Raw genomic sequence first — 288,358 nt, 5'->3', positions numbered from 1 at the left:
ACATTGCCATGATCTTACAAAGTTTTGATTTTGTAGTCCCGTTACATAATGCCTTTTACACTCACCACATGGTGATCTACAGCTGAGCTCCGCTAGGATGTTTTTTTTCACCTACCCTTATGTAGCTCTTAACATCTAGAAATGAGATGGTGCACTAATGTAGGAAAGGATAATATAGATCATTTTATTCTCATGCTATTAAACTAACCTCTTATAATCTTTACATTGTCCCCAAATGCATTCAAGTTTACTGAATGCAAATGCCAATTACCCCACTGTCATGTGCCAAGGTGGTCTGTTAAATTGCATACCTTATATTGCTTTTATGCTGCATTATCTGCTGATTGTCCACTTTAAAAGCTTAATTATTATATGCCAATGACATTTTTGAACAGATGCACGGTAGAATAAGTATTGCATTAGCAGTCGAATACTAAATGAGGGATGTTAAATCATGGAGGTAATGTATACATGGGTTATTCTAAACGGGTGAGTGAGGACAATGGGCCATTCAGTTTCACCTTGGGTATACTTGGGATTAGTTTATTCAAAAACAAGGATTTCGAATTGAAGTACAGAAGCACAAAACTGCATGTATGACCTTATACAGAGCATAATTAGGAAACATTGTGTATACTTTACAGCACATGACACTAAGATTAAGGAATAGAAGTCATTTCCAAATACATCTAATCAGTAGATCATAAAACTCCAATTTGGTCTAGTACACACTTCTATGCCCTTTATATATGCAACATATATTCTTTTAAATTGTAAGAGCTGGGTTTCCAATTAATGGTAAGTTCACACTAAGAAATAATCATGTCTATAAATAGAAGTAAAATATCGAAGCCATCACAGTGATTCTTACAATACAAAATTGAGTCTCATTTCAGAGAGTCCGGTACAAAGAATGATGAGTATGTACTTATCAGTTTTAGCAAAAGTAATTCACCACAAGCAAAATGAGGATAATAAGAAAATACTAAACTAGTATGGCTTGTTCAAAGCCTGGTTACAAAGACATGAAATCTAACTTTGGGAGAAGGGTCAGTTAGGCTTGCTTCTTGAATATCACATGCTGTGAAATTGGGCAACGCAACCAATCAGGAAGAGAGCTTGGGTTACCATGATTTCAGTAAAAGTGGATGTCGCACAGTGTTGGTGCCTTTGGTCCTCGGTCACTCAAATTTCAAAGTAGGATGCTGTAGAAACATTAAAAGAACCATTTTTCTACCTTGCCTAATCAACTACAATATGTAGGAGACTGACCTACATTTTAGGTACAATTTGACTATTGATCTGAATTTATCCTTCAGTTTGACCCCAACCTAGATTTATGGTATGGTAGACTGCTGAAATGTATCTCTCCTAGATTTTAATCATGACATGCCTATGGTAAATTTCCCGGATAAAGTTCATACTAATATGGAACCAGAGCGATCCTTCATATATATATATATATATATATATATATATATATATATATATATTATAGGTTTAATCCATATCTAAGTAATATATTCAAAATATAAATATGTATGCCCTTCTTTAAAAGTAATAACTAGATTGAGGTGTGACGGGTATGTTGCCGATATTCATTACAAAAAGGCGTTTAACATCTTCATTTTGTTTAGATGATCTACCTTAGGAGCTAATGACCATACACTTCTGCATTATTCATATTAGGATAGAATACCCTGCATTAGGACAAGGAGGTCGCAAGACCACCCTCCTTGACCTCGGTACCAGTAAGATCTGTCTAGCGGATAAAAATAGCAAAACTATACCCGTTTATGAATGTGAAGTTGCAAAAAAAAATTATATGTTAAATTCGATTATCTACCTCAATATTTTTATAGAATTTTAAGATGTGTTCAGGAACCATTGCAATGGTAAGGACTTATGAGCGACGACGACGTGATCAGGTAGCATCACCACTATTAATGCCGCCACCGTTGCCATCATCATCCCCATCGCCGCCACCATCACCATTGTCACCACCAAGACCATTATCAACATCAATCGCCCCAGCGCCAGAGTTGACTATGATAATGAACTCAATGGAAGCCTTATTGGAGACATTAAAAGAATCAACTAAGGCTAAAACCAAAGAGGAATTTCAACATTTAGCTACCAGTTCAGCGGAACCAAAGAATTTTGAGCCCAAAAGATCAAAAGAAGACATTTCTAGGGAGCTTCAGAAAATTAGACTCCCAGAATTCTCAAGAGGCCGAGCAGGTGAACGCGCTGAAGCATGGTTAGAAGGAATGAACAGATGCTTTAAGTTAAGAGAATATTCTTCTTCGGCAAAAACAAAAATTGTTGTCTTTCAATTAAAGGAAAGTGCCTTGATTTGGTGGGGAAATCTGGAGAAGCAGTTGCATCTTACATCGGATAATGTCCCTTGGGAACTATTTGAGGAAAGGTTCCGCGCAAAGTATTTACCTCCATACTTTCAACAACAGCAAGCCAGAGCCTTTCATACATTAATTCAAGGAAATAAAACAGTGGAAGAGTACAAGATAAGGTTTATGGAGCTTGTAAAATACATTCACTACTTAGATTCTGATAAACGTCAAGCTGAACACTTCATATTTGGGTTAAATCCTCGCATTAGAGCCTTGGTAAGAATGTGGAAACCGTCATCAGTAGCCGAGGCAGTTGAATGTGGTCGTTATGCAGAAGAGCACCTTGGAATCAAAAAAGATATAGGACCAGCAGGGCATTTACAATCAGGATTTCCAGGAAAGACTCCCCAAAACTTCTTCAGCGAAGGTAGCTCGAGGCCACCTTATGGTAACAAGTTTACGCTGAGCAATATAGGAACAAGAGCTCCCATGGCAGTAAACACTATAGCCACGGAATCATCAAACACCAGTCCATGGACATCTCGAGGGACTGCCAGTAGAGGAAGAAATTCGAGAGGAATCAACATGAGAGGACGAAGCTCGTTCTCTAGAAATTCACGTCCTGATTCAAGAGGATCAACGCAGCTTAATTGTTGGGGATGTGGGGGACCGCATTTTCAACGTGATTGCCCAGAAGCTTCGTCGAATATGTTGCATAGGACTGAAGAGGGACCAATATCAAACAATCAAGGTAATCATAGAATTCATGCAGTACTCAGCAACGACCAAGCAGCGCATCAACCCACTATAGCAGGATCTTCAGGTATGGGACAAGGGAATCATAACGGTCGAACCATTACGTATACTGGAGCGTAGGGTTCGACAACTGAGGAACCGCCTAGTGGACCAAGTTAAGGTCCAATGGGACAAGTATAGTCCTGGATCAGCTACTTGGGAAAATACAGAGGACATATGTCAAAGATACCCTGATCTATGTCAATTTTGAAGAACTTTAAACTATGTTTAGTATATATTTACTTCACTGCAATCAGAGACTCAGAAACATTTTGAATGATTATAGATAAACGTGAAATTTTGTGACATAATGTATGTTTAACTTTTGCTGGTACATAGACACCAAAATGATATATGTTGTTGATTTTACTAAATTATAGTTGTCAAAGTAAAGTTTAAAGCAGTTAAATGATTTTACTTCTGAAAGAAATTAAGATGTTATAGATCTATTTTATTTATACGTGTCAATATGATCAATGGGATAGAAATCAAGGAATAAATACATTTTTGAAAGGCAAATGACATGCATGAAATTGGTAAAATATGTTATACTGTAGTGACATATGTGAATAATACATGAGTATTTCGATTATGTTGATGCACATTTTACGAATACATGGACAAGTGTATGATTGCAGATAATAAACAGTTACCGGGATGACCACGTGATGACAGAACCTCAGAACAATTAAAGCTCAAAGTGATTCTATGATAGGGTATTAGCCCTAATTCTACTGGGAGGGGTGGAGGTGTTACCCACCGTTTATCCTCCGAACCCTGGAGTCATGGGAGGACTGTGTGAATCACGCTCCCCTAGATGTGTGATGATGATTGTCGAATGTCTACTGGGAATCAAGTCGGTATAACCGACGCTGTCACCTTAGAGTTTATGAATGGTTAGGTCATTAAAACTGACGCCATGGCATACTCCAGTAGAGGACGGATAGGATGGGAGCGGAAGAGATTAGGAAGGATAGGATGATTTTAGAATAGCTTGGGAACCTGGATAGGGCAAGTCATGTCCATTAAAATCATAAACCTAAAACTCTAATTTTATAGTCTCTTGATATTAAAATAAAATTTTAAAACCGAAGAAGGGGGTACTAATTACTATCATAAATAATCAGATAAGATAAAAATAAAAATAAAAATAAAACTCTAACTTCGGGACGAAGTTTCTGAAGGGGGAGTGTATGTAACGACCCATCTATAAATACAAAGAATGCAAGCATAATAGCAGGTATACGGTACATGCATATGATAGCTACATATGCATGTGTTGCATACACCGCACTAGTATTTTATACTAAATTGATTATAAGTATTAAATACCATGACTCTTCTGAGGAAAGAAGTTCTACTCGTTCATCAACATCGCGTAATGTATGGTTAGATCAAGAGGAATATATATACATATATATTATATGCTCCAGAATAATGATAAAAATCATATTAATAGAATAGAATAAAGGTTAAATAATAATATAAAAAATTAACTAATATAAAGTTCTAAACTTTATATTAAAACAAATATGAATAAACTTCATATTAAAATAAATATAAACCAAACTTTATATTAAATATAAATATAAATTAAACCTTATATAAAAAAGAAAAAGACATATAAATCAGACTTTGTTATATAAAGTACATATATAAACAATATAATAAAATGTGATCACAGATTAATAAAGCGTGAATGTATTTCAGTACCCAAGGTCATTACAAAATATCTGATGGTCTCAAAACGCATGCAAAGGCATGGCAGTAGGAAGGAAAGCAGTGGCTGTAGGTGGGAGGGCGGGAGGGCGGCCACCGCCAAACCCGCAGTTATAAACCGCAGAAATGAGCTGAGAAGGGGGGGGTTGAAGAACGGAGGAAAAACCAGGAGGAGGAATTCAGAAGGAAAGAAAGTCGGCCATTGGAAGAGCTTAATCATTCTAAGCTTCTAGGCACGGGGGACAATGAGCTTCTATTGAGAAGCTTACTGGATTGAGCAGCCAGGCTCTGCTCAATCTGGCTGGGTGGAATCGGTCTCTCGGTAATTGGTGGAGCGTAGCCGGAGGCATCTTCAGCTGCAGCAGTTCAGGTAGGTACCTGCTTTAAATCCCTTATTGTTTCTGTATTTCAGTTTTTCAGTTATTACACAGGGAATGTGCTCTAGCAATGCAACCTGCTGAAGTATCACTCTGCTCTGTAACATTTCCTTCTGCGTTGTTGATGTCTGACATCCTGTCCACCAACTACTGCGCAAATGTTGCATTTGTACTGTTGCTAACCTTGCCATTGTCAACACTGCATCCGTACTGCAACTCCCTCTCAATTTTGCATCCGTGTTGTTGTTGGTACTGCCACTGCCAACTGCATCTGCACTACAACCTTCTCCAACTATTGTTGCTACTGTATCAACAACGAAAAAGCACCCCAAATTACTGCACTGGTGTTCAGTATGATGCATCTCACTATTGGAGTCTAACTACTACTAGTCTCTATGTTGACCCTCTGAAACCTCTGCATTGTTGCTGACTTCTGCTCTGTGCCATCTGCACTACTGCCAACTCTACTCTGCATTGCTCAGTGTCTGGCACTACTAGCCACTGGAACTGTCACTCCTACACTCCTCTGCATCAACTGGCCCAGTCCATCCTGCTACCTCTGTTCTGGGCTCCCGTAGCAAGGAATTGATCTGAGAGGTGAGCTCCTCAAGGATCCTGCCCATCTGTAGCTCTTTCGAACTACAGCTCTAAATCAGCCCACCTCCCTCCTAGAGGTATATCGGTTGTCATGACAAACTCATCCTCCTCGATCTTTGCAGTTGCAACCTTCGGATCATGCTTCTCATCTTTGTCCTTCTTCCTGAGAGGACATTGTGTTGCGTAGTGACCGAATTCACCACACCTAAAGCATTTGATCTTTGAGACGTCCTTCTTCCGCCTCCGTTGCTCCTGCTACCCCTTGGATGCGAGGGCTGCATTCTCTTCCTCCTCCTTGGGCTTCAACCCACTGTTGTTGCTTCTGTCAAGTTTACACTTGACCAAGTCCCTCCTCAGCTCCTCTTGCTTAAGATCTACCCACATTTCATCCCAGTTTGGCAAAGTCGCCCTACCCAAGATGCTCTGGACAAAGACTTGCCACTCCTCTAAGACTGAGTTGCTGGCCAGTCTAACCATCTCGAACCCCTGAGGTGTTGACCCCACAACTGCTAACTCATCTCAAATCTCCTAAAGCTTCGTGAAGAATGGATCAATGCATTCCCCTTTCTACATCTGCGTAGATCTCATCCCTTGCTCAAGGTACATCTTCCGCTACTCAGAATATCCCTGATACAGCATAGACAATGCATCCCACATCTCCTTGGAAGTGTTTTTTCTAGCTAGGTGACAGACTATATGATCCTTCACTCCATCGAGGATCTTTCTTTTTGTATTCGCCATTTCTCCCTTGTACTTCTTGAGTTGATCTAGATCTGTGGGCTCAGCTACCACGCTGTCGACGTAGAGTTTGAGAAAATGCTCATCCAGAAGACATGACATCCTTGCCTTCTAGACCACATAGTTGGATGCCCCATCCAACCTATCCTAATCTCTCAGTCCACTAGCTGCGATCTCTGCCAATCAAAAAAGTCAAATAGCCTCCTCTCTCCTCTATGAAGCACTAGACTAGCCTACGCACTCTGTTCTGGAGCTTGTAGATCTATTGCTCTCCGCTGCTGCACAGCTAGTGAGAATTCAGACTCCTTGGCTGGAAGTCCTCTGAGGAGGAATTCCCTCAACAGTGTCTCTCTCTTCCCTCTGACGTCTTTCTACCCGACAACTGCCTACAGAGAACTGTATCCCACCAAAAAACCCCTCTTCGTTGGATCTATTGCATTGCTCCTTCTGACACTGGCAAACTTCGATCTGGAAGCCTTACCTCTCTGTCAACTCACTTAGAGAGAGATTTACCATGAAAATCTTGCCCTTCTGGCCTGAACTGTGTAATCCCTTTGGGGATTCGATTTGCTGCCTCTGCAGGAATTTTGAATTCCCTTCTTCCTTCAGCGCTGGGTTTTCTGACTCTGTTCTTCTTGCTTCACCTACAGGTCTAGTACCATGTGAAAATTTGAATGCCCAAATTTCTACTGCAACAACTGATAATATTTCTCCTACTTGTTAATTTACATGAACAAGTTATTTGCAGTTTTCTACGGCAAACATTGAAATACATACACTACAGCCTACACCATTTAAATTTATAAGCGGAAACAAGAAACTAAACAGGGAATAGATACAACACAATGACACCGTTATTTTTGGACAAAATTACCTGGAAAAACCCAATGCGGTAAAATGGTGCAGCAGTTCTTAGGGTTTTATCATTAAGCAGTGGTTATTTCTGAATACAAACCCTGGATGCCTTGCTAGCTATCCAGTACAGAGAATATCACTCGACAGAATAAATTAGTGAGATTACCTCACTCTACACTGTAAGTCCCAGCAGATCCAGTAGTTGAACCAACAAGTCCCCATCTACCTTTGCGTTGCCCCTACGCAATCACTGCATGGGCCTGCGTCACTACCTTTGAGGCACAGCATCACCTCTTCGCTGGATCGATTTGCTCTCAGGAGCTTCGATTTCAACCCTCCCAACTCAGAACGTCAAACCCCTAGCAAAATCTCGGACTTCTACTTGGAAGGCACTGCGCTGCTCTAGCTTCAACAATTCGATCTGACTGATCAACTCTCGGTATGTTCTCCAAGTGCCCATCAAGCCTTCTCTTATAATCCTCCCATTGATCAATCAATGGCCCAAATTAGATTATAATCAATGGCTAGGATCATATTGACTCGATCTTCGCCTTCTTCTAAAAGTTACACCCATAGTTTAGATTAATACCCATTAATTATTTTAATTTCCTAAGTTTAGACTTAGGGTCCCATTAAAAATAATTAATTATTTTAATAAAACTGTCTCCAGGTGGAATTTCCCAAAACATTTTTTAGGTATTGGAGAATGCATGTGTCTAAGCCTCCCTGCAAATTTTGAGACTTAGAGCACAATCCGATGCAACCAGAGATCAACATATGATGCCACCTTTGTAGGGATTTTTGCTCACGCATGTGGGTTAAATGGGGCTTATTTTTTAAGTTTTGTCATTGAGTTAACTATTTTTGGGGGTCAGCTTGTGACCTATCCAACTTGTAATCATAATTAACTATTATTTTAGGGATTTTCGACTAATTTTAGAGAGACTCAATTTCATTTCCCTCATATAAGTAGACAAAAGTCGATCTCTTTTTGGATTATTGTCACACACACTTGGAGATTAATTTGCACTAGCTAGCTTTTTCTCCCTTGATCACTATGGAGCACTAGTTGAGGAAAATTAGTTTCAGGAGGATATGTTGATTGGATGGTTTTCTCTCTTAGATGATTATTGGTGATTCTTTGATAATATGTGCTAATTAATTGCAAGTATTTCTTCCATCTTGTACTTGTTGAAGAATTAGGGTTTAATGGAATTTTCACCAAAGTATTGTGTTGATTTTTGCGTAGCTTCAAATGTGCTCTAGCTCCGAAATTTTGTGGAGGGGCTAGAACACATGAGATCTCCGAAACCCAGAAATCATTTGGAGAAATCCCACCCGGAGTGCATGTTATTCAAATAATTAATTATTTTTAATGGTGCCTAAGTTAAAACTTAGGAAATTAAAATAATTAAAGTGAATTAATGTAAATATGAGTGAGAAGCTTCTAAGTGACGAGCATCAAGTCTAATTTAATCTTAACCGTTGATTAGAGATTAGATCACGGTCGTTGATCTCTCGACAAGAAAAGTATAAAGGAAGGCTTGGGGTCAGTTAGAGAACACAGACAGTGAGAGCAGCACTTGAGCTAGATCAAAATTCTGGGGCGTGGTTCGCTGAGAATTTCGGAGTAAGCTTCTAGTGGAGAGAGGAGCATTAGGGCAGCAAGAATTTTGTCCAAGGCCAAGAATACATAACAGAGAGGCAGTGCAGCATCAGAGAGAGACAACGCGACTCCAGGAGGGTGATGCAGAGGCTAGAGAGCTGATGTAGTCACTTAGAGGCAGCGCTAGGGTTTTTGTGAGGCAGATCTGGCATTAGTTCAGCAGATCGATTTCTGATCCGGGAAGGCTCACTGGGAGGGTGACACAGTTCCACTGCAGCGCTGGGAACAGCGATCACTGCACAGCGCTGGGGACAGCGCAGTCACTTGTAAAGTTTGTTCATCCAGTTGTTGGATTCACCAAAATATATGTCTCCTGATAGAGGTACTTCTGCCCGATTTATTCTCTGTTAGGTGAGCCGGATTTGGCACCCTAGTTCTATTCAAAATCTGCTTAATAGTAAAACCCTCATATCTGATGCACCAGTTTTCCCGCATTGGGTTTTTCCGAGGACGTTTAGTCCAAAAATAAGTGTGTCCTTTGTGTGGTTGTCTCATTTATTTTTCAGTACTTGATCTGTATATTGGTGTAGGCTGTAGTGTATTTGCATTAACATTTTCTGAATATTTCTAAAAGTAATTTGTTAAAATGAAGAACACAAGAGGTAATGCAAATTAGTTTACTGCAGTAGGATTTCTGATTTATTAGATTTAGAAATTTTAACATATTGTCGATGTTTTATGGCTCTAACATCTTCTTGAACAATATTTTCGTCAAGTTTCTCTTGAGAAATCTAAGTGTAGCTTCCTCCCTTTCAAGCTCCAAAGAAGATAGAAAGGTGTTCGAGAAATTGACAAAAGCTTGTCTTTCTCTCTCTCCTTGAAATCGCTTCCATCATTCCTCTTCCATAGATTTAAAGCCCTAGACTCCATTAGCCCTTTGATTAAAAAAGATACTAATCTTATCTCTTGTGACAATCCATAACATAAAAATTAAAACCTTAGTTTTTCTTTATGTTTCCTAGGGTAAATTAGGATTCGGTTACAACAAAATCTACAATTTTAGCATTATTTACTTTGGACCTTATTGTCCTAGGGTTTGTATTTGCATGCATGCAATTGAAAAAGTAAAAATATGCAATGTTCCCAATTGTGTGCATGAAAAAATCACTTAGGAGTTTTATCAAATTTTGGATAATATTAAAAAGGGGAAAATATTATTTTGTGAGAAAAGGGAGAAATTATTATTTTAATTGAATGGCGGAAAAATAATATTTTATTGGAGGAAGGTAAATCATTATTTTAATGGAATGGTGGGAAATTAATATTTTATTGGAGAAGGAAGGCAAATTATTATTTTATTTAAATGGCAGCAAAAAGCGGAAAATGGTCCCCGCCAATAAAATAACAAGGAAAAAGGGAGAATCTAGAAGCTAGAGGGAGGCTCCACGAAGAATTATAAAACGAGGAGGAACTCAATTGCAAATCATTCTATTCCTATCTATCTCATTGCCCATTGAAAGGAACTCAAACGAGTTTCAAGTGAAACTCAAGCGAATTTCAAGTGAAACTCAAGCTAATTTCAGTGGACTTCAAGTGCCACCCTAGTTAGGTTTTGGAGAAGATTATTTCAGATCTTCCATTGTGCTTATTGCAAATATCTAATTGCCATTGTTTGCAGGAAGCCTCAATATTGTAATCATAGGTTGGTTGCAGGATTATACTTTCTCCAAAAAAGGCCAAATCCCCTTTCTTCCAAGAGGGCCGAGTACAATGGTTTGAAGATTGATTTCAAGATCGATTTTCACAATTCAAAGTGACAAATTCTCTGCCATCACCATTTCCTTCCATATCAAGAGGGTTGAGCAGAACTGCTATACCATCCTTAGGCCGAGTTATCCAAGTTAAGGGAAGAGGCCGAGTGGCATTTCCAGCCTATTGGTGCCAAGGAATCGCAGTCCAAGAAGGGTGTATTATTGTAAGAGGCCAAACTGATACATATATATTTACACCAGAATTAAAGAAGGACCACGCTCAGCCATCAAATCAGCAATCCAAGTCCTGAGCTCAAAGTTTTCTTGTGACTAAGATTTTCCCTTCAAGTGGGCTAAAAACATCAGTCACTAAGTCAATCCCTTGTTGTGCGTGGGAGTTGCCAAAATGCTGGGTTATTTCTGCTGAAGGGATCAAATTATATCATTTGATGGGTCGAGTTCCACTCAAGGAAAAGACCTCTTTTTCTCTGGCCAAATACGTGGTGTCTTTCTGAGCGAGTGGCAATAAAAGGGTTGAGAATAATATTCAGGAGGGCATGTTTTGTGCATGCTTTCAGTGGGTCGAGTCTTCTTCCTTAGCTATGTCCTGGCCAAGTTTCCTCATCATTTTTGGCATGTAACGTCTGCTGAAGAGAGTTGTGTTAATTAGTGTGCAAGAGGTTGAGTCCTGCATTTTGGCTGGCTGAGTTTTATCACTCCAAGAGGGTTGAACCTCATCTTATTATGTTGTTGGTTATACACTGTGGAGAGGACTGAGCTTGGTGGTGAATACTCACTGTTGTGGCTCATTCAAGTTCTTGTTGGGGTTGACTGTGTACTGGATTCTTTGGGACAACATATGGAAATAAAAATCAGGTTCTATTTTGCTTATTGTAATGTATGTCCCTTCCCAAAATTAATGTGATGACCGATACTGTCCAGCTTGTTAAAAGTGCAATTTGTATCAGCAGTTAATGTTACTTCTGAGTATAATATAATAGACAAGTTATTGGTTTAAAGTTTGGTTTCATATTTGTGCCACTGAATATTTATGCTTAAGACAAAACAAACAAAAGTTTACATCTACAACATCTCTACAATTTGTTTGACGAAACTCTTCACAGAGATGGAACATTAAAACTCGGAAATTTATTGACCAACTTGGGATATTTCCTAGTGGGAAAACTACAAAATATCATTTTACATGCATTTATCAGCCATTAATTAGGGTTGACATCCAGGGTTTCTATTGTTATTATATGTGTTTTCAGCCATTGAAAATTGCTGTAATGTATTCTCCTGTTTACTCGTTGAATAGTGATAATTGTTCACTTGATTATCATAGATTTTGGAGTTGTTTTCTCATTGGTGTTATAAAACATTTGCATGTTGTGAATTTCTGATTGAAACCCCAGTTTATAACAACAAAGTGTATTTTCTTGATTTCATGTGTTTGGGTACCTATTTGAACCTATTTTGGTCTAACTAAACCCTCTAGATTCAGCCATAAGAACCTTTGAACTTGCTCTCTTAAATTTATACCTTAAATCATCTATGACCATAACCATTTTGTAGATATCCTTAGGTGAATCTTGTAGTAGAATCCTTAGGGGTTTTTAACCTAAGATTATTTGGGTTACTCAATCCCTAGGATCTACCTAGGAATCCTCCCTTGTTTGGATTATATCTAACCATAAAAAGCAGGGGAGTAGTTGTTGAGGTGATAATCGTAACTCTCCCATTGTTGCTCTCAATCAAGATTGCTCAGTGAGGTTTTGTACTAAGGTGCTAGTTTTGCAGCGAAAACCCAACCCAAACCAATGGCCTTCTCTCCATAGATAAACCACTGGAGACAGTTCTAACCTCTCCCAAGGGTGTGCTTCATCGGTCAACCCACAGTCCCAATGCCCCAAGGGTGTGCTTCATCGATCAACCCACAGTCCCAATGCATGGACTTCCCACAACAATAGCATTGTAAAGGACCTCACCCAAGCATCATATTCCATGTCTATGTTGGAGTATTTGCAAATTTTTCCCATGCAACGCAAAGTTTTGCTGACCACAATTACTATGGAAGATCCCTTACACTAAAGTCCCATTACTTTAACATGGATGCAAACCAATGAAGGCTTTCCCACCAGATTACTTTCAAAATTACAATAACAATTAATGGGAAGCATATCCATTGAACACTAGTGGATGAAGGTGCATCTACTCATATCATTTCCACATCATGCTGGAAAATACTTGGTTCTCCAACACTCGCACAGTGTAGCACCATACTTTAGGCATTCGATAGGCATACATTCCAGCCCAAAGGAATTGTCATTGTGTTGCCCATAGAGCTTGGTAGTAAAACTGTCTCATTTGAGTTCGAGGTAGTTGATGCCCCACTCGACTATAATTTGCTTCTTGGGTGGAGTTGATTATACACCATGATGGTTGTGGTTTCATCAGTATTTAGCATCTTATGTCTTTCGCATAATGGAAAGATCATAACTATTGACCAAATGGCTTTCTACACGTTGGTTATTCAAACCAATGAATGTACATCTATGTCGTTTGTCAATGACTCTTCCACGGGCTATGAGTGTGTTGGCATGAGAATGTTTAAAGATTCCTCGTTGATGGGTATATTTCCCCTTTCCTTGCCCGACACAATTGTAGCTCTAATCAATATGTTCTCTTTTGTCACTAGTGGATCCCCTAGGCCTTCTAACCCTTGAGTAGTGCACACAAAAGATAAATACAGTAAAGGGATAGATCGTTCCCTACATTGTTCTCTTTGTATTATTGACCATCTTTGCTTCCATCGATGTGCCTTAGGTCCACTCTTGCGAAGTTGTGACATTATCCCTTCCTTGATGCATGTCATAACTTGCACGGTACTACCTACCCTTCATGGGTGCCCTAGAGTAAATCATGATTCCCATTATGGTGCCCATGTTGTGACATTTCATAGACCTAGGAATCCTCATATAGACACAACATGACACAAGGACATGAAGTCGAGTTGCATTCTTCTCTCTTCATCTTTATTCTAGCCATATCTTGAGGAAGTTCCCAAACTTTTTTTATGTTGCTTTACGGTTGCATATACATTTCGCTGCTAATGTCTCGATGCCTACTACAACTTTTCTTTCATCCCACTTACCACCACTACAATCACACTTAATCTCTTACCATCAGTTTAGCCTCTATTTTGAAATCTTGCCCTTTTTGGAGAGACTATTGCAATGACTGGTTTGTGTTGAATTTCCATGACCTTGGGTCTAGGTTAGAGTCTTAAAATCAATGTTGCATTAATCATTATCGGGATAAAATCGGCGCGAGGAAAAAATCGGAAAAATTCGTAATTATCGGGAAATAATCGGGAAAAAATCGTTTGGTACAAAAATATTCATTTTTTTCATTTTTTTCAATTTTTTTAATATCTAAACCATCTACAACATAAAATAAATACATTGACACATAAATATGATAAAATAACTAATATATAGATGTTTAATATCATTTCTAGTGCTAAAATCACACATAACATTGAATCATGTCCTGAATAGTAAGTCTTGACTCCTGAGTCCCAACTCAGCCTCAAAATATCAACAAAAAATATAATAATGTATCTCATCATGTCATAATGTCATATACAATAAAATGAAGAAAATAACTAAATTCTAATCCTATTGATTTCCTTTGCCCCTCTTGTGAGAAAATGCCACAGCTTTCCCTTTCCCTCTAGATGTAGATGCTGGTGTTGGTGGAGTTGGCAGTGGAGTCTGCTATGCTCTAGAAGCTGAAGAACTAGAAGTAGGAGCTATAGGAGGTAGACCACATCCTCTACTGGTGGCAAGGGTAGCCCGGGCAGGTGGTGTCACCTGGAAACATTACAATCTCCCAATCCTGAAATCCTGAAAAACTGATAAGTCTACTGCATTTTGAATGAAATCTAAAATTCTACTTTCTCCATATGAAATCCAATGAGGCCGGAACCACTCTCAAACATCCTGAGTCATTTCATGGTAATGTTAAAAATTTAAGTAAAAGGATGAAAATGAAGATTAAGGAGAATGTCACTTTTACTTTAAGAATTTAACATTACCAATGACCATGAATAGCATATCAATACTAGGGACTAGACTTGATCATTAAGCTGCCCCACTCAAAAATTATTTGTTTCTTTCAAAAAAAATTGCATTTCGAACATTTAGCATCCCTTATAAAACCTCGCTGCCCCGACTGTGCAAATGATTTCATAAAAAAACCAAAAAAAAAAATTATAAAACCTCGCTGCCGGAGACCCCCACGATAATTTCGATTGTTATCGCGATAATTTCATAAAAATCGTGCAAAAAAATTTACCCGCAATAAATTCGTATAAAAATCACGATAAAACGATAAAATCGCGATTTTCACAACACTGCTTAAAATCACTGATGCTACCAAACCAAGAATCTCAACCATAAACTACTTTGCACAACAGAAATATAAAGCAGTAAATCACAAATGCACAGAATATAGACAACTTTTTACATTTTTCAACCCAACTTCGTTATATTATCAGCATATAATACAACAGTCTAGGGCTCCCGTACTTGGGATAATGGCCCTTAGTACAAGATACAAAACTGGGGCTTGGTGTCAATCCATTGACAACCAATCTACCCTCAACAAGATACATTGACCATCTCGCTGATGTAGTCGACTCTCTCAGCTCCCTTTAGTCATACCCTGTCCTTGCCCGGTCCTTCGGCTCCCGATCTGTAGCTCCTACCTCTATCAATGCTCCATGTCCATCTAGCCACTGAATCTCGGCTATCCAATCTGCTCTCTAGTTGTGCCTTCGTCCATCAAGGCCACAACACATCAAGACTCTTGTTGAGTTGTTCACAACTCCACTTGTGAACAACTCTCGATCTGCCCACTATTGCTCCTCAGCTACTCAGGGAATTCAGCCCACTATGGTCTTCCTGCGCTGCACCGATGAAGACCAACATAGGGCACAGAGCGTTGCCACCTATCACTGCAAGATGTCCATCTCCCACAATGAACACGGGCTAGGACTGCCCATCATCTGTTGTAGAAGTCCTTCTCCACACACAAGTCTCGGGCTCCAATTTGCCAATCTAGCAGTCACTTTCGTCCATCAAAGTGTTGCACACAAGGCTGCAATACTTCACCCAATCACGCACCAACAACGTCCTTCTTGTTTTTTGCTTTAGGGCTACCCAACACGTTGCCTGCCAACAGACCTAGGACACCCAATCCATCATCTAAGGGCCCATCTGCAACACACCTTGTTGTTGTCCTCTTGCCTTCCAATCTAATGTGCCTGTTGTCACCTTGGCTGCTTGGTAGGCCTCCCAACAATCCACGTGGGCTCCTCCAAACAACTCCTAAGGCCTCTTCACGTTGCCCATCAAATGTTCCATGCAATAGTCAACATTTGGACCCAAAAATTACACTGTTGGTTCTGATCCTAGGAAGATCATTCAACAAATTGAGGATCTTTTGGCTCCCACTGTCGACAACGAACTGTAGCGGGGAACCCTTTACCCACATCTGGGAGTGGAAGAGGCGCTCCTCCTCCTCTGGATCTTTGGGTTCCTCCTTCTGGATCTTCGTGCTGGCAATAGTAGCATTGGCTCCACATCGATAATCTGCTTCCCTTTGCCATTCCCCTTGACCCAATACATCTCCCAAAACGTTGTTGTCCTCTTGTTGCACTTGTTGTCACTGCTTCATTGGTTAGGGCATCAATCTTCATCCCTCATCCTCCACGCAATCAACAATGCAGGACTTCATTTGTTGTGGTCCTCCAAGGTAAGGCACCTCTTCCTCCACGCTGCCCTTTTCTAGGCCTGTCCACCTAGACACTGCCCTTGAAGGGCCTCTAATTGTTGGCTATGGCCTGCGGCCTAGCACAGTAGTTAGCTATGGTTGCGGTCCTTCCTTAAAAACCACCCAAACAATCCTTAACAGCCTTGTTTTGTCACTAAGCCCTGCGGCCTTCACTTCCCAGCAAACTTGCCCAAATCCACACTTACGATCAGCCCAACCAGTCTTGTCTAGCCCCCAAACAATCCGTTGTCACCTACAACAATTCCACGTTGTCTAAGGCAGACTTTCCCACGCTGAGTCTTCTCCTTTTGCTGCGGCTTAGCTTCCTGCAATCTAAGCCCTAGAACAACCCTTAGATAGCCTTCAAATAGCCCTTTCTCACCACACTATCACCTACAGCAAACAAAGAATATCATGCTGCCTTCTAGACCTCCTCATGCTTTCCCTTTGACGCTTTCATTTCTCTCTAACAACAACTTGGATTCAAACGATTCTCGATGAGTTGGAATCGTATCACCAAGCACTATCATCCTCATCCATCACATGTCGTACCTCCATTACAGTTTTGGCCCAAATAACAATGGGTGCAAAACCCCCAAGCTTGGATCTCAAGCCCACAAGCTCATTTGTGGCGCTTTGACCTCAAACCCTTGAACATTAGGGCTTGGAGTACCTCCAAGCTACACAAATCAACACTTTGGCATTCCCAACATCTTTGCTTCACTTCACTTAGTGCAGTTCCACCAACATAAAACTAAATGCATACTCATTTATACCATTGATTTCTATTCATTTTTCTCATACACGTTAAACATTGAAAGTTGATGAGATTACTCTTCTCCATTTCTCATGCTTGTAAAACTATGAGAAGGATATCAAGCATCATTTTACGTCTTTTTCGGGGTCATTAAAACTTCACAAAAAAAACACCATTTCAAGCAAACTACTACCTCTCCTTCCAACTCGTTAAACCATGAAGAAAACATTTTATGAGCACACTTCTAACTGTTTTATAGACTCGTTAAAACTAAATGACAAAGACACTATCAAGCTTATTTGAATTCTCTTTCATGCTTGTTAATCAATGAAGGAGATACTAAAAAAAGAGGGAAGGAACCATTGACATCTACATCAAGAAGTTGATTATAGTTTGCCACTAATCACACACCATTGTTTATACTTGAAATAGCACCAAAAACTATCACAAAGTTCCTCAAAGTTTGAATGAAGAAAAATTTTCAGGGCCTTAGCACACACTATATTTCTCAAAACTATGTTAAATAATATATCAAAAGAAAGCTTAAGAGATCCCCTATATAATGGTGGTTTTGTTCTAGTGGCAATGAAAGTTCTCTATTAGAATATACCAACAAAATAATCCATCCAATTGTCACAGAAAATGAAAGAAATAAAATCATTTTGAATCAACAATATTTTCACCTTTCAAACACGAATTTGGATGATTTTTTTTAACTAGGCAGAAAATTTTGAGGAGAATTTAGATTTGTAGCTATTTCTTTCAAATTTTTGTGCTGAAAATATAGAATTTAATCTGAAGTCCGCAACTCATTTTTTTCCTTTTTCAAAAAAAAAACTCATTAAAAACAAAAGAAGAAAACAAAGTTCTTCCCCACATAATCACCAATTTTGTTGTAGAGAATTCTTCTTGTGGAAAAGAACCTCTCTTTGATATAATGATATCATTGATAGACCACTGAATATTTCCCACTAGATCTAAAACAATTGATCTTTAAGCATGCATAAGCAAAGAAATTATAATTTGTACATTAATTCTGATAGTTGTCCTCACGTGATCTAGTTGATGTAGTTGCAGTGATCTAAGCTCTAGCTCCTACTACCTAATATCTACATAGAAGAAATTAAACACACCAATCTCAAACCAATTTGGGCGTGTTGTCGCGCAGATTGACACGACAACGCTCAGACCGGGGGCTGTCACTCTGATCCCCGATCCCTCCGTTTAAGCCTGTCTCCCGCGGCTAAGGGGGGTAGTCCCTGTGAGATGATGAGACCAACTGTCGACCAGTTGGTTGGGAGACACGAGACATGATAAGAAAAGCACTAGATGGATTTGATTAATTTAGTAGACCAGTGCCTTAAAAGATGATTACTTGTTAAATGATATAAAAATATGGACCATGAACAGCGATCATTTATCATTTAAAAGCAAGATATCTGTTAAAACCACAAAGCCTTGTAATGACCAAACCTCAACAATGATATCCCAATTTTGATCAACGCTTTAAACAACAGCGAAATTAAGAATTATTAACCAGATATCAATTTCGTATCTCGACTTGAAAATTTAGATCTCAGCATGAAAGATATAACATGATAATTCCCTGAAAATAACTGGATCTGACAAAGAAAAATTTTCCGCAAATTCTTTTTTTTTAAATAAAATCTAAAAAAATGAAATCTAAAAGTTAATCTAAAACTAAACTATTTTAAAAAATAAAACTAAATCTAAAAAATTATAAATAAATCCTTTTTTTTTTTATTATTCCTTTTTTATTTTTCATAAAATTTAAAACTAAAATTAAACTCTAAACAAAATAAATCTTAAAACTTAAATCTAAAATCTAACTATGAAAAATAAAACTAAGGCTAAAATTTTATAAAGAAATATCATTTTTTAAAGTAAAATTTAAAAGACTAAATTAAAATCTAAATAAAACAAAACCTAAACTAAATATAAATTAAAATCAAATTAAAATCTACGCTAACCCCCCCCCCTTTTTTTTATATGAGTAAATATTAAATAAAATCCCAAAACCTTTTTACAATACAATTAAAATCTAACCAAAATAAAATTCAAAACCGAAACTAAACCCTAAACTAAAATGTAACCACGTAAACAAATCGAAATAAATAAAAAGACAAACAGGAGTAAAACTACATAATCAAGAAATAACGTGACCGGGCTCAGGCCCTAAAACGAATGCGGAAATCATAAAACTTTCGACCAGGGAAACCACTGATGGCAGCGGAACTGAATGCGAATAGTTCTGGAACTTACCTGAGTGCTTCGACGGAGAAAGTTCATGCCACTGTTTGCAAGTATGCAGCCTTCAGTATCTGAAACAACGAAATTTTTTTACCTGCTGCCACACGTGCTCAGATACCTGCCTGTTCGATGCAACGAGGAGAGCCTGAACTACCTACGCTGCCCTGGACAGTTTTGATAGCAGACGGCGGTGGCAGAGATGCTCTGCAAACGAATTCAGCTCACGTTTTTTCATAATTTTACCTGAGGACTGAGCAACGCTTTTCTGAAATCGGTTTTCTTGAAATCTGATTCTCCCACATGATATGCGTATGTATTATCCCTCAATATGCGAGTCATCACTGCATACACGGATTATCAAAGCTCGATATGCAGATCATTTTCCTTATACGCGAATGGTCCCGCCTTTTATTCAGGTGTTTTCAGCTTGATATGCAAGTAATCGGCATCGAATATGCAGGTTATATCATGTTATGCGAGCTATAACTGTTCATACGTGAATTATCATTGATAGACATGCGCACTATCATAGGTTGGGCAGGAGTATGGAGTGATAGCTACTGACAGGGCATGAGCGCCACGAGTGAAATCTGATTTCCCTGTCAAAACAAAAACAAAAAATCGAATTTTTTTTTTTATGTGATAAAATAAAACCTAAAAACCCTAAACCCTAATAAAAACTGCAAAAAAATGAAACCCTAATGAAAAATCTGTGTAAAGCAAAAATTTGAAACCCTAGAACAGCTAATTAATTTACAGATGTACAGATTTGGCCCCTTTAACAGCCAGATTTAGCAATAAGCACGGAAAACATTTTAAAGAACAGAAATTTCAGATTGTCACTGTGAAGAACTTCAGAAAATCTCTCATGCAAACTTAGAAAAATAAAACGAATGATAGACCCAAGATCAAATCCAACTGGGCTCAGCAAAAAATGCTTGCGGGAGTTGGCTGGTTCAGCCGAGAACTTCCCCGAACGCCCACAAAATTTCCTTCAATGATGTTTTCTGCACAGCTCAAAACAACTGTCAATAAAGAGGGCAAAAATGCTGCTAGATCTCAAACAGTAATGGAGATACCTGCCATTACTTCAGAAACCCTAACAGCACCCAAACCCCAGCAAGTGAACAAAATACCTGTGCTCACAATACTCTACAAAAAGCTATTATTAATGGCTGAAAATAACATATGCAGAAAATGAAATGATCTCACAGCATTCCAAGAGAGTAACACCAGCAAGATATGGACCCCAAAGTCTTCCTTTATTAACCAGAAACAAATTTACAAGAGAGCTTCTTCAGTACAAGACTCACAGATCCAATTATCTGAAATGACCACCTAAGACCCTATATAAAGGAAATGATCCCAACGGCTAGTTCAAATGATCCATGTAGAAATGATCTCGACCGTTGATGAGGATCAAGACATCTCTTGATCTCATCCGTCGATTTATTCACTTAAAATATTATTATTTTATTTTATTTTATTTTTTTAATTTTAAAATTTTTTAATTTTTTATTATTTTTTATTTATTTCATTTTTTAAATTTTTAAATTTTTTATTATAAAATATTTTTATTTTTATTTTTTTTAATTTTTTTATTATTTATTATTATTATTATTTTTTTTTTTTTTTTTTAAATTTCTTAATTTTTATTTATTTTATTATTTTATTTCATTTTTTAAATGGATCATCGAACTAAGCCTTTGGAAACATCACCTAGGACCTAGGACATGGGACTCACGAGGGGATTTAAAACATTTTCAACCCTCAAGACACATTTCATGATGACTTTTTACAATTTACATCTCAAGGGGACAAACCCACTTAATACAAATCACCCAGCTCTGCGACACAACGATAATCTAGCAGATCAACACACTAGGATTCTCCTAAAGTTCTAATGACAGAATCCATCCCGGCTTTGGGGTCAGGTTTGAAGGAAAACTCTGCCGATCCATGGATCGGTGAGACGAAAAACCTTCCGAGACGTAGATTACCATTAGAAAGTTAGGTCCGCCTAGGCAATTCACATACACGACTCAAGTCTGCTAAGATTATTTACAATTCATACATGCAGACTGGGTTTACAATCAAAATGATCAAGCTGCTGATGACTGCTGGATGGCACGGATACGCTGGTCAGGTGCTGCCCCTTTCTTGCAAAGAAAAAGGGGGTGTACTGCATGGGTAGTTGACCGGTAGAAGTCAACATCTTGCTCTACTTGGGGACATCAATAGATCAGAAACCTTCTCATTTGCTGCAACAAGCTCCACCTTATTATGAGGAGGTCATTAGTTCAATTGAAAGATGGTTAATTGAAGGTGATCCGGATAGATTTAAGAATGATAAAGATCAGATGCGGGATAAAGAAAGACATAGCACACATATCTTACATACTTCATCTGATAGTTTTGAAACAGAAAGCTCTGTGTCATCAGTCATACAACCAGCCAGAAAGAAAAAGCGCAAGAGAAAGAAAATGAGAAGAAGATTTGATGCATCAGATGGCCGTGAGCAGCTTGATTTTCGGATAGGAAAGAGTCCTACCATATGCAAAATTGGACATGGCACATCCGACAAGCAGCCGACAGATTTGCCTGAAAGCAGGCAAATGAGCGTTGTCGTGTCAATTTGCGCGACAACATTTTTTGGCGCTGTCACTCTGATCCCCGATCCCTCCGTTTAAGCCTGTCTCCCGCGGCTAAGGGGGGTAGTCCCTGTGAGATGATGAGACCAACTGTCGACCAGTTGATTGGGAGACACGAGACATGATATGAAAAGCACTAGATGGATTTGATTAATTTAGTAAACCAGTGCCTTAAAAGATGATTACTTGTTAAATGATATAAAAATATGGACCATGAACAGCAATCATTTATCATTTAAAAGCAAGATATCTGTTAAAACCACAAAGCCTTGTAATGACCAAACCTCAACAATGATATCCCAATTTTGATCAATGCTTTAAACAACAGCGAAATTAAGAATTATTAACCAGATATCAATTTCGTATCTCGACTTGAAAATTTAGATCTCAGCATGAAAGATATAACATGATAATTCCCTGAAAATAACTGGATCTGACAAAGAAAAATTTTCCGCAAATTTTTTTTTTTTAAATAAAATCTAAAAAAATGAAATCTAAAAGTTAATCTAAAACTAAACTATTTTAAAAAATAAAACTAAATCTAAAAAATTATAAATAAATCCTTCTTCTTTTTTTTTATTCCTTTTTTATTTTTCATAAAATTTAAAACTAAAATTAAACTCTAAACAAAATAAATCCTAAAACTTAAATCTAAAATCTAACTATGAAAAATAAAACTAAGGCTAAAATTTTATAAAGAAATATCATTTTTTAAAGTAAAATTTAAAAGACTAAATTAAAATCTAAATAAAACAAAACCTAAACTAAATATAAATTAAAATCAAATTAAAATCTACGCTAACCCCCCTTTTTTTTATATGAGTAAATATTAAATAAAATCCCAAAACCTTTTTACAATACAATTAAAATCTAACCAAAATAAAATTCAAAACTGAAACTAAACCCTAAACTAAAATGTGACCACGTAAACAAATCGAAATAAATAAAAAGACAAACAGGAGTAAAACTAAATAATCAAGAAATAACGTGACCGGGCTCAGGCCCTAAAACGAATGCGGAAATCATAAAACTTTCGACCAGGGAAACCACTGATGGCGGCGGAACTGAATGCGAATAGTTCTGGAACTTACCTGAGTGCTTCGACGGAGAAAGTTCGTGCCACTGTTTGCAAGTATGCAGCCTTCAGTATCTGAAACAACGAAATTTTTTTACCTGCTGCCACACGTGCTCAGATACCTGCCTGTTCGATGCAAGGAGGAGAGCCTGAACTACCTACACTGCCCTGGACAGTTTTGATAGCAGACGGCGGTGGCAGAGATGCTCTGCAAACGAATTCAGCTCACGTTTTTTCAGAATTTTACCTGAGGACTGAGCAACGCTTTTCTGAAATCGGTTTTCTTGAAATCTGATTCTCCCACATGATATGCGTATGTATTATCCCTCAATATGCGAGTCATCACTGCATACACGGATTATCAAAGCTCGATATGCAGATCATTTTCCTTATACGCGAATGGTCCCGCCTTTTATTCAGGTGTTTTCAGCTTGATATGCAAGTAATCGGCGTCGAATATGCGGGTTATATCATGTTATGCGAGCTATAACTGTTCATACGTGAATTATCATTGATAGATATGCGCATTATCATAGGTTGGGCAGGAGTATGGAGTGATAGCTGCTGACAGGGCATGGGCGCCACGAGTGAAATCTGATTTCCCTGTCAAAACAAAAAAAAAAATCGAATTTTTTTTTTATGTGATAAAATAAAACCTAAAAACCCTAAACCCTAATAAAAACTGCAAAAAAATGAAACCCTAATGAAAAATCTGTGTAAAGCAAAAATTTGAAACCTTAGAACAGCTAATTAATTTACAGATGTACAGATTTGGCCCCTTTAACAGCCAGATTTAGCAATAAGCACGGAAAACATTTTAAAGAACAGAAATTTCAAATTGTCACTGTGAAGAACTTCAGAAAATATCTCATGCAAACTTAGAAAAATAAAACGAATGATAGACCCAGGATCAAATCCAACTGGGCTCAGCAAAAAAGGCTTGCGGGAGTTGGCTGGTTCAGCCGAGAACTTCCCCGAACGCCCACAAAATTTCCTTCAATGATGTTTTTTGCACAGCTCAAAACAACTGTCAATAAAGAGGGCAAAAATGCTGCTAGATCTCAAACAGTAATGGAGATACCTGCCATTACTTCAGAAACCCTAACAGCACCCAAACCCCAGCAAGTGAGCAAGATACCTGTGCTCACAATACTCTACAAAAAGCTATTATTAATGGCTGAAAATAACATATGCAGAAAATGAAATGATCTCACAGCATTCCAAGAGAGTAACACCAGCAAGATATGGACCCCAAAGTCTTCTTTTATTAACCAGAAACAAATTTACAAGAGAGCTTCTTCAGTACAAGACTCACATATCCAATTATCTGAAATGACCACCTAAGACCCTATATAAACTTTAAAGGAAATGATTCCAACGGCTAGTTCGAATGATCCATGTAGAAATGATCTCGGCCGTTGATGAGGATCAAGACATCTCTTGATCTCATCCATCGATTTATTCACTTAAAATATTATTATTTTATTTTATTTTATTTTTTAAATTTAAAATTTTTTAATTTTTTATTATTTTTTATTTATTTCATTTTTTAAATTTTTAAATTTTTTATTATAAAATATTTTTTTTTATTTTTTTTAAATTTTAAAAATTTTTTTTTCTTTTTAATTTTTTTATTATTTATTATTTTTTTTTTAATTTTTAAATTTCTTAATTTTTATTTATTTTATTATTTTATTTCATTTTTTAAATGGATCATCGAACTAAGCCTTTGGAAACATCACCTAGGACTTAGGACTTAGGACTCACGAGGGGATTTAAAACATTTTCAACCCTCAAGACACATTTCATGATGACTTTTTACAATTTACATCTCAAGGGGACAAACCCACTTAATACAAATCACCCAGCTCTGCGACACAACGATAATCTAGCAGATCAACACACTAGGATTCTCCTAAAGTTCTAATGACAAAATCCATCCCGGCTTTGGGGTCAGGTTTGAAGGAAAACTCTGCCGATCCATGGATCGGTGAGACGAAAAACCTTCCGAGACGTAGATTACCATTAGAAAGTTAGGTCCACCTAGGCAATTCACATACACGACTCAAGTCTGCTAAAATTATTTACAATTCATACATGCAGACTGGGTTTACAATCAAAATGATCAAGCTGCTGATGACTGCTGGATGGCACGGATACGCTGGTCAGGTGTTGCCCCTTTCTTGCAAAGAAAAAGGGGGTGTACTGCATGGGTAGTTGACCGGTAGAGGTCAACAGGGCATAAGGAATGTCAACCACTTATAGGTATAGCTTGATCTGGTCAAGGAAAGATCAAATCTACCAAATACTTGCATGTAAAACTGAATACACAAGATAATGGAGGAGAAAATCATTCAGATCTATATTATGAATGACAAAATAGCATTACAATCATATTATACCTTGAGTCTTGGTTGAGGATCCTCCTTTCTTGCTCCTTAAGACACCTTCCTTGACCTCTAATTCTATTCCACAAGCATTTCCACTCTCAATTTATTAGTGTCTCTATCCTCCAATTTGGCCTCTTTTTATAGGAATTTAGAAGAGCTTGGAGATTGGCTTGATGGCTAGTGAATTATGTGGATCCAAATCATGGATAGACTTAATGGTATGTGAACCAAACAATCACAATTCATAGATAAGCTTGATGGCATGTGAACTTACAAGTCATGCACAAGTTCAATGTTCAATTATAAGCTTTTTTTGGCCAACCTATAATGAAAAGTTTCTCTATTATGAGATTTTTACTCAAGTTCATTTCTCAATTATGCACTTTTCCCAGCTCACTATGAACCAATATTATCATAACCAGACCATTCATTGGACTAATAGAGCCCAAAACTGTGAACTCATTGGACTAATAGAGCCCAAAACTGTGAACTAGACCGAAATTGGAAAAGAACCAAACCAACAACCGATCGACCAAAAAATACAGAAAGTATTCAAACTTTAAAGAAAAACATATATATTCATGTGCCTCCATATGAATCCAAACCATTTATACCCAAACATGCAAAAGTTCTCATTTTTATAGCAAGCAAGAGTGCATATAACCAAAATAGCACTTAGTGCAATACATCTCTAAACCAAAATACATGAAGAAACGGTCCCTAAATGGCCTCTAGACTCCAAAACTAAGCATAGTACAAAACTACAATACTACTAGTAATAATGGTTATCATCAGAATCATCATCTTCCTCATCCTCAATCTCAAAAAGATTAGACTCTATAGTGAGATTCCAACTTGATTACCCTGGCCCTAAAGGTAGTGATACCTCTCACTGCAAAAGTGGTTCCAAGTCCATCCCAAAACTATGTTGCTTAATTCAATCTCCTCTTAGTGCATATACACTCAAAAAATCTCCAATTCCATTCACACCCTGAAGCACTGTGTGTTTGGCGCAATATCTGAATTGCAAATCTTTGCAAATAAGGGCATTGGCTACAAAATTATTGCCACCAATACGTTGCAATAAGAGCTGAAGGAAAAGAATTATTAGCTAATCACTTTGGAACTTGGACTCAACTCTTGCAATGAATAATATAATTTAAAAACTTTGACATTTCTTATGTGATGGATCCTTTGTTTTGGTTGTTATAGCCGTAGACATGCCAAAGGTACCATTACTCTCATTGAAATTGAAGATCTTGTTATTTATATTGCCTTGAATTTTGGGATCCAAAACCATGCGCTCAATGCATCTGTACAATCCTCATTTTACTTCCCCGTCTGCTTCAAAATCTTTATTGTAATGGTACCTATAACCCACCATTTTGTGGGTGATATCCCAAGGAGAAAAAATTTCTCCAAGTTGGTCCTTAGCCAGCAGCGACCAACTAGCTCGTTGTGCCACTTCTCCACCACCTGAGCCAACCATGTGATCCCTCACCCATTTGTCATGATCGTATGTTTGAAGGTGGGCCTCCCGGACCTAAAGGTATGCTTTGTCATTTGGTAATTGAGTATTGTAGTTTGCTTATGATGGACACATCTAGGCATGGATTAATGAGGGGATTCGACAAAAAGAATGGGCTAGGTCTATGCTCTTTTCCCCTAGACCCCTTTTGGACATTAACCTAGCATTCTAGTCTTGTGGGATCTCTTTTACTGACCATTTGGTTTTAGGGATGGTATTTCATGGGAATCCCTGATTTTGGTTGCGTGGTCCCGCTCCTTCATCCACATATACTGTCCCCTTTCCACTCACTATAACCCCATTCATCATTTCTCCCACCTGGGTCCACATCCCTCCACTAGGTCCACACAGGGCTAGCTCTCCCCTTCCCCTTTCTCACACCTTGGTCAGGCCTGGAATGATACCTCGGAGGTTGACGCCGCTAAAAATAAAAGTAAAAGCATAATTGGCCACATTCAACAAGAAAATATACCACAAAATGCAAAAGATGGTTGGGACAAACATATTTAGCATGTGGGCAAAAGCCAACACATGAGCTCTACCCCATCATCATGGTCATCACCCTGGTTCCTACATGTTCAATGAGCCCCCTTTATCATATAGGAACCCATAATTGTCCCAACCCCTAGTAGGCAATGAACCACCCTACCTCTAAAGGGGGCATCGACTACTATATCTCACACATCATGCTCTTACCCCTTGAGACTCGAGCAATTAATTAAAGTAAAATCATAAAAGGCAAAAGGCATATAAAGAAGGGTGGAAAAATCAAGGTCGAGCACCTCATGTACCACGATTTCTCCCTCCTATACATTATATACCCAAGTGTGGGCTTTCCTCTTACTAGTTACCCTTGTACCCCAACATGTGGCCCAGGGTTGCCCCTACTCATTTCCTACTCCATTCATCTCTTTATCACATGCCACCACCTTTTAAAGGATGTATCTTGGACATATTATCCCTTTTAGAACTAGAAACCACCTAATGGGATACTTGGTTAACCCTATTTGGAGTTTGGAGACATTAGCACATGCTAAAGCCCATTACGGAAGGGTATGCCATTATGAAGTCCCCAATTGTGGTCCATGGTTTGTAAGCTCTTTTACTCAATTTCCTTGATGACTTGTACTAGAAGTCTAGGGGTCACATTAGATCTTATGCAAGATTGCAGATGGTTTCCATCTTGGGTTTGGTCTCCCTATACAGGGTCCTAACCCTCTAAAGGGCTACATTGGCACATGTAGGGTGTGTGTTGGGAGTCATGGGCCTCCACAACAGTAGACAGCATTTCATGGATCCCATGAGATGCTTAGAGATTGCTTGAGATTCACCTATTGGACGAGAAAGATGCACCTGGTTCACCTTTGCCCAACCAGCCCCACAGATGTACCATACACTTGGCAGATGACACAGGACTTGTAGGATGATGTGGCATCACTTACATCGTCATCTTAGCCCTTACAAATGGTCTACAGGCATCTTCAGCTTACTTGGAGACCCATGAGGTCACTTGTGTGCCCTCATAGCCATTGGGAGCACCATGGGATTATTATGTGGAGAACAAGTGGCCAACCCCTTGTTCGTTACTTTTGGAAGTCCAACTCATCATTTGTGCACTTATGGACTTCATCAAGCCTCTTAGATAGCCCAACGACATGCATTATTGATCATTCGAACTCTTGGGAGGCTTATTATTTTATTTACGAGCTATTTTGGTGAGCTTGTCACAAATAGATAGTTGTTTGCATATTATTTTAGTTGATGGGCTAATGTAGGCTCAAATTAAGTAACTCGAACACCTAATGAGTGTATAAATATGAGAGACATGAATTCATTTAGATCATCACTTTGGATTGGATCATTCTTCTCTCTTGAGAATTTCGCACTTTTTCTTGGAGGATGAATTGGAGCATGGATAAATTTTGATGTTTGGATTGGAGTATCTTATCTTGGAGCTTCTTTATTGTCAAATTGTTGATGGTTGGATATGTTTTATTACATGTAACTACACACATTTAATGCTATTCTTGTTTTACTTTGTCATATGCATTGGATGGGATTTTCGCTATACTAGGGCTAATTACTGCATCGCATAATAGTGAAATTGTGGAATTATTCTTTCTATATAGCATCTCTCAATGTATGGGCCATGAATGTTGAATGAAATATCCTATGGATAATTCTACCAGTTATAAGCCATCTCTTTTTGCAAAGCGAAGTATAAAAGCTTTGAAGTCACTTCTCCCCTGAATGTTGATTTCTAGTAGCATCGGATGTGCTCTAAGCCTCAAAATTTGTAGGGAGGCTAGGACACATATTCCAGAATACCCAGAAATCATTTTGGGAAATTTCACACGAAGTAGGTTTTATTAAAATAATTAATTATTTAGAGGCTTGATGGGCATTTGGAAAACACATCGAGTGAGAGATCAAGAGATCGATTTCTGAAGAGAGCAACACAGCAGTTGCCAGAGAAGTGATCGAGGTGATTTCTTGCAGTGAGGGGCAGGGATAGTTTCCGAAGGAAGTTTTCCTGATCCAGAGAGTACAAGGCAGAGAGGGCAGAAAGACGTCCAGAGAGGCTGACGCAGGGCCACGCAAAGCTACATTGTGGCAGCGCAGAGCTTCAGAGGGAGTCTGAAATTCTGCTAAGGAACAGTCGGGATCTAGTGCCGAAGTCGGGGTGTGAGACTGAGAGGACAGAGGGCTGAAGTTTCCAGCTAGCAGAGGATCAGAGGAGGTGCAGCGCAAGCCCATCAGCAGTGACGCAGTGACTACGTGGATGTGACACAACATTGCGAAGAGGATGCGTAGAGGCTCATCTCCAGCGCGGATCAGTGTCGGATTTTCCAATGACAGTGTGAGATCATGTGAATATCTTTTTGTCCAATTAGATCTCTAGATGGGATTGCCAGTTTGGGCATCTGAAGAATTGTACTCAGAAATTACTACTTAATAATACAAACCCTCAGTTGCTTCACCAGTTTTCCCACATTGGGTTTTTCTGGGGACATTGGTCCAAAAACAATTGTGTCACTTATGTGTGTTATTTCTTTCTTGCTCAGATTCTTGTTCCGCATATTATTTAAGTTGTGAAGGATGCAATTGTATTTATTTCGATGTTTATCGTATAATACTATAAATAACTTGAATTAGTAGGAGAAATATAATCAGTTGTTGCAGTAGTGATTCGGGGATTCTCGAATTTTCACACTAAAGTCCAAGCGAAGTAGTCCTTAAGGCTTCCTTGACTGAAATACGAAGTCCTTTCTCATCATTCTCTTAGACTCCATTCTCCCCAAGGGATCAGGCACTAGTCTACCAATAGGTGATCACTCAAAGAACATTTTTCTCCACCTCTTCCCTTTCTCTTCTAGGTTTAGCCAAGTTGGGTCACCTAGGGCATCACTTTCCCGACGAAATAGCCATAGAAAATGTTCGATCTCCTAGCCTCTATTGCGTTGGTGTGTTCTCAAGGCCTCCTCCAAATATGAGGCCATTCCGACAGTGGAGTTGTGAGATAACCCAAGCCCTAGCTCTAAGATCAAACTTTGCCCCGGTATTCCCTAGGCTAGCAACTCATAGGATCAATTTGGCACCTTTGATTGGAAATCCTTGCTTTGATCCTTTCCCCTTCCTTGTTTGGGTTAAGAACATCATTGGTTGCTAGATTCTCTCTCCTTAACCTACTGGGTCCACTTGGTCTCGTGTGGTCCCATACCTTTGAAAAGTCAATTCCTCAAAAACCATTCGGGAAGTCAAGTTCAATAAGGATTTTAGGATTGGGAAACTCCTTTACAAGGCATATTCCTCTAACCTAACCCTCAAATCCTCACCACCTTATCCTAGAAATCCTTGTACCTTGCCTTAAGAGCAAGCAAGCTCCATTCTTGACCTATTTCTAGGAAAAGAATAATTAAAGTCACTTCACATTTGTTTGTTGATTCATCCTTCACAAGTGACTTTCTATATACCGAGTCTCCTCCCATCAATGAAAGTCTGTAAAGAGTACGGAGTCTTAGATATGGTGACAATGGGCTAAGCCTCCATTGTTGCCCTTAACGTAGTAGTAGCCCTTCAAGGATCCCATTTTAGGACACCTGCTACTTTGAGTGGTAACATTTTGGCGCTATTGCTGAGGAGGAAGAAGGTCTACCTCTATGGTGAATCATTGAGGAATTGATTCATTAACAACATCTATAAAGCATTCCTTTGGCGACTCCACTCATTATCCAAACCCCTAGTTTACTTGAAGGCAACAACATTCCTCCTTTAACTAGGGTTGCTGCAAAAAGGGGAGAGCGAACTCCATCGCCTGTTGGAACCACCCTTTTCCTTGAATTTGAGAAAGTCAGTGATCCATCCCCAAAGATGCCATCTAGTTCTAACATTGACCCAAAACAAGATCAACCCAAGATGACCAAAAGTGAAAGACACTTAGATAGTGTCTTTTCCCCTCTGAAATTGAGTGATGATCCCAAACCACTACCTGAAAAATATAACCGATGGTTACCCAAGTTCAAAGGGGATGCTACTTGGACTGCCCATGGTTTTATTGAGGAATTCTATTGGCAAATGTCCCCTAGGAGATCTTTGATGTCATGATGCTTTTTTCTCTATCACTTGAGGGACAAGCAAGAGACCGGTACCTTAGCCTTCCCCCGACATGCATAGAAGACCCCGATGACTTTGAAGACCTATTCATGTAGAGGTGGTCATTGTTAATCTAGGTTGTCATTGATGTCAATATGGCACTAGCCGAGATGGAAAATATTGTTGAGATTCCTAGTTCCAAATGATGATGTCATAACTCGTTTCTGTCATTAATTAATATGTCAAGTCACTAATGAAGAAGTCTTAAGAAGTGCCAAGTGCCAAGTATTTAGAAGCCCTTGATGACATATGGAGGACTACATTTGATGATGTCATATTCTTGACGAATGATCACAATTGATGATGGCACTTGATGAGGTCTTGATAACATGGTTGGAGATCATTTGATGGTTGGAAGATTATTTTGTAGGTATCCTAATGATGTTGCACTATGACTGCACTAGTATATCATGACATTGTTCATGCATCATGCTACATGGATGTTGCACTCCTACATAATGAATCTATGATCCTATGATGACATTGATAACAATGAAGAAGCCACGCTGTCCCAAACATTCCTCATGCTGTCCCAAACTTTTTATGCATAAAATTTAAGGACAATCACAAAGAAAAATTATTTTGGACACCTTGGAGGCATCCTTTGAAAATGGATCCTAGACCATCTTAAAGAGGATTTTTTCCTCTTTCTAACGAGCCTTTATTTGCCCCGAAAATCCCAATAGTTTGTGAGATATTGAATTTTTAAGTTAAGGAAATTATTCCTAGCAGTGAGCCAACCTACATTCAGTCATACAAGTCGGCCTCACTTCAAATAGACGTGTCCCTTCAGTTATAAACGAAATCTCTATAAATAGACGTCTAAACACTTTGATCAGCAATTCAGGCAAGAATTCATAGATACGAAGTACAAGAGAAGACAGAAGGTCGAGGAGAACAAGGAGACTATTGTTTAGGACGAAAAAAAGGATAATTTTGTTTGGGCATAAAATCGTGGTCAAAACTGCCATAGTTACCGTGGTTGAAGCTGCCATAGTTTCCGTGGTCGAAGCTGCCATAGTTTCCGTGGTCGAAGCTGCCGTGGTCAAAACTGTCGTAGTTATCGTGGTCGAAGTTGCCGTAGTTGTCGTGGTCAAAGCTGTCGTAGTTGCTGTGGTTGAAGCTGTCGTAGTTGCCGTGGTCCACGCTGTCGTAGTTGAAGCTGCCATAATTGCCGTGGTCGAAGTTGTCGTAGTTGCTGTGGTTGAAGTTGTCGTAGTTGTCGTGGTTGACGCTGTCATGGTCGAAGTTGTCACAGTTGTCGTGGTCGAAGTGTTGTTTTATTGGGATTGGACAAACAGAGTTTGTTGAAGTCTTCTCTTGAGAACAGAATAGGGAGAACTTTTTGAAGCAGCATATTGAAGATTTGTGGAGATCATTGAAGACCATGATGCATTGAAGCCATTATGAGGTGACCTTGAAGCAGTTTAGTTTGGGTAACATGAAGAGCAGTGGTGACACCTTCATGTGAAGAACAAGGTTGTCATTGATGATGTGGCGTGGAGACTAAGTGAAGGCGTAGCTGAAGATTGATAGGGCTTGTTGAAGAAAACTTTGGGAGCCGTGAAGTATAGCCAAACATACCTTGACAAAGTGAAGCTATAGGGTTGGAGCCCTTGGGGTTGGTGCCTCAAAATTGACAAGGTTTGTGCCTTGGAAAGTCCAAGTTGGTGCTTGGCAAATATAGGATTGGTGTCCTTGGAGTTGGTGCTCCTAAACTCAAGGTTGGTGCCTTGGATAAGATAGGGTTGGAGCCCTAGAGGATCGAAGTCCTCAAGAAACCAAATCGGAGCCTGAACCAGATATAGGGTTGGAACCCTTGAGTTGGTGCCTCAAAATTGACAAGGTTGGAGCCTTGGAAGTCCAAGTCGGTGCTTGGAAAATACAGGTTGGAGCCTGGGAGATTAAAGATCGGTGTCTTCACCTAGGGTTGGAGCCCTACACATATTGTACTTGATTTAATGAAGAAATTAATAAAAGCATTTATTCGTATTGTTCATTTTGTGTTCTAAATATAAGTGATCTAACTGGTAAAAGTAACAATTGAAAAGAAATATTGGTTCACCCCCCTCTCAATATTTCCAACAGTCATGCAATGCCCAAGAAACCTTTAACATTAAAAAATTAGACCAAATAACCAAGGGAAGGGAAGATGTACGGGAATTCATTCAAAAATTTAATAGGGTAGTCAAAGATATACCTAATCGTTTGAAGCTATCTGAAGCTAATATTCTTGATAAGTTCATAAAAGCAGTGGGTGGCCACTTAACCTATGTGTTAAGGGACAAGAAACCCTCCACATTGACTGAAGCCAAAGAGATAGCAATGGAAGTTGAAGAAAACATACGAATCTCGAAGGTAGATATCACTGACCACCCTAGAGCTAGAGCTGAGGTCAAGAAGGAGAAGTCCAAAGATCAACACGAAGAAACTCTCCTTGCCATCCTCAAGAGAATGGACAAGTTCACTGAAGAAGCCAACGCACGTGACAGGGTTATCATGAACAAAATCACCGCCTTGGAAAGGGCCCAAAAATCTAGTTATATCCCAAAAGGAAAACCCTTTCCCAAAAAGCAAAGTGAAGAAGATAGGTTGAGCTCGTCTCAATTCCCAAACACTTTGGCTCCAACTAATGCTGTTGAGCCAGACCCATCGTCTGAGGATGAGGAAAGTGAAGAGGAAGAGAGTGAGGATGAACAAATTGATGAGCAGGCTAACCTTGTGGAATCTGACATCTTCAACATTTTGCTAGGAGGGTCATATACACATCCTCCCATTAGTGAGGTCACCCTTAAGGAGGAAAAGGAAGAATCTATTCTTAACTCTGATAGCAAGGGAAGGTTCAAAGGGGTCCAATATTCATGAAAGGAAAATAATAAAGACCCTACAACCTCTAAGGAACCATCTAAAGAAGATTCATTACCTAAGAAAGCCCCTCCCAAAGAGTCTCTCCCTGAAATTCCTCCCAAGAAGGATCCCCCAACCAAAGCCAATTCAAAAAAAGGATCCTCCGAGGAAGGAAAACATCAAGAAGAAAGAAAAAGGGAAAGAGGCTAAACTTGACATTGACATAGGAGTTGTCGTAGGAAGAATAACCATACTCATTCCTTTGAAAGAGATTGCTAAACTTCCCGAGCAACAACAACAAATCAAGGAGTCCCTGCGAATTCAAGAAGAAGAATTTCAAAATAATCATATTCCTGACCAAAGCCCTAGGTATGCTCACTTTGGCTATCAATGACCTCTTCTTACACAATTGTATGTTAGACTCAGGGGCTTCTGCGAATATCATGCCCTTAAAGGTTATGAAGCAATTGGGTCTCAGCATCACTCAGTCGTACAAGGTGTGTGGTTTTAACTCCAAACCTGTGGAAGTAGAAGGTCTCATCAAGGACCTTAAGGTTTCTTTGGCCAGGAATCCCGACATATCCCTCCTCATGGATGTTGTTGTCATTGATATTCCTGATGTGTGAGGGATGCTATTATCTAGGAAATGGGGGGCTACCGTTGGGGTCATGTTCAAATGGACTTATCATATGCTACCATTCCACAATCTGATGGAACCCATTTTATCCTTTATAGGGAACCCACCTACCTATCTCATGTGATCAAACTTGGACCATACTATGAAGCACATGAAATTGAGAAGCCTTCTCCTATTCTCCCGGCTCAAGAAGTTTGTATCCTCAAACAACCAATCTCTAAAGCAAGCAAAAAGTGGAAGCCTAAAAAGGAATATAAGGTCAGGGACTTGGTCTTGGTTGATAGAGATCCAATGCCTGTCAAGATTCATGGAAAAGTTGGGGAGGATTATTATTACATTGCCAAACTCAATGACAAACTTTGGCCCAAGCCGGTCAAATTAAGTTGTATCACCCCTTTCCTTGAGACTTGATATTGTATCATATGCATGGTAGAGTAGGATGCATTGCATGTTGATTTTGCATTAGAACTAACATCATATGATATTTCTCATGGTAGATTAGATGCATCTAAATTAAAATTTGCATATTTTATTTTTTTGTTGATTTTACGGCCTAACATTAAGCATGTGCGAACACGAGAAGCTGTGAAAGCATGTTGCCCTGTGTTTTTCATCTATTATATGTGCAGGTAACAGGTCTACGATAACCAAGAGATTGTTGGAGTTCTCGTGACCTCCTGTTTGAGTAGCTTCGTCCACTTCTTCGAGAGATCACGTCCCAGTTGGAGCCAGATGTTACCCACCATTTTGTGGGTGATATCCCTAGGAGAAAAAATTTCTCCAAGATGGTCCTCAGCTAGTAGCCAGAAACCCCTTGCAGCCACCAACTAGCTCGTTGTGCCACTTCTCCGCCACCTGAGCCAGCCATGTGACCCCTCACCCATCTGTCATGATCATATGTTTGAAGGTGGGCCTCCCGAACCTAAAGGTATGCCTTGTCATTTGGTAATTGAGTATTATAGTTTGCTTATCATGGACACTTTTGGGCATGGATTAATGGGGGGATTTAGCGAAAAGAATGGGCTAGGTCTGTGCTCTTATCCCCTAGACCCCTTTTGGACATTAACCTGGCATTCTAATCCCGTGGGATCTCTTTTACTGACCATTGGTTTTAGGGATGGTATTTCATGGGAAACCCTAATTTCGCTTGTTTGATCCTGCTCCTTCATCCACATATACTGCCCCCTTCCAATCACCATAACCCCATTCATCATTTCTCCCACCTGGGTCTACATCCCTCCACTAGGTCCACACAGGGCTAGCTCTCCCCATCCCCTTGCTCACACCTTGGGTCAGGCCTGGAATGATAACCCAGAGGTTGACGCAGCTAAAAATAAAAGTAAAAGCATAATTGACCACATTCAACAAGAAAATGTACCTCGAAATGCAAAAAATGCCCGAGACAACCACATTTAGCACGTGGGCAAAAGCCAATACATGAGCTCTACCCCATCATCATGGCCATCACCCTGGTTCTTACAAGTTCTATGAGCCCCCTTTATGATATAGGAACCCATGATTGTCGCAACCCCTGGTGGGCAATGAACCACCCTACCTCAAAAGCGGGCATCCAGTGTTATATCTCACACATCATGCTCTTACCCCTTGAGCCTTGAGCAGTTAATTAAAGAAAATTCATAAAAGGCAAAAGGCATATAAAGAAGGGTGGAAAAATCAAGGTCGAGAACCTCATGTACCACAATTACTCCCTCCTATACATTATATACCCAAGTCTGGGCTTCCCTCTTACTAGTTACCCTTGTACCCCAGCATGTGGCCCAGGGCTGCCCCTACTCATTCCCTACTCCATTCATCTCTTTATCACATGCCACCACTTTTTAAAGGATGTACCTTGGACATAGCATCCCTTTTAGAAATAAAAACCACCTAATCGGATACTTAGTTAACCCTATTTGGAGTTTGGAGACATTAGCACATGCCAAAGCCCATTACGAAAGGGCATGCCATTATGAAGTCCCCACTTGTGGTCCATGGTTTGTAAGCTCTTTTACTCAATTTCCTTGATGACTTGTTGTATTGGAAGGCTAGGGGACGCATTGGATCTTATGCAGGATTGCAGGTGGTCTCCATCTTGGGTTTGGTCTCCTTATACGGCGTACTAACCCTCCAGAGGGCTACATTGGCATATGTAAAGTGCGTGTTGAGAGCCATGGGTCTCCACAGCAATAGACAACACTCCATGGATCCCCAAAGATGCTCATAGATTGCTTGAGATTCACCTATTAGACAAGGAAGATGGACTTGGTTCACCTTTGCCCAGCCAGCCCACAGATGTACCATGCACTTGGCAGACGACCCGGGACTTGTAGGATGATGTGACATCACTTACACCATCATCTTAATCGTTACAGATGGTCTACATGTGAAAATTTTGCTGCAATCATTGATTTATTTCTCCTACTTATTTACAATAAGTTATTCACCAATGCTTCAGTGAATATCAAAATAAATTCAGTGGCAGACTTCAAAAATTAAGAACTAAAACTTAAAAGGCAAGGGAAACATCGGCATATGAACAATCACGTTGACACACTTGTTTTTGGACAATCATCCCCAGAAAAACCCAATGCGGGAAAACCGGTGCAGCAGATTTAAGGGTTTCTATTATTGGCAGTAAATTTTTTAATACAATATGGATGCCCCAGAGAAAATGGCAATCCACTCAGAGAAGATAACTGAGAATTCTCTCACACTGAATCTGGAGATTTTATACTGTCCCCAGCTCCTAGATGACCCACTGCGCAGTCTCTGCATGAGCCTACGCAGCCACTGCGTGGCTTCTGCGTGGAGACTTCCTCTGATTGCATCAACCTTGGTTGTTGCTGCTTCTGTTGCTGAGAAATCGAGATTTCTCCTGCCAATCACCCACAGTGATTCCTGGCACTGATCTCTGTTATCCCCCAGCACTTCTGTGTCAACCTCCTCCAATTGTTGCGTTGTCCCTCTGCGTCAACCTCCTCTAGTTGTTGCGCTGCCCCTCCTTGGCACTGTGTTGGCTCTATTATCCTTCACTATCTTCTCTGAAGTATATTCACTGGAACTGGAAATCACTTCCTTCCAGTACTGCCTATGATCCTCACTGCTTGATCACTTGTTCGAATTCCTTATAAAACACTGCCCTAGGAAAATCGAACAGACTGATCAACTCTTTGTGTGTTTTCAAATGAACCCCAAGCCTTCTTCTTATACTTTTCTCGTTGAGACTTCAACCGCCGAGATTAAGACTCTAATCAATGGCTAAGATTAAATCTTGACTTGATCCACTTTCTAGAACATTCTCACCCATATTTTAATTAATACCCATTAATATTTTAATTTTCCTAAGTTTAGACTTAGGAACCCCATTAAAAATATTAATTATTTTAATAAAATACAATCCGGGTGGAATTTCACCAAATGTTTTTTGGGTTCTTTAGAACTCATGTGCCTTGGCCTCTCCACCAATTTTCGTGGCTAGAGCACATACGATGCTACCAAAAACTAACACTGCAAGCATCCTCGGCTTACTTGGAGACCCATGAGGTCACTTGTGTGCCCTCACAACCATTGCGAGTACCACAGGTTTAATATGTGGAGAACAAGGGGCCAACCCCTTGCCCATTACTTTTGGAAGTCCAACTAATCATTTAGGCACTTATGGACTTCATCAGGCCTCTTGGAGAGCCAATCGACATGCATTATTGATCATTCAACCTCTTGGGAAGCTTATTATTTTATTTATGAGCTAGTTTGGTGGTCTTATCACCAATAGATAGTTATTTGCATATTATTTTAGTTGATAGGCTAATGTAGGCTCAAATTCGGTAATTCAAACTCCTAATGAGTGTATAAATAGGAGAGACATGAATTCATTTAGATCATCACTTTAGATTGGATCATTCTTCTCTCTTGAGAATTTCGCACTTTTTCTTGGAGGATGAATTGGAGCATCGATGAATTTTGATGTTTGGATTGGAGTATCTTATCTTGGAGCTTCTTTATGGTCAAATTGTTGATGGTTGGATATGTTCTATTACATGTAACTACACACATTTAATGTTCTTCTTGTTTTACTTTTGTCATATGCATTGAATGGGATTTTCACTATACTAGGGCTAATTACTGCATTGCATAATTGCAAAATTGTGGAATTATTGTTTCTATATAGCATCTCTCAATGTATGGGCCATGTATGTTCAATGAAATCTCCTAGGGATAATTCTACCAGTGAATTTATCTTGATAAGCCATCTTTTTTTGCAAAGCGAAGTATAAAAGCTTTGAGGTCACTTCTCCTTGCCCTAAAGTCCAAGCTAAGTAGTCCTTAAGGCCTCCTTGACTGAAATATGAAGTCCTTTCTCATCATTCTCCTAGAATCCATTCTCCCCAAGGGATTAGGCTTTGGTCTACCAATAGGTGATCACTCAAAGAACATTTTTCTCCACCTCTTCCCTTTCTCTTCTAGTTCTAGCCAAGTTGGGTCACCTAGGGCATCACTTTCTCGGCAAAATAGCCATGGAAAAAGTTCGATCTCCTAGCCTCTATTGTGTTGTTGTGTCCTTAGGCCTCCTCCAAAATTTGAAGCCATTCTGACAATGGAGTTGTGAGATAACCCAGGCCATAGCTCTAAGATCAAACTTTGCCCCAGTATTCCCTAGGCTAGCACCTCATAGGATCAATTTGGCACATGTGATTGGAAATCCTTGCTTTGATCCTTCCCCCTTCCTTGTTTGGGTTAAGAACATCATTGGTTGCTAGATTCTCTCTCCTTAACCTAGGTTGGGTCCACTTGGTCCCATGTGGTCCCATACCTTTGAAAAGTCAATTCTTCAAGAACCATTCGGGAGGTCAAGTTCAATAAGGATTTTGGGATTGGGAAACTCCTTTACAAGGCATATTCCTCTAACCTAACCCTCAAATCCTCACCTTCTTATCCTACAAATCATTGTACCTTGCTTAAAGAGCAAGCAAGCTCCATTCTTGACCTCTTTCTAGGAACAAGATCATTAAGGTCACTTCACATCTGTTTGTTGATTCATCCTTCACAAGTGACTTTCTATATACCAGGTCTCCTTCCATCGGTGAAAGTTTGTAAAGAGTAGGGAGTCTTAGATAAGGTGACAGTGGGCTAAGCCTCCATTGTTGCCCTTAACCTAGTAGTAGCCCTTCAAGGATCCCCTTTTAGGACCCCTTCTAGTTTGAGCGGTAACAGTACCTTCAAAGTTCAAAAGACAAAAAATTCATGGATTGATTTGGAATGTTTGGAAAAGCTTTTCTAATGAATAATAGAACTCATAAACTTCAAAAATTGAAATTACATACCTTGGGTTTAAGTAATAGCTAGTTGCATGTAAAGCTGTATGGAGTTGTTTATTCCATTTTTCATCAATAATTATCCATAGACAAAGATACTTTTGTATTTTATCCTCATTGCTACCTTTATTGCCTCTTTGGCCTAATCCATGGCAGCTAAAAAAAACGAATCGCAGGTTTATCACCGTCCGCCATCCCTAATACTCTTAGAAGAGGCTCACTAAATAGCAATATCTATTTTGTCTTTCTCGAAGAAAAAAAATTCCAAACACTTTGTCAACCACCTCTTTTCTTTCAGTTTTTTTGCTCAACCAAAATGCATTCCATTCATCACAAGAAAACATCTTCTACAAGTTGGCTTTTTGCTAAAGAATCAATGAAAGAAAGTTTATTGCAAATCATGTAACAGCTAATTGAACAAGCTCTCTACCCACAATGTGTTTCCTCATAAAGTTCAAAATCCATGAGTGATTGTAGATATACCTAGTTATGTATGTTGTTCTTTTACACACGTATTCACCCACAAAATTTTGCCAATATCCTCAAGCATGAGATCCAAACAACGGATTGCACATGGGTCCACCAAATGGTCAAGTGTTTTTCCTCCAACATCCTTCCAACTGTAACATAGTTGGAGGCATTGTATGTGATCACCTATACAATATTCTCTAACCCCACTCCCAAAGCCACTTCATCCGAAAGACAAAATAAATATTGTGTATCTTTCACCTAATCAGATACATCCACAGATTTGAGATACATGGCACCTTTTGGGCAAGTAATTAAGAAATTTAAAATGGTGCAAGATCTTCCACCAGTCAATCCATCGAACATAATTGTGCACCCTATTTTTTCCCATGACTACTTGAACTTTGTGAGGTACTCATCTATTTTTTGAGCCTCATTAATAAAAGTGGCCCCCTGATATTGTGAAATCTACAACCTTTGAAGCCCATATCACATGCAACTATAGCATCACTTATAAGTTGATAATATGCAAAATTAGCAACATTGAAAGATATGTCCACATCATACTACCATCTAGCAATGTATTCTCAAGTAGCTTCCTTCTCTATCTTCTTCCATTTAGCATCGATTGTAGGTTGAGCACCAAGGGTGATGCAAGGTACAAAGAAAGAGTCAATCCCTTTATGTGCCCTCTTCTAACTAGATGAACTAGGAACAAAGGCAAAAACATGTTCATCTCCAATTCTAACAGTAATATTGAAGGATTCTTCAAAAGTAGGGATATGCCCTTCAAGTTTACAGTCCATGAAATCAGCATCATCCTTTTTACTTTTGCTTATGTCATTTTTAAATTTCTTGCTATTTGCTAGGACAGCTTCAATCAGACCCAACATCTAACTTCTTAGATCATAAAAGAATTTATCACAAGGTTCTACTTGACCTTGCCAATGTGCTAAGTATCCTTTAAACCTATGTATCCCCCCACCTATAACTTCATTCCCATAGTAGTTGCATAATTTTAGCCCCTCTTCATCCAAACGGCAATGTAACCATGCTATATCATTCTTGTTTTTAGGGGCCATGATAACTTTTACAACAAAAAATAAAAATTTACATACAAAGCCCTAGAAATTCTAAATTTCTAGGGAAAAAATAGCAATTTCTAAGAGAAAAATACAAGAAGATTGGATGCCTTGACATACCTTGAAAAACCTTCCAAATGTTGACAAGAAAAGCAACTCCAAACAGAAAAAAAAAAAAAAAACAGTTCTGTAGCAGCCCTCAAGAATTTTAAAATGACCCCTTCAATCATCTCTAAAAACAGCCCAAGATCTTTGGTAAAAAACTCTTGAATTAGCTCCAAATCTCCCTAACAAACTCAGCCCACAAGCTCTCCAACCCAACCCTTCACCCAACTCTCCAAATCTGCCCATGAACCTCCTCAAAATAGCCCTACAAATATCTTTCCAAACCCAATCAAGAAACTCAACTCAACTCGAGAATTTCAAGAAGCTCAAATGAATAGTGTGAGTGAAATTGGTGGGATATGGGGGTGAGTGGACGGGGGTGTTGCCTTTAAGTAGGCTTTAGGGGGGCCTAGAGTTGTTTAGGAGGTGGGCTGCCCTACAAGATATTTTTTTAATTTAAATTTTTTGGATCCTAATTCATGTCATACAACATCGTACAAAACTAGTCGTTTCTGTACCAAACCGGCCTTTTCTGGTTCATGACCACAATTTAGATTTTTGTTTACTTAAAACCAGTTAGACCGACCAATGCAATCTGGTTTGCTTATAACACTACTATGAAATTTCTTCTCAATTATTATTTTTTTTCAATTATAAAATAATTCTTATTTCACAATTATATAAAATTGTGAAAAAATAATTACTTGTGAAATAAATATGAGAAACTACTCAATTATGTGATTTTTCAATCTCATAATATCTAACAACTTCCTTGCAAGGCCTATGGTGGCAAATACAAGTATAAACTTCCTCATACCAATTAAAAAAAATCTACCAAATAAAATCCTGGAATAGGCACAATATTTTCAAACTATTCATTATCTAATGCATTATCATATTTAAAAGTTGTAGTCATATGGTTCATCCTCAAGTGATATACAAACAAACTTTGATTTTTGATGTCTCCATCTAGATCTTACTAACAAGCCATTTTGGTGTTTCAAGTCCAAGCATTGTAAGTTAACCCCAATGTAAAATGGGGCAAACATAGTTCAATTCACAATCAAAGGACCAATATTATATGCAACCAACAGTGGTTACAATCAAAGTACCAATATTATATGTTACCAACAATGGTTGCACAGGAGTTTAGTGTTGGTTGGAGGATTAGGTCCAAGGAGATCTCCAGCATGCATGCTTTTTCATAAGATAAAGTGATTACAAGGTTATTGTATTTGGTTGGTTATGTCCCACTTGTGTTGTTCTTTGTGTAAGTGGTTATTTCTTTGATTATTTAAACTCATATATTGTTTTAAAAAAACTTTCATTTTAAGTTTTTGACATTTTAGTTTCAGTGGTTCACTCAGACATGTTGTTCTTTGTGTGGGTGGTTATTTCTTTGATTATTTAAACTCATTTATTGTTTTAAAAAGACTTTCATCTTAAGTTTTCAGCATTTTTAGTTTCAGTGGTTCACTCAGTCAATTAATTGTGAGGTTAAATACCTTGTTCACTCAGTCAATTAATTGTGAGATTAAATACCCTGTGTCAAGTTTTGTTATAATGACACATTATAATATTAATGTTCTATTTTTGAAAGACTTTTTATGGATAACGATTTTATTTCAGCAATTATTTGAACTTGGTGTTGCTGGAGGCTTAAAAAATGTTTGTTCAGCTAACCATTAACACTAATCGCATAGAAGACCTAGATTTCTGCACTCCACACAAAAATTCTTAGTTGCTAGTTGTTTGTGGTTGCATGTTTCATGTGACTTCACAGCTCATTGTTGCCTGTGGAAAGAAGAACCACCAAGTGATAATTGTTTCCATAAACAAACACGGTAAAAGAGCCTCATGCAACATTAAGTCCAAATAACTACTAAAATAAAACCTACCCGAATCAACCAATCGAAGCAAGCCTTACTATAACAAAACATCTTAATGGCCATGAACAACAAAACCCTACTCAAGATATTTAGCTTATGAAACACTGAAAACCATAAAATGAAAATTTATAATGGAAGGTTTTTTCAAGATATAAATGTATGAGTTTAAATAATCAAGATTCAGCGTGACACAAAAATTAAAGGGCAAGAAACCACTCATAACAACGTGAAGAAATTTAAGTTCAGAAGCCTTTAACAAAGAACAAAAGAACAACACAAGATAAGTAAAGCAATTAACAAAGAACAAAAGAAAAACACAAGAAAAGTAAAGCAATTAACAAATACAGCTATCTTATAGTCACTATTTTAGGAAAGGTTGAGAAACTTTGGGTGTCTGCTTACCAAGCAAAAGACCTTGAAACCAAGATAGGGAGCCACAACCAGCACTAGCAAACTTCATGCAATCAATGTTGGTAACAGAATATACTGGGTAGGCATTCTGCTCCCTCCAAACTTTTCCAAAAGTTTTTCACAATCTTCTTGCAGCAAATTTAAGCTTCCTGAAAAAACTATGAAATGTTTTCCTCGTTTTCGTCTGAGGAAGAGCAGGCTGACCTCTGTTGTAATCTCCATGGCTGCTACTGAAAAGAATGGAAGAGGGTCTCCTGCTGAGAATCCAGGGCAGACTCTTGGGAGCCAATGGCTGAACGCTAGATTTATTTGCGATGTTTGCTGAAAATAACGCCTTGGATGGTGGTTTTAAGGCAACCTTACCCACTCGGCCTTAATAGCGCGCGCGGTGATGCATGGCAAAAACGTGTCCATCGAATGCCAGTTTCTCAAATCAAATTAGAATTGAGGAGAATATATACACAATGCATTTCTTTTAAAAATATACATAAACCTCGAGCTGAAGAAACAAAAAACCACTTTATTTTGAAATTGTGTCGTCCAATGACCCTTGTGTGTTAAAATTGTGTCATGGTGTTTCCCGTAATGATTTACAGTTTTTGCTTTGGGCATAATCCAACCCCCTAATCATAATTTCATGAAAAAGTATTCTCAGGCGCAATTCAGAACCAGTCAGGGTCTACCTCTTCAAAAGAGAAATGCATCCATTCACATTTGCTACAGCTGATGTACATATTTGTCTGGAAAGTCTCTGATGCCTCTTTGAGTTGTATCCATATTTTTTTCAAATTTTCATGTGATATTGAAATGATCTCATTGTTTCGATCTCATATGCCATGTGCGATGCGTATTCATTGCTCTGTTTACTATTTATTATCACGTTAAATATTGCTGAGTACTGTTTTAGATCATTTAAACTTATTTACTTTTATTTTATCCAACGTGGATTTGTTTTATAATAACATGATAATTTTTGTTTTTTTTTTTAATTAATGAAATCATCTATTTTAAAAATATTTTTTCCTTTTTTTTTTTTGGAAAATTTATCATAATTTAGATATCAAGTGGGAAAATCTATCATAATTTAGATGTTAAATTAGCAAGTGGAAATGGTCATCACTATCTGTAAATGCAAGGTAACTCATCATTATTATTAAGGGAAATCATACCACTTGGAATTACCTCGGTGGTAGTTTTTAAGGGGTTGGCTTTCACTCCTACTAGATGTCTATGGATCTTGGGTCATTAACCTATTTCCTCAAGTCCTAAAAAAACAAACTCTTAGCCAAACAGAAACAGTTGTAGATCATAGGCCACTCCCATACTCCAAGCTCATCCTAAACTTACTTGTATGAATACGAATATGATATTATAATGGAAATAATATTTTTTTGAAAAAAATGGAAAATTGATTGGAATTTGATCATTGAAGATTTTGTATGGCAAAGGTTATATATTTGGTTATTTTGTTATCAAAAATAGTTGTTATTTTCCCTGCCTTAAGGTTATTTATTTGGTTATTTTGTTATGGGAAATAGTCGTTATTTTCTATGCCTTAAAGCTTGTCTTTCATGCCTCGGTGAAGCCTAACTAGTGCCTTGGAAAAAGTGTTGATCGTTTTAAAAATTGAGATGTATGTAGTGTTATAATAAAGCGGAGGTAAGGACCAAAGAGAGGAGCTTGTTACTCACACATTGCCTAAGACATAGGCTAAAACACTTGTTCTTTTTACTAAGGTAAAGGGCATGCAACATCGTGGGTAAGAGGGAGTGGAGACCTTAACTGTCTGCCCTATGTATCACATAAGAACCTAGGCATGCAAAAGTGTGGGGAAGACAATGTAAAAGTGTGGGGAAGACAAATGTTGTAAGACACAAATGTTGTAGTGGAATGGCTAAACGTTGTAACAAGGTTGGACAAAGGTCTTAATGTCACATGTTGATTTAGGTTATAAAAAGAATGAAAGGAAAGGAAAGAAAGGAAATGAATCATACACACAAAAAATATAGAAGAGAACACAGTAATATAGTAAAAACCCAACTTTTATTAATAACTGAAATAATAGAATATTGTAGAATACAAATTGGCTAGAATGGCGGTAGCTATCTCCAAAAAGAGAGACATTGTGGGTACTTGCATTTGCAAAAATCCATTACAAGAGGCTGAAAGAATGACTTTTTTGTTGAGAAATCTAGGGCATAAGCATTATGTGATCTCTCTTCTATTAATGATTGCTTGTGAATGCTTTTTACTTGATTAGATTAGGATCTTCTACATGTTAGATTATTAGTGTTCTTCTTCATCAAACAATAACCAATGCATGAACATAAATACACAAGAGACACATAATGTAGGCTATGAGCTAGGGCCAAAACCTCTTACTCTTTGAGAGGAAATCCTGCACAAATTCTTCTTATAGAGATTTCAATTGATAAATGCCAAGACCAATACCCTTGATCTATTAGCCACTCAAAGACCAAGACATTGGTTCTCTTGAATGTCTTTTCTTCTTCTCTTCCTCTTCGATCTTCTTAGCATTGGGATGCTTGTCAACACCGATGTCTTCTTATTGTCTTCATATCGAGAGCATCGATCTCTTTCCTTGATCTAGTACCGATGTCCTTCCTTTGAGGTAGCACTGAGACCTTGAGATGAGGTTCCACAGCATCACTGAATTTCAATTCTTCCATGACACCTAACTATCCTTCGTGTCACTGTAATCATTGTTCTTGATTACTAAACTTCAGAAGGATCTTAATTCCTCTCACTGCAATGACATCCGAATTTACTTGATTGTAACTATCCACCAAAACAGAGATCTGAATTATTTGATGATTGTACTAGAGGTATGAGCCCATCATTGTTCTCTCCACTCGTAAATATCCAAATTGTTGACTGTGATTACCCTCCGAAAATCTCATAGGAATATGAATTCTCTAACTGTACCAAAGATACGAATTTATCTTTGTCTTGTCCATACAAAAAACTCAGAGATATCACCGAACTGTTGACTATACTCCATCATCGAAACTTCAGAAGAAATCTGAACTTGTCTTCTATCCAAAATCACAAAGATATGTGAATATCTCATTATGGAAATGCGAAGTGTGATCACTCCTATATATAGTGGTTTCCCTCTATAAATAATCTGACATGACATCTCGAATAGATGTGTTTCCATATGGGTTGAGCCGACATGATTTTCTATATATTCTTAAGGCTGACATGAAGAGGAGAGTTTGTGCTTGTCATTGGAGGGCTTCTAGACCTATTGACTCAAATTCATTTGACACATGCCCAAGAAGGGCTCTTCGAACATGACATTAACTCTTTGACTTTAAAGACCAATCCTAAGGCTCTCAATGGGAGTCATCTAAAATAAAATCATTGCTCATGAAACCCATGAACCAAGTCTTACAATAATAATTTTATTCTCTTCTTTTCATCATTTACAAAGATCATATTTACATGTCATTATGAAGACCAAACCTAGTTACATTTTATAACACTCCCTCTTAACTAGGGAGGTATTCATAATGGTACTTGGTCTTTCTCAATCTACATAATTTCTCATAAGAAGATTCGGATTGGTAACCCATTTGTCTAGCATCATATCAACCGGAATTGTCACATAGCAAGGCCTTGACTAACAACTCTATCCACATGATCATAGCACAATGCTGACAAGACCAATGATTTATAGACACCATAATCATTGTCTCTCAAGGTACATACTCCACCCGGGTGTTCACAGAGTATGACCTTCTTTGGACTATTCTTATCTTGGGTAGCTAGTCCTCAAAGAATATCGGTCCACTACGACTACTCTTATTTTTGGATGTCCTATCTCATCCTCAAAGAGTATAGGATGCTAGATGATTACCCAATCCTCTCATTCTGTCTTCCCAAGTGAAGACCAGAATCATTTGTCTATCTCTCCCTCTAAATTAGGGAGGACATATCTACTCCATTAAAGGAATTTACTCATTCCTACACAAGGAATGTACCTAAGATCCCTCTTGGCTTAGGAATTTTAGGCTCCCTCTTAATTAGGGACCTACAATAGCTCCTCAACCAACTGCCTAAAGAGCTCCTTCCTTTGATGTCATGAATTTCTTTGTCAAGGAGTCTTCATATTTCGTGGCTTCTTCATAGGGCACAGACCATCCATCACTTTCATCCATGGGCTAGTCCTGTCATTATTCCTTTCATCAAAAAGTGATTTATTAGTCTTAATTTGGCTTTGCTTCATATCATTTTGCCTTCTTCATGCCATATTATTCGGAAGGATCTTACATCCTTCTTCATGGTTCTCGAGGAAGACGTCCACAGTTCTTCCTTTGGCGGGCCTGCATAAACCCATCCAGATATTTGTTCAAAAATAAGAGATGAACACTTAAATCAAAATGACCTTTGTGATGGTATTTCATCATGACATCTTTCAGTGTGCATCAACATCCTGTATACATGTTGACATATCTCCCAAAGATATCCATTGTCGAGGGTCTCCATCTTTTTCAGACTTCCATCAGAGTCTTCATATCTTTTCGAGAGATTTCCTAGTCAAATATTCTCGATCTTTCAGATGTTGATTGCCTTTAATATGGTTGCATATCTCACAATCTCTTCCTTTCTTTCTTCACACATTTCATTCCCAGGAGCTTCCCAACCTGGGGTTCCTCAATTGTAGTTAGTCATCTCATACTTCATATGAGAACATATTATGTTTATTTCATCTAGTGTGACCCATGCCTTCCGAAAACCTTTCATAGGAAAATATTCCTTTCCTTTGATCATTCTTTCAAGATCAAGCAGTGATCCATGTTACCTGCAACCATACAACATGACTTTATAAAATCAAATATAAGCATACATACCTCATTTACCTTTGGGTCATCCAGGCTTCTTTCAACAACTTCCTTAATTGACAATATTTTCAACCCCTTGATCTGCTTCAACTTTTATGTCATCATCCCATGAATTCCACAAGTTGGAGTTCTTGATGAAACACTTGCTTCCACTCAAGATCAATGAATCCCCCAGTGAGGATTCCATTAGAGAATCTTGAGGATCTCACATATCCTTATTCAACAGATCTTTCCCTTTTGACTGATGTATGATGAGACTTGTCCTGGATGACTTATTCCTTTAATCTTTCAATGAGGTCACCAAGAGCTATATCCTTCAAAGTTGATTATCATACATCCTTCATGTTTCTTATAGTGATGTCACGAGCTCTTACTTCTAATGCTTTTCGTCTTCCTTGGACTTTTTTCTTTCAGCTTTTTGCACTTCTTTGATGAAATGGACTTCTTCTCGATTCTTCTTGTTATTTCCCTTCTTAAGCCAAGGACAATCTTTCATGTAATGTTCATAGCATTGAATCTTAGCTATGTTCTTCTTTCCTTTCAACAAAATATCTGAATCCTTTCGTTTGATCCTTCGACACTTTTTCCCTCAACTTGTCTTCTTCTATCTTGCATAGAAACCACAAGTTGTTTAATGGGATAGCCTTCTTATCCTCATAAACGTTGTTTCCTTATCCATTAGTTAGTGCATTTAGAACAATGAGGATTATCTCTCCCAGATCTTGCAATTGAGATCTTGTGAAGATAACCCTTTATCCTTTGATTCCTTCAATTTGAGTAGATCAGATCTAAGTGATGTGACCTTCGCATCTTCAAAGAATAGCTCTACTAGCCTATCATATATATCTCTTTGATGTCTCCAATACTTCTTTATGAAGGGACCTTTCATAAGGATCTCTTTCCATGTATTCAGAGGAGACCTTTGTCATTGATATGTTCAATGACTTCACTTTCTTCGAGGACTATGCCTATCCTCCTTTTCCATGCAAGGAATTTTGATGATCCAACCAACTTATAGGTCTCCTTGCAAAACGAAGTCATTTTACCAAATTTGATTATAAAATGAAAGATGCTTACTTGACACTTGAAGATGAAATCTTCAACTTGATCACTTTGATGAGGGTTGAATAGGATGTATTAGTGACTCCTTTTGGATGATCTTCTTCCAAAAGAAAAGCCTTTCTTCAATAAAGGAGATTGCTCCTTTTATGATGTCAATGCCTTTAGATCTAGCTTCCTTTGTTGATGGTGATTAATGAGGATGTTTTGATGCTTCCTCAGATGATATTCTTCAAGGATAAGGATGAGATCTTTGCTGCAATGATAGGGAGCTTTCCTTATAGATTTTGAAGATGATAATGCCTTCTTGCCTTCAAGATACTTCGACTTCTTTGGTGGAGAATGAGTGCAGATCAGAAATGCTTCTAGGATTTCGACTTTCTCCAAGATAATGTGATCTTCATCTTTAAAGTACTTCAAGCTACCTTCCTTTGTAGATAACTTGATGAGGGTCTTTGTGGTCTTTTGATGATGACTATAGGATCCAACACTTTTGCTAGTGAAGACTTCTAGCTGCTTTGATGTGTAGATCTATTTTCCTTGAGTAGGAATAAGGTTTTGGCCTTGATTGATATCCCAAGACTTCTTCTGAAGTAGACCTTCTTCTTTGATCTAGGGTTTGATTCTTCAATGTATATCTTTGAACCTTCACTTTGATATTCTTTGACTTGCTTTGATGCCATTTCTTGATATTTGATCCTTGAGTGTCCCTTGATGAGATGATACTCCTTGATTTTGACACCTTAGCTCTAAAAACGTGTTGAGAAATCTAGGGAATAAGGATTATGTGATTTCTCTTCTATTAGTGACTGCTTCTGAATGCCTTTTTACTTGATTATATTAGGATCTTCTACATGTTAGATTATTAGTGTTCGTCTTCATCAAACAGTAACCAATGCATGAACATAAATACACAAGAGATAGAGAATGTAGGCTATGAGCCAGGGCCAAAACCACTCACTCTTTGAGAGGAAAACCACACAAATTCTTCTTATAGATATTTCAATTGATGAATACCAAGACCAATACCCTTGACCTATTAGCCACTCCAAGACCAAGACATTGGTTCTCTTGATTGTCTTCTCTTCTTCTCTTCCTCTTCAATCTTCTTAGCATTGGGACACTTGTCACCACCGAGATCTTCTTACTATATTCATATCGAGAGCATTGATCTCTTTCCTTGATCTAGTATTGATGTCCTTCCTTTAAGGTAGCACCGAGACCTTAAGTTGAGGTTCCACTGCATCATTGAATTACAATTCTTCCATGACACCTAATTGTCCTTCGTATCACTGTAATCATTGTTCTTGATTACTAGACTTCAAAAGGATCTAAATTCCTCTCACTACAATGACATTTGAATTTACTTGATTGTAACCAACCACCAAAATAGAGATTTGAATTGCTTGATGACTGTACTAGAGGTTTGAGCCCATCACTGTTCTCTCCATCTGAAAATATGCAAAGTATTGATTATGATTACCCTATGAAAATCTCAGAGGAATCTAAATTCTCTTACTGTGCCAACGATCTGAATTTATCTTTGTCTTTCCCATATGAAAAACTCAGAGATATCACAAAACTGTTGACTATACTCCATCGCCGAAACTTTAGAAGAAATATGAACTTGTCTTCTATCTGAAATCACAGAGATATGCAAAGATCTCACTGTGGAAATGTGAAGTGTGATCATGCCTATATATAGTGGTTTCCCTCTATAAATAAGCCAACATGACATCTCAAATAGATGTGTCTCCATATGGGTTGAGCCAACATGAGTTTCTATATCTTCTTAAGTCCGACATGAAGAGGAGAGTTTGTGATTGTCATTGGAGGGCTTCTATACAATCCTATTGACTTAAATTCATTTGACACATGCCCGAGAAGGGCTCTTCATACATGACATTGACTCGTTGACTTTAAAGACCATTCCTAAGGCTCTCAATGGGAGCCATCTAAAATAAAATCCTTGCTTGTGAAACCCATGAAGCAAGTCTTACAATAATAATTTTATTCTCTTCTTTTCATCATTTACAAAGATCATATTTACATGTAATTATGAAGACCGAACCTAGTTATATTTTACAACACTTTTAACATAAATAAATAACCATAGAGGTCCAAAAACCTAACCATAGAAGATGAACCACCAAAAGGTTTGCTAGCTACGAGGTGGTTAGTTGGTACATTGACTTCTCGAGAGCACAATTTGCATATAATTTCCATTTGGGCTGCACAATAGCTTGTTGGAAAAATTATATAAGGACTACAACTTTCGGATAGGCCTAGTGAGTAATGGCAACCCTTGGCCCCCTGAATGACGAAAAAACATCATTTAGGGCCTCAAAATAACCCCTAACGTTTTGGGCACCAAAAACATAGAAAAACAACCAAGGAGATAGAGAATTGTTGAGCCAATGGAAGAGGTGTGTGGCCACTAATGTCCACCTAAATCACAAGAACATTACTCCCACCATTGCACACTACACTTTGGATGAAAAGAAAAAACATAAGGAAATGGGTTATGTAGAACAGGGCACAAGATAGTCCAACCCTCGCATAAGAGAAGGAAGAAGGTGACCTAATTCTAACTTCCTCCTCCCACGTTTACCCACTCTCACTGGTTTACCCGAGGTAAACGTGAGCTGAGGGTCACTATCATAAGATTCAACCTCCTATATGACGTTAAGGAAATGGAGTCGGTGATTTAAGACCTTACTGACTTCCCTCAAGAGCTAACCAACCTCTCGAGGTGTCCAACCCCTGAGATAACGCTCTTTTTCACTGAATTGGACCCCTAATTGCTCCCAAGACAAGCCCTCCAAGTGAATGAAACTCTCCAATCGCTCCTATAGGCCTGCTTCCCAACAATTGTAGACTTTTCTGCTAAGTTATGTGCTAGAGACCCCGAATTCTAAGCCACTTTTTCAGGGCTAGGACTCAGGCCTCTCCCCAGAACTCCATGAAACTTCTAGAAATGATAAATAACATAGAAAAAAAGATTATAAACTGAAAATTTAAACAAGGACTTGACCTAACCCTTCCTAACCAGGATAGACATTACATCAAACACATGATAAACATGCAACCTACAGGTCATGAATGCATATCTGAACTTAGGAGTATGAAACTTATCTTATGGTTAATAAGAAGGATCAATGTCTTCTCACAATAGTTTTCATAACACCATTAAGGTCATGCATTCATTAACCAACCATTCTTTCATTAAAATGTGATAAGATCCATACCTTAAATCTATCATATAACCATGCTTATAACAACCAGATAGATAACAATGATAGAACAACCATTAAAGACACATAATATCAAGTATAATTACTCATAAAATACAAGAGAAACTTAGCTTTTATTAACCATATGCAAAAGCCAGCCAAGTTAGGGACTTCCATGTACCACCCAACCATAGATTGATTTGAACCAAATCTTTCTTACAACGAATCACCCATGTGCCATATTCCAAGCATGAATGTGGGATCTCACGGGATAAACGAATGCATAAAAAAATAAGGGAATCCAAAGGTTAAACCACCTCCACCCTCACCATACCATAATCTCACCTAAATTGGTCCCTAGGTCACAAAACTAAACCGAGATTGGATATCTCATAATTCCTTCACCATCCCTTAAGGAATTTTCTTGTCTCCACCCACCTGTTGAGGGCTTCCCAGGGAAAACCATCTCCACCCCAACCCTTGGTATTTTCTTGAGACCACCTCACCCAGATCCAAAACCTTCCAGCAATCCAAAGATCAACCGAGAAAGAATCCTATCACACCATGGCTATTCGGAAATGGCAAGGCAAGATTGAAACCACTATCAAAACTTGGCAAAATCCATGCCAAAACCATTTAGGAAATCATACATGCAACCTGTTACCTGCAAGTATTCCCGTTGAAGTTGCTTGATCCAACCTTTCCTTACTTGATCCTTGCTTTCCTTTACTTTCCTTGTCCTTTATTTGCTTTCCTTATCTTTCCTCTGCTTGCTTGCTTTCCTTCTCCTCTTGGTGCTCTTCTCTTCCCTAAGACTAATTCCAAAGCAAAACTGACAAAAGGCTACAAACTGATGCTCTGAATCCTTTTTATCCTTCATGCCTCTAATTTCTTCATTTTCCTTCTATTTTCCTTCAATTTCTTCCTCACATGCAACCTGTAACCTTTCACCTCCCTTTTCTCTTAATTTCCTTTATTTTCATAAATAAAATGCCACAAATGCCTTTTTTCCTTTTCAAATATTTCGCCATTACCTTTGCCAATTTCTCCTTAGCCATAAACACAACAAGTGATGCCCACTAGGATATTTTTCCCAACATTCAGCTTGGAATACGTGTCCCACAACCTTGGTCTTATTTTTCCTTTATTAACTTCATTACATGAACTTTTAACCTGAGGTTGTTACGTACCCCTCCCCCTTGGGGGAACATCACCCTTGGTATTCTCTGACACCTACAACCAGAAAAACCACTGAAGACAAAAACATATTACCCATGGAGCTTTATCACTTAGCTCATTGCAGTATTTACAATGATCAACCTGCTCAAAAGCAAAACCATCATGACAAACATGACGCATGAAAACCATACCGCTTATTGGAGCTTTATAACATGAACCATTGCATTGTTTACAATAGAAACCATACATAAATATGTACAAATGCCAAAAACACATTTTCCTCCACCAGCAAACAATGAAGGATATGTATCCCACATCTGATCATCCATCTCCCATGTAGCTTCATGGGGCCTAAAGTGCTTCCATTTCACTTTAACTTACTCGATTGCTTGGTTTTGGGGCATGAGTTATTTCTGTTGCAATATGCACTGAGGTTTTTGTTGGAATTATCCTTTTGGCTCTACCTGTAATACATGCCAGTCAATAACATGATCAACATCCTTTATATATCTTTTAAGCAATGAAACATGGAAAACATCATGGACTTTCATTGTTGGAGGCAATGCAAGTCTGTAGGCCATTGGTCCAAACCTCTCAAGGATTTCGAAAGGCCACAATACCGTGGTGCCAACTTAGTACACGACCCAATCCTAGAGGAGCTCCTCTTGGGCTTGATGTGCAAATACAGATGCTCCCCAACCTGAAACTCATTAAACAACCTGTGTTGGTCTGCATAACTCTTATGTTTGTCACGTGTCACCTTTAGATTCTTATTTATAGCCTGCATTTCTTATTCCATGTCTTCCAACATGTCCAGATCTATCAATACCCTATTCACTGGATCACTCCAGTTGATGAGAGTATTATACCTCTGCCCATACAGTGCCTTAAACAGACTCATCCTCAGCGACTCCCGGTAACCATTATTGTAAGAAAAATCAACTAATGGAAGGTATTCCTCCAATCTCATCGGCTGATGCATGACATACATCCTCAGCATATCCTCCAGTATCATGTTGAACTTGTCTGTCTGTCCATCTATTTGTGGATGATAAGTTGTATTAAAGGCCAACTCTGTCCCCAAACCTGCAAACAACTCCTTCCAAAACTTGGAAGTTAATTTAGCATCCATTTCTGACACAATCTTCTTCGGAACACCATGCAATCTCACGATCTCCTTGATGAAGGCTTGTGCCACCTCACTAGCTGAGTAAGTAGTATTTACTGGAATGAAGTGAGCTACCTTGCTCAACCTATCGAGCACACCCATGATAGGATCATACTACCTTGATGTCCTTGAAAGACTTGTAATGAAATCTGTTAGTGTCAGTCTTGAAAGCCCTCCATCAGTGATCAAAGCTCTTTGCATTTGCATTAGTAGGTGTCTCATCAGTGTCAAAATTTGCATCCCGTTAGGCATGCCATAATCCTGATGGAGGAGCTGGTCTATTCATACCCCTCTTGGCTTTGCTGGATCAGGTCATATCAGTCATTAAGTTTGTCACACTGCTCTTGTTTGGTCTTAATGTCAAAATTCTAGGTCTAGGGTTTTGGTCAGTTGTCTTAGCAAGGTCATGTCTCTGAAAGTCCTTGAGTGACCAGCAAGCCAGAGGGAGGATGGTAAACATGTTCCTTTGAAATTTTCATCATGTACAGTTCATTTTTAACCTTGGATTTAAAAACCCTGTTTTTAAAGCCAAGGTCATGATAATTTTTGTAAAAAAGAATAAATTTCCAAAATGTTTTCAAAAAGGCAGCAACAACCCTGGTCCCCTTGCCACAGTCCTTCAGATGATCTACCTGCAAAAAGAATCAGGTCAAAGCACTCAAAAAGTCAACTTCAGGATAAAGGAAACCAAGAAAATCAGTGTTTTAAAAAAAAGTGTCAAAATAGACTTTATAAAGTGGGTTTATGGATGAAATTTTTTCAAATGAGATTATAAAAGGTAATGTTCCCTCCTTTCACTCTCATTGTGCATTTCAAGCTTGCAAGAGAGATTGTGAGAGAGTGATAGGCGAAGGAGGCGAAATTGCAACGGTTTCGGGCAGTTTGCAAGTGCGCGACCCGTCCAGGCTTGTGCGTGACCTGTTGGGTGGTGCGCGACCCGTCCAGCACACTCTGGCAGTGTAAAATCATAACGGGCGCGACCCGTTGGGCTGTGCGCGACCCGTTCAACTGTCTGTCGCCAAACTTCAATCAAATTCCTTCATTCCACTTCAAATTTGCTCAATCGGTCGAGGTAGGCTCTTAATGCATGGTTGTTGATATTGGTAGTGAAAATATGGATGTATGCTATGATTTCATCTTCTAAATTTGCAAATGAATGGATTAATATGGCTGCTTGCTAATGTTTGTAAAATGCTAGGGTTTTGTGACTGTTTCAAGTGTTTTTTGTCCCATTTGGTCCCTTCCCTCTTTTCCTCTTTCATTCATAGTCATGCTTGCATCTCTGTCCCATATTATTTGTATATAAAATGTTGACTTTTTCCCCCATCCCTAAGCTATAAACCCTACCCCTCTCACAAGCACACAAAACCCTAATTCCCTCTACCATACACATGCAAAAAATAAAACAAAAAGAAAAGATACATTTGTAAATAAAGAAAGAGTCATGTGAAAATAAATGCTATTGTATATCTAGAGGCATGTACATAACCCCTATATACCCTTGATATCCCCTTATACATGAAAACCTTCCCTCTATGTGAAAACAATGTGCATGTACTCCTTAAGAACAAAAAGAGCAAAAAATTGCCTTATGACACACATGAACTCCTATAAGCAAATTTGGTGTATGGTGTCCCTATGTCCCTATTGATACATGTATGCCCCTTCCATGTTCATTATCATACATGCTTTTGTCCCATATGAGATGTTCTTTGCAAATGATTTCCCAATGTTAAAATGTGTTCCTATATGCATGACAATTTGTAAAGTTTCCCTTGAAAATTCCCTGTTATTTTCATATATCCCCATTCCTCGTTAAGAAGTTCCCTCCCCTAACATTCCCCTAATGTTTTTTCCCCTTGAAACAGCATAGAGTTCAGTACTTTTGCAGGCAGAGGCAACAGTTCAATTTGTCCTTCAGTTTGCCCACCTTGCTCCAAAACCATGTCAGATACCGAGACTTATGAGCAAGGTGATGACCATTCATCATCTACAGAGATTGAGGAACAGAGGAGGCCTCGTAGAGGAGGTAAGGGAGGCCATCATAAGAGGGAGGAGCCTACTTCTTTGGCAGAGTTACAGGCTTGTCCTTTGGCACTGAATTGTTTCCAGTATATGTCATGCTATCAGTTTTGTGAGAGGCTCTCTCAGATTCAGCATCATAGAGAGTTGGCCCGCTTGTTTGTCTTACACCTCCATGATGGACATGTCACTCTTGCAGGGGTGAATTTCATATTGACACCCGAGGTGATCTCAGAGGCTACAGGGATACCAAATGTGGGTGAGGTGTGGCCTAAGCGCCGATTACTTGATTTTGTTCACTTTGAGCCTTATGTCCGGCCATCATTTGTGAAACTGTTGACGGGTGTTTTCCCATTCAGATTTCTTCGGAGTGAGTATGCCCCCCTCATGAGACTTATCATGCATTATTTTACATGTGAGTGCAGATTTTCACAGGTGTATTCATATCACATTCGCCTGTTGATGCATTTCACCCGGGTGAGGATGATGAACCTCCCGGTCTTCCTGTTTCAGAACATTCAGAGGATGGTGCCCATGTTGCAGAGGAAGACCCCGGCCCAGCAGTACAGGAGCCTTTGTCACTATGGTTTGATCCAGATTATAGTCTCTCATCAGTTGACTCAGCAGGGTATCTCATGGGAGGAGTTCATCTCCCGTGAGTTTTTCACAGTGCCACCTCAGCTACATCAGGAGGCTATCCATGAGGAGGGAGGACCATCTCAGCAGCCTGATGCTCCCATCGCGCGACATGTCAGCTCCACTCCTATGGTCACCTATCAGAAAGGCCCAAGGGCCTTATTTGCAGCAGTTAGGCGAGTACTATCTCCACAGCAGGTGGAAGGGGTCTCGCCTTCATCTTCAGAGCAGCAAGTGTTATCTCCACAGCAGGTGGAAGGGGCCTCGCTTTCTTCGCCAGCACAGGTATTGCAGAGGGGCAAAGAGCCCATGGTTCATGAGGATCCGGTGATTGATCTTGAGGTCAGTTCTCCGAGCCAAGAGGCAAAGGAGATCATTCAGCAGCTCCGGGCCGAGAATGATGTTTTGCAGCGGAGACTTGAGGGTGCCCAATGGACCATCACATATCTAGAGCAGCGGAACACACAGCTGGAGGAGGAGAAGGCACTTGATGAGATTTGGAGGATTCATAGTGACCGAGTCCTAAACCGTAGGAGGCCCGGTGACCCATTGCCTATTGACCGGGAGTCATTGCTTATTCAGGAGAATGCCCACTTGGAGAGGCTGTTGGCTAAGGCCAACCAAGAGAAAAGGCTGCTGAGGAATATGAAAAACCACTATTGGGCTAGGATGCACATTTGTAAAGCAAAGATGAAAATGTTCCAAAGAAGGTTGACCGAGGCTCTTAAGAAGAAGAAGAAGACCAAGCCCCTCCGCATCTTGGCCGAGGCTTCTCTTACTCATCATGACACTCACTAGCCTCTTCACAGCACCAAGCACAAAAAAATTTGGAAGTTTTGGCTCATTTTTGGCATTTTTGGGCAATTTACAGGTTTTGGCTTCTCAACGGGTCTCACCCCCGGTGAGACCCTTTGTCATCGTAGCTCCGTTTTGCAAAAACTCAGCATTTTTGGATTTTTCATGCAAAGTTACATATGCCCATGCATTACCTTGAGTTTTCATGGAGTTTTGGGCCTCCAAAAGGTCAAAATACAGCCAAATTTTGACTTTTTGTCCCTTTTTTGAGCTGCAGAAGTAGTCTTGGGAGAATTGACTTTTGACTGGACAAATGACCTCCAAATCCAAAAATTCTAGTTGGGTTGGAAAGTAGACTCAGAGACCTTTCCAACGAGCTATTCTGCACCTCATTCTAACACCGGGAAGGCCTCCAAACAGGGCTCCAAAGTGCGCGACCCATTGAGGATGATGTGCGCGACCCGTTGAGGAATTTGTGCCAGATTTGACCAGTTCAGCCCAGAATTTGCAGTTTAGCTCCAGTTTGACTTTCTGAGGTCGATGGTGGTCCTTTTGACTGTAATTGTGGCACTTTTTGGATACTTTTACCCTTGTTTTACTCTTCTAGAAGTTTCTCTCATGTAAAAGGGTAAAATTGACTGTATGAACTGGTTTCCAAGTTTTTAGAGGCAAGTTGTTTTGACTGCCTATTTTGTAGTGCTTAGTTTAGAAGTTGTTCAAACAGCTCCTAGGATAGTGAGCTCGACCCATGGAGGCAGGGAAAGAGGTTAGATCATCTATATTATGTACTTTCATGCTCATTTTCATGGTTGGACTCTTGAGGGAGAAGCTATCATTGTATTATCACTTGTATCTCTGCAATTTTTGGCTAAGGAAGACCAGGGTTTTGCAGTCATCTTTGGGATTCTTGTGGACTCATGTGTTGATGGTGTGTTTCTTCATTTTATTGTAAGCTTTGTTATGTGATTCATTTCCTTTCTATACTGCTGCATATTAAACAAATGAAGTGATAAAGTCAGAATTCATGCTTGCCATGCTCTACTTTTAAATTTGTTTAATTTCTATGTTTTCTACTGTCTAAAGAAAATTCAAATCCATTGTTTGCTCTCTTTAGCCTTCTTTTCTTGCTTCCTCACCATTCATTTCAGTTAAAGGCATCAATACAGGCTCCTATCTTGCCCCAAAGACCCCCCTGCAGAAACTGTGTCCAATCCCCGCACCCTAAATTGCAGCTCCTCAATTTGCCACCAAAAAACCCAAAAACCCCCAAATCAACCTTCAAATCAGTTTACTAGCCTAATATCAGTGTTACCTTGATTGGTCATCTCTTCCTATTGAAAATTTACCGAGATTGACCGGAGAGAGCCTTCTCCTACCCCGTAGGGCTAGCTACGAGGTTGAATGGTTTGATGTAGCTTTGAGATTTGCCTTTTCAGCCTGAGGTGAAATTTCAAGTGCTAACAAAATCCATGGAAATGACATCCTACTTTCATTCTGGAATCAGAATAGGCTGAAGAAACCCACCTAGATGCTTACACTCTACTTTCACCTACTAACAGTCCAAGCATCTAGCCACAAACTTTACCACTTCCTTTTTCAAATTTGACCAATAGTAGAATTTCTTCACTGTTGTCAATGTCTTCTGATATCCTGGGTGATTTGAATATGGCTTAACATGAAACTCCCTCAAGATAAGCTTCTTGAGTTCACTGTTATCCGGCACATATATTGTGTCCCTAAATTTGACCAAACCATCTGTTGTGAGATGATAGTCCACATCCTAGTCACATGTACCCTATTGTAACTTGTGCTTAAGCTCCTTGTACTTGTCATCCTGTTGTCCCACTTGTAAGATATGATCTTGTAAATCTATCCCATACGAGCTCACCAATGCAACACGGTTCATATGCACTCTCCTAATGAGAGCATATACAACTTGTTCTCCTTACCCTTAATGTACCTGATCTTGAAGTCAAACCCACTGATCATGACTAGCCATCTAGCTTGCCTGGCATTCAGATTCAATTGGTCAAATAGGTATCTCAACCCACTGTGATCGCTCATCAATACAAATCTTTTGCGAAGAAGATAATAACTCCACATCTTTAAGTCATGAATTATAGTTGCCAACTCAAGATCATGAGTCACATAGTTCTGTTTGTGCTCATTCAGTTTCGTAAACTCATAACACACCACGTGTCCTGCTTGCATAAGGAATCCACCAAGCCCTCTCTTGCAAGCATTTATACACACCACACACTCTTTATCCGAATATGTGATCTTTATAACTAGAGCATTTGTCAATAACTGCTTCAACTGCTCAAAACAGGTTGCACATTCCTCTGTCCATTCAAATTTCTTACCCTTTCTTTGCAATGATGTAATAAGATATGCAATGTGTGAGAAGTTACCAATGAACCTCCTATAGTAACTTGCTAACCCCATGAATGATCTAACTTCATCCACATTTCTAGAGTTTCCCACTCCATGATATATTTTTTCTTTTTTGGGTCCACTGTTATGCCTTCCTTAGAAACAACATGTCCCAAGTAATGTACCTATGTCAGAAAGAAGTTGTACTTGCTAAGATTGGCATACAACTGATGCTCTCTTAGCAATCTCAATACTGCTGCTAAGTGTTCGGCATGCTCTTCCTCATTCTTAGAATATATCAATATATCATCAATGAATACAATCAAAAACTTTTCCAGATAAGGATGCAACACACTATTCATCAAACACATAAAAGTAGCTAGAGCATTAGTCAAACCAAATGGAACTACAACAAACTCATAATGCCCATACCTGGTCCTAAAAGCAGCTTTGTAGATGTCCTCTTCTTTGATGCGTACCTGATGGTATCCTAATCTCAAATCAATCTTTGAGAATACTGCTGCACACTTCAACTAATCAAACAAGTCGTCAATCCTTGGCAATGTGTACCTATTCTTGATTGCCAACTTGTCCAACTGTCTGTAATCGATGCACAATTTAAGAGTACCATCCTTCTTCTTCACAAACAATACTGGTGCACCCCAAGGTGATACACTTGGCCTAATGTATCCATTGTCAATCATTTCCTTTAGCTACAAATTCAACTCTACTAACTCTAGAGTGGTCATCCTGTATGGTTCCTTTGATGTTGGTTCTACCACTAGTACCAACTCAATGGAAAAGTCCACTTCCCTGTGAGGAGGCAATTATGGAATCTATGTTGGAAACACATCCTGAAATTACTGCAAGACAAGGTACCTCTTGAATATTTCTCATCCTTAACATCCTTACCCTTGTCACTGGAAATATGAGTTGAAAACATTACACACCCTTTCCTGAAACTGCGCTTAACCTACATAGTTGTGACCATTCTAAATGATGTAGGATTCTTCTTTCCTTGTAAGATTATCTTTTCCCTATTATCATCCAGGCACTCAATATCCTTGTCATAACAATATACTTTGGTCATGTGAATATACATCCAATCCATACCCAAAATCATACTATATGATCCAAGTGGAATCTCATTCGGGTGTGTTGTTGTAGGCATACCATTCAGCTTGAATGCACAAGCTCTTACCCAGTGATGAACCTTGTTCTTAGCACTTGTAGCCAACTGCACCAACTAAGACTCTGCATGCACTTCTTTTCTCAAGCCACACTTATCCACCAGGTCAGGATTAACATAATTATAATTAGATCCAGGGTCAATCAAAATAGAAACAACTTGACCAAAAAGATTTCCTTCCATCTCAATAATGGAAACTTGGTGATCTGTTTGCTTGTTGTCCACAACTGCATAAATTCGAGGAATGTTATGACCAACATCCCCAACTATTTGCACCTCTTGAGTGCCATAGATTTGAGGCCTACCACCTTGGTATAATGGACAATCTTTCTTGTGATGATCTTTGCCACATATCCAACATGACAACGTCCCTCTACCATCACCCCTATTCTGCTGCTCTTCAGGCTATGACCCATGTCCCTTCTAGACCACATTGAACTTTTTGTAAGGAACCTCATTTTCTTTCTCACCTGCATCTTGAGGTATCCATGCTTTGGTGGCCATTTCCATTTAACTTTATCATTTCCCTTAAAATCATGCTTAGGCTCAACTTTTCACTTTGATTGCTTATAACAATGCTTCAACTTCCGAATGGCCTCCTCCAACAATCTAGGTTTATCAAACTCAATTCAATCTCTATATGATGTTGGCAATCCACTGATGAATCTCTAAATATTAGCCTTCTCATCCTTGAAATAAGGCACATACCTCAACAACTCCAGTAACCTGCTAATGTACTCATTACATGTCATAAAACCCATTCGCAACTCATAAAACTCCTTAGATCTGTCATCATAATACCTCTCAAATAGGTACTTCTTCATGAAGAGTTTCTTGAACTCATCCCAAATCAACTCTTCTTCCCGAATGCCCTTAACATTATTCACGTATTCCCACCAAATAATTTCTTTACCTTTAAGACTGAAGGTGGTTATCTTGGATTTCATGTTCTCTGAATAGCTATGTAATCTAAAGAATGTCTTCATCCCAAAAAACCATGCCTCTACATCTTCTGATTTCTTCATGTCTCCATTGAATGTAGGAGGTTTGAACTTCTTGAACTCTTCTGGCAAGTACTCACTCCTCCTATAAGGATGATGACTGTGACAACTGTGATGATGTCTCTTAGATGAAGAACTAGAATGATACCCATACCTACTAGTCCTCCTAGCAGGTGTTTACAATGATATGTCACCTCTAACTGTGTCCCCTTTATCCAATCTGTATATGGACCGAGACTTGCTACCATGGGATCCATTAGTTTTATTTTCCTTCTCTTGATTGATCCTTAATTGCCCCCGTATCTGCAAGTTTGACAAGCTCCGAGCCCTTGCAAGTATTTCCTAAGCCTCAACCAACCCGCCATTGTCTGCTTTGCAACTTCTGATCTCTGTCTTTAGACTCCTCAATGTATCTGTTATACCATGAGAATAATTGTCCCCTTACTACCCAACTAATTTGTAGGGAGAGTCACGAGAGATGTAGTATACCATTTTTTTCATCATCTATGATTCTCTTCTTCATGCAAGTAGGCCATGTTAAATAAACCAAATAGACACCAAAATCAAGACCATACATTTATGACGTTTAGGGGAGACTTAACTCCTGCAAATCAATCCACATTAGCATGTACATGTATAATCATAATCATATCAATATAACAACGTCATGCATGACCATACCAATTTTATACCATGACCCCATGCATGACAACCATAACCTTGACAACATCATACTTTACCCAAAGAGGGTGCAACTTGCTATGATACCACCCTGTAACTGCTTCCTTCCATGTTTACCCACTCTCACCGCTTTACCCGAGGCAAACATGAGTTGAGGGTCACTATGACAAGAATCAACCTCCTATATGACCTCAAGGAAATGGATTCAACAACTTAAGACCTTACTGACTTCCCTCGTGAGCTATATGACCTTCAACCCCTACAGGTGTCCAACCCCTAAGTTAACTCTCCTTTCCACTAAACTGGACCCCTGGCTCCCCCACGACAAACCCTCTAAGCGACTGAAACTATCCAGTCGCTCCCATAGGCCTGCTTCCCAGCTACTGTAGACTTTTTTTCTCAGTTTTGTGCTAGTGACCCTGAATTCTGAGCCACTTTTTAAGGGTTAGGACTTAGGCCTCTACCTAGAACTCCATGAAACTTCCAAAAATGAAAAATAACATAGAAACAAAGCTTCTAAACAAAAACTTTGAACAAGGAATTGACCTTACCCTTCCTAACAAGACATGCATTATATCAAACACATGATAAACATGCAACCTACATGTCATGAATGCATATATGAACTTAGGAATATAAAATTTATCTGAGGTTTAACAAGAAGGATCAATGCCTTCTCACAATAGTTGTCATAACACCATTTAGGTCATGCATTAATTAACCAAACATTCATTCACTAAAATGTGATAAGAGCCATATTTAAATCTATCATATAACCATGCTTATAACCAACATATAACCATATAGATAACAATGATAGAACAACCATTAAAGACACATAATAACAAGTATAATTACTCATCAAAGACAAGAGAAACTTAGCTTTTATTAATCATATGCAAAAGCCAACCAAGTCAGGGACTTCCACATACCACCCGACCATAGATTGAGCTGAACCAAATATTTCTTTCAGCCAATCACCCCCATGCCATATTCCAAGCATGAATGTGGTATCTCATGGGATAAACCAATCCATAAACAACCAACAGAATCCATAGGCTAAACCACCTCCACCCTCACCATACCGTGATCTCACCTAAACTAGTCCCGAGATCACAAAACCAAACTGAACTTGGATGCCTCATAATTACTTCACCATCCCTTGAGGAATTTCTCTATCTCCACCGACCTGTTAAGAGATTCCTCGAGAAAACCATCTCCACCCCCAACCCCTGGGATTTTATTGAGACCACCTCACCCAGATCCAAAACCTTATGGAAATCCAAATCTCAACCAAGAAAAAATCCCATCACATAGTGCTTATCCGGAAATGGCAGGGAAAGGTTGAAACCACTATCAAAACATGGCAAAATCCATGCCACAAACAACAAATAAACCAAATATACACATGCATGCCAAAACCACATAGGAAATCATACATGCAACCTGTTACCTGCAAGTATTCCTGTTGACGCTGCTTGATCCAACCTTTCCTTACTTAATCCTTGTTTTCCTTTGCTTTCCTTATATTTCCTTTGATTGCTTGTATTCCTTTTCCTCTTGGTGCTCTTCTCTTCTCTAAGACTAATTCCAAAACAAAACTGATAAAAGGCTACAAACTGATGCTCTGAATCCTTTTTATCATTCATGCCTCTAATTTCTTCATTTTTCCTCCATTTTCCCTCAATATCCTCCTCACATGCAACCTGTGACCTTTCACCTCCCTTTTCTCCTAATTTCCTTTATTTTCATAAATAAAATGCCACAAATACCTTTTTTCCTTTCCAAAGCCTTTTCCATTTCCTTTGCCAATTTCCCCTTAGCCATAAACACAACAAGTGATGCCCACTATGATATTTTGCTCAACATTCAACTTGGAATATGTGTCCCATAACCTTAGTCTTATTTTGCCTTTATTACAAACATTTTTAACCTACAACTATTACACCAATCAAAGAACATTAATGCCTAGCTAGCATGCGATGTGGCAACACAAGATAAGGTCATTTTGAGAAGTTTCCCTTCATACAAAAAGAAATAAGGAGGAAACCTTCAAATAAACCATGAAGGAGATCTATTATTCATGCAAAGACGAAAATTCACCCTAGGCTTTAAATCCATTGCTAGAGGCAAGATTTTAAAGTAGAAGGATGGATTCGTTGTTGTGTCTATACTAAGAGATCATTCTAAGCTATTACATGGTGTTTTATTAAACCATCCTACATATGAGAAGAGCTCTATGCTTTTGGTTCAAGTAGCAGAAAATTAAAGCATGATATAATGGGTAAAGAGACCATCCTCCACACTAATCATCGACCTCTACAATACTTGTAAGCCCAAAGTAAGCTCCAACAAGGCACAATAAATGGAAGGAATTTCCACAATTTCAGCTAATGATAAAATACAAGAAAGGCATATGGAGCTAATAATGGGTATTTTTTAAGGATTCAAAGAATATGCCTAAGTATAGTATCCTAGGTGACTATTTTGTTTTGCAAAAACTATGCATATAGACATATAGGTGAATATTCATTAAAAACCAAATAAATTACTATTAAAACTTGTAAATTTTGGTGGATATTACCAATTGTATCATATTTTATGTAAAAAATAAGTGAATTTTTAAAGGGAAAATGGTCAATTAACAAAAATAGTTTTCCAAAAATGGTCAAATAATAGCCAATTGGCAAAAAATTTCCCCTAAAAGGATACTTTGGGAATTTGAGACATTCAGTAATGAAGCATTCCTAGAGGAGAATGCAAAAAATGAGAAATTCAAGGAAGATTTGTATTGATAGTTGTTAAGACAACAAGAACAATCAAATGCTAATCAACTTTTTTAAGATGGGTTACTCTACAAGATGACGAGGATCTCACACCTCAAGGTTGTTGATCATTTTGGTGTCAAGAAGATTATGGAAACTTGCATATGTATTTTTATTTGCCCACAATGTGAGAAATAGAAGCTATATTTATTAGGATATATTTTATGTTCTACCATCAATCGTAACAAGAAGGAGCAATGACTATGCAATCCACTTACAATGCCTACAAGACCATGGGATGACATATACATAGAATTTGTTGCTGGTTTTCCAAGGAAAGTAAGAGGGCATGACTCCTTGTATGTGGTAGTAGATAGATTTGGTAAGATGTGTGTTTTGATGGCTTCTAATAGGACCATCAAAGGACAAGAAGTTTCAAGCTTGTTCTTTCAAAGGGATTAGGTGCACATATTTGAAATTCCAAGGAGCATCATTTTTAATAGAGAAAATAAATTCTTCATTGTATTTTGGACTTCACTATGGGAGAAGTTGGATACTAAATTGAAGAGACCCAATTCCTTTCATCCATAAAATTATAAGTAGGATTTTGATTCAACTTTGGAATCAAAAGCATCTAAAATCTTTGGATAAAAGTTAGGTTTCCATATCACATTATGCTAATAGATTTCTCCACATTTCCACCAATAAGCCCCCTTTTGAAATTTATTTTTAATAGTTTGCATCATCACCATTGGATATTGTATAAACATAGATTGAAACAAGGGCAACAACTTCAAGTGATGCATTAAAGTCACAAATGTTCATAAACATGATCATGCAAAAATACTTATAAGTTTAGGAGAAGTTGAAGACTTATGATAAATATAGGCAATGTATGAGTAACACTTAATTGAGAATACTTTCCAAGTAGACGATAGTGTTTGGTTACACCTTAAAATGGAAAAATTACGGGGACTTGGGAAGAAAATCTTTGAGATATATATGTTTCAAAATATTAGAGAAGGTAGGAAACAATGTTTATATCCTTAGTCTTCCACATTATATGTTTATTTACTCAATAGTAAATGTAGAGACCCTAAAATTATACAAACCATGTATGCTCAATGATGAAGAAGACAATTGAGCCTTTCCTTCCATTGAATATTTGGCATTGGATGCAAAGTCATAATTACCAAAGGATACAATACAACAAATGATGGTCAAAATCACTAGAAGGAGTTAAAAATAAGTTTGGTTGGTGGAATTGAAGGGTTAATTACTAATGAATACCAAATGCCACTCCAATGAAAAATATGTGAAATTGTTTCCTCATCTCCTTCAAAATTAATGCTTTTAATTACCCAAAACCTCTTAAAATAGGGCAAGATGATTCAAAAATGGTTTACATAAATACCATATGAGTTTGTTAATACTTTATATTGTGGAGATTAGGATCAGAGACATCTTAATGATGACATTGATTTTGTTAACATTTAAGACATTGACTTTTGGTGCATTTTTGGGGTCTTAAACAATGTTTTTAAGGTCTAATGATGATTGAGAATAACACATAAGACTAGTAGGAAGTTCTTATTTGCTTGCCTTTTGACTTCTACAGTTTACATATCATCTCCTACTATACCTTGGAATATTATGTAAAAACATGTTTGAAACGCATAAGACTTTGCAACTTCCCCTTTGTTGAATCTATGATAAAACAACTCATTTTTAAAAATCTTAGACATAGTTTTTGTTTTGGTTATTTGTCACTAGAGATGAGATATAAAACCATATGTGTCTTGTTTCCTCAGATATACCAACTAAATGCTAAAATATTTGATATTTAAAATTTATTAAAAATATCAATAACATGTGTGGATTTAAATTTCTATCCTAATTCTTGTAATTTAAAACCTTTATCATGGTTTTTCATATTCAATATTTAAAAAAAAACATTTTTTTTTTTACTAATTGATATATATTTTTTTTCTATGTAAGACTAATTCTATTAATAAAAACAAAAATATAAATACACCGAGGCCCTGCCTCAACCACTGTTGCTAGAGTTCATCAACACAGTCAAACCTGCCTCAGATTGGGGAAACCAGTTTGACATTGCAAAAATAGCAAACACATATCCCGGAACTGTCATCAACAGAAACCCATACTTCGGACTTGGATCCATGTTTTGAAGCCAAACCCAGAAAAAGATACAACTCAGCACCACTGGACTCGACAACAGAACAACAAATCCATTGATTAGACAAACAAACAACAAAAACATCAAATGACTAGACCAACCCGTCATCAGCGGAAGGCTGAGTTGGCTCGTGGGTGGTAGCGGATGCCACGTGGCATAATTTGTTGTCATCCTCGTCAGGTGTCTCCTCGACAACGAGGCAGGCATATTGGTCCCAATCTTCATCTTTCTCTGCCACGTCTCCCTTCTCAGCTCCACCTGGAGGCCCCCCCGCATGCTGGGCACCGCTTGAACTGCAACGAACCCCACCGTCAAAGCAACTCCTGCAGAGCTGCTACCAGCCCGCAGAATGTCACCTGCGTGAGCTTCTCCACCATGCAGTCTGTTGTGACTTGCGCCCCCGCCATCGTCCTTCGACTTTTTCTCAGAACCCCTTCCCATTTCCGGAATTCTCACCTCCTGTGAGTGCTCTTCAGAATTTCTTGCTTGTTCACTGTTCAACGCATCTTCTTCAGAGAAAACGATAGTCACCTTGGCAGTTATAATGGGTCTATTCGGACGGCGTTGGAACCTGAATTGGGTCTCATGAGGGACAGGGCCCGGACGCAACTGAGAAATAGCTGAATGGAGCCTAAAATCGCTGTGTGGAGCGATTGAGGTCGTCCCTTGCCCCCGCCCGCTGCGCGTATGGGGATAATGAGGATGCTGCGACCTGGGGGGTGGCAAGTTTTCATGGTGCTGAGGGGGAGAGGCGGGAGCCGAGCTTTGCGCTGCCTGAGGGCAAGCGCTGCTACCTCGAGTTCCTCCTCGGTGACTCCTCATGCGGTGTCGGACCATACCAGTGAGGTTGGAGAGAAAATCAGTTGGATAAGCGGTCGGGAGGGATGACTGGTTGTGAAGACAGGGCTCCTGAGCAGGATTTACAGGGCAGTGCTTGGAGTGGGAGAAATGGTGCCCATTTCCGAGATCAATGCAACAGAGGTGCCAGCATCGTCTCCCTGTAGCTGTTCTGCTACAAGAAAATTCAGCCTGCGGCGGACAATAGCTAAGGAACGGGGGATGAACTGAAGGTTCAGGAGGCGCCATTTGAATTTCAATTGTTTCCAACTCTCGGCCTGAGGGGCCATTTATTGCAACATGCACGCTGGCCAGGTTTCGTCTGAGATGAGCCTGGATCAGAGTGCATTTCACTGCCTGGCAAGTCCTTGCACCGGCAATCCTAATGGTGACCATTAATGTTCTTGGGATACACCCGCATTCGGGTTTATTAATTGATCTTTTAATATCTATTTTTGAAAGATATTTTCTTTAAAAAATTACTTTATTATTATTTTTTAATTTAAATAATTTATATTTATTAAAAAAAATAAAATGCAAATATTTATATGTATTTAACCTTTATTATAATATTTTTTTTTAGTTTCGCATTCAAAATTGATCTATTTTAAAAAACACTACCCTAAATAATTCTTCTAATTTTTATCTTTATCTAAAATATTTATTAGAAAATATCTTCTAAATTTGAAATATTCTCTAATTGAGTGGTCCATCTAATTTCGAAGTGAAAAGTGTACCCCTTCCGTTCAATATAAAGTAATTACATTCCTTTGATGAAAGATTCCCTTTATGTTAATAACATGACATCATTAAATCACAAATCAATTGGCTTAATCCTTTTATAACAAGGTGGATTTCCTTCTTCTTACTTGTCTACGTTTTTTGGGATTGGGTTAACCAATTCTATGAACTAGTTTGGAGGGGGGAGTGTGTTCATATGCCATTTAGATTCATCTATTTTTTTTTTTAATTATTATTTATTTAGAGTATGTATATATATTGTTTAATAAGTTTCGAAATACATAATATAGGTAATTAATTTAATAATTTGATCTAAAGATTTTTTATATGAATTTAAAATGTTTAACTATTTGGTTAATATATTTAATTTTAGCATTTTAATCTTTTAATAGGTAAGGTTAGATTTTATATTAATTTCCATTTGAGTTATAAATTATTTTAAGATTTTGTAATATGGTAAATTTGTATTAGTATATTCTATTTGAAAGCATAGCAAATGGCATCTAGATTTGTGAGCTATAAGATTTTTAGAATTATCCATGGTAAATTTAAAGTTTACTGATTTTTTGGCCTAAATATTTGTTACATACAACCAAAGATGTTTATAAGTATACTTCCTACAATAAATGTCTAGAATTTTATAGCAATTAGTTAGCATAATCAAAATTTACAGAGATTGAACACCATTTTAGTCATCCAAAATAACTATGTTGTTCATAGAAATTACCATGTTTAGAACAGGAAAACCAGTTGGGAGAGAGCGTGCAGAGTTGACAGAGAATGCAAGGCCATAACCACATGATTTCCTTCCTGTTGAGTGGCTTACACAACTTCCACATGCTACCTTAGACCATTTAATTAATCACTTAGCCTTTGCAATCGATGCCTCTACTTTAACAAAATCTCCATCAATGTGTTGAGTTGGGAAACCAATCCACCCATAGTCTATGGGAGGTGAGCTCGACCTACACAATAATTTCCTTTGAATTCCAATGTTGACCTCATCTAGCTTCCATTGTTAGGTAAAGTGGTCGACCCTAGTCCTTGCCATCCTAAATGATACTACGAATTTAGGCCTGCCAACTTCATTTGGGGTGCCTTGTATGGAGCTATTGTCATCGAGATAAGGAGAGGTCTTCACATGTATGTTAGACTTAATCTATGTCTCCATAACTATTGTCAAAACATTTGATCTAGTAGATTCACCTTGGATTTGAAGCTTATATTGATATAGAGGATGAGCAGTGTCATAATTGTGAAGTTATTACTCCCTTGTGCCTGCATGTCATCCCCTGTGTCCCATGCTAGAGCCTCATTCATGTCTGCATGAACATTTTCGTTGGGCTTGTAGGGGTGTTTTGGAGAATTTGGTATCTACGGATAAATACTAATTCCCTAAATAAGTAGCCATATCTAGAACAACAATTTAAAGCACTTTAGCCTTTTCTTATAAGCAATAGATAAGACAAAGAAGATAAGAAGACCTACTTGTAGTTCTGCTTTCCTCTTGTCTCCCTTGTATCGATCCTGTCGCTCCTTCCCGTACTTAACGCACTTGAGAAGTACCTGTAAACACAAACATAAGATAAAGAACTATCAAAACAAAATATCTATTTAATACAAGTAAATGGAATCAAATACATTCACACATTTATCCATCATATATCAATAAAAACATATGGGAAAAAGGTTCAAATAATTTATTGAATAGAAGAAGGAATTACAACCATCATGTCTGATTCGAAGTCACTCCTCCAGCTTGGATCCCATCCACATCACATCAAAAGCATGACAAACTTGTAGCATAACAATACTTGTCTCAAAGCTAATTCTCATAGCAACATTATCTCCTTACAATTCAACATAGTCTAGCCCCTGATCACTTAGATGAGTGTTCAATTTATAGGAGGATGAAGGAGGTTATGTCATAAATGGGGTATTGAATGGCCTTCCATACTTAGAATTAGTTCCATGGAGGAAGGGATGAGAGGATAAGATGCATCTTAACTCATTCCTCATCCATTTTCGAGCTCATAGGAGTTGATAAGTGAGGGAAACTTCTAGATGACTCCAAAAGATAAGAATATTCCCCAAACCCTATGTGAATTTCACTCAATCTCGCCCAGCACAGGTGAAAGAGGGCCTAAGTGCTCTGCAGAGCACCCTGGCATGGACTCAATTGCTCTGCAGCGCACCCTTACATGGGCCTACCTGCGCTGGTCCCTCTAGAGGTCATTTTAGGATGTCTTCAAGTCATGAAACTATCTGGGAAGGAGGCATTCAAAAGGGTGACTTGTTTAGGGCATGTAGCAACTGAAATTAGGGTTTGATGAGCCCTAAAACACTGATCTGGATGATGGGAGTGATGTGCCCAAATGGATTTGTAACAGCTGCCCCCTAAAGCATGAAGTCGAAAAATGCAAATGTCGAATGAAATGCTTTACGATGTGATGAGGAGGTTTCGAAGTGGAAGGTGACTTGCATCAATTACAATACATATATCATGATATTTTGATTTTTACATGAATTACTGAGGGAAGGCATACCCATGCTCAGCATATAAACTTTCATTACATGTACATAGACAGTCGTCTACAGATATAGACCCATGATTGGAATGACTATCAATGTAAAGCCATTGTACATATGATTTAGTACTCTTGAAATTGCAGCCCGGATGGATGAAACTAGATCTGGGGTCTTCTATCTCGTTCAATCGTTCGCTCAAGTATGAGTCTAACCATGTGAATATGTGGTCTGAAGTCAAACATGGGAAGACACTGTATGATTACCAACCAATGATGTAAGTCATTAACATACGCGAGAGAAATCACTGATAATGATAATGATCCTCAAGGTACTGTAGTACATTCTGCATGGTGTGAATGGATGATTTGATGTCGAACACCATACAAAATCTTTCGGTCGAAGGTCATGGATTTCAACCAATCGTCGAAAGCGAGAAACCTGCCATTGATGTATAAAAGCCTCAAGGTACTAGAAGGGTGTTTCTAAGTCAACTTCTTGGATAATGTGCTGATGTCGACAAGAAGCGACTCATCGCAGGAGGGCCTTGATGTATCCCACATCAACGACACAAAACGAGTGTAATTATTTTGGAGATGAAATTTGATTGACGACACAAGGTTCAGGAATGGTGGTCATGAAAATGAAGGTTTATTGTATTTCAAAGGAAGAATTTTGACTGTATGACTTCTCTTGAACATGTCGGCGACACTAAAATGAATTGGTAGCATTGACCCAAAACAAAGTGATGGATGGTATGATAGACCAATGGTATGATAACCATCAAGCTGATAACCCAACCCAAGTAGTCACGGTGATGAAGTGAAAGTGTCATGTTCAAGAGCGACCTGCTACCATAAAGTGGTTTTCCCCTTTTTCCCTTTTTCCCCAGTCATTGCTGACCAATACCTCTTTATTTTTATCAAGTGTGAGGAGGGTAACATATGCTTGTTGTATAATTTCACCCTTCGGGTGAATCCATCGCTATGTGATGTTTTAACGAGTCTAGCGAAGGTGAAACTCAATGTTGTCTAGATGGAAAAGTTTGTCGCTATTTGATGTTTTAACGAGTTTAACGGCAAAGATAACTTGGTCCTTTTCATGTTTAGAGAGTTTGAAAAGGGACAAAAAGAAAACTCCATAAGTTTTTTTCGTAGATTTGTCTCTCAAGCTCAAAAAAGCATAAAACAGTACAAGAGAGAACCTGTTAGCGCTTGAAATTACACCTCACGCTGAGAAAGGTAAACCTCAAGGCTACATCAAACCATTTAGCCTCGTAGCTAGCCCTACGGGGCAGGAGAAGGCTCTCTCCGGTCAATCTCGGCAGATCTTCAATGGGATGAGATGACCAACAAGGTAACACTGATATTAGGCTAGTAAACTGATCAAAGAGTTTGATTTGGGGTTTTTTGGGTTTTTTCTTGGCGCATGGGCAAAATCACAGCTTGAACAGAGAAATATAATGAACAACACAGATTATCGACTGAGGCAAGGTAGGCAAGAAATTTAACACCAAATCTAGATTTAAATGGGATGGAAAGACTGGTGAGGAGCTGACAAGGGCATAAGAGTTGAATCCTTGTCAAACAGAGGAAAACATTGAATATGAACAAACTTATAGGCAGAGCATATAATACTATGAATTCTTACCTAAACACTTCATTTGTTAAATTAGAAATGATCATGAAGTGAGATGAAACATAACAGGTTGCATATGAAACAAAGGGAAAACTTATGCTAAATTATCATACCACAGGAATCTCAGAAGTCAGAGCTATATTTTCATTAAAAAAACTCTGTCAAAGATTGTACAATGGAGCTCAGTTCTCCTCCAGCACTCAGAATTTTCTTTCCCCACTAACTCTCTTTTACAAAAAAAATTATTTTTAAAACTAAAAACAGAAAAACAACAGATCGACCCCCAAAATAGGGGCGCTGTTTCACCGACAATTATAACACTTATAACAAAAGAGATAAAATCATTTCTTTTTCCTAAAACAGAAGATTGTTCCGCTTGAAATCCTCTGGTGGCTAATAAACTGGAGCTAGGATCTCATGAAATCATGACTGAGGATCAAAATAGGCAAATTCGTTCCTATATCTTTGCTTATGGTAAATGATCTGCATTCTAATTTTGGCTGCTACCGTTTGAATAAAACCGATTTTTTAATAAAAATGGTTTTCCATTAAAACTTTTCCTTTAATGAAGATCTTTTACTGGTGTTCTGTTGCGTTCAAATCTGAAGTATATGTGGGTCCTTTTCCATCAAATTTATCATAGCCTTGATATATCCTTGTCGTTGATACCACGAAGGTATCACAGTGTGCTACATCTTGACCAGATACTCATCTTCCCTGAAAATTCTTTCGAGGAGTCGAAGACTTGAGCCACTAGTTGAGATTGAAAATTGAGGGTAAAGTGCTTGGTAATTCCGTCATTCTTAATCTGCTTAATAGCCTCTGCAGTACAATTGTAAATGGATGCCAGTATCGCATTCCAACATACACTTTGGCAGGTACTTTTTTATGTTGAAGAGCCGTCCTTAATGAGCCAGCCTATTCATCTGTTATCCTTCGGAGAGGTGAACCACCACCAATTGCAGCATATCCCTCCCTGCTCTTAGGAGCCCTGAGCACAGAAATGAATTGTGCCAAAGGCTTTTGAAGAAAACGAAATAATCTAGGTAGACGAATAATATCCGGGTCTGCAAATAGGTTGAACAAGAAAGGTTGCACATCCCGGAGTGTCTCTGGTCCCCCAAGATTTAATAACAATTCTCCCACCTTAACCCGATCATCAAGTGATTCATCAGACACCTTCAGATTTTCTTCTGTTATGAATGTCCTCAAGGAGCAAGAAATTTGGCTCAAGGAACCTGTCTTCTCGATTACTGAAGGTAAATTTAGCTGTCTCTTGTATGTTTCTGCTGCCAGGAAAACATTTGAAGGTCGCTCCCAACCTCCATCAAATATACCGTTACTGTCTTTGGGACGTGGCCGAGCCAAAAACTCGAGTATTGGCAAGTCTTCTCTATCAACCCAGTGGATGCAGTTTACAGGACAAGAATCCATAGAAACCTTAATCTGAGAATCATCATCCCCATACTGAACTTTGACACGAGCACAGCCCAAAGCTTCATCCATTACGAACGTCTTACTTGCATGAAAAACACATTCTTGATAACCTATACAAGCATTTTCATCAACAAAGAGGGCTTCTGGCCTTTCAGGTCCATTCCATGAACTGTAAGCCAAACCTGTGAATTGACCATTCACGTGAGAGATTTTACCATGTGAAACGTCATATTTTGCTCTAAGATCATCTCTCATGAGGATTTGGTAAGCCTCATTCAGCAAGAGTGTCGTCGCATGTCCCTGCAGGCATGAATAACTTGAACAATGTCATCATAGATGCAAACTTGAGTATATTATATTTCTGCACCTAGAAAAGCAATCATACTGTAAATATCCTTTGTCTAGCTTTTCCAAGCTTTCGGCGTTTCCTTCCACGCCATTTTTTTGGAAGCTGAGGTATTTTCCTCCAGCCCATTAGATCCATGGGTGGTCATAGGATCATGAAAATACTCCATCGTTGTACCTGTTAGCGCTTGGAATTCACCTAGGCTGAGATAGACAAACTCTCAAGGCTACATCAAACCATTTCACCTCGTAGCTAGCCCTACGAGGTATGAGAAGGCTCTCTCGGGTCAGATTTGATAGATCTTTCAATATGATTAGGCTGACCAATTAAGAATAAAGATTTTAGGCTAGTAAATTGATAAGGGGGTTGATTTAATGATTTTTGGGGTTTTTTGGTGGCAATTGGAGGGAGTGCAATTCAGGGTGCGGGGATTGAGCACAGTTTTTGCAGGGGGATCTTTGGGGCAAGGTAGGAACTTGTGTTGATGCCTTTGGCTTGGATGAGTGATTAGGGAAGAAAGAGAGGAGGTTAAAGAGGGCAAACAAGGACTTTGAATCCTCTTTAAACAGTGGAAAACATAGATATTGAACAGAATTAAAAGCTGAGCATGGCATGCATGAATTCTAACTTTATCACTTCATCTTGTTCAAATAGCAGCAAAGAAAGAGAGATGTAACACATAAACAAACTTACAGTAACAATTAGAAGACACACCATCAACACAATGATCCACAAGAATCCACAATGAAATCTGCAAAACCCTGGCTTTCCTTTCCTTAAATTGCAGAAATAGATGTACAATACACAATAATGTTTCTCCCACAAGAGTCCAACCATGAAAATGAGAAGGAGAGAGCATAATATAGACCATCTAGACCATCTAACTCCTTTCCCCACCTCTAGGGGTCGAGCTCAGCTTCCTAGGGGCAGTTTGAACTAATTCTAAATTAAGCACTAGATAATAGGCAGTCCAACAACTTGCCTCTATTACTTAGCTAACTGATTCATGCATTAATTATTCACTTTTTACATCAAGGAAGATTCTAGAAGGGTAAAGAGAGATAAAATCTATCAAAGTGCCATGAAAATATTACATTTATCCATCATCTACAAGTAAAAATGGTCAACCATAGTCAAAATAGTGTTTTTTGACAAAAAAGGTCAATTCTGGCAAAGCTGGCTCGAATGGTCGCGCCCCCTGTTCAAATGGTCGCGCCCCTTTGCAGCAACTTTTGAGTGGGTTCCACTGGTCCAAATCAGGTGCAAGATGGCTCATTGGAAAGCTTGGTCTGTCTACTTTCCATCCCAAGTGGAATTTCTGAATTTGGAGTTGTTTTTCCCCCTCAAAAACCATTTCTCCCAAGGTCACTTTCTGCAACTCAAAAAGTGGGCAGAAAGTCATTTTTTTGATGTATTTTGAGCTTTTGGAGGCTCAAATCTCAAAATCAGGCTTCTCCCAAGTATTGGTAATTTTTCTCTTTGCATGCCCTTTCCAAAAATGCCAAGTTTTCAAAATTCCGAGCAGTCCTCCAAAATGGTCTCACCCGGGGTGAGACCATTCCACGGGAAAAACCTGTAATTTTACCAAAAATTTGCAAAATGCTCCAAAATTCTCAAAATTTTCAGATTTTGATGCTAGATCAAGGCTGATCAGTACCATGATGAGTGAGGGATGCCTCAGCCAAGATACGGAGTGGGTTTGTCCTTTTCTTCTTCTTCTGGGCCTCTGACAGCTTCCTTTGGAGAATTTTCATTTTAGCCTTGCAAACATGCAATCTTGCCCAATAGTGTGTTTTCATGTTGCGTAGCAGCTCTTTGTCATGATTTGCCTTCTCCAACAATCTCTCCAAGTGTGCATTCACACTGATAAGCATGGACTCCTGATCAGCAGGCAATGGGTCACCGGGCCTCCTACGGTTCAAAGTTCGATCATTGCGGATCCTCCATAGCTCATCAAGTTCTTTTTCTTATTCTAATTGTTTGGTGTGCTGTTCTAGATAAGTGATGGTCCATTGAGCCATTTGGAGCTTTTGCTGCAACACGAGGTTCTCCTCCTCTCTCTGCCTGATAATCTCATAAAAATCTGAAGGAGGAGAGCGGGCATCACGACCAATGAAATCATCATGTGTATCACCAGCTCTCTCATCCTCAATCATGGGCTGCTTGCCCTCCCGTACTGCCTCTGCTGATGAAGAATGCGAGGCCCCTTCCACCTGGTGTGGAGATAACACTCGTTGATCTGAAGAAGATGACGAGACCCCTTCCACCTGCTGTGGAGAAAATACTCGTCGAGCTGCTGCAAATAAGGTCCTAGGACCTCTCTGATAGGTGACCCGAGGTGAAGAAACCATGTGTCTCGGAATGCTGGTCTCGGGCTGATGTGATGGCCCTCCCTCCTCGTGAACGACCTCTGGCTGTGGCTGTGGCTGTGGCTGTGTGAAGAACTCACGGGAGATAAAATCTGCCCAAGAAATGCCCTGCTGGCTCAGCTGATGGGAAACAACCAGCTGGATGAGACCATGATGACACAAGCTCCTGAGCTGTTGAGCTGGGGATTGCCTCTGAAACACGGACATCATCATGTGTATCACCAGGCGAATGTGACAAGCAAAGACTCGTGAAAACCTTCCCTCACATGTGAAGTAATGCATGATAAGCCGCATGATCGGAGCATACTCATCTCGGAGGAATCTGAAAGGAAAGTTCCCTGACAAGTTGTGTATGTATGTTGGCCTGACATATGGCTCAAAGTAAACAAAATCCAGCCACTTGCGCTTTGGCCACACCTCACCCACATTGGGTATCCCGGTAGCCAGTGAAATAGCCTCTGGAGAAAACACAAAATTCACCCTTGCAAGGGTGACCTGCCCGTCATGAAGGTGTAAAACAAATAACCGGGCCAGCTCCCTATGATGCTGAATCTGTGCAAGCCTCTCGCAAAACTGATAGCATGACATGTACTGAAAGCCAGTCACTGCCAATGGGCAAGCCTGCAACTCTGCCAAGGATGTGGGCTCTTCTCTCTTGTGGTGACCACCCTTGCCACCCTTACGAGGCCTCCGCTGTGTCTCAACCTCCGTGGATGAAGATCGGTCATCACCTTGCTCATTAGTCTCAGTAGTTGACATGGTGTTGTTATTGAGCAAGGTGGAATAAACAAGTCAAAATGACCGCTGCCCTGCCTGCAAAATGCTGTGAAGTATGCTGTTTTCAAGGGGAAACATCATGAGGGACGTGTTAGGGGAGGGAATTTACATATAGGAAAGGGAAAAATATATATAAGCAGGGAATTTTGAAGGAAAACATCACATAATGCTAAACATGTCATTCCATCTTTCAACATTTGCAAATCAATACTTTATTTAGGGAAACTGTGTTTTTTTAAGCATCAAGGGAAAGGACAATGAAAATCTTCATGATGGAGGGGAGGATGTCATGGGCATAGGGGGATAGGGCAGCATCACTTATGTACAAGTAACAGGCAGCTCATTTCATTTTGCTTTTGCATGTCCTTGAGGAGCATACTCTATTTTTTATAACTTTTGGAATGGCCATTTGATGCTTTGGGAAACAGGGAGTTAGGGTATTTGATTGCAAGAGGAAGGGAGAGGGGATTGCTGTGATTATGTTACAATGGAAGGGAGAGGGGATTGGTAATTTGGGAATTAGGGAAAAGAGAGGATATTAGGAATTAGGTTTAGGGGGACAATGAAACCCTTTTAATAATCACTGCCAACTAATTTTCGTAACAGCAATTCATTTAGGACAGTGGCAGCTTCATCATGCTTTTACCATGGGGAATTAGGGTTTCACTGTGTGCTTTGATCGTAGGGAGGGACATTCAATTTGCATAAGGAGTTTTGCATGAAGGGAAATGCAATTGAATTAGGGTTTTAATATAGGGAATAGATAGGGAAAAACAGAGTTCTAGGAAAGGGAGATGATACCATGTTACTGCAAACTCTAACCACAGCAAGACTGCTCTTTTTGGATAACTAGCAGCTGATACCTTTAATGAATTTTATCATGAATTTTACACAGCTTGTAACCTTTGACATCATACAGCAAGATGACATTTTTCTTTATTTTTTCTAAGGCTATGCAAATGGTAATTTTCACTGTTTTTACAATTTCTTGTGTGCATGCCTTGTCATCACTTTTCTTTTTGTTTTTTACAATGTTTTCTTTTTCATTTCCTTGCTGTGCATTTTCATATATTTGCTGTATGTCATAATGGTGCTTAGGGTTTTAGCATGATGCATGGAGGAACTAGGGTTTGAATAGGTTTAGAAGGGATTAGGGTTTCATAGGATTTGGGGGTAGGGTTTGTATGGTTAATTTGCAAATATGATTAATGAATATGACATTTTAACACTTGTGATTTAACATGGGAAAATAATGGAAGGGAATAAAGGAAAAATCACCTTGAAAAACGAACAAACTATCAAAGCATATGCTTGCAAAACAACCATCATTTAACCTATTTTTCATTGTTTTCTTGCATGACAAAACATGACCATAAATCTCCTTTGAAACCATGACACACTCATAAACTTGATAAAGGAGGCATACCTTGGAAAAAACCTGAGCAAATTTGGAGAAATTTGGAGTTTGGATGAATTTTGGTGAGTTTTCTGTGCAGGCGGACCAAATGGTCGCGCACCACCCTGGAATGGTCGCGCACCACTGGAATGGTCACGCCTGTGTAAATTTACACAGGGAAATGCTCGTGGAATGGTCGCGCACCACCCAGGTGGTCGCGCACCTTCCCAAGCGCTGGATTTGCAGAAAATTGCCACGAAATCGCCTTCTTTGCCTCTAGCACGAAATTTTCACTTTCAATTGCACAATAAGAGTGACTAAAGAGGGAAGTTAGCTTTTATAGGGTCATTTTAAAAAAAAATTAACTTTAGAACCCACTTTCTAATGTTTTCAACTTGCTTTTGTTTTTAACACTGTTTAGAGTCTTTTTGTCCTGAAATGAGCTCTTTTGATGCGTTTGACTCCGTTCTTTTTGCAGGTTGACCGCCTGATGGATTGTAGTGAAGGAACCAGGGTTGTTGCCGGCACTTTTACAAATTTTTGGAAATTTCTTTATTTTTACAAATTCCTCATGGCCTTGGACTTAAAAACAGGGTTTTTTAAATCCAAGGCATAAAGTGAGCTATAGCTGAAGAAAATGATAATGAAACATATATACAAAATTCCTTCCGGCTTGCTGGGCACTTACTGACCATGACTCATTACCTTGAAATGATTTTGACTCAAAACCCTAGACCTAAGACCATGGGATCTCAAGACAAAAAATAAGAACAAGCATGACTCAATTACATTGTTGTATGACCTGATCCAGCAAAGCCAAGAAGGGGACAAAGACCAGCTCCTCCATTCAGTGTTATGGCATGCCTAGTGGGATGAAAAATTGACACTGATGAGACACCTATAAATGCATATGCAAAGAGTTATTGATCACTGATGGAGGGCTCAAGACCGACACTAACAGTACCCATAATTTACTGTTAAGTACCTGCGACCCTGGGCATGAACGACTTTGCTTCCAGACTCTGATTGACTTCTGCCTTGACATTCTGGTGCTCTTCGTCGTGCATCAATATGACTTATCAATTCTGCTCGAAATTTCATTTCTTTTGACACTCCACTTGTCACAATTAACATGTTATCACATCCTATAACAAGAATACAAATGGATGCTGATACAAGGATAATTAGAGCCTCCGTTCAATTATCCTTCAACCATCCCAACACCACCAAAAGTTTGCCAGAAACTTTTCCTGAGATATTTCGAATCTTTCCTTTAGTTCCAACAACATGGATAACCTTGAGTTGCGATAAAGAATCCTCTAACTCTAGCATCTTCAAATATTCAAACATGATAAGAAATTCATTGGCTATATTGGTGCTGTTAGATGAAATTACATCTATGGCTGCCTCATACGATAAAGACAGAGAACTCTGATTTTGTCCAGCTGCTGAACCTGCACCAGCATGTTTGTTTTCTTCAAACTGTTATATTATCAAAACATAAATGAATTTGAAGCAGATTGTTGAGTGGAGCTAGAAATGCGGGCTTGTTGGGCTCTTGCTCTTGCTAGCCACCAATTTGGCTTCTTTCTATAGTAATGCATGGTCTAGTCCTTGTTCATCAGCTGCGGAGAATGTAAATCCATTTCTAACTTTTGCAGGGATTGTCTCATCATCCACATCAAAAACACTGTCATTTGAAGAACTGTAGAGCTTTGGAACATCATGACAAATTACATATTAATGATTTCTTCTTCAAAACAAGGTTTTGAAGAAGAATCAATCTCACATTTGACTTGACAAGGCGGAGTCTAACAGAACCTATTGACCATGTTCGGTCAACGTATTCCTTTTTCATAGTTAATCTATCTCAGCCCGAAGAAGGGTTAAACTTATACTGAGTAGTTGTAGTTTCCAATCCGTTAAGGAGCAAAAAAGGACAAGCGCTTGGCAATATTTTCATGTTTAGAGAGTCTGAAAAGAGCTTAAAGAGGACTCCAAGGGGGTTCCTTTTTCGTTATTTAACGGAGCTCGAGAAAGAGATAAAAGTATGCTCTGTGGTCAAAGGTAAAATTTACAATTGAGCACGTCAAATTCTGTAAGTCGGTTCTAAGACCTGCTCAACACACCACCAAATGGACTAAAAATACTTGTTTCATAGGTAAAAATAGGCAAATACTAATGTTTACTCGATTAATGAACATGAAATAAACATAAAAAAAAAATTTACCATGACATTTTTACCATTTGAGACTTATCATTCAGTTTTGTGCTCTGGGCCAGTTTTTTACCTCGAACTTCATCAACTGATTGCAAGAGATTCTATGGACCATTTCTTGTGTTGTCGGGACAATGTAGGAGATCTATCCCTCCTCTTTCTTTTCAGGTCATTCTTTTACTATTTCATGCAAGTTTTAGGGTTTTTTGGGGTCTCTGGGGTTTGATGTTTTCGCCCTGGGATCAACGTAGGCTTTCACATCGAAAACTACGCTGAAGAGCACCCTGATAGAAGGTTGTTTGCTCTGCAGCACACTGTCTCTGTGCCTTCTGGGAGAGTTTCCCCAATTTCTTTTAGCTGTTTGCTCCAAAATTTGTCCTGTTTTTTGCATGGAAAGGATCCTAACTAAGCTTATGATTGGATTTCAGGCTTTCATCGAATCAGAATGTCGATTACATGGTGAGAAAGAGAGCATGAATAACAAGACTAAACTACATGTTTTTGTGTTTTTAATGTTTCCAAGACTAAACTAAAATCATTCTCATGCATGCAGATGCGGGTATTGTTCACCCTATGGGACACCAACAGGGTGTAGGTGGGCCAGCGCGGAGAAAAATTGGGAGAGCAATTCTCCAGGACTTGGATTTGGCTGAGACCTTGGCAAAGTTGCAGGATCACATAGAGGGATTAACCCTTGGTATTCTAGATGTCGGATCGAGGAGTTACCTATGAGGCTTCAGCGCCATACTATTGGTGTTCCTAGCCACTGGATGAGGCTTTTGTGCATGATAACACATGCTGTGACTTGTTATCGTGAGCATCACTAGGTCTACTTAGGATGTTTTTGCATGCATTTTGAGTTTTTGGGTCAGATTACCAAACGTGTCTTAGACACAACTTTTGTAAAAACTTTTAAAACACCTATATATTTTAATTTCAGAGTTTTCTATGGTTATGTGCATTCCTATTCAACTAATGTTGTGAATTGAAAATGTTACTTTTACATGTGTCGCAAATGTCTATTTAACACATAATTTGCTAGAGAATCAGTTAATGTGTTAAAGTTCCTGGAAATATGTTGATATTGAATGTATTCAAAATGCCTTTCCAAAATATGAACTCTAAGGAACATATGAAGAATTTTTGGGTTTCAGACAGTATACACACTTGTAAGTTGTAGTACAACGAGTTGTGATTCCAGCCTAACAATGATTTTGCGAATCTCAAGTGAAATGGCATCAAAGAGAAGTTTGATCAATGTGCTATACTCAACGATGTTGTTCATCGATCGACCGATACAAATCCCTTGAAAACTCACTAACTCGCCACTTGGATCGAAAATAGCCCATGCTACAGAAGGTAGGTTCTGTGTACTACGACTAGCACCATCGGCGTAACCAACAAATGGTTCCGAAGATTCCAACATCTGCAACAAATGCAAATCGGATTACTAACCAGATAAAAAAACTCTAAAAGACACACACTGACACACACACATGCAATGAAAGCATATATATAGTGAGTTTTACTATACTCAATTAAGCATAGTAACGCTTGACGTACAGTTTGTTTCGGGGTTGTGACAATGGAATCCCATCACAATCTACTAACTTGTAGGCACCTTTTGCCAAAACACGCTTGACAATATAAGGACCCATCCACATCGGTTCAAATTTCCCTGCTCCAATTTTATCAGCTTCCTGATCATAAAGCAAGACCAAGTCTCCTTTTGAGAAGATACGAAGCGTGACATTTCTATCATATTGCATCTTGATTCATTTCTTATGCGCTTCGTTAGCCAATGCGGCATCACGATGGGTCTCATCCAGATGGATTAGTTCCAAGAAACGTGCTTCTTCTTCAGAAGTGTTGGGTAACAGGTCAATCGCGAGTTTGAGAGATGAAATTTCACATTATATCAGTAAGATTGCTTCCAAACCATACACTAACTGAAATGGTGTGAATCTAGTTGCATTTCTCACCGAGGTTTGATATGCCCACAAAGAAGAGTACAGGATTAAATGCCAGTTTCGTTTATGAACCCCTATCATTCTTTGCAACATTCGTTTTAGGACTTTGTTGATGGCCTTGACTTGTTCATTCGCTTGCGAGTAATAAGGGGTAGAACTATCATGTGACAGTCCTAACTTAGAAGTCAAATCAGCCATCATGTGATTGCGAAAATGCAACCCATGATATGTAACTATGGCTTGTGGTACACCAAATCGAGCAACCACATGGTTAAAAAAATAAAAGAGTAGCCATTTCGCCACTGTTGTTTAATGTTGGCATCGCCTCGGCCCATTTGGTAAAATAGTCAACGACGACTATAATATACCCATGCCCCCCGGCCGAGGTGGGGTTACATGTCATGAAGTCAATGCCCCATTTGGTGAATGGTCCAACAACAATGATTGGATGCAATGGTGTAGGTGGTAATCTAGTTTTGCGGTCATAGATCTGGCATGCGTGAAAGCTTCTGACGGCAATAATACAGTGTTTGAATATAATTGGCCAGAAGTAACCGGCATGGAGAATTCTCTGTGCCGTTGCATATCTAGATAAGTGTCCGCCATAGGCACCTGAATGGAAATCGTTCAATGCTTTCTTGGCTTCCTCATGTGTGAGGCACCTCCATAAAATCATATCGATACCACGACGGTAAAGAGTGTCGCCAATGATCAGATAATATTTGGCTTGGTATCGGATACGTCGTTGTTGCGAGCGAGAGGTATCAGGTCAGAAAGTTTGGGTCTGGAGATAGATCAGTATATCTCCATACCACGGGTCAGATGACGATATTAGAAATAGAGACTCATCCAAAATCGATGGTTCAAATGTTGAATCAATGGAGGTCAAGGGAAGGTCACAAAGTAACTCGGCAAAAACGAGAGATTTCTTTGATTTGGACTTGATGAATTCCAGATCAAATTCTTACAAAATGACTATCCATTTTGAGTATTTTCCCCCCAACAATTGACGTGACAAAATGTATGTCATAGGGTTGCAATCCGAAATGACGGTGGTCTTCCGGAGCAGGATGTAGTGGTGAAATCTCTGAATAGCTTGCACAACTGCCAAAGCTAGTTTCTTGACATAAGAGTACTTACTTTCTGTATCATTGAGATTACGGCTCAAATAATATATCAGATGTTCAATCCCATTTTCCTCTTGGACTAAAACCATGCCAATGGTTGTATCTGCAGTGGCGAGATACAAGTAATAGTCATTTTGATAATTCGGAGAATACATTAATGACACTCTAATCAAGGTATCTTTAAGAGCATCAAAGGAAGCTTGCACAACTTGATTCGAATGTAAGGGTATCCCCTTTTTCAAAAGACGTGTAAAACCTTTAGCCATTTCAACATAATTAGGAATGAACCTCCTCAGAAAATTCGCCTTCCCTTGGAGTCTCTATAACTGTAAAAGATTTGAAGGTGGAGGCAGTCAAGAATTGCCTGAACCTTTAATGGATCGAGTCAAATTCCATCTCTAGACACTACAAATCCAAGCAATCGACCAGAACCAACACAAAATACACATTTGTGCGGATTGAGTCGTATCTTGTAGTGTCAACACCATAAAATTATAGCTCTCAAATGTTGCGGGTGATCAATACGCTTTCATGAATGAGTAGGTAAATCATCAAGGTAAGGTTGAACAATGTGCTTGATGTCATGGAAGGCATAGTTCACTACCCTATGAAATGTAGCCCCTGCATTCTTCAAATCGAATGGCAGTTTCCTATATGTGAATGTGCCCCATGGAAAAATAAAATATGTTTTAGATTGGTCCTGTGGGCAGATATTGATTTGATTGTAGCCAGAAAATCCATCCATAAATGAGAATATTTCGCATCCGATACATTCATCAATAATATGGTCAATAAAAGGAGTAGGATAATTTTCCTTTGGACATGCCTGATTCACATCTCTATAATCAATGCACACTCGAATTGTCCCTTGTTTCTTCATGACAGGAACAATGTTGGAAACCCAGTCAGTAAGAGGTACAGGGTAAATGAAGCTAGCACGCAAAAGATTTTCAACTTCTGCTTTAATGGCAATGAATTTCTTTGGATGAATAGGTCGAAGCCGCTGTCGTACTGGTTTGACATCAGGATATATTTTGATTTCATGTTCAACAATAATAGAGCCTATACCTGGCATCTCCTCGTATGACCATGCAAATATATCTCGAAATTCACGAAAGAGAGTACGGTAATTATCAAGTTCTGATGGAGAACAAGATTTGCTGACATGAATGTTTTCTACAACATTAGGTTTGGTCAAAATATTAATAGAAATCGTTTCTTCAATATTTGACAGGTTTCGCTCGGAATCTATTGTGTCCTTGAAAACAAAATTCGAAAGGAAATCAACAACTGAAGGGTGGTTAAGTTCATTTGAATAATCTTCGATGTCATCTGGAAGATGGGAACGATGATGATAATCTTCCCAAGGTTCTTCTCCTATCATCATTGATTGGACGATTCCTTCATCCGTAGAAAATATACATGAAAAAGGATCCGAAGAAGTACCATATTCTAATGAACGATCTACCCATACAATTGGTGAAAGTGGATTTGGGTTTGCTGCACAAGCCAGAAAAATTGATTGCTATGCAAGCTCAATGGGGCTTAGTGGCATAACTTCAGTATTACTATCAACTTCAGAATTGTTGGTAATCCTCCTTAAATCAGATGAGGTGGAGGAAATCATGTTGCAAGTCTCTACTCTTTCCACTTCCACCAAATCAGATGGTGACAGTAGCGTAAAAGTACCCATTAGGGAAGGATCTTTAAAGAGACCTACACCAACACTTTGAAGTGACAGTGGGGGTCCGTGTACCAACGGAATGCTTCCAGTAGCCTGAGAACTAGATGCAAAGAAGGCAAGCTGATCGATAACTGTGATTCCACCTTTATGAGGGAATGCAATCGTATGAAAGTACGTGGAAACCACAACAATCATAGCATATACCCATGGCCTTCCCAGTAAAATGTTGTAGTTGAGAGGTCCATCAAATACCTCAACCTCAACAGTAACTATTTTTCCCCCTAGTTCAATTTGCAGGTTACTCAAAATCCCACAAGGTGTATATGTTTGTATGTCGAAATATTTTAATTTTGTTGGTAATCGTGACAACGGCAGTGAACCAAGTGTTTTCCAGCAACTCATTGACATAATGCAAGTAGATGCCCCCTCGTCAATAACAGTTCAATGAACATTCTTATTGAGAGCTTTTACTTGAATTAGGAAAGCTAGTTGTGCCGGTAACTGTGGTGTATATCCCACATGGTTGAAAACCACAAGATTAGAATCCGTAGGGTCTATTCCACCAATTACTGACAGTAAAGCCTGCTTCTGGGAGGGACAATTTTGTAACACCTCGAGTGTCGACATAGTAGAAGGTGATTGAGCAAGATCTTCTACTATGTTATAGTTTTGAGTTGCTTGAGCTCGAGGGTTAAATGTCGATTTATGCACAACTCCCTTTGGTGGTTTTATTGTCAATTCTGGCGCAATAGGCGGTGGAATATTTTCAGATGAAGTCGAATTCGAAGGATTAGGTTGATCAGTGGCCTGATTATTCGATGACAATGGTGGATTTCCATAATATTTATTTCTCGTTGACACCAAAACTTCATTTTGAGGCTTTGTAATGGATAACATAAGTACTTGGGATGTGGAAGCATGGTTTGTCGCAACCAAATGTGTCTTCGGGTTTGGAAACAAATCAGTCAACACTGCAGATGTGTTAGAAGTCTTTAGAAGCTTAGAGACTTCTAAGCGGTGTGGACAATCTCTTGTAAAATGCTCATCATTACAGATTAGACATGGATAACGAGGTTTCCTTGCTGAAGTAGAGGAATCAGATGATTTCTCTTGTGGGGGATTATCCTGTTTCTTCTTATTTTCCCCCTTCTTCTTGCCTCCTGGTTGCTTTTGATTCTTGCCTTTGTCAGATGACACGGCATTAACTTCGGAAGAAAGAGTGTTTTCTGATGCATTAGAAGTTTGATTGGAAATGGCAAGTGTTTGACCAGATGGTCTACCTTCCATTTGTGTGCTCGAAGAACCAATCACATCGTTGGCGGCATAAGAGTCCTTACTCGATTGTGGAGGAGGAGGAATGGTGAAAGCTGGTCGGGGTGAATTCAGAATCTTGTCATAGAGTAGGGAAAATTTTAAGAACCCCCCCTAAATTTATAAGTATAATAAATCGGCGAATCGTCATGGTATATAGGAAAAATGGAAGGCGATTTTATCAATAATATAATATGTATATATAATTTTTTGGCGAATCTCTCACCAGGCATGGAAAATATTTTACTTAATTATAAAATCTTGTAAGATCTCGGTATTACCATGGGTTATCATAAACCTGGAGCTTAAAAATTACTATTAGTAATTTATAAAAATTAATAAAATTAATAGTTGATTTTTATTTTATTTTTTATTTTAACCAAGCTAAAATGTTTAACATACATTAAATTACAACATCCAATTTTACTCTTATCCACCAAGCCGTGAGAGGGATCAAATATTTTTTCACTCTATGCTAGTTTGCATATCACGATATTTGATACCTCTCGGGGGTTAGTAGATCCAGAGTAAATATGGATCTATGCTAGTTTAATTCCCCCATTTAAATAGGCTACATTCCAGGTGAATACCATGGGTCAATACCATGTGTCATTTTGGTGAATACCATGGGTCAATACCATGTGCCATTTTGGTGAATACCATGGGTCAATACCATGTGCCATTTTTATTTTTATTAATACTAATATTAGGGTTAACAATGTTTTTTTGCATGGTATTAATAACAATCTAGTCCATGGTATTTGTCCCATAGTATTTTTCCCACAGGTTTCACCTAAATATAAGGAATTTTTTGACTGTTGGTAAATATAAGGTGACTTATGGAGTAAATATAAAAAAATGTTTTATTTGTTTACCATACCTCTCGTTTATTTATATTTTTATTAATTTACCATACCTGTTTTACAAATATGGTATTTGGCCCATGGGATTCACTTAAATAAAACCTCTTTCTTGAGCATTCATAAATAGAACGAGGGTTATGGACTAAATATAAAAAGAGGTTTTATTTATTTACCATAAGTCTAGTTTATTTATATTTTTATTTATTTACCATACCTTTTGAGTAAGTATAAAAAGACGTTTTACTTATTTACCATACCTCCACTTTACTTATATTTTTATTTGTTTACACCCTTGCATGTATATAAGGTGACTTATGGAGTAAATATAAAAAATGTTTTATTTATTTACCATACATCTCATTTATTTATATTTTTATTAATTTACCATACCTCTTTTATAAATATGGTATTTGGCCCATAGGATTCACTTAAATAAAACCTATTCTTGAAAATGGGCGAATGGATTCACTTAAATAAAACCTATTCTTGAAAGTGGGCGAATGGAAGGTTGTAACTCCTAATTTCAAGGGCTAAATTTACCTTTTTTACGCTCTCCCTAAAAATAAGGTGGGCTATTTGAGGTGATTTGTAAAAATGTACTATGATACAAAATATTCGCCCACTAAAAATTTAAAACCCCTTAATTTCGCCAAAGGGCGAACATTCGCCCCTAAAATTTTCTATGTCGTAGAGAGTGCCGGATTGTGTATAAATCAAATCAAAATATTGGGCACGAGCAATTACTTGCTCTTTTGTGACAACTCCACCTTTCGCCACATCCTCGGTGATTGACGGTAATAAGGATTTTATGAAACACTCAGCCAAAAATTGTTCAAGAACATAAGTCTTAACCATTCGACGACGCTGCCGCCACTCATGAATGTGATCTGATATATGAGTAGCAGTAGTCTATTTAAACTTGGTTAGGAGTTCCATTCCAGTCTCATATCTGATAGGTAACTGGAAGTGGGTCAGAAATGTGGTGGCTAAAGTTGTAAAGTTGTCGAAAGAAGCTCGTGGTAACTCAATGTACCACTTCGCAGCTAGACCAATAAGCGTTCTTTGGAAAAGACGGAGTCTAATTGAGTCATCATTTAAGGAGTTTGATGAACACCACAAATGAAAAGTCATGACATGATTTGATGGGTCTTCTCTAGGATTTCCATTGAATTTCAGAATATAAAAAGGTAACTTATGCAGAAATACCAGCCACCAAGGTTCATATACGATTGGATCATTAGTGAGCTGGTTTAAATCTGGTAATTCAAGAGTTGCTACAAACGAAAACTGTCAATTTAAGTTAGGCTGAGCATACCTAGGATATGATGGAATTGGCTGAGTAATAGGTCTTTGCATACCAACATAGGGCATCTGCATTTGGTAACCTTTATAAGGTGGTTGTTGAACAAATCCGACATAAGGTGGTTGTTGATAACCAGGTTAAATTTGCGTGATCCAGATTTAAACAGGATGCAACAAATTACAGAGACAACCATAAACACAAAGATGCAGTGGAAATAACACTTCATTTCATTAATGTAAAATACTAAAATATGCTTACAAACATAAACGGAAATAAACTAGCTAGGGAGATGGTAGCTTATCTCTGAGAAGAGATATGGCGGCTACATGCCTATGAACTGTGTTACAATGAGGCTCGAAGGCCTACTTATTGTTGAGAAACAATGGAAAACCCTAAACATCCAAAAACCTAACCCTAGAAGATGAAATGCCAAACTATGGGCCCCGTTTGGGTAAATTGGTACATCAACTTCCCGGGGTTGTAACTTTGGCATACGATCTCTGTTTGACGCGTACAATATCTTGTTAGAAAGATCTATTCGAGAACTACAATTTTGGGAAGAGCAACATTGGTCCATGGACCTATGCTTTTCCCAGTTTTCCAAAAAAACGTCGTTTAGGGGCTCAAAACGGCTCCGGAAGTTCAGGACCCGAAAAATTACTAAAAATAGTAAACTGTGCTACAAGTAAGGAAACTAAAAAGCTAAAAGAAAAAATGGTGGGGGTCCAAGTGGACTTGACGGGTGACCACAAATATCCACTTGGATCATTCCTCCCCCCTTAGGAAGCAATGGTCCCCATTACGTTGAGTTCCTCCATGAGATGAGGAAACTTCTGCTGAACTTGGTCCCTGGTGAGCCACTTGCCCTGATGAAGGAGTTGGTATGCTTTGACAACTCGATACAGTGGGATATTCTGCTGGTGAGTGTGCTTGATCTGTGTGTCCATAATCCGATCAATCGCAGCTTGTTCCTTGCAATCTGGAATTAACTCTGTGGGTGTGAGCTATTTTGCAATGTTGGATGTGTCTAGTAATGGTGGAAAGTATGGCCAAAGGCGGTCCACATTGGACACTGGGTGCAAGCCAAGAAATGGGGGAATGTTGAGCTCAAATGCATTGTCTCCCATAGCCTTGGTAATGGTGTAAGTACCATATCGGAGTGGTTTGAGTTTTCGATAGGTTCCGGTAAGGCGTTCCTTTTGCAAATGCAAGCAGACTTTGTCGCCAACCTGAAACTTGTGTGGCACCCGATGTTGATCATGTTGTTGCTTGTACTTGGCATTTGATTTCTCCAGAATGTCATGGACCTACTAGCGAATATGTTGGATGTTCTCAATGAAGTTGTTTGCCTTATCTATTTCAGACTAGACATGAGTTGAATCTGTGTGAGTAGCTGCAAATGGCATGGCCACATCAATGGGACATAGTGGCTGGAATCCCAAGCCCACCTAAAAAGGGTTGTGGCCAGTCGAGCTGTGGAGAGCCCGATTGTAGATGAGTTGAACATAAGGGAGGCTCTTGTCCCATGTGCATGGATGCTTTGAGTTGTACATGCGCAGAATGTGTATGATCATCATGTTGAAATCCTCTGTCTGGCCATCAGTTTGAGGATGGAAGGTTGTGGACTTAATGAGTTTGGTTTCTAGCATCGACTAGAGACTGGACCAAAATGTACAGAGGAACCTTCTATCCCGATCTGAGATGATAGATTTTGGGATCCCAAAGTGTACCCACACTCATTCAAAGAAGAGTTTAGCAGTGGCTTCTATTGTGATATTCTTCTTGTAGGCCGCCATAATGGCCATCTTCGAGAACCTGTCGAAAACCACAAAAACACAGTCATTTCCATGCTTAGTGGAAGGAAGGCCTGACATGTAATCCATGGAGATGGATTCCCAAGGTCGACTAGGGGTAGGCAGCGGGGTATAGAGGCCTTGCTTCTTGATGGTCGGTTTGGTAATGGCGCAGGCAGTGCATGATCTGATGTACTTCCCAACATCCTGTCGAAGATTCGGCCAATAAAAATACTTCTGCAGTATTGCCACCATTTTCTCGACCCCGAAATGCCCAACAACCCGACTGTAGTGTGCTTCCCAAATCATCTTGGCACGCTCACTTGAAGGAACACAAAGGTGACCCAGGTGGCATAACAGGGCATCCTGGAAGTGAAAATATGGAACATGCGGACCCTCCAAGAGTGTCTGGTATGTGTGGCTGAATTCTAGGTCGCTTTTGTAGAGAAGTGGCGAATGGGAAGTCTCGTGCCCACAAGAGTTGAGAATAGTGGTTAACGCCATGATTGGTGGTCGACTGAGGCAATTTGCAACATTATTGGAGCTGCCCTTCTTATACTTGATATTTAAATGGAACTGTTGCAGGTTTGTGGTCCACTTCTATTGGCGATCATTCTGCAATTTCCCTTGGGTCTGTATGAACTGCAGGGGTCAGTGGTCTGTGTGGATGATCGTTTGCTTCCACAAAATGTAATGCTTCCATTGTCGGTAGGCCTACACAATGGAATACATCTCTTTGTTATAAGTGGGATACTTCTGGATTGTGTTTGAAAGTGTCTCACTGTGATATGCCACTAGATTCCCATGTTGAGTAAGGACTACCCCAATAACATAGTTAGAGGCATCCGTCTCGACCTCAAATGGTTGTCGCAAGTCTGGTAATGCGAGCACTAGTGCCGGGCAGAGGCGATCTTTCAACTCTGTGAATGCCTTCTGTTGAGATTCAGACCAAAAGAATTTTGCTTTTGCTCCTCCCTTGGTGACTTAACTCAAGGGCCAAGTTATATGAGAAAATCCCAACATGAACCTGTGGTAGAAGTTGGCAAGACCTAGAAAGCTGTGGAGCTCTGTCAGAGTGGTTGGAGATGGCCAATCCCGAATGACTTGGATCTTGGCTGGATCCACATGCACCCCTTGTTCATCAATAATGTATCCCAGATACTGAACTTGGGTGTAGTGTCCTATCTAGGGTGCTAGATTAGGCTATATTTATTATCGACCAGGATAAGTAAACTTCGAGGCATGCGTCTACAATCTATAGACAAAAAGGATTCTTAACTAAGTGTTCGTGATGGTAGGTTACAAAACTTCTTTACGGAAGGTTGAGGTATGCTCCCTATCACTTGGACACTCAGGTCACTCAATTCATCTACCTATTCTAAAAAAACACTGTGTATTACTTAAACCAAGATTTCAATCCCCTTACGAGGATGCTGTGCATAAAACCCCTGTTCAGTGAACACTCAGTATTCAATGTTTATCGTTCATGAAAGATTGAGACATCCTGAAATCATAAGCACACTTAAAATTCAAATACATGGGAAACAGGGTTCATGAAGATGCTCTAAAAAGAAAACGAAAGATCAGATCCCTTACAGGATACAGTTCAACGATCTCAGCGATGAATCCTTCAAGCCACCATCATAAACATCACTCATATGAATTGCTAATTAAATCAACGAAAGCATAAACCAAACTCTAATCACTGTGCATACATAAGTTGCTAATAAAATAAAATGACAGTATACCCGTTCCATGCAGGGCCCATCCGCGTTTCAAAAGTATATTGGACTGTGCTCAAGCAACTATAGAATCAACGCAATAACAAAATCGTGACTGCAAATGAGTTCTGGTATTAAGTTCAAAAGCTCTGTTTTTCAAAACGATACACAGATAACAACTAACCAACAACACATAACTGTGTTTACATATGTCTTTTAAAAAACTAACACCGTTTACATTTTGGAACGAATGTACATTCGTTATGCGGCTGTTGCCGCTTTTGTTATGGAATAGTTTTTTTTTTTAAGTTGTTTCTATTCTGAACCGATTTCAAAAAGGGACAAAACTAAATCGGTTTAGAACCCTATGCTGTTGCTGCTTTTGTCACCAACATGCTGTGCTTTGACCATCATTGACCGCACATTCAGGAGTGTTGGTTCTGCTATAGGATAGGTGTTCGTCCACGCTTGTACATTCTATTTTTCGTCCCTACCCTTTGCTTTAGCTTACCTGTCATGACATATGTCAAACAATAAACCATTTACATGATGTTGTAACTTCCTGTGGTATTTTTATCAAAAATCCGTAATTCCTTAACATAAAACTCATAAATCAATTTTGATGCATTTAACAACTATAATACTGTTAAATAATCAATTTCAAGGGGATCTAAGAGATTTATGAAGGAAAAAGGTAGGCAAACGATGTGTTTCAGGAGGAAAAAGGAGGTCATGGAATGGTACCAACATCTCTCCTCGGCTTAATGAATTAGCATGTCCTCATGCTAACCCTGATGTGCTTCCTCTGAACTCTGTCCCTGCCTGTACCTCTGCTGCCTTCAACAATGTATCAACATTCTTCTTCACTTGGGCATCTTTCTGACCATGGAGCTCATGCTTTAAACTTTTGTACTTTTCCTTGAGGGCCTTCTTTTGGTTGTACCATTTAGTGGCCCACTTACAAATATCTGTTTGTTCAGCTTCAAGTTCATTGATTCGTTCCCTTAACTTCTCATTTTTCTGTTGAGTTTCTTTACTCTGTGCTCTTAGCAATTCATTTTCTTTCTTGATGACTTTTTCCAGCATATTGGCCTCCATTAGTTCTTCCTTTAACTTCTCAATTTGCTTCTCCAGTTTCCTCTGTTTCTTAATGGCAGGTTGTGAATCTTTTTCTTGCCTGTTGTTGCTTTCAACCTCCATCTCAGCTCCTGGTCCAGGTTGTGAGTGAGCACTACTCTCAATATCCATTGGTATAGGTACATTTGATTCGGGTTGGTCTTCTTGTAGCTGGGCCTTTGATGTTCTCCTGGTTCTTCTTGAATAGGTGGTAAAAATTTTATCTTGCTCTGCTTTCTGAGCATCCTCTTTTCTCATTTTCCTCGTCCTTACACTGCTAACAGGTGGAGGCACCTTGCTTGCTTTGTGTATAGGAATCTCTTCATCGATATCATTCATAAATCCTGAGTTCTCCTGTGGTTCTTCCTTGTCCTCTTCATCTTTAATTTGGTTAGCAGCCAAGAATTCCTTCCACGTTTTTCCTCTTCTTTGTAACTCATACTCAATAAGAATTTTAACTAGCCCAAAGTGATATAAGCTCTTGTCTTCGTTACCTTTCTGCTTTTGGATGGTCTTCGACATTTTGGTTAGGCTTTGCAAGAGAAAGTATGGCAGACTGATAACACACTGCCCTTTCAAATGTAACAGTAGTTTGATATGGTACAAGTAAACAATACTGTAGCGGCCTTCACAAGTTACAAATTTTTGGATGATATAGACCATCTCGTCCCAGGGATGCACCAGCCAGCTCCTTGGGACGCCTTTCTTCCAATTGACGGATGAAACCCTTGATCTGGACATAAATTGAGTCCATGACTTCTCTTTAAATTGCTTTGTCTTGAAGTACTTCTCCCCTTCTGGGCTGATCCCTAGGGACTGAGCTATGGTGTCTTCTGAAACCCTGAATGAAAAATTACCTATCAGAGCTTTCTCTCCGTTGAATGTAAAAGCGAATTGTTTGGTGACCTCCTCATTACTTCCACGAAACTTCTCTAAAAAGGGCAGCCACTATATTTCTTTGAGAATTGAAATGCAGTCTTCGTGATACTGGGAACTGTCAAATATGCTTGGCTCGACCCTATTGGTCATTTTGGCAGAGAGTTTTGCTCTAACTCTTCTTTGTTTATGTTTTGCAAATTCAACAAAGAAGTTTTGATTTGTTACCTTTTGTCTTCCGCCCTAATACTGCTGACCTGGTGGCGCCCTCGACTCTTTAACACTAGCTCCTTTAGTAACCCAAGCGATGCTCGATTGACTGTCTTGTAATTATGGTTGAGGTCGAACCCAATTGACTACATTTTCCTTCTGTGGTGCTTGCTACTTTCAGTCCTTACTGTTGAAGTCACAGGAGTCGAATGCTAACATAGAATAACTGAGAATGATAATGAAATAACCGGCTTAACTCCATTCATCTTTTGAAACAGAGGAATGGCTGTACTGGTCATATGGATACCATCATAGAAGCGCTAGAAGCATATATGAAGTACTGGGATATGATTTTAGGTAGTCGTTTGCATCATTTGACTTCGTCGGGTGGTTAAGTCATAATTCGGCCATTTCAAACACAATGAATAAGCCCGCATAACATTTGGTTTTTAAACAATTCACCACGTGTCCTGCTTCTGTTGGTACCTGGCCAAATAGATATGTTGGAATGGCTGTAGGGTCTAATTGGTGTAACAGAGGTTGAAAAGTTGATATGAGAGGGGATTAACAAAATCATATAAGTATGAGATAGGCTGGAGTATTAGGAGATGATAGGAATTAACAATAGGATAAGGGGTGATAGGTATGGGGGTGTCTCTGAAATGAGAACAAGGAATACATTACACTTTTGTTGGCTGTTCAAGCGTTGCATTGGCATGCTAGATAGGACTAGTCTCTTTTGACTACTCTTTGCTGTTCATGACAGGTCCCCCTGGAATAGATTTGAATGTAACAGGTCCCTCTGAGATCTGGAAAATGTTCATGTAGCTTCTTTGGAATCCCGAAAAGAACTATATGTATACAGGCTCCTTGATCTTTGGTGTTTGATGAAGTCTTGGTGACCAGCAACCTGTGGATCCTTGTTGAAACTTGATGAAGCTTTGTTGAAGTAATCTTGAAGTAACAATCTCTTAACAGGTCCCATTACTGCTGGTGTTGGTAACATGGTCTTCTGGACAAAACAGATCCCCCTGCATAATGTTTTTAACCAGGTCCCTCTGAGATAAAACAAGGACAAAACAACTTCTTTATTGAAATATGGAGTGCTGAAACAAACTCTTTGGAAATTTACACTGAGGAGATGAGATAAGAAATCTTTGAGAATTTACAATGAGGAGATAAGAAAACACAACGTTGATGCTTCTCCCCCCCCACTAAATTTTTGACTTGTCCTCAAGTCATTATTCAGTTGATGAATCAAACAGGAAACAAAAGAAAAGGAATTCTTACCCGCCAACGAATTGGTTTTCAAGTAAGAATTCTGGGTTAGAGTGTGCCAGAGTCTGGTTTTCACATCTAACCTATTTTATTATTATTATTATTATTATTATTTCTTTTGAATTTCTAAATTGAAATGAAATGAACTAAGGCAGAGATACTGCAGCTGAAGGTTGCAATATCCCAACCTCCCTCTGTTGAGATAAGTTTGAAGAAAATTTTGGTTGCTGATGGGCTTATTATATAGTTTCAAGCAATGACCATTGACAGTAAAGGAGTGCCCTTCTCCATCAATAGTGGTGAGCTTTACTGATCCATTGTCATAGACTTGAATGATTTCGTATGGGCCCATCCAATGTGTAGTAAACTTGGCTTTATGATCTCTGAATTTAGAGTCAAAGAGTAAAGCCCAGTCTCCTTCCTTGAACTGTTTCTTCTTGATATGTGCATCATGCCACTGCTTCCTTTGTTTTTGCATGAGGATTGTTGTTTGCTCTGCTTGCTGCCTAATTTCATCCAGCTGGTTCAACCGTTGAATTCTTTCTTGTTGTGCTTGGTTCAAATCAATTTGCAAATCTGCAGCCATTTTAAAAGTATGTATTTGAAATTCAATTGGAAGCATTACCTCTTTGCCATACACCAACTGGTATGGTGTAAATCCTGTAGTATTATTCCACGTAATTCTATAACCCTAGAGTGCATCTTTGAGCTTCTCTTCCCAATTCTTTCTGTTCATTGCCATAGTTTTAGTGATAATCCCTTCCAAAGTTTTGTTTGTGGACTCCACCTGGCCATTGGCCTGTGGATGGTAAGGTGTACTTCTTCTGTGCTTGATTTGGTATTTTTCTGTGATGTCCTTCACTAACTTTGAAGTAAATTGAGTACCTTAATTAGTCACTATCTCCCTTGGTACCCCATACCTTACAAAAATCTCTTCAAAAAGGAAGTTTACCACTGTTTGTTCGGTGGCTCTAACTAGTGCTTTTGCTTCAGCCCATTTTGTTACGTAATCAGTACATACTAAGATGTACTTCTTACCATTGGAGGTTGGGTTAATGGGTCCTATAAAGTCTAGAGCCCATTTTTCAAATGGCTCTAGGTGTACTTGGGGCTGAAGTGGCATCTCATCTGTAGCTGTTGGCCTGCCCATTCTTTGGCAGTTATCACAACTCTTCACATACTTCTTGGAATCCTTAAAAATGGATGGCCAATAGTATCCAAGACTAAGAATTTTGTATGTTGTTCTCTTAGCTGCAAAATGCCCACCACACGGTTTATCATGGCAAGATTTTAAAATATCAATTATCTCATCATTTCTTACACATCGTATAATAATCATACCATAACCAGTGTAAAATAAATCGCCATTAATCCATGAGTATCGAGCACTTTGTTTGACTAGTCTATTCTTTTCCTTTGGAGTAAAGTATGGAGGTGTCCTCCCTGTAGACAAATAATTGGCCAAGTCATCATACCAAGGATTCACTATGGAAATTGCAAATAATTTTTCATCTGGAAAAGAATCTTCAACCGGAACAGTCTCACCTGGATTTTGCAGTCTAGAAAGAAAATCTGCCACCTGATTCTCTTTACCTGGTCTATCTAACACTGTGATGTTAAATTCCTGTAACAATAATAACCATCTGGTAACTCTTCCACTAGTTATTGGTTTATTCATTAAATGTCTAATGGCAGAATGGTCAGTATGTACAAAGACTTCATAACCAGTTATATAATGTCAGAATTTATTCACAGCATATATGATGGCGAGTGTTTCCTTTTCTGTGACTGTGTAGTTTAATTCTGCAGGTGTTAGATTTTTGCTAATGAAATAAATGGCATAATTACAAGATTCCTCTTTTTGGCCTAATGAGGCACCTACCGCAGTGTCAGATGCATCTGTAAAGATATGAAACAGTAGGCTCCAGTTAGGCCCTCTTAAGACTGGTGCGGTTGATAACTTCTTTTTGAGTGTTTCGAATGCTTGCTGGCAATTCTCATTCCAGTTGAAAAGTACGTCTTTTGTTAGAAGCTTAAACAAAGGTAAAGCTATTTTACTAAAATGTTCAATAAACCTTCTGTAATAGCTTGCATACCCAAGGAAACTTCTTACCTCTCTTTGATTCTTTGGAATTGGCAAATCAACAATGATCTGGATTTTTGCTGGATCAACTTTAATGCCTTGAAAAGAAATATAGTGGCCTAATAATATCCCCTCGTTTAACATCATAAAGCACTTTTCATTGCTCAGGGATATATTAGCTTCGATACATCTTTTCAAAACTCTTTCAAGGTTCTCTAATGCATGTTCAAATGAATTGCCGTACACTAAAAAATCATCCATGTAAAATTCAACACAATCATGAACTAAATCAGCGAAAATAGCTAATACAACTCTTTGAAATGTAGCTGGAGCATTGCAAAGTCCAAATGGAAAAACATTATAAGCATAAGTGCCCCAAGGACAAGTGAATGTGGTTTTGTCATGGCCTTCTGAGGCTATCCTGATTTGGTTGTAGCCACTGAAACCATCAAGAAAATAGAATGATGATTTCCCAGCTAATGTGTCTAATGCTTGGTCAATAAATGGTAGTGGGAAATAATCTTTGAGCGTTGCTTTGTTCAATTGTATGTAATCAACACAAATTCACCACTTACCATTTTTCTTGGGCACTATTACCAATGGGGATACCCACTGACTATCAGAAATAGGATATATAAAATTAACTCTCAACAGTTTTTGCAATTCTTCTCTGACAATATCCTGGAGCATGGGGTTCATTCTTCTCTGCGGTTGCCTCACTGGTTTGATAGTACTATCAGTATAAATATGGTGAGTGCAAGTGTGGGGGTGAATCCCATGCATATCGGTGTAGTCCCAAGCAAATGCTTTCTGGTATTTTCTCAATAGTTGAATCAATTTCTCTTGCTGAGATGAGTCTAGGTGATTGCGAATGTTCAGAGTTTTCCCTGGACTAATCTCTATGATCTGACTTTGTGTATTTGTGATGGATTGAATGGGAAAAATATCATGAAATGTTGTTTGCAAAGATTGAATGGTGCATGTTTCTTGAAAATTTTGGGCTAAAAGAACATCTGCAACATGATATTGGTCGTTTCTCAAATTTTCGGAGATATCAGGTTGAGAAAGGAACAATTCTACCAAATCATTATTATTTTGTTCTTGAAAATCATAGATTTGGTCGATGCTAAAAACAGATTGTACTTCTTCTTTATCATTGTATTTATCATCAAGCCATAAATTGTGTGCTACTGCTGGTGATTGTGCCGATGGATAAAGAGTGAGTTGTTTTCTTTCAGTTCCTCGTGAAATGATCATGTTGCCCGATCGACATCCTATGAATGCATCAGCAGTCGCTAACCATGGTCTACCAAGGATGATAGGGTGCCCTCCTAAATTGGATTTGGGTTGAAGAACTAAGAAGTCCACTGGATACTCCCAAGAGTCTAGTGAAACAATTATGTCCTCCAAAATCCCTTCAGGAATCACTTTAGACCTATCAGCTAGTTCTAGAACAATCGTTGTGTGTTGCAAATTTATGAGCTGGAGTGTTCTCATGGTTTCAAGAGTCATGACATTTATTGCGGCCCCAAGATCTATTAAAGTGTTTGGAATATGTATGTTGTTAATGATTGTAGTAACTCTGGGGATACCAGGATCAACATACTTTTCCATTGAGATGGTATTTTTCATAAGGCCAGCTAAATGTCCTATAACATGAATGGTTTGTGGATCAATCCTTTTCCTAGTGGGCTTCTTAAGGCACATTTCTTTGATTGCTTTAGTATATATGGGAATGTCTTTTATGGCTTGCAGTAGCGGAATTTTTATATAGACATTCTTGAGCTCATCTAAAACATCAAACTGTGGTATAGACATTAGAAGTTTCATTTGGACCAATCGGTCTGGAAAAGGTGGATGCATTGGTTGCATTTGTTTATCTTTGGTGTCATCGTTTAGTTTTCTTTGTCATTTCATTTTCATTTTCTGTGTTTTCTTCTTGTTTATCAATTGTTGGAGAATATTTATGGAGTACCTTACCAGACCTCAAGTTGATATTTTGCAAGGGTAGTGTGGGATATGAGGTTCCCTCTTCTACATTGTAGGCTGGCCTCTCTGCTTTGTTATTTGGATTTGGGACAGTTTGAGCAGGTATTTGAGTAGGTCTGGGAGGTTGTGAGTTAGATGGAAATTGCACTTGTGGTGGATTTATTGGTGGAGGAGCAGGGAGTGCTTGTTGAGTAGGTTGAGGTTGAGGTTGGTAAACAACTTGCTACTGAGGGTACTGCTGATATGATTGAGGATGTGACAAGTATGGCTGATGATATTGTTGATATGGCTGCGAATATGGTTGGTATGATTGAGGATATGTATGATATGATTGAGAGTATTGTTGAGATGGTCTCTGTTGTTGCTGTGGGTGATTTTTGTGCTGCCATGGCATGGGTACATTCCAAGAATTCTGAGCATACATTTGATCATTTACAGGAAATTGCAAATTCTGATTTGGAAACATACCTTGAGGTGCTGGTCTTGGCTGCCATGGTCTCTTTGTGCCCATATAATATACATTTTCCATCTCTGCATTAGCTTCCATATTACAGTTCTGCAAAACCTTAACTTTAGAACAATTAAATATATCATGATTTTCAGTACAGAAGGCACAAACTTGGATGTTTTCTAATGGGCAGTCTTTTAAGGCATGTTTCTTCCGGAATTTTGGGCAGAAGATAGCCATTATCTGATCTTCATCTTCTTGTTTCTTCTTAGCTTTTAGAGTGTCAATTTGGTTTCCTAAGGTGCTTAACAGATCTGTTTTAAATTCTTCTAACAGATTCCCTATTTCAGCCCTTGTGACACTTGCTGAAGCAGATTTTGTGGCTTTGGATGACAATGTTCTTTTTCCAATTTTAGCTTTGCTCCTTGAATACTTTTCGCATAATTCAGCGATTTCTTCAAAAGGTAAGGTAGAAATGTCACTTTGCCCATCAAATTAAGATTTTCCATGTATTCCTCTCGAATGCCTTTCAAGAATATTGTGCGAATCAAATCAAGAGGCATAGTTCGGTGTTTGGATTTTTGTAAGTTGTAGACAAACCGTTCTAAGTATTCCTCTAAGGTTTCATCCTCTTGTTGGTTCATTCTAAAGATATCATCTTTGGAATCTTTCGATCTACAATAAGGTTGATATTTCTTTAGAAATATTCTTCTCATGCCATCCCAATCAGTTATCGCATGTTCACCAAGCCCCATGAACCATCTTAAGGCTGATGCCTTTAATGTCGTTGGGAAGAGTCTAAGCCTATGGGCATCATCTGTGTAGCCATATGTTCGACATACAATGTCAAACTCGAACAAGAATGAGTCTGGGTCTTCTGAAGCCATGCCATAAAAGTTTGGTAGCACGGATGGAGGTATGTTTTTCATTTTTATCTCATCATCTTCTTGTGGTTCTTGAATAGGAAACTTAAAGGTTGACTCTTCTTCATCTCTTCATCCTTGATTTGGTACTGATCCATCTCCTTCCTCAGCCATTTTAATTAGGTTCCTCTGTGTCAGTGTCACTGTGCTACTTTCTCCTTGTTTAGAGGATCTAGGAAAGTGTTTCTTCTGCGATTTGTGTGCTAATAAAGTTTGCCTCTCGATGAGAGTAAGTCTTTGCCCTGACTTTTGTTTATCCTCTAATTCTTGTATGGTGACTTCCTCAGCTGGTGTTGTATTTCCTAAAGAGTCTGCTCCTGATGATAGGTTAGTTTTTGGATGGGGGGTTTTTATGAATCTACCTTGATTATCTCTAGATCTAGGCATAAGTGAACATGATTTCTAAATCTATGTTTTTGCTCGTTTTTGTTTATAAAATTTTTCAAATCCTTTAACTACGCCTCCGCGGCAACGACGCCAAAATGTAGTGTCCTATCTAGGGTGCTAGATTAGGCTATATTTATTATCGACCAGGATAAGTAAACTTCGAGGCATGCGTCTACAATCTATAAACATAAAGGATTCCTAACTAAGTGTTCATGATGGTAGGTTACAGAACTTCTTTACGGAAGGTTGAGGTATGCTCCCTATCACCTGGACACTCAGGTCACTCAATTCATCTACCTATTCTAAAAAAACACTGTGTATTACTTAAACCAAGATTTCAATCCCCTTACGAGGATGCTGTGCATAAAACCCCTGTTCAGTGAACACTCAGTATTCAATGTTTATCATTCATGAAAGATTGAGACATACTGAAATCATAAGCACACTTAAAATTCAAATACATGGGAAACAGGGTTCATGAAGATGCTCTAAAAGGAAAACGAAAGATCAGATCCCTTACAGGATACAGTTCAACGATCTCAGCGATGAATCCTTCAAGCCACCATCACAAACATCACTCATATGAATTGCTAATTAAATCAACGAAAGCATAAACCAAACTCTAATCACTGTGCATACAGAAGTTGCTAATAAAATAAAATGACAGTATACCCGTTCCACGCAGGGCCCGTCCGCGTTTCAAAAGTATACTGGACTGCGCTCAAGCAACTATAGAATCAACGCAATAACAAAATCGTGACTGTAACTGAGTTCTGGTATTAAGTTCAAAAGCTCTGTTTTTCAAAACGATACACAGATAAAAACTAACCAACAACACATAACTGTGTTTACATATGTCTTTTAAAAAACTAACACCGTTTACATTTTGGAATGAATGTACATTCGTTATGCGGCTATTGCCGCTTTTGTTATGGAATAGTTTTTTTTTTTAAAGTTGTTTCCATTCTGAACCGATTTCAAAAAGGAACAAAACTAAATCGGTTTAGAACCCTATGCTGTTGCTGCTTTTGTCACCAACATGCTGTGCTTTGACCATCATTGACCGCGCATTCAGGAGTGTTGGTTCTGCTATAAGATAGGTGTTCGTCCATGCTTGTACATTCTATTTTTCGTCCCCACCCTTTGCTTTAGCTTACCTGTCATGCCATATGTCAAACAATAAACCATTTACAGGATGTAAGTTCCTGTGGTCTTTTTATTAAAAATCCCTAATTCTTTAACATAAAACTCATAAATCAATTCTAATGCATTTAACAACTATAATACTGTTAAATAATCAATTTCTAGGGGATCTAAGAGATTTATGAAGGAAAAAGGTAGGCAAACGATGTGTTTCAAGAGGAAAAAGGAGGTCATGGAATGGTACCAACACTGGGTCATGCCAAAAGTGCATTTCTCCAAATTGGCACATAACTTGTGTTGCCGCAGTGTTTGGAGAACCTGTCGGATGTGGTGGAGGTGCTCTTCCCAACTCTGGTTGAAGATCATGATGTCATCCAAGTATACCACTACAAATGAGTTGGTGGATGGCTGCAAGATGTCATCCATTAGCCTCATAAAGGTTGTAGGAGCATTCGTTAATCCGAAAGGCATAACCAATCATTCGAAAAGGCCCTCCTTGGCTTTGAAGGCAGTCTTCCACACATCGGAGGGTTCGATTGGTACGTGGTGATGTCGTAACTTCAAATCAATCTTGCTGAAACATTTCCCCCCCTTCAATTGGTCCAGGAGGTCATCAATCCGTGGTATCGAGTACCTATTACGGACAATGATCTTGTTCAGTGCCTGATAGTCAATACAAAGTCTCCGAGTCCCATCCTTCTTCTGTACCAACACGATCGGGCTCCCACAAGGTGATGAACTCGGATGGATGTGACCTTTCTATAGTAGCCTCTTGATTTCATTGTTCTCCAGAATGGAGCGCTGATAGATTGGTCCATTGGGCAGCGGCGCACCTGGGGTCATATCAATGGAGTGCTTGACCTGACAGTGCAGAGGAATCCCTGTGGGGGAGGTGAAGATGTCCACGTACTCCTCCATGACCTTGTCCATCTGTAGTTGTCGTGAGGAGGGGCCTTGTCTAGAGGTCTTGGTCATCATCTTCTTCTTTCCTTGAGGGCGTATCATCAGGAAAACAAATTTCCTAGCTTTGGAAATGAGCTTATTGCATTGTTTTGCAGTAACCAAAGAGATGGCAGTAGGCACTGCTACCTCTGGTATCTTGTACAAGTTATTTCCCAAAGTAACAATAACAGCACGGGGCCTTGATTCATACACAACATGTCACTTCCACAAGTATGGTTGTCCTAATAATGCATAAAAAACTTTAAGGGGAGCAACGTATCCATGAAGGGCTTGATGTTGTATGGGAGGCGACATTGCTAGCTCATGTGGAGATCCCGTCCATGGTGAAGCCACCCGATGGTGTACGGTTGTGGATGTGTTGTGGTCGGTAAGCCCAGCCGCTTCACGACCTCTGTTGAAATGAGGTTCTTTTGGCTCCTGCTATCGACAATGAACTGTAGCAGGAAGCCCTTTACCCACATTTGGGAGTGGAAGAGACACTCCTCCCCCTCTGGATCTTCGGGTTCCACCTTCTAGATCTTCATGGTGACAACGGTGGTGTTGGGCTCCGCATCGATAATCTGCTTCCCTTTGTCATTCCCCTTGTCAGGTTCTCACTAAGAGTCAGAACATGCATCTGATTCTAAAACCTTTAGATCGGCCACCAGTGATTGCTTGGCCTAACACTCACTTGTGTTGTGAGTGGAGCTCTTATGGAACTCACACCACTTTCCCAAGTCCTTTGTCGGCTTCGTGACGCTATTCTTTGCTCGCAACTTTGGCGGGTTGTCTTGGGCTGCCCCGCCTTGGCTTTTTCCTTTGCTCTGTGGTTTGGGGGCACCTTTCCCTTGATTCGGATTCACAGATCCAAAGTCTTGCTTCTTCTGTTTAAACTTTTGCTCAACCTTGACGGTATACCGGTATGCTGTGCCGAGTGAGGGGGTGTTCAGGATTTCTATTTCTTCCTAGATGTACTTGTGCAGGCAACCACAATATTTGAGTACCAAATGCTGCTTTGAATCCTTGATACCCAACTTTGTGCAAAGGGTATGGAAAATATTGGTAAACTCTGGCATGTCTTGGTCCCTTCCCTACTGTAGCATGGTCCACTTTACGTATTGATCCTCATAGCTTCCAATAGGATAGTATTGCTCCTTGATGGCATCCCGGAATGAATTCAAAGTGGGTGCAGCTGAAAATAGTGAGCATGTACTTTCATCCTTCTACTTGCAGTAGGTTTCCCACCAGTCCTTAACGTGGGGGGCTACTTGGAGAAGAGCGAAAATATTCTTTTCCCTACTAGAAAAATCATGAACAGAAAAATAACCCTCTAGGAGATTTAACCATTTATCGACGACATTTGTGTCTATCTGACCCTCGAATATGGGGATTTCAATATTAACTTGTACCTTAAACAGTGTGGCGTTTCTAGAGTAGCTGTTGGAAGCCAATGCGTCGCTCTTGGGTAGCGCTGAAGGATTTGGGAAAAGCTGTCCATCATCACGTTCCTTTGTCGCTCGAGGGCTTCTTCAAGTAAGATTTTGATAGGATCTCCTGCCCCCCTGTCTTTCTTTTCATCTTCCATGGGAGGTCGTCGGGATTTGCGAGGCTAGTCTTGTAAAGGTTCGACCAGTTCAAGCTCTAACTCCTTATATTCAGACCTCATTGGGGACATGCAAAGAAAAATAGAGAAAAAAAGCAGACCACTCTGATACCACTGATCCAGATTTAAACAAGAACGAAACAAATTATAGAGATAACCATAAACACAGAGATGCAGTGGAAATAATACTTCATTTCATTTATGTAAAATACTGAAATATGCTTACAAACAGAAATGGAAATAAACTAGCTAAGGCAATGGTAACTTGTCTCTGAGAAGAGATGTGGCGGCTACATGCCTCTGAACTGTGTTACAATGAGGCTCGAAGGCCTATTTATTGTTGAGAAATAATGGAAAATCCTAAACATCCAAAAACCTAACCCTAGAAGATGAAACACCAAACTATGGGCCTCGTTTGGGTAAATTGGTACATCAACTTCCTGGGGTCGTAACTTGGCATACGATCTCCGTTTGACGTGCACAATATCTCATTAGAAATATTTATTCTAGAACTACAACTTTGGGAAGAGCAACATTAGTCCATAGACCCATGTTTCTCCCAGTTTTCCCAAAAAACGTCGTTTAGGGCCTCAAACAGGCTTCAGAAGTTCAGGACCCGAAAAACTGCTAAAAATAGTAAATTGTTTTGGAGAATTTGGTATCTACGAATAAATAATAATTCCCTAGATAAGTAGCCATATCTAGAACAACAGTTTAAAGCAGTTTAGCCTTTTCATATAAGCAATAGATAAGACAAAGAAGATGATAAGACCTACTTGTAGTTCTGCTTTCCTCTTGTCTCCCTTGTGTCGATCCTGTCACTCCTTCCCGTACTTAACACGCTTGAGAAGTACCTGTAAACACAAACAGAAGACAAAGAACCAATCAAAGCAAAAGATCCATTGAATACAAGTAAATGGAATCATATACATTCACACATATAAGCATCATATATCAATACAGACATATGGGAAAAAGGTTCAAATACTTTATTAAGTACAAGAAGGAATTACAACCATCATGTCTGATTTGAAGTCACTCCTCCAGCTTGGATCCCATCCACTTCACATCAAAATAATGACAAACTTGTAGCATAACAATACTTGTCTCAAAGCCAATTCTCATAGCAACATTATCTCCTTACAATTCAACATAGTCCAGCCCCTGATCACTTAGATGAGTGTTCAATTTATAGGAGGATGAAGGAGGTTATGTCATAAATGGGGGTATTGAATGACCTTCCATACTTAGAATTGGTTCCATGGAGGAAGGGATGAGAGGATAGGATGCATCTTAACTCATTCCTCATCCATTTTCGAGCTCATAGGAGTTGATAACCGAGGGAAACTTCTAGATGACTCCAAGAGATAAGAATATTCCCCAAACCTTATGTGAATTTCGCTCAATCTCGCCCAGCGCAGGTGAAAGAGGGCCTAAGTGCTCTACGGAGCACCCTGGAATGGACTCAATTGCTCTGCAGTGCACCCTTACATGGGTCTACTTGCGCTGGTCCCTCTAGAGGTCATTTCAGGATGTCTTCAAGTCATGAAACTGTTTGGGAAGGAGGCATTCAAAATGGTGACTTGTTTAGGGCATGTAGTAACTGAAATTAGGGTTTGATGAGCCCTAAAACACTGATCTGGATGATGGGAGTGATGTGCCCAAATGGATTTGTAACAAGGGGGATTTCCATAACTTGAACTTCAGAATTGCAAAATGAAGGGTCCTCCTCCACTTATAGTTTCATTTATAGTCAATAGAATTCTCTAGAAACTCCCAAGGAAATCTTTTCTAGAGCTCTTAATTAGGATGCTTCCCTCATTAGTGCTAGATACTTCTTTCTAGAGTGCAATCCCTTTATGTGAAGAAAGTGTGTTCTATAAACATCTACATGGGGCACTTTTTCTAGAAATTTCTTTGATCAACCCTTTAATAAAATATCATAAGTAACACACAAGAAGGCTATGGATCCATCATGAGAAAAGTTCTAGAGTTATTTTTAAGGTAATGTGCTCTTAGTGAGAGATCTTCTAGCAACTTCAAAAATATTAATAGAAATACTAAAGAAGGTGGAGTGCTCCTCTTCTTGTGTGCATTCCTTTTGTTGACCCTCTAAATGATGAAGATATATGGCAAGTCATCCATTACCCATATTACAAGTATCCAAATCTAACCCTACTTAGGTTAAGACCCTCACCCTTATTCATTACTAGTATATTACTTAATACGATCAGTTCGGCTTAGTGGTTATGTTGCATCATGCTTACTTTCTCTTCTATTTAGGATAAAGGGATATATTCATGTAGGCATCTTATCTTGTGCATTGGATATATTGTAAAGGGAAGTTGCTTGCTTGAAGTAACATTTTATTCATTAAATCTTTATCATTTGTTAGATGTGAAGGTACTTCTTCCTTCTAATATTATGTTATTTGGGGATTTTTTTAATTTTTTTGTAAGTCAAGATTCTATTAATGTTGGAAAAAGGAGTACATAGAGTCCATCCCAAAATAGGTGGTCTCACCCCGACTAGTTTTTTTGACCAAAAATTTCACTAGATGACAAAAATACAAAAAAGTAGCTAAGGACATTGTCCATAAACGGTTGGGCCAGAGGTACCAAAACATAGCTAAAATGTAAAAAACACCAGAAACCATACTAGTCATCTAACGTAATGGAAGAGGGGTTGTCTAGGGTCGTTCCAGGAGGTGGAGGAGGGTGAGAGTCACACTAAACATGTCCTTTTTAGTGCGCCATCCATGTCTCCATCTTTTCTACTTTCTCCGTGAGTTGGTTTTTCCCCCGCCAGACCACAACTAGTATTTCCCAAAATTGACTTTGAAAGTAATGCAGCCACTCCAGAGAGGCCATCTACACCGCATGCTCCTCATGCCAAACTCATTGTGCAGCATCCACCTTGTCCATCAAACTGGCAATGAGAGCGTGGTAGTTCTCCAGGTAGTAGTGCTGGAGACCTTGCCCCTCCTGAGCCTCGGGTGCTGTTGGCCTACACTTTGCCCTGCTGCCACAGGTGTCATTGCCCCTTCGAGTCTTCCCATGGTCGTGCAACCCTTCACCTTTGCTCACCCCCGGCTTTCCACCTCCGCGACCTCCTCTTACTCCTACATTGACTTTCCACGTAGCCCAACCATTTTTCCACCTCGACGAGGCGTCAGTGTGACCAGAGCTTGGTCTGTCACCTCTTTAGAAGTAAGGACAACATGGGAGGAAGAGCAGCCCCTTCGTGTCGACAGTTTCATAGCTTCCCATGGTGGAGACATGCTTTGAACATGCACCAAACACCAGAATTTCCACCCGAAAGAACACTCCCCGCAGACAAAAGACCCGAGGAGCACCACCCCGAATAACACAAATTCACCAAGATGGCCCCTCCTACCCACGAAGGATCGCCCTCACCAGATAATCCTGACACCTCCACCTTCCATAATACCACGAATGATGGAGCACCACCTAAGTATAGAGGAGTTGTTTCCGTCGCAAGACAGTCGGAATCCATAGGTGAACCCACCAGGCCCTGTCGCACCACAAAACACTATTAGAGTAGGGGATCTTGGGCTTCCTCCTCCGGCTGTGGGGTTTCCTTACTGATGAGCTCCACCACCCTGTAAGAATGAGGCAAAATAGGTAACCTCCAGACTGCGAAGAGTTTTTCTTTCGCGCCCAGTCTTTCCTTCCACCACCAATAACTAGGTGATTAGTATTTAGCTCAAAAATCAAAGTGCTAAGAATCGCTCAAAACCTGAACGACTGCGTCTGTCTCGGTGATACGATTCCAATGCAACTCATTTCACTCAAAACAGAGATCATATGAGGAAGATATTGCGTTCTATCCACTTTTCCAGAAAAAGGTATAGTCATTGCATAGTCAACAGTCCGTACTGCTGACGTGGCAGGTGATTGGGTAGGTCAAGGTTGGTCAATGGTTAATGGGATCTTTCCAAGTGGTGCGTTGTGGTTGGTTAATGGTTTGATGAGTTGGCTTGATCTAATTGGGTGGATGAGGACTAATGAGAAGGGGACATGTGGCAAGCTCGAAGGCCGCCACGTGTCCCTCCCCAAAGGTCAGGCAATCATTGGTGCGCAGTATAAAATTATTATGGCAGGTCAGCATAGTCAAATCCACAACCTCGCCTAAACAATGCCCACGTCTTACCGTTCTACCACACTGGTGGTTCTTACATGACTATGGTCGCAAAATGTATTTTATGTGTTAACACTTGATGGTTGGGGGGAGGAGAGGGCTAGCCCCCTCCCATGTGATCACTACTATATAACCGATGGCTAACGGTTAACCAAAACCAAGCCAGATTAAGTGCTAATCACATTTAACATTAATTGATTCGAGATTATCCACTAGTTAATGCGCAGTTTAGTTTGGCGGAAAGTTTTGCAGCCACCTAAATTTGGTGCTAACTCCAGATTTAGTGGAGTTAACTGGAGTTCCTCTAGTTTTAGTGGAGAATTCCTAGGAGAAATTGAAGAAGCCATAACTTTTGCAAATTTCGACCAAATTGGGATCAGGAAAATGCATTCCTAGATGATTTTGATGTTATGAGCACATTGAAGCAAGTTTCAGGAGCAATAGAGCATTGTAAACAACACTTTTTCCATTTTGAGCTAATACAAAGGCCCAAGCCATGGAAGCTGAACCAAGGAGATGTAGCCCAGGAGGGTTGAACTCCTTCATCAAAACATTGTGTTAAGTGTTCATTTTTATGGTTTGTTGTACATTTGTTTTTTGTTGTTCATCACTTGATTTACATGTTATTTTGCTCATGAATTTAACATAAAATTTGACAAAAATTTACTTGTTCATTCACAAACACCACAAAGGAACCTATGCACATGAAGCAAATGAGAAGCAATTATTTTTAATTCTGAAGTTGAAATTAGCACAAAAAAACTAACATTCAACAATAGATCACCAGGATTCCTAGCCGCAAGGACCAAAAGAACCAACTACCCCTGTATATTTCCACAACGAGCAACCACGCTCCATTTCCAACAAGCGTCAACCTTTGGCACATCCTCCTCCTTCCCGACAACCACCACAACTACCAACACCATATCCAAATGCAGAGACGAATGCCTGGTGCATTCATCATGCATTGTCTTAACACTCCGCCACCCCCACACACACTGAATAATTTCTCACGCGAACGACTGACATTAGGATGGTACCTCTCCCGATGGACGTGAAGATGTGAAGGGATCGGGAGGCCTGTCCCTCCTATCGTATCGACTTGTTTTCACACATGGGAGGCTGCCTCCATGTGCTACCCTTATCTCACCCCATCGGGGAGTTATTTGGGGAATTTTTTATGTGTGTGTAAGCTTGGTAGTACATCCCTTTTCTATTAATTATCTATAGGCAGGTAACAAAATATTTCTAGTAGCCTCAACATGCCCGAAGGAAACCAGGTTTGTTGGCCACCGATCAACATCAAAAATTGTCCAAAATTTAAACAATTTGATGCTTATCATCCATGCTAAGTTTGCAATTGTATCTACTATATACTTAATGCTTTGACTTATAAACTAAATGTTATCCGACATAATAACAAAAATTAACTTTATGTTTCTCTAATTTAGTCATCAAATGAATCAATAGGAGTCAGGTCCTTGGCACTTGACCCAAGCACTTCGTTCTGCAATAAGGTTTGGATTTGTTTCTCCATTATCCCGAAACGAAGGTTTTGGTGATATTGCTGAACCTGCACCGCCTGGATTTCCTTTAAAATTGGTTCCTCTTGTTTGTCTCGCTCTGGTTCTTCTTTGTCCCTGTATGTTATCATTTCCCTGGCCAATAGATTTTTCATGACCCAGTATTGTTGTATGGTCTACTTGAACAGAGTTTGACGACCTCTGATATGGCTTGGGTCATTACGTAATGGCTCCCAGTCTTCCATTGGGAGTTCTTCATTTGCCATGTTGGAATTTAACTCTGCTTTCCATGTTGCTATTACGAATTTTACCTGTGCTGGGGTGCCTGCATGGTAAGAATTCATTAAGTTCTGCATGCTTTCCTCGCCCATTTTTCTTCCCGTTTTTCTCTATGTTTTGCTCGCTGACGCCTCTGGGCCCTTCATCTTCTTCTCTGCCTGCTTACCTGCTTGTTGGCCTCCTTTTCTTCCCTGTTTCCCTTCTTCTTTCACCATCTTTTCCTTCAGAAATTTCTTCAGTCCCCACCCCTCATGCGTTCTTACTTGTTCTTGATTTCGGAGCAACGGAGACTGAAGAGTATAGAAGTTAATACTACCTGTAATTTTAGCATAAGTAAGTTAATTAAAACTAGTCTTAATTTTTTTCCTAACATTCTGCCATTCCTTATTATTCTGCTTTACAGCACTGGAACTTACAGTTTTCTTCTTGGCAACCCAGTTGCCCCCAATTCTAAGCAACAGTAGGGTAATTGCTTCTCTCCTCAACTCTAATCCCCTTCTGATTCCCATCACCTGGGGTCCCTGTAGAGGTCCCTCTCTGCTCTTGTGAGTTAGCCGATGATGAATTGGAATTCTGACTTTGGGAAAGCAAGGTTTTGGCTCCAAATCCGCCACCAGGGTGGGCCCTCTCGACTTGCTATGCACCCCCCCTCTCTTGGCTTTTCTAGACTTAGCCTTCCTTTGCAGTCCATCACTACACGGGGTTATAGAGAATAGATTTCCCCTCGACCATGCAAAGCCCCACCGGTATGGATTCCCCCTTTCCTATTCCCATGGACCTCTTTTCTTCCCTGTTGATTTAGGCATGCCCCTAGAAGCCAGACTAGCCTAACAAGACCTGTCTTACATTTCCCATTCACCCCTCTCACCCCCCACTGTTTTTGGAGGCAACTGGACCCCTGAAGGCTAACAGAGGAGTCATAGCCTTCTCTCAATCCCGGGCTTGTAGAATTTCCCTATGACAGAGATCAGTTTCTTTCCCCCGAGTTCAAGCGGCCCTCCAAACCCTTCACATATCCCTTCGCCGCTTTCCTTTCATAAAATACAGTCAATTCATGTCCTGACATTATCAACAGACAATTGAACTCAAAATCACGTATTTTTTCATTTCTTTCAGCAATTAAGAAACCCGACATTATCTTCTTGAGATAGGATCAACATTTTCCTATTACTTTTGACACCACTCTCCTTTTTTGCCAGACTCTCCTCCAATTTTGCGTCATTGGTGCCAAATCTACATTGAGGGGAGCTTGGTTTACATACCAGTTTTGTTCCAGGTTGCTGCAGGCGGAGTCCAGATGCCGACAGTCGCCCCTTCTCCTGCTCTCCTCTCGACTTTCACCCGTTGCGCTTGTCTCTCATTCTCCTTTTGCACTTTGCATGCATTCCCCCAGCTCTCTCGCCACCTTTCTTTCCTGGTTGTTCACCCACCTACCCGTTTTCAATCCTGAGGCATCCTCCACTTGCCTCCTTTTCCTGTGTTGTTCCCCTTCCTTCATGTGGGGTCCTAGAATGAGCCGCCCACTTACCTTCTTCATTATGCCGTCTGTCATAACCTTAATCCTTCTAGTTGTCCTGACCATAATCCGTCCGGATCCAAGGTCTCTACACAACCTGATCAGGGGGTTATTTGGGGAAATTTGATTCATAACAACTTACCAATTAAATAAGTCAAAATAACTTTGAAGCAGGGCATACTAACATTGCATTGCTTAAAATTGACTAGACTATTAGATTCAATGTTTATTTTATGAGTCAAATTTTATTGAACTTAACCCATACTTCATAAATCGCACAAAACAGCTTATAAATGCTCAACTACCTTGCTTATATATACTTACAAACTGTTATTCCCTTTTTACATTTTTATACTTCCCATTTATTTATTTTTTAGAATTGAATCAAATTCTCAAATTTTCTATATCACCAATTTTTTTGTTAAATCAATTTTACTTAAATAAGTCAAAATAACTTTGAAGCAAGGCATACGAACATTGCTTAAATTTGACTAGACTATTAGATTCAATGTTTATTTTATGAGCCAAATTTTATTTAACTTAACCCATACTTCATAAATCCCACAAAACTACTTATAAATACTCAACTACCTTACTTATATATACTTACAAATTGTTATTCCTTTTTACATTTTTATGCTTCTCGATTTATTTATTTTTAAGTTGAATCAAACTCTCAAATTTTCTATATCACCAAATTTTTTATTAAATCAATTTAATTAATATTAAAGTAAAACACTTACCTAGAAATCCTGTCAAGCTTAATATTATACAATCACAACTTTTCCAACGTTTCTAAACAATGTTTTCCAAATAATGAGAACTTCTATATCAAAGTCATTTTTGTAACAAATCAAAATCCTGTCAAGCTTAATATTATACGATCACAACTTTTCCAACGTTTCTAAACAATGTTTTCCAAATAATGAGAACTTCTATATCAAAGTCATTTTTGTAACAAATCAATAAGAAAAATGCCAATAACTAACAAGACATGGAAGTCCAAGTTATTGGTATAAAAGTCATTAATATTAGTCTAAAAGTAATTAACACAAGACATGGAAGTCCAAGTTATTGGTATAAAAGTCATTAATATTAGTCTAAAAGTAATTAACACGAGGTATTTGGTATAGAATGTCATTAAAGATCATAAAAGTTTTGAAAAAATGGTAACTAATTTATTTTTTTAACAAAAACATAAATTTATATTCAGTTAGAAATTAGTTGTGTTAAAGGTTGTGGCAAGATACATCCAACAAAGTTTAAGAGATATCCACAAAAATAGACATAGTTATAAGCATACATCACGAAACATAAAAGACACCTCTAAACTAGAATGTGAGGTAGTTTAACATGTGGATTATCTAGCATATTAACCTAAACTACATATTACTTGAAAATGCATACTACCAATGACAAAGGTGAACACCACCTTCTTCTTTCTTCCCCTTATTAAATTGAGGGGAACTTAGACCTTTGATATCCATAGAATCACAAAGTTGATGAACTTTTTCATCTTCCTTTACCACTGCGTGTAAACAAATTCTCCTTTCCTAATTGTTGGAGGCCATGGAGAGATATACTTGAGGTAAAATTAAGTTACAAATTATAGTACATTATGTTTCCAATGAGTCAATCCTCTATTTATGGAGCAATAGTATGTACATAACACAGATATTATGGGAGGTGATGGCCTCTTCGAATCAAAATATTTGTAAGAAAATACCACCCTTGCATCGTTATTGGCCTCATTGATATCCTCAATAAGACTCATCAAATTTCTCTTACATTTTCATTATCCATACTTAAATTGTCCTCGAATTCTACAAAATCAAAATCCAAAAACCAAACTAGGAATATGAAATAAGAGGAAGGCTTCGAGCTAAATGGGGTCACAGGTGAAGGAACTAAGCCAAAAGACCCCCCCAAAAAAAATGAGGAAATCACGTCTCCAAAGTGCAAAGGTGTCTCAAAATTAAGTAAATTTGACTTTAGAGGAAATTTCATCCTAAAAGTGCCCATGAAATTTTCACGTAATTTTCATGTCTAAATATGTAAACCAATCAAAATCCTTTTAAATTCAAAAAGAATGTAAATATTTTGGAGGGAAAAGAAGATTTTTTTTTTTTTTTTAATTGTATTTTCGGCCTATTTCCTTATGCGTTTACTCAAATTTTAAGTGTAAACACTTGGATGCGAAATTAAATTCCACATCCAACGAGTACCCATTATGCATATTTTTTAGAAGACACACATTGATAAAAATTGAAGATACATTAAAAGAGTGCGTTTGAAGATACATTAAAAGAGTGTGTAAATATGCTCTTTTAATGTATCTTCAATTTTATCAATGTGGGTCTTCTCAAAATTATGCATAATGTGTATTCATTGGATGTGGAATTTAATTCTGCATCCAACAAATGTCTACACTCTAAATTTGAGTAAACCTATAAGGAGATAAGTAAGAAATACAATTAAAAAAAGTAGTTTTATTATTTTCCCTCCAAAACCCTTAACTCTTATTTTATTATTTTAATTATTATTCTTTTTATTTTCCTTCTATGGTCACTTTTAGGTTGAAATTTCCTCTAATGCCCATTCTAGAATCCCCAAATTCATGAACCAGAAAACCACAAACATAATTGCCAAAAGGAAGAAGCCAAAGAACTTAGAAATACCATACTAAGATGCTAAGATTGAAGTGGAGGGAAGAAACATTACCAAACGATACATTGAAATGTGTTGAGTCAACCCATGCCAACTAAATTCAGACATAGACATGATGATGAAAATGAGAGGAGACACTCCCACATGAGAAAACCAAAAGAGCCACCCCAAGAGTAGAGAGACCACCACTAAGACCACAATCCAACAATTTCAAAACCATAAAAATTATGAATAGCCTTTGTAATAGGATAGACATTTTCCCACATTTATTGAGGAGAAGCATGGATGAGAGTTGAATAGTCATGAATTGATCTTTCCATTTTATATGGTGATGAATAATATAATTCCTCGCATCATGTTTCTTGAGGCATGGCCAACTAAAATACATCAATGATTTTAAGTTGATCAGAGTGCTTATTACAAATCATTAATTAAACAATCCATGGGGTTTAAGTTGATCGGAGTGCTCATTACAAATCATTAATTAAACAATCCATGGGATTAAACAACAGTTAAGTTGAAAATGCTCATGGGCTATGGGCTTTGTGAAGACACCCACTTAGCCTAGTGATTTAATTCCTTATTCAACTTACACTTAATAATTCCTTATTCAACTCACACTTTATGTGAAATAATGAGACCTTTTCAAATGATTTCAAGGTAATTAGAATGCTCATTACAAACCATTAATTAAACAATCCATGGGATTAAACCACAGTTAAGTTGAAAATGCTTATGGGCTATGTGCTTGGTGAAGACAACCATGTAGCCTAGTGATCTAATTCCTTATTCAACTCACACTTAATGTGAAAGAATGAGACCTTTTCAAATTTCGAAAGATCATATTTAATTTTGAAAACGATGGGTTTTACTTATTCTAAATTAGAATGGAATGAGAAAAATAATTTAAGTTCAGATCAAGTTACATTAAAAATTGAAAATAAATATAATATGTCAAGTATATTATAAAATGTTATTCTTATTAAATTTTAAAATAAAAATTTTAAATAATTATTAAATTTGATATTTCTATTTAACAAATTTTATTTAGAATATATTATAGAATTTAGAATTATTAATCATTTTTTTGTTTTCTATAATTTATATTTATTTATCACGTACAGTGTATTTTTATAGGAAAATTTTACGAAAAGTTGAAGGAACACTTCCACTTATTCACGTGTAACATTTCTAAAGAATCCATCAATGTAAATTAATGCATTTAACTTCAAAAAATTTGCATTTATTTGTTAAAACAAAATTAGTCAAATACTAGAAAACATTATCAACAATTACTTGAACTAACCCTTCTTCCTGAAAATTGTACCTACCATATGAACTACATTAGTAGTTGGTAATCTAATAAAACGCAACTAGAACTAATTGTGACATGATTAAAATTAGAAATCTTAAAACAAATTATACATTCAAATAATTATTCAAGTTAATTAAACTAACTTATTTTTCAAATCAATTAAACTAAATCATTAATAATATATTATAAATATTTGTTTAATATTTTAATTTATTATCCATAACTTGTTATGGATATTCCATTAGAAAGTTCATCACAACAAATGTGATGAAATTGTACTTAGAATCTAAAATCTACACTATGAGGGTTAATTTCTACTTAGATTTATGTATCTGTTAATTATTGTGTCATGCTTATGCATGCAATAGATAAAATATATAGAAAATGGAGAACAATGAAATAAACCTCACAAACTACAATTAACATACAATATAACCTAGGAAACCCTTTCGGGAGAAAACCTTGTTGGAAGGTGAGGCTACTCTTCACTCTTTCTTTGATTAGAAAATGTGAGTGAGACCTTTGGCATATGGGTTGTTGCATACACTAATCCTCTATGTTTACTCTCGCTATATTCACTCTTAGCTACTCTTCTAATCTATGGAACAAAATGCTCTCGAATAGAATGAAATCCCTTTTCCTCCTAGTGGCTTGGTTATAACATAGCTCGATAGCCAACTAGTGGTTAAGTTTAACTCCTTCAACTCTTAATTAGAATTATAAGGTCGACTCTTCTAGAGTCTTCTTCATCATAATTATGTGGCTATCCCTTTTCTCATGAATAATAGGGGCTGACATGTCATCCTCTCAAACCATGGTGGTCAAAATAGGAAGGTCAACTTATGGGTGGCATAACTTTTGCATACTGAGTCTAGTTGAGGTGATTCTTGCATCAATGGAAAGGTATTTTTGTTTAAAATAACACTAGGGGGTGCCATGCTTAAATGACAAAGTTGTACCCCCAAAAAATGTTTTTTTATGTCTCAAAAGTCTTTTGAAAGGTTTCACACCCTAATTTTTCAAATTTGGACCCACTGGGAAAAATGGTCCTGTGAGTTGATTCCTCCACTTTTTCCACTCTAAAAGAATTAGTATGGATGAAAAAAAATATAATGATCCAATACAGAAAATACCTCCCCATTTTGGGAGGATTTTGGTTCCCAAAATCTTCCATTGAATGAGGTGAGGAAATTCTTCCTCCACCTTTTCTCGGGTGTACCATTTAGCCATGCTTGGAAGTTATCCTTCCAACCTAATCTACCAAAGATCATGCTACCCCTATCTTTTAGTTCTATACCTCTTATACAAAACTATATCCTCTATCAAGTCATCTTGAGCATCTGGTGTCAAATCCTGTTCATAAGGTAAGACATAATCTTCTTCATAATCTAGCATAGAAGGCTCATAGAGTTTCAAATTCTCTACATTCACAACTGAGTAAATGCTCATGTATAGGGTTAAAATAAGTCTATATGTATTATATCCCATATCTTCTAATATCTTAAAGGGACTATATAACATGGCCTCAATTATATTACCAAGACCCTATAACCTCTCCTTGTTCAATTGTAACCATACTCTTTCTCCCACTTTGAATGACTTCTTTCTCCTATGTTGATCATGCCTATCTTATTCTTTTACTTATGACTTCTACAATGTGTCATATACATGTAGATAGATTTATCTTATCTTATCAACAAATATTTCCGCCCTTAAGGCGTTCCTGGTAATATCCTCCCTCACTCATTGTTTCCCATATGCACTATCCAAACGTGAAGGTGGAAAATATCCAAAACAAGTTTCAAATGGGGACTCACTAATAGAATTGTGGATTTCTCTATTATAAGAGTGATATATATACCATATTTTCATCTTAGTTATTTAAATCCAAATTTTCGTCCTAGGTATTTGGATGCTTTTGATTGCAACCCATCAAAAGCTGCACCAAATTCCTATTGAATACTTCCATTTTCCCATATATATGTGGATGGAATGTTGCAGAGATCTTCAACTTTGTGTCTATATTCTCCCACAATGTAGTCCAAAATACATTGATAAATGTTGTTTCCATGCCATAAACTATGCTTCTTGGTATCCCAAAGTGCACCGAAACCTATCCAAAGAAAATGTTTGCTACTTCTTACCCATTGATGGTCCTTTTACAAGGCATTAGAACACACATTTGGTTGAACATGTAAACTACCATGAACAGGTAGTCATGTCCCTTCCTAGGTGTTGATAAACCTCCCACAATGTTCATGGAAATGATTTTGCAAGGACAAGTGGGTACAAGAAAGAGGTGATATAGACCCTCTTTCCTATTACTAGGCTTGTTGGTACAACAAAGCATGCATCTTCTTATGAAACTAGCTACATCTTCTTACATCTTGGGCCAATACACATACCTCTGTAAGGTTGCCATAGTCTTCCCTACACCAAAATGACCTACAAAATTGGGGGTGTGAACCTCTCTGATTAGCTACAGTCACTCACCTTTAGGAACACATGACTTATCTAGCCTGTATAGTAACCCATTTTAGATATGGTATTCGATATTGTTTTCACCATCATGCATATGAATCTCTTTTTGCAACCATTGAAACACCTCCTTTAAGTCTTCATCCTCTATGTATGCCTCTCTATATGCATCACGGGTGAAAGGTTCCAACTACATAAAAGTTCCAAAAGTTGTGAACTTTGATTTTGGTGGCCTTGAAAGCATGTCAACCAACTTGTTTGTGCTTCCTTCTTATACTTGATCACTGAATGAAATTGTTGTAGAAACCCTATCCACTTGTAATGTCTAGCCTATTGGAGCTTGCTCCATGCCTATAGGTACTATAATGGATGATGATATATGTGGATTATTGTCTCATTTCCCATTGGATAACATTTCCATTTCTTCATAGCTTGCACAAGGACACAAATATCCTTGTCATAGGTAGGGTCTTTAAGAATCGTCCCATGAAATACTTCATAATGGTAGCATACAAGCCTTCCTCCCTAAGTCAAGACTGCTCTCATAGTATAATCACTCACATTTGTATCCACTTCAAAGGGTTGTTGCAAGTTCAGTAATGCCAAAATTTGTGCTTGACTGAGATTCTTCTAATTTAACTCATTAAAATCTCTTTGTTGACTCTTTACCCAAAAGACTCTCTTGGCACTCTTTGTTATGGCATGGAGTGGTGTTGCTATTGTTGAAAACAGGGCTATCAATTTCCTTAAGTATTATGATACACCAACGAAACTCTTGACCTCAGAAACATTAGTAGGCACCAACCACATCATAATGACCTCCATCTTTGTATGATATGTCTTCAGCTCTCCACCACCTATCACATATCCCAGATACAACAAAGTATTGTGCAAACTCATAGTTCTTGAGATTTTCTAGCAACTAGTGCTTCTTTAATGCTTCTAACACTTGCATCAAATGTGAGATTTTCTCCCCCCAAGTAGCACAATATACCAATATATCATCCAAATAGGAAATATAAAATGAATATATAAAAGGGAACAATATTCTATTCATTAACCTTATAAGCATAGTTGGTGCATTACATAGGCCAAATGGCATGACAAACCACTCATACAAACCATGCTTGATTTTGAAGGCGATCTTCCAGGTATCTTATCTAACCTAAATCTTGTGATATATTGACTTTAAGTCTAGGTTGGTGAAGTATTTGGCTTGTTGCAATTGATTTAGCAGATTATCTATATTGGGTAAGGGGTACATGTTCTTGAGTGTACTTTTTTGGCACAATTATGATGGGTGACCCACATGATGGCGTACTTGGTCGAATGAAACCATGTTCCAATATCTATTGCAATTGTTTATTCACCTCACTTCTATAATGAACTTCCTGTACAATCCAATATTTGGTAATGGGAGTGTAGCAATAGTTCGATCTTATGCTCCACTTCCCTCTTAGGTGGTATCCCTCTAGTCTCTTGGAATACACTTTTATATGCATGTATCAACTCTTTTAGTTGTTTTTTTGTTCCCTAGTACACCCCTAAATGGATTAATTTCCTCTCGTTGACTCTTCTACAAACGTATTTTATTTTAAAAATAATTAAATATAATTCTTTCTAGAATTGATAAAATTTTTAGCTCGATTGGCACTTACCAATTAAATTCTATACTTGCCTTTATGCATGTTGATGGTGAATGATTTTCCATCCTTGATGAGGAAATACTAGTATGATCTTCAATTGAATATTGTTTCCCACATAGACATACAAGTACCTCTAAAAACCACCCCACATGCATCAAAGGGAACTACATGTAGCTCTATTTCGTCAATAAAATCAACACTAATAACAAATCTGATTTTGCACTATTTGGTCATCTTTATTTCTACATCCTTATTCACCCATCCCAATGTATATAAGTGTGTATGATCATTAGCTTCAAATCCCAATTTTTTTACCATATCTAATGCAATGACATTCAACTATGGTCCTGAATCAGATAAAGCATCAATTTTTATCTTCTTGACTTGTATCTTCACATAGAAGAGTATGATCATTTCAATTTATTCTTATTTATTAAGGCTACTTAGACGGACCCCCTTTTGCGTGGATGTATAAACAATATTCTCATCTACATCTAAGCTAATTTCCACTCAATTACTCGAATCTGTGTCCATGAGGTTTTTCTTCTTAACATACTTTTTTTTAATCTTTGGGTTGAGCTTTGGATGCAACTTCCAACACATCTCTTCTTTGTGGCCATTAATGTCACAATGGTTGCAATGGTTATTGGGATCATTGCACTTGTGTGTTGTGGTTGATTTATTTTTGTATTCCCCCCCTTTCACTTCTTCTTCCACTTCTTAGAAGCATCTTGGTGCTCCTTCTAGTTCAACCCACTTGATTTCTCTTTCTTCTAGCCTATGTTCTCTAGGTATTGTGCCTTTTTACAAGTCATGATCATCAATCTAGGTTTGAGCAACATGAATCACTTCCACAGATGGTTGTGTAGACCCCTTAGATATTTAAGGGGTATGTTTGGGTTCTTTGGGAAACTACCCAACATTACAACCATCTTTCTAAATTATATCTTGCACTCCTATACACTCTTCCCTTGCTTCTACCTAAAGTAATGCCATCAAATCCACTGGCCCTCTACATATCTAATATGGTAAAATGTGACTATATGAGAGTTTTGAAATATTACCACTTATTCGCTGGAGGATCTCCCTCCAACCTTAAAGCCTTTATGTGGCTTTCCCATTGGCTTAGGGCATGACCCTCTAATTTTAGTTGAGCAAATGAAATATTTTGTTCTTCCTTTACAGGATGAATGCTAAAATAAACTTTTAATTGCTACAAATAGTGCTTAAAATTCGAAGAGAAAATATCGTCTTGATATGGCTTAACATCGAACTTCGCTTCCATTTTGAATAAGGGTTATGAATGGTTCATGACACTTGAACTGTATTGTATGCTTTCAAGTTCTTACTTATATTTTCTCTCTGGTTCTTGCTAATCTACTGATTTCCCCTATGATCCAACCTCCACATTAGAAATTTAATCATATTCTCCTAATACCCTAAGCATATTTGTTAAGGTTTCTATGAGGAGGCTCATATTGCAGTTTACATATGTGATTTGTGCTTCGAGTTATGCAAACCTTTCCTATATGGGATCTTAAGGGTTGTTAACATATCGTTGACCATGGTTGGGGTTTCATGACTTTTAGCTTAGCCAATATAGAAACCCTACAACTCATGACTATATACCCAAAGAAATATGCTTTGATATCAATATGATCCCAAAATTTCTGTGGATATTCCACTGAATAGTTTGCCACAACAGATCTGATGATAATATGAAATCTATAATATGAGGGCTAATTTATCATTAGATTTATGGATTCGTTAATTACATTGCTATGCATATGTATGAAACAGATAAAATATGTAGAAAATATAGAGGATCAAAATAAAACTCAAAAACCACAATTAGCACAAGATATAGCCTAGGAAACCCTTTTGGAAGAAAACCCAACTAGAAGGTGAGGGTACTTTGCTTTCTTTCTCTGAATTGAAAATGGAATCAAGTTTGAAGGATTGAGACAGGTGGCCCATTGGGATGCTATAGTATACTATTCCTCTCTATTTTTTTTCTCTCTCTATCCACTCTTAGCAACTCTGCTCCTCTATGGAGCAAAATGGTCTTGAAAAAATTCAAGCCCTTTTCCTCCTAGTGTCCCTATTATAACACAACCCAATAGCCTACTAGTGGTTAAGTTTGACTCATTCAACTCTTACCTAGAGTTACAATATCAAATCTTCTACAGTCTCCTTCATCACGATCACATGGCTAACCCATTTTCTGTGAATAATTTGGACTAACATCAAAATCGGAAGGTCAACTTTCAAGTGGTATAACTTTTGTATACGGACTCGAATTGAGGTGATTCTTAAATTGTTGGAAATATATATTTGGGTAGAATATCACTAATGGATGCTTCACTTAATAGGCCAAATTTTACTCCTAAAACATTCCATTTTATATCTCAAACTATATCTAGAAGGTTTCATACACCAATTTGCCAAATTGGGACCCACAAATAAAAATGGTTCTATGAGTTGATTCCTCCACTTTTTCCACTCTAAAAGCATCAATATGGATGAAAAATAAAATAATGATTAAATGTAGATCAATATATTTTCTTTAATATTAAATTAGGTTTATACTATTTCATATAATATTATAAATTATAACTCTCCACATATTAATAAAAATAAATTAGTTATTTATAATTTATATAAAAAAAGACTCTACATATATGAGTACCACATGATTGAAAGAACCTTAATAACTATCCCATGCTTAAGGATAACATCAATGTTACACATCATTTTTCAAACAATTTACAAGTTTTTCGAAAGGACATTTGGTGCCATGTAATGTAAATAATAGCCTATTGTTACCCAAACTAATTATTCCTTCACTGCTTTAGAGAGGAAGCAATTTAGATGTATAAGTGATTTATAAAGGTCATTATATACTATTTATTAAGAGAAATAAATACCATAATCCAAAATGAACGAGATTAGTTTTGCATAATAGCTTTACTTGCCTTTGGGGTGAGACCTATCTATTTATAAAAATTGTGTTGCACCTTTAACCTAGCCATTTCCACACTCTTATTTGGCTCTATTTGACCTATTAATCATGGATCTAGGAATGGAAACCATGTGAGATCCCATGATCTTGAATTTCTAATTGTTGGTCCCTTCTCTTAAATTTAGTAAGAAATCTCCCCCCTCTAATTTTTGTGAAGAATAGAGTTAATTTTTGGCATGAAGCTTCCTATAACCACCTCTCAGATGAAAACTGACTACCTTAGAAAAAAAAAAATTATCGAGAATTTTATAGGTATATGGCCTTCTCTTTGAGCCATATATCAGTTGGTTCAAAAAAATAGACAATTCGACCAAAGGCAAGTTATTATATTTATCATGTTTGAGTTCAAGGAGGACAAGGATCTAATATTAAAAAGTTACCCTTACTTCATGGAATTTATAGGGATGTATTTGAATAAGTGGTCACTATATTTTTACCCAAAAGTGGATGTGCGTTAAGCAATTCATGTCTAGGTTAACCTTCCCCATCTACCTCTTCACTATTGGAATAATGACTCTTTGGTTGAAATATGGAACTAATTAGAAAAGTATATATACAAGTTAAAATGTTTGCATGTGCATGAATTTGTGTATAAGTGGGCTTAGAGAATGGTTTCGCAAAAGTACTCAACTTTAACTTGGATAATTAACTAAATCTACAAATTTGGACTACAAGCAACATGCCTTCAAGTGTAAAACATGCCACGAATGCAAAAAACTTCTAGGGATTTCAATTCATTTACTCCTCCAAAATAACACTCCAAAACTCATGATCAATTATAGATTGTAAAATGTTCCTATAAATACAAACATCTAGCTCTATTTATGCCTACAAAACTTGTTCCATATACACCCCTAAGACCCTCTCCATCAAGGACTTCAAAGACGACATCTCCCTCTCCTTTAGTAAAAGCTAGTTTGTTTCTCTCCTCTCATAACTTTTGTTCGTTCCATGCCTAATTCCACCATCCCTCAGTCCTCCTTGGTTGTTCCACCACTCCTAATCCTCCATCCCTTTCATAACTCCACCTTCTTCCCAACCTTCAAACCTAGACTGGCCCCACATAATGTATCCCTCCTTTGATCTTGCCACTCATCTCCCTCTCCTAGTCCTTCACGACATTCCTTGACATAGAAGGTGAACCTAATCAGAGTAGTGACAAGGAAAAAGCAATGAAGGGAAATGAAGAATATCAATATATGGAGGGTAATCCCCCTAAAAATCCTAGGCGTAAAACACTTAAAGGAGATAGTGAAGAAGGTGCAACAAGAGAAAAAAATATAGAAATGTATGTTACCATAGAAAAAAACCCTCAATATTGGAGGAAAACCCCCTTAATTAACAAATGAAGCTAATCTCTTGGAACTATAAAGGAATAGTAAATAACATTAACCCACGAATAATGAGGGATATCCTTAGAATGGAAAAACCTACTATATTCTTGCTCAAAGAAACAAAAGTGAAAGAAAGTGACATGGCAGATCTCAACAGTAAACAACGTAAACATAGTAATAGTGTAGTAGTTAACTGTAGAGGGGAATAGGGGTGGTAGGAGGAGGGTTTATCTATAATCTTGAAGGAAAACTAGCTATCAAGTACCCTTGGGGGCTTGGGAAGAGGACCAATAATCAATATGAAATGTATGGCCTCTTGCTTGGGTTAAATTTGGCCAAAGATAAGGGAATCTCTCAGATAGAAATCATGGGGGCTTCTCTCCTCACTATTCAACACTTGCACAAAGGCTCATTTCCTAAATAAAACCACCTCAAACTCATTCTTAAAATAATTACTTGTGTACTGGATCACGTCCACCTTAAGTCATGTTTTTCCATCCATATATGACAAAATATGGAAGCTGATAGATAGGCTAATCTTTCATGCCTTCTAAAAGTCGACTAAACTGAAATAAATGACTCCCTTGGATGGAGAAATATACCATGATTCTCCCCTTCCCCCCCTTAGTTTTAATGAAAATATATTGGTCTCATATGTTAAGACTTCCTCTCGTGTATCTTGATCGAAACATAAGGTTATATGATTACAAAGGGGGGAAAATAAAAACAGGGTGGGGTGGTTCATGTAGAGGACACGTCCCATGCAAGGGAATTCTTCCAAAAAACCTCACATGCATTAACATTTGAGATCAAATGGCATAGCCAACCTCAATCTAACCTTGCGTCTGGCTCATTGATTGATTCAAGGAGGTTGAACATTATGAATATTAATTGTGATAGGATTTGCATCGTGTGTGGGATTTCTAGTTCCCAGATTAAATTCATGGCTTTTGCTTACTCTTTCCTCCATAGGTTGTTTCTCAATTATCCTCAATGGTTATCTATGTTGGCTCATCCTAGTCAATATTATTTCTCATAAAGTCTTGATGATAATTGGTTTTGTGGCTCTATCACCCTCATTCTTGGTAAAATGGGGAGTTTACACAGTGCAAGCAAGGGAAAATTGGGCACTCTAACCATCTTTGGGGCTCACAAGATCTCTCATTATGTTCATGAAGGATCCTTCTATTGCAACTTGGTTCATTTCAACTCAATTTGTTAGTATGTTCATGCATGTGGGTGCCACTTCCTCCAAATGTGCCTCCCTTTTTTGGTTCCCTTCGTATTCAGGTACCCCTTTCTCCTTTGTGTGGAATTCCCTATTTCTTCTGTTACCAGTTGTTATTGGTTTCTTTTCTCCTTTATTTGGAAGTCCCCCTGCTCCTTTACCTCTTTTTCTTGTATGTTCCTAGCTCAACGAATTCATGTATTATCATTTCTCCTCCATGTGGGAAGTGGTTTCTTTCCTCTAGCCCTCATTTCGTTACTACCCTCTATGTGATTATTTCTAATCCTTGGACCATCATTGAACCCTTTTCTTATCTTAGGAGCCCTCTCATTAGTCCTTTTTTCCCTTCGATCCCCATCCTCTATGGCACCTGGTTTCTCTTCTCTAGCATCCTAACTATGTTGATTGGGAAATAAAAATTCGTAGCAACAAGGGTAACAATAATTGCAAAATCAAATCAAAGCTTTATAGCTAGAGCATATGGAAATTAATTGGAAACTTCACCAGAAAATGGCCACCTCCATGTCTCTCATGGATGAGATATAGTCCCTTAAAGACAAATAACTTGTCAACATGATGAAATAGACACCCTTTGTTGACAGTTGGAAGACATGAAGTTGCAAATCACAACAATTGAAAACCAGAACTTCACAATCACTGCATCTAGTTGGCCAACAAGAAAATTATAGATAGATCATAACAAGCCTCCAATATAAGCTCTCTCTCCTCTTTTTTAATGTTTTCTTATTGTAAATGTGTCATTCTATTTGGTCAATTCTGTAGAGTCTATGTATGTTAGTCGTACCTGATTTCTCATGTAGTAGTTGCATACGAGCATAGATTTTAATAAAATTCTTATTCATTTTTGTTTAAAAAAAAATCTAGAAGGGAATAAGGATAACTTTGCACTCTATAAGGTCCAATATATTTAGAATTACAAAAATATCACTCAACATAGCACTAGATATTTATGGAGTTTACATGGAGACAAATATCCGAAAGGATACAAGTATACAATATTTATAGCCTAGTGCATCATCAAGAAAAACTTGTTTGTTGGTCCACTTTGAAGGAATTTGGGGAATCCATCGAAATTAAATACAAGGTGTTGGATGGTGATTTAAATATGGTTTTGTTACCAAATGAGAAGAAGGAAGTGGTGTATATTTGTGATCACATAAGGGAAATAGTGGACGACTTCATTGTAAATTGCGATCCATTTGACCCAAAACCTGTCAAAGGAAAGTTCACTTGGATGGGTAAGAGGTAGGATTAGGTTATATATCAAAGTGTCTTGACTAATTTTTAGTTCATTCGTATTTCCTTATAAAACACCTATAGGTATAATCCAACATTCTTTTACCCATTTCCTTAGACCATAAGCTATTTACGTTGTTCTTCCTTCAAGATTAGAATTGTGGTCGTAGGCCCTTTCAGGTTCATTTCATTTTCACTATAGGTCGATTCAAAGCTTATGAGAGTCATAAAATATGCATGTAAATGCACATTTAAGGTTCATGCTCTTATGTTTGGGAAAAAAAACACCAAAATCACCAAGTAAAGACAGAAATAATGGGCGAAGGCACACTATTTCTTCACACTAAAGGGAGGCGAAGGCCTCCAAAACTAGTGATGTTCCCTTAAAATGAAATAAGAAGCACTGAAAGATGGTCATGAAACATTAAAATAGATGTTTTTATATTAAATTGCATTAATTACTAGATGATACCGATGGTTTTACAAGAATGGTATGTTAGTCACAAATTGTTAAGATATTTAGACACTTAGGACTTATTTAAGTTAAAATTGCTCTAATGTGTCTATTAGGTAAAAGTTTGTTTCTTAGTTTGTTTCTTTTGTATGCATTAGTTGTAGTGTAATATGATGGTCATGGTATGTTCTATACATAGTGTGGTATGATAGATCATATCCTCCTCGATACTCAAAGCTATTGATTTGTGGCTTAACATCCAATTGGTCCATGATCTCTATTTAAAGGGCATGGAGGGTCATGGTTGTTGATCAATTATGAGAACTCTATTATGTAAAATGTTTTATATTTCACTAATAGAATTTCCTCAAGTGGTTGCATTGGCTAGGGTAGTGGATTGTTTCCCTCTCGGAGGGCTTTAACCACATAAAAATACTAGCGTTATGATATTTGATTGGTTTTGTGAGTGGTTATTGAAGGTTTTCGTCATGTATGGAATACATTGTTTACCCAAACATGGTATCAAAACCTATTTCAAGAATTGCTCCAATTAGTGATCGAGAGCTTGAAGCTCGTGTTCCTGCATTTATAAGATATACTATTTTCGTACTTTTTTTACCTAAACAAATCATTCCATTGCATTCAAAATGTTGTTTTTAGCTAAGAACACCTTTTGCTTCATCTGAAAAAGTTGTTCATTTGCTTGAGAGATAAGATTTTTCATCATATCTGGAGGTATATAGCCCAAATATGCTCTTTTTGAACCTTTTTTTTACAATTTTCGTATTTTAATTTTAGTTTTATATTCCTGATTTAGTACTATTTCTAGTCTACATATCCTCTTTTCCCTCGCCTTAGTGCGGTCTCTGCAAATTAGAAACGAAGTGGAAAGTATTTTCTTGACTGCGCATGCTCTTTTCCATGTGATTTGTGTGATCTCAAGAAATAAAAAAACAGTGAGAAAACTTGCATTTTTTGGGTAATCTAACGAAGATCTAACCCCTTTGTTGTCAGGTTTTCAAAAGTTTTTATTTTTTTTGTCAAGTTTTCAAAAGTTTTTATTTTTTTTCCAAACCGTGGTTTGTTTTTGGATGAGCACATCTTTCCTGGCAAACATGCAATGCAAGGCAAAGCTCCAACAACAACAAACCCTCCCACCTTCACTATTACCATTATCATGTCTTTTGCACTAGCTCATTTGGTTAAAGTTACTTTATTTAGTAAGAGATCTAGAGTTCAAATCTACTCTTTTTTTTTAAGTTACTTTTTGTAAATATTCATGCAAACTTAAGTTATTTCAAAACTTTATTGTAAAGTGTATTCACTTCTCTTATAAAATTGAATCACTATAAAATAATTTTAATCTTATTTAAGTTACTTTTTTGCATGCAACTTTCATTTATAAAGTAACTTCACTGTAAAACTGATTCTCACTTGTTTTATAAAAGTGGTTCACTTCGTAAAACAATTTATTTGTAGAAGTGAGTTTATTAGCAAAGATAGTGAGGGAATATGAATATATATATATATATATATATATATATATATATATATATATATATATATATATATATATATATATATATATATATATATATAATCAATATACATAACTATATATAAGCATATATAATATATATGCTTACCGTGTGGCTCTTTACCATCATTAATGTCTTTTTTAAAAAGGGAATAACTTTCACATCCAAAGTTTGTTTTCAAAACTGTTTTTTTTAAACGGGCTATGTTTTCGTGAGCCTTATATCTAGATAATTAGTTTTAGAATTCGAAACTATGTTACCTATATATTTTAATATTTCCACTCAAAGTGAACTTTTGCTTACCATTACCAACTACTTCTCATGAAAATCCCACATAGAGCATGTACTAAGAAGTAAAGGGTTGTACTAGATTACTTTGGGACAAGAAAATGCCCCCACTAATCCTGATAAGAAAGCCAATTAGGATAACACGGATGGAAAAGCATGTGGATTAATCACAATGTCCATTTCTCCTTATTTGCGATTTCATATTCAAGGAATTGATCTTTTGAATGAATCTTGGGAAAAGCTACAAAATATATTTTTTGCACCTAATAGTATTAGATCTCATTGGCTTGAAAATAAAATCATGACTTTAAATCTTTATTTTTCCTTGCACATTAAAGATTTCTTATCTAAGTTTAAAACACTTAGAGAATTGCTTTAAGATTGTCAAGTTAATTTGGACAAGGAACGTTGCATATATATTATCCTTTCAAATATTGGTTCTACATATTCAGTTTTTGTATATACATTTTATGCCACTAGATAAGCTTTGGGAGCTACCTATAAAAAGCCTTGTTTTGAATATTGTTGTGACTCCTTGATTAGAGAACAAGAAAAGCTCTTGCATCTTGGAGTGATTAGCACTACAAGTACATCTAACAAGGCCTTGGTGGCCCAATAGAAAGATAAGACCAAGCATCCAAAGAAGCAACATCTAAGGGTCTCGAACCCTTTAAACCAACATCTACTCCTAATGGTGACAAAGGACCAAAATGAAAGAGTAAGAAGACTAACATACATTGCAACTATTGTGGGAAAGACGATCTTCTAGAGTCCAAATGCTTTAAAAGGATGGAGGCCTTGGAAGCAGCAATGAACAAGCACAATATAATCCGTGGTTCTTCTTATAACACTTCTTCTCATTGACATGAATTTTATACTTTTGGTGTCTCCTTCAATGTAAGCTCTACTTCTTCTAATGAATGCCTTATTGATTTTGAAGCATCTTATCATATAGTTAAGGATAAATTCACTTTTTTTGCTATTAATGGTTGTAACACCAAACAAATATTTGTTGTTGATGATAGATCTCTTAGTATTGTAGGGTCTTGAACAACTCGAGTAGATAATATTCATTTCAATTATGTATTATCTTTTCCAAGTCTTTCTTGCAACATTCTATCAATATATCAAATCGCTCATTCAAGTGAAGGTAGAACAATAGAATTTTCACCTCACCAAGTTGTAATTAAGTATTTAAAATATCCTAGGAATGTCCTTGCCACTGGAATAGTTGATGATAATACTTGGTTGTACATGTTTGAAAACTTTGGGTCATCATCTTTTCCTTTAGTTTTTATTATTCATAGTGATAATTTAAGAAAACTTATTCATAGTGATTATTCATAGAGATAATTTACTTGATGCCTGTATCCGCAACAAGGGAATCTAGAGGCTCACACCTCCACCCTCAAAGTAATGCCAGGATCCACCTCCTTCCAAGGAAGTCCATAATCCACTGCAAATTCAAATATGCATCCAATGTCCAACGCTATAATATCGTGCCACTTGTCCTCTCAGCAAACAGTTATCGGCTTATTGTTCCAGGGCGCACTCCCAATGTGCATCTGATTCCATTTGGCAATGCTAATGACCAAAACAAATCCATTCATGACCTTCCCTTCTCTGCTACACAATCCCTCGGGAATCTGGTCACCCCTTCCGTGCAGTCACTCACCTTCCAAGTTCTGCTAGCACCCCCATCTTGGGCAGTCCATCCCTTGGCAAGGCTTCCTCGCATGAGAAGATTCAAAGACCAAGGCATATACCTGCCTCAAAACCATCATACCGATCATAACGTGCTCATGGAAATCAATGGACACTATTGGGTACCAATGTCCCACAATGGCCTTGCTCTTGAATACTTTACCAACATGCTGCTGCATGTTCCAATTTATTTTGTTGCTACTGCCAATTCTTGTAGTTGATTTCAACCACTCAACTGGGCATGTTCATGCTTCCTGTACCAAGAACATAACTTCCATTAGATTCAAAATAAAGTGAAATAAATTCAAATCATACCTCATTGGTAGTTCGTCAATAAGGTACACTTGGAATCTTGTTCGCTTCCTGTCACAAGAAGTCAAACTAGCATCTTGACCAAATCAACATATATAAAGATATCACATCATGTTAGCTCAAACACCACCATCATAATCATAAATCACATGTAACCATCATAAACTAGAATCATAGATCATAAACCAGAAACATAGATCATAAATCAGAATCATAATACACATGCATACTAAAACCAAAATACAATTCCGATACTTATCCTTCATCGATCCTTACTTCTACCTTGGTTCTTTCTGTAACACATTGGATTGGTTGCCACACTCGACAAACATCCAGTGCCTTCTCCTCAACCATGTGCACATACACATAGTGTGCATCACACACATATGACCACATACGACATGCAACTCCATGCAACACATGCATCTACACCTGACATACAACACATACACCTACACCCAGTGTACGACACAACTCAATACATACGCCTACACAGAGTACTACACAACGAGTACACACGCCGCAACACCATGACTACATGATGCATAATACTGCATGCCCATAATAAAACATCAACTATATGCACACAATACCACACATACACCAGTACCATATGTACAACATGTACATAGCACCACTTATACGCTGCACCACATGCACAACATGTTCACAACATCACATGTACACGACGCCACCTGCACAAGTGTACACAACGCCACATGTACAATACACCACTGTACAATGTGTACACGATACCACATGCATGATGTGTACGCGACACCATATGTACGTAGCATCACATGCACGACATGTACACAACACCACATGGTCATAACACCTTATGTACAACATGTACGCGACACCACATGCTCACAACACCACTTGTACAATCATGCACACAACACCATATGTACATAACACCATCTGTACAACATGCACACAACACCACATGTACATAGCACTGCATACCCAACATGTACATAGCATCATCCGTACACATCACTGCACATCCAACATGCACAGAGCACCATATGCACACATGCCGCATATACATCATGAATACAGTACAATATGTATACAACACCCCATATGCAATATTCACACAAGCCTATTTGTACCATCCTGTATATAACATTGCATGAATAACATGTACACATGCTATGTATACACAACACCATAAGTGCACACATCATAGATGCAACATGTACAACATATACAACGTTCGCACAACAATAGTACAACACATCCAAAACCACACTGTCCTTACCAAGAAACCTTGCTTCCGGTATCTCATCTATGCTTATCCTAGCATGTCGCAAACCACACTACTTTCACTCCGTTGGTGTATCCTTCAGCGTTACCTATCATAACATAAACATAGGCATAATACAAGTGTACAATATCAATTCATATCCACATGATGCTGACCTCGTATATTTTTCGTGACTAATCTTTCCAATTGATTCCTCGTAGACTAGGAACCTCTTCAGGTTATTCGCCTTCATAAGCAATCATTCCTCCACAAGAATGATCCCTGACAACCTTGTTAGATAGTAACATAGATACATGGATACATACATACCTATATAAACATTAGCATAAAAAAATCATGATCCTGTCAGACAATGACATAGATACATACATGTATACAGACATAAACTTCAACATAATCATGATCACAAAATAATTACCAGATATCAAGGTCAAGGTTAAGATAACTTCCTTTATTTATGCACAAGCATTAAGAGAAATAGTTCCCAACATAGCCAAAGCATATGACACCTCAAATCCATTTACTTTACCTTTTTTTGGTTACCTTTCTTGTGTTTGTACTGCTACTTTCCATTTACCATAATGGACCCAACCAGTCCAACCGACTGACATAGTCTTACCTTCTGCTGCACTTAATCATGCACAAAGCTTCATCTGGGTCTTATATCATCGGTTGGGTACCACACATCTCTCCCAATTTCCATCAACTTTCCTCTTTCCCAACCAATTCCCAAGACTCAAAATGTAAAAGGCAAGACAAGAAACAAACAGGAAGAAGACCATAAAAACCAATAACAACATGAATCTACAAACAAAGTGGTATGACCATACACTAGACATAAACAAAGCCATAAATCAAGCTCAACAATTCATAAAATACCAAAAGCACAAGACTAAAAACAAACACCATGACTCAATCCCCATGGTTCCTAGGGAAAACTTGACCCGTGCCTTCTTCAAGATTTCATGGCAACCTCTCTTGCCATGCAACTCCCTGCATCATGATATTTGGAACATGTCAACCACATGTTCCAAATATCAAGACAATCATATCTATTAATTTGAAATCAATCATTACTAAGACTAAAAATCATGTCATAATCCAAAGTCAACTCAGTCATCAATCATAATACTACAACTATCACCTACTATACTCAAGTACATATCAACTATCTCAGCACATATATTTTAGTACAATCATCTTAAAACAAGATCATTTGAACACATACTCATATTAAGCAATTCATCAATCATTCAACCACTTGCAAACATACCATGTTAAATAAATCAACTAGGCACCAAATGCTCAAACATCAAATAGACGACATAATCAACTATGAAACACCAAGTATAATACATAAGAAAACTCATACCTTAGTGTACCTTAGGGGAGGCTATCTTGTCTACATTATCAATCTAGTTAGCGAGATATAATTTTACAACATGTCAACTCAAGCACTCATAAGATCATGATATACATAACAATACATAACTAACATGTTCACATCATAAACTGATACACAATTATCATTTACACATATGAAAATTAAATATAGATTAGTATGACACCATCTCACAAATATGTCGGTTCATACCTGAATATCGCAACCATAACCATTTGCATAGGTCAAACCAGATTAACACAATACATATAACATCAATATCTTTAAGGCAATGAACATAACCATCACTCATATGACCAATCCAAATTATAACATCAATATCTCAATGAAATAACCCTAATCATCAAGTTAATAGCATATAACAACAATAAGCTATATATCATGCTCATCAACAACACAAAACTAAATCATCAAGCTAATTGTCATATAACAATCAACAAGTTAACCTATAGCATACTCATCAACAACATATAGCATAATCATCATGTTATCTAATATAAAACAACAATAGCAATGCATACAACTACAGGTTACTATCATTCTTGGCTATCTGACATGTGCATATAACCACGCTAATAATCTAACATCTATCATGAATGTAACCATAACATCAAATACGTGTTCATACACATGATGTATATAAACCTAAATCACGTAAAATCCTTAACTTGCATACCTGCATGTCGAACATACAATACCTGTATGACGATCTGCTCTTACCCCAAAGTCCAATGTTGCAACTTCATTATAATGATAAGCATCTCCTACTCTATCTCAGCCAAAACATTAGCATCATAACATCCAATAGCACTATGATGACCTAAATTGTATACAATGACTTCACAAGGCATGTTTTACCTACTATACATGCATAATTGATGCAGGAGCATGAGGCTTGAAGACAAAAGGCTTCATTTTATTCCAAAAATCCATAAAAAGTTTACAAGCAAAGGAGTGGGATCCTTTAACTGTCAATTTACAAAGTTTTTTTTGATAGGATTTGAGCTAGAATATAGGTATTTGAATGATTTTGTAATTAATCCAAGTAGTTCAGACTTAGTTTAGATTCTCGAGGAGAATATCAAACAGTTTAGGTATTTATCTAGGGTTCGATAGATTCAATCCATTGATTGAGGATCAAATTGTTGGATGTAAAGTATTTATGTAAGTTTTGAACTATTGTAAGAGGATTTGGCTATGGAGAATTAGACTGTAAAAGAATTGAAATACCTCTGTATCTCTGTGTATTCTATGCATGAAAGGTTAAATCCTGGAGGTTGAATTCCTTCAAAATATCTCTATGTATTGTTGAATTCCAGTTTGGCTTGTAAAATTAGATTTCTGTATGATTTGATGTTATCACGTTTAATTCCTCATTCACAGTGTATTAAATTAAATCGAGTGTGTTTCAAACCACAAAGCTTTAGTTAGATAAGCTCCGAATTCCATAGAGAAGAGCTAAACTGGGCGGAAGCGCTAAAATCATAGCGGAAGGAAAAAAGTCTAATAAATTTGCGAGGGAACCCGAAGCAGCCTAGAACCGTCCGATTGACAGAACCGTTAGATCTACGGTAGTCGTGTGCAAACAAGCGTTGGAGTTAAAGAGAGGAGTAAAGCGATCTTCATAGGCGAAAGCTGTTTTCGCGTGGGCTCAAGGAGGTAAGTGGTATTTTGATATAGTCGTGCGATTCCATTTAGCAGCTGACCTGTAGCATGGAGAAACTACTTTTCTTGTGTGCTCACGGCTTGATAAACATCGGCAAGAATTCCACACTATATTAAGTGTCAACCGTTGGATCAAGTGGGATTGATCAATGGTGGAGGATCACCTGGCTAATTTGCGAGCCGGGAAAGTGATAAGCATCAGATTGAAGGAAGAGGATCAACGGTGGAGAACTAACGTGATAAAGGTTGGGAGAAAGGAATATGCGAGAAGTTTATGAACAACAATGTTGTTTTCCTTTCGATTCTGGGGTAAGTGAAGTTCTGCTAATTTTTGGGTAATTTTAGCAATTCAACTGTTTTAGTAGAATATCTAAGTTTGGAGGCAGATGACTGAAATGCTAAGGGAAATAGAAGAAGAACTTCCACCTGCGCTTGAGGAGATTGTTTCTGGATTTGAATGATTATCCCTCACACCTGCAACTAGACCACCATTAGTGGTATCAGAGAAGCCTACTGACACTGAACATGATCTCAAGGATCAGAAAAAGAAATCCAACATGGCTTTCAGAGTTGGAGGAAGAGGTGGTGGTCGAAGGAGAGGAAGACCAGTTGCAAATGCTGAAGTGTTGGAAGCTATGCAACAGGTGCAAGCTAGATTAGAAGCAATGGAAATGGGAAGATATGTAGATGCTGAAGATGTCAATGAGCTTGAAGTTGGAGCTGCAGAAGAAGAGGAACTCGCAGATGTAACTCCTGAAATGAGATTCTTTAATTCAGTATTGAGATCCACATCTAAACCAAGACTTGAAGTCTCAATTTATACAGGAAGTTTAAGCCCTGAGGAATTGATAGACTGGATTAATGGAATGGAGAAATTCTTTGATTATGAAGAAACATAAGAAGGAAAGAAAGTGAAGTTTGCTATCACAAAATTGAAAGGACATGCAGCACTTTGGTGGAATGGAGTGTAGGCAGAAAGACGAAGACTTGATAAACAACCAATTAAAAATTGGAACAGGATGGTGGCAAAGTTGAAAGGTAAGTTTTTTCCAAGTGATTATCAGCAGACATTATTTAGACAGATGCAGAATCTTAGACAGAGGTCTATGACAGTAAAGGAATACACAGAGGAATTCTACAAAGTGAGCATAAGAGTAGGACAAATCCAAGATATAGATGAGAAGGTTGCAAGATATGTGAATGGTCTCAGAATGGAGATCCAAGATGAGATAAGTGTACTGTCTCCTAAAACAATAGAAGAGGCTTATCAAATGGTATTGAAGGCTAAAGAAAAACTCATGAGGAAGCAATCTGCCAGAAATAGAGGTACTTTCTGAGGAAGGGGAAGTCAAGGTGGTAGAGGAAGGTCTACAACACCTAGAGATGGAGCTAGCAGTAGCTCAAGTCAGCATGCACCCACAGGAGGTGATGCAAGTGGCAAAGGGAGTTTTTCCAGAGGAAGAGGAGGCAGAGGTAGAGGAAGAGAAGTCATATGTTACAGATGTAACAAGCTGGGACATAGAGCCTATGAGTGCCCATAAAACATAGGAATAAATCAGAGAAATGCAATTGTTGCTAAGACTAAAGAGGAAGCAACAAAGGTAATAGAAGAAGAAAATGTACCAAAGAAAGGAGAATATTTGGTAGTTAACAAAGTTTTGTTAAAGCCAGCTAAGGAAATTGTTGACCAATGCAGAGAAAGACCTTCTTTAGGACTGTGTGCAGAGAAAGACCTTGTTTAGGACTGTGTGCAAGGTTCAAGGGAAATGTTGTCAGATGATAATTGATAGTGGTAGTACAGATAATTTGGTCTCCACAGAAGTGGTGGAGAAGTTGAAATTGAAGACAAAGAAACACCCAACACCTTACAAGGTGTCATGGCTTCAAAAGGGATATCAGTTGATAGTGAATGAGCAGTGTGAAGTGGAGTTGCAGTTGGGAAAATACAGAGACAAAATTCTATGTGATGTGATGCCTATGGATGTGTGTCACATATTGCTGGGAAGACCTTGGCAGTATGACAGAGGAGCTATGCATGATGGAAAGAGGAACACATACAAATTTAGTAAAGATGGTGTCAATCATACATTGTTGCCTATGGAAGAAGAGGATGCATCAAGGAAACCTGATCCAAAGACCCTATTGTTGAGTGGAAAGGAGTACTTGTAGCAGATTGAAGAGGATGAGGTAAATTTTGCATTGATTTGCAAACCCAAGGTAATAATTACTTCCACAAAAGTTTCTGATTTTCCAATTGAAATTCAAGAGATGCTGGACAATTATTGTAGATGATTTTCCTAATGAGTTACCACCCATTAGAAAAATTAGTCATCATATAGATTTGATTCCAGGAACAAATCTACCTAATAAAGTAGCTTACAGGATGACTCCCATAGAGAATGAAGAAATCAGGAAACAGGTTCAGGAACTGTTAGATAAGGGACTAGTTAGAGAGAGTTTGAGTCCTTGTGTGGTGCCAATAGTGTTGAGCCCAAAGAAAGATGGAGGCTGGAGAATGTGCACTTGTTCAAGAGCAATCTATAAGATAACAATCAGGTACATATTTCCTTTACCTAGAGTTGAAGATTTGATGGATTGTTTGAGTGGAGCAAAATATTTTACAAAGTTGGATTTAAAAGGTGGTTATCATCAAATCAGAATTCGAGAAGGGGATGAGTGGAAAACTGCTTTTAAGACAAATGAAGGATTGTATGAATGGATGGTAATGCCTTTTGGGTTGTCAAATGCTCCTAGTACATTTATGAGGCTCATGAATGAAGTTTTGAAAGAATTTATTCGTAAATTTGTAATAGTATATCTGGATGACATATTAGTTTACAACAGATCTAAGGAGGAACATGTGAGACCTCCGAATTATGTCTTACAGAGGCTACAACAAGAGAAGTTACTGTTAAATTTAACGAAATGTTCATTCATGAAGGAAGAGTTGGTATATTTGGGTTTTGTTGTTTCTGTTGATGGGTTAAATATGGATTCAGAGAAGATCAAGGCAATCATGGAGTGGCCTTCACCAAAAATTGTCTTTGAGGTAAGAAGTTTTCACGGTCTTGCTAGTTTTGATAGGAAATGCATAAGAAATTTTAGTAAGATCAGTGCTTCTATTATTGACACTATAAAGAAGGACATACAACCATTTAAATGGACTGTTGAAGCAGAAAGGAACTTCCAGCTGTTGAAGAGAAAGATTGCTGAGAAACTTATTTTGATTTTGCCTGATTTTAATAAAAATTTTCAAGTGAAGTGTGATGCCAGTGGAGAAGCCATTGGAGTTGTTTTAAGTCAGGAGGACAGACCTATATCTTATTTCAGTGAAAAACTGAATGAGTTAAAAGATAAATATTCTTCTTATGACAAGGAGTTTTATACAATGATACAATCTTTGAAGAAGTGGAGACATTACTTGATGTCTAAGGAGTTCATACTTTATTCAGATAACCATGCATTTCAGTACATTATGCAACAACCAAAGCTTAACCAGAAGCATGCAAAGTGGGTAGAATATCTTCAAAGTTTTAATTTTGTGTTGAAACATATAACTGGCCAATCAAAGTAGTAGATGCCTTAAGTAGAAAAAGCATTTTAGTTCAAGAAAGTCAAATTCAAGTGTTGGGTTTTGATTTTCTTAAGGAATTATATGAGAAAGATTTAGATTTTAAAGAGGCATTTGAAGCTTGTAGAAATCCTGTTTTGTTAGACAGAAGTAAGTGGCTGGATTATTTCTTGCAAGAAGGATTGTTGTTTAAAAGAAATCAGCTGTGCATACCAAATTGTTCTATGAGAGAAAATTTGATCAAGGAGAAACATAGTGGTGGACTTGGAGGACATTTTGGTGTAGACAAGACTTATGAGTAGTTGAACCGGTTTAATTTCTGGCCGAAGATGAGATCTGAAGTGGAAAAGTATGTGAAGAATTATAAAGTCTATCAGTGTACAAAGGGAAGGAGCTGAAACACAAGTTTGTGTGTTCCATTACCTATTCCAGATAGACCTTGGGATATGGTAAGTATGGACTTTGTTTTGGGTTTACCAAAAACTCAAAGGGGACATGATTCAATTTATGCAGTAGTTGACAGATTTTAAAAAATGACACATTTTATTCCATGTTATAAAACCAGTGATGCTACTCATGTTGCTAACTTGTTTTTTAAGGAAATTGTAAGGTTGCATGGGTTACCTAAAAGCATTGTTTCAGATAGAGATACTAGATTTGTTGGTCATTTTTGGAGGACCTTATGGAAGAAACTTGGTACTAAACTGAGTTTTAGTTCTGCTTATCATCCTCAGACTAATGGGTAGATTGAAGTTGTAAACATAAGATTTCTGATAAGTCTTGCAGGTGAACACCCAAAACAGTGGGATCAAGTTTTGGCATAGGATGAATATTCTTATAATGATTCTCCTAATAGGAGTACAGGGCAGAGTCCATTCCAGATAGTTTATGGAATGCATCCAAGAGGAGTGTATGAATTGAGAGATTTGGGTAAAGCTGAAACTAGGAGTGCTTAAGGAGAAGATTTTGCTTCGGAGATTCAAACAGTACATGAACAGGAAAAACAACAGTTATAGGACAACAACACAAAGTACAAGAACATAGCATATTTGAAGAAGAGAGAAGTTAATTTTGAAATTGGAGATTTGGTTTTGGCACACCTAAGGAAGGAAAGATTTCCAAAAAGGGAGTATAACAAGTTAAAATTCAAGAAGATTGGACCATGCAGTGTTGGGTCCCTATAATACTAGTGATTACCCCATTACTATTGTAGTTATACCCTTATTTATATTGTTGTGCCCCTATTACCCCCATATTGTTATTTCTGTGCCCCATAGAATCCCTCTATTGTTATTTTTGTGGCTTTATATTATTATTGTTAGGTCGGCTGGATTATATTGTGACTCCTTAGACTCCTATATATAGAAAGGAGGTTTTGTCATTTGTATCATCCAAGAATTGTTCATTTATGTAATGTAAAGGAGGTTTCTCCCTCGAAGAGGCTGAATTCTAAGGCGTTGATCTATCTTTTCTATCTTTTCTTGAGCTGGTTTCATAACATTTGGTATCAGAGCTTTGGATTCTAGGGTTTCGCTGCTCCAAACAGGTCATCGTGGCATTTTCGCTATAAATTTTTTCTGTGACGTTTCAGAAGTCACAAAAAAAACCCATTTGAGAAGAAATCGTGCTGAACCTTGGGTCCAAATTTCAGAGCTTTTCGCGCGATATTTGCGGAGATATGATCTGAGGAAGTTGGTCTTTTTGTAGACTCCTGAATTACATTCAAAACAGGTGACCTGGGGAAAATCGTCATAACTTACTCTTTGGGGATCGGATTGAAATTTTGTAAGAAGGTACAGAAAGAGGACAGACTGTAGTTTCTTGTATGTGTGTTTCAGATTCAAAGGTTGAAACAGTGACTCGTGGCACGTCGTACAAGTTCGCTCTACTGAACCAGTCTAAAAGCAAGTCACTGTGGGAGATTTCACATAACTCTTCCTTGGAGAATCCAATTTGGCTCAGATTTGTGGCATTGGAAAGAGGACGCAGAAGGCTACTACAGGTAGCAATTTCAGAACTGGATGATCCGAAATTACAGAGATACATCAGATTCAATATCAGGCTTCTATAAAGTGAAAAAAGGTGTGTAGTTTTTTTTTTTTAAATTTTTGTGTAAGCTTGGTTTAACGGAATTCAAAGGGCATAGTAAAGCATTATTATCGGTAACTGATGCCCCGAGGAAAGAAAATGCAAACACCTAGTAAGGAACCTGAAAGCTCTAGCATGACTCATGAAGAAGAGGAAGAAATGCTACATGATATATCAAAATTACAAGAACAAGTGCAACAAATGTCACGCTCACAAAAGCTAACAGAAGCTAAGATAAGTGGCGTGGAATCTAAGATAAAGGGCATGGAAGCTAAGATGGATGATTCGGAGACAGATTTGAAGAGAGACATGGCAGATTTGAAGATAGATTTGAAGACAGACATGGAAGAATTGAAGAAGTTGCTACAAGAAAGGGTCACTAATGGTGAAAAGGTAGTAAAGGAAACTCATGATGAGAACAAAAGAAATGTTAATCATGATTCCATAGACGCTAATGTTGGATCGAAGAATCACCATATTCCAAAAATCGATATGAGGAAGTTTGATGGCAAGGATCCCGCCACATGGATATTACAGATGGAGCAATTCTTTGATCTCAATAATGTGCAAAACGCACAAAAGGTACGTATGGCAACTGTATATTTGGAACCAAATCAGTTTGTATGGTATCAATGGCTTTGCTCTCGTAAACAATTTATCACTTGGGCAATTTTTACGGAAGAATTGATAGCACATTATGAAGATACAAAAAGCAACACTTTTTTTAGCCAATTGATAAGTCTCAAACAAAAGGGTTCAGTAATGGAGCACATTGAGGAGTTCCAAAAATTGAACATAAGGGTAAAAGATATTCCAGAGGAGCATAGGATTGATGTGTTCATAGGGTCTTTAAAGGATAATATCCAACATGATGTTCGCCTTTGGGAACCTGATTCATTAGAGAAGGCATTCAGGTTAGCAAGAAAAATGGAAAGCAAAATTATGGCAACCAGGAAGCATACCACTCACAACTATAAAGACGGAAGTGTTGTTGCCCCTAGTCTTCCACAACCTATAAGGTTGACACCACAACAATTGGAAGAAAAAAGAGCAAAAGGGCTTTGTTACAGTTGTGATAGCAAATACACTAAAGGTCATAAGTGTGCTGAGAAGAAATTATTCTACATAGATTGTGAAGAGGAAGAAGAAAAGGAGCAAGAAAGGTCAAAAGAAGAAGATATACTCCAGGAACAAAGCCTAGATGAAGAACAAATAAATCCGACCATATCTTGTAATGCATTGGCGGGAATTACCACTCCTCAAACCATCAAGATAGAAGGACAAATCAAGAAGAAAAAGGTAATAGTGTTGATTGATTCAGGAAGCACCCACAATTTTATTCATTGTAGGGTAGCAAAAGAATTGAATTGCTTCCTATATCCAGCACCAGAGTGTCAAGTGATGATTGCAAATGGAGGAACAATAAATTGCTCTGGAAAGTGCCATAATATCAAGCTATCCATGGGAGAATATGTATTGACTAGCCCAATGCTTTCCATTCCAATGGGAGGTGCTGATGTTGTACTAGGAGTCCAATGGCTACAATCCTTGGGTACAATAGCTTTTAATTTTCAAGAACTTTTCATCAAATTTTCTATGGAAGGAAAGGAAGTTGAATTAAGGGGTATTGCAGGGAAACCAGGAAAGATAATCAGCTCTAATGGCATGACAAAGCTTCTAAAAAAGGAGCAAAGAGGTGTAATTGCACAATTATGTTCGCTAGATGTTTCCACATTGGAATCATCTATTTCTCCAGATCTCCAAAAAGTCCTGGACAATCATTCCAAGGTATTTGAGACTCCAAAAGGTCTCCCACCTATGCGTGATCATGATCATGCTATTCATCTGATTCCAGGAAGTGTTCCTCCAAACATCAGGCCGTACAGATATCCCTATGTCCAAAAAAGTGAAATTGAACGTATGGTTGCAGAAATGCTAGAGGCTGGTATAATTCAACCGAGTCAAAGTTCTTTCTCAGCTCCAGTAGTATTGGTGCACAAGAAGGATGGATCATGGCGCATGTGTCCGGATTATAGGGAGCTCAACAAGCTCACTATTAAAGATAAGTTCCCCATTCCTGTTATTGATGAATTACTGGATGAATTGCATGGATCAATTTACTTCACCAAGTTGGATCTTCGTTCGGGATATCATCAAATCAGAATGAAGATTGAAGACATTCCGAAAATGGCATTTAGAACTCATGAGGGTCATTATGAATTTTTGGTCATGCCTTTTGGCCTTACCAATGCACCTTCAACATTTCAAGGTTTGATGAATTCAATTTTCAAACCATTCCTTAGAAAATTTGTGTTAGTATTTTTTGATGATATACTAATCTACAGCAAGTCTTGGAAGGATCATGTTGAACATGTTGACAGGGTGCTACAACTATTGGAGGAGAAACAATTATATGCAAAAAGATCCAAATGTTTCTTTGGAGTCCAGGAGGTGGAATATTTGGGTCATATTGTATCTCATGAAGGAGTTAAGGTAGACCCTAGCAAAATTAAAGCCATTAAGGAATGGAAAATCCCCACATCCATAAAGCATCTGCGAGGATTTCTTGGGTTGACAGGGTATTATCGCAAGTTTGTTAAGAATTATGGGAGAATAGCAGCACCTCTAACAACATTATTGAAGAAAGATTCATTTTCATGGACTCCGGAAGCAACAAAGGCCTTTGAACATCTTAAAGAGGCAATGTGCCAAGCACCGGTCTTAGCTACACCGGACTTCACAAAAACCTTTATTGTGGAATGTGATGCTTCAGGAAATGGAATTGGTGCTGTTCTAATGCAAGATGAAAGACCCATTGCTTTTGAAAGTCGTCCAATCAAGGGAAAGTTTTTAAGCAAAGCTATTTATGAGAAGGAAATGTTGGCAATACTCCATGCACTTAAGAAATGGCGACCCTACCTAATGGGAAGACACTTCAAGGTAAAAACGGATCATGATAGCCTTAAATACTTTTTAGAACAAAGATTATCCTCTGAAGAGCAACAAAAGTGGGTCACAAAGATGTTGGGTTATGACTTTGAAATCATCTACAAAAAAGGGAAGCAAAATGTGGTGGCAGATGCACTCTCAAGAAAGGATGAGGATGTGGAAGCATTGTTGTGTGCCATTTCTATTATCCAACCAGATTGGATAAACGAAGCAAGGGAGGAATGGAAGAATGACGAAGAAGTGTGGGCACTTATTCGAAAGCTACAACAAGATTCCAGTACTTCTGATACATTTAGCTGGCAAAATGATTCGTTATGGTACAAAGATCGCTTATACCTCTGTAAGAATTCCCAGCTAAAACAAAAGATTCTTATGGAATTGCACACTTCTCCCTTAGGAGGGCACTCAGGATTTTTAAAAACTTACCACAGGGTTAAGAAGGAATTTTTTTGGGATGGCCTTAAATCAGATATTCAAAATTTTGTGGCGGAATGTTTGGTTTGCCAGCAAAATAAAGTTGAAACAATTAAGACACCGGGTCTATTACAACCTTTATCCATTCCAAGCCAACGTTGGGAGGAGGTTTCAATGGATTTTATCACAGGTTTACCCAAGTCTGAGGGAAAGAGTGTCATCATGGTGGTAGTTGACAGACTTACCAAGTATGCACACTTTTGTGCATTATCACATCCATTTAAAGCCAGTACAGTTTCTACTGCATTTATGGAAACAGTTCAAAAGCTACATGGAAACCCAAAGATTATTGTAAGTGACAGAGATCCCATTTTCACTGGAAATTTTTGGACAGAATTATTTTCTTGTCTTGGTACTCAGTTAGCTCATAGCTCATCTTATCATCCTCAATCTGATGGGCAAACTGAGATAGTAAACAAATGTTTGGAAGGATATCTTCGTTGCTTTGTATCTGATAAACAGACACAATGGGTCAAATGGTTGCCTCTGGCTGAATGGTGGTATAACACTTCCTTCCATACAACAACAAAAATGACCCCATTTATGGCACTTTATGGGTATCAACCACCATCCATCACATCATATTTAAGAGAAAATTCTAAGGTTCAGGCAGTGGAACATCACATCGAACATCAACAACAAGTCCTCCAACTCTTAAAGGATAACCTCGTGTTGGCACAAAATAGAATGAAACAACAGGCAGATCAACATCGCAGTGAAAGAAGTTTTGATGTAGGTGATTGGGTATTCCTACGGCTACAACCATATAAGCAAATGTCCCTAAAGCAAGCTAAGAAGGATAATAAATTATCACCAAAGTATTATGGTCCGTACAAGGTGTTGCAAAAGATTGGTACTATGGCATACAAATTGGAGCTTCCTGCAGCTTCTCGATTGCACCCAGTTTTCCATGTTTCATGTTTAAAGAAGGTTATAGGTGACAAGCTCCCAATTCAAACAATATTGCCAGAACTTGACGAGGAAGGAAAAATTATATTGGAACCGGAAGCAGTCACAGAAACAAGAACTCGACAGCTACGAAATCGATCAATTTCAGAGTATCTTATCAAGTGGAAGAACTTATCCGCTGAAGATTCCACATGGGAGGATGAGAATTTTATGCAGAAGTATCCAGAACTACTCAAGCGTTGAGGACAACACTTTTTTGAAGGAGAGGGGCATGTTGGGTCCCTATAATACTAGTGATTACCCCATTACTATTGTAGTTATACCCTTTATTTATATTGTTGTGCCCCTATTACCCCCATATTTTTATTTCTGTGCCCCATAGAATCCCTCTATTGTTATTTTTGTGGCTTTATATTATTATTGTTAGGTCGGCTGGATTATATTGTGACTCCTTAGACTCCTATATATAGAAAGGAGGTTTTTTCATTTGTATCATCCAAAAATTGTTCATTTATGTAATGTAAAGGAGGTTGCCCCCTCGAAGAGGCTGAATTCTAAGGCGTTGATCTATCTTTTCTATCTTTTCTTGAGCTGGTTTCATAACATGCAGAGTCTTAAGGAAAATTTCTGCAAATGCATATGAAATTGAATTACCCCCTGGTATTGGAATATCTCCAATTTTCAATGTTGCTGATTTGTACATGTATGAAAGGGGACAGGCAGATGACACAACAGAAGACAAGGAAGAACAAGAGGTGGATTGGTTAAAACAATTACCTACAACAAAGGCATTGCAACCAGAGAAGATTTGGATAAAAGAGTGTTTAAGAAGACAAGGGGACAAGAGTATTTTCAGTACTTTGTCAAGTGGAAAGATCAACCAAATGCTGATGCTACTTGGGTGACAGATACCATGCTACAGAAGTTGGGCAGTTCTGTAGAAGAGCTCATGGACAGGAGCCCATGAAGAATTTTTTCCTCAGGAGTCTGATGTAGGAGCATGAGGCTTGAAGACAAAAGGCTTCATTCTATTCCAAAAATCCAAAAAAAAATGTACAAGAAAAGGAGTGGGATCCTTTAGCTGTCAATTTACAAAGTTTTTTTTTTATAGGATTTGAGCTAGAATATAGGCATTTGAATGATTTTGTATTTAATCCAAGTAGTTCAGACTTAGTTGAGATTCCCAAGGAGAATATCAAGCAATTTAGGTATTTATCTAAGATTAGATAGATTTGATCCATTGATTGAGGATCAGATTTTTGGATGTAAAATATTTATGCAAGTTTTGAACTATTGTAAGAGGATTTAGCTAGATTTGGCTATGGAGAATTAGACTGGAAAGAATTGAAATACCTTTGTATCTGTATGTATTCTATGCATGAAAGGTTAAATCTTGGAGGTTGAATTCCTTCAAAATATTTATGTGTATTGTTGAATTCCAGTTTGGCCTGTAAAATTAGAGTTCTGTATGATTTGATGCTATCACATTTAATTCCTCATTCATTGTGCATTAAATTAAATTGAGTGTGTTTCAAACCATAGAGCTTTAGTTAGCTAAGCTCTGAATTCCATAGAGAAGAGATAAACCAGGCGAAAGCACTAAAATCATAGCGGAAGGAAAAAAGTCCGATAAATTCGCGAGGGAACCCAAAGCAGTCTAGAACCGTCCGATCGAAAAAACCGTTAGATCTATGGTAGTCGTGTGCAAACAAGTGTCGGAGTTAAACATAGGAGTAAAGCAGTCTTCATAGGTGAAAGCTATTTTTGCGCAGGCTCAAGGAGGTAAGAAGTATTTTGAGATAGTCGCGCGATTCCATTTAGCAACCGACATGTAGCACAGAGAAACAAATTTTCTTGCGTGCTCGCGGCTTGATAAACATCGGCAAGAATTCCACGCGATATTAAGCGTCAATCATTGGATCAAGCGGGCTTGATCAATAGTGGAGGATCACTCAGCTAGTTTGCGAGCGGGGAAAGCACTAACCATTGGATTGAAGGAAGAGGATCGACGGTGGAGAACTAACATGATAAAGGTTGGGAGAAAGGCAGATGCGAGAAGTTTATGAACAACAGTGTTGTTTTCCTTTCGGTTCCTGGGTAAGTGAAGTTCTGCTAATTTTTGTGTAATTTTAGCAATTCGGCTGTTTTAGTAGAATATCTAAGTTTGGAGGCGGATGACTGAAATGCCAAGGGAAATAGAAGAAGAACTTACACCTACGCTTAAGGAGATCATTTCTGGATTTGAATGATTATCCCTCAAACCTGCAACCAGACCACTAATAATCATAACCAAGATCATACATGCATAACAACAACCATTACTCCATTGTACACATTTCCACATGCAACCAACAATATGAATAAGCAATGCCAAATAAATTACACCTATGCATAAATGCATGTAGTCAAACATAAGTGATCAATTCTTGTAATCAACCTACAAGACTGATACATGTAATCAAAATATTCAAAAATGTAACCTAACATACAAGGATGTAAGTAGGATCATGAAATCAACATGTAAGCGACACATAATTCATACACAGTCAGTCACATGTTATAAAAATGAAGACATCGTGTCTATTAATTTGAAATCAACATTCACCAATATAACAACCTATAAGCATATCCCCATACTATCCATGGTCCACACTAGGGTAGAAGGAGGAAACTACTATAATGGTCCGATCTCCAATGTTCAATTATGGAAATGGGATCTCCAAATATCTATTAAATTTAACCATACTTGAAAAGAAATTGATTTTATTTCTCATACATTTGTATGAGACTAAGTAAAAAATATTTCACTTATTCCAGTTGTAATATCATAACTAAAAACATGCCACTTTTCCATTTCCTTACATGCAACTTTTCAAATTCCTTGCATGCAACCTTTCAAATTCCCTATATGCAACTCTTCAAACTATTTGCATGCAAATAGGCATAGATCAGCTACATCTATATTACCATACTACACTACTATCCCATAAAAGAAATAACATTTCTTCAAACAATTACCATACTTTTACATTTTCTTCAAACAACTACTATACTATTACATTTGCCTTGTGAGCATTTCTTCAAACACTTTACATGAAAACTAATATAGCAAACTATTTGCATAAAAGTAAGCATATATCAACTACAACAATACTATTACACATCAATACTATCCCCAACCACAAACAACATACTCATTGGGGCATTTTATCAATAAGTTTGTATGCAAATAATCATTGAACCATTTAAGCATTTCATCAAACACTTTGCATGCAAACTAATATAGTGAATGATTCAATGCATATATCCTAAAATGTAGTGGTACAAGTTATGGAAACTGAACCATATGATCAGTGGTATTATCTCTCACGATGATTCAAGTTTCAACTTCTGAGATTTCATAGATGAAAAGTTGTAACAAAAATACCAACACAATCTTATTTGGTGTAGAATTCTAGGAGTATCTAGAAAGCTCGACTTACACTGGTCATATCTCCTAAAATATAGCGAATAAATGTCTGAAATTTTAATCACAATATAATTGGGATTTCCTCTCATTGTGGAAAAAATTTCAGCTCCTGAGAGTGCCTAGAATAAAAGCTATAACAAAAATGTTAGTGTGACATGTTTGAGGCCTGATTTTAGGAGCATTTAGAAGGCTCGACTCCCTTTGCTCATATCTCCTAAAATATTGTGACCCAATATCTGAAATTTCTACCACATAATCATTGGTATTTCCCCTAAATGTGGACGATATTTTAGCTTCTGAAAGCCTACAAAAGAAAAGTTATTGTAGAAATGCCAATGTGACCTGTTTAATGGTGCATTCAGGAAGGTCATCTTCCTTAGATCATAATTCCTAAAGTATTGCGAACCAATATGTGAAATTTTTACCACATTATCAGTGGGATTTACCTTTAGTATGGACAAATTTTTGACTTCTACTATTTGACATAAGAAAAGTTATAACAGATATGACAGAAAGGTCTAAAATTTAACCTTTGTTCTTCATTTTACCTATGATAGAGCCCATCCAGTTCAAGTGTTTGAACCATGCTTTGATACCACTCTGTAACAAACTCTGAGGTAAATGTGCATATAAACATCATAATAGGAACATAAATACAATAAACATATCAACCATCAAAATCCATATATATATATATCAGTACATTTTTACATTAAAATCAAGGGAATGAATTTTTCATTAATAAATGCAATGAACCAACCGATGATGGGACTGCCACGTTCCACCCGACCATAGATTGGCTGAGCCAAGTCTCTCTTCAGCCAATCACCCCTGTGCCATATTCCAAGCATGAATGTGGGACTCATAGAACACATAAAAAAACACCAATCAATGTGGATGCCACTGGAGTTCTCCACCTACATCGTGAGGAATTTGAGTGCCTCCTAGTCTCTCAGGCTTTACCATGCATCAACAGTTCGATCCAAGGATCACTAGGCCCTACACTGAGACATACTCTCCAGGATTTACCGTGCATTCCATCCTGGAATCACTAGGCCCAACAGAGAGAAAATATACCTCTTGGCTTTACCATATATCCCGCCATTCACCGGCAAGGATTCCTAGGCCCACTGAGGCACACAATCTAGCTTTACTGCAACCCACAGTCTAGTTCAGGGGTTACTAAGCCAATGGCTTCATGCATCCTCAGTCTGGTTCAGGACCACTACCACCATGTGTTTGTCAATTCAGAGATCCACCCCACTCAGCTTCGAATCCAATCCGGCCATCCCCCACAAAACGCATGAGAGAACCCATCTCATCAAAGCTATCAGGAAATGGAAAGGCTAGGCTGAAAATACTGTCACACCTGGAAAAACCCATGCCATGGTAGAAAAGAAACACATGCAATCCCATGCATGCCAAATCTAGCAAGGAAAATACACATGCAAGTTGATACCTGCAATGAAGCCTGTTGTAGCTGCTTGATCCTGCCTTTCCTGCTTGATCTTTGCTTCCTCTTTCCTTCTTTTCCTTTCTTGCTCTAATGCCAAAGTGCTCCAAGAAAAATCTAAGTATCCAAGAGTATGGGAGAGAGAGAATAATGAGAGAGCTCCAAAACTAAACTGACCAAGTCTTGCCCACTGATCCTCATAAGCCTTTTTATAAATGAGGCCTCTATTTTCTTCATTTTCCATTATTTTCCTTCATTTTCCTCCTCACATGCAACCTGTGACCTTTTACCTTCCTTTTCTCCTAATTTCCTTTATTTTCATAAATAAATGTGCCAAAATACCTCTTTGCCTCTTTAATTCCTTAGCCATTGCCTTTGCCAATTTCCTTAGCCATAAGAACCAAATGAACACCCCCTAGGATGTCTTGCCCACCATTCAGCTTGGAATACGTGTCCCATCATCTGTAGTATTTATATATTGTTACGAGGAATTTTCACCCACGCTGTTACAGACATAAGAGCATATAATAAAACTATAAGAATATCACAAGCAATTATCAACAGAAGAAAATATTTCTGCCTTTTTGATTTTCTAACATGGTATCAAAGCTAAGGTGAAAAAAAAGGAAAAAGGTAGGTTGAATATCTATTGAAAGGAGAGATATAAGAAAATGGTTTCAAGGAAGGTCACAAGGAGTAGAATATATCAATATGAAAAACTCAATGAAGTTAGAAAACAAGCTAGAAGGAGCCACCAACTACAGGGCATGGAAGAAGAGAATGGATCTTATTCTTGTAAGGCACAAAGTGTTGGGTTTTATTCAAGGAAAAGTTAAGGAACCAACATATGAAGCAGGAAAAGAAAAATACAAGGAAACTGATATCTTGTCCATGAACTTAATTTTAGATGGAGTGAAGGACAATCTCATCCCTTACATATCTAATATAGAATCTGCAAAAGAAATGAATGAATCCCTCTCCAAGTTATTCACCATCAACAACATTGGTCAGATAGTTATCCTTGAGAATGAAATAAGGACAATAAGGATGATAAGAGATGATACTGTGTCATCATCTTTTGTAAGGATATCTAGAATAAGAGATGAACTCTAAGAAATATATGATTTTGTACCAGAAAAGTAACTAGTAATTGCTGCTCTTCTAGGTCTACCAATATCTTGGAGTGCTTTTGCATAAGGAATTAGCAGTTGGAAGGATACTCCAACATTTAAACAAATGTGGAATGGATGCAGTCAACAATAAGACCAAATATCATCAGTAAACAACAAGGAGGATGAAGAAAACAATGCCTCTAATGCATATTCTGCTCATCACAAGAAGAAGGGAACCTTCAAGAAGTTCAAATGACCAAAGAAGAAAGTTGACCTATCCAAGGTTGAATGCTACAATTGTCATAAGATGGGTCACTACAAAAGTAATTTTTCTAAATATCCAAGGAATAAGAGAGAAAGAGAACATGAATTTTTTTCTAATGAATCTCCACCTAAGAGGAACTAGATTGAAGAATCTGAAATCAAAGATCTATTTGCCAAAGACTCTTAGGGAATATTATCCCTCACATATCATTTTATCTTAAGTTTTGCATTATTTTCCTTTATGTTTTGATTTCTAAAGTTTGTAGGTCTAAAATATCTTGTTAGAACATTTTTTAATTATTTTGATAAGTTGTTGGTATCCCTCCAAAAGATTGGATTCAGAGGGAGCTTTCACCATTTTACCAAAAGATAAGTATCTTGTTCCTTGTATCCTCTATAATGTTTGGTTTCCCTCTCCTATCAAGATTTTTTTGTATGCTAATAACCTTTTATACTTCCTTGGTAGGAAAGATTGTAGAATACACAAAGGCTATGGAGGACACTTCAAAGGATAAACTTGAAGAATGGAAGAAGTTTTATTACAAAGGAAGCCCTTCAAGAATTAATGTCTTACAAGGTTTGTTAAAGAACAATTCAAGGTGTCTTAAACTACAAGTTTTGTTATAAAAGGTATGTTCATTCTCCTTTGAAATTTTCTTTACATTACTGACATTGTTATGTCTAGGATTTTGAATCTTAAAAGACTCTTGTTAGGATGATTAATCATTGAATTGAATCTACCCTCATTATGCTATCATTTTAATCATTCTTGTGAAACCCTAACCTTTAGGGTTCATTGCAAAACCCCAGCCTCTTAATGCTAAGGGTATGTCAGTGATGAAACCCTAGTCTTCTTAGGGTTTGTCTAGAATATATGATGAAATCCTATTCTTTTGAAATTTAGGGTTTTAGCATTGTTATGGTAAAACCCTAGTCCTTTGTTTATAGTTAATATCTAGGTTATATAATTAAATTCTATATCTTTAGGTTTTGGTGAATTAGGGTTTATGAATAAAACCCTTGTAATAACTAAAGTAAGATCCTAGGAATAAAACCCTAGGTGTATATTCGTTTGTATAATCAAAACCTTGGTTTGATTAAAATTGTTGTAACTTTGATTATTGATGTTTGTTGGTTAGGTTTACCTAGTAGGTATGGATATTGCTATGAGATGCTAGTACTTGATAATTAAGCCCTAGATATGTATATGCAAGTACGTTATCTTGACAAGTTGATGAAATCTAGGGCATATAACAAACCCTAGTAGATTTTGACATGCAATTATAACATCTTATTGTTGAAACATTAGATGTATAATATTATGATTGGATTGTTATTGAATTTCTGATATCTAAGGCTTTATGTCTCAAAGATGGAGTCTAGGTTTCATGACAAAACCCTAACAGGAAGTTTAAGTCTAGTATATAAAAAGATGTGTCTTTTTCTAATTTTGAATCTAACTAGTTTTAAGTATGTAATGTCCAAAGTTTGAATGTTTTGATGATTTCATTGTAATGACATGATAAATATATTATATTTGTCTTCATGCTTCTATATATTTGTATTTGGTTGTACTTGCTGTTAAAGATTTGCAGGAATAAAAAAACTCCCAAACCATGCTCTAATTTGGTAAAACATAATATTTGAAAAATATATTGTGATGTGATATGCTCCCAATATATAACAACATTGATACATTGTGATACATGACACACTGTTTTAGATTTAAATAATATATATATATATATATATATATATATATATATATATATATATATATATATATATATATATATATATATATATATATATATATATATATATATTCTTGTCAAAAACATATTTTTAAAAAACTTAGTTTGTTCTTCTTACTAAGCTATAAACACATTGGTACATAACCTGACACCATGATGAGGTTCATTTTCATTTTCAAAATTTTTATTTGTCTACCTTGAAACTTAAATACATTGATGCAAAGATAAGTATATTAGAGTTAGATAAAAATATGTGAAACCAATTTCTCATTTTCAGTGTACATAGTGTTTCCAACACCTCTAACCAGACACTCTACAAGTGCCCCATTATCATATGCATCAAAATTGTTGGATTTTAGCAAAAACCTTCATCCGCAATGGATTTGAATTTATTTTTGACATCTTTAAGCCTGCCTTCCATCCTTGAACCAAATTTAATATTTTCAAAGAAACCATAACTCCACAATGGGAATGAAGCCAAGCAATTTCTTTGTTACATCTCAATTTACATTTCCATAGTTGTATTTTTTCAATTTATTTTGTAAATTCTCACTTTCTCCCTTTTTTGAAATAAATTGTCACTAATGTATCCCTTTGTATATCCTTGCACGCTACTTGACAATTTATTTATGAGCCACACTGCTTGTAGTACTCCATAGCATTATAACTACATTGGTAATTAGATAATGGTTAAGGCACATTTTTTATTCATCCTTTCATTTGTACTAACCGATAATATGGAACACAACTAGTAGGGCGATACATCCAAATAAGCACACTGCAAAACATAGGTAGATATGGTTTGTGGTGGTAATGTGTGGATGAATAACTTAAGGCACTAGTGCTAATTTCTCACATTGGCACACTAGCTTGCTAGAATTGAATATCACTATTATTTATGTTTTATTGTATTGATGTGGAATAGTAATGTTTTTGCTTAATACTAATTATTTTATTTACAAACTAAATGTAAGACAACTATGCCTTGTGAAGGAAGCACATGTGTGGATGACTCAGTGGTCTATCTCTATACCATCATGCATTTTTTATATGGATACACCTTATAATGCGCTAAAAAGGAATAGTACCAATGTGTTGTAAAATCTAGATGATTGTCATTATATGTTTATCGTAATTAAATAGATCAGATCTAAAATTAATCACATAAATAAATATTTCTAAACATGTAACAATCACACATATATAAAAAATGAAGAGAAAACTCATAAGTGTGATATGCCAATAATAACAACCTCAAAGTAGATTTTCATTTAAATATTTCAAGAATACGAGAAAACCTACATAAGTTATCAAACAAAAAATTGTATGTTATACAAATTAGATCCACACTAAATGAGATGAATCTACGTGTTGGAAATTTGATAATTTATATGCTTTGGCCCAAGTATCAATCGTGGCTCCTCTCCTATGCTCTAAATTTTCTCAAGGGTTATCTCTTGATTGTTTGAGTCTTTTTGGTGTACAAAATTGTGTCTATTAAAATCTCTCATCTTGTCATATTTATGTTTTGAGAAAGATAACTAATCTCCTCAGTCATGGAAACAAGTTTTGTTAGGGACCATCCTAATCCCCTTATTTAGATACATTATTTATGTATATAGTCCATCTAATATTTATTTAATAGTCACTCATTGTAAACAAGGTCTTCTTTGTTGATCAAGCCCAAATCAATTAGTAGGCTCTCATTAGAATTGATAGGTGGTTAATATCCTCCATGTATAAATATATATTGAGTAGATTGTTATGTAATGTTTTGTCAAGAAATGATTGGATATAGAGCATTACTCAACCCCATTGAAATGGTAAGTGAACATAACTCTCTACTTTCTATTATCAAAGAGATATTTATTGGGTTTATATTTTTTTCCTCTTGAATTCTTGAATTTCATTTCATACTATTTCATCTAAGTTACACAAAAAATAGCATCAAAGCTTTTTATTTGACAAAAAATAAGAGATTATTGTTATTAATTTATTTTTATGGGAGAAAAGGAAGGCATAAGTAGAGTCAAATTCTAATTTTTTTTATGTAGAATCCAATCCCATGACTAAATTTATCTCCTAAAAATACCTAGTTTCAAAAGAAAATGTCCAAAACAAATTTTGGGAAGTGAAGTTATCACAATTGAAAATAACATTTTTTAGGGTTTTGTATGTGTGAATTTTGCTAGCGAATTTTGAGTCATTTTCTAAAACTTTTTGTGCATAACTTGAAGAATCCATTCCATGGACTGAATTCCTCTCAAAGTGTTAGCCAATTTAAAGAAAAAAATATCCATCCAAAACAACGTCCAAGAAGTCATGTTATTGACAATTTAAAATTGACATTTTTTAAGATTCCTTCCACAGTCTAACAATTGTGAGTTTTGTAGATTGCATATCTTTTGATTGAGAGAATATATTTTATTCTAACTAGTTTCAAAAGATTAAAATAACTCTTTATTTGTATTATCAAAGAGATATTGCTTGGGTTTATCCTTTTTTTCTTTCTCTTGAGTTCTTGAGTTTAATTTCACACTACTTCATGTCTGTTACACTAAAAATGGTATTAGAGATCTTTTTTGACAAAAAGTAGGAGAATTTTATTTTATTTTTTATGGTTAAAAGAGGAAGGAAGAATTCATGTCAATTCCTAAAAGTTTCTATATATAATCCAATCCAATGAATGAATTCATCTCAATTAAATACCTAGTTTTAAATGAAAATCATCCAAAGTAGTTTTTGGGAAGTGAAGTTATACCAATTGAAAATCAACATTTCTCAGGGATTATGTAGGTGCAAATATTTCTATCCATAATTTCAAGAATCTAATCCATGGACTAAATTCCTCCCAAAAAATTAGCCAATTATGTGTTTTGTGTGTGTGTGTGTGTGTGTGTGTGTCTCTCTCTCTCTCTCTCTATATATATATATATATATATATATATCCAAAATGAATTTTAGGAATTGATGCTATAAAAATTTGAAATCAACTTTTATAAGAGATTCTTTCATTGACGATTGTGAATTTTGTAGATTACATATCTTTTTATTGAGAGAATATATTTTAGTCTAACTATTTTCAAAATATCAAAATAAGTGGTGGCATTTCATAATTTGGGTCATAATATTTATTCAAGGAAAGACACATTTCTACATATTCACATAACATAAGTACTCTCAAAATAGTTTTTCTAGTACACTCATCCATGAAGGAGAATATATATAAACATCCCTATGCTTTCCTAAATAATATGAACACCTCCTCTACTAAAACTAAGTTGGAATCAAAGGAAGGTAAACTTAAGCAATGTCAAAAAAATATAAATGGATTGGAAGAGAAGTTCAATGAGGGGTTTGATAAATTTGAAAAGAAATACATTGAAAACTTAGTAAGTACGTTAACTCAAATTATATCATGATAAAACCACATGATCGTGTATAAAATTGAGCTACACCAAGTAGAAACTTATAACTTAGAAATGTTTATTCACCCATAATACTCGACATGCCTACCTAACAATATATCAAAAGATAACAACATGTGGCATCATTCTCGTATTGTAGATTTGAAAAAGTTTAATGGTTTTGATCCATGAAAGTGGATCACTCAGATGGAAAATTACTTCTCACTCTAGGGTATTATTTATGACATGTTGAAACACAAGGTTGGGATGAAATATTTAGATAAATTGGTGGTAAAGGTGGAAATGACATACAAAAAAAAGAAAGATTCAAACTACATTTCATGGAGTCTATTATTAAAGTTGTATATGCACATTTTGAGAGGGATACTCATTATTTGGGGTGACTTACCAAGTTACACTACAACAACTTAGTCACTAACTTTAGAGTAGAATTTTATAAATTAACCATTCATAATGAGAACTTATTAGATTCCTTTTATTAAAGGAATGTTTCACTAATGACCTTAAGGAGGAGATTTAAGGACAAGTGAAAATGAAAAGTCCTACTACATGGTTAAAAGCAAATGAAAGGGCCCTCTAATCGTAAATGGTGATAAATTAACAAATAAAAAAATCCAAAATTCGTTCTTTGCACTCATCCCCCCCAAGAATACTCATACTCGTCACATAAAGGTACAAAGGTTGTCTCCATCAGAAATCATATATTGGTAAAGGTGTGGACTTTGCTACGATTATGATGAAAAATATGCTCTAGTTCATAAGTGTAAAGAACAAAAATCATTCCAAATTAATATGAATACTCAACCCTTCATAGAAAAAATAACCACTAAAGGGAATTTGGAAGTATAAGTTGAAGACAACTACAAACAAAATCAAGAAGATATTGAACCACCATTTCATCCTAAAGACCCCCTAATGTCACTACATGCATTATTGAGCATTTCAACTTCACAAACATTGAAAATCATAGGCTACATCAAGCACTAGAAATTCATAGTCCCATTCAACATTGACAATACTAACGATTTCATTAATAAGAGATTTACAAAAGAAACCCATTGTTTTGCATGCCCAATTCAAAACTTTTAATTATGATTGCTAATAGAGTTATGATGAAATATGGGGATGGATGTGAAAATGTCAAACTATAAATGTGAGAGTACTATCAAGTCAAAACCCATATGTTTTCCATCAACATGGATGGTTATGAATGTTATTAGGGGTAGAATGGTAATGCAAATTCTCACTGATTACAATGGATTCCAAATAACTCTATATGTCTTTCACTATAGAGGGACATTTACACAAACTTTAGAGTTGCAGGAAGGTTTCCCTAAAATAGTAAGCTCTAATAGTATGGAGAAGTTTTTAAAGAAAGGATACTCCCGAGTTATTTCCCAAATTGATGCCATACATGTCATGGATAATATGACATAGAAGTCCACCAAAATTTGTAGTTGATAATTGACAAATATCATCAGCTCTTTGAGACAAAAAAAGGTTTACCCTCTTCTCAAAGAGAGCATGACCATGGAATTCCCCTAATTCTACATAGAATGAAATAGAAAATATCATTTAGGAACTATTGGAGGTTGGTGTTATGCAACCAACTCACAAAAAGATAGATCAACGACTTAAAAAATATCCTCTTCAAGGGGAAACCTCCTTTACATTACAAAAATGAACAATTATTGAATGATACAAATGACAAGGCCTCCTTTCTGTATATAGGAGTCTAAGGGGTCACAATATAATTAGAGCCTACATAAAAATAATAATGTAAGGGCACAAAACTAACAATAGTGGGCTTCCATGGGGAAAATAATAACAATATGGGGACTACATGGGAACAACAATAACAATAACAACGATGATACACTACCAATAACAATTAGGGCTACACTAGTAGTATAGGTACCTAACATGCCCCTCTCCTTCAAAAAAGTGTTGTCCTCAATGCTTGAGTAGTTATGGATGCTTCTGTATAAAATTCTCATCCTCCCATGTGGAATCTTTAGCATGTAAGTTCTTCCAGTTGATGAGATACTATGAAATCGATCGATTTTGTAGCTATCAAGTTCTTTTTTCTGTGGCTGCTTCAAGTTCCAATATGATTTTTCCTTCCTCGTCAAGTTCTCGCAATATTGTTTGAACTGGGAGCTTTCACCTATAACCTTATTTATGCATGAAACATGGAAACCTGGGTGCACACGAGAAGATGCAGGAAGCTCCAATTTATATTCCATAGTATGAATATTTTGCAACACCGTATAAGGACCATAGTACTTTGGTGATAATTTATTATCTTTGTTAGCTTGCTTGAGGGAAATTTGTTTGTATGGTTGTATCCGTAAAAATACCTAGTTGCCTACATCAAAACTTATTTTGTTGCGATGTTGATCTGCCTATTGTTTCATTCAATTTTGTGCCATAGTGAGGTTATCCTTTAAGAGTTGGAGAACTTGTTGTTGATGCTCGATGTGATCTTCCACTGCTTGAACCTTATAATTTTCTCTTAAATATGATGTGATGGACAGTGGATGATATTCATAAAGTGCCATAAATGGGGTCATTTTTGCTGTAGTATGGAAGGAAGTGTTATACCACCATTCAGCCAAAGGTAACCATTTGACCCATTGTGTTTGTTTATCATATTCAAAGCACAAAATATATCCTTCCAAACATTTGTTCACTATCTTAGATTCCCCATCAGATTGGGGATGATAGGATGAGCTATGAGCTAATTGAGTACCCAGACAAGAAAATAATTTTGTCCAAATATTTCCAATGAGAATGGGATCTTTGTCGCTTACAATAATCTTTGGGTTTCCATGTATCTTTTGAATTGTTTCCATAAATTCAACCGAAACTGTACTAGCTTTAAATGGATGAGATAATGCACAAAAGTGTGCATACTTGGTAAGTATATCAATAACGACCATGATGACACTCTTTCCTTCAGAATTTGGTAAAACCTGTGATAAAATCCATTGAAATCTCCTCCCAACATTTACTTGGAATGGATAAAGGTTGTAACAGACTCGAGGTCCTAATTGTGTCAACTTTATTTTGTTGGCAAACCAAACATTCCACCACAAACTTTTGAATATCAGATTTAAGGCCCTCCCAAAAAAATTCCTTCTTGACCTTGTGGTAAGTTTTTAAAACTCCTGAGTTCCCTCCTAAGGGATAGGAGTGCAATTACAAAAGAATATTTTGTTTGATTTGGGAATTATTACAAAGATACAAATGATATTTCTACCATAATGAATCATTTTCCAGCTAAATGTATCAGATGTATTGGGATCTTGCTACAAATTTTAAATGAGTGCACACTTCTTCGTCATTCTTCCATTCATCCCTTGTGTTGGTTATCCAATCTAGTTGGATAATAGAAATGACACAAAGCAATTCTTCCACATCCTCATCCTTTATTGAGAGTGCATATGCAACAACATTTTGTTTCCCTTTTTTGTAGATGATTTCAAAGTCATAACCCAAAATTTTTGTGACCCATTTTTACTGCTCTTCTGAAGATAATCTTTGTTCCAAAAAGCATTTAAGACTATTGTGATATGTTTTTACCTTGAAGTGTCTTCCCATTAGGTAAGGTCATCATCACTTTACTGCATGTAGTATTGCCAATGTTTCCTTCTCATAAATGGTTTGTGTAAATACTTTCCTTTGATTGGACAACTTTCAAAAGTGATGGGTCTTCCTTCTCGTATTAAAAAAACACTAATTCCATTTCCTGAGGCATCACATTCTACAATAAAGTTTTTTGTGAAGTCTGATGTAGCGAAGACCAGTGCTTGGCACATTTCCTCTTGAATATATTCAAAGGCCTTACTTTCTTTTGGAGTCTAAGAAAATGCATCTTTCTTCAGTGATGATGTTAAAGGTGTTGCTATTCTCCCATAATTATTAACAAACTTGCGATAATACCCTATCAACTTGAGAAATCCTCGAAGATGCTTTATGGTTGTTGGGATTTTCCATTCCTTAATGGCTTTAGTTTTGTTAGGTTCTACCTTAACACCCTCATGAGATACAATATGACCTAGATATTCCACTTCCTATACTCCAAAGAAACATTTGGAGGTTTTTGCATATAATTTCTTATCCTCCAATAGTTTGAACACCCTATCAACATGTTGAACATGATCCTTCCAAGACTTGTTGTAGATTAGTATATCATCAAAAAATACTAACACAAATTTTCTAGGGAAGGGTTTGAAAATGGAATTCATTAAACCTTGAAATGACCAGAAATTCATAATGACCCTCATGAGTTCTAAATGTTGTTTTCAGAATCTCTTCAATATTCATTCTAATTTGATGATATCCTGAATGAAGGTCCAACTTCCTGAAGTAAATTGCTCCATGTAGTTCATCCAACAATTCATCAATGGCATGAATGGGAAATTGATCTTTAATAGTGAGCTTGTTGAGCTCCCTATAATCTGGACACATGTGCCATGATCCTTCCTTCTTATGTACCAATACTACTGGAGCAAAGAAAGAACTTTGACTAGGTTGAATTATACCTGACTCTAACATTTCTACAACCATACATTCAATTTAACTCTTTTGGGCATAGGGATATCTGTAAGGCATGATGTTTGGAGGAACACTTCCTGGAATCAAATGAATAGCATGATCATGATCACGAATATGTGAGAGGCCTTTTGGAGTCTCAAATACCTTAGAGTGATTGTCCAAGACGTTTTGGAGATCTAGAGAAATAGATGATTTTGATGTTTGAACCTCTAGCGAGCATAATTGTGAAATTACGCCCCGTTGTTCTTTATTTAGAATCTTTGTCATGCCATTAGAGTTGATTATATTTCCTGGTTTCCATACGATACCCCTTAATTCAACTTCATTTCCTTCCCAACAAAATGTAAGAAAATTTCTTGAAAATTAAAAGCTATCATCCCCAAAGATTGTAACCATTGGACTCCTATTGCAACATCATTACCACCCATTAGAATCAAAAGCATTGGAATATTCAATACATATTCCCCCATGGATAACTTGATATTATGGAACTTTCTAGAGCAATTTATAGTTCCTCCATTTGCAACCATCACTTGACACTCTGGTTCTGGATATAGGAAGCAATTCAATTCCTTAGCTATCTTACAATGAATAAAATTATGGGTACTACTCGAATCAATCGACAATATTACCTTTTTTTTCTTGATATGTCCTTCTATATTGAGAGTTTGAGGAGTGGTAATTCCTGCCAATGCATTACAAGATATGGTTAGATTCATTTCTTATTTATCCAGGGCTGGTTCTTGGCGTATATTCTCTTCTTTTGATGTTTCTTGTTCCTTTTCTTCCTCCTCTTCACAAACTATGTGAAATAATTTATTCTCAGCACACTTATGACCTTTAGTGTATTTTCTATCACAACTGTAACATAACCCCTTTTCTTTTTTCCCTCCAATTGTTGTGGTGTCAACCTTGTAGGTTTTGGAAGGCTATGAGAAACAACACTTCGATCTTTATAGTGGTGAGTGGTAGACTTCCTTGTTGCCATAATTTGTCTTTCAACTTTTCTTGCCACCTTGAATGCCTTCACCAATGAATCAAGTTCCCAAATATGAACTTCATGTTGGATATTATCTTTTAAGGTCCCTATAAAGACATCATTCCTATGCTCCTATGGAATATCATTTACCCTGATATTCAATTTTTGGAAGTCTGCAATGTGCTCTGCCATTGAACGCTTTTGCTTGAGATTTATCAATTTTCTAAAGAAGGTGTTGCTCTTTGTATCCTCATAATGTGCTATCATTTCCTCTGTTAAAATTGACCAAGTGAAAAGTAGTTTACGAGAAAAAAGCCATCGATACCATACAAATTGATTGGGTTCTAAATATAAAGTTGCAATGCGTACCTTTTGTGTGTGTTTCACATTATGGAGATCGAAATATTGCTCCATTTGTAGTATCGATGTTACTGGATCCTTGCCATCAAATTTACTCATATCGATCTTTGGAAAATGGTGGGTCCTTAATCCAAAGTTAGAGTCTATGGAATTATGATTAACATTACTTTTTTTTCTCATTGTGATTTTTATCTAATACCTTTTTGCCGTTAGGAAGCATTTCTTGTAGCAAATTTGTCAAACCTTCCATGTCTTCTTTTAAACCATTCTTCAATTCTTCCATGTTACCTTTGATTTTTGCTTGTATACCATCCATCTTAGCTTCCATACCATTCTTCAAACCATCTATCTTAGCTTCCATTTAATTTTTTGTTACTCTTTGCGAGAGAAAAATTTGTTGCACTTGGTCTCATAATTTTGATATATCATGTTGCATTTCTTCTTCTTCTTCATGCATCATAGTAGAGATTTCTAGTTTCTTACTAGGTGTTTCCATTTTATTTCTTCGAGTAATTTTGGAATTAAATAATGATATTTATGCTTTACTATGCCCCTTGAATCACTTCAAACTATTTGTAATTTCGTATCTCCAAGTTTTGAAATTCATTCCTATGGTATCCCTCTGCGTCTTCTTTCCAATGCCACAAGTCAAACCAAATTTGGATACTTCAACATAAAGTTATGTCCAATCTCCCACAATGACCTTATTATGGACTCTTTCAAAAGAGAAAACTTGTAAGGAGTGCCACATGTCACTATTTCAACCTTCAGCCCTAAAAATGATACACAAGATACTAAATTATGTTTAATTTCGTTCACTTTTTATGAAATTCAAATCCAATTCTCGTAGAGGAAGATATGACTATTTTCCCAAGGTAACCTATTTGAGATGAAATTATAGAGCATGAAAAAACATTAATTTATTTGGACCATATATTTGTAACTATAGTGAACGAAGATTTAATTGTTTACATAAAGTTCATCAAGATTTCGGCTCCTTGTGGTTATTTTTTTAGCTTCTGAAACTTTGTAGAAAAAAGTTATAGTGAAAATTCCATGATGACTTGTTTTCAACAACGAAACCCTAGAATCCAAAGCTCTAATACCAAATGTTTTGCAACAAGCTCACAAAAAAAATAGATCAACGAATTAAAAAATATTCTCTTCGAAGGGGAAACCTCCTTCACATTAAAAAAATGAACAATTCTTGAATTATACAAATGACAAGTCCTCATTTCTATATATAGGAGTCTAAGGGGTCACAATATAATTAGAGCCTATATAACAATAATAATGTAAGGGCACAAAAATAACAATAGTGGGCTTCTATGGGGCACAATAATAACAATATGGGGACTACATGGGCACAAAAATACTAATAAGGGGGATACACTAACAATAACAATAAGGGGCTAAACTAGTAGTATAGGGACCTAACAGTTGAGGTTATACTATGTAGTACAAGCCCTTATTCGTCATTGGTAGCCATGGTGTTAAATAAGGAAGACACTTGGTGCACATGTCCTGATTTTAGGGATATTAATAAATTAAAAATTAAGGACAATTTTACCATCCTAATTATTAATGATCTCTTATGAACTTCATGGATAATTTTTTTTAACTAATCTTGATCTACGTTCAGGATTCCAGCAAATAAGGATGACCTACACATATATCCCAAAGAGAGTATTTAGAATACATGAAGGTAATTCTAAGCTTCTAGTGATGCCTTTCAATATTTTCAATCTTCTACCTACTTTCTAGAGCCTTATGAATAAAATTTTCAAACCCATCTTAAATAAGTTTGTGTCAGTATTCTTCAATGATATCTTGATCCATACTAGAGAATGGGAATCACATAGAGAGCATGTTGATAATTTCTTGCAACTTTTAAGAGACAAATAATTATTTGTGAAGTGCTTCGAATATTCCTTTGGGCCCTCTGGGATTGCATATTTAGGCTACATTATAATTCAGGAAAGAGTATGAGTTGATCCCAAGAAAGTGGAGGCTATGCAAGACTAGCCACGACCTAAAACATTGAATAGCTTAATGAGATTTTTAGGAGTTATAGGATAGTACAAGAAATGTGTTAAACATTATGGTAAAATTATAGACCCCCTAACATCCCTTTTTAAAAATAATGCCTTTATCTAGAGTGAGGAAGCCACACAAGCATTCATTTATTTAAAGGAATCCATGTGCACTACACAAGTTTTACTAGTATCCAACTTTTATAGGACCTTCTTCTTCGAATGTGATGCTTTACAAATAAGTCTAGGGGGTATAATTGATACAAGAACCACATCCCTTGGAATTCGCTAGTAAGCAAATGTGTGACTACAATTTAGGAAAATGTACACATGAGAAGGAAATGATGGCTATCTATCATGTGGTGGGGACCCAGTGACCATATCTTATAGGGAAGAAATTTTAGATCAATATTGACAATCATAGTCTAATATACTTCCTTTTACAATGTTTGTCTACACTAGAGCAACATAAATGGGTAGCCAAGATGTTTGGATATTATTAGGAGATTAGATATAAGAAGAGTAAAGATAATTGTGTGGCTTGTAACATACCTCAGATCTTTGTTGGCTCATTCCTAGCTCTTATGAGGCCCAATATTGTGATGGTTACCCTCGGTAACCTATATACTATAATTATTTTCCTTATTCTGGGACTTACATGATGAGCATGCTAATATCCAATCCATATTCATAAATGCATTTAATTTAATATGCATATGAAATTAGCAACAATATATGAATTAATTGTAGTGGAAAACCAATGATACACAAAATTATAATACTTATATTTTAATTGTGTGCAATTGGATGTAGGACTTTGACATTCCACCTAAAAATAAACCATGTTATTCATTCTCTTTCAACAATAGATCACTCTTGAGTTATGTATTTGACCCTATGGGAATAAAAAAAAACCAAAATATGGTACAACTCACTACTAAGAGTCATTGGCTATACAAAGCCTGATAGCCTCCAATTAGCAATCATGTTGCTTCTAGGAGCTCCACTTATGTCATAGAATTTTGAGTTACTCTTCTAGGTCTCGCATAGCCAAGGTACCAAGTCCATTAACCTCCACCTATTAGGTCATGTTGCTTCTAGGAGTTTCATTTCCCTCATAGGCCTTCTAGGTACCCTTCTAAGCCTCACATAGCCAATGTACCAAACCTATTAGCCTCCAACCAATAGTCCTATGGCTTCTAAGAGTTCCACTACCCTCATAGGCCTTCCAAGCCTCACACTGCTAAGTTACCAATCATGAAATCCTCCAATCAATAGGTCGTATGGCTTTGAGGAGTTCTAGTACCTCACAACCCTTCCAAGTATCCTTCCAGTCATCATACAACCATGGTACCAAACTTGGAAAACTCCAACTAATAGTCCTATGCCTTCTTGGAGTTCCATTTCCATCATAATCCTTTCAAGTATCCTTCTACCCTTACATGCTTTCGTTTCCACCATGGTATCTACACTTCCATGTCCATCTACTAGAATTCATCATACAAATATTTTATACTCATGTAACAATATAGGAATCCATTGTGTAATTCTCCCTTCTTCATGTCAGACATGCCTCTTTATATATGCATGTCTCGTTTTTTCCCACTTGGCATCTAGAGAAGGCACGCCATGGAATTTTTTTACTTTGTATGGGAACTTTTAATGGTTATTAAATAAAAAATGACTCTTATAACCCATACATGGAGTCTCAACCCTCCATTCCCATTTCATTTTTCTATATATAACCATTTTATCTTATTAATATGCATGTGGCACATAATTACATACCAAGCCTTCTAGCCTCAAAGTATAAAACATGTGCACATGGGCATACCAGAACTAAAGACATCACATATTCATGCACACAAGCACAACAAACCCATAACACATATACACACATGTGCTCAGGCACAACAGTGTTCAAAAAGATGTTCTTGGCTCACCATCCTATTCAATGTGTCCCAAATCACAACCCTAGTTCCACATATTCATTCTATTTATATTCCAAGGGTTGAACAAGGTTGTTACATTCCCCTCCCCCTTATCTAGGCATTTTCGTCAATGCAATACACACACACACATATACACACAATCAAAATATTCGGAAATATGAGGGTATTCCTCCCTCATCATGTCCCCATGCTCCCATGTAGCATATTTAGGACTAAAATGGGTTCATTTAGCCTTTATTGAGGTAAAAACTTGATTTCATAGCACCTTGAATTTCTCATCCAAAATCGACATTAGTTGGGCCTAAAATTATCCCCAAACTCCACCTAAATCATGTTCTAATCAATCACGTGGTTAGAATTAGGATCATAGTTTTCAAGCAATGATACATGAAAAATATTATGAATGTGCATGGATGTTGTTAATGAAATCGTATGTGCAACCAAAATTATCTTTTCCATCTTCTCAAATGGTCCACAATATCTCGATGTTGACTTGGCACAACTTTTCAGTTTTAGGGAACTTTTCTTTGCGTTCACCCTTAAGAAGATGTGTTCACTAATTTTGAATTCCTTGTTTGAATTTTTCTTATTTCTGTAACTATTCTCTTTTGTCATGGGAAGCCTTTTGATTTACTTTTATCACGTGATCTTCCATTTCTATGAGAAAATCTAGGACCATAACGGTCCTACCAACTGGGTTGTCCCAACTCACTGTTGTGTTACATTTCCTTTCATACTAATCTTCAAACAAACTCATCTTAAAAGATGTTTAATACCCATTATTAAAAGGAAACTCCACCAAGTGTTAACATTATTCTCATTTGTATTGTTTTTCCATCACATAGATCCTTAACATGTTTTCAATGACTTGATTGACTCTTTTGATTTGACCATATGACTTTGGATGATATGTTGTTCCAAAATTTAGATGAGTCCCAAATCCCTTAGATAAGCTTGTCCAAAAATTGGATGTAAACCTAAGATCATTGTCTAAAATAATTGCCTTGGGTACACCATGTAGCTTGGAAATTTCTTTCATGTAAACCTTAACAACATTGGTTTCCTAGTACATTGACTTCATTGGAATTAAGTGGGCAACCTTGGCAAGTTTATCTACCATAATCATGACAGAATCACATTGCTACACTATTTGGGTATATTTGTAATGAAATAAATGGAAACAAGTTCCTACTTCTACTCAGGAATAGGTATTGGTTGTAGCAACCCCTTTCGTTTCCTATGTTTATCTTTAACCTCTTGGAATTCCAAGAATATAGCTATATAATTGGCCACCTTTTTCTTCTTTTCAGGACAAAAATAATTGTTTTTTACTATTGATATTATTTTTTGATACCTTTTGTGCCCAAAATAAGGAACTATATGCATCTAACTCAACACTAAATTTCTTAGCCCCTGGAAATTCAACACATAAATTCTACCTTTATACAAAAGGACTATGTTTATAGGACCAACACTATCACCAAGGCCCAAAAACTAGAGGTGTTGAGCATGTTGATTCCCCACAACTATTGGAACTCTCTTTGTATTAACTAAAGATGACAAACATGTGAATGACACTGATGATTGTAATAGATTTCAATTACAGTGAACGTTCCCATTTGTCATGCTTTTTTGTTGTTAGGACTACCCCAATGCTTATTGGTGCTTGTAACTTTCAACACTCCATATTTTGGCTAGTGGTGGTGACAAATTACTATTGTCATGAATAATTTTATACCTACCAGCTTTGTTAACATACAAGACCTCTTCATGCTTTTCAATGGTCCAAAAACTTTGGTACTTTCATGGTAAGGAAATGGTGATATTATGGGGCTACAATTTTCATAGAATATCCCATTTGTCAGGATTGTTAGTCAACAAAACTGCCCACCATTTGTCGGATTAGATTCAAAGATTTGATTGACCAAATCAATCTAATCTCAATTAAAAGTGTTGAGGTTTGATGTCCAAGACCGGAATTCATCACATTATGGTGATGTCATGTTGATGTGGACTACCACATCAACTATCCATACATGTTGCTGAAATATAATACACGATCCCTATGATTGATGTTACTGACATTGATCAACATAGATGTGAATGAATCAAGTCTACAATCCCTGTAACACCCCTCCTTTACCCATAATTTTTGTAATGCTAAATGTGACTACAATACCAACATGGAGAACCATAGTCTACAATACAATAAGTTTGTTGATAGTCATTAAGAGATTGGATTGGGGTAGTGGGGGTATAGGTGGCACCCATTCTCCTTTCCTCCTTGTTGATCAAGGAGACAATTGGGACAACCCTTCAAAAAATAGAGGATATCCTAGATTGTTCCCTCTAGAACACATAAGGGAACAAAAAATGATACATATATCCACAATGGAGGAAGTTAGTGGTGCTAGCTCACTTGGGCTTTCACACTTGTCTTGTGATGGATGCTATCTGATTAGAAATTCAATGTTTGACTGTCGATGTTCGTCACTGGTTAGGTGTGGGAATTGGTTATATCTCTCTCTTTGGTTCTAGTCCATGGGTACTCACATTATACTTGAGGAAAGAGGGAATCAAGGCTATTTATGGTTTGTGTAACACCGTGGAGTATGACAAAGATGACTAGGTAGCATTGGAGCTTAATTTTGAGCTTGTACTCCATGACTAAATTAGGTGTTAATTTCCTATGAATTGGTATTTGAGACCACTGGATTATGATGTCTAAGAATGTTAGGGGCAGGATCAATAGATGACTAATTCATTATAGTGTTGTTCTATAGTTTTTACCCACCTAGACGAGGCAATCTTAGTCACTATGGCGCTTGTTGGAGAATTGTTATCCATCTGGACATGAATTGCAGGACCATGTGGTGATTTCCATGAAAATATAGTTAATATACCACCAGGAAAATGGATTCAACCTCCTTTATTAAACAACATTCCCATTTGGACTTTGGGTGTATCCTTGTGAGTAAACTCAGAGAGGTAAGTGGGTCATTGTGGTGCTTGCTACTAGAGAGAATTTGATAAATCACTTCAGCATTGGACTCGATATCTTGACTATTTAACTCAGCGATTGGTGTAAATTCCCCTATGGAAGCATCCCGTCAGACTCTAGATCCAATTAGGGGGTGGTTGGCTACAAAGGATATTGTAGTGTAGATGGCTTATGGTTTGGTGGAGAGTTGAAGTCCCTCCTTTAGTTGCCAACTATTCTAATTCACTCATATAAGTATAATGGTTTATTCATACTTGGATTGTGGATTATGATAGTTCCTCACATGTTACTGATTGATGTACGGTCTTGTATAATTCATGAAAGAATGCCTAAAGTTATTATTATATTCATGGTAAACAACTATTTTATATGTCTAATGTTATATGAGATCTTTTTCATTGTTAACTATGCTTCCATACATAGCACTTGTAGGCTACTCTATATGTTGTGAGTTAAATGAATATTTGGATGGTTATTATGATTCATTAGTTTAAGAAGAATGTGATAAATATATGGGTTTGTGCACATTAATGTTGCGACTGAGAATTGTATCTAGCTTAATATACTGAGATTCATATTATTAAAAACATGGTCTACAACCCTCTTGAGTGGCCACAAAAGCCTATATGTCTCCTTGAATATGAATGAAGGAACCCCATATCATTGAAGAAATTAAGTAACATGCAATAGATGGAAGAGGTATATTTATTTGCATATTTCACCTTGTATAGTGATCAACCTAAGTGAATTTGCCTTCAAAACCATTTGCTTTCTCTTATTTTGGATCTTGTGTAGATTGGGCCCAAAATGGTGTCCCTTTTATCTTCTTTTGGACATGGCATAGTACTTCTAAGAGCATTTTTTGAGTCCTTGGCCTTTATCTTTCAGAAATTTGACATTCAAGTAGACGCCCCTTACCTTACAAAATTCCCCATATTTCCCCTTTTCCTTTTTCCTTAGCATGTCTACAAAAATTTGGTGATATAAGATCCAAGGCTATAAATAATTAGTCTCTTTGTATATGAATCATATTTGGTTTGATTTTCCTTTCTAAGAGTTGATCATATTTGGGATCCAGGCATCAAGTGTTAGGAAAGGCTAACACATTTGCAACAAGGCCAAATTTCATCTGGGTTGGATTTCCCTATTTAATAGTTGCTCGCATCCAGGATCTCAGTATCCAAGGTTCGAAAGGGAAAATACGTTTGTGGCAAGATTGAAATTCCCTTTTTAAGAGTTTTCTACATCTAAGATATGGGTATATGGGGTTGGTAATGGCCAACACATTTGTGACAAGTCTCGATTTCCTTATTTTAAGAGTTTTTCATATTCAAGGATCTCAAGGTCTGTAATGGCCAATACACATGCAAAGGTTTACATAGGACTTAGGTCAAATTACCTTGAAGTGGAGTTAGAGATACATGGATCTAGGGATCTAGGTGTGATGAGGGCACAAACCTCTACAAAGTATTTGATATGCCATAGATTAGATGTGAAGAGGCAGGCCTTATGCTAGATTACATTCAATTTTATTTGGATTCAGAGATCGAGGGATATAGTTGCGTTGAGGGGTAACATAAAGTTGAAAGGCTTAAGATATAATTATGAAGTAACTGAAAACACCATGGCATAAGGACTCAACTAGCCTAGCACTATGTTGACATCGTAGTGCCATTAGTGATAAATAGGGACCATATGGATTCCATGTGGTAGCACAACGATCATGTGGTATAATACAATTGTCCAAAATTATTATTGGCATAACGTTAAATTTGGGAGTTAGATTGAGATGAAATTGATAAAAAGCTCTTGATTAGCTGAATGTGATGGTGGAATTTGTTTTGTGATTGGAAGTCTTTGAGAAAAATAGGTTGTGTGACTCCATATTCATAACAAACCTTGGAGATCAAATAAAATCAAATAGATAACACCTACCACAACCTAAGATACCATAATGGGGTACCATGAAGTGAGGCACCCACCCGATCATGGTGACTAGTTAGTACATGTAACAACCCCGGGTAAAAGTTTCATGTAATAAATGATATTAAATGCAAAAGGAATAAGAACAAGGTCATGGGGCACGTATTCCAAACTGAATGTTGGGAAAACACTATAGTGGGCATCATTGGTGGTTAAATAATATATATGGAAATTGGAAAAGGAATTAGCAAAGCCAAAGAGGCAATAATTGGCATTTAATTATGAAAACAATGTAAAATAGGGGAAAGGGAAGGTGAAGAGACACAAATATGAATAAAAAAAGTAGATCAATGATAAAAGGGCATCAGAGAAACAATTCACAACTTTTTGTCATTTTTTGGCTTTGGATCAGTGTCAAAGAAAGAGAGAGGGGGGGAGGGAGAGAGAGCTCCATTAGGAGAGAGAAAGCAAGAAAATGAAAAGCAAAGGGAAGCAAACAACAAGCAAAGCAAAATAAGGGAGCACAAGGAGAAGGTTGGATCAACGGACTCAACAAGAGGATTTTCCAGATAACAGGTTGCATGTGTGATTTCCTTGCTAGGACGTGAATGCATGGTACACACATTTGTTTATTTGGTTCATTTGGTTTCATTAGCATGGGTTTTTCCTAGTGCGACAATGGTTTCAACCTTTTCTTCCCATTTCCTAAATAGCCATGGTATGATGGGATTCATTCTTGGTCAAGCTTTGGATTGTCAAAAGGTTTTGGAATAGGGTGAGGTGGTCTCAGGAAAATCCCAAGGATTGGGGGTGGAGATGGTTTTCTTCGGGAAACCCTAGACAGGTGCTTGGAGACAAGAAAATTCCTTAAGGTATGGTGAAGAAATTTTGAGGATTTGAAGCTTGGATTGGAATTGTGATCTCAGGACCAGTTTAGGTGAGATATTGGTAGCTTAAGGGTAGATGTGGTTTACCTTTTGGATTCCTTGGTTGGTTATGTCTTGATTTGTACCATGAGATCCCACATTCATGCTTGGAATATGGCATGGGGGTGATTGTCTAAAAGAAATATTTGGTTTAGCACAATATATGGTTGAGTTATTTTCCTAATGATATTAATGAGCACATGTACTTGTTATTATGTTGATTTTATGGCAGATTTTTTTATGGTTCCTATTCTAGTTATTTGTTGGTTATATGCATGATTCTATGATGTGATATAACTATGGCTCTTATTCATGATTTGATAAACTATTGAATCGTTGATGAATGCATGGGCTAACAAGTGTTTTTGTAGCTATATGTGGTACATATTAATGTTGATGTTGATGTAGGTCAAGGGTATTTACCTAGATGACACTATTGATGATGATGTTGTGAACCTTCTTCTTAGAAAAAATATTTCAGCGAGAGAACATCTAAATAGTCATTATGAATACCTCCCTAGCTAAGAGATAGTATTGAAGTTTGTAGCTATGGCTAGTCTTAATAATGTAAATCTTTTTACTATGAATTACACTCGCGATGAAAGAAAAACTTATTTATTATTTTGTCAAAAGTAAAATATGAAAGGTATGTTCTTCATGGCCTTTCCAGAACAAGAATTTAGTATTTTTTAAAAGGTACATTTTTGTCTCCAAGTTGGCTCTCCAAGGGGTCATGGTGGCCTACCTATAATGACACGCATTCACACTTGATGAAGGCTATAAATAGCTCATTTGTCTTCCTCCAAGATGACCTTGTAAAAGTACAACAATATCTCTAGTATTATATGAAGCTCCAAGGAAATAGGGCTTGTGATATTATGCGAAGTGCTAAGGAATATGAGGCATATATGTCTCATTCTAAAGCAATATTTTGAGGCAAAAATATGCAATCTATTTTAGGCAAATTATCCTTGTAATATGTGAGTTGTCTGAGGCACATTATAGTTGTGACATGCGAGTTGTCTAAGGCACATTATTCCTATGGTATGTGAGCAACGTGAAGCACATTAACTCTATGGTATGCGAGCTTTTTTAAGAATATTATATCTGTGGTATGTGAGCTACGTGAGGCACATAATTTATTATGTGAGATTTCTAAGGCACATATTCTATGGTAGATATGAAGACATTTTTGTGGACATAATAGAAGGATATTTTTTCTTGAATATTGGAAAGTTGACTTGGCACTTTGAAGATGGATGACATGGTCACTTGTGTTGGCAAAATACAAATTCAAAAATTAAATTTTTCTTACGCTTAATGAGACTCACAATATTTTTCTTTTTTAAGATAGAAAATTATTTTTCTTTTTATTCAAGCATGAAGAATGTGCCTCAAATAAATTATATTTTCTTCAAAGCTTACCAGGAAACCTCTTGAAGTTGTTAAATTAAAAAAAAAAAAAAAATCCATTATACTCTAAGGATATGCCTACTTTGGCCTAATTCGTATCCTCTGCTCATCTATTATACTCTAAATTTATTCAACTAAACTCTTGAGTCTTCTTGGTGTACAAAATTGTGTGCACTAATTAGTTTTATATTTTCCTATTTATGCTTTTAGAGAGATAACTAATCTCCAAATTCCCAATAATTAATTTCTCAAATGAGTAATTAATCTCGCAAATGTTAAAAATTCATATGGCTAGTCCTAACAACCAACTTATATCAATAATTAGGTGTAAGACTAAACTTAGAACAAATATTCTATAACCTCTGGAATTTCATTTATATTTCAAAAACTCCGAGAATACAAAGAATTACATGATGGTATAATTTCCCAAATTTACTAAATTGTGACTAAAGTTATTTTGAGCAACTTCTCACATATTCACCTAACTTGTGTAATAAACTCTTACCTAAGCTATATTTCTCAACATGTCACAATACTATGAATTATTGCAAACACTAAACTCCATGACTACACATTTAGATGTAGTCCCAACCTAATTTTTAATGGTTTATATAATTGGTATAAAATATTATTATGCGTTATCAGCACAATTGGTGTGAGATAATATAAATTATAATATAGTTAATTTATATATATATATATATATATTTTTTTTTATAAAATTAAATAATGTGATGTTTATTATGAATTGGAAACTATCAACATTTACCCAACCTAATTTTTAATGGTTTATATAATTGGTGTAAAATATTATTATGCATTATCAGCACAATTGGTGTCAGATAATGTATCAGACAAAACTGAAATGGAGTCACTAAAATCTCTTCGGCCATTTCCCCACCCCTCTTCACGCTCGAACCTAAACAGTGCTTTTAGATTTTACGAATTTAAGGAGAGATTCAGTTTCAGGAAGAGGTCCTTCCACTCTGGTCGAGATTGCTGTGATGATATCCAATCCAAGTTGCGCAATTCTAGAAAGAAAGCACTCAAATATTTTGCATCCTTTCTTCGCACAAAACCGTGGACCGTTGTTTTCATCCACCCTCTGGTCTTCACCTTCACGGCTAAAATGTTGGAACATGTAAACGATCTCTTTTACCATATACAAACCTCCTTGCGCAATAATAGTAGCGGCTGATGGGCCTTCTGTCATCAGTATATCTTTTACAAGAGAAAGGCCCTTTTCAAGGGCTTCAGAATTATGCCGTGCCTCTATTTCGGCTTCCAGGAGTTGCCCCTCGCTGAGACCTGTCGTCACTTCTGAACTATTAATTTCTCTAGCAATACAGATAATTATGGCATTAACCAGCGTTTGTAAGAGAACTCGATCATGTGAAAATGACGTCGTGATCCAGGATCTTTGCAGAATAGAAATCCCGTGATTTAAGTTTTCACTGCTGATATCATCGGCATTTGTTCGAGACATTGCCTTTGAAGCAATCAAAGGACCCGTACGTGTAACAATAATTTCGTATGTTTTTGGTGTAAGAATTTGTTCAGATTGAACATTCATCTCAAGGAAAATTTTACAAAACATTCGCAACATAAGGGATTCTATTTTCGCGTAACTTTCGTTACAGATATAAGAATGTTGTATTATTTTGCTATAACCTCCAAGCAGGAGAGTTTGCTTGAATTTCTTTTCTACATCATCGATATCCTCCGGTCTCAGGCCCATAACGTCAATCGCCTTGCAGATTTCCTTACACACATCCCATGCAGTTTCTTTCGTTTCTTTTCCTACTGTAGTGCTCCTCAGAAGAATCGTCAATTGAAGGATGAATTCATTTAAATATCTAAAACCATGTAAAGATCTGAATGTTTCTATGTTCTTACGATCAAACTGACAATACAAGCGCAGTAGGTTAATCTTTTTCCATATGGTTAAGCACTCGTCTTGGGTTGTCACCTTTTTGGGCAGAGATTTATCCAATATATCCAAATATTGCTTCATCTCTCCCTCTTCCAAAATTTTTGTATACTCTTCGATTACTTCTAGCTCCGCACCTCTACAACCACTCAATTTCTGCAGTTTAATGTAGTCTTCCATCTCCTGCCTCAATTCTGTTTGGGGAATGGCACTTTTTGCATTGAACCATTGTTTAGTAAACGGGTTCTGTGCATGGCGTTTGGTTTCCCAGACGGTCTCTAAAGATTTTCTGTCATAAAGACTCTGAGTGGGATCTTGGTCGAGGGGTAATCGGACTGGATCGTAAGCAAACTCATAGTAGATAACGTCCTTATATTTCTCCGGCACCATTTCCATCTCAACTTCATTGTTCACTAACGAAAGAGCAGGTTCAGGTTCCATTCTGTTTTGACAGCGGCTCGCCAAACAATAGAATAAACAGCAAAATGACAGAAAGCTGAACACTTCGTCTCGAACAGATAGCTTTTCTCTTTTAGATTTGTGTGGGAACGAAAATCGAATATATATGCACGTCCGTTCTGGTATTTGATCACCGCGAAAGGTGGTGTTGTTTGGAATAGGCGACGTTGGATTAGTTATGTCGGTGCCTTTGGTGTGGTTAATGTTTGCATCTCAATCGTTGGGTTATTGATGCCTTTTGTAGAGCCGTGACTCGGCCTTTTGGACATTGCTCTCAATATTTTTTTTGATGGAGAAAATGAATCAGAGGACATTGAGCCACGACACCAATTTGATTGGACATTGAGCCACAACAATTGGTTAGGTTGTCACTAGCAAAAGGTTTGTTCTCTGGAATTAGCAAAAGGTTTGTTCTCTGGAATTATTTTGGGTGACCTAATTTGGATGTTGAGATTATTTGGTGTTTTTTTGTTGGGTCATGGTTAAATTCAAATGCGATAGAAATATGTAATAAACAATTTTTTTTCAAGAATTTGGATAATTTCTACTCAGTTAAGGGAGGATAATATTAATGATGGAGCATTTGGATAATTTCTATTTAGACCCGTCAAACTAATAGGTGGCAGTATGCGGATAAAAAAAACATATCCTCTCATTAATTTCATTCAAGAAAACTGAGGTGCTAATGTTAGTTATGTTAGTTATCACCTTAATAGAGGTTAGTTGGCTTTCATGGAAATTCCCAAAAATAAGGTAGACAAGTTTAACGTCGATGTTGGCCAATCATTGTGGAGGAAATCGTTATGTACAACATCAATGCTACCTTTGTAACTCTATCTCCAATGCAAGAAGGAGTTGAAGGCCAAAAATTATGTAAGTAGTGTAGGAATCACAATGTACAACATTAATCCTCTTAGCATTCAATGCTACCTTTGTAACTTTATCTTCCATGCAAGAAAGAGTTGAAGGCCCTAGCTAGTTTAGCCAATTTCCGTTTGTAATGTGATTCAAAAAATAATCACAAAGGTTATATTAAATTATGTCAAGCATATCCGCCCCTATATGATGTCCTTTGAGTAAATTTGTTTTGTGCGGGAGAAATATAATATATATAGCATTTGATTGGCTCACAATTTCATGTATTCCGAGAGGAGGATTAGCAAATCAAGAATGCTAATAAATATGGATCTCTCAAAATATTTTGATAGACTCAATTGGTCCTTTATTATTTATGTCCTTTCAACCTTTGGATTCAATGAGTATTGGATCCACTCAAACAAAGAAATAATTTCAATATTTCTTTTGTCTATTATCCTAAATGGTTCCTCAATAACTACTTTCACTCTCTTGAGAGGAATAATACAAGGGAATCCCCTCTCCCCTTTCCTTTTTGTCATAGTGATAAAAGGTCTAGGTCAAGCTTTCAAGACAATGGTTATTGTAGGAAAGGTGAAAGGAACCAATTTTTTTAGTGAAAACCTCTTGAACTCTTATCAACAATTTGTGGATGATACAATGTGTCTATGAGTTCTAATATTCAAAGAAGAAAGAGACATAAAATAGGTTCCTAATAATTACATGGAATATTTTGGGACTCAAATCAACCAACCCCGATCCAGATTTAAACAGGAACACAAAAAATTACAGAGATAACCATAAACACAGAGATGCAGCGGAAATAATACTTCATTTCATTAATGTAAAATACTGAAATATGCTTACAAATAGAGTTGGAAATAAACCAGCTAGGGCGATGGTAGCTTATCTCTGAGAAGAGATGTGGCGGCTACATGCCTCTGAACTGTGTTACAATGAGGCTAGAAGACCTATTTATTGTTGAGAAACAATGGAAAACCCTTAACATTCCAAAACCTAACCCTAGAAGATGAAACACCAAACTGTGGGCCCCGTTTGGGTAAATTGGTACATCAACTTCCCGGGGTCGTAACTTTGGCATACAATCTCTGTTTGACGTGCACAGTATCTCGTTAGAAAAATCTACGTTGTTTAGGGCCTCAAAACGGCTCCGGAAGTTCAGGACCCGAAAAACTGCTAAAAATAGTAAACTAGGCTACAATTAAGGAAACTGAAAAGCTAAAAGAAACAATGGTGGGGGTCCAAGTGGATTTGGGAGGTGGCCACCAATACCCACCTAGATCATTCCTCCCCCCTTAGGTAGCAATGGTCCCCATTGCGTTTAGTTCCTCCATGAGATGAGGAAACTTTTGTTGAACTTGGTCCCTGATGAGCCACTTGCCCTGGTGAAGGAGTTGGCCTGCTTTGACAACTCGATACAATTGGATATTTTGCTGGTGAGTGTGCTTGATCTGTGTGTCCATAATCCGATCAGTTGCAGCTTGTTCCATGCAATCTGGATTTAACTCTGTGGGTGTGAGCTGTTCTGCAATGTCGGATGTGTCTAGTAATGGTGGAAAGTATGGCCGAAGGCGGTCCACGTTGAACACTGGGTGTAGGCCAAGGAATGGGGTAATTCTGAGCTCAAATGCATTGTCTCCCACAGCTTTAGTAATGGTGTAAGGACCATATTGGAGTGGTCTGAGTTTTCGATAGGCTCCAGTAAGGCGTTCCTTTTGCAAATGCAACCAGACTTTGTCGCCCACCTGAAACTTGTGTGAATGTTGATCATGTCACTGCTTGTACTTGGCATTTGATTTCTCTAAAATGTCATGGACTTGCTGGCGAATATGTTGGATGTGTTCAATGAAGCTGTTTTCCTTATCTGTTTCGGACTGGACATGAGTCGAATCTGCGTGAGTAGCTATAAATGGCATGGCCACATCAATGGGACATAGTGGTTGGAATTCCAAGTCCACTTGAAAAGGGCTATGGCCAGTCGAGCTGTGGAGAGTCTAATTGTAGCTGTGCTGAATATAGGGGAGGCTCTCGTCCCATGTGCGTGGATGCTTTGAGTTGTACATGTGCAGAATGTGTATGATCATCCTGTTGACAACCTCTGTTTGGCCATCAGTTTGAGGATGGAAGGTTGTGGACTTAGTGAGTTTGGTGTCGAGCATCGACTAGAGACTGGACCAAAATGTACTGAGAAACCTGTTGTCCCGATCTAAGATGATAGAATGTGGGATCCCAAAGTGTACCCACACTTGTTCAAAGAAGAGTTTAGCAATAGCTTTTGCTGTGATATTCTTCTTGCAGGCAGCCATAATGGCCATCTTCGAGAACCTATCGATGACCACAAAAACACAGTCGTTTCCATGCTTAGTGGAAGGAAGGCCTGACATGTAATCCATGGAGATGGATTCCCAAGGTTGACTAGGGGTAGGCAGCGGGGTATAGAGGCCTTGCTTCTTAATGGTCGGTTTGGCAATGGCGCAGGCAGTGCATGATCTGATGTACTTCCCGACATCCTGTCAAAGATTCGGCCAATAGAAATACTTCTGCAGTATTGCCACTGTTTTCTCGACCCCGAAATGTCCAGCAGCTCGACTGTAGTGTGCTTCCCAAATCATCTTGGCATGCTCACTTAAAGGAACACAAAGGTGACCCAGGTGGCATAATAGGGCATCCTGGAGGTGAAAATCTGGAACATGCTGACCCTCCAAGAGTGTTTGGTATGTGTGGCCAAATTCTGGGTCGCTTTTGTAGAGAAGTGGCCAATCAGAAGTCTCGTGCCCACAAGAGTTGAGCACAGTGGTTAACGCCATGTTCGGTAGTCGACTGAGGAAATCTGCAACATTATTTGTGCTACCCTTCTTATACTTGATATTCAAATGGAACTGTTGCAAGTATGTGGACCACTTTTGATGGTGATCATTTTGCAATTTCCCTTGGGTCTGTATGAACTGCAAGGGTTGGTGGTCTGTGTGGATGACCGTTTCCTTCCCCAAAATGTAACGCTTCCATTGTTGGTAGGCCTGCACAATGGAATACATCTCTTTGTCATAAGTGGGATACTTCTAGACTGTGTCTGAAAGTGTCTCACTGTGATATGCCATTGGATGCTCGTGTTGAGTGAGGACTGCCCCAATAGCATAGTCAGAGGCATCTGTCTCGACCTCAAATGGTTGTTGCAAGTTTGGTAATGAGAGCACTGGTGCCGTGTAGAGGCGATATTTCAACTCTATTAATTCCTTTTGTTGAGATTCATACCAAAAGAATTTTGCTTTCGCTCCTCCCTTGGTGACTTAACTCAAGGGCCAAGTGATATGAGAAAATTCCAACACGAACCTACGGTAGAAGTTGGCAAGACCTAGAAAGCTACAAAACTCTGTCAGAGTGGTTGGAGATGGCCAATCTCAAATGACTTGGATCTTGGATGGATCCACATGTACCCCCTGTTCACCAATAATGTATCCCAGATAATAAACCTGGGTCATGCCAAAAGTGCATTTCTCCAAATTGGCACATAACTTGTGTTGCTGCAGTGTCTGGAGAACTTATCGGATGTGGTGGAGGTGTTCTTCCCAACTATGGCTGAAGATGAGGATGTCATCCAAGTATACCACTACAAATGAGTTGGCAAATGGCCACAAGATGTCATCCATTAGCCTCATGAAGGTTGCAGGAGCATTCGTCAATCCGAAAGGCATAACCAACCATTCGAAAAGGCCCTCCTTGGCTTTGAAGGCAGTCTTCCACATATCGGAGGGTTCGATTGGTACCTGGTGATATCCTGACTTCAAATCGATCTTGCTGAAATATTTTTCCCCCTTCAGTTGGTCCAAGAGGTCATCAATCCGTGGGATCGGGTACCTATTATGGACAGTGATCTTGTTCAGCACCCGATAGTCAATACAGAGTCTCCAAGTCCCATCCTTCTTCTGTACCAACACGATCAGGCTCCCACAGGGTAGTGAACTTGGATGGATGTGACCTTTCTGTAGCAACTCCTGAATCTACCTCTTGATTTCATCATTCTCCAGAATAGAGCGCCAGCAGCGGCTCACCTGGGGTCAGATCGATGGAGTGCTTGACCTGACAGTGTAGAGGAACCCCTGCGGGGAAGGTGAAGATATCCTTGTACTTCTCCACGACCTTGTCCATCTGTAGTTGCCGTGTGTAGGGGCCTTGTTTGGAGGTCGTGGCCACCATCTTCTTCGTTCCTTGAGGGCGTATCATCAGGAAAACAAATTTCCCGGTTTTGTAAACAAGCTTACTGCATTGTTTTGCAATAATCAAAGAGATGGCGGTAGGCGGTGCTACCTTCGGTATCCTGTACAACTTATTTCCGAAAGTAATAATAACATCACGGGGCCTTGATTCATACACAACATGTTTCTTCCACAAGTAAGGTTGTCCTAATAATACACCACAAACTTCAAGGGGAGCAATGTCACACAATACCTCATCCGTGAAGGGCTTGATGTTGTATGGAAGGCGACACTGCCAGCTCACGTGAAGATCCTGTCCTTGGTGAAGCCACCTGATGGTGTACGGGTGTGGATGTGTTGTGGTTGGCAAGCCCAACCGCTTCACGACCTCTGCCGAAATGAGGTTCTTTTGGCTCCCACTGTTGACAATGAATTGTAGCAGGGAGCCCTTTACCCACGTCTGGGAGTGGAAGAGACACTCCTCCTCCTCTGGATCTTCAGGTTCCTCCTTCTGGATATTCGTGGTGGCAACGGTAGCGTTGGGCTCTGCATCGATAATCTGCTTCCCTTTGTCATTCCCCTTGTCGGGTTCTGACTCAGAGTCGGAACATGCATTTGATTCTGAAACCTTTAGCTCGGCCACTAGTGACTGTTTGGCCCTACGCTCACTTGTGTTGTGAGTGGAGCTCTTATGGAACTCACACCACTTTCCTGTGTCCTTTTTCAGATTCACGGTGTTGTTCTTTGCTTGTAGCTTTGGCTAGTTTTCTTGAGCCGCCCCACCTTGGCTTTGTCCTTTGTTCTGCGGTTTGGGGGCACCTTTCCCTTGCTTCGGATTCGCAGATCCAAAGTCTCGCTTCTTTTGTTTAAACTTTTGTTCGACCTTGATGACATATTCGTATGCCATGCCGAGCGAGGGGATGTTCAGGAATTCTATTTGTTCCTGGATGTACTTGTGCAGGCAGCCGCGGTATTTGAGTATCAAATGTTGCTTCGAATCCTTGATACCCAACTTTGTGCGAAGGGTATGGAAAATATTGGTAAACTTCGGCACGTCTTGGTCCCTTCCCTACTGCAGCATGGTCCACTTTATAAATTGATCCTCATAACTTCCGACAGGGTAGTACTGCCCCTTGATGGCCTCTCAGAAGGAATTCCAAGTGGGTGTGGCTGAAAACAGTGAGCCTGTACTTTCATCCTTCTGCTCGCAGTAGGTTTCCCACCAGTCCTTGATGTGGGGGGTTGCTTTGAGAAGAGCGAAAATAATCTTTTCTCGACTGGAAAAATCATGAATAGAAAAATAACCCTCTAACAAATTTAACCATTTATCGATGGCATCTGCATCTATCTGACCCTCGAATATGGGGATTTCAAAATTAACTTGTACCTTAAATGGTGTGGCATTTCCAGAGTAGCTATTGGAAGCCGATGCATCGCCCCTGGGTAGCCGCTGAAGGATCTGGGCGAAGTTGTCCATCATCGCGTTCCTTTGTCGCTCAAGGGCTTCTTCGAGCAAGATTTTGATAGGATCCACTGCTCCCTCATCTTTCTTTTCATTTGTCATGGGAGGCCATCGGGATTTGCGACACTGGTCTTGCAAAGGTTTGACTAGTTCAAGCCTTAACTCCTTATATCCTGACCTCGTTGGGGACATGCAAAGAAAAACAGAGAAAAAGCAGATCGCTCTGATACCACTGATCCGGAATTAAACAGGAACACAACAAATTATAGAGATAACCATAAACACAGAGACGCAGTGTAAATAATACTTCATTTCATTAATGTAAAATAATGAAGTATGCTTACAAACAGAGTTGGAAATAAACCAATTAGGGCGATGGTAGCTTATCTCTGAGAAGAGATGTGGCGGCTACATGCCTCTGAACTATGTTACAATGAGGCTCGAAGGCCTATTTATTGTTTAGAAACAATGGAAAACCCTTAACATTCCAAAACCTAACTCTAGAAGATGAAATGCCAAATTGTGGGCCTCGTTTGGGTAAATTGGTACATCAACTTCCCGGGGTCGTAACTTTGGCATACGATCTCCGTTTGATGTGCACAATATCTCGTTAGAAAGATCTATCCGAGAAATACAACTTTGGGAAGAGCAAAATTTGTCCATGGACCCATGTTGCTCCCAGTTTTCCCAAAAAATGTCGTTTAGGGCCTCAAAACGGCTCTGGAAGTTCAGGACCCGAAAAACTGCTAAAAATAGTAAACTGGGCTACAATTAAGGAAACTGAAAAGTTGAAAGAAACAATGGTGGGGGTCCAAGTGGATTTGGCAGGTGGCCACCAATATCCACCTGGACCAAACCCAAATATCATATGTTATTCTGCAAAGACCCCACCAACAATTCCATCTCATTTAGTGAGAATATTGGGCTGCAAAGGAAGCCTCCTCTCTTCCAAATACTTGGGAGCTTCATGGGTTCATAAAGATCTCAAAATAGGGCATACATAAGAATTACTTGAAAAAAAATAGTGTGAGACTTGCTTGTTGGATATTCCACTCTTAACATAACATGGCATTTAGTGTTTCTCAAATCAATCCTAAAGGCTCTTCACTTCTAACTGTTTTCAAAACCTGTGGCTCTTAATGGCATTCTATGCTTTATTCATATTCTTCAATGGTCCTTTTCTTTGGGAGGATCCTTTAATGAAAAAAATAGATATTGGTGGCCTAGGAGGAACTCTACCTCCCTAAAATTAGTGGATGACTAGGACTGAGGGACCCAAAAACATTGAATGTTGTGTTAGGGGAAATAATTGATAGCACTAGACCAAAAGAGGATATGTGCTAGGGAATCTAATATGACATCAAAAATGTGGTTAGGGGATGGTCTAGGACTCCCCCCCTTATAACTTATCCTCTCATAATTCACTCAAGTAGGAGAATCTATATGGAACATAGCTAGGAGATGAAGGAAACTCATATAATAGCACTTATTCTAGTAAATTCAGGATAGAAAAAAGGCCCTCTTCTAGGATGAATCATGGAAATAACATAAAAATATCGCCTTTAATTTAGCACTACCAGAGATGCAAAATGCAATGGTAGCTAAGGAAAAACACAAAGTGGCTCACTACTAGTCACATAATCATCTAAATTATTAATGGATGAAATGGCTCCTAAAGGAGGAATGAAAGTTGTGGCCAAACACAAGGGAATGGGAGCCCTTTTCGAAAGCTCTCTCATAAATAATTATACCAATATCCAATTATCAAGCTAAACAAGGGTATGGGTACAAATTTAATGGCACTTTTACAATGAAGAAAGACTATTATTTGGAGCTAGGCATGATTATCATCCCAAGGAGGACATGTGGGAGATAATATCGGGAAAACCCTCTTTCAAAAGTTCCCCTTCTTTATATGGATCTTAATATAAGGAAAAACAACACTTATAGGGGATCAACTTATTAGGACAGTATTCTAGGGCCCCTTATCCTACCATCTTTACTTAATTGCATTAGAGGACATTGACCATCTATTTAATGCATGCCAATTTGTAGCCTCCTTATGGACCCAAGCATCCATGCTAATGCATCAATCTAGTAGAGACAAATCGATCATTCCACACACACACGTATCCAACAATGGTTCGAAAGTGACTAGAAATAAAAATAAATAGAGGCTAGTATTCTCCTCTCTTGGACCCTTATTCCATTACCCTTCCCTATCACTAAAAGAACCCATTAGATCTCCTCCTCCATCCAAACCTTTTGTCTCCTTCCCAAAAATTCATCAATCTCATCTTTGATGGACCCTCTAAAGGTAACCCTAGTACTATTGGATTGATTGGAGTCTTTATGAATTCATATGGGACAACCATTCATTTACTTGTTGGTTCAATGGGATACATTAGTAACCATGTGGTTGAAGTTGATGCACTATAATTTGGTATTCATACAAATTGGATCGATAAATATTCAAAACAAACAGTGGAAGGAAATTCTTAGTTAATCATTTCAATGTCGAAAAGAAATTCACAATGGATCAACTCCCAACAAAGTTTCTCTGAGTTGTAAACTTGAAAATGGACTTTTTTGAGTGGCCAAAGTTCTCACATCTCGGTTTCTATCTCCTCCTGTGTCAAGATGTTGTGGAACAAGTTAATAGTTAAATTAGCCAATGAAGGATGCACTCATGTCTCAACACTTCTCAATACGCAACGATAATGTAAACTAACATGGGTTCCCCATATGGGGTGACTAGTGATTCCATAGGTGGGAGATTGCATGGACACCATCCCACCAAGTTATGATGGGATGGAACATGGAATTGCACCCTCGCTCATTAATAGTGGGCAAAGATATTTGTGTATGTAACATAATGGGATTTTATTATACCCAACCATCACACCACTTCATTTTCAAGTACCTTGTAGAGGATAATTGTGGGAATTGGATCTCCCGTGAAATCATGATGTAGGAAAATCCATTATAATCAGTTCTATTGATGATGATTTTACTCTATAGTTTGAAGATACTTATAGGTATGACCCCGAAGATTCCCTATCAACTCATTTACTTTGAAAATTAGTTAAGTTGTTTCCCTCATGCACTTTGCTTTCTCTAGTGAGAAAGTATGGGATGGATAAATTTTCTGTTTTGTTTGTATGAGTAAATATTTGAGGCAAGGCCTCGTTTCCTTGAAATAAAAAGAGAGATAAGTGTGGCTCCTCTCCTCTAGTTTTGGGTAGCATTGAGAAGTCTTTTCAAGAAGGTATGATTCAACCTACGTGCAAGTCTTGGGAATCTGCTACTCCCATGTCCTACCAAGATGCTTGTTGTAAATGAGAGGAAATGTACTATGAAGGGAATGGTACTTTTAGAGGTTGGTATCAAGCCGAGTCATCTACTTAATAGTACAGTGACCATTCTCCACCTAATATGGCCACTAATGTGGTGCATTGAGAGTGTCTCGTGGAACCATAGAAAAAGTGCTTCATCATCACTAAATGCACTGATACAAGTAATAAATTGAAAAAAAAAAAACCCAATAACATGTTGAAAGACCTGTAGATATGTAGTTATGGAGTTGTGTGCATGGAATAATTTATAGTATTATTACATGTGTTGAGAAATGAAGCTTGCATAGTAGCTTCTTTCACAAAGTAGGAGTGAACACGTTGGAAGTTGTTGAAGACAACTTCTATGGACCAATTATTGAAAGTGGGAAATTATACCATCATGTAATTTTAGTTAAATTAATACAAGTTAATGTCAAATTTCCTATATTCTCATAATCTTTAAAATATAAATGAAATATTCTAAAGATTTTATATTATTGGGAAGTAATATTTGTTCTAAGCTTAGTTGTATGCCTCATTATTGAGAAAGGTTAGTTGTTAGGACTAACAATGTTAACTACTAACATTTAGGAAATTAATTGCTAATATTTGCAAAACTATTTGTTAGGATTGTCTATATTAGTGATCTATCTCAAAACATAAATAGAACAAGATGAAAGTAATTAATACACACAATTTTGTCCACAAAGAAGACTCGAGAGATCAATAGATATTAGTTGAGTAGGTTTATAGCATACAAGATGGGTTGAGGTCAAGAAGTGGGAAACAACATGCATATATTTAGATGTCTAGTGAGTAGATTCATCTCAATAAGCACAAATCTAATTTTTTTTGTGTATAACGTACAACTATTAGTCCGAAAAATTGTGGAGGTTTCCTTGTAAGATTGGAAGATTTAAATAAAAATTTGATGTGAGGATCTAATTACTAGTGCATTTTTTTATCCTTCCATTTTGAGTTTTACCTATATATGTGATTGTTTCATGTTTAGAGATATTTATTTCTATTCTTAAATAAGTTCATATATGATTTATCTAACTAAGAGAAATAAAATAAAATATTCATCTAAGACTTTAGAATTTACATGGTATGAATGGATGATCTCTTATTAAGATCCTTTGAAAAAAGAAGTGAGTAACAACCTCTATAGAAACTCAAATGAACAAATTTGTTTCCAAGTTTGATAACAATTTCTAGATTTAGGCTTTTGTGATCCATAACATGTATGTAAAGAAGTATTTCAGCGATAATAACATAGGAGAAAACATTGTCAACACATTTTGAACCAACTAGTGCGGTTCATCTTCAGGACAATATTTGACAAGATGAACCACACCAGTTGGTTCAAAATGCGTCAACAATATTTTCTCCTATGTGATTATCACTGAAAGATTTATTTACATACAAACTATTTATCAATGATATATTCCCTTTCTATCAACATGGTTCAAAGGAATACTTAGTATGTGGACTATGAAACATATTTTTATATGACATCAACTTGATAGTTGTTTCTAGTTCCAATAGAGTAGGACCCAAGACTACAAGTTGAGCTTTTGATGATGCTAAGTATTCTCTAAGAAAAGTTGGTACTATTCCTTGCTAGCTTGAGTCAAGTAGCTCTTTAGACTTTAGTGATGTGTTACTCATTCTAAGTCTAAAGAAAAATATGCTTCTAGTTTGGATTATGGAAGATAAGGGATTTACAGTATAATTTAAGAAAATAAAAGTCCTTATAAAGTAAAAAGAATTTATCCCAAAAGAAACAGAAGTGATTGGGCCTAGAGAACAAAATATGTACAGGTTCTAGGGTGAAGTTGTTCTAGTTGTAGTTCATAACAATGATAGCCTTTGTGAATTATTGAAAAAGAGGATGGGGAACTTGCATTATATTTTTTCTTATTCAAAGGGAGATAGACACAATTATTTCAAAATTTTACATTAAGAGAAAGGAACTATACAAAAGATGCATGCTAAGTTTTTCTTCCAAAATAGTGAGAACAAGTATAAGGAGAATCTACACCTGATTCATTCGTATCTATGTGGATCAATGTTAGTAGCATTAGCCACAGGAAGCATGTATTATATTTTCTTCATGGATAATTTATCTCACAATACATGGATCTACTCCTTAAAGATAAAATATGAATTCATTGGTAGGTTTGAGGAGTTAAAGTCTCTTGTTTGAAACAAGGAAGGGAACATGAGTATCAAGGTTTTGAGATTAAAGAATTGGGTTGAGTATACCTCCAATGAGTATAAATATTTTTACAAGGAGTCAAGAATCAAGGAGTTAACTATTTCATACAACCTATAATAGAATGGGGTTGCATAGTAAATAGGTCAATCCATCATAGGGGTTGATAAGGCCACGATTCATGACTAGTACTTATCAACATTTCTTTGGGAAGAATCATGAAACATAGTAGTCTACATCTAGAATTGGCATTCTCGTAGGATCCTCAAGGATAAGACACCAAAGGAGGCATTCATTGGTGTGAAGCTAGAGGTGAGTCATCTTTTCATATTTAGTTATCCAATCTACATCCATATACCTATAGAAATAAGGATTTAGGATTATATTCTACGATAGAGGAAAACTATAGTAAGAAATAATGTAAATTTTTTGGAATAATTTGCATCTATGAAGTCACATGAGAGTATTATAGTGAAAAAATATGGGGATTAGGAAGCTCCAAAAGTTGAGCCAGGCTCACCAAATACACTAGCACTTTCTAATTCAAGATGACAACCTTCAGGTGAGGAGAAGGAGACATTATCCCTTTCCGATTTTTAGCAAGGGACCTCGATGGTTTACAAAATTTTTTGGAGAAGCTTACGAGTATGTTAGGGATCCTATGAACACATTCAAGGAGAGTAGGCCTCTGAAGAAGCTTCGTACTTTTACGAAATTAATGAGAAACGTCATTGATTTTGATCCTACTAGTTTTCAAGAGGTTGCACACTAGAAGGTATGGTGGGATGCCATGATGGAGAAATACACCTCAAATATGAATAATAATGTTTTGGATATACTAGAAGGACTCTAGGTGACCTCAATAATTTACAAAAAATTTAGAGATGATTAGGAGTATGTCGGTGCTCCTATAAGCACATTAAGGGAGAGTAGGCCTCTAAAGAAGCTTCCTACTTGTACAAAATTAATGAGAAACATCATTGATTTTGATCCTCCTAGTTTTCAAGAGGTTGCAAACTAGAAGGTTTGGTGAGATTCCATGGTGGATAAGTACAACTCAAATATGAATAATTATGTTTGAGGTGAGAGAGTTCTTCTAGAAAATGACAATGGATTATGATAAGCTATTTTCTCCAATCATTTTGTGCACTTGCGTTCAGGTGGTTATGTAAATATCTTCATTGATGGGATGAATGATATATCAAATGGATGTGAATATAGATTTCATTAAATGGATCATTGAGGAATAAGTGTACTTATAGAAACCTCATGGCTTTCAGGTAAATGGAAAGGAACCCCAAGTTTGCAAGCTTAAGAAAACCTTTTATGAACACATGCAACCAAAAAGAGCATGGTATTCTAAGATTGATGGATATTGCTTGAGTATAGGCTTCATAAAATGTGAAGAAAATCCTAACATATATTCTATATATACTTTTAGACTAATTTTCCTATTTTGGTACCATTTATAGATCACTTGTTTCTTATAGTTACATAGAATCTCATTACAGAGTGAGAAGAATATATGGAAGTTGAGTTCAAGATAAATGACATTGACATGACACATTGCTTCTTTGGTTTGGAGGTTTAGCATATACCAGAGGAGATTTTCCTTAGATAGCGTAAGTATGTAGTTGAAATCCTGAAGATATTTTGGATGGAGGGCTACAAATCTATGGCTAGGCCCATGACCACCATATTGATGAAGGTGACAATTTCACATTTGAATTGTTGAATCCAACATTATACAAGTAGTTGGTAAATTCCGTAATGTGTTTGGTCTATGTGTGTGTGTGTGTGTGTTTTCCAATGTATACCTTGAATCACTTCATGGTGGAGCATTACGTAGAAAAAAACATGTTCTTAAATATTTAAGGGCATGATAGAGTATGGTGTAATATATGTTGGATATGTTAATGTGAAGTTGCAAGAATAAACGAAATAAGATTGGATAAGAAAATAAATAAATAGGAATAACACCTCAAGATGCTTCTTTAATTTGGGATCAGTGGTGATATTCCGGTTCAGTAGGAAGTATACTTCCATGAAATTTAACTGAGTGTAGGAAGAGTATATGGAAGCTAATAAAATGAGTTTTGAGGCCATTTTGGCTTTGTGTGTTTTTTACTGTTTTATTTGGTTAGGAGTTCGATCCCACAATGAGTTACCATGATAATTATAGTTGTATCAAACTCTTTGAGATTCCAATGTTTCATGACAAGTCCAAGTACATAGAGATCAAATTTCACTTCATTTGAGACATGGTTCAGAAAGGAGTAATGAAGTTATATCATATTCACACCAATCAACAAGTAGCTAAATTACAACCAAGCCCTTAACAATAGGGAAGTTTGAAGCATTCAATACAAAATTGGATTATTGCATATTCCCTTCCCCTCTAAGAGAGAGTGTTGAGAAATAGAGCCCAAGTAAGAGCTTCTCACACAAGTTAGGTGTGAATGTACAAGAATATGTTTAAGACCACTTCTAGTGACGACTTAGTAAAAGTGGAAAATAATACCATCTTGTAGTTTCTCTTAAATATATACTAGTGAAAGTTAAATATTTTATATATCATAGTGTTAGAAATCTAAATGAAATATTCTAATGATACTAGAATATGAGTGAATTACATGTATCCTAGCGTTGGTCATACGCCATACATTGAGGTAATGTGGTTGTTGGGATAAATGACATTAGTTGAAAGGCTTTGGGATATTAGTTGGTAATATTTGGGAAATTTGTAGTGTAATTCACATGAAATAGTGTGGAATGAAACCTAAGAACCTAGGAATAAATATATAAGGATAGGGAATATATCTTTGATAATAGAAATAGAGAGTTATGTTCACTTACTTCTTCAAAGGGGAAACCTCCAAGAGAAATTCTAGAGAACACTACACTGTCATCAAAGAAGAATATTCTAGAGAAAACTCTGAGTCACAAGAAATCAAGGAAGAAGGAAACAACTCTCAAAGAAAGCAAGGAGAAAGCCCGCCCCAACAAATCAACATTTATGAGGATTTGAATACCGCAGAAAATAAATCTTCATTTAATAGCAAAGCAGATCTCCTAAACCAAACTTCTCCGACTATAGATCGCGAAGGTAAGACACCAATGTCCCAAGACCCAGAAGAGATGAAGGAGATGCAAGACAAAGGAAGTTGGAAGACCGTAGAGAAAAGAAAGAAAGCTACAACACCAATCTCGCCAAGAAAGACGAGGAGCCAGACAAGTAAAAATTAAGAAAATTGTAGGTCCGATAGACCAATTTGGTCTCAGTGGACGTTAACCATCATCATCATCATCATATATCTATCCATGAAGAATAGTAACTACCTATGGGCCCACTTCTAATGATAGCGTACTAATTAATTTGGGTTGTATTAACAAAGAGCACCCTTCTTACAACAAGTGACTATTAAATAACTATTTAATGGGCCATATACATTAATAATATATCTAATTAAGGGCGTTAGGGTAGAACCCTAACATGCTCCCTCCCATCTCAATCAACATTGTCCTCAAGGTTGAAGATGAAGAAATTGATAGAGAGTCATTGTTAGTTCTCATGTGCCATATTTTGGTTGCATATATTTCCACTCGATTGATACTTCCTTAATATTGTGTTGGCATAACTAGTTCTCTTTGGTGTTATGTTCCTATACCAATAGGTGTCATAATTTTTAAATGGATGAGGTTAAAACTATAATATGCACATACCTTTGCTTTCTACAAATTTCTTCCATATACAACAATATATATATATATATATATATATATATATATATATATATATATATATATATATATATATATATATATATATATATATATGTAAAGAGGGTATGTCCCAAAAGAAAAATCAAGGGACAAGAAGATTAAAAAGGTCAAAAAAGATAAAAAAAAATGAACCCCAAGAAAAAAAAGGACCAATGAAAGTGTGCAAGTCCAAATGCCACTACTATTTACTTTTGTACAATAATGATTGTGTGCAACTTGTTATTTAGGCCACAATCCATGGTGACCAAACAATTTAATCTTGGTTATTCCATGTGTTGAATTTCATGTTTATAGATAGAGAATAAAATTTGACCAAACTGTTTAATCTTGGCAGATAAGTAGATAGGTAGAGGAAATAAAAGGAGCTCAACAATTTAATTTGAGCCCTTGGATGTAATAAGGATAGACTTAGATAGATTTCTATTGTAAAAGAAAAGAAAAATGTTTTGATAAGGGTTTTCCAGCTTAAGTGCACCCTAATAAAGAGTAGAAAAAATGGTAGGATGAGTAGATGGGTAAGTAGTTGGATGGTTGCAGAATTATGGTGATTGATTGGATAAAATCATATCATTTACTTTCATCAAGTTGCTAAAGTATGGATGATAATGGAACATTTGCAAAAACAAGTGATTAATTTCCCCATTCATTTTACCTTTAATTTCACTAATTTCCCATAAGTAAAGGCAAAAGTACCTAAAACCTTAAGTTAAAGGGGCTCAGAGCATTTCTCTGACTTCTGGAGGGACCGGACCCTCAGCCCAATAACTTATAGGGTCTAAGTACTAAAACTCCCTTACCAACATTCACCCCTCCATAATTCATTCCTTTCACCTAAAAATCCCTTTTCCTAAGGTGAAATCACCATTTACATAGGGAAAGTAATTATCCCATGCAAAACACCTTTTTCACAAAAAACCCACAAAAATACATTTAGCCTAAGTTATAATGTGTAGGTGCAAATATGTAAATAAATGTTATACACATTACACTTAGCGCAAAAACCCACTTTTCCGCTTTCATTTCATATTAACTTTAATTTTAATTATATTTATTTAACTCTCGAAAAGAAAACCCCCTTTACCATATGTTTTATTAAAATCCCATATGTTAATATTACGCCCCACTGGTTTGAAATATAAACCTTATTAGTAAATTAATTAAATGGATTAATTAGTCGATCCGTGACTAATTAAGAGCCATAACCCTCCGCCAAACAAAAAGGGGTTAATTAATCAAACAATGATTAATTAATAACCTATTCCTCCAATCATATCGCCCCCGACGTCATTAAGCCTCCCTAACCCGCAGTTAATATCCTGTCGGGCCCCTCCATTAACTCCTCGATCAAATCACACCCTCGATCACCGTACGATCTGACTCCTTTAGATCCAACAGCTGACGCTCATATTGGGCAACCTCCGAAGGTCGACCTTTACCCGCCCGATGTGAGTGGTTTCACTGTTCACCCCGCCGCTACGTGGCGCCCGATGAATGGCATCAGGCGGCCTACCACCAAAACTGCTTATCTTAAAAAGCAGTGCGATGGATTCCGCTTACCACCTTCGCTTACCGCCTCCGCTACGCGCCAAAATATCACATCCCTCGATTGGTGCCATCTGTCGTTTTCCAATGTACCTGCAAATATCATTGAATTTACACATAAAACCAAAAAACTCATTTTTTTTCGTTTTTTATCGTGAAAAGAACATTCTGACTCCCATGCAAAGCACCGAGTACGTTCAGTTGTCAACCTGCTACCAACCATCAACTTTCTGAAGCCGCTGAACTCTAGACTACCTTGCAGACCCGTGCACTTCCTGCAAATAGTGCACTAGCGCCATTACTCCATTCAAACAGCCGAAACCAAGTATTTAGCCCATTTCCACTGAGAAACCCTGTTTTCTTGCCGAACCCTTTGCCCCTATCCTTGAATCCACAAGAACCAAGAATGGATGCACCAATTGCATTAAATGTCATGCCCATTACGACTCCTCATAGGGATTTAGACCACCTTCTACTTGCAGACAAAGATTTCCAGATTAAATACACCTCTGTCTCCAAATCCCCTTTGAAACTTTTCTGCAAATACAGAGACAAATACTTGAACCAAGTAGACACCATTGGACTTTGGGAATTAGGTTTACCTAAGTACCAGTTCCCTAGAGTGCATATATTCCCAGAAATTGTACATTACTTCCACATGAACTATGATTCTATCCAAAGGGAAATAAGAACCCTTGACCATGCTGTTCTATTTACCATCACTGTTGAAACTATTAATGAAATGTTACAGTTACAACCAAGCCAAAGTCTGACTCCCCTTTCCATTGGAGATATGTTAAATAGATAACCTACCCTTACATCAAGTAGACTGACTCAGTTATTCCAGACCTTCATCAGAGAAGAACAATATACCCCAAAGGACTCTCCTCCTTATCTATGGACAATATTCTCCAGCCTTGGTCGACACATCATAGACATGATATCCAGCGTTCTAGGCTGCACCACTAGTGAATTTTTTGATGAGATCATAATATTCATCATGTCAATCTACTCTCTTGGCCAACCACCAACCATCATATTTGACTATGCAAAGTTTATTGTTGACAGAATGCATGATCAATTCATGAGGTTGGAAAATGAAAGAGTTTTCAAGTATTCTTCAGTTTTATATCATTTATTCTTGTATTACCAAGCTGATGAAATTTACAGGAAAATGATAAGGATGAAATTACCTGACAGTGAATGGTGGACAGATTTGACTAATTTACTATAAGTTACTGTAGTAAATCTATATGGTAAAACATAACTGCCAGGTAAAATAGGTAAGACAGGATCAAAGCAGCACAGGTAAAGAGTATCAGTAGGTAGAAGATAAAAGTGATTCTAGCACATAACTACAAAGCAAACTGAAAGAGCCAAATCCGAGTTACAATAGCCAGCACAGTCACAATAAAAGGGACAACTAGAAGACAGTTCTCCATCTGTCTCTATCTTCATGTTGAAGATATTTTTTGTTTCCTAGAATAATTCTCATATGGTTATGAGATATTTTGTATCAATTTTTGTATAAATACTTCAAAAATTGAAGTAATTAGGGTGGATTAAAATACATTTCTGTAGACATTTTATTTTTGAGCCAAGGAGCTATTGTACTCAAGACTGGACTGGTTTTGCTGGAAATGAAATAAAGCTAAGGACATTTCACTGGATTCTTGTGCACAGTTGGAACAAATAAGTATTATCTCTCCATGTTTAAATATTGTTTTCTCTTCATGTTATAAATATTCATATGTGTCTCTTATGAAATCTTAAAAGCAAACAAGGAATGATATCATCAGAATTAGCTTAAGTGCTCTCTGTTTTAACTGTTTGCTTTCTTTATGTTTTCTACTAAACTGCCTTGGTTTGGGAATTCTTAATTGCTCCCTTACTTCTGTAGTTTACCCCCCCTTTGGTCCATAGTAAAGGATTCTTCATTGCCCTTTGCTACTGATCATCCTTCCTTTCTTCATCTTGATCCCGGTTAAGGATTCTTCATTGCCCTTTGCCTTAGTTAGGACTACTTCATCCATTTGAACCTGCATATTTTCTTTTTGTTGTGCTAGCCTGCCCCGTGAACTCTTACCTTAGTGATAGATCAGATCCAGTTAAGCCTTTCTTGATTGACTCCATAGCCCAATGGCCTGAATACTTGCTCTGCCCATCTGTTTTCTTAATTTCACCACCCAATTAAAACCAAATCATCATGAGCACTAAGAAATAGCCTCAAATCCTATTCAAACAAAGTTAAATTATAAAGAGAGATCCCTATCTGGACTTAGGTTGGCTAGAACTTGAGTCTAAAATATTAGGTTTGTGGTTACCTTAGAAATTTCTTTCTTTAACCTTGAGAAAATTCTGAGTGATAACGTAGTGGTGACCATACTGGGGAATTCAAAACCCTCAGTCTTAATAAACCTTTGAGAAATTAAAATTTTTATTTTTAAGCCTCTTAAAGGGTTATTAGAATTTATTTCAAAAAGTTCATAAAAATCAAAATAATCATAAAAAGCTCGAAATCTGGCTTCAGGGAGAACTCATTATACCAGGGCCAACCCTGATCCAAATCCTCCCCCTGTATTTGAAAATCCCAACCTTATTCTGAGAATAATCAGAAGGCAAGAAAGTTCAGTAAGCCCTAGACCTATTTTTAGATCCAATTCATGCTCTGATGAGTGGTTATTAATTGAATACATCCCTTTTGACGAGTATTTTGACCTTTCTCTATTTACAACTAAGTCTGAGAGTGAACTTGTGATCACAGTCCTAGATCTAGAGTTTACAAGAGAACTTGAAGTCCAACGAGCCAACTTGTCAATTGACTAGTACCTTCTGAACTCCCCTCAGTCATCCCTTACCATTGATAGACTCCCTGAACTTTATGGAATAGCTTCAACATCTTTTAGCTCACCATCGCTTCCCCACATCTCGAAAATTCATCCCTCGTCTCCTTTCATACCTTCCCTCCCCCATCAGCCCATCACTACCCCTCAAATACCCATTACCCCTGTTATCCCAACTCCCCTTGTTGTCCCAAATCCTCCTGTTACCCCAACTCATGTTCTAAATCCTACCCAACTTAGAGCTATGGCACTCAGATATTCCGCCCTTGTGTTGCCTGCTCCTCAAGGTGCCTTACCAGCAGATTATCCGAGTAAAATTACCTTTTTTTATGGCATTAGAACTTACACAGCACAACAACACACAAAGAAAATGATAGATTATTTTGAACTTCATGAGATCGACATAGGAGATGTTCAAATGATAATATTTGTCCAAACTCTAGCTGGAGAAGTGAGAACATGGTTTAGATCTTTGCCTCCTCAGAGTATAGATAGTTTAGAAGTTCTTTACCAACAATTTTTAAATAGGTGGGAGAAGAAAAAGAACCCCCTTCAAATTTTATCTGAATATGAAAACCTTAAAAAGGGACCAAACGAAACTGTTCAGGACTATTTCACCAGGTTTAATAATGTATATAATGCAATCCCGCCCGACCTTAGGCCTCCACCTAGATTAGCCCTGATTAAGTTTCCAAACGGATTTGACACAGATATGGCTTTTCAACTTAGAGAAAGGAACCCCCCTACACTTGAAGATATGCAAAGTGTAGCAGTTAGCGTAGAAGCTAATCTGCTATCCAAAAGGGCTAGGGTTAGAAACGAGAGAAGAACACCTCTGAAAGATGAAACTTCACCCTTTGATAAAAAATGGATTCTTTAGCTAAAGGAATGGAAAGGTTGATGGATAGAATAGAAGTCATTGAAAGGAAACCTCACTGGGATAACCAATAGGCTAATCCAATAAGGAATCCAAACTTTAGGAAGAACTAGAACCAAAACACTGGTAAAACGGGCCTGATCAGAACATTAGACCACCTTTCCAAGAAAATTATGCTGAAACTTCTCACCAAGAAGACCCTGAGATAGACACCCAAATCAACCTAATGGGGTTAGATGATGAAGAAACTGTTTTTCTAACTCAGGATGATCAAGAATTATATATGCTTCAACATTTACAGACCCAAACTGGAGAATCTTTCGACTATAAGCAAGGGTATGACTCTGCTATTTTCGAAGTGCATAAACAATACAATTTAAGAAGCAAAAAGAACACTGATGTTCCTGATCAGAATAAAAAAGCAGTACCTAACCAGCCTAAGAAAGTAAAAGCTACAAATCAGAATCCTCAAGTTACAAAAACCTTACAAATCCTTTCTAGACCACATCAAAACCCTCCCAGTCCCACCATTGAAGATGTAACTAATGACCAACCTTCTAATGAGCAACCTTCCACTTCAGTCCCCCTCAAGGGAATAGTGGAACAACCTCTAGAAATTATATTAGAAAATCCAAATAAAAATACTCTGAACAATGAAAAAGAAGAACAGACTACTCAGAACCTTGGTGCTAAAATTTCAAATGTTCAAACAGATAAAGCCCCTCTGCCTTTCAATTTGGGAGCAGAGGTGGCCAAACTCAAAATCTCAGTGCCTCTGACAGAATTGGTTAAACATGAAACTTACAGGTCTCAAATTAGTAAATCTTTAAACTTTGTTGAAAATGAAGACTCTGTGAATCTATTTGATGATCAACCTGAGTTAATTTTCAGACCTGATGTGAATGGGAAGCTAGTTGAAGGAGGGATACCACCCTTCTACATCAACCTTAACATCCACGATAAAATCCTGCATAATTCCATGCTTGACTCTGGAGCCTCACATAATCTTATGCCTAAGTCTGTAATGGAAAAGCTCAACTTGGATATCACTAGGCCTTATAAGGATCTATTCTCCTTTGATTCAAGCCAAGTTAAGTGCTTAGGGCTTATAAAAGATTTGTGTGTTTCCCTAGTTCAGTACCCTGCCAAGACCATACTTATGGACATAGTTGTGGTTGATATACCTCCCAAGTATGGTATGTTGTTGTCTAGATCTTGGGGTGCCAAACTCCAGGGATCTTTACAACTAGACATGTCATATGCTACCATTTCAGTCTTTGGACATCCCAAGAAAATGTATAGAGAAACTCTAATGAAGTATGTAGTGAGTACACAGGAGAGGCCTCAAAACTTTCCTATATATTCAGTACATTCTGATATTGATTCTTTCATATTTTACAATGCTGAAACTAATCAAGAAAACACTTCAAGCAACATAACAACAGAACCAAAAGAAATTGCAGTATTAAAATAAAATCAAACTGTTCAAATTCATGAGATTTCAGATAAAAAAGATGACCTAGATACCTTAGTCAAGAAAGATTCCATTACCCCAGATGAAAATTATGAGCATGAAATCCTATGGCATCTTGAATTTGATGGGTCAGTCAACAAACTAGGTGCAGGAGCAAGTGTATGGATTTACAACTTAGAAAATGATCATGCAGAGGGTCATGCCTACCGACTGAACTTTAAATGTACAAACAATATGGCAGAATATGAAGCACTTATGTTAGGTCTCAAACTAGTCAAAAGGTTAGGAGCCATAAGAGTCTCTATTATGGGAGATTCTGAGTTGGTAATCAAACAAATTAAGGCTGTTTATATGACTAAAGGTCCTAGGTTAGTATTTCATACAGGTACAGTGGTAGAAATACTAAATACCTTTTAGAAACCAAACTTGTTGTTATTCCAAGAAAACACAACATGCAAGCTCACAGCTTAACCATGTTTGCTAGTACTTGTAAGCTGCCATTTCAGCCCAACCATCAGTACATTGCTGAGGTTAGGCACAGACTTGCTATTCCTAACAACTTAAAGAACTGGCAAGTGTTTGAGAATGATCAACAAATTAACAATTTTTTGACTTTAGATGAGGAATTTGTAAATAGCAACATAGACACAAACATAGCATTAAATTTTGATTACACTGATGAAACATAAATTAACAAAGTAGAAGATGATCAAATAGATAGATTTCATCCCACAAAGTTTACAAAATCAGATATTCGAAACCTAAAGCAAATGGAAATTGATGAAGCTATCGATGAAGAAACTGAAGTCATAAACCTTAAAGACAATTTTCTACCCAAAGGATTAACTCCTTTAGAGGACTTATTCGCTTCAAACGATATTCCTAAAAAGCCTAAAATGGAACCCTTGAAATCAGACATTGAGGAATGTAATATAGGTTCTGAAAAATATCCCAAACTCATAAAACTTTCAAAATCATTACCTCCCAATGAAAAGCTGAAGTATATGGAACTGCTGAAAGAATTCCAAGATGTTTTTGCATGGAATTATGAGGACTTGAAGTCCTATGATACCAGCATAATACAACACACCATTCCTTTAAAAGAAAACCAAAAGCCCTTTAGACAGAAGCTCAGAAGAATCAACCCTGTTCCACTACCTTCTATTGAAAAGGAGATCAAACAAATGTATGAAGCTAAGATTATTGCACCAATTAGGTTCTCAAATTGGGTTTCTAATTTGGTACCTACAAGAAAGAAAATTGGCGAAATTAGATTGTGTGTTGACCTTAGGAATTTAAATAAAGTTTCACTTAAGGATAACTATCCTCTTCCTAAAATGGATCACATACTGCAGAGGGTAGTAGGTTCCACCATAATCTCACTGCTAGATGGGTTCTCTGGCTATAACCAAATCCTAGTGCACCCAGATGATTAGGCAAAGACTGCATTCACTAACCCATGGGGCACTTTCATGTATGTGAAAATGCCATTTGAGTTAAAGAATGTAGGGGCCACCTTTCAAAGAGAAATGGATTTAGCCTTTACTAAGGAAATCCATGACTTCCTTGTAATCTACCTAGATGATATCACAATATTCTCTAAATTAGATCAGCAACACCTGGATCATCTTAGGCAGGTCTTTACTAAATGTAGGAAGTATGGGATTTCTCTGAATCCTAAAAAATCTTTGTTTGGGTTGGAAGAAGGGAAATTACTAGGCCACATTATCTCCAAAGATGGTATCAGGATTAACCCAACCAGAATTGAAGCCATTTTACAGATACCACATCCCAGGAACATCAAATAACTTCAAGCATTTTTAGGCAAAATAAACTTTTTGAGGAGATTTATCTCTAATTTAGCTGAGTTAATTAGATTACTAAACAACATGTTAAAGAAAGATTCGACTATTAAATGGACTCTAGAGGCTAAAAAGTCATTTGAAGATATAAAGTTAGCCTTAACGCAAACACCAGTCCTCATCAGTCCAATGTTTGATAGGGAATTTATCATATTTTCTTTTGCTTCAGAACACACAATTGTTGTAGTCCTCCTGCAGAAAAATGATTAGGGTTTTGAACAACCAATAGCATTCTTCAGTAAAGCCCTGAGAGATGCACCTTTAAAGTATAATATAATGGAGAAGCAGGCTTTTGCTTTGGTTAAAGCAATTAAAGATTTCAGATTTTATATCTTGTACTCTCATATAGTAGCTTATGTTCCCAATGTTCTAGTCAAGGACATTTTAACACATGATGGACCTAATGGAAAGAGAGGAAAGTGGATAGCTACAATATTAGAGTATGATTTAGAAATTAAACCTACAAAATTGATCAAAGGCAAAGGTTTGGCTAAGCTCATGGCTGAATCAAACTATCAAGCCCTAGACATAAACTTCATTGTAGAACTGGATAACGAAGAGGAGATGGCGACTCCACAGATCAGTCAAGCCTTTACAGATTCACCATGGTATGCTGACATAATATACGTTCTACAAAACCTTCAATCTCCTCCAGAGTTATCCAGGACTAAAAGTAGGTTCTTAAAAATGAAATCATTGAAGTTTTGCATAATTGATAATGCTTTATTTTGGAAAAATCATGAAGGCATCTTTCTAAATTGTTTGTTAAAGGAGGCTTTTGATAAAATTTTGCAAGAGTTTCATGTAGGTGACTATGGGAGACATCTCTCTTGGAACACACCAGTTGATAAGATGTTAAGGGCTGGTTTTTACTGGCCACTTTGCTTGCTGATGTTAAGAAATTTGTAACCTCATGCCGCAAGTGTCAGATTTTTGAAGGGAAAAGAAAACTACTGCCATTACCTTTGAAACCTATATCTATTGAAACAACATTTCAACAGTGGGCTCTTGACTTCATTGGTGAAATTCATCCTCCTTCCTCTGCCCAGCATAGATGGATCTTAACTGCCACAGATTATTTTACAAAGTGGATAGAAGCCATACCCTCAAGACAAGCCACTGATACTATTATAATAGGTTTTCTTAAGGCCAACATTCTGTCCAGATTTGGTTGTCCCACTAAAATAATCACAGAAAATGCTGCAACCTTTAAATCAAAGAGGATGATTGATGTTTGCATCAAATATCACATAACCCTTGGTCATTCCACAACCTACTATCCCCAAGGAAATGGACTTGCAGAGTCATCCAATAAGAGCTTAATGAATATTATTAAAAAATTGTTGGAAAACAATAAGAAAACCTGGAATAAGAAACTAGTGAATGCTTTGTGGGCAGACAGGCTGACTACAAAGAAATCGATTGGTACCAGTCCATATCAGCTAGTTTATGGAATGGAGGCTGCCTTCCCATCTTCTTTGGGAACTCCAGTGATGAAATTACTCCAAGAAGCACAGGTTGAGCCCAACGATATTCAGAGAAGGATCAACCAGACAATTCATTTGCAGCAAACTAGGGAGCAAGTATACATTAGGTCCCAAGTTGTGCAGGAGAGAATCAAGAAAGAATTTGACAAAAGAGCCAAGGTAGAAGATTTCTATCTAGAAGATAAAGTCTTGAAATGGGACTCAAGGAGGGAGGATAAGGGAAAACATGGGAAGTTTGACTTCTTATGGAAAGGTCCTTACATTATTTATGCTTTCAGAGGTAATAATGCTTATTTCCTCAAAGAATTGGATGGTGCAGAAGTAGAAGGAGGACCAGTAAATGGTCGAATGCTTAAGCACTATATAGATCCCAGTCACTGATTTTACTAATCACTTGTACATAATATATCCTTCACAAAGTTTAGTGTGGATTGGATGGTAAATTTTGGAGTTGAAGCCCGAAGAGAAGGCCCTAAGCTTCAAAAGTTTACTATCATAAGTATCAATAAAGAAGCAAAGTAAAAGGAAAAGTTGCAGAGTAAGATCACAGAAATTCAGAAGGCCATTGATCTACTAGTTCTTGACATTTCACCAGGAAATGCCATCCCCAAGTGGAGCCATTGTTATGTTCCTATACCAATAGGTGTCATAATTTTTGAATGGATGAGGTTAAAACTGTAATATGTACATACCTTTGCTTTCTGCAAATGTTTTCCATATACAAAAAATAAAAAATAAAAAATAAAAAATGTAAAGAGGGTATGTCCCAAAAGAAAAATCAAGGGACAAGAAGATTAAAAAGGTCAAAAAAGATGAAAAAATGAACCCCAAGAAAGAAAAGGACCAATGAAAGTGTGCAAGTCCAAATGCCACTACTATTTACTTTTGTACAATAATGATTGTGTGCAACTTGTTATTTAGGTCACAATCCATGTTGACCAACCAATTTAATCTTGGTTATTCCATGTGTTGAATTTCATGTTTGTAGATAGAGAATAAAATCTGACCAAACTGTTCAATCTTGGCAGATAAGTAGATAGGTAGAGGAAATAAAAGGAGATCAACAGTTTAATCTGAGCCCTTGGATGTAATAAGGATAGACTTAGATAGATTTCTATTGTAAAAGAAAAGAAAAATGTTTTGATAAGGGTTTTCCAGCTTAAGTGCACCCTAATAAAGAGTAGAAAAAATGGTAGGATGAATAGATGGGTAAGTAGTTGGATGGTTGCAGAATTATGGTGATTGATTGGATAAAATCATATCATTTACTTTCATCATCAAGTTGCTAAAGTATGGATGATAATGGAACATTTGCAAAAACAAGTGATTAATTTCCCCATTCATTTTACCTTTAATTTCACTAATTTCTCATAAGTAAAGGCAAAAGTACCTAAAACCTAAAGTTAAAGGGGCTTAGAGCATTTCTCTAACTTCTGGAGGGACGAGACCCTCAGCCCAATAACTTATAGGGTCTAAGTACTAAAACTCCCTTAGCAACATTCACCCCTCCATAATTCATTCATTTCACCTAAAAATCCATTTTCCTAAGGTGAAATCACCATTTACCTAGGGAAAGTAATTATTCCCATGCAAAACCCCTCTTTCACAAAAAACCCACAAAAATACATTTAGCCGAAGTTATAATGTGTAGGTGAAAATATGTAAATAAATGTTAAACACATTATACTTAGTGCAAAAACCCACTTTTCCACTTTCATTTCATATTAACTTTAATTTTCATTATATTTATTTAACTCCCGAAAAGAAAACCCCCTTTCCCGTATGTTTTATTAAAATCCCATATGTTAATATCCCACCCCAATGGTTTGAAATATAAACCTTATTAGTAAATTAATTAAATGGATTAATTAGTCGATCCGCGACTAATTAAGAGCCATAACCCTCCGCCAAACAAAAAGGGGTTAATTAATCAAATAGTGATTAATTAATAACTTGTTCCTCCAATAATATCGCCCTCGATGTCATTATGCCTCCCTAACCCGCAGTTAATATCCCGTCGGGCCCGTCCATTAACTCCTCGATCAAATCACACCCCCGATCACCATACGAACTAACCCTTTCAGATCTAACGGCTAATGCTCATATTGGGCGGTCTCTGAAGGCCAACCTTTACCCACCTGATGTGAATGGTTTCACTGTTCACCCCGCCGCTACATGGCGCCCGATGAATGGCATCTGGTGGCCTCCCCCCAAAACCGCTTATCCCTAAAAGCGGTGCGATGGATTCCGCTTACCACCTCCGCTACACGCCAAAATATCACATCCCTTGATTGGCGCCAACTGTCGTTTTCCAATGTACCCACAAATATCATTGACTTTACACATAAAACCAAAAAACTCATTGTTTTTTCATTTTTTATCGTGAAAAGAACATTCTAACTCCCTTGCAAAGCACCAAGTACATTCAACTGTCAACCTGTTGCCAACCGTCAACTTTCTGAAGCCGCTAAACTCTAGACTACCTTGCAAACCCGTGCGCTTCCTGCAAACAATGCACCAACACCATTACTCCATTCAAACAGTCGAAACCAGGTATTTACCCCATTTCCACCGAGAAACCCTATTTTCTTGCTGAACCTGAGCTAAATTTCTTTAAACACTAAGTAATTTAGTGAATTAAGCTACCTGGTAGTCCTGAAATACTCTGTAATATACCAATTGTTCCCAATCCTTGAAGCCCTTTGCCCCTGTCCTTGAATCCACAAGAACCAAGGATGGACGCCCCAATTGCATTAAATGTCATGCCCATTACGACTCCTCACATGGATTTAGACCACCTTCCACTTGCAGACAAAGATTTCCAGATTAAAGACACCTCTGTCTCCAAATCCCCTTTGAAACTTTTCTGCAAATATAGAGACCAATACTTGAACCAAGCAGACACCATTGGACTTTGGGAATCAGGTTTACCTAAGTACCAGTTCCCCAAAGTGCATATATTCCCAGAAATTGTACATTATTGCCACATGAACTATGATCCTATCCAAAGGGCAATAAGAACCCCTGACCATGCTATTCTATTTACCATCACTGCTGAAACTATTAATGAAATGTTACAGTTACAACCAAGCCAAAGTCTGACTCCCCTTTCCATTGGAGATATGTTAAATAGATACCCTACCCTTACATCAATCAGACTGGCTTAGTTATTCTAGACCTTCATCAGAGAAGAACAGTATACCCCAAAGGACTCTCCTCCTTATCTATGGACAATATTCTCCAGCCTTGGCTGAGACATCATAGACATGATATCCAACGTGCTAGGCTGCACCACTAGTGAATTTGTTGATGAGATCATAATATCCATCATGTCAATCTACTCTCTTGGCCAACCACCAACCATCATATTTGACTATGCAAAGTTTATTGCTGACATAATGCATGATCAATTCATGAGGTTGGAAAAAGAAAGAGTTTTCAAGTATTATTCAGTTTTATATCATTTATTCTTGTATTACCAAGCTGATGAAATTTACAGGAAAATGATAAGGATGAAATTACCTGACAGTGAATGGTGGACAGATTTGATTGATTTACTATAAGTTACTGTAGTAAATCTATATGGTAAAACATAACTGCCAGGTAAAACAGGTAAGACAGGATCAAAGCAACACAGGTAAAGAGTATCAGTAGGTAGAAGATAAAAGTGATTCCAGCACATAACTACAAAGCAAACTGAAAGAGCCAAATCCGAGTTACAATAGCCAACATAATCACAATAAAAGGGACAGCTAGAAGACAGTTCTCCATCTATCTCTATCTTCGTGTTGAAGATATTTTTTGTTTCCTAGAATAATTCTCATATGGTTATGAGATATTTTGTATCAATTTTTGTATAAATACTTCACAAATTGAAGTAATTAGGGTGGATTAAAATACATTTCTGTAGACATATTATTTTTGAGCCAAGGAGCTATTGTACTCAAGACTGGACTGGTTTTGTTGGAAATGAAATAAAGCTAAGGAAATTTCACTGGATTCTTGTGCACAGTTGGAACAAATAAGTATTATCTATCCATGTTTAAATATCATTTTCTCTTCATGTTATAAATATTCTTATGTGTCTCTTACGAAATCTTAAAAGCAAACAAGGAATGATATCATCAGAATTAGCTTAAATGCTCTTTGTTTTAACTTTTTGCTTTCTTTATGTTTTCTACTAAAATGCCTTGGTCTTGGAATTCTTAATTGCTCCCTTACTTCCGTAGTTTACCCCCCCCTTTGGTCCATAGTAAAGGATTCTTCGTTGCCTTTTGCTATTGATCATCCTTCCTTTCTTCATCTTGATCCTGGTTAAGGATTCTTCATTTCCATTTGCCCTGGTTAGGACTACTTCATCCATTTGAACTTGCAGATTTGCTTTTTGCTATGCTAGCCTGCCTCATGAACTCTTACCTTAGTGATATATTAGATCCAATTAAGCCTTTCTTGATTGACTCCATATCCCAATGGCCTAAATACTTGCTCTGCCCATCTGTTTTCTTAATTCCACCACCCAATTAAAACGAAATCATCATGAGCACTAAGAACTAGCCTGAAATCCTATTCAAAACAAAGTTAGATTATAAAGAGAGAGCCCTCTCTGGACTTAGGTTGGCTAGAAGCTTAGTATAAAAGATTAGGTTTGTGGTTACCTCGAAAATTTCTTTCTTTAATCTTGAGAAAATTCTAAGTGATAACATTTGGTATCCAATGTTACTTCTATTTGGAGCCGAATGGAGCCTCCTTCATCAATTTTTGGTAGTTTGGTATGTTCTTTACAATTTGATCCCAATTTTTTTTTCAAACAAGGCACATGAAAGACTGGAAAAATATTGGAGAGGGCTAGAAGTGCCAATTTTTTGGAAACATGACCAATATTTTGTATGATATAACAAGGTCCATAGAACTTAGGAGCTTAATTTTAGGGAAATTCACCCTTATGGTTGTAGGTGAAAGAACACTTTATCTCGTTCAAGAAATCATCCTTAAATCTATGTTGATCAGTTTATTGTTTCATTTGATTTTGTTCCATATCCATGGTGTCCTTGAGGATATGTATAATAGCTTCTCTATTGTGAAGTGTTCTATCTATTTTATGTGTAGGTCTCAAGCTTGAAAGGATATTTCCTACAAACATAGTGTTACTATAAAAATAAAAAATATTCAATAACACTTGAACACAATTTGACAGTGTAGATATTTTACCATGGAAACCCAAACCTGGGAAAACAAGATTGCTTTTTCTATATATCTCAATGATTACATATTTGTTATACAATGCCTTCTTAAAGGAGGGTTTGCCTCTAAGGAAAAAAATCCTAACATAACTTCTACCATTATATTTGTGACCTAATGATAAATTTTCTAAACTCGCTATGAAATTGCAAAACTTTACAAGGAAATTTTTCCAATACTTTTTATTTAAGGGTGCTACCTCAAATGTCGAAAAATCTCCTGTCGGTGGAGGAACCCCTAAAATTGTTTTCACCCCTCCTAGATCCCCCAGGATGATATAGATATGGAGGTGCAATTTCCCATGTTAGCAACTAGATTCCAAGCATAACTAATCATGCAAAGAACATAACACATCCCCAACACTATCCCATTTGTTGGTTTCTTTACATATAGGGGGAATAGAAGTACATGATTAACAATCTAGGGAAGTACTGCCCATTGTTTTTCTACACCAAGAGAACTTCTTAGTGCCCAATTTTTTTGTCAATAAATCTGAAAAATTCTTCAAAGTGTCGATATTTAACATTTTCACCTTATTATATTCCACCATATCTTTCATAAAGTGATACTGGACATCAATATGCATTGCCTAAATGAAAAGCAAGGTTATTTACTAACATAATTTCTCTTTGACTATCACAATATATCCATATAGCTTGTTGCACCAACGCAATACTTGAACACAATCTCTATAACCAATTTGATTCCTTGCTTGCCTGAGTAGCCATCATGTATTCAACTTCTATAATTCGCAGTGCCACGATATATTGTCTCTCACTCATTACACTGATTCCTTCTCCAAGTACTTTAAACATATACCCACTTGTAGATATTCTACAATCTTGATCTCCAACCCACTCTACATCAACAAAGCCATGTATGTCTAAAAATTTGTATAATCCTAGAATTCCTTGATAGCACAATCCATAATCAGTAGTTCCATGCAAATACTTAAAAATGCTCTTTATTGTAGTTAAATGTTGCTTCGCTAGTTTTCACATATATCGGCTCAACACTACCACTACATGTGTAATTTCCAATCTAGTAGAGACCATTGAATACATCAAACTTGTAATGTGACTAGAATATGGAACACAAGACATGTCCCCTTCTTCTTCATATTTCTTGGGACATTAATCTATAGATATATTTACACCTATAAGAATGGGGCCCTTTAACGATATACTTTCCTACGCATTAAACCTCTATAATCTTGTCTCAACATACTTCCTCTCATTTAACCTTAGCTCTTTTGTTTCCCAAACTCTTTTAATTTCCATTTACAAAATCAAAGTTGTAGGACTAAGATCCTTCATGTCAAATTTTTAGGACAACTGAGTTTTCACATCCTAGAGAAAATAAAAAAATATGATCAACAACTAATTTAAAATATACGTAGTGAGATGCTTTTCTCCTTATGAAGCCAATTCCAAGTATATGAGTATCAAATTTTTTATATCACAACCTTGGCGATTGAGATAACCCATACAAGGAATTGTTCAACCTGCATACCAACTATTTCTTTCCTTTCACAATAAAGCCTTTTGGTTGCTTCATGTAGAGTTATTCTTCTAGATCCCCATATATGAATGTTTTCCTTGAATTCATCTATTCTACTTCAAAATCAAGAGTAGCAGCAATAGATAAAAGAAATCTAGTAAAAGTTTACTTGGAAACACAGAGAAAATATATCACCAAATTCAAATCCCTCTACTTGGAAATAACCCTTTGTTTCTAATTAATATTTTTATTTTTGCACTATATGTATTGCATTTAACTTCTTTTTTAAAACCCATTTTCTGTCAATGGGAGTTCTTCTAGCCAACAACCCCACTCAATCCCACTAGGCATTCCTGACTAAGGTTGCCATTTCTTCAACTATGACATTTTTATCGAGGTTTTTGTCCTCAAAATTCACTACCTTACTAAAAGTTCTAGGATCATCATTGGTAATAAAAAAATGAAAATTAGGTGGGGTATATCTTTCAGTATTCATTCTTCACCAAATTGATCTCCTTAGTATCAGAGTAGGTTCTTCTTATTCTTATTATTTTTGTTCTTTTGTAGCATGTAATTCATCATCCTTTGTTTCTAACTCTATTGTTTTAGGTCATTTATCCCTTGTTAAGATGTGTTCTTCAATAACATCTTTGATTTCTCTAAATACTACATCTTGACTATCCATAACCTTCTTAGCTATTGGGTTCCAAATATTATATTAGAAATACTTGGCCTCCGGGGGAGGGATGAATCAATATTTCATTTCAATTGATCTTCAAATGCACATTCAAAAATTTAGACACAATTTTCCTTCAAGCAACACAGATGTGTATGCGTTTTTAATGAACATAAACAACATATATGCAAGCTATTTGATTTTTTTTAATTTAAATAGTTCTCAGAATTAGTATATCATTAGTCATATATTATGGAGTAACCATGAGCAGTATTCGACATAAGATCAAATAAACCATAATACATAATAATCACATGGGAACACCAAGATTTTAAGTGGAAACATAATTGGGAGAAAACCACCATTGTTGTTATTTTGTATTCTTATTATTATAAAAAATTCTTACATATTGCACTAGTGTAGACTCTTACTACTGTGCAAACTCCTACCTATTAGAGGCTACTACCTCCTCTAGTTTCTCTAGTCATGACTAGAAAGAAGCTTCTAATCCCTGAGATTTATCAGCAACCATTGGAAGGAAGCTAATAATCCTTGAGATTTACTGGCCACCACTAGAAGAAGCTACTACTCCCCATTGAAGGCTTTGACCCTCAGCACCTCTATGGACCATGTTTTAAGATCTTTCACACTAGATCCAACTGACTCAATCACAAATCTGTAGGTCATATTTCATCCAATTTTCAAATTCAACCCACACCAACCATTATGTTGAATCATTGAATACCAATAACCTTTCTAAAACGAAACACTAAGAAAATTAATATCAATCACCCCTCTGCAATTGTTGATCAAACAAATATACCAATCCAAATCTCAACAACACTGACCAAGTCAAATTATTTTCTCATCAAATTCCAAACTATACACCATACTAAAGACTATTCTCAACATACTCATCCAACATCGAAGTACAAAACCAAAACCCTTCTACAACAAATCTCCTATCAATTGTACTTAATAATTGAATATCGAGGTACTAAAAACTCTCTTCACAATTGCCATCATACTCTTTCTGTAATAATAAATAAACTAATGGAACAATACATAATTAGTCTATGCATTCAAACCCTAGTAGCCAATCTCAACATCAAGCTTGACCATGCCAACAAATTCAAACACACTAATCAAGATTTCCTTGATAATAAACAACAAATAATACAATACCAATTTATTGTCATAACCAAGTAGTAGCACAAACCCTGACTGAAACAAAATATATATGCTACTATCATTAAAGGTATTCATGTATATACGTGCTTTTAATGCATTATACAAGCATAAAGATCTCAAATCATTATGTTTGTGATTTTCATCGAACGTTGGTGGTAAACCATACATCACAGTGACTTCAACAAGCTCTGACATTCAACAATCAATAACAAAAATGACGTAACACCCTCCTCTCACATCTACCCAAGTAACCAGCCAACCGGGGTAAACATGTGATGAGAAGTTACTATGATATGATTTGACCTCCTTAGTCATGTTAAGGAAGTGGAACCAATGGAAACACACCATAACATCATCATTAGGACCCTCAGGAACCAATCCAACCTCTCTGCCAACCATCCCCTGGGTCCCATTGAGATTTTGGACCACTTGACCACTGTACGCTCTCATGCATTGGGCATGCCAGTGTCTAAGGACATTTGGACGCTCTCACGGGCTTGCAAGCCAACATCCAAGGAATTTTTTTCACAGTGTTGTGCCAACGTCCTTAGGATTTGAGCCACTTTTTCAGGCCCAGAGCCCAGGTCACTACCCATAATAGAATAACATCTTCAGAACAATAAGATAATAGTGAAATGATAGTGCAAAAGAAATTACTTGAATAAGACCTTGACTAGGCCCCTACTAGCCATGATAGGTATTTCGTTAAAAATATCACGAATATGTAATCTAGAGGTGTAAATAACATATTTGAGCATAGGGGTCTCATACTTATTTGAGAATCGCTAAGAGACATTGTTTCCTTGTCACTTTAGCTGCAGTTTCATCCATTATGCCATAGATATATTTTTCATTCATATACAAGTAAAAACATGTTGAGGGCCATACATAGCCACTGTCATAAAACATATACATAACCAACATAATATCAATAGAAATACCAATGAAATCACAACCATATGATCCACATATAAACCATTATGATACTCATAGAAGTACAAGGAGAAATAACTTCATATTGATGATGCAAAATCCAAACCGGGGATGGTACTTCAACGTTCCACTCGACCGTAGAATGATTGGGAAAAATCTATCTTCATCCATTCACCCCTGTGTCATATTCTAAGCATGAATGTGGGATCTCATAGAACACATTAATCAAAAACCATCCAGAGCTTCCAGAGCCCATCCAACTCAACCCATCAAATAGTGATTCCACTTCATGGTTAGACATCACCAAACCATCATCATATTGGTCTCTACCCAAGCCTTCCAGGGCTCCAGAGTGTTTGTTCCAATTAAGGCTTCCAAGACTAGTAACTCAACCCATACCTGTTGTTGGGATTTCAGAGCGTTTGTTCAACCAGGGATATCAGGACTAGTAACTCAACCCACCAAAGGCTTCCAGGACTAGTAACTCAATCGACAGCTGTTGTCGGGATTTTAGAGTGTTTGTTCAACTAGGGATTCCAGGACCAGTAACTCAACCCACCAAGGGCTTCCAGAGGGTTTTTCCAACTAGGGCTTCTAGGAACTAATATATCAACCCAAGCTAAAGGAAACATGAGAACTAACAAAAAAAAAAACAAGGAAATAAACCCACAATATCCGTGGTTATCCGGGAAATGGAAAGGCTAGGAAAGTCCACTATCAATCTAGGCAATCCTCAATGCCACTGACATATCATGACCAATAATCCACATGCATGTGCCATGCATGCCAAAACTAGTGAGGAAAGTATACATGAAACTCGATACCTGCAATCCACATCTATTGTAATTGTTGACCTCGATGTCCTCTTACAGTTTCCTACTCTTCCTTTTCATTCTTGCTCCAAATATCCAAGCATGCCACACTCTCCAAGAGTGCTCCAAGAAAATCTAAGTGTCCAATAGTGAGAGAGAGAGAGAGAGAATAATGACAGAGCTCCACAAAAACCCGTCAAAAGCTTACCAACAGATCCTCAGAAGCCTTTTTATCAATGAGGCCTCTATTTTCTTCAATTTCCTCCTCACATGCAACCTGTGACCTTTCACCTTCTTTTTCTCCTAATTTCCTTTATTTTCATAAATAAAATGCCAGTAAATGCATCATGCCTTTCCAAAGCCTTTGCCATTTCCTTTGCCAATTTCCTCTAGCCATAATAAATTGAATAAACTCCCACTAGGGTGTTTTTCCCAACATTTAGCTTGGAATACGTGTCCCATAAACCATGGCCTTATATAGTTTTACATGGATTTTTAACTAGGGATGTTACAAAACCCTCCCCCTTGGGGGAACACTATCCTCAATGTTCAATGACACCTATAACCAACAAGGCTGCTAAAAACAAAACATATTTCCCATGGAGCTTTATAACACTTCTCGTTGCAGTATTTACAATGACCATCTACTAAAACATGAAAAACATATTGTTTACTGGAGCTTTATAACATAGCTCATTATGGTATTTACAATAACCACATATACACATACACATTTTCTTCACCCAGTCGATAATCATATTGTCTATGGAGCTTTATAAATCCAGCTCAATATAGTATTTACAATAATACACATACACACATAAGCACATTTTCTCAACCAACAAATAAAAGGATATGATGCCTACATCTGCAACAAGGGAATTCATAGGCTCACACCTCCACCCTCAAAGTAATACTAGGATTCACCTCCTTCCCAGTAAGTCCAAAATCCACTGCAAATTCAAATCTGCATCCAATGTCCAACACTATAATCAACCACCACTTGTTCTTTCAGCGAACAGTTACCAACTCATTGTTTCAGGGAACATTCCTAATGTGCATCTAATTCCATTTGACAGTGCTAATAACCAAAACAAATCCATCCCCGACCTTCCCTTATCTGCTACACAGTCCCTCGGGAAATATGGTCACCCCCTTTTGTATAGTCACACACCTTCCATGTTACGCTGACACCCCCATCCTGGGCAGTCCATCCCTTGGCAAGGCTTCCTCACATCAGAAGATATAAAACAAGGAAAAATTTATGGGCTAATATTCGTAGGTGGGCTAATTTTCCATGTTTTTTCCAAAAAAATATTCGCCAATTTCCATTTTTTTTAAATGGTTCACCCACATTTTATATTATAAAATTATTTTACATTAGAAATAGCCAAAATTTTATATAGACTAATATAAAATCATTAGAAATTTAAATATTTTTACAAAAATATTGACAAACATTTTACAATTTGCATATTAGGGACTAGTAAGATTCGCCAAGGTTTCTAAACTTTAAGATAAACTTCCATCCTTAAAATTCTCCTTGATACAAAAAAGAAGGCATATCCCTGCCTCAAAACCATCATACCGGTCATAGCATGCTCATGGCAATCAATGGACACTATTGGGTACCACTGTCCTACAATGTCCTTGCTCTTGAATACTTTACTAGCATATTGTTGCATTTTCCAATTCCTTTTGTTGCTGCTGCTAATTGTAGCAGTCTGTTTTGACCACACAACCGGGCATTTCATGCTTTCCTGTACCAAGCACATAATTTCCATTAGATTCAAAATAAATTGAAATATCTTCAAATCATACCTCATTGGTAGCTCGTTAAAAAGGTACACTTGCAATCTTGTTTACTTCTTGTCTCAACAAGTCAAGCTATCATCTTTGACCAAATCATCATGTATAAACATATCACATCAGGTTAGCTCAAACACAATCATCATAGATCACAATCATAACTCACATGTAACCATCATAAACCAGAATCATAGATCACATGTAATCATCATGGACTAGAATCATAAATAACATGCATAATTAAACTGAAATAAAATATTGATACTTGTCCTTTAGTCAATCCTTAGCTTCTACCTTTGTCCTTATTTTGTACACACATTAGATCGGTTTCCACACCTGGAAAACACCCATTTCCTTATCCTCAACCATGTGCACATACACATAGTGTGCATCACACACATACAACCACACGCGACATGCAACACCATGCAATACATGCATCTGCACCTAACAGACAACACATACATCTACACCTAGTGTACAACACAACACAATACATAAGCCTACACTTGGTGTACACCACTACACAATACATATACATACATAGAGTACAACATAACAAAGACACATGTCGCGATACCATGACTACACAATGTACATACATAGTATTGCACGCCTACAACACATCATGTACGGCATGCACACAATACGACATGTACACTAGTACCATATTTATAACACGTACATAGTACCACATATACAAATCACCACATGCACAACGTATGCACAACATCACATGTACACGACACTGCCTGCACAACGCAACATGTAAATCATACCACTTGTACAATGTGTACACAATACGACATGTACATGACACCACATGTACACAAAATCACATGCACGACATGTACACAACACCACATGCACACAACAACACATGTACAACATATACATGACACCACATGCTCACAGCGCTACTTGTACAATCATGCACACAACACCATATTTTTATAGCACCAGATGTACAACATGCACACAACACCATATGTACATAGCATTGCATATACAATATGTGCATAACACCCTATGTACACAACACTGCATATCCAACATGTGCACAACACCATATGCACACAGTACAATATGTATACAACATCGCATATCCAACATGTCCATAGCACCATCTATACCCAGCACTGTATATGCAACATTCATACAACACTATATGTACCACCTTGTACATAACATTGCATAAACAACATGTACACACACTATATATGCACAACACCGCATGTGCACAACATCACAGATGCACGACATTAGTACCACAACATATGCACGACATTAGTACCACACATCCAAAACCACATTTCCTCTACCAAGTAACCTTACTTCCAATGTCTCTCTGCCATCCATGCTTATCCTAACATGTCGCAAAGCACCTTGTTTTCATTCTGGTGGTGTATCCCCTGGTATAGCCTACCCATAACATAGACAATATAATCACATAATATCAACTCATAACCACATGACACTGACCTCATAGATTTTTCAGGGCTACTCCTCCCAATTGATTCCTCGTAAGACCAGGAACTTCTTCTTTCCATTCACCTGTGTAAGAAATCATTCCTCCGCAAGAACGATCCTTGAAAACCATGTTGGACAGTTACATAGATACATGGATACATGCATACATATACATAAACATTAGCATAAAACATCATGATTATGTTAGACACTGATAGGCATACATACACATATATACATATAAGCATCAACATAAAACAATAATGATCTAGTCAGTCAATGACATACATACATACATAAAAAATTGCATAAAATAATCATGATCCATGATGACCCTATCAGACATGGCATTCATTCATACATACATGTATACATATATAGACATCAACATAATCATGATCACAACATAATTACTAGATAGCATAAGGTAAAGGTTAAGAGAACTCCATTTATGCATGCGACACATGCGCAACGTTGAGAGAAATATTTCCCAACATAGTCAAGGCATATGACACCTCAAATCCATTCACATTACCTTTCTTGATTCCCTTTCCCATGGTTATCCTACCATCATTTAGTTACACCAATGGACCCAACCAGTCCAACTAGATCTCATACTCCTTCCTTCAACTACCCTTATACATGCACCGAACTTCATCTAGGTCTTACCTTACTTGTGGAGTACCACATAGCTCTGTCAGGCGGAAAGAGTCGATTGTGCGGACACAACCAACCTCCCTAGGAGCCTAAGACTCTCTAGTGACAAACAAGACAAACAAGAGCAATCCTTCTCTAAACATGCATTTACTATATGGGAAATCAAGTGTTTAGATCCTACCTATAATCCAACGCTGTTGTAGTAGTCCAGCTCCTCTGATCCGGATGAGCTCCTCCTTCACTTTGAAACCTGCATACACTAACAATCAAACGATTAAATAGCACTTGATAATCTCATAGAATAAAACATATTTAACACATAGACCAAGGAGTACATGAAACAACTCATAAATAACAAGTTATTGAGAAGAATGGACTCATTTGCATTAATAGGTAACAAAAGGAACAAATACAACCTGAGCCTTGGTGTTGTGCAAGTCCCTCCCAGGGTCCATCAAGAGTCTCCTTTACTTTGACAAAGCTCACCCACTTCCAAATAGAACAAGCAAAGATGGCAATCTCTCCTCACAAGCTTCTAAATGGGAGTCCTAATTCCTGCAGCATTTACCCTTAGAAATGTATAGCTTCCAACCTCCCCTCCTTCTGGCCCAATGCCTGTATTTATAGTGCTCAAGAGGAAGTTAATCAGGTCCACCATCAATGGGATAATCCCCTCTTTGGATGGGATAGCTCCCTTATTGATGGGATAAGTTCCTCTTTGGTAGGAGTGCATGAACCATCTGGAGGCGCTCAATACACGTCGAACAACCTTCTAGAATGCTCTAGAAATGACCACAAGTAACTTTTTAAAGATGAAACTTGCGCATTTTAACCTTTACAGGGGGACGCACCTGCCCCTTTACATACAGAGCGTCCAAAGACGCAGCTTTTGTGAACATTGGGTGCGTACCCGCAGGTAAGGTTGAGAGAACCTGCGTCCCCAGAGATAAATACATTTAGAAAGACTTTCTCTCTTTTTTGGAGTTTGACATGGAGAGCAGAGGCATAAGACTTGCCTAAGAGGGTAGCATGACTGTTGATAGAGCCATACTAACTGTAAATAGTCATGGTGACATTTTTTAGTGTAACAGATTGCCCCCTAAAGTGCGAAGCCTGTAATAGATTAGGGTTTTGTATTATCTAGGAAGGGTGAAGCGCTTTATCATTTCAAGGATTATCTCGTGGAGAGCCTGGTCAGAACCTGCAATTTTCAACACAAAATACATGTATAAGATTATATCATCACTGAGGTAGGCATTCCCATACTCAGATTAAAACTTTAACTAACAGACTAACTACTCTGATACAGGAATGATCTTGCAGTACATCATAATCATAGACTTTTGTAGACACAGTATGGGCGCAGCCATCTGTTTATGATTAGTCTACTTAGATAATGAATACAAAACTCCTCGCAGCCTGGATGGTGGAAACTAGATCCAGGGTCTTCATTTCTACTTCCCGAATTGGTACGATTCTAGCCATGCGAATAAATGAGTTGATGTCGAACATGGTAGAAACCACTTGATTACCAGTCGATGATGTAAACTGTTAACAAGTGTGAGAGAGACCACCAGTAATGTCAATGGTTCTCAAAGTACCCAGTACAATCCATGAGATGTGAATGAATGAGTTGATGTCGAACATTTCACGGAATCCTTCGATCGAAAGTCAATGATGTAAACTGACGTCAAAGGCGAGAAACCTGCCATTGATGCATGCAGACTTCAAGGTACTGACGATTTCTAAGTCATCTCTCTAGATAATGTGCTGATGTCGATAGAAAGCGACCCGTTGCAGGCAAGCCCGCAACACGAAATCATTGTTCAAGTTGAAGAAATGTTGCTGTAAGGACTGACTCAGGGATGGTCAAATGGATGACAAGTATTTTGCAGATGAAAGTTTTGCTTGCAGACCTCTTGAACACATAACGACACAACAGATGGCTTGGTGATAAACGACTCAAAGTTAATTCCCGGAACCCGGCTGAAGACTTTCAAAGTGGTTTGATCAACTGTGAGGTAAAGGATTTCCCAACCCAGGTGAATGAAAAGTGTCGTGTTCAAGAGTGGTAATAAAGTTTCTTCTGAGACAAAAGGTAACAAATAGGCTCATTCTTCTCTCTTTTCCCCCACCATTTCTGGCAAGTACCTCTTTATTTTTAACAAGCTTGAGGAGGATAACATATGCTTGATTATAAGCTCATCCTTCGGATGAGTCCAACCTAGTTTTGATTCGAACCCTAGGAAGGAGTGGTTCGTTCCTGTTTGTAATTGAACAGGTCCTTTACTGTGAAATGTTTAACGAGCCCAGTATAGGAGAAACTCGGCGTTTTTCAATTTTAGAGAGTCTGAAAAACTTAAGAAGACTCCAAGTTGAACTTTTTCGTAGATTTGTGTCCCTCAAGCCCGAAAAAGTATAAAATAATACCTGGGGGAACCGCTTGATCTTGCGACCAAGGAGTACTTTCATAATTAGTGCCACTGACCTGAAAAGTAAAAAGCGATCAAGGACACGTCGTTTTATTTCCGTATCGAGTTTGAAACGACAAAAACCCGGCAATCTTTTCCTGATTTTACGGTCAGAAAAGAGCTATAAGGGGACCGTCTTTTAATTCCGTTTTAACGAGTGTAAAAGAAACGCTCGGCAATCTTTTCATTTTTTAGGAGTCAGAAAAGGGCTTAAAAGATGACTCTGATATTTTGGTTCGTGAAAAATGACAATTTTCCCTCTAAATCCCTTTGTCCTGCACAAAAACGACACATTACTCATACCTGTTTAAGATAGGCAAAAATACATCGAAAAACATCCTTCCATGGTGAAAAATGAACAAATTCATCCAAAAAACCTATAAAAAGACTTTTTACCATGTCATTTTTACCATTTTACTGTTGAGGTTGAAAAAAGGGCTTTTGGCAAGAAACTTCCCGTGGTCGCTGCGGAAAATCCGACCGTCAGAATCGAACGCCGTCTCTTCCAGGTATTTTACAACATCCTCCTCTTCAATTTCATCCGTTTAAAATTGTGTTTTAGGTTTTAGTTTTGATTTTTGGGGGGTTTTGGGTTTCAAAGTGCGCTCTGCGGGGGACGCAGGTGCCCTTCGGGTGACCTGCGTCCCCCGACTTTTTCCTGTACAGGAAAAAGGTCGGGGGACGCAGCCCACCTTCAGGCCAGCTGCGTCCCGACGCTCTGTGTTCTAAACGCGGGGTGCGTCCCCCGTGAAAGGCGGAATTTGAAACCCCAAACTCCACCAATAACCATTAAAAATTTCCCAAATTAATTCTAATCTCTGTTTCTTGGTGTGTAGGGCACTCACCATGTTGGATTGGAGAGAAAGAGAGCACGAAGACGTTGATTTAGCCGCAATTGAACATCAACCTTCCATTGATGCCCTAAAAGCATGCGGGCTATATAAATACTGGGCCATACCTGGCATGAGGGCTCAGGTGAGATTCTTGGAATGGCTGGTTGAGAGATGGAACGTTCAAGAGCAATGCTTTTACATAGGAGGGCACCAGCTCGAGATAGAGCCCTCTGATGTATACTTTCTCACTGGCTTGCCAAATAGAGGCGAGCAACTCAATCTAGCCGGGACTAGGCCGGGTGGCCAATCCCTTGCTAGTCTCCGGGCAGATTGGTGCACACCCAATGCACACCATGCGAAAGGCGTGGAAATCAAACACATCTCTCTGCGTGAACTCAAAGTTATAGCTTTCACGGTTACCAGAATTTGCGGCGCAGCCGCTTTACATATTGCCTCCGGGTCCCAAATGCGGATGGCGATTGACTGTTACCAAGGCACCATTTTCAACTGGTGTGATGCTGTGTCGGCTAATATGAAGAGCCAACTGACTAGGGCAAAGAACGGACAACTGAAGACCTTTGGATATGGGCCTCTAGTTGTGAGCTTTGCCTTAGAGAGAGTTCCGATGCTGATCCCTCAGCAACTCACTGTTGATATCTTGGGTCCTCGGGAGCCAAAGCTGATACGATGGGTTACGGTGATGGCCCGGCATCCTGACGAGGGCACAGCGATTGTTCGATTCTCTGATAGTTATTTTCACTGGTTAGAGGACCAGGTTTTTTCGATCCAGGACTTTCCGTATGCCGGAGTAGATTTTCGAGGTGATCCGGACATGGTTCTTCCACAGGGAGAACAATGGGACGACAGAGGTACTTTATTTTTCACAAGTTTTCAAATTATGTATTTTTTGTTTTTTATATATATCGTCTCAAAACTGACAGTAAAAATTTTCAAAATGCAGATGTTGGTCCACAGCGCCCAGCCAACCTCCGGCCTTTTGAGAGGAGACATCCAGTTGCACCGGTACCGGCCCCACAGGACGCGGCTGCAGAGTCACTAGCTGAGTTGGAGCATGATCTAGAGCGTCTGACGGCGGATATGCCTGAGACTACCATAGATGATATTCCTATCAGACTTCAGCGCTATGTAGTCGCAGTCCCTGGACCGTTTAGGAGATTTTTGTGTAAGGTAGCCCGTGCAGTGGTGTCGTATAGGGAGCACCACCAGTGATTGGCTAGTCACTTTGTAGACACATGTGACATTTTTGACTTTTTGTACTTTATCATTTTTGCCGATCATAAGGTGTTTTTCAACCTATGATCGAAGACGATGTATATTTTTTGACACACTCCTATCTATATATATATCACTATTACCGGCTTATCTTGTTTAACATATGTGATGAAATGTTTTTAAATTTACTTGCATGATTATTGTAAATGTCTGTCCAACATTCGAGAAGCAATTGCATCTGCTAATGTATTTAAAGACCTTGGAATATGCTGATATTCAATGTAATCAAATTCACGTTCCAAGAGACGCACTCTCAAAAACAACCTTAATAACACAGGATTTCTAATGGCATAAACTCTATTAAGCTGTAATACAACAAGTTCAGAATCTAACCTCACTATCAAACGTCGAATTCCAAATGAAATAGATTCGGATAATAATTCAACCACTGCACTGTATTCTGCAATGTTGTTCGTTGTTTGACCGAGGCTTACCCCATGCATAGAAACTAACTCGTCAGAGGGTGAATAGATAACCCAAGCTGCGGAAGAGATATTCCGTGTACTACGACAAGCACCATCAGCAAATCCAATGTATGTTTGGAGAGGCGTCGACATCTGCAATATCAAGAGTAAAACCAAGATAAGCCAGAATAACGACGAAAAACACACTCTCTAAGCTAAGCACACTGACTAACTAACAAACATACTAGCTAGAAAGAAAACCTAACCTAACTAAAAATTCTCCATACCCACCATTTAAGCATAATACCTCTTTAGGTAAAGTCCATTTCTGGGTTTACCCAAAGAGTCCCCATCAAAATCTACCAGCTCATAAGCCCCTTTTGCTAGCTTTCGCTTTACAATGTAGGGTCCATGCCACATAGGAACGAATTTTCCAGCACCTAGCTTATCGTTAGCTTGATCATATAATAGCACTAGGTCTCCCTCCGAAAAACTTCGAGGGGTCACATTTCTATCATACTGAGCTTTCATTCGCTTCGCGTGAGTCTCGATTGCCAATGCAGCGTCACGTCGAGTCTCATCTAATTTAGCTAAGTACAATAAACGTTTCTCCTCTTCGGAAGTAGCTGGAAGTAATTCGACAGCCATTTGAAGTGATGGGATTTCGCATTCAATGGGTAACACAGCTTCCAAGCCATAAACTAGCTGGAAAGGAGTGAACCCTGTTGAAGTTTTCACTGAGGTTCGGTATGCCCATAGCGCTGAAAATAACATGTTGTGCCAATTCGACCGATGAATACCAATGGTTCGTCGGATCATGATAACCAGAACTTTGTTGATAGACTCAACCAAACCGTTGGCTTGCGGATAATAAGGAGTAGAGCTATCGTGGCGCAAACCAAGCTGGCTTGTAAGCTCAGTCATCATGATGTTTCGAAAATGGCTCCCATGGTCAGTAATGATTGCTTGTGGGACACCAAACCTAGTTATAATATGATTGAATACGAAAACTGCAGCTGTTTTGCCGCTTGCGTCGAATGTAGGCATCGCCTCGGCCCATTTAGTGAAATAATCAACCGCGAGGATGATATACGCATGCCCCCCGGCCGAGTGAGGGTTACAAGTAATAAAGTCGATACCCCATTTGGCGAATGGACCAACGGCAATTATAGGGTGGAGAGGAGCAGGTGGTGCGCGCATCTTGCGATCAAACACTTGACAGTTGTGGCACTTCCGGACTGCAATGATACAATCTTTAAACATAGACGGCCAGAAATAGCCAGCGCGCAACACCTTCTGAGCTGTGGCATACCCAGACATATGACCGCCACATGCTCCAGAGTGACAATCATTCAAAACCCTCTCAGCCTCTTCGTGAGTTAAACAACGTCGAAAAACTAAGTCTGCCCCCCGGCGATAAAGTGTATCTCCAATAATTTTGTATTGCTGGGATTGAAACCGAATTTTTCGACGTTCCGCCTTTGAAGCTTCAGGCCGAAAGGTTTGGGTTTGGAGATAGATGATTATATCCCCGTACCACGGATCTAAAGTACTGATAAGAAACAAAGATTCGTCCGCAATGGACTCCTCTGCCACAGTCTCTGTGTCAGCACGCGGGAAATCACACATCAATTCCGCAAAAACTAAGGATTTCTTAGACTTGGACTTCTCGAACTCCAAGTCGAACTCTTGCAGGATAACGATCCATTTAGAGTACTTGCCCCCTAGCAGTTGTTTTGTCAAAATGTAAATCATAGGGTTGCAATCCGAAATAACTGTAGTTTTACGGAGAAGAATGTAGTGACGAAAACGCTGGACAGCTTGAACGGCTGCCAGGGCCAATTTCTCCACATGCGAATATTTTAGCTCAGTGGGATTTAAGGTCCTACTGAGATAATATATCACATGTTCCGCTCCGAATTCATCTTCTTGAACTAACACCATTCCAATGGTGGAATGCGAAGCTGCGAGGTATAAGAAGTAGTCCTGGTTGTAGTTGGGAGGATGCAACAACGGTGCATGGGTCAACGCGTGTTTAAGTGCATCAAAAGATTGTTGGGCAATCTCGTCCCAAAAGAATTGAGCGTTCTGTTTCAACAACCGTGTAAAACCTTTAGTGACCTCGGCGTAGTTTGGGATGAATCGGCGTAAAAAGTTCGCTTTCCCTTGCAAACTTTGGAGTTGGCGCAAACTCGAAGGAGGAGGCAATTTGATGATAGCTTCGACCTTCGAGGGATCGACGCGAATGCCGGCTTTTGAAACAACAAATCCCAGCAATCGACCTGTTTCTATACAGAAAACACACTTGTGGGGATTCAACCGAATTCGATAATGCCTACACCTCATAAAGATTGCTCGTAAGTGGACAAGGTGATCAGCTCGATGTAAAGAATGAGCAGGCAAATCATCGAGGTACGGTTGCACAATGTGCTTGATGTCATGAAATGCGTAAGACATCGCCCGTTGAAAAGTGGCCCCGGCATTCTTAAGCCCAAAAGGTAATTTGCAATAAGCAAATGTCCCCCATGGACAAATGAATGCCGTTTTTGGTTGGTCGGCAGGTAGAATATTGATTTGATTATAGCCCGAAAAACCATCCATAAAGGAAAACATTTCACTTCCGGCACAATCATCAATAATTTGATCGATATAAGGCGTAGGATAGTTGTCTTTTGGACAAGCTCGATTTATATCCCTATAGTCGATACAGATTCTTATTGTTCCTTGTTTCTTGTTGACCGGAACAATATTCGATACCCAATCCGTTAACGGGATCGGATAAATGAAACCTGCTTTCAACAGCTTTTCGACTTCTGCTTTAATCGCAGCCGCTTTTCGAGGGTGAATCTGACGCAACCGTTGCCGGACGGGTTTAGCATCCGGGTAGGTCTTTATTTCATGAACAACAATGGCAGGATCGATTCCCGGCATTTCCTCGTAAGACCAGGCAAACACATCGCGGAATTCTTGGAATAGGGCCTTGTAAGTTTGGATTTCATCTTCTGTACATGCGGCACCTATATGAATGTTCTCCTCAATTCCGGGCTTCACTGAAATATCAATGGGAATAGTGCGAGAAATATTCCCTAAATTCAACTCTGAATCAGAATGTTTCGTTGGATCCTGAGCGTCTTTGACATATTCAGCGGTAAAGATAGATGAAAAATCATTTTCAAATGCATCATCCTTAGGTAAAAACGAAGATCTGTGATGGAGATCTTCCCATGGTAGATCGTCTACACTTAGGATTTCGCGAAGTTGTTCGTCAGATGACACGACTTCGGGAAACGCTATCCGTTCTAAGGTTGAGGTGAAAAGTGATTCTTCACTGACCACATTCATTTGGTCGATTTCGGTTGAACGCGAGTCGGTAAAAGACATGACAGCTTCATAAGCAATTTCATATGGACTCAAAGGCATAGCATCACCGAATGAGTCTATCTCAGATTCAGATGGGACAATCCAAGGATCATCATAAATAATGTTTTCTGATGTAATCATATGAATTGATGCAAATGAAGGATCTACGCTGAGTGGAGGGAGAGGAAAAGTTCCCAGTAAACCGGAATCTTTAACTAAACCTACGCCAACGTCCCTATAAGGGATTGTCGTCTTACCGACATGCTGGATACTCTCTGAAGAGGCTGGGTCGGATGAAAAGTATGTCAGCTGATCAATAGTCACGATCTTACCGTTATGTGGAAACTTAATTACTCTGAAGACCGATGAAACGACCGCTGTCATAGCATATGACCAACTTCGACCCAAAAGAAGGTTGTAGTCTAGAGGGGCATCAACCACTTCCACATCCAGACTAACGGTTTTACCTTCTACCCCTATAGGCAATTCCTGTAGAATACCAAACGGACGGAACCCACGGCCATCAAAGGCCTTAAGGATGGTGGGGGATTGGTTCAACGAAGGAGAACCAAGAGATCTCCAACATTGAATCGACATAATACACGTAGAAGCTCCCTCATCAATCACAGTCCGATGAATAGGCCTGTTTTTGACTATCACTGGAATTTGGAAAGCCATTTGATGGGGGAGACGCGGTGTACTATTTTCTAGATCGAAGATTATTAGATTCGGGTCCTGAACATCAACAGCTCCGATAGCCGACAAAAGTAATTTTCGTTGTGCTGGGCATGATTGCAGCACTTCTAACGCCGACATTGCTGAGGGTGAAACAGCTAAGTCCTCAACAATGTTGTAATTCTGGGCTGCTCTCGCATGTGGATTGAAAGCAGACCTTCGAAGTACACCCTTGGCGGGCGGTTTGATTACTAAGTCTGGGTTAGGTTTCTCGATCTGTAGTGGATCGGAACCAGGAGCTGAGGTTGATGGGTTAGAGTGAGAAGATTCTGCTTCCTTACCATCAACAGGATTCTTACTACCATAATCTTGCGATCGAGTCGCAATCCTCACATGAGACATCATCAAAATGGGTTCTTCACTGGCATTCGAGGAAGAACCTATCATCTTATTCTCCTGCTCCGGAAATGGATTTTTTAACACAGCAGGAGTGGGAGAACCTTTGACTATTTTCACAACCTCGGCCCGATGAGGGCAATCTCTCGTAAAATGATCCTCTTCACAAATAAGACAAGGATATCGAGGTTTGCGCTTTTCGTCATTGGTTTCCGACTTTTCCGTTTTCTCCTTCGGAGCCTTGTCTGCTTTAGCCTTCTTCTTTCCTTTCTTCTTTCCACCGTTTTTTGATTTGGCCGTAGATGACTCTACAGCGTGAATATCGGCGGTAAGTTCAGGAGAAGACTCTCCTGTCGGGGAATCAGGCAAAGTGATAATAGGAGTAGTTGAAGCCTTGGAAGACTTCTTCTTGCTCTTTGTATTCACGATACCAATCATACCATCAGCGGCATGAGATCCCGAAGGAGCAGCAGCGATTTGATTCGACTTTGGAAGATCCGGAATCTTCTCGTGTAACGTACCCGACTGAGTGTAAACTAAGTCAAGGTATTGCGCCTGAGCAATGACTTGCTCCTCAGTAACTACTCCGGCCTTAGCTACATCTTCAGTAATCTTCGGTAATAATGATTTAACAAACCATTCAGCTAAGATTTGGTCCGGGATAAAAACTTTCACTAGCCTTCTTCGACGTCTCCACTCATGAATGTGATCAGAAATATACGTGGACGTTGATTGTTTTAGTGAAGTTAATAACTCCGTGCCGTTATCGTATCTGACCGGCAACTGAAAGTGAGTTAAGAACGAGGTAGCTAACTGGCTAAAATTGTAAAAAGAGGCCCGTGGTAACTCAATGTACCACTTGGCCGCGAGACCAATGAGTGTACGCTGGAAAAGACGTAAGCGGATCGAATCATCCGAGATAGAATTTGAAGCACACCAGAGGTGGTAAGTCATCACGTGATTGGACGGATCCTCTCCAGACTTACCTTCGAACTTGGGTATATCACTGGGCAACTTATTTGGCATTGGCGGCCAGAACTGAAGATATTGAATTGGATCGTTCGTTAGGCGCGTCAAGTCTGGTAAATCCAAAGTTGCGATAAACGGTAACTGCCGGTTAGGATCTCTAAAACTCTGGGTCACAAGACCAGTCCCAGGAGGAGGATATCCAGGATAACTAGGAACAGGAGTCGCATTTGGGATATTATATCCTCCTGGAAAACCAGGATTAACCGGACCGTACTGGGGTTGTTGAGGTTGTTGATAAGTGTACCCAGGATACGGTTGATACTGGTAAACCGGTTGTTGGACAGCTTGCCCAGGTTGGTACTGTCCCTGGTACGGTGGTTGAACAAATTGAGGTTGAGTAGTGACAACCGTACTTATACCAGGCTGACCTGCAGGCATCTGGACCGTGGTTTGAATCGTAGATCCAGACAACGGTAAAGATGTCTGAGGAGTGGTTACAGAGACAGTAGAAAACGGAGCCGTCGATACTCCAGAAGTAAGTATGGTAGATGTGGCGGTAGTTGCAGCAGCCGTTTGAGATGGAGTACTAGGTGCAATTGGCGGCTGAGTAACTACCGAAGTTACAGAAGTTTGAACATTTGACTGGACAGGTTGCGGTTGCTGGGGTGGACCAGAAACTACGGGTTGTCCAGCTTGAGGTACCAACTGTATACTTGGCTGCAACACCTGTTGACCCTGTGATGGATCCCACACTAACATTCCGGGGTATTGACCCGTAACAGGTTGAGGATACTGAGATCCATAACCGGATTGAGGATAGGATTGATAATTGTAAGGTGCAGTTCCCATACTTGGAACATATGACTGACCTTGAGGCGGTTGATAACCTTGACTCGAGTATTGACCTTGAGGTTGATAACCTTGAGGTAAATACGGATACTGGGGTTGACCTTGACCTTGAGGTTGGTATGCTTGAGGTTGGTACCCTTGGGGTTGATACCCTTGGGGTTGCCATCCCTGAGGTTGCCATCTTTGAGGTTGATATTGATACTGGGGTTGACCCTGGGGTACATATTGAGGCTGGGGTTGACCTTGAGGCATGTATTGTACCATAGGCACATACTGACCTTGAGGTTGCCCCCCAGACACGATTTGTGTACCTTGAGGTTGCCCCCCAGGCGGTAATTGGCCACCTTGAGGTTGGGAAACGGGAACTGAACCTGACATCATGTAAATGTCTCCTACACCCAATGGTATATTACCACTGTTTCCAGTTAATAACCCATGATCAACGGGTTGAGGAGATGCCCCCGCAAAGGTACCAGAAAGTGATTGATACCCGGTGGGAACAGAAGGACCGCCGTGTAAGAAAGATTCAGGACTTTGAGTAAACACGGACGACTGACCAGACATATTTACAGGAGTATGAATACCTCCAGGTGGAAAAGGAGTACGAGGTGTAGAAAAACCTACCCCAAAGTTGTCTAAATAATTGGTTAACGAAAGGTACCAAGTAGTACTTCTAGGAGGACTGTAAAAGATAGATTCACGCTCCCTTAGATCAATAGTAAGTTGATCTTCAAGGTTAGAGACGCCTATTTCTTCCTCTGGAGCAAGTTCTTCGATAGCAATCAAACCAGTAGGAAGATTTTCGGTGATAATTCTTTCTATTCTTGGTGAATCCGGAACACTAGAAGTTGGAGTAACAGGTTCAGATATTTCAGGTTCTTCGCCTGTATCACTAGCAGACGAAAAACTACCAACAAGCTCAGAAACTGTAACAGCTTCGGGATTATAACCTGTCTCTAAGCCTTGGTAATCTGAATGGACTACCAAGGAAGATTCTCCTTCTTCAGGTGAACCTACTCTACTGCCACTAGGAGGAGTTACAAGGACCTTTAAACCTTCTAGATTACCCGGGTCGTCTCGAGGAGGTGATCCCCTAAGTCTACGGGATCTTCTCAACAATTCGGCCACAGAAACAACTTCAGGAGACTGGCCCCGAAGTCTACGGGACTGTCTCGGTAATTCCGCCACAGCTAAAAACTTTTAACTACTACACACGAAAACAAAGTAAAATTTCAAATCAAACCACCTAAAGTCTCTAAAGAACCAAACAAATTTGAATCACACGCCTAAAGAATCTAGGGCGTCAAACCAAGCACAAACAGTAGCCTTCCAGACCGAAAGCGCTAGTTGGTGATGAAGCCCAACATCGTCGGATTCAGTACAGAAGTGGCGGGTGGAACAGTTACCCCGGAAACCTGCTTAATGAATAGACTGGACCAAGTTCCTCCACTTTAACCGTCTCGAGTGAAGTGAACCCCCTAGAAAATCCAAGTGAGTCTAGCCGACGTCTGCTCCAGGTACAGTGGGATCTTCCCTCCACCGTCACCTCGGTAGAATCCTAAAGATAATGGTCACTAAGGTTACCAACCGCAACAAATGCACCTGGGGGAACAGTCTAAACTCCGACAGCACGCAAGGGCAGAGTATCAAGCTCAATCCCCTTGCCGGCTCCTTGACAATAATCCAAGGTTTACCGACAAGTGACCCCTGGCTCCTCGACAATGGTTAATCCGAGGTTTACCGTTTGTAATACGTGCGTGTCTGGCGTCGTTCCCAACGAGGGGGGATTGATCCCCTCACTGGTTCGGACACGAGCTCGTGCTTCTCCTTTAAGAGGAGCTTTCCCAGAGTACAAATGAGACAATTGGATTTATTCTATCACAAGATAAGCTACTTGTTTGGTTTTGTTGTCTTGGAGAGTTAATTACTCACCTACTCCAAGACACTAGCCTGATCTAAATTGGTGTTTCAAAGCCCTAGTAAATAAAAGTTACTACGTCGATTTTACTTTAAGCGTTAATTTTATGGTTTTTCTTAAAGACAAAAGGTAGCGGAAGTGAAACCAATGGTGTGTAGACTCGACTCAAACCACTACAAAGATGCACCTAAGATGATTTACGCTACTTTCCTTTTTCAATGAAATTCTTAACTAAGAGAGTTGAGAGATGCAAATTTTATAGAAAACAACTTTCTTAGTAAAGACAATCAAAGAAACAATTCTCTTTATCTTTTCAAGCATACAAACATGACCACTTCTTACGTGCACGAAAAACTCTTTTTCTTTCAAAAATTTTCAAAGCTACTTGAAACAAAACTTTTCAAAGGAGATGTTTTTGTATTTTCTCTTTTTAATAAAGCATATAAACCTATCTTAACGAAAATCAATGTCAAAAGTTATAAAATCTATGAAAACTTGACTCACAAGCAAATCAAAAGGGAAATTACTCTAAGCAAACCTAACAAGGCAAAAGCTCACAAAGATGATTCTAGGTTGTTTTACTTGACCAAAATCAAATCAAGGACCAGCTAATGCAGAATCAAAAGACTAGTCAAAACAAAACTCAAATCTTTTTGTTCTTTTTGTAAAATGGAATTCAAGACTCAATCAACAAGCACTTCGAAATTTGCCCAAAGAGACAACTCAATGGTAAGTTGCTCTCACAGGTAGACTTTATGACAGGTCTGACTTCTAAGAATGCTGACAAAACGAGAGAGATCTAAGGCTTGACAACTTCTACCGCCAAAGTCACTACAAGACCTACTCAAAAATCAAACCCTAAGGCTTAAACTTCTATGAAATCCACTAAAACACTCAATGCTATCGAAACAAGTTTAGGTGAAGATCTTTGACAAGAGACTAATGAATCTGGGCAGTAAAAACTGAGAAAAAGCAAAATCTAAGAGAAAAAATGCAAAAAATGGAATTTTCTCAAATTTTAGCAAGGGACGCAGGCGACCCGTTAGAACAGGTGCGGGCCCGCTCTGTGCACACAGCGACAGTGCGTCCAAGGACGCACTGTGCAACACTCAGAGGGTGCGTCCTACTGGAAAATTCAAGAAAAACTAAAATGAATCTAACCCTAAGCTAACCCACCCAAAGACAAAGTCACAGAGCCAAAAACCAGAAAAATAAACCAATTTTCTCAGAGCAAAGTTCATATAAAGGAAAAGACTTTCACATCAATGGAGTCCCCAGCGGTGTCGCCAATTTGTCAGGCGGAAAGAGTCGATTGTGTGGACACAACCAACCTCCCTAGGAGCCTAAGACTCTCTAGTGACAAACAAGACAAACAAGAGAAATCCTTCTCTAAACATGCATTTACTATATGGGAAATCAAGTGTTTAGATCCTACCTGTAATCCAACGCTGTTGTAGCAGTCCAGCTCCTCTGATTCGGATGATCTCCTCCTTCACTTTGAAACCTGCATACACTAACAATCAAACGATTAAATAACACTTGATAATCTCATAGAATAAAACATATTTAACACATAGACCAAGGAGTACATGAAACAACTCATAAATAACAAGTTATTGAGAAGAATGGACTCATTTGCATTAATAGGTAACAAAAGGAACAAATACAACCTGAGCCTTGGTGTTGTGCAAGTCCCTCCCAGGGTCCATCAAGAGTACTCCTTTACTTTGACAAAGCTCACCCACTTCCAAATAGAACAAGCAAAGATGGCAATCTCTCCTCACAAGCTTCTAAATGGGAGTCCTAATTCCTGCAGCATTTACCCTTAGAAATGTATAGCTTCCAACCTCCCCTCCTTCTGGCCCAATGCCTATATTTATAGTGCTCAAGAGGAAGTTAATCAGGTCCACCATCAATGGGATAATCCCCTCTTTGGATGGGATAGCTCCCTTATTGATGGGATAAGTTCCTCTTTGGTAGGAGTGCATGAACCATCTGGAGGCGCTCAATACACGTCGAACAACCTTCTAGAATGCTCTAGAAATGACCACAAGTAACTTTTTAAAGATGAAACTTGCGCATTTTAACCTCTACAGGGGGACGCACCTGCCCCTTTACATACAGAGCGTCCAAGGACGCAGCTTTTGTGAACATTGGGTGCGTACCCGCAGGTAAGGTTGAGAGAACCTGCGTCCCCAGAGATAAATACATTTAGAAAGACTTTCTCTCTTTTTTGGAGTTTGACATGGAGAGCAGAGGCATAAGACTTGCCTAAGAGGGTAGCATGACTGTTGATAGAGCCATACTAACTGTAAATAGTCATGGTGACATTTTTTAGTGTAACAAGCTCTCCTAGAGCTCCATTAAATTCTTCCTTCCCCAACCAATTCCCAAGACTCAAAACTTAAAAGGAAAGACAAGAAACAAACAAGAAGAAAACCAATAACAATACAACATCGTGAACAAAATGGCAAGGCCTTGCACTAGACATAAACAAAACCACAAATCAAGCTTAACAAATCACAAAATACCAAAAGCACAAGGCTAGCAACAAACACCATGAATCAATCCCCATGGTTCCTAAGGAAATCTCAACCTCATCCTTCTTCAAGATTTCATGGCAACCTCTCTTTTCCATGCAATCCCCTCCATCATATTACCATCAACACATACCTTTCAATGCATAAAAAAACATATAAATACACCAGTTACCGTACCTTGTTGTGCCAAGAATTTTTCTTGCAACTGAACACATCCACACCATCTCTCAAGGGACTCCAATTCCCTTGACAAATCCACTTGTAACCAGAGACTGGTTAATATACATGTCAAATGCAAGTTCATGAATCTAGCACATATCCACAAAATGTCATACAAAGTCAAGGTTAAGAATACCTCCTGTATGTAAAGCACTCATTCGTTTGGAAATAGGGTTTCCAAACATGGCCAAAGGAATTCCTACCCACTTCCTTTCTTTTACGAATTACCTTGCTATGATTGAGTCTTATTATGCGCTATGACATCATCCAACTGATAGTTATATAAATACATCAACTATTACCTTGTCATTCTAATACCAATCATGTTTCTTGCAACTCTTCACGCATGTCAACCACATGTTCCAAATATCAAGACAATCATATTTATCAAATTGAAATCAACCTTTCCCAAGACTAAAAATCATGTCATAATCCATAATCAACTCATAGTCATTAGACATAATGCTACAATTGTCACCTATTACACTCAAGTACATGTCAATTGTCTAAACACATATGTATTAGTATAATCATATTAAAACAAGATAATTGGAACACACACTCATATTATGAAATTCATCAAACATTCAACGAACTTGCAAACATACCATGTTAAATAAATCAAGTAGATGACATAATAGACACCAAACACTCAAACACCAAATAGACACATAATCAAACAGTCAAGCACAAAGTAGACGACATAAGCAAATCCATGCCTTATTGTATCTCAGGGGAGGGAATCTTGTCTGTACAATCAATCCAGATTAGCATGATATAACTTCACAACATATCAACTCAACCCCAAATAAGGTCATGATATCCATAATAGTCACTAGCTAACATGTCCACATCATAAGCTCATAAACATTTATCATTCATACATAATAATTACTTCTGCACAATCAGTCTAGATTAGCACAACACACTATCACAAATAAGTCGACTCATACCTGAGTGGCATAACCCTAACCATCTGCATAGGCCAATCCAATTTAGCATGATACATATAACAACAATATCTTACTATAATAACCCTAATCATCAAGTTACTAGCATATAAACACAACAAGTTATATATCATGCTCATCAACAACATATAACCTAATCCTCAATTTATCTAACATAAAACAACAATAGCAATACATACAACCACAGGTTACTATCTTACATGATTATCTGACACATGTTCATATGACTACACTAATAAACTAGAATCTACCATCAATGTAACCATAACATCAATATAATGAAATCCATAGACATAACCATCATGCATATAACAATCCTTAACATACATACCTGCATGTCCAACATACAAACTTGTATGACAACATGTTCTTGCCTCGAGGTCCAATGTTGCAACTTCACTTTAATGATCTACATCTCCTGCTCTATCTCAGCACAACATTAGCATCATAACATCCTAATATCATCATGATGACCTAATTGCATAAAATGACCTCAAAATGCATGTCTAACCTACCGTACATGCATAACCATAGCCATGACAATGCATGCATATAGACACTGACACGCGTAACAATGCGAATACAACCATACACTCATGATGACACATCCCACTACAACACCATCAGCTTTCACATGGAGACATCGCTACAACCATGATCAACACCATGCAAATGCAACAAGCACATGAACTTCAAGCATAAGGAACACAAACACAACCCACATGAATGCATGACCAACACACAACCCATCTAGTCCGAGGGGTGAACCATGCTACAATATTGCTCTTTACCACCCTCCTCCCACAACTACCCAATTAATTGGCCAACTAGGGTAAACATGTGACAAGAAGTTACTATGATATGATTCAAACTCCTAAGTCACATTAAGGAAGTGGAACCGACGGAAACACACCATACAAACATTCAACATCAACATTAGGACCCCCAGGAACCAATCCAACCTCTATGCCAACCATCCCTTGGGTCCCACTGAGGTTTTGGACCACTTGACCTTTGGATGCTCTCATGCTATGGGCATGCCAACATCCAGGGACCTATGGATGCTCTCACAGGCCTTCAAGTCAATGTCCAGGGAATTTTTTGCACAATGTTGTGCCAACGTCCTTGGGATTTGAGCCACTTTTTTAGGCCCAGATCCCAGGTCACTGCCTAGAATAGAATGAAATCTTCAGAATTGTAAGATAACATGGAAATGAAAGTACAAAAGCAATTACTTGAATAAGACCTTGACCAAATCCCTACTAGCCATGATAGACGTTTCATCAAACATATCACGAATATGTAATCTATAGGTGTAAATAATAGATTTGAGCATAAGGGTCTCATACTTAGCTGAGAAATGCTAAGAGACATTGTTTCCTTATCACTTTAGTTGCAATTTCATCCATTAGGCCATAGATACATTGTTCATTCATATACAAGTATAAACATGATGAGATCCATACATAGCTATTTTAATAAAACATATACATAACCGGCATAATAGGAGCACAAATACCAATGAAATCACAACCATATGATCCACATATAAACCATTATAATACTCATAGAAATACAAGGAGAAATATCCTCATATTGATGATGCAAAATCCAAACCCAGGATGCAACTTCCATGTTCCACCCGACGTAGAATGGTTGAGCCAAATCTCTATTCAATCATTCACCCCCATGCCATATTCCAAGCATGAATGCGGGATCTCATAGAACACATTAATCCAAAACCATCCAGGGCTTCTAGAGGCCATCCACCTCAACCCATTAAAGAGGGATTCCACCTCACGATCAGACATCACAAAACCATCATTAGATTGGTCTCTACCTAAGACTTCCAGGACTCCAGATTGTTTGTTCCAACCAAGGCTTCGAGGACTAGTAACTCAAACCACAGCTATCGTCGGTCTTCCAGAGTGTTTTTCCAACCACAACTTCCAGGACTAGTAACTCAACCCACAAAGGGCTTCCAGAGCATTTGTCCAACCAAGGTTTGCATGACTAGTAACGCAACCCAAGTTGCTACAAGGCTTCCAGAGAGTTTGTCCAACCAGGGCTTTCAGGAACTAATAACTCAACCCAAGATAAAGGAAACATGAAAACCAACCAAAACAAAACAAGGAAATAAACCCACAATCTCCATGGCTATCCAGGAAATGGAAAGGCTAGGAAAATCCATTGTCAATCTAGGCAATCCTCCATGCCAGTGATAGATCATGACCAAGAATCCACATGCATGTGTCATGCATGCCAAAACTAGTGAGGAAAGCATACATGAAACTCAGTACATGTAAGCCATATATGTTGTAGAAGCTGACCCTGATGTCCTCTTGTGTTTTCTTGCTCTTCCCTTGCCTTCTTGTTCAAAAAATCCAAGCATGCCACACTCTCCAAGAGTGCTCCAAGAAATTGTAAGTGTCCAAGAGTGAGAAAGAGAGAGACAGAATAATGAGAGAGCTCCACCAAAACCTTTCAAAAGCTTACCAATTGATCCTCAGAAGCCTTTTTATCAATGAGGATTCTATTTTCTTCAATTTCCTCCTCACATGCAACATGTGACCTTTTACCTTCCTTTCCTCCTAATTTCCTTTATTTTCATAAATAAAATGCCAATAAATGCCTCATGCCTTTCCAAAGCCTTTGCCATTTCCTTTGCCAATTTCCTCTAGCCATAATAAACCAAATAAACACCCACTAGGATGTTTTTCCAAACATTCAGCTTGGAATACATGTCCCATCAACTATGGCCTTATATTTTTTTACATGGATTTTTAACCAAGGTTGTTACAAATGACCATACTCAACAACAAGCAACAATATTAATCAAGGTTCATTTACTTATATAATATACACAACTATGTAGAAGGAGATTAACATATGTACACAATATTTACGAACACAAACTGCATATAGATTTCAGTAAATTAATTCCAAAACAATCTTCGAATGTACAACCATATCCCTCTTCAATCTAACTATCATGATAGTGTTCTCAAGAAAATATGTAATAATAACAGCAACAAACTCGAGACGTAGAAGGTTCATTATGAACTCAATAATAGACTCATGTTTATTAATGGCAATCAGTAGCGTAGATTTACAACTTCAGTAGCCATATGATTTTCTCCATTCACTAAATCACTGATGCACATAATGCCCCTTCAAACAACCTCTCCCTTGCATATACTATTAGATCTGAGAACACTAGTCGTATCTCAAACACTGATCATCAATCATACTAAGGCAACAACATAAACCCTCTACATTGGTCATACAAAGTCTCTATGTCACAAAGTTAAAATATTTATTTAGCTTCAACAAAGAAGAATGAACCTCCATCAACCTTCTTGTATTGGAAACATTTGATCACTACTGGGGGGGGGGTTGAATCAGTAGTGTGACTTCTTAAACAATTTTAACAATTTTAACTTCTTTACTGAATCACATATATTAACCAGCAACACATTAGATTATCTCATGCATATAACAATGTAAGCATTTAAATCAAACAACCATGAGAGAAACAAAACCATCAAACACAACCATAAAATCCATCACACAAGAGACACAATATATGTAGTGGAAAATCCTTCAACGGGAAAAAACCACCCTTGTTGTTGTTGCGTTGCTCTGAATCTTCATTTAAGAAAATATAGTCTTTTTACATAGATTACTAACCCCGATCAGCTAGGAGACTCGACCTCAATATACAATCAGCTGACTCTAATCATCCTGGAGACTTGATTCTACTGATCAACTCAGAAGACTATGTTCTCCACGGATCTACGAACTACCATCCGTTGAATCAACCACGATCAATCGGTCCTTGCCCAACTCCAATTAGACTATGAAACTACCATTGGATTGAGAAACTATTCATTTCAATGAAACTTCATAATCTCTGCTCCACATCCATGGAGTCACTACTCCTCTATTCTATGTGGACCTCCTTTCATCTATTTTCAAATTGGATCCTAAGACTTTCTGTTCAACTCGATTTATCTCTGCGATACAACCTCTAGCGAGACAATCTCATCAAATCAAAAATCACCACAAGCATATGCTCTCCACACAAGAAAAATAATGGCCACATCAAATCTGAAATACCATCATAATATCAAACCCTCACATTAGAATATAATGTTGCATAATAAAATCAACAACAAAAAACAATATGGCTATGTTCCAAATGCATCAACAACTCCTGCAAAAATAAGTTTGAGATTCACCAACAACATACAAAAATATCCAAAGCAATCTCCACTACAACAATTTCAAATCTGATCTATTCTGCAACATGCTTCAGTTTGGCTCACTATGCAGCCATTAACAGTCATACACTAAAGTGATTCTTCTCACAACTAGGTCTGAAGCCAAACCTTCACTCATTCACTCATACACTGAACCTAACAACAACCAGCTCCAAAATTATGAATATAAAACATGTAAGGCGAAATTGAGCTTAGGGATAGGATCAAGGTACAAAAATTGGACCCAATCAATCCAATAAGACCACTACTTGTGCACTAAATGAATTGACATAATTGGAGTACCTTTTCAAACCATTCCTGACCTTTACAACTAATTTTGGAAGCCTCTAGGAATTTCTATGTTAATTTCCTTCTGGTTTGCGTGAGGAATGTGGAGAAATTATCGTGAAAATCCTCAGTCACATGCATAACACTGGAAAAAATTGACTAGAACCTTCAATCGCTCTCATAGGCATGTCTACCACCGACTGGAGCCTTTTAGTCACTCTCATAGGCTTGCCTCCATGTGATTGGGGCTAAGGATGAAGAAAAAAATCGAGTCTTCAGTTCAGAACCTCTGCCACCTATTGGATGCTCTTCTTCAACTCTTGTTCATGCCTCCAAACATCTCACATAGCCTCTGACACATTTGCAAGTGGATCAAACATGTCTCCCAAGTGTCACTATCAAGTTGACCTAAAAGGGACAACAAACAAGGTTGGCAAGGGTGAAAACAAGTACTCCACTCTCCAACAATCATCTCCACAAGCTGCAACACCTATGACATACTTGCAATACTCTGTAGCACATCTTCATCATCAAACATAATTCCATCACACTACAACAAGTCATATCCATGAGCATAAGCATGAAGACCAAGTTTCCAACTAAACTAGTGTTTTAAATTATCATCCATGAACACCATACAACCAAAAAGCTACATCATCAATTTTGACATCAAACATTTGACATCAGTGCCAACACAAGAATCCCAATGCCAACTCAACTAGCTACAACTATGATATAAGGAAAACATTAGCTAGTCTGCATAGGGTTGACATCAATGCCAACATGAGCTAGCTGCCATCATGAACTAATTCCAACATCAGCTAGTTGGATCCATGCACACCATAATTCCAACAATATCCCCCTTTGGCATTGACGAAAACCAAACAAAATCTCCACACCACCATCCTCTGTCACTCCCCTTTTGACATCAATGGAAAAGGGTCAACTCCATATGATAAGGCAGAAAAAATAAAGGACAAATAATGGAGCAACTGATCTCTACATCCATGGCTAAATAATGATGCACATCAATAAGCTTCCATGCCTAGCAATAAGTAGCACATATCCCAATCATCATACAGAGAAGAATACCAACCACCAACCTCTAGCAGCAGTAGCAATATGCACAAGAGGTAACCACACAAATGTCATATGCAACATCATAATAATAACTACAATGGGCAGGATCAAGTATATGCATCAATATGCATGAGGCACCAACCAACGCTCTCCATAGTAACCACATAGTAGAAACCTCCAAACATATATGAACATGACATGAGTCCAAAAACCCCAATTGTCATAACATAGTAGGAGGTACACAAGACACCTCCAAGCGGATCATAATGCCAACAATGTGTGGTTGAAATGAATAAGAGCAAGTAAATGATCCCCCTGAACACGTGCCATCTCCAAGTTGTAGTGAGTTCTTCCACTACGAACAATGCTTCCTTTGACAAATAGAAGCATCATATGGACCAAGATTCCACATGACCATGACGTAAGTGACATATACATTGATAAATCCATGGTTGTAGAAGTGACCTAAGACCTCATACATTCTCTCATATGGCCATAACATGTCCTCACAACTCATGACTATAAGACCAAAAAGATAGTATTATACAAGTACATGGCTCCATGAGCATATTACATAGATTTTCAATGAATTACATTGTTTCTATGATCATCTCCTATATCACTCAAAAGCATGATACATCATCATTAACCCATACATGTGGCTACAAAATAGACTCATGACACTCCTCATAACAAGCCTATCATCATGATGACTCAATCTACAAATGATTGGACCCTTGTTTAGTCAATTTAATGTTCTTAAATTGCAAGCATAAATTATCGACGTGAGTTGGTAAACTTATGAAGTGAAATGCACTATATATGCTAGAAGCCATTCTTACTCTCATTTTATTATGATTATTGTCGTTTTATGTTTTGTTTGTCCTTTTTGATGAAATGTAAAAGATCATGATGATTTAAACTGAATTCTAATTTAAGTGAGTTGAATCTATTTTTAAATCTTAATCAATTTACTTGCTAAGAATGAATTAAGAAGAAAAACTAAAATTCTAAAAAAAAGAAACAACTTCAATATTTTTATGTCTTTTGGAAATTTTTATGTGAATGAAATCTAAATTAATGAAAATAAACAAATTGCTAAATTAATGAAATCACTAGAAAGCAATTACAATTTTAAACTCTGAAAGTGAATCTTTAAATTGCAGTCGAAAAATAAACTACTCAATTTGCAAGAAAGAATCTATTTGAAAGAAATCTTCTATTGCTTATATGAAAGAAGGAAAATCTAATCTATGATAAACATCTATGCAAAAAGAGATTTGATCTGTCTTCAAAAGAAAATAAATCTATGTCGACTTGACATCTATTGTAATTGAAAAGAAAATGTTGGAAATGAAACGACAATTCTAGAAATAATTATTCATCTATTTAAGCTAAAAGTTTATGCTAAAAACCATGGAAACGAACTAGAATCTATAGAGTACCTATATTATGGAATGTTGGAAACTAATTAAAGAGATGACAAAGATTATTTAAACGTATAGAATGAAACGAGAATGAAATATCATAATAAAAACATAACAATTGAACCTATGGAATCAAAACTATGAAAGCATCTAATTGCAAAATATAAAATAAAACATAACCTCTTCTGTTGTAGGGGCCCTCCGCAACAGATGGTCTCAACTTCAGGTTATCAACAAACTGCGCATTGGAATTTTAACATGCATCTTCATTTAGGTATAAAATAGAGTTTTTAACATAGTATTATAGTCACATCCAAAATTACTCCCTTCTTTGTTTCAATGACGTGTTTATATAGTGATTACAATGTAACTTCATGGAGATTCATATGGCTAAATATCATAATTGAATGGACACCTAATTGACACAAATTTGATGAAGCACAGTACATTCCAAACTCTGTTTGCTTGAATGGGCATTTATTGACACATAGGTGCACTGTTTTCTCACGCAACTACAAAATATGGCTCCAAAGAACCTGAAATATCTCCCAAATGGTAAAAAATTTGGGAAAACTAGTCATCTCAAACTTAACTCGTCCCATTCTGATTAAAAAAAAAAAAAAAAAAAAAACAAACAAACAAACAAACAAAAAAACAAAAACAAAACAAAACAAAAACAAAAAACAAAACAAAAACAAAAACAAAAACAAACAAACCCATGTTTTTTTTTTCTTTTGATATTCGATTTCATTTGCTTAGAAAAAGCATTTGAAATTGATTGGTCAAAACTACTGCGATTTTCCTTTCTTCTTTCCCTGGAGGTCCACATGTACGAGCTGGGTGCAATTTGACCAATCACAATCCATATTGGAGCCTCTAGAAACAATGACCATGTGTCGAATTTCATTCTAGAGCGGTTCTAATGCCTCAACCATGGAGGTAGCTACGGAAACTTGAGAGATTTGCAGTAACTTGAACTTGCTAAACTGTCATTAGTTAAAATCATGCAAAATTCTTCTTAATCTACTAAAAATAAAGGAAAACTATGTTAATTAACCACTTAGACATATATATACACGTCATGAATTATTATGTTAAAAATGGTGGTAAGTGCGTGAAATGGTGCAATGGATGGTTGGAAATAATGACCTAATGAATGTCAAAGACAAGCAAAACTGATGAAAAATTAGTGACCCAACAACCCTCTACCAACATAGAATGATGAACATGATCTGGATTTAAACGAGAATGAAACAAATTACATATATAATCATAAATACAAAGATGCAGTAGCAATAACACTTCATTTCATTAATATCAAACACTGAAATATGCTTACAAACAGAATGGAAATAAGACTAGCTTGGGCGATGGTAGCTTATCTCTGAGAAGAGATGTGGCGGCTACATGCCTAGACTAGCTTGGGCGATGGTAGCTTATCTCTGAGAAGAGATGTGGCGGCTACATGCCTAGACTAGCTTGGGCGATGGTAGCCTATCTCTGAGAAGAGATGTGGCGGCTACATGCCTCTAAATTGTGTTACAATGAGGCTCAAAGGCCTATTTATTATTGAGAAACAATGGAAAACCTTAAACATCCAAAAACCTAACCCTAGGAGATGAAGTGCCAAAATTGTGGGCCATGTTTGGGTAAATTGGTACATCAACTTCTCGAGGTCGTAACTTTGGCATACAATCCCTGTTTGGCTATCATAATACCTCGTTTTGAAGATCTAGAAGAGGAGGTTGAGAGCGAGTTGGCATGCCATTTGGGACCCTTTCAGTCTCTCTGTTTTCCCCAAAAACGTTGTTTAGGGCCTTAAAACAGCTCCGGAATTTCAAGACCCAAAAAACTACCAAAAATAGTAAATTTTGCTACAACTAAGGAAACCAAAAAATTGAAAGAGACAGTGTTGGGGGTCCAAGTGGAATAGGCAGGTGACCACCAATATCCACATGGATCAGGACCAGTATTGAATACATGTCTATAAAAATCATCATATAACAACTCATACATGGTCGGTTAATGTCTTAAGTCATCTCTATACATGGTTAAAACTGCTACTCTCTTAAAGTCTTGTTTTCAACTATTTCTTATATATTAGATAGATTGGGTACTGGGGAAATGAGAGTGATGTGGGGGGCAGGGGCATGAGAGATTCCACCTTCATGTAGTTGGACCTGTTCAGTAGAGAATAAATTAGGATTTGGATAATCTTGGAGCAAAAAAAAACCCACAATCCAACATAGAAACAACAAAGTCAATGTTGATTTTGTTGTTGCTTCATTGAGGGGGGGAGGTTTTCTCCAAGATTAAACTACTCCAACAATTTATTCTCGAAACCAAAAGGAGCTCACTGAGGTATCCATGCACGCAAGTCTTTTTAATTAGTATTTATTCATGTAATTAAATTTAATCTAATTTTGCCTCATTAGTCTCATGAATATGTGTACGAAAACTAGTTTCAATTTGGATGTTGAAGTGGAACAACTATCTAAAGAAAATAGCTCAAAATGGTAAGGGTTTAGGTGAGACAAAATATTTGTTTGATATTTGTGTTGTATGTCTTGGCTGAGTGGGAGTTACATAAAGTTTTATAAGAAATAACAAATGTTTCCATGAAAAAAATCATGTAGTATTTGTCTTTCTTTGAAAATTATGTTTGTATTTGAGTGAAAGACCATAAACTATCATTTTTCATGCAGGGAAGAAGTAGAAACTCTTACTCTATTAATTGGGCATAAGGCAATGGTATGATTTTTCTTCTATTTTATTAATTATTTATCGCATCTAACTTCCCCTCCTTCCTTTGTTTTGTAGGTACCTTCATTCACATATTTGGATTTGAAAGATTGACTAGGGTTAGATTCATATACGGGAAAAAAACTCATTGAAGTGTTGCTCAACTTTATCCCACCATGCACTTGGATACCAGGTGCATGATTTTTTTTTGTTGCATTTGATTTCAAGCAATTTTTTACTTCTACATTGTAAATCTTCTAAGACCATAGAGGTTGAGAAAAACTAGGGCAACAAGGATTAGGGTTTCTTTTATAATGTTTCCCCTTGTTATATTGAAAATACTTGTGATATAATGTTAGTTCATCATCATCATTATTATTTGGTGTTCATCATCAAGACAATGCCAATAAAGAAGATCAAAATGCAAACAAGAAAACCAAAAATAGGCTCCAGGTCAAGGCAAAACCCCTCCGAAGGGGAAAAACCCAAAAACTTCTCTTCTTATAGAAATTCAAGGAAGACTTCCAAGACCTTTGATCAAGACAACTCACCATTAGGTTCTTCTTTTCACCATGCTCATCATTAATTCATTTTCAATATGGATGAACATCTTCAACATTTTGAAGATTGTGTACCTACAAATCTAGGAACCAAATACAAATATACAAGAGTATGAGATCAATACACAGTTACCATATCAACATGAAGAGATTATCAATCATAAGTAGTCAAACTTTCATAGCTTAAACTTGAATAATATTTCATATCCAACTTGAGATCTTCTTCTAGGGCTTTTGAAATAATCCCTAGATTCCAAAGTCAAATCTTAGGTACTAACAACTTAATAGCGAAAGCAAATCTTTAAGTCCCAGAAACTAGACTTAGCACCCACAAAATCAAATAATGTACATCTAGGGTTTCAACAATATGGTTTTTGTAATTTCATGACAGACTTTACTAGTTTTTTTACAAACCCTATAACTAGCAAGTTTACATCTAGGGTTTCGTTCATACTAATCTTTTGCATGGATACAAACATTAAATCCTAGAAATTTTGATTAGGGTTTCAATAATTCACCAAAACCTAAAGGTTTAGGCTTTTATAACAACCCTAAAATATTAGGGTTTTACCAAAGTATTACCAAAAAAACCTAAATATTGTTAGACTTACAAACTCTAAGTAGCCTAAGGTTTCAATATTATCGATAATATATTCTAAGCATCAACAAGTTAGAGTTTTATAGTGAACCCTAAAAATTAGGGTTTCCACAAAAATGAACAAATGACAAGAGATATGATCGAGCTAGATTCAATATAGTGATCAAACTTAATAACAATAATCTTTTACAATTCAAAATCCTAAACATAAAATAGTTAGTAATACAAGGAAATTTTTAAACTAATTTTAATAAATAAGTTTTTGCAAATAGACATACCTAGAGTTGCTCCTTTTACAAACCTTGTAGGGTTTTTCCTTGGAGTGCTATATTTCATCAATCACAATTTATACCTACAATACTTAATTGCAAGTACAACAAAGCAAACTATATGATACCAAATACTGTGAAGTCAATCTAGGATTTCCTACGCAATTAAAGTTTCCAATTACAAACTTTGGAAATCAAAGTATATTTTACAAAGCCTATGACTAGGGTTCTTCATGATTTACCTATTGTTTTACACTATTGGATAACAACTACCAATCTTAAATTTTCTAAACCCTACGATGACTCAAATCTTGATCATACATATCTTATAAATACATACCTTTTCCTTTCTTTGTTTCATTGAGCTTGTTTCCCTTTGCAAATTGAAGACAAGTTGTTGGATAACCAAAACATAAAAGATAAAGGCAATATTTACCTGAGATAGATGAGGTCTTGGTGCCAAGTATGCTAGAGAGAATTCCTCATAATGTTTTCATGATCTACATCGCTTGCTTGTAAACTTTGATCCTTCTAATTATTTGTTCCATGGTGATTTATTCTTATTTATATAAATACACATGTCTTATTCACTACTGATTAGAATTGGACTTCATGAAGGTGACTATAAGAGGTATTCTTTGTCAGCATATATTTACTACTACAGAACTTGAAGTTTCCCATCACCAAAAAAAGGAGATACTTCATTCTTAGAGACTGTATATCCGATGCCTAAACGCTAGTTTTTACCATTGGAAAAAACGACCTATGTGTCAAATAGTCGACTGTAAACTAGTAGGAAACCTGCCAGATATTCAATATTTGGTCCATCATATATTCGATGATTTGTAGTGTCACCAAACTGACTTTGGAACATCAATTTTTTATGACCAATTCGACCTTTTTTTGTGTCAAATAATCGAAATTCGTACCATCGAATATCTGATAGTTACTAAACTGTCGACTATTTGATGAGAACCAATGTATCAAATAGCCAACGCCGATAAGTCACATATTTTACTAATAGTTGTCATATATTGGCCCCATTTGTAGTAGTGGAGGAATATTTACACTTGTTGGAGTTTGCTTATAATAATGAGTATCAAGCATATTTTAAGATGAGTATGTTTGAAGCCTTGTATAACAGGAAATGTAACACACGAGTGAGTTGGGATAATGTAGTTAATAGGGCCACTATAGGCCCATATTTGCTCAAATAAATATAAGAGCAGTTGATAAAAACTAAGAATAATTTGAAGGCTTTCCGAGACAAATAGAAGATTTATGAAGATAATAATAGGTCAAAAACAGAGTTCAAATTCGGTAGCCACGTCTTATTGAGGGTTAAGGCAAGGAAAAGTGCCCTAAAATTTGGAAGTTGTGCATAGTAACAAAGAGATATTGTGGATTGTTTGAGATCCTCGAAAAGATAAGTTTGTTGCATATAGGATTGCATTGCCAACATCCATTCAAATTCATAATGTTTTTCATGTATCTTATCTTAAAATGTATGTTTCTAATATTAACCATGTTATTGATTGCAACACAATTTAAGTGGAGCCTGAGGGAGACTTTTAGATCTAGCTAACATAGGTTTTGGATGAGAAATTCAAGTTTTTTTAGAATCAATCCACTGGCATAGTAAAGGTGTAATTGACTAATTTTGGTCCCAAAAATTTTACCTAGAAGCATGAGGATATGATGAGGGAAGAATACCCTTATCATTTTGAATAATTTGGTTATATATATTGCATTGAGGACAATGCCTAAATAAGGTGGAGGGGAATGTGGCACCATTATTTGTCCCCTAAAATGTATATAGCATGCACATGTAGAACTAGGTTATTTAGTGAACATGCATTGAATAGGTTGGTCATCCAAAAGTCGTATGGAATGTGAAAAGTCTCAAGGGTCAAATGGCCATGAGGGAATTTGAAGAGTTTGTTAGAAATTAAATAACAGAGCAATGGAACAAATAAAATATTGCGAAAAAACAAACACAAAAAATCATAAATAAGAGAGACACAGATATACTTGGCTCACCCAATTTGTCCTACATCCATAGAGAAATAATTATCCCTTCATTTTATATTATCCAACAAAATGAAGGGATACAACCTACAAAAAATATGTTGTAACTTCCTCTTCGCTCTCAAACATTTCCTCTCTTCTTCTCACACATAATAATTCACAACCATAACACAATTTCATCATATAAAACTAGGGTTTCATTCTAGGTAAAAAATCCATAAATTAACATAAGTCCTACCATAAAATATTTTTCCTATTGAGCAACCCAATTTGACTATGAAATTAAAAAAAATTACAAGGCAAATTTTCTATATCCCCTTGACCCCCTCGGTGACAATAGTGGCGGGGGAAGCTCCCCCCCACACCCCCTGTCAGGGACTAGGATCCAACCATGACTGAAACAAAAATCTTTGAAAAACCAGGAAGATAATCAAGCTCCACACACAATAGAATCAATGGGAGAGGTGAATGGTCACCCACCCATTTGCATAAAGGGACCCTCATGCCTTATCTGAAAGGACATTTTCAGCACTTGAAATATGTTAGATAGTTATTGTGCTTAGGAAGTTGGGGCATTCTCTCTCTTGAAAGCTTGTAGGATGGCTATTGATGAGGCTAGGGTTTTGTCTCAAAGACGATATGAGAAACCCTCATTACATGGAGGCTTGTAGTGAATGTATTTGGATTTATAATCATATTAATGAGAATATTTTCACTTTTTGCATATATTCACCTACATTTCCATGGAATCTATAATGGGTATCTAATAGTTCTATTTTGGGTACATGTGTGTTTTCATATTGGTTATATGTTAATGAACTAATTTGTTGATTGTGGCTCAGATGTTTTCTTTTGGATATTTGATCCCTTATTCTATGTGGATGCTAGTAAATAACTATGAACTAATTTGTTGTTGGTCGCAAATACTTTCTTACATGCATGTCTTAAGATGGTCTTAGTTAATTAGTTCCTCTTAAGGAATACTGTTATTATTATTTTTTTGTTATGTTCTTGTACATTTTTCTGCTAGTTTATGAATTTTTCACTTGTTTTCTTGTAAATATGTTGGTTTTTTGTAATATTTTATTACATAATAAAAAACTTTTACCTAATATTATTATAATCACCTATTATGGCTAGTTTTCTACAAACTAATTAATATTATTATGGCTAGTTTTCTAACTAAATAATTTTATTCCACTAACGGCTAACTATGAACGGTTAACACTGCACAGTGATGCATATTTGTTATTTATTCTCTCATATCGATTGATTTCTCACCTTGTCTTGAGGATTAAGCACATTAGTTGGTTCAAAACTTCGACCCAATCCTTGCGATGTGATTAATCCAAAAGACTATTCTCTAAATTATGGATCACAAAAGTCTTAGATCTAACATATTTTATCCTCATTTTGTAGGAATTTCACACTCAGTCTCATGCTAACTTATTTTCATTTGATAGCTAAGAAAAAACACACATGGAAGTTGTTAGACCCACATACCAAAAGGGGCTCCAATCCCAAACGATGTAAGGACTCATTGGGACTTCATACTGAGGAGACCCCTTAACCGTTGGAAGTATATTTTAGTGCGTCAACAAGTCGATTACAACTTTGAAGTTAAGCACATAAATGGGAAGCAAAATAAAATGATTGGTGAACTCAACAAGAGATGGCATGTAATGAATGATAATATCATAAGAACATATAAATCTAACTTAAAGATCATAATTTTAGAGGCTGGGGATTTAGACCAACAATGCATGAGAATAAAAATTAACCTATAGCAAGTGAAATGTAGTCCAAATATAGGGATTATGAAATAAAAGAAGAACCAATCTACATGCCAAATTACCAGAGGCTGAAAAAATTAATGATGAGTGAGATGCATAGACTACCTTATGCTCACCACCCAAGGTATCAAAATACAATGTCAACAGTAAAAAAAATAAAATATTATTGGTTGGGTATGAAGAAATGAGTGGCCGGTTGTATATCCATATGCCTGGAATGCTAAAAGGTTAAAGTTGAGCATAGGAACCCAGCAAGGTTTCCACAACCAATACCCATTCCTAAGTGGAATTGGGAACATTTTCCCATTAATTTCATTACAAATATGCTTGGAGTAGTGAAGCAACATGATTCCATCATGGTTGAGGTGGATTAACTCACCAATGCTTCCAAATTCATTCTAATGAAGTGAACATACAAGGAAACCAACGTTTCTCTAATTTACATTAAGAAAATTTCCAAGCTACATGGTGAGCCCAAGGAAATTATTTAAATAAGAGATCCAAATTTTATGTCCATGTTTGAAGCCTTGTATGGTAGGAAATGCAACACACTAGTGATTTAGGACAATGAAGTTGATAGGGCCATTGTGGGGCAAGATTTTCTCAATGAAATGGAAGAGAAAGTGATAAAAATTAAGAAGAATTTGAAGGCTATCCAATGCAAATAGGAGTTTTATGCAGAAAATGATGGGTCAAAAAGGAAGTTCAAATTTTATAACCATGTCTTCTTGAGTGTCAAGGCAAGGAAAAGTGTCTTGAAATTTGGTAGTTGTGCAATGTAACAATGAGATATGTTAAATTTTAGGTATGTTCTATGCTTAGAGAAATTTATTTCAATTTTCACAATTAGCTCAATATCTTTTCCAGATTTGCAATCACATTAACATTAAAGTAAACTGCAGATAGAACATAAACATAAATCACAAAAGACAAGCCAAGACAAAAGGACACAAGATGTGGCGCTAGTCAGGGACAAACCCCATTGTGGGGAAACCCTTGATCAATTCTTCTTATATGTTCTTAAATAGTTCAGCAGAGAGAGAGAGATAGTATGTTTACAACAGAAGTCAACACTTTGACTTATCTAGATAAGAGCATAGATCATCTCTAAGAAGATGATACATGAGATCAGTTGAAGACATGCTACTTCAACTGATTCTCCAAGGTGACTCCTTCACCTATTGTTGTGTTGCATTTCGTCATCATGTTGCACTTCACCGTGTTGCACCATGTTGCACCCGTCATCACTATGCTGCATCTCATCATGCTTCATTAATCATGACTGTACCCATCACTGTACTGCATTATGTGCCATTTCCGCACCAAGTTGCCATACTGACTTATGTGTTGGCTACATCTTTCTTGCTTGTTGTCCCTAGCTTGCTTGTTGTCCCTAGTATGTTTGTTGTCCTTTGCATGCTAGTTATCTCTTGCATGCTAGATGTAACATTGCATGCTTGGTGTATTTGTTGCTAAGTAACATACAATTGTCCCAATGTTAGTTATTTATCCCTTGCATGCTACTCTCCTTCAGAGACTAATGCTCCAACAGTTCCCAGTAGTTCCGGAAGTTTCGGCAGTTCCTGACTGTTCCCAGCAGTTCCGGTTGTTCTCGACTGTTCTGGCAGTTCCAAGAAGTTCCTGGTAGTACCGATAGTTTCGGCAGTTCCAGCAGTTCCGGATGTTCCAGTTGTTCCGGAAGTTCCAGCTATTTCGGCAGTTTCTGACAGTTCCAGCTATTCCCAACAGTTCCGACAGATCCAGCAATTCCGACTATTCCCGCAGTTCCGACAGTTCTCAGAAATTCCTGGCAATTCTGGCTATTCCTGGTAGTTCTGGCTTTTCCCTGCAGTTCCGGCTATTCTCAGCAGTTTCGACAGTTCCGGCAATTCTGGCAATTCCTGGCAATTCTCAGCAGTTCCCGACAGTTCCGGCAATTTTGGCTATTCTTAGCAGTTCTGGCTTTTCCCGGTAGTTTCAGATTCTGCCCTCTAGATTAGGGCAGCGTTATCCCTTAGGATATCTCCTCCTACTAAAACCCAAAGACAAGTAGAGAGGAAGATATCCCAAGTGTGTTGAAATGACTTGAAGGCCACCTCTATTTATACTAAAACATTGAGCACAAGTGGGGTTTATTTGGTTGTTGGCCAACCTTGACAAATTGTCCCATAACACAAATAAATTCATACCTCCATGAATAATTATCGGAATCTGATGATCTTTAGATCAATCATACACCTCTAGATGAGAGGGATCCAAGAAAAATATCAGATTCCATTAATAAGATGATACACATGGAGTTTGGCCCTAGTTTCCAATTTTAACACTCCCTCTCAACTAGGGAGAACTCCATCCGCTGATCCATATGTCCGATTATACTATCTCTGCCATCAGTGCCCTGCACTTCTCTACTCTGCTCTACTGAACCATGAAGAAGAAGAATTGATCGAGAATGTCTCATACCATTCTCTACTGACCCGAAGTTAGTTTCATCTTAAGAGAGTGTGTCACATCACTCTTATTGGCCTGAAGTCAATTTTATTGATCCCAGATCAATATCACAAGAGAGTGTCTCAAACCACTCATACTAATCCCAAATCAATGGAGGTCATCCTATCATAGGGAGTACAGTAGATACATCGATGCGTCCATCGATAGTACTACTATGGTCCCTAACCCCATTTCCCTGCTCATTGATCAGATGAGAGGTACTTCCCATGAGTCCTAGACTGCATGGGTAGGATGCCTCGATAGGAGAACTAATCATCCTATCCATAGGAGAACGAATCATCCTGCCCCATAGTCACCATGGGAGAACTAATCATCCCAGCCCACAAGAGAACTAATCATCCTGTTTCACAGTTGCCATGGGAGAACTAATCATCCCGGCCCACAGGAGAACTAATCATCTTGTTCCACAGTTGCCATGGGAGAACTAATCATCCCCCCTACAAGAGAACTAATCATCTTGTTCCATAGTTTCCATGGGTGAACTAATCATCATGTTCCACAGTGGCCACAGGAGAACTAATCATCCCGGCCCACAGGAGAACTAATCATCCTGTTCCACAGTCGCCACGGGGTATCACAGGGGAAGTTTGAACTTGTCATCTTGTACATAGCACACCACTAAGGGAGGGTGAGTTGCCATGTGGTCTTATGTTGCTCCAGTAAGTACGCCAAGCCCCCTAGAGCTCCGAGAGCTCAATGCATGCAACGTGCAGGACCCTTATAAGAAGGTCTCTCAATAACTCCAAGTCGTTCCGGAAAGTCACAGATTTGACCTTTCCTTGGGGCTTTGACAAATTGTCTGCGACCTGTACATCAGTCTCAAGCAATGGAGCCTCCTCGCTCATCAACTTACCATATCCTAGATAAGGCAGTATCTGATGTCTATCTGCTGGAGAAATCATCGAATACTGGATTCCTCAATAATTGAATCCTCCCTCTGGTTGTCATAGAGAATCACAGTGGTATTCATCATGTGTACAAACATCTCACTTAAGAGCTTCCACAACTAGGCAACTTCATACGAGATCATACTCATAGCTATGCATTCGGTCTCGGAAGTGCTTATAGCAATTGACTTCTGCTTCCTCCTCATCCATGATATCGAAGTAGAACCCAAAGAGAACCAGTGCTGAGAAGTGCTCTAGTGATCCTCCACATTGTCTGCCCAGTCAGCATTCGAATAATCATGCAACTTCATATTTCCGGCAGTGTATCTCGATCCATGAGAGATTGTGCCCTAAAGATATCTCAAAAGATTCTTGGGACCAATCTAGTGAGGCTCAACCAAATATGAGCTCACCATGCTAATTGAAAAACCTATGTCCGGACGGAAGTTCACCAAGAGCATTAACGCGAATGAGTTTATGAAACTCAGAGGCATTTCCAAAATCTAGTCCGACATCACTACCATATAACTTCAGAAAGTTAAGATCCTCGAGGTAGTCACAAGCTTGTAGTTTTTCATTCCACATACGGAATCCAACTCCCTCTTACTTTTGCAAATGAGAGGGTATGCACCTATCAGAAATAGGTCATCCTCATAAGGTAGGTTTATCATCCACAACCATCAAATAATGGTTTGGATCAGCTTCACTCTTAGTGAATCTCAACTTCATCTGACAACTATCAATCCTCTCATACTATGCCCTGGGAGTTTTGCTTCAAGCCATAAAGGGCTTTATTCCACCTGCATACGTGAGATTCCTGATCATGAATCTCAAACCCCTGAGGTTGTTCCAAACCTGTGGACCTGCTACATGAGGGGATGGTCCCCTTGTAAGATTTTCCTTCGGTACATCTCAAACTTGTACTTTCATTCTCTTTTTGAATTCAGGTATCCCTGTCACCATCTAACTCACAGACCTCCGGTGCTATGTGTCAATGGACATGGTCCCTAGTGGAATTCCTTCAACTTGATACAACCTTGAACTCAAAAACATCTTTGAAAATTCTATTTTCAAACACGTACCTTTCCATCAATGAGTGCCACCCTATAACGTTTGACTTCCATTGCCAAAATGGACACCAGGTTCTTCTTGCGATCAGGTACATCAAAGAGATTCTGTAAACGAATCGAGTTACCCTCATTCAATTGAGGGGTAACATTCCCTACACCCTTTCCGGGATAGGTGGCATCGGCTCCAACTATAATCCCACGATTGTTTCCATCTCTACCAAATTAGAGAGTGCACCCTTCTATATGATGAAGTACCTTGAAGCACTACAATCAATAAGCTAGATTCCCAAAGAATCTAAAGGAGAGGGCCAATACAAGATAATGCTTCTTTATCTTATCAGAAACAACATTTGATTCTTCATACCTCGGGTTCCTTGCTTTCTCTGAAGAGTTGTTCGTTTCCTTGATGACCTGCATTACCTTTCATTCCTCTGATCATTGAAGATGTCCCTAGAATGATTGTTATCATCATGAAGTGATGTGTCCCTACCAGTCTGACACTCCTTTGCATAATGGCTGAACTTATTGCAACCAAGGCATTTGCCTTTCCTTCCACCCTTAGATCTGGACTTCCCAATGAAGTGATCTTTAGGTAGGCCATCAAAAACTCCTGTTGCGCTATTCTGATAATATTCTCTACTTCGACTTCACCCTCGGTGAATTTTAAGAGGGATGAGGAATCCACTGATCCTTTTGTCCTTTCCCAACTATCTTCATTGATTGCTCTTTCACTCTCGCTTGGGCATTGTCTTCACCTCGGCTCTGATACCATGTTAAATTTTAGGTATGTTCTATGTTTAGAGAAATTTATTTCAATTTTCACAATTATCTCAAAATCTTTTCTAGATTAGCAATCACATCAGCATTAAAGTAAACTGTAGATAGAACATAAACATAAATTGCAGAATACAAGCCAAGACAAAAGGACACAAGATGTGGTGCTATCCAAGGACAAACCCCAATGTGGGGAAACCCTTGATCAATTCTTCTTATATGTTCTTCAATAGTTCAGCAGAGAGAGGGAGAGATAGTAGCTTACAACAGAAGTCAACACTTTGACTTATCTAGATAAAAGCATAGATCATCTCTAAGAAGATGATACATGAGATCAGTTAAAGACATGCTGCTTCAACTGATTCTCCAAGGTGACTCCTTCACCTATCGTTGTGCTGCATTTCGTCATCATGTTGCACCTCACCATGTTGCACCATGCTGCACCCATCATCACTGTGTTGCATCTCATCATGCTTCATTAATCATGATTGTATCCATCATTATACTGCATTATGTGCCATTGTTGCACCATGTTGCCATACTGACTTATGTGTTGGCTGCATCTTTCTTGCTTGTTGTCCCTAGCATGCTTGTTGTCCTTTGCATGCTAGCTATCTCTTGCATGCTAGCTGTAACATTGCATGCTTGGTGTATTTGCTGCTAAGTACCATAAAACTGTCCCAATGTTAGTTATTTTTCCCTTTCATGCTACTCTCTTTGGAGACAGATGCTCCAACAGTTCCCGGCAGTTCCGACAGTTCTGGAACTTCCCGGCAGTTCCGACACTTCCCTGAAGTTCTGATAGTTCTAGCAGTTCCTGCAGTTCCTGGCAGTTCCGATAGTTTTGACAGTTCCGGATGTTCCGGATGTTCCAGATGTTCCGGCAGTTCCAGCTGTTTCGGTAGTTCCGGTAGTTCCGACAACTCCCGGCAATTCCGGTTATTCTCGGCAGTTCCGACAGTTCCGGCTATTCCAACTATTCCGACTATTCCTGGTAGTTCTGAAATTTCTTGGTGATTCTCGACAATTCCGGCTATTCCTGGTAGTTCCCGGCAGTTCCAGCTTTTCTCGGCAGTTCTGGCTATTCCCGGTAGTTCCGGCTATTCTTGGCAGTTCTGATAGTTCCAGCAATTCTCGGCAGTTCTGGCTATTCTAGCTATTCTCGGCAGTTCCAACTTTTCCTGATAGTTCCAGCTTCTGCCCTCTGGATTAGAGCAGCATTATCCCTTAGGATATCTCCTCCTACTAAAACTCAAAGATAAGTAGAGAGGAGGATATCCCAAGTGTGTTGAAATGACTTGAAGTTCACCTCTATTTATACTAAGACGTTGAGCACAAGTGGGTTTTATTTGGTTGTTGGCCGACCTTGACGAATTGTCCCATAACACAAATAAATTCATATCTCCATGAATACTTATTGGAATCGGATGATCTTTAGATCAATCCTACACCTCTCAATGAGAGGGATCCAAGAAAAATATCAACTTCCATTAATAAGATGATCCACATGGAGTTTGGCCCTAGTTTCCAATTTTAACAAGATATTATGGATTGTTTGAGATCCTAGAAAAGATCACTATTGTTGTATATAGGATTGCATTACCAACATCCAAGAAAATTCATAATGTTTTTTATGCACCATTTCTTAAAAGGTATGTTCTTGATACTAACAATGTGATTGATTGGAACAAGACATAGCTGGAGCCTAAGGGAGACTTTTAGGTCCAACCAATGCGGATTTTGGATGAGAAATTCAAGGTGCTTTAGATTCAATCCATTGTGATGGTAAAGGTGCAAGGGACCCATTTTGGTCTTGAAGATGTTATATGGGAGCATGAGGATGTGATGAAGGAGGAATATCCTCATCATTTTGAATAAGTTGATTACATACATACATACATACATATGTGTGTGTGTGTGTGTGTGTGTGTGTGTTTTCCCCAAGGAAAAATCGTAACTTTCATTATGTTAAATATTCAAAGTTACATACTGCAGATGTTGCATGTAACACATATGTCAAAAAATGGTGTCCTAGCCACAACTGTAGAGAGTCTACAAAAACCATAAAAGGTATTGTGATATTGATATACAAAACATAAATGTACATATATAGGTCTATAAACTCACACACAAAAGAAGGAAAAATAGTTGCTATGAAATATCAATTGAAGATCTGTGTATCATCAGGACATAGGAGCTCCTTGTGGATGTTGTTACATATACAAATATATATATATATATATATATATATATATATATATATATATATATATATATATATAACACTGAATAAAATGCCTAAGTAAGGGAGAAGGGCATGTAACACCATTGTTCAACCCCTAGAATGTATATAACATGTACATGTTGAACTAGGTTGGTAAGTTGATTCACATTGGATAGGATGGTTAGCCTAGAATATGTTTTTGGAGACAGTTGTGCCCAAGTGCATGTGTGCATATGTATTATGAGGGCCATTGTGCCTATGTGGATGAATGTGTTGTGTTTTTGGGAAGGTACGCCTATGTGCATATGTTTTATGTTTGAGGCTATAAGGATTGGTAATGTGATTATATAACACATCCATATTAATTAAATAAAATGGCTACATATCAAAATACAAAAGGATAATGAGGGGGTAAGACTCCTTGAATGGGTAAAAGAGAAACTTATGATTTAATAATCTTAAAAATTTCCCCGTCAAAATAACTAAATATCATAAGATGGCTTGGGTGAATTCCAAGTGGCAAAAAAATATGCATATATAAAGAGGCATGTTTGGCTAAAAGAAGGAAGAATTACATAGGGGATTCATATGTTATGAGAGGAGTAAATATGAGTCTTGTGATGGATTTTAGGAAACTTTCATGGAAGAATGGAGACCATGGTAGAAATGAAAGCTTGTCAGTGTACCTGGAAGACTCTTGAGGGTAGTGGAACTCCTGGAACTTAGTATTTTTGGTTAGATTTTGTCAGGCTTGGTACCTTGGCTATGTGATGCTTGGAAGTGTACTTGGAATGCTTATGAGGGTAGCGTAACTCCTAGAAGCCATAGGACTATTGATTAGAGGGCACCAGGTTTGGTACCTTAGTTGTGTGAGGCCTAGAAGGGTATCTAGAATTCCTATGAGGGTAGTGCATTTCTTGGAACCCATAGGAATTGTTATTTGGAGGCTACCAGTATCAGTAGCTTGCATGTGTGAGGACTAGAAGGGTACTTAGAATACCTATCAGGGCATTAGAACTCCTAGAGACCACATGACTATTGGTTGCAGGCTATTGGGTTTGGTACCTTAGTGGTGTGAAGCCTAATAGGGTACTTGGAAGGCTTGGGAGAGCAATGAAACTCTGGTAAACTATAGGACTTGCTAGTTGGAGGCTATTTTGGTTGATATATTGGATATTTGAGGCCTAGAAGGTCTTTGAGGGTAGTCAAACTTCTGGAAGCCACAAGACTGTTAGTTAGAGGTTGTTGGGATTTGTACCTTAGCTAATGATTATCAACACTAACTTGTACCATATTTTGGCTATACTAATTCCCATGAAGTCAAATCCCCAACATGGTGGTGATCCACTATTGGAATAGAAAGAACAATGTGGTTTATCACTAGGTGGAATTTCGATGGCCTACAACGAGTTGTAGATAATTAAAAGTTAAGTATTATAATATTGTGTATGTTTTTTTTTTGCTACAAATAATTCGTATATTGTTGTTAATTTCATATGAGCCTTAAATTAAATTAATTTGTGCATTTGCATCGCATATTAGCAAGGAGATGCCATAATGTGGCCATAATTCCCATAATCAAGGGAAATTTTCCAGTATATAAGTTACAAGGGATAAATAACACAATATTGGACTTGATAAGAATTAGGAATGAGCCAACAGAGGGTTGGGGAATGTTACAAGCCACAACATTCCTTCTTATATATTATCTTATAATGGTATCCCAACATCTTGGTTACCCATTTATTTTTCTTTGGTGAAAGAAATCATTGTTCAAGGAAGTATTTTAAACTATGATTCTCAATCTTGATCTAAAAATACCTGCCTATGAGATATGGTCTCCAAATCCCGAATGCCTGAAAGATAGCCATCATTTCCTTCTCATATGTGCATTTTTCAAAATTTTAGTCACACAATTTCTTACTTGTGAATGTCAAGGGATGTCCTTATTGTATAAATGTTGCCTCTAGACCTCTTCATAAGACATCACATTCTAAGAAATCGTTCTTAATAAAGTTTGGTATAGGTAATAATTATGGATTAGTGCATGGCCTCCTTTAAATAAATTATTGCTTGTGTGGCTTCGTCACTCCAAATAAAGCCAATCATTTTTAAGAGTGAAGTTAGGGGAGCTACAATTTTCCCATAATGTTTGACAAATTTCCCGCAGTGTCCAATAATTCCTAAGAATCCTCTCAATCTCTTCGTTGTTTTGGGTCATGGCTAATATTTCATAGCCTCCACTTTCTTGGTATCAAGTCATAATCCTTCTTGACTTACAATGTATCCTAAATATTCAACCTCAAAGGTTATTAAAGAAAATTTGGAGCGCATAAAAAATAATTAGTTTTCTATTAAAAGTTTCAAGAACTTATCAAAATTCATTATGTGTGATTCCCATGCTTTACTATAGATCAATATATCATTGAAGAATACCAACAAAAACTCACATAGCAAGGGTTTGAAAATTTTGTTCATGAGGCTCTAGAAAGTTGATGGAACATTACAAATATTGAAAGGAATCACTAAAAAATCAGAATGACCTTAATTATTTTTTAAAGTTTTCTTTGGGAAATATGCATCATTCATCCTGATTTTATCATATCTTGAACATAGATCAAGATTAGCGAAAAAAAAAAAATATATCCATGAAGTTCATCTAAGGGATCATCAACAATTAGTATGTGATATTTTTCCTTGATTGTTAATTTATTTAGATCCCTAAAATCATGAAACATGCACTAAGTACCTTCCTTGTTTAAAATAGTGACAACTAGTGACGAATAAGCGCTTGTACTAGGTTCTCTGACCCCTACCTTCAATAATTCCTAAAGGATATTTTATATTGTATTCCCTTATGCAAAACGGTGTTAACAAGGACATAGTTTGGAAGACTATATATGATCTGGGGAATGCATGGTCATGCTCCCCTAGAGAAGAGGGTGAACCTTCTGGTGTATTAATTACCTCATGATGTTTTCCAAGGATCATATGCAAATATATATGGATTTTTTGTGTCATATAATCCATGTTATGTATGGAGTCAAATTGGGAAAAAAAATTTAGAGTATCATTTCTTTATCAACTTCTCCATATGATGAGAGTTGATTATTTTAGGGAAACCTTATTACAACCTTGAAGGGTGTGTAAATGTCCCTCACTAGTGAAACTCATATGAACTTCTTGAAATCCATTGCAAACAGTCCCAACATAACCATTATACCTTGAATACTATATCACAACCACCCATGTTGATGGAAAAGATATGGGTTTTAAGTTGATAGGACTATCACGTCTCGAGTTTGACATTTCACATCCACCCCCACATTTCATCATACCTCCACTTGTGATCATAATTTAATTTTTTTTCACAAGGTGTGCAAACCAATGTGTTTCTTTTGTAACTCTCTTATGAATTAAATTGTGAGTACTGCCACTTTCGACTAGGACAAAAAATAATTGAGTATTCACTTATGAGTTTCAATGTTTGTGGAGTTGAAATGCTTGATAATGTATGTAGTGACATTAATGGTTCTTCATGAGGAAATGATAGTTCAATAGCTTCCCAATTCTGATTGTTCATATTTTCAAAGTATACTACCGAATTCTCTTTAGTGGTTATGTCATTTGTCAAGGCTTGGGTAGTCATATCAAATTGGAAAAAAATGGTTCTTTAATATTATGAATTGGAGCATATATTTCATTACAATTGTAGCAAATTCCACATAATTTTTGATCTACCATTTATGTTGGAGACAACATTTATACCTTTAAGTGATTAGTATGAGTTGTGCTTAGTGAATTACCTTGGGGTGGATGAGTGCAAGGAATGAATGATGGATTTTTTATTTGTCAATTTATCGCCAATTAGGATTTTAGGGCCCTCTCAGTTGCTTTTAACCATGTAGTAGGATTTTGCATTTAGACTTGTGCTCAAATATCCTTCTTATGGCCAATAATGTTTCTTTTAAGGAATCTATTTAATTATCTGTATGAATGGGTAATTTCTAAAATGTTACTCTAAAGTTAGTGACTAAGAAATTTAGTGCAACTTAATAAGTCATCGCAAATAATGAGTATCCCTCTCAAAATGTGCATAGGCAAATTTTACAAATTAACTCGATGAAATGTAACTTGTATATGTTTTTTTTATGTCTTTTCCATCATTTACGTCATTCATTATATAAATATATCACTCCAACCTTCAGTTTCATCATGTCATCAATAATACCTTGGAGGTTTTCAAAGTAATATTCCATCTCAGTGATCCATTATGATGGATCAAAACCATCAAACTTTTCTATGTTTACAATAGGAGAACGATGTTATATGTTGTTATATACAGATCCATTGTTATGTAGGCACTTTGAGTATTATGGGTGGATAAACATCAATGAGTGAGAAGTTTCTTCTTGGGGTGGCTCACATTTTTGCATGGTCGTGTGGTTTTCTCTTGGTATAATTTGAGCTAACATGCTTAGTAACTTGTCCATCAATTTTTTTCTAAGTTACCAAGCCTCTCATTGAACTTCTCTTCTAATCCATTTGTCTTCTTGACATTGCTTAAATTGGCCTTCCATTGATCCAAAATTAGTTGTAGTAGATTTGGTGTTCATGTTTTCTAGGGAAGTATGTGGATTTTATAGTTATTCTCCTTCATTAGTGAATGTACTAGAAAAATTAGTGTGATACTACTTGTGTTATTTGAAGATGTAGAAACATGTCTTTCCTAAAATAGCTATTACGAACCAAATTATGAAGCACCACCACTTATTTGTATCTTTTGAAACTCATTAGACTAAAATCTATCCTCTTAATAAAAAGATATGAAAGCAACAAAAATTATAGTCGTCATTAGATGAAACCCTAAAAAATCTCAATTTTAAATTGTCAATAAAATTACTTCCCAAAATCAGTTTTGGATATATATATATATATATATATATATATATATATATATATATATATATATACTCTTACTTTAATTTCCTAATTTTTTGAGAGGAATTCAGCTCTGGGATTACATTCTTAAAATTATGCACAAAACTTTTTAGAAATTGACATAAATTCTTCTAGAAAAATTTACACTTGCAAAAACCTTAAAAATTGTCGATTTTTAATTGTTGATAACTTCACTTCCGAAAATATATTTGGATGATTTTACTTTAAAATTGGGTATCTTGTTGAGATAAATTCAATCATAGGATTGGAGTCTACATAAAATTGTTTAGAAATTGACCTAAATTTTTCCATACCCTTTTTCTAGTTTAAAAAACAATGAAAAAGAATAAATTCTCTTACTTTGTGTCAAAAATATTTATGCCATTTTTAGTGTAACTCGCATGAAATAATGTAACATAAAACTCAATAAACCATGAGGGAAAAGGAAAAAAATATATATATATATAAACCCAATAAATATCTGTTCGATAATAGAAAATGGAGAGTTATGTTCACTTGCCTTTTCAAGAGGAGAATTTCTAGGAGAAATTCTCTCAGTACAATCAAATCCTCACAAAACATTACATAAATTTCTAATGTGTGTGTGTGTGTCAAAGGACAATAGCTTGAGTCAAATCTAGTAGGTTTAATTCTTCTTCGGAGACATGTTAGTGCTTGTGGAAAATAAATTATACAAATCGAACATTGGTGATGAGAAAAAAATCCTACAATCCCTAAAGGCGAGAATCTTTGAATATCTTGAAAATGAGGTGAATAGTGGTAGGGAGTACGATTTGATCATATCTTGTCCAAATTAACCCTTCTAAGTTACTAATTCAGCAATTCAACAAATATTGTTCACATATATATATATATATATAACTACGTTTTGGCCCAATTATAATGTGAGCCTAGTAACTAATTTAAGTTAGCCCAAAGGGTTAGTTCAGTTGGTCAAAATCAGTGCCTCGCCATCGAGAACAGGGTCCACTCTCCCCGAAACCCTTGGGGTCAGGTCTTGCAGTAGGTCAAGGCGAGTCAGCCCAGATTTTTCTGTGGATGTAACGCCACCTATTGACCAGGGTGTCCGTGAACCACTCTAAAAAAAAAATAAAATTAGCTTAGATCAACAAAGAGTATTCTTTTTACATTGAGTGATTATTATTAACTAACTATTGAATAAATTATATGCATAAATAATGTATATATGTAAGGGGATTAAAATTAGAACCCAACAAAATTAAATTAATGTTATTATTGAGAAGATTAGTATATATGTTAAAGCATAAATAGGACAAAGTCATAAAAATTAACATGTAGATTCATCTGAATAAGTGTGGATCTAATTCATGTATAACATACCATTATTAATTTGACAACCGTATGGAGGTTTTTTTTGTACACTAAAATTATTTAAATGAAAAGTTGATTTTGGAATGTAATTATTGGCCTATCATTTTTATATTTTTTCTTGTATCATTTTCATATTTTTGCTCTTAAATTTTTTATATAAAATAATTATTACATGTTTGAAAATATTTATTAATGTAATTAATTAAGTTTAAATCTGATTTGTTTAATTAAGATAAACATATAATCGCAATCATCTTGCACAAAAAGGCAAAGGCATGATGGTAGAGTGTGTCATCCCAATCTACACTTCTTTCACAAGTCACAGTGGTCTTTCATTTAATATTGTACCTCAAATCATAAATAGCGTTAAACAATAATGGTACTATTCCACATCAACATAACAACGACATTCAATTTTACCAAGTATATGTGACAAGGTGAGCAAGTAACACTAATGACATAACACATTATCATCATAAAGCATATTTATTTAGGTTTTTTTTTAAGAAAGAAAGAAATTATTTTAACTGTTATCGAGTTAAAGATAGTATATGGCATACATTTTTTTCATTTGTTTAATGTATTCTGTTTTTTCCTGTAAAGTTTCAAAATAAATACTCCCAACTTATAAACAAACGGATTACTAAATAATATAAAAAAAAACCTAAAAATAATATCAAATAGCATGGTTGTCCGGTTATCTTGCATTTAATGTTTTAAATCCCATAAATCTTAATAACGTACAGTAACCGCCAGATACCGACCCTTCCTGACTCTCTGATTATTATCCATATAAATCGTTCGAGATTATTTCGTTTTGCTGTGGATGATGAATATAAAAAAGGCTTCGACATGATCAAATACTTTGCAGTTGTATAAGCAGAATTGAGGAGCATTTCTATTTGACTATCGTGGGGGCATTTTATTTTATCATTTCGTTCCAACTAAAATTTAGCAAAGAAAAAACTTTGGTTTTCTATCGTTTTGCTGTGCGTTGTACTGTTTGGCTGTCAAAAAGGAATGGAACCTGTTCTTTCATCAGTGAGAAATGAAGTTGGCATGCAAATGGTACCACAGAAATATATGGATGTTATTAGCTATGAATTTGCTTACGATCTAGTCCGATTACCGCTTGACCAAGATCCCAATCAGAGTCTTTATAATAGAAAAACTTTAGAGTCCATTTGGGAAACGAAACGTCATGCACAGAACCCATTTACTAAACGATGGTTCAATGCCAAAAGTGCAATTTCCCAATGAGAATTGAGGCGGAGCTAGATGTCTCTGCGCGCAGAGGTGCGGAGCTAGATGTAATCCATTGTGTTGCGAATATTTTGTAAACTTTTCTGTGAGATGAATGCTCAAGCTAAGCAAATCCTTAAAAACAAATCATACGAAGGTACTGTAGCAGTTACTGGTCCTAACATTGTTACAACCAAATTTTTTGATACCAATGCCGAGGATATCAGCAGTGAAGACCTATATCACGGAATTTCTATTCTGCAGATATCGTGGATCACAGCATCTTCTTTGGAAAATCCAGTTCACTCATAAATGCTGGTTGATGCTATAATTATCTGCATCGCTAGAGAAATTAATAGATCAGAAGAGACGACAGGTCTCAGCGAGGGACAACTCCTCGAAGCCGAAGCGGAGGGACGACATAATTCGGAAGCCCTTGAGAAGGGCCTTTGTCTGTTCTTATTATGGCAGAAGGCCCATTGGCTGTTCTTATTATTATGTTCGGAGGTTTGTATATGGTGAAAGAGATCGTTTACATGTTTGAACATTGTATTGGTGAGGATGAGAGGGTGGATCGAAGCAACGGTCCACTGTTTTGTGCGAAGAAATGACTCAAAATATTTGAGTGCGCTCATTTTAGAATTACACAACTTGGATTAGATATCAGCACAGCGATTTCTACAAGAGTGGAAGCACCTCCTCCTGATACTGGAGTACTCCTTAAATTCATAAAATGGGGAATTTGAGGGGTGTGAAAATGGCTGACCAGATTTTTCGTGATCTCATACGAAGCAATATCTCATCATAATCTTAATTGTCAATATATGGAGATATGAGTTATATATGTTTTCTATAAGATTTAATTTTAGTAAATTTATGAAGATATGTTTTCTAATAAGATATTAAATAAAATAAGATAATTAAGATATATAGTTTGAGTGGGTCTAATTTTTAAGAGTGCTTTTTCTTCCAAAAAGAATATAGTAGTTGACCTTAAAATTAATTAAATATTTATAATTATAATAATTTTTAATATTGAAAATAACAATTCACATAATAAACAATTCACTCACATAGTAAAACTCATTAATTTAGAATTACAATTCTATTATATTAAATATATATCATATAAATAAATAAATAAATAAAAAAACAAACAAACAAACAAACAAACAAACAAAGATCAAAAAATAAACATATTCTCTATAAAGTATTTCTCTTACTTTTATATATATATTCACAGGTTTTTACAGTAAAATATTTGGATTTTATGGCCAGAACTATATACAAATTTTTATGTTTTTTATTGCTTCAATGTTCTAGTATAACTAGTTCTATAAATTTTACAAAATTGTTCCTAAATAAATTCCAACTTGGATTACATAAAAACTTATTGCTTAGTTTTCCCTGAAAACCAATCTCTCTATTACATATTTATAGATTCACCTCCTTGCCTCTAGGCTAGCCTCCTTGAGATGTTGCACCAACCACTTCTTCCACCTAAGGATCGAAACCTAGATTGGGGAGTTTATGCTTGGAGCTAAGGACCATTCATTGCTTCTCCATTTTGTAGCCATTCAAGTTTCTTTTCTAGGAGTTTATGGGGAGTTTATGCTTGGAGCTAAGGACCATTCGTTGCTTCTCCATTTTGCAGCCATTCAAGTTTCTTTTCTAGGAGTTTAAATTTCACCTCCCTCTCGCTCTCAATAAGCTCCATTCTTCTCGTTGTGATATCAGCCATACCCATTAGTATTTCAAATAGTTTATATACGGATTGCTTCCAATGGTCCAATTCGCCATCACAATTTTCCCATAGTCCTTTCTTATTTAACAGTTCTTCATCGCACCATCCAAGACTAAACCTAGTGAGAGGCATTAATTTGAACTTAACTTAGATCCGAAGATTTGCCACAAGGAGGAATTTTGCCATTACCAAGGGAATGTTGCAGAGCAACGAAAACAGATACATTGGAGAATTTCTATTGGAACAATGACATTAAGTGAGATATTGAATCCCATTTAACACTTATCCTCATGCATACCCATCTCTTCAGGGTGCATTTACAAAGAGACTAAGAGGGAGACGTGGAGTGCTCTTCACCTCCACGGACAAAGGATCTTGAGCTGTCAGAACCATATCCAATCATGAAACAAGGGACACATAGAATAATATGCAAGAAAACCCCCAAGGGGAAATTATATCACATTTTAAACATGGTAAAAATATATAATGATGGGTGACCATAAAAATTATGCCAAATTCATATTTTTAGTTAAAACCATTTCCTTAACTTTAAAATATCTCCATGAATCTCTCCTTAAATATCTTGATAAATATCCATCCCTTACATCTAATCTCTCATTCTTGCATAGAATTCTATGGTTGGTATACCTCATTACAGTTCCATGTCATAATTTAAACATTATATATATTTCACAAGTAGGATTATTTCCTTCATACACCCCCTTAAAAAGTTCTTGTGATTTCACTATATTTAGTTGTCCTTTGAACTAGTCCCATCTTCATCTTAATCTTCGACATGCTTCTTCTTTTATTGTTTTCTTCCATCCACATGTATATTTAACCTTCATCTTCTACCTACAAAACATAAATAATGTTTTTATTGAAGTCCACATAAAAATTTACCATCCATCGAAATACATGGGTGTGACTAGTTGTTGTATCCATTAGGTCTCTAGGAAATATTTTCTAGTAAATAGTTCAATAGCATATATTTATACCTTTAACTAACCCTGCATAATGAGATTTAATGAACCTAGGTTTTGGTTGGCTTACCCACAACCATTCCTCGGGATTTCTACTATTACCTTAACCATACAAACCTTAGGTGGTTTTTGTATCGCTCCCTCCCACCCCCTTGTACTTTCTCGAGCTTTGGAAGGAGTTACTTTTTGACTTTAACCCAACTTCCAAGGTATGTTATGAAGATAGGGTTATAGAAATCATTGTTTTAAACTTCATCAAAAAGATAAAATTAATTTCCCCATTGCAGATAGCTTGTCAAGAGGTTTATGGCAATATAAATTTTATCTCAACCAGACTTTGAGATTAAAATTTATGCCTATTTGAAGTTTAACCAATCATGTAAATCCACATCAACATTAAACTACCACATGTCATCCACGTGGCCCACATGGCACTGCCACTTCATCATAATGTAAGTTCCATGTCATCATTGGTTCTTACATGGCATCCATGCAGCCACTATTGGGTTCACGTGGCACTTGCCACATAAAATTAGGCGCAAGGCCCCACTAGGCCTACTATAGATGTTACTAGCCCTGCCACACACCGAATCACTAGATCCCGGATGTGGGCCATGTTAAGCAAGGGAAATTTGGCCAGGATGGGATCTGGCCTATGTACATAGGCAATTTCCCTTATCGCCACCAAATTCTAGATACTGAAGTTCAATACTTTAAATGGAATCTACCTAGATGAGGTTCAGTCTGCTCATGAGGTAGTCACTACTTAATGATACCGAACCCTGGATCGCCAAATGAGAAATTGTATTTAACATTTGGATATTCAGCCTTCCGATAATTCAACCTCCACATAGTGATGTTGACATTCATGATCCCCAAATGATTCAACCATTGGATTTTTGTTGCAGATTATGAAGAATAATACAAAACAAAGGGAATTTTGGGGAAATTTCTTAAGCTAGAGGGAACTCCTTGAACATTGAATTTCTAGAGATGAAGGCCAAGGCCTAAGCTTAGGTCCTCAATGGCACTAAGCCCTATATAGAGTGAACAAAAAGAGTACCAACAAGGCCTAAAATGCATCAAATCTAGACAAAGAGAAAGGCATGGTACGAAAGGCTAACTTCCCATATTCAAAAGTATTCAAGATGAAATATGCAAGGGAGATCCTCTCTTAGTTATTTTTTAGTTCCATTAACTTCTTCAATAAATTATTATTTATGCATTCATTACAAAGAAGTCATGCATGGTTACTTTTTTGTACAAGAGAGCTACAGATGATGTTTTGAATAGTAAATCACATAATATTATATATCTATATATCTAGAACTGTGCATAAACCGACATAATCATCACATTGTTCATCAACTAAGTGCCTATTAGCTCTATCCATATAATCATTTAGTGAAAATCATGTTATTTAATCTCATAGCATGTAAGATAACCTAAAATCATGTGTTTGGTAGTGAGTCACCCAAATCATAAACATGTGACATAATTGAGAGCTTATGCAATAATAGATTAACCAAGTGGAATTTAGACAATTAGTCACAATGATGTAAGTGATCCTGCAATTCACAAAGATGGCACAATCACCTCATCCAAGCATTCCTCTCCCCCATGGACAATTAAGAAAGCTTATCAATCATGAAAAAACAATGGCTCAACAATCTTTCTTGAATAACAGAGAACCATATATCAACCAATAACTTACTAGCAAGCTCATCATCCCTAGTTCAATTACGCATAAATTGTTATACTATTATGAGTGAGTTATATTACCTAGAAACCGAAGGAGGGACTTCCACTCTTCACCCAATTGTAGGTGAGATACGCCACAATATTTATTGCAGCTAACAACCCCTAAGTTGGGTCTAGAGTTTAAGGAGACACTTTCACATGGAAAATTCACACCAAATATTCATTAAACACTCAGGATATGAGATCCACTACATATTTGGTTCATTAACTACTCTCTAGAAGTAAGTGACATAGTGACTTGCTTACTCTTTGAGTTTCAAAACATAGGTATTCATCCAAATTCCAAAAGTGTATGTTAGTCAATTTTAGGAATTGACTCCACTATGAAGTTGTTTCATTAGTTAGTTAGCAAGCACTTAGAAAGCACTAAGTGGCTCACTAGCCCAACTGCAAGCACCTAGTGGTTTTAATCAACTCTTCATTAGGAACATAGTGATACAAAAGCAAAACAACAACAACAAATTGGTTCATTATCAAAATAGTAAACATCAGAGGTAGTTTAATGCTTAGTTCCATGGATTAATTCTACAATGAGGGTGGTCCATCATCCAGTTAGCAAGCACTTCGCAGACACTAAGTGGTTCATCAACCTAACTAAAATAACCCAGTAGTTTTAATCAACCCTTCAGAATCAATTAGTGGTTCATTAGCTAGTAGGTAAGCACTAATTGGTTCATCAACCAACAACAAACACTAAGTGGTTCATAAGCCAAAGGAAAGCACTTAATGTTTGGATTCAATGTCTTCTCTTCACATTAGAAATACATGATTATAAAATAATTTAGTGGTTTAAAACACAATCAAGGAACTTCGATCAGATCATCCAGCCCCAAATTCACTTTTGTTGTGTGTATATGTAGAATTTGTCCTTCGTCCCTTGCTACCGATGAGAGAACACCTCCTTATCTCCCTGGTGCATTTTCCTGAAAGGTCGTATGTCACCATCTCTTTGATCTTCTAAAGGAAAAAGAGGAATGGGCACTACCCTTCCTTCCATTTCCAAAATTCAAGATTTCCTCTCCTAAATTAATTGACATCAAACAATTCTAACTCTAGTTTGGCCCCAATCACATTATTATAAAACTTGTCTAATAGTAGCTTTCCAAGTTTGTAAGGAACTTCAACATTTAATTCGAGTGGTATTAGTTACAACTTTTAAAAATTACTGAGCAAGAAAGTGGGTTTAGGAATTAAATTATGTAGGGAATGGATTTAAAAATACAAAAGCAAGTAAGATTCCCTCATACCAACGATCTATAAGATTGTGCCTTCTTCATTTCTCTCTAATTAATTTTAAAAAATATATATATAGGTGTTTAATTAGAGTTTTAACGAGTTATTTTTATTCGCATTGGTGTTGTAGTTACAATTATCATTACAATAAGTAGGGGTAGAATAGTGGGATGTTACAAACCCCACCACCTTAAAGGAACATCATCCTTGATTTTGTATAAAAGAGGAAAGAAACAATAATTGAGCTTTATAGCTACAACTCTCACATCAATGACATATTCTATGCCCTGAACTCTCATATCGAACCATGTCATGAATTATCCTCGATGATTTCTTAGGGAATAGATTCAGCTCATTACTTCATGGGACACACAATGCATTTCTGATACCAATGATTATGTGCATGACTCTTTGAGGACTAGTTCACTCAATTTTCCCTTTCCTTGTAGTCACATGTCTCCAAATATCAAGCATCCTCTTCTCTGCCTCCCCAGTTCCTCGGGCGATCCATTCCTTGCTAAGGCTTCCTCAAAAAAGAAGAGCCTTGATGGATTCTCCTAGCCAAGGCATCCATTTGGATGGCTCTATCAACATTGTTGAAGAATGTAACTAGTGTCGGTCTTCATAATTGTATTTTTCAAAAGAAACTTTATTATTAAAGAAAATGACTTATTAAAGCATGGTTTTCATGCTTGGGTCAATGATTTCTAGGTCAAAGCCTCCATTGAAGGCTTCTAGGTTTTGTCTTGAGACACTAGAGTCATTGTAATTTTTATTAGACCCTTCTTGGGCTTTTGTATCATGTTAAAATAATTACTTTTTAGTCAAAAAAAGGTCATTTCTCAGCTCCACACCATGTCATCCATGTACTCATGAAGTCGTCTAGAACTAGGGCTATTTGACCCAGCGTAACGGCAATATATAGATAGGCATCTCGACATGTTTGAAGCATTCACTAAACAAGTTCGATCTACAATAAAATAAAATTAAAAAAAAAAAAAAGTAGAAAAGAAGAGTGAAGTTGCAGGAGAAGGAAGGAAGAAGATAGGAAAACCTAAATCGAGTTTTTGGGAAATATTTCTCTCACACGTACAAAGTTTCTAGGTTGTAACTGGGACCGAAATTTTGAATCTACTATAGGTATGAAATTCTAAAGTTGGGGGTCGAAGATCTGTAGCTAGGGGCTGAAATTATGGATTGAAGTTGCAAACTCGGAAGATGACACTTGGATACTTTGGGAAGGGTCATCTACAAAGAGGAAGGGTTGAATTGGTGATTGGAGGAGGTATTTTTCTAGGTCTAAAGGGTCTTGAATTGTCTCATCTTGATTTGAATCTATTAGTGGAAGAGTTGGACTGGGTTTTGCCTTGACTGAGTGCCTACATATTTTGTCTCTTACTCTTGTGGTATTCATATACATTTATTTGGTAATTTCTTGATGAAATATAAACTAATAAAGAAGTAAAAGAAACCAACATAAATCACAAGTAATTATCAAGAAAGAGGAATCAAACCCTAAGCATTGATTTCTCAACATGGTATCATAGTTAAGGTGAAAGAAGGGCTAGTTAAAGATCACATCGTTGGCTATCAATTGAAGGAAGGAAAATAAATCTTGGAAGGAAAAGTTACTCCCTCAATGACAAGATGGGATTCAATATCATGAAAATTGTAGGAAGTTGGATTGGGATTATTATCTACAATCTATCTAGGAGAGTCAAGAGTGAAGGATCCTTGGTTGCACTTATAGATACACTTGATGATGACAACACATGGATCATTGATAGTGGTGCCTCAAGATAAATGATAGGACATAGCGAACAACTTCATACTCTATCAAGGGAACCATCATCACATGAAGTGGATCTACGAGACAACAACAAATATGCAGTCAATGGCCTTGGATCTACATCATTGAAGCTAGAAATTGGAGCAAAGCTACACCTCAACAACATCCTTTATGTCCCAAGCTAGAATAAGAATTTAACTTCCATTTCTTGTTTAAAAGATCAAGGAGATAGTGTTTCTTTTGTAGATGGAAAAGTTTGGTTTGGGAAAAGGATTCAAATATTGAAAAGGAAAAGGTTATTGGAGTTTGTTAAGGAAGATTATATAGAGTTATAACACCTTTTCCTCAAGCCCTAGTTCACGTGGAGACCAATCCTATTTAAATTTTTCATAGAAGATATGGGAATATTCATTACAAGTTAATACTCTCTCTTAGTCAAATGGTAAAGGGCATCCCCAACATCAAGGAAGATCATGATGGAGTATGTAAGGGATGTGCTTTGGGAAAGAATACTTGGAAACCTTTTACAAGCATAGATGCAATCTCTAAGGAGATATTAGACCTGATTCATTTCAATGCGTGTGGGTCCATGTTTAATAAATCTCTTGGAGGCCATATTTACTATGTGACCTTCATTGATGATCACTCTAGAAATACATGGTTCTATCTTCTCAAAATAAAAGACGGAGTATTTAAAAAGATCAAGGAATATAGATCTGAAGTTGAGACCTCAACTGAAAGAAAGATAAAGAGTTTGAGATCTGACAATGGAGGGGAATACACTTCAAAATAACTAATTGTGTATTGTAAAGAAGCAGGTATTAAGAGGGAGCTCATTTTTCCCTACAACCTCGAACAAAATGAAGTAGCGGAAAGGAGTAATATAACCATTGAAGAATGCATAAGGACTATGATATTTGATCAAGATCTACCAAAATTTATATGGGGAGAATCAACCATGATAGTAGTATGCATACAAAATAGAAGTCCTCATATAATCCTTGATAATATGACACTGGAAGAAGAATTTACAGGAAAGAAACCATGTGTAGACCATTTCTGAATCTTTGGGTGTGAAACATGCATTCACATTTCAAAATAAAAGCGAAACAAGTTAGACTATACAAGTATAAAAGGTATATTCATTGGTTATAGCTATAAAAGGTATCCATGATAGTAGTAGGGATGTTATATTTGATGAAAACCATGCCTAGAAAAGATCCAAGGATATACCAATCAAATCTGATGAAGAAGATGTACCTATATTTGAAGAAGAAGAGAAACATGACAAGGCAACTACAAACCAAGAAGAAGAAGAAGAAGGACCAAGTAAGCATATTCAGCCTATAATCATTCATGAAGCAAAAAAGTGGTTAAATTGGTTAAAATATACGCTTGAAGATGTCGAAGGACATGGAGCAACTAAAGGAACTTTCATAGAAATCAAAAGACCAAAGAGATACTCAAGATATGCAACATACATGATGAATTTAATCAAAGTAGAACCAACTACCTTTGAAGAAGCCACTCCTCAAGAAGAATGGAAGAAAGTGGTTCAAGAAGAATACCAATCCATCATGAATAATGGGGTTTGGGAGATCGTTCCTATACCAAGTGACAAATTTGTTGTCACTTCCAAATAGATTTACAAAACCAAACATGTCGTAGATGGAAGCATAGAGAAATAAAAATCCAAATTTGTTGCAAGGGGTTTTTCAAAAAAGAAAGGAATAGATTATGAAGAAACCTTTGCTCCTACTACCAGGTTTACTACTATTATACCTTTGGTTTCACTAGTTGCTATTGTGGGATGGAATATCCATCAAATGGATGTAAAAACAACATTTCTAAATGGAACCATTGATGAAGAAGTATATATTGAACAATTGGAAGGCTTTGAGATAAATAGTAGGGATACTCATGTTTGCAGTCTCAAGAAAGCTTTATATGGCTTGAAGCAAGCTCCTAGGGCTTGGTATGCAAGGATGGATGCATATCTCTTAAGAATTTGGTTCGTCAAAAGTTCTTTTCATGTAAACCTATGCATCAAGATAGTGAAGAATGAACCAGTTATTATACTACTATATGTATATGATTTATTTATTACTGGTGTGGATCGCAGAATTCAAAAATGTGATAAAATGTTGGCAACAAAATTTGAAATGAAATAATTGGGACTCAAGAACTATTGCTTATGATTGGAAGTTCAGTAGAAACTCGATGAAATATATCGTGGTCAAGGTAAGCATATAATCAAGATGTTACAAAATTTTGGTATGATGGATTCCAAGCCTATGACAACTTCCATGATCACTAATCTCAAGAAGTTGAGAAGATCCAACTCTAGTCTCATCAATCCTAAAATTTATCACAAGTTCATCGGCTCTTTTATGTACTTGGAGAATACAATACTTGATATATGCTTTGTTGTAAATGTTCTTAGTCAATTTCAGTTGGAGCCTAGTCATGACCATTATATAGCCGCTAAGCATACCTTGAAATACCTACGTGATAGAATTCATCACTACCTGAACGATGATGGAAAAGAAGTTAACTTAACAGGTTTTATCAATTCTAATTGGGGTGGCACTAAGACTGATGGGAGAAGCACTACCCATGGTTGTTTCAGTTTTGGATCTCCTATGATTTCATGGATGAGTAGAAAAAAAGATCTTGTTACATTAAGTAGTTTTGAATTTGAATATGTTGTTGCATGTGAAGTAGGAAAGAAAGTTGTTTGGTTAAGGAAACTCTTGACATATTTGTTTGGAAAGCCTCTAGATCCTACAATGATAAATTGTGACAATCAAATCAGCATCAAGATGTCTAAAGACCTCACATTTTATGCTAGGATGAAGCATATCAAGAATAAGTACCATTACATTAGGAGTTTGGTATAACACGGGTCGTGAAACTACAATATATTCCGCTAGATGAATAGGTAGTCAACGTGTTGATGAAATCTCTTCTGAATAAGAAGTTTGAATATTTCAGAAGCATGCTTAGATTTGTTGATGTTATAGATTTAGTTGATAGGGAGAGATGAAGCATCTTGTGGCAACAATATGCTTGGGAGGACATTTGGTCATCATATATGTTGATGTCTAGATCCCAAAGTAGGGAGGGTGGTGTTGGTCATGGAGCTCTGACCTATTATGCACACCTAGATCCATGGGTTGGTGTTAGAGATTAAAAGCCTGATTGTACCTAGAGAGGCTAAAGCTTGAGAAAACCTAAGTCCCACCTGATTAGAGTACCTTGGTTAGGTATCTAATATGTAGCATTATGTGTGCTAGAACTCTTCATAATTCATATCATTATGAGATCTTCCATGTATCTATATCTGTATGTAATTATGAACACCTCCCTAGTTAAGAGGGAGTGTTGAAGAATGTAACTAGTGCCAATCTTCATAATTGTAATTGTCAAAAGAAATTCTATTGTTAAAGAAAATGACTTATTAAAGCATGGGTTTCATGCTTGGGTCAATGGTTTCTAGGTCAAAGCCTCCATTGAAGGCTTCTAGATTTTTCTTGATTCAATAGTCATTGTCATTTTTATTGGGCATTTCTTGGGATTTTGAATCATATAAAAGAACTATTTTTGAGTTAACAAAGGTCATTTATCACCTCCACACCAAGTTGACATGAATTAGGGTTATTCAAATTTATATAAAGTCTATATATAACAAGGCATCTTGACCTATTTGAAGGACTCACTAAACAAGTTTTATCTACAAGAAAAAAAATAGAAAAGAAGAGCGAAGTTGCAGGAGAAGGAAGGAAGAAGTTTGGAATATCTACATCATGTTTTTGGGCAATCATTCTCTCACACGTGCAAATTTTCTGAGCTGTAGTTAGGGCCAAAATTTTGAATTTGCTACAGGTTTGAAATTCTGAAGTTGGGGGGTGAAAATCCAGATTGAAGCTACAAATTGGGAAATTGACACTTGGAGACTTTGGAAAGGGTCATCTGCAAGGAGGAAGGGCTTACTTGGTGATTGGAGGAGGTCTTTCTTTAGGTCTAAAGGGCCTTGGATTGTCTCATCTTGATTTGAATCTACTAGTGGAATAGTTGGTCTGGGTTTTCCCCTTGGAGAGGTTTTGCCCTGGTTGAGTGCCTACATCTTGTGTGTCTTGTTCTTGTGGTTTTCATATACAGTTATTTGCTAATATCTTGATGAAACGTAAACTAATAAATAATTAAAATAAGTCAACATAAATCACAAGTAATTATCAAAAAAGAGGAATTAAACCCTAAGCATTGATTTCTGAACAAACACAACACATTTGTCACAACATATCTCTTGGTAATCAATGCATATCATAAGGTTCTAATGTCACCTTAATGGCCTAGCCTCTAAATTCTTTCATTCCACTACGCTTCCACCATGCCACTCTGATATTACTTATAATCAACATCATGTGCCCTTGCTAGGAAGTTCATTAGGTCACCTATATTAGAAGCATACAATTCCTATCAGATTGATCATAATAATCGAATTAAATGAAAATTTCAATAGGTAATGATTTACAATTATATTTATCTTTATGGTTATTCTTTGTTGATTTTCTCTCCATAGGTAACAATTTTAGCTCGGTGTCTTTATTGAACATGCCCCCTTTCCATGCTCACATCCTTGTGGGCATGGGGCATATTTCTTCTCCCATTAACTACTCACCTTTTTGGGTCTATGTATCCCCCATGTTGGGAAGTATACCTATCCAATGGTTTTCTTGCATTTTCCCCCATTAGCTACTCACATTTCCAGGCATTCTACCTATCCAAAGGTTTTCCTGCATGGATCGTCGTCAACTACTCACCCTTTTTAGATCAGGAAACCCCATTTCAGGAAGTCTACGTGTCTTACGTTTTTCCTACATGGGAGAATCATTAGTCTTATAGCTAAGTGTTGTTCTGGCATGCTCTACTATATTGTTCATGGTTTCTTATGGCAAAGTGTTATTCTAGCGTCCTCCATTGTGTTTCTCATGGAGTCTTATAGTCAAGGTACTAGTTGTTACTTGCTCTCACGAGGTAATTAGAGCATCGCAATACAACCATGTCGTTGTAGTTTTATTCCATAACTCCTCCATTATTTCACCTATGTCACAACATTTGATTCTCATGAGATATACTCAAATTTTCAAATCAAGAAATATTTAACTATCTAAATGTGCTTCAAGTAGAAGCTAAATCTCATAAAAGTGACACTTTTAATCATGTTTTTGGGATCCCTTGTAGGTGGTGATATTATTTCATGGTGGATTATATATCAACCCAATTCCAATCAATCTTCTTGCAAATTGATATTTTAATCAGCCAAAAAAATATCAATACTCACACAAACAATCCTTTTCATTGCAAGAATTCACAGCCTCTTAATGTGTTCCCAAAATTATTACACACAACAACAATATATATCTATCCATCTGATTTCAAATAGATTGAAATGAAGCTAGCATAGCATCATATGTGTCCATCACTTTTATTCTAAGAAAACTATAACGAAATCGACTTTTATTTCAACAAACCAAAGAATTAGAAATGGAAGATGCTTATTTTAAATTGATGAGAAATTTAGTTCTCTATTTTGTTTTTATTGCATTACTAAAGTATTTTCAATCCTTCACACTAAAGGCTTCCTTCCTTAACCATACCCATTCATTGGCATCCATATAATACATGCATTAATTTTGAAGCAAAGATACCAATTTTAGTTGAAAGGAATACTTACCCATCTGCTTCCCTTTACCTTTTTACCTTTCCTTATTGCTTGCCTCACCTACTTGGCTTATTATTACAAGAAACTTTGGAAGAAACCTTTAGAAAGAGTACACCTAGATTGGAGCATGCGTATTGAAGAATTTAATTTGGTCAAGAAAAAATATTATTTGTAATGAGAAACCCACATGTGGACAAAAGTACAAGCCGGTCTGGGTAAGCTAGTTTGACCCCCTTGAGACACATATAAATAGACCTCATGTCACATCACATTGGAGAAACATCATCAACACATCACATCTTCTCTTAGATTGATTCGACTACTTCTAAAATTCCAAGTCCCTTTCACATGTGTAAAGGAGAGAAAAAGATTATTTCCTGTTGGTTGAAATCCATCTTATATTTTGGGACTTTGACTAACATTGACGAACCTTTGATTTGGTTTGACTCTGGTTCATTTGACTTGGAAAAATCTCTATTTTGGAAGGCCGAATTATTTGGGAGAGAGATCAAACTTTTTTGGGCTATTTGACCATATTTTGCTGAAGTTTATCGTAGTTTTATGGAGGTTTGATTACAAGGTTTTATCTCTCCTTTGATCGAGTTCTTGTTGATTGTTTTTGTTGGATTCGACTAAGCTTAGAAATCCGCATCCTTGGACTGTTGATTGAGCTATTTTGGAGTCACTTTGACCATGGATTGTTGACTAGTTAGGGCATCTTTGACTACTATTGACTTTGACCATAATTGCAGAATTGACTTATTGACTAGATTTGACTTTTAGGCTCATCTCTCATTAAATATTGGTCGGTTGATTTTTTGGGATAGTCAAACATTTGACTTTGACTTATTGTTGATGAATTGGAACATTGTATATCTCTATTAAACATTTGATAACAATCTAATAGAAGAAGAATTTTGAAAGGGTTTTCCACATTGTGGATTTTTCCCTTATCTTTGACTGAGTCTTGTGTATCTCTTGTTTTTGTTTTTGTTCTTGTTCTTGGTTGTTTTCTATTGCATTTGGATTATTGTTCTATCTACAATTTCTTATTGTTATTGAAGGATTGAATTTATTGGATAAAGTGATTGCTAATTGAATAAGAATTGTTATAAGTGATTGTGCTAAGCATAGAAAACTGGAAAATTAACACTAAGATAAGCATACATGTGAGAAATTTCTTGAGTTGCTCAAAATTGGTTACACATTTTGGTGCCCACTCAAATTTAACTCCTTTCCTTTGCAAAACAATGATTAGATGTTTGATCCTTAAGAAGTCCCTAAAGAACCTTTGGTAATATCTAGCTAACTTCGTGGAAGATTTGACATCTAACATTCTAAGGAGTGGGCCACTCCATTATGGCATTGATATTTTTAAGATCTACAAAGACTCCTTATTTTGAAATGGCATGCCCTCAACATTGAACTTGGGTTTGGAAGAATCCAAACTTTCTAAGTTTTACATATAACTTATGCTCCCTTAATAATTGTAACACTTCTCTTAAGTGATCTTCATACTTTTTCTTGGTCTTCAAATATTATAAGATATCATCTACAAATACCAATACAAATTTATCCAATAAGGTCATTAAATTCATTGTTCACCCAGTACATGAATGTGGCTAGGCAATTTGTTAGGTCAAATAGCACTACTACAAACTCATAGTGGTCATATTTCGTCTAATAGTTGTTCCATTAGGCCTATAGGCCTTCTTTTGAATCAGTTAGTCATCTACACTTTCATTTTATGATTGACATCTGGCATATGATTTTTTTGACATCTCGCTACATATTTTCTGTTGACATCTGTTGCAGAGGACCATCTCCCTTGTTACCATATCTCCAATTTTCCCGGTAGCTCCTAATGATCAATTCTACATGTTACCGGTCATTAATGGACCACTAGGTAGGGATTTCTCGGTCACCTAACCTTTCTCCTCCTTGAACATTTGAAGCATTTCCCCACAGGAGTAGTCTACCTAGGCGGTAGAATGGCCCGTTTTCCGGCACCGGCCGGAAAATCGTCCGGCTCCGGCCACCGGAATGTCTCCGCCCTCCGCCACTCTCCTTCTCCGCCACCCTTCCCTGGCAATCCTGACATTCCTGCCACGGCCTGACAAAAAATCGGATTCGGATCACAGGGAATGGGGCCTGACAGACTACTCCAATCCGGTTCCAATTCGAATTGTCACCCGCGCGTTGGTATTCATAATCATAACCCTGTTGCTAATATGTGAAGCAGCTTAAAGAACGGCCTCGACTGAAGGAAGGAATGGAAGATTTAATTCAAGAAGCACTGGAGATGATAGTCAAAGCTTCTATCATGTGCTGCGTTCAAATTAATTCGTCAAAATTTTCCAGACGAGTACTGAACGCTCTCATGCCCATTTTTATGTTTTGCTTACATCTCTCTTATCAAATAATCCGGTAAGACTAAATCTAAATTTGTTTGAGGAACTTTACTCACAGGGTTTTCTCAGCGCCCGTCGACAAGAAAGCGCTGGTTGAATTTCAAGCAGAGTTAGAAAAATTGTAGAGTTCGAAAAATTGTACAAGCATATGAAGACCCGATTCGATATCTGTCTTTACGATGCCATTGATTGTAGGTCGGTGCGTCCACCGACAACACTGGAGCGAGAATATCCTACATATGCAGGTAAATTATGAGACATTGTGAGTGTTGATTGGTTTTGTACAAATATGAATATTATTTTTAAGGTTTTAGGATAGTTTTTGATATGTTTTTATATGGTTAAACAGTGGGAATTGAAGAACCCATAAAAGAAGTTGTTAATCTTCTGGAATGGGAAAGTGAGAAAAATGCAGTTGCAGTTATTGTGTATGGTTTTGGTGGAGTGGGAAAGTCTACTCTGGCGGATGCTGTGTTTGCTAGACTTGATATTGTAGGCTGTAAATATTCGATGGTCAGATTGTTTGATGATATAACATCAACTCCAAATATTGTAGAGTTTCAAAAATGTATATTAAGAGATTTGATGGTGGGCATAGCTGAAGAAAAGGCGGCAAAGCTAGATGTTAGAACGTTTGAAAGTGGACAGCATCAAATTGGGAGCGTGTTACAGAAAGAAGTAGCCTTTCTCTACGTAGACAATGTTTTGGACGGTGATAAGCTGCAGCAGCTTTTGCCTAGGGACATGCATTTGGCCAAAAAAGTGAGGGTGCTCATCACTGCGCGGGAAATGGGTGTGCGTACTGTGTGTACAGGGTGCAAAATGGAAACCAAACAGTATCCTATGAATGGCCTTCCCACATCTGAAGCGAGGAGTCTTTTAGAGAGGGAAATGAAGGAGGCACAAATAGACTCTAGCCAAATGGAGAAGATAGTAAAGATATGCGGTGGAATCCCAAAACTTTTGACAGTGGTTGCAAGCTTTATAATCTCCGAAGGGGACAAACAGAAAGCCTTTCGGATAGTGATGGAAGACAAAGAACATTTGAAGGGTCAAGCACTGGGGGACATAGAGCGCTATGTCTTCGCCTATGATCATCTTCCTGAAAGGTGCAAAGGTCCATTTCTTGACATCTGCGTATTTTTCAAGGGAATGAATTGGGACTCTGTGGCAGATGTTCTGGGAGAGTCTGAATTGGATATGCTAGAAAAGAGAGCACTGGTTTCTAAAGACAGATTCATGTGCTTAAATGTGCACGATGTGATTTTGAAGATTGGTACCATAAGGGCAGAGGAGACTAGATTTAATTTCACCAATGCAAATAGGAGTCAATTTCAAGAGTTTTTAGAAAAGGTATTAGAAATTGGAAAATAAATGCAGTGAATTATTTCATACAATCCCTTTCTCGATTATTATGACTAACTTAATTATAATTGCAGGACATCTCAGGAATCGATGGCCTCTGGTTTGATGGTTATGGAGATCCATTGGAAATGCCAGCAACAAAATTAGATTCAATGTCTAATTCGTTGAGAATTCTTCGGTTTGGAGTTTTAAATGTGAAGGGTAAATGTGAGAAGAGATTTGAGAAGCTGATGTTTTTCCAAGGAAAAGTTGCCGGTCTCCCATTTAGTATATCTCAGGTAAAAGAATTGAGATATTTGAATGACAAATCTTTGATAAAGCAACTCTGCTCCATATATTTATATACGCGTGCTCATTTGCTCCAATGATTTGATAATGGTGTATAAGTTGCATTCATTTAATTATGTGCAGATGACTTCCAACCTGAAACACATGGAATTAAATGGAGCGGGATCTTCCCATGATTTTGAAATCTCTCCGAGTGATCTTCAGCGGCTCCGGAATTTACGGGTAGTGCGATTAATCAACTTTGAAGCATGGAGAAAATTGCCTGCAGAGTTGGGAGAGATAATACATGAGTTACGAGAATTAACTCTTTCCGGGTGCACATCTATAAAGGAAATACCAAGATCCATATCAAAGCTTCAATATTTAAGAGTATTGAATATGGAGGAATGTTATGGATTGACGGGGTTGCCTGAGGATATTGGATCATTGAGTTGTTTACAGAAACTCAATCTCTCAGAATGCAAGCATATAGAAGAACTACCGGAATCAACTTCAAAACTTCGAGTAGACTGGGTTCGAGAGTTGCATTCCAAGGGAAAGCTTTTGGAAGCAGTTGAGTACCCTGTTGAAGAAGTTGGGCTCGTTCTTGAACTGGGTTTGCTCTGTTCCCATCCCCATCCCGAAGCTCAACCTAGTATGAGAGAAGTAGTGCAAATGCTTGCAGGCGATAAAGCACATCCTGTGCCACCTTCTGAACCTCCTTCGGCAGACACACCTACAAGAACTGAAAATCTTGATGAATTCATTGTTTCATTTTCTTCATACAAGCATGGTTCATCTATTGCTATCTCACATCCTAACAGAAGCTCAGATGGTAGGCTAGTTTTCACACCGGATAGAACATCACCACTTTCACTGTTAGCAGCAACAGCTTGAAAGGTGTGTGTAATTAAAACAAGTCATGGAGTAACTGTTGTTGAAAAAACATATTTATTTTGGTCCGTTGGTGCATGATCCATGTCTTCTTGTTTATTGGACTGGCCAATGATGAGTTACTTCCTCTTCAAACAGACTAAGAGCTGGAGTTCCAGAGATACAGAGCTTGGAGTTTTCCTTTTGATATATCAGAAAAAAAAGGCTAACAGATCTGAAGTCTATGATTGCTGAGTGTAGACAAACTGTGTGCAGTTTTACTAATCTTCAAAGAGTATTTGATGCAACAAAATGTAGTGATTTTTCTTCAGTTGACCCAGTTTTTCATCTCAGCAAATGGCTTGATTATCTGATACAACAGAGTGTAAATTTAGAGGAGAATTTCTTCTCTGATGTTTAAATTTTATTTACAAGTCACAAAAAAATAACAGTGTGTGTTGAGTTTCTTTCAAGTGTGAAGATATGCCGAGTTACATTATCTGTGTAACTAGCAGTTTCCATTGTATATGAAATGCATAAAGAAATCTCTGGCTTGCATTCTTGTGCTTCAGAAACAAAGTTGTTTCCCAATTGTATTTCTGATTTTAGGGGCGACATTGTTTCAATGTTTGTACATTCCTTATAGAAAAAAAGGTGAACAATCATCTGTTCCCTCTATATTAAAAAAACAATCCTTGTTGCTTTATGTACTTCTTTGTTATAGTTTTAAATATTTTGAATTTCCTATTTATCTTCACAATTTTTCTGCTGTAGATTCTTCTCTAATTGCTATAGGTTGCTCTCCAGGTAAAACAATTTAGTATCAAGTGGTTGTTGGTTTCAAAGGGGGACATCTTTGTTGCCAAGTTGAAGAAGCTTGGTTTGCAGAATCTTGTGTTCTTGAGGCCTTGTTTTGAGGTCTTGATCAGAAAGCTAGAGAAATCTCATTTTCTAGGTAAAGAAGCTCAAGTTGGACAATGTTGTGTTGTTGTAGTAGTGATTATTTTGAGGTAGCTAGCTTCAGTGAGAGGCTAATAAGATATATGTGGTAGGAGAAATGACATCTAGACATTTAGAGATCGATAAATTCTATGGCCACAACTTCCATTTATGGAGGTTGAAGATGGAATATTTGCTTATTGAAAGAGAGTAGAAATCAGTATGAAGGACACAAAGTCTGACATCGTGAAGTAGGAGGACTGGGGCAAGATGAATGATAAGGTCATGGCCTTGATTGGTCTTGATATATCAAATTCTATGTTAATGGATGTGTTAGGAGAAGCTAACTTAAACAGGGTGCACAATTTGATTGATAACAGCTATAATATATGTGTGAAAGTAGCTCATCTGCAGAATAGGTACTATTGAAGGATGAGCATAAAGTAACAGGAATTGCCACAAAATCTGAGTAGGGCAGTGAACCTCTCCACTCATGTTTAGATTCCAACTCGGATGACAGTTAAAATGAATGATTTCATAACTTAAGCCTTCAGACCTGGCAATAATAATCATAAAGCATACATGTATCAAACCCAATTGGGCTATCAAGTATTATTGATTGATAAAGACACCAAATCTCTGTAAACTTCAAAGAGTTGTTGAAATAGTTCCCTATCAAGCAGATGTGAAATCACTACACATCAGAACTTGAAGTCCCTAGATTTATTAATGAAGTCTTCTTGTACGACTAATAAATTTATCTGAGCTCAGATATAGCTAGATTCCATGACGTCAAAATTAAGAGGGCATAGATATGCTTCATCTAGGTCATTAAGGGAATTGCTTCATCTAGGTCATTATCCATATCTAACACAAACAAAGATTGATTTCAAAGTGGTGTTTTCCAAGAATGTATATGAATAATGAAAAATGCACCTGTTTAAAGCTACTATGGCTTTGTTTAATTTAACATTCCATGTAAACTGATAAAATAAACTAACAGTTGTTTATTCAAAGAAACTCAGTTAACGAGATTAATATGTTTCCAGAGGCACAAATATGACAATTATCGATAGTACATAACACA

The 288,358-nt window shown here is 37.5% G+C and overlaps 2 protein-coding genes across 2 annotated transcripts; one reads left to right on the top strand and one right to left on the bottom strand.

Moving 5' to 3' along the window:
• Positions 1-76,532: 76,532 nt before the first annotated feature.
• Positions 76,533-77,535, bottom strand: LOC149261012 (chaperone protein dnaJ C76, chloroplastic-like). Its single transcript, XM_089367171.1, has 2 exons — positions 77,437-77,535; positions 76,533-77,351 (listed from the first exon to the last, which is right to left on the bottom strand). Exons 1-2 carry the CDS (start codon positions 77,533-77,535, stop codon positions 76,533-76,535), a joined length of 918 nt encoding a protein of 305 aa, XP_089223297.1.
• Positions 77,536-283,963: 206,428 nt separating this feature from the next.
• Positions 283,964-287,028, top strand: LOC149261011 (disease resistance protein RPV1-like). The gene is made up of 4 exons (XM_089421548.1): positions 283,964-284,072; positions 284,177-285,180; positions 285,267-285,470; positions 285,604-287,028. The coding sequence occupies exons 1-4, from the start codon at positions 283,976-283,978 to the stop codon at positions 286,354-286,356; spliced, it is 2,058 nt and encodes a 685-aa protein (XP_089277674.1). The 5' UTR covers positions 283,964-283,975; the 3' UTR covers positions 286,357-287,028.
• Positions 287,029-288,358: the final 1,330 nt, after the last annotated feature.

This window comes from Pinus tabuliformis, chromosome 6 (assembly GCF_031772625.1).
Source record: "Pinus tabuliformis cultivar Carrire ecotype Pingquan chromosome 6, CPIR1, whole genome shotgun sequence".
NCBI lineage: Eukaryota > Viridiplantae > Streptophyta > Pinopsida > Pinales > Pinaceae > Pinus > Pinus tabuliformis.
This window is presented reverse-complemented; position numbering and strand designations above follow the sequence as displayed.

Coding starts and splice junctions, on each gene's coding strand:
- LOC149261012 (XM_089367171.1), bottom strand. CDS start 77,535: ATGGATCTAATGGGCTGGAGGAAAATACCTCAGCTTCCAAAAAAATGG. Junction 77,352..77,436: donor CTAGACAAAGGATATTTACA/GTATGATTGCTT, acceptor TCATGCCTGCAG/GGACATGCGACGACACTCTT.
- LOC149261011 (XM_089421548.1), top strand. CDS start 283,976: ATGAAGACCCGATTCGATATCTGTCTTTACGATGCCATTGATTGTAGG. Junction 284,073..284,176: donor AGAATATCCTACATATGCAG/GTAAATTATGAG, acceptor ATGGTTAAACAG/TGGGAATTGAAGAACCCATA. Junction 285,181..285,266: donor TTCAAGAGTTTTTAGAAAAG/GTATTAGAAATT, acceptor TTATAATTGCAG/GACATCTCAGGAATCGATGG.